Here is a 288,358-nt window from a genome sequence, read left to right on the forward strand (position 1 = left end):
ACTCTACGCCACGTTTTCATCACCTAGGGGCCGTGGTTGAACTACTTCTGCTTAAAGCACGTCACACATGAAAGATTCAAAGTTCTTTTTTAACAAAGAATGCAACATCTACAAAATCATTGGTAACTACAGTATGGTTAAGGTCAGGGAAACATCATGGTTACAGTAAAAATAATCAATTGGTGGACTGTGATGGGACGTGAACTCTGACCTCCACTCCCATACTTATCCTGTTACTACAGTGAATAAAGGGCACGGCTCCCCACGCTGGACATAAATCACAAACTACAGAAAATCCTCCAGTTTTAAATGTTCTTACTTGGGACGAGTCAAATGGCTTATCAGAATCAGAATCAGAATCAGAATCAGAAATACTTTAATAATCCCAGGGGGAAATTACTTATGACAGTACAGTGTGTATTTCACCAGGTAGCATTATTAGCTCATCAATAAGCTAATGCTATCCAAGTCTAATAACCACCAGCTGGCTAACCCTTAGGTTTAATAACCGATGAGAACAGACTGTGTTGTTGCTTTAGAGAAGCTCTTATAAACGGGGAAAGTTTGTAACCAAACTTCAAAGAAGAATCACATTATTGTTTTCTGACCTTTGCCTATCTTCCTCTCATACATACTGTGTGTGTGTGTGTGTGTGTGTGTGTGTGTGTGTGTGTGTGTGTGTGTGTGTGTGTGTGTGTGTGTGTTGTCCTTGAGTGATGCCATTGCTTCTGATCTAAGACCGTAGGCCTATTTACGGTTTATCTCTCGCTGACTGATGAACCTGGTTTTGCCAGCTGTCTTGTGGCCATGGCAACCAACAAACATGTACATACATAGCACCACACAGTATTCTCACTAACTTTCACTTTTGAAAAATTATTTTTAACAACCGTCTACAGAGCCTTCCTTGTCAGATTGTAAAACAGATCACATTTGGAAAACAAACACAAAGAAAACATCAATGCAAAAGAACCGGACTGAGATGGAAACACAATCCGCAAAGCCACTGGGACAGATGTTTCAGTGTCAAACAGCTGGACACAGTTAGTCTTCAGCATTATGAACTGAAACCTTCTCAAACAAGTCTTCCAGTTTGAACATGATGTCTTGATTTTGGGACACATTTGTATTTTTCCTGAGCTTGTGTGCTTCCCATTCAAGACAAATGGATGTTCAGCAGGCCAAAGTCACTGGCAAACTGCCACTGGTGGACACAAACACACACATACATGGACTGCCTGGAGCATTAAAGTATCACACTAACGTGGGTTTTCCCCCTTCATGACGGAAGTGTCCACTCAGCACTGTTCTTCCCATCATGCTCTTCCCCTGGAACCAATTACAGCGCTGACATGTCTCAATTTGTTTTACACACTGACAGTACGTCAGAGGAGGCGGGGCACGTACAGTCAGACAGCAGCAGTGCGTGTCATTGTTGACCGTTTGTGTTTGTTGGGTACAGTCACTGTGTGCAGGGAAATTCGGTTTATTCACCTCATTTTAATGAGGCTGAGCGCTCAGATCATCTGTATCAATCAACCACAGGAAACAGTGGTATTTACCACCACACCCCAGATTGTGTGGGCATTTACTCTCCACGTGGGTGTGAGTTTGGGTGTATCTGTGTTAAACTGATGAGCAGAGATAAATGGTGACTTCACCATCTGGAAATCTAGTCTGGCTCTCTGCACAAAGAACTGCTGACCCATGATTCAACTCTTCAACTCCGCAAGGAACAAGAGAGAGAGAGAGAGAGAGAGAGAGAGAGAGAGAGAGAGAGAGAGAGTAAGGGTACGGAGACGAGGACGAGGGAGGCGGGAGGAGCGCTGTGTTAAAAGTGCTTGTCATGAGGAGAAGAATCAGTGTGTCAGACTACTTTGTTCAGCCATCAACAAGGGGCCTGGAAATAAGAGTACATGTGCACATATGCATAAACACTCATACAGACTTGCGCTCTCTCTCTCTCCCTTTACACACACACACACACACACACACACACACACACACACACACACACACACACACACACACACACACACACACAGTCTGCTTTCTGTTTTACTTGTGCAAATGACTTATGTTGTTTCCTTCAGAGCCAGGCAGTGGCTGACATGTAGGGAATAAAATGGATGTTATGGTAATGAAGTGTGAGTCTGTATGACTGACATGCTATTCTCTGCACAATATACTGTATAAAACATTCAAATGGGAAAGGTAAATGTATATGCTCTGTGGCTAAAAGGAAATGCTGACCAATACAACTAAGGTGATCCGTCTGAATGGCAGGGGTAATGACTTATCTTCCTTTATGTTTGCTAGCTGATTCTTACTAACAGTACAGTAACAGTAGGCCTATAAAGCACAAACTGATGAACAAACAACAAACACAAATGTGATGAACCCACTGACAGTTATCATTTAACTCTACAGCTGTGCATAACATTTTATCCTTACGATGCTCCGCCTCGGCACCTGAGAAAATTCTTGCACCTGCATCGTCTCCCTCTGAAACTCAGCAAGAAGATTGGGAACCAGCTGTGTTTGTGGTTGGAGGGCTACGCACTGACTCACAGAACTGCAGTTAATACCATTTTTATTTTGTATGTGTTGAGCGGGCTTTGCTATGGGTTAAAGCCTTGTTGAAGGCCATAAGGATTAGGTGTACTCTCAGCTTGGCCTGAACTAAAACTAGTTCTAACCAAAAAGGCCAAAAGCCAAAAAACGACAGCCATCTGAGCACCATCCGTCTCACGCCAGCAAAAGCTCAAAAAAAGCAACGAGGTCCCCCCAGACAGTGCACCATGTATTGAATGAGACACAAAACCAGCAGTCTGGTCCCAGAGACATGACTGCACAAAAGTCGAAGGCAACCAGACAGATGTCCTCCACCGAGACACTCCTGAAAAGAGCTGTCAAGGACCTGATACCCCTAGCGCCCTCAGGCCCGCTGGGTGAGCGCGAATCATCGCCTCCCAGTCCCTGCAGATCGCATCACAAATCCAGTGAGCAGCCTGCTGCACAGAAAGAAGGGTCCCTGAGTTCGAAGACTGTGGCCGATGACCAGCCAGCCGGACCTCCTGAAAGCAAAGCCTGCTCCATATAGGGACACAAGGTGTGCAACTGCTCCTCCTCCACAAAGACAGGGCACAGGTCAAGTAAATTGTAAATGGTAAACTTATATATCGCGTCAGTAGTCACTGGTGGAACATTTGGAAAGACATCTTAGCTAGCAGCTCCGACTTAAAGGGCAACTTTATTTCATTTTTTCTTTCTTTAAGAAATAAATCCCAAGTTATGATTAACAGTAGAAACCACTGTTAATAATTGCGATGCTTATGGAATTGGGGCATCGTTAATATTACTGTTATATAACAGCTTGCTCCGCCTGAAAATAATGATAATTACTTAGTTGCTTGTTAAAATAAAGAGAGCCAAAGCTGTTCCATCCCATATAAAACACACCATGTCCCCTTGGTATAGCAAATGCCCTCACAATCCAACACTCCTTCCAGCTTCAGAAAGGTTGACTGTTGAACACAAAGACGTGTTTGTGTCTTTTGTTCTGTTTTTTGCTGATAAATGTACACTGATCCATCATGATAAGCCTTGTGATGTCTGATAGGACTCAGGCTGAGAAATAAGCCAGCAGCACCAAGAGGGACAGCCACAGAGACATATCGAAGTCAGTCTGCCCTTCCCTTCTTCTTTTTTTCCATTTTTCTTATTTTTTCCTCAGGAACACACAGATACATAAAGAAAGACAATCCCCCCACTCTCCATATTAACATGGCTGCTTCTGTCCCAGAGGAGCACTCAGGCATCTGACCAGTCGACCAATCTGGTTTGAAGATTGATGGCCCCCACGGCCAATGGAACACATTCCTGCTCAATGAACAACAAATTATCTTCAATGAAAACTCGACTACCTTACCCCCAGTGCTTTCTCTAGAAACACAGAGATCCCAGTGACCTGGGAAATATTTTGTTTTTCCATACGCATGTTAAGGTGGAGCACCTTTAAATTGAGGACTACATCACTGTCACTGGGCCTTTTCTTGTCTGTTTTTTTCCATTTCTCTCTCTAATTCCACACACACAGACTGAAAGAAAACATAAACTGCTTTTAAAAGCCTTCTGCTGCACAAGTAGCAATACATTTCACAAACTCTGTACATGCAAAAAGATTTAGATTTTTAAATAATGTATACCTTTTAATGAATTTCTGGAAACATTCTAAAATTGTGAATCATATACTCATTGAAAGATCAGTGAATTCTAATGTGAAAACATGCTTTAACTAATGATCCAGTTAGTTTTGATGCACAGGTCTGAGCTTGGGGCTTTGCATAAAAACATGTACCTTCTATATGTGTGCGTTTCTGTGACCCAGGTGCATTTTGTGCTTCTGTCTGTATACAATATTTATATAGCCCTCTTTTGAATCAGCTGGGCCCAGATGGTTCCTCTCTGCTCTCCCTAGCAAACTGTGTGTGTGTGTGTGTGTGTGTGTGTGTGTGTGTGTGTGTGTGTGTGTGTGTGTGTGCGTGCGCGCGTGTGCGTGTGTGTGGATCCTCCCGTCTGAGCTGTTTACTGATATGAAGGAGCTCTTCCACATACAGCTGGCTAATGATATGGCAACAAGAGATCACCTTCTCTTTTTTTTAAATCCCTGGGAGAGACAAAAAGAGATAGTATTGGGAATAGACAGCAGTTCCTCTTGGTCTAGGGCTTTGCTCTCTTCCTCATGCTATGCTGCTGGTCTTGGCCATATTGCACAGCAGACACTGACCTGAACAAGGTTGAGAAATTGCATGTCTCTTAAAGACACACCCATGGTAACTTCCACAAACCCCTGTTGTACCATTATAATATCAGAAGATACAGCAACAGAGGAATACAGCTAAGAGAGTCCAACAGACGAGAAAACGCTCATCTTGTTTTATGTTTTAATTCTCAGAAGAAAGTGAGGAAAATTCTATAAACTGTCCAAAAAGGGGGGTGTCAGGAGGGAAGCAGGATTATGAAGAAAGATGAGCTACCGGTGTTACGAAACTGAATCAGCAACAATTTTTCGAGGCGGTTGGACACTTTGCATATTAAAGTTGGCTCAAACTGTGCACAATTCCACTGCAACACTCCCTAGGTTTGATGACTCACAGATTAGAGGCAGAGAAAGATGATGAGGAGAGGTTATGCACTGGTCACACACATTAAACACAGGTTAACGGCACATGTATCATGGCCATTTCAAGTGACGGGCAGGAAACTGGAATCTAATGTAAATAAAAAGAATAAAAAGCAACTCTCTACAAACATACTGAGTCAGAATCTAAAGTTGGTATGAACTTTTTTTAAGCTTTCATGCTTTTTTTTTCGCCGACACTGATAATTAATTGTTCTGAGTGAATTACGTGACCTTCAACCTCTGAATAATGTTTTCTTTGGTCAATGTTGGTCTCAAATTTACAACCCGCAGAGGATAGAGACGCTCCCTGCAAACACAGGTGGTGAACTGGATTCCACTGGACTCTCTATCTGAACATGTTTGAGTAAACAGCCACCTTGCAGAGAATATAAAAGAGAGCCCTAATAGAGGCTTATTCCGCAGATATGGGACTACATCCAAGAGAGAAAAATACTGAGAGAGTGGTACTACCAGCTGCAGTTTCAGTTATTAAAACACACTGAAATTCAGGCAGCCTTGAATCAGCTGCAAACACACATACACACACACACACAGCACACACACAGACACAGACACACACACACACACACACACACACACACACACACACACACACACACACACACACACACACACACACACACAAATACTCAAAGGACTTAGCTGGATGACTTGAATCAACTCACGAAAGTTGATTTGATTATTTAGACCTCTGCTTTTTCTACGGAGACAGTCAGTTTGTTAACTAAGTTCGATGGTTGCACGGGTTTGATCAGAGCTTTTTCTGCTAAAAACAACTAGCTGCTGCTGCTGGTTTTGTTTAGAGTGGTGAGACAGAATTAAAACAGTTAAGCTGCAGGTCATAAAACCAAAATAACCTGCTAAAAGACGTTAAAACGCTTTGTACATCTGAAGGGAAGTGCAGATCAAGTGATAATTCTATGTGGGTTCGTCACAAAGAGCAAATGCTTTCATATTGCACGCTGTCAATTGATCCACTAATAATATAAATGTATTGATAATTGCAGCTTTACAGCACAGACATGAGAATAATAGATGTTCATCTCACTCTCGGAAAGCAAAAAAGCACATTCCAAAAATGTTGAATTAACGTAATGTGTTGTGTGTGTCTTTATTTATTTGTAAATTATACTCTAATGTCTTTCTTTTCATCAGGTGGCAGATATGAAATTTTGTTATGAAAATGATCTCAGCCAGTGTAATGGAATAAAGAATACTCTCCCTAAAAAACAGCAATAACTTGCTATTAATGTACATGAGAGAAATTTCCTGTGTTCTTGTGGAAGTGTTGATTTCCAAAAAACAAATGAGCAGGCTTTACAGATGTTTTTGTCAAGGCAGATGTGAAAGAGAGGACAGAGGGAGAGGTAGAAATATACAGAGACAGTCCACACACACACACACACACACACACACACACACACACACACACACACACACACACACACACACACACACACACAGATGTGGGGTTGCTATCAGCTTTAGCAGGCTGTATGAAGTAAGTTATGCTCTGGTTGTTGCAGGCCATTCTTCAAAGATACTATCTCTGTCTCTGAGTGGATGGCTGAAGAAAGAACTTCTAAATCAGTATGTATAGATATATTTTCAGAGTCGAATACTGGAGCAACAAATCACAGCTCTGTCCTTAATATCCAGCCAAATCCACAGACACAATCTGAATCTGCAGACATGAGTTAATATACGTCTGAAAATGGATCCAAACATTTGACCGACTTGAGATGCTTTTGATTTAACTCAGCAGACACTTCTGATGATGAAACAGAACTGGTGATTCATCAGTCTCCTGTAAAATATTTTGTTAACTACGGCCTCGTGGTGGTCGTCGTCATCATACCATCCATCAATTCAAACAAGAATGTAGCCTGTGGAGACTTATCCTCATTTAACTTACATACGTTTTTCAACCACGTATACTATGAATCTCCACAATAACATTAATTATTGCATGAAACTCTGGGGAGACGTGGCCTTCTCAAGGTCATGTTCAGAGGAAGTGTAGATATTGGGATGGAAAAAAATACAAAGCAGACTTTATATAAACACACAAAACCAGAATTGACTCTTGTCTGATAAGGATAGTCTGCTGGTAAAACAAAGCTTATAAATAGCGGGAATACACCGATCAACCTCTTTCTACCATTAGCCAACACTTGATCCTTTCTAAGTTTCTTCAGGTTCTGATAACTTTAGTCTGTGCCCTAAAACATACAACAAATAAAGAAAGAAAAATGAGATTCATAATCCAACCAGCTCTAAGCCATGCCAACTTGTCAGGTTCTTGTAAGCATAAGAAAAGGATCAAACGGATCAAACAAAGTGAAATGCAACAAAATGTGAGCAGTGAAAGTTACCCAGTCCAGGCTACAGTCCCAGTGGGATCTGATGGCTGGGTGGTGATGGACAGTGTGGGGCAAGTTTACATTTTACACGAGCTGACTCAAAGTTTGGTAAAATGAACTGGTTCACATTGTTAGTTCACAATTTAGAATTTTGAACAATCCCAAAAAATTAACAGTTCACATTTCTTTCTTTCTTTCCTTGTCTTTGGACTTTGCATTGGACTCTGGTGAGTGGTGAGTGTCGGTCATTCGTTGATGTTAACGGATTACATTCATAAGCTCATATTAGCTAGCGTAGCACACTGTAGGGAAGCGGAAAGAGAAGGGAATCAGGAGCGTGCATAAACATCAGTCAAATTATTTAGCATTTTTTAAATCTGACCCGCATCCCCACAAAGAAACACAGAAAAAACAGTCCACAGGCAACCAAGAAAGTTGTTGATCTCATTCCTGAAGGTCCCGTTAACACATTGGCAATATAAAGTTGTTAATGCGTAAAGATAATATGTAAAATGCTTCAAAAACTTACATATGAAACCTTTCCTATACATGTAAAAAGCAAAAAATCTTTTGTTAGGTCTGTTTCCTCCCACCCCACAGTTGACTAACTACTTCACTCTCAGGCTCCAATGATCCAATATTGCTCTCCATCTTCATCTTGTCCTTGTCACCAGCTTATAATGAGGCAGAGTCAGTCAGCCAACCACCACAATAAAGTAGCTAACAGGGAGACAGAGCGGGGCAGATGACCCTGCTGGCAAGAAAACTGAGAAAAGCACTGAAACAGATATCAACCAGAGGAAGGACTGCGTATGTGTGTGTGGGTTCACTGGCTGGTCAATCTTAAGTGTTTCACAAAAAGGACAAAAAAAGCAACATTCTTGGCTTGTCCACACGTACAAGACACTAAAAGAAAAGGTTGAATCTAGTAAACCAACTTTGTCCTTTCCTTTGCTCCCTACTTTTACTGAACAGAATTTATGCTGTTTCAATCATCATGGCCTCTAACCTATTATTTTCTGGTGTAGTTTTCAGCCTACACACACTGCTATGATCACCTTTAGCCAGCAGGTTTATTTGAATTTTCAGCCAGCTCTGTTTTTAAGGTGTATTTAAAATTTCTGTTCCTAAATGGAGACTTTCAAATCTGTGGTCCTGAAATTGTTTTCTCCCACTATAAATTCCAATTTCTTGTTTTTTCTTTAAAAGATATCCTCAATTAAATGATTATCTCACAGATAATGTAAATAAAAACCTATATATTCTTGTTATGGTCATGTTTTAATTATGTCATCTATTCTGTGGTTTTCGCCATCATTTTGGCATGGTGGACAGGTACCAAACACTAAAATACCCATGAGCCTCGGCTGCTGTTACTATGTTGAAAAGCTAGCCAGAGGTGTAAATCTTTTCAACACGCCTGTTAATTAACACTGCTGTAGAAACTGTAAAATAATTAACTGTAATTATACGTTGATGTGCACATAAGCACAGTGGCGTGGTTATTTCTATAAGTGCCCTGGTGCTGCTTGATCAACTGCAGATGGACGCATTCAGGTGGCTGCAGTCGCCACAGTAAAGAAAAGGCTGTTAAGAGCTGGTAAGAAGCATTTATCTTCTTCTGTCTCATTGCCATAATCAGAATACAACTCTTTTTGTCTGTGTGATTAATGTCAGCTGGCTGAAGAACATAGAATGAAAGTGGTGAGGTTTAAAAGGGTGCGCCTTCACATAATAAAGTGAACAAAGTATTATAGAACACAAGTGCACTGAGCTGTTGACCCGCTCTGTGCAGGTGGGCGGCGGACCACACAAAACACACTCAGTCTTGGCTCCAAGATTGCAGAACGCCACTGAATTGGCATTGCAACACCCCCTACCACACCTCTCCTCCCAATGGGGCACACGGCGAGTCACCAACACACCAAACTGGCACAGTCGAGCCGCAAATATAAAACTAAATAGAACTGGATTTGACAACCATGGTGCCCTGCCAGACAAACACCCCCGTCAGCTTTGCCGCTCTGCCGTCATCAGCTCTTAGCGTGTGTGTCTCTCTTTACAGTACAGTCTGTGCATGTGGACCCATTTCATTCAATGTATCTTGTGGTCACTGGATGGAAGCACGTGTGTAACTGCATTTTTGTTACAGCATGTGTGTTGGGGGAGGGATGTAGCTCAGTCATGCGGCCTCCTGCTGCAGAGTGACCGCTCAGCGCAGCTCACCGTGATGAAGTACCAGACACATTCCAGCACTTTAATAACAAATGGGCTGACAGGGAATGATGATGGCGGGGCATGGGCTCAGTCATCATGTGTAATAATAGATCATTTTAACATTGTGGTTTGGAGCTATAGTCTAAATGTATCTCATGCTGAGACAAAGCTTTGGTGATGGGAGATTACAATACATTGAAAAGCATTTGGAACATTGAGTGAGCTCAGCAGAATCATCGCAGACTGTTCCTGACTTTGATTTAGCTCACAATAATAATAAGAGCCTGTGCCGCCCAGTAGGAGATTGTTCTACTTTCTTGCAGTTGTCTCAACATCTCTATCTTCTATCTGTTTTCTTTCCATCACAACTCCCTTGCAAGTCCCAACCTTCTATTTCTAGTTTCACATGTTGCTCTTGGAGGACGGCCCGACTTCACTTCCGAACCACACGAGAAAACAAACACTGTTCGTCTTTATCAGAGACACACAGAGAGATGACCACAGTGGCAGTGGGCAAGAGCTCCGCCGATCTGAATCCAATGACCTCTGACCTCATTTTTCCCGCCATCTGACAGGTCGTTAAGGGCCGGACTGAACGCCATCAATCAACAACTAACAGATTACCATCGACTCACAATATTACCTCCCTCCAAATAGTTATTTGAAAGCAAAAACACTTTATCCATCATTTTATCAATTAGTTATCAACTGAATATTTTCAGAAAAAAAGACAATTAACCCACAGTTATAGTACCAATCAACCCCGTGACCTTTATCCACCCCCCTAAAGATCTGTTCTTCACAATCTCAGTCTGCATATAATTAGAAAATTCTTTAAATAAAAAAAAAACATTTACATAAATGGACAGTTCGCAATCAGCTAAACAAAAAGAGTTATCTACAATGGAAAATGTTTACCAGTTATGAAAAACCATTAAGACAGGAAAACACATGAGAACAAATAACAGACAGGCACTACAGGAAGTGAGTAAATCAAAGCCCTGACCTCTGTGTATCAGTAAATCAGCCGTTGGAGCCGTTTCTAAAATTACTGGTCAACAGAATGTGAATGTTAAGCCTCAAAATAGAAAAATGAACCTTGGCTTTAAAACACTAAAACACAACCTGTAGGGAAATGTAGTCACAAATATCTACAACAAAAGCACTGTGACCACACAGGATTGAACGTATAATTCTAAAAAGAGTAGGCTGGAGGAGGAATTGTGAATCTAAATACAGTCGGACACTGATAAATGAGACCAACTGTAGTATTTTGTTGGAATGGTGGACCCCTCCCCTGTGGAGGTGAGTGCATTTGCATTATTACGTTAAACTACTGTCGTGGCTCCCCTTTGTTAAATATGCAGTGTTATGGTGGTCAATATGCAACCATAACAACCCACAGTATGAGTCTGGGGTCAAACTATTTAAAAGTAACAATGAAATGAAAAATGACTTTCGCACCTTCAGTAATCATCCACATCACAACCTTTAACAATATATGAAAAACTTTTTTAACATGCACTCTTACATTCTTCCAAGTGAAAATAACATGTCATGTTGGTGTATTTTGGATGTCAACCACTAAAAATGTAGTTTCCTTCTTCTTTACATGGAGAGATATCCTCCCAAATCACAAAGATTAAAAATAATGGTATAAACACTTGTAGTGCAGTCCTGAGGATGGATATCAACACTGAATCAATCTGACAGCAGCTAATTAGGAATAACATGGCGAGACACAGCCACATAGTTAGAACATTTAAAAAGCCTTCATGATTCCACTCTGTTAAATTAGAATTGCGTTAAATTTCATTAGGCTTGTTTTGGACTTGAGACTTGTTGGTATTGACCAAAGAATTGGTCTAGTAATTCGTATTCTTGACTTAGGACTTGTTGGTCTTGATGTAAGATGTGAATTGGTACACCATAGTCAAAATTTGAGAAATACTTGCAACTTTGCAACTTGCAAAACAAAGACTTGCCCCACCTCTATAAGGCGCAATTGTAACCTCAGCCTCTCAGTATATCATGTCCTACCCCAACATCTCATTATAACCAGAAATAGGCCTACATAAAAAAGTCACGTTTCTTCAATACAATGTTAACTTTTTGAACAATCATTTGGATCCCACTTGGCATCACCAAAAACTACTTTACATTAGAGGAGAGGAGAGAGGAGGCACGTACACAGAGGGAATTTAACATTGTCTCATAGGGACTACTTCCCTGTCATTTTAATATTTATATCTTTGACCTTGTTCAAACTGAAACTGTAGCAAGTGAGGACAAAAATAATTATTAACCTCTAGTGAGATCGTTAAATTTCCATTTCGGTTGTATTTGTTTTGTCCTGTTATTCGGTCTTTATCTCCTGGGTCTTGCCCCTGCAGCATACCAGGGGGTCATCCAGACGTGTCCCCCAGTTGGGAAGGCTCTCTCTGGGCAGAGGGCAGTGGGTCTCTGGGCAGACCAGTCCAAAGAAAACCGCAGAGGCCATGGGCCGTAGAGAGTGGGAAAATGACACTAATGGAATCATAATAGAGAAAGACATTCATCTGTGTCCCCGCTGCCTTACTATCAAAACAAACAGACCTGAGCTGTATCTGAGTGGTTAATGGGCCAGTCAGTGGGATTACTTCCATTTTTAATCATGACTGCCATCACTTTCTCCTGCCTCCAGCACCACTTAAAAATGATATAACAAACATTCTAGGCAATAATAGGCTCTTTTGCTTTGATTACTTGATAACTTAGTGCAGTCTGTCTGTGCTGCATTTCCCCCGAATCATTACATGATCCCAACAACAATATACTGATTTCTAACCAACTATATGATGATCAAGGATCTGTCGTCACCCATTCAGCAGTACATGAAATCTGAGGACAGACTGGACCTGCACAGTAGCTGGCAACAAATCAAATACTGGACAGCTTTCACGGCAACAGATCTCAGAAGACCAAGACTAGCTAACTCGCCATGAGAGGCAAATCTGGCAAATCTCTTCTTGTTGGGAATTGGCCAAAGCAGTTCTGTCACACATAGCAACCTGCTTTCATGGACTCAGTATGATCAGTGAGGGTTCGGTGCACAGGTGCTTTAATCTTGTGTGCAGCCTCAGGCGGTTGGACTATTCACATCACTTGTCCCCATAGGTCAGTCCCTTTGCATAGAACACGTACAGTAATAGGTAGAGAGAAAGTAGTCTCAATAGGAGTGTATATACAGAAGGAGAGACATGCTGCCATGTTTGAATAAAATCCAGCTACATTACATCTACATGAGCCTTTTAACTCCCGCTCAGGACGTTTGAATAGGTTCACCTTTTGCCTTCACATTCTCCTATTAATGCTTCAAAGTTATTAATGGTTATTACTGCTACACTCAATGTGCACAGTTAAAATTCATAAACATTTTTCAAAGTCAGGAGTATACACAAATCACACATTACATGACACCCAGGGTTTATTGTTTCAGCCTCACAGGTCCCATCTATTTGAAACAAAATCTAAGAAAACAAGGTCAAACATAGCAGCCGTTGTCTGTGAGTCCAAGCTGTAGTTCAATGTCAAAACAAGAAGAGCACAACAGTTTTGTTATGGACTGAAAGGCCTCCAATCTCTGACATTTCGTAACCGGTAACTAAATACATTTGTAGCACAATGGAGCTTGGCAGGTCGTTGTGGGCTTGTGATTTAGAGGGCAGTGTATGTGCGTGAGACTAAAAGACTTCTGACCTCATGTGAAGTTTCTTAGTGTTAATACATTTGTAATGTAACATTTTCTCACAAATGCAAAACTGGCATCATGGAACAAGACAATGAAAAGCAGCAAAAGAGACAGAGTGAGAGAAGGAGACAGAGATCATGGTTGTGACAGGTTTATGGGATCTCCTGGAGTGAGAAAGAGTTCTCCATCATACCGACCGCGAGCAACCCGCTGAGGGAGGGACTCACAGACCGACACCTCCTGTAGTCTGTGTGTGTGTGTGTGTGTGTGTGTGTGTGTGTGTGTGTGTGTGTGTGTGTGTGTGTGTGTGTGTGTGTGTGTGTGTCCATGTGACCTAGACCCAAGCTTTAGGCCCCCTACTACATCAATAACAAAATGGCTTCATCTTCTGGGGTGGAGTGAATGTGCAGAGACAACCACACACACACACACACACACACACACACACACACACACACACACACACACACACACACACACACACACACACACACACTCTAACACACACATTCCTGTAGATATATAGGCATCAGTGACAGTGTTGGTCTGTGGGAGGACCATGTACCCATAAGAAGTTAAAGTCTTCCCAGGAAATCAGAAACGTATGTGTGCCGCCACGGTGGTCCTCCACAGAGGATAATTCTGTCACAGGCACAGTCCACAGAGTCTCACAGAGCCAACCGGCTCCTCTATCTCTCACTTCATCCTATCTTTACCTCTCTTATCCTTTCTCTGCCTGTACCTCTGACACATTTTTAAGGGTTCACAAAAATTCTTTATGGCACGGACCCTCACTGTACTCACATTAGGTCACAGAGCACTTTAAGGTAAGATTTTGTCTCAGGTACTAGCCTTAAAGAGAGCCAGACTACATCCTTTTTAATTCCATTTTCCATTTTAGTCTGGAAAACATCCACTGAAAAGCAGCTGAAAACTATCCTTATCAGCAAACTATGGGGAGTAGTTCAGGTGATAACGTGCTTTATTCAGCACCTGCGATTTCAATGAATAGTTTAGGAAAACTTTTACAAAAGCCACAATTTTTTGCTGTTTGAGAATCAGAAGCCAGCCCAGCAAAAGGTGCATTCGTCCAATTGTGTGAAGAAAGAGTTCAGTTGCTGGAACCCAAATTGAGATCATTTTGAGTATATATTATAAGTAATACATTTTTCACAAGCCTTAGTGTGTTCCATCACAGAGGAGATATTGCTTTTTTTGGTGACTTCAATGGAAAGGATAAACATGTTGGAAATTATTTAGCATATTTTATTATTATTTTTTAAATGTATTACCTTCTGAAATAATGAAAATCTCTGGACACTCAAGGTTATTTTATCCTAAAAGATCAACACCCTTGTCTGCTGTTGCGCAGTAAAGTATAAAGCTTTTGTGTAAAGGAAGAAATGTGTAGGATAAAAAGGTCTGGGCTGAAGATGCTGTTGTTGAAGACATGAAAACATGTCTATGAATGTCTAAAAGTTCAAGTGGTAATGATTTTAGTAATTGTAAAATATAGAACAAGGGACAGACAAGAGCCCACTCAAGAAGTCTTGGAGGTCCCCAGACCCCACTCTCAGAACCACTGGCCTGCATCTCTCATCTTTGTCTTCTTCTTTTGCTCTATTTATTTATTTTCTTTCTTTCTCACCCCTATCCCTTCATCTTTCCACAATGCTCTCTTTCTCTTTCACTGTTTGTCTGATCCCTCAATATGCAGACCTGCACACCAGGAAGATAATTCATAACTTGTAAAGTCTGATAACAGCTTGACAAAGGGAGAGTTGGCTGGAGCATGAGGCCTGGGCTTATTTAAGAGCCTATAAATGATGTGGAGGGCGACCTTTCAACTGTGCCGACCTTTGACAGCAGGGCGACGTTTCAGAGATTATCTTCTCTGCTCTGCTCTCTGAAAGACGAGTGGGACTGTGTGTGTGCTTGTGAGAGTAGGTGTGTGTTGAACACAAGTGATTCACAGCTGAGGACACACTCTCAGAGAGACTAGGAGTGCAGTCAGTCATGCTGAGCCCCGCTAAGGAAAGGTGAAGCCTGTTATTTATCAGCGTCGTGAGGTTTCACTGCAGTAAAAATGTGCAGAGATAGAAACCACAGAAGACAAACGGCACCACGATATTTCAAACCTGAGAATAAGAAATGCTATGTGAAGAAAACAGTAAAACACTGAGAGGTTTTAGTTTAGATGTCTGCTGTTTTCTTTTCTTCTAATACTACTGATGTGCTCAACTGTTAAAGGCGTCGTTAACTGATTTATGGCGTGGATAAACTCACACATATCCTGTAGCTGAAGGGAGATTTGGTTTGGGAGGTATGGATTTAGACAGGTATTCCATGTAGCCTAAACTCAGCTTAGTGGAATAATGAGAAGGAAAAAAACAAGGATAGTGCCTCATCATGATAATATTGTTATTACATGTTATTGTTTTCCCATTATTTTTTTGTTTCACTGCACATAGCACGATGACAAAATGGCAAAATGCAAAGTGCCACACCACAATTAGCCAACAGAAAGCCTTTAAAACGTTCTGATTAGGGCAGGTAAATTTAATAAGTTAAGATAATTAAAATGTCCAGAAGTTTTAGAGTTGTGGAGAATGCCTGCCTATAAATCACAGGACCGTAGTCCAGGACTGACATAAAAACTGCCTCTACAGCTCTTCCAATAAAACATGGGGAAATGATTTTATTTAAAAAAATTAAAAATAAATAAATGGCACGAAGATGATTATGTGAAATTTGAATGTAAGTTTTATCAGATATTTATATTCTGTGACTCTTTCAATGGTAAGGATATTAATAACAGATATTAAAATCTGTATAGTTTGAAGTCCTGGTTCTGGAAAATAGCTTCAGCATTATCTCAGGTCTTTAAAAGCATGTTGCAGAATGTTAAAGGAACACTTCAGGTAAGTTTTCAACTGCTAGTTGAACAGAATCAACAAAATAATACAGACAGGCATGACACTTTAGCAAAGATAAAACATTACTGATGTAAATAGTTAAAAAGAACTGGTCCTAAAATTGAACCCTGTGGAACACCATTTGTTAGTGATAAAAATTCTGAATGTAGCTTCCCAGTTTAACAGATTATTGTCTCTCTAATAGGAAATTTCTGAACAAATGACAAGCATTAACATCAAACTCAATATTATACAGCCTCTGCAAGAGGAGGCAGTGGTCTGTAGTATGAAATGCCTTTGATAGATCAACAAAGAGTGCAGTGTTTTTGTTATATAAAGCAGATACAATAATTCAGTCATTTACTACCATAATATCAGCAGTAACAGTACTGTGGCCTACTGTAAAACCAGACTGGAACGGGCTCGAGATAAAAATACCTTCAACTGAATATTCACTAAGGATTCCAGGACTTCTGCTAGACAGTCTGGATATTGGTTGTTAAGTTTGTTCTCGTCACTTTCCTTATGTAGGGGAATAACATGTGCCATTTTCCAGGAGGAGGAGGAAACAGAAACATTGAAAAAATATAAGTAATTTGCTCCCAGAGAATATGGGCCCCGAGCCTAAGAAAAACTACACTTTCTGGGATCGATGGCAAGGAGAGCATCTTTCACTGCATTTGAAGAGACAGGATCTAGGGTAACCAGGGAGCCACAGGGAATACAGTGGGGAGAACAAGTATTTGATACACTGCATATTTTGCAGGTTTTCCCACATACAAAGCATGTAGAGGTTTATAATTTGTATCATAGGTACTCTTCAACTGTGAGTGACGGAATCTGAAACAAAAATCCAGAAAATCACATTGTATTTTTTTAAAGTAATTAATTAGCATTTTATTGCATGACATAAGTATTTGATACATCAGAAAAACAGAACTTAATATTTGGTACAGAAACCTTTGTTTGCAATTACAGAGATCAGACATTTCCTGTAGTTCTTGACCAGGTTTGCACACACTGCAGCAGGGATTTTGGCCCACTCCTCCATACAGATCTTCTCCATATCCTTCAGGTTTCGGGGATGTCGCTGGGCAATACGGACTTTCAGCTCCCTCCAAAGATTTTCTATTGGGTTCAGGTCTGGAGACTCCACTCCAGGACCTTGAGATGCTTCTCACGGAGCCACTCAGTTGCCCTGGCTGTGTGTTTTGGGTCGTTGTCATGCTGGAAGACCCAGCCACGACCCATCTTCAATGCTCTTACTGAGGGAAGAAGCAGATCTCGCGATACATGGCCCCATCCATCCTCCCCTTAATACGGTGCATTCGTCCTGTCCCCTTTGCAGAAAAGCATCCCCAAAGAATGATATTTCCACCTCCATGCTTCATGGTTGAGATGGTGTTCTTGGGGTTGTACTCATCCTCCTTGTTCCTCCAAACACGACGAGTGGAGCTTAGACCAAAAAGCTCTATTTTTGTCTCATCAGACAACATGACCTTCTCCCATTCCTCCTCTGGATCATCCAGATGGTCATTGGCAAACTTCAGACGGGCCTGGACATGTGCTGGCTTGAGCAGGGGGACCTTGCGTACGCTGCAGGATTTTAATCCATGACGGCGTAGTGTGTTACTTATGGTTTTCTTTCAGACTGTGGTCCCAGCTCTCTTCAGATCATTGACCAGGTCCTGCTGTGTAGTTCTGGGCTGATCCCTCACCTTCCTCATGATCATTGATGCCCCACGAGGTGAGATCTTGCATGGAGCCCCAGACCAACGGAGATTGACCGTCATCTTGAACTTTTTCATTTCATCATTTTCTAATAATTGCGCCAACAGCTGTTGCCTTCTCACCAAGCTGCTTGCCTATTGTCCTGTAGCCCATCCCAGCCTTGTGCAGGTCTACAATTTTGTCCCTGATGTCCTTACACAGCTCTCTGGTCTTGGCCATTGTGGAGAGGTTGGAGTCTGTTTGATTGAGTGTGTGGACAGGTTTCTTTTATACAGTGCAGTTAATACAGGTAATGAGTGGAGAACAGGAAGGCTTCTTATAGAAAAACTAACAGGTCTGTGAGAGCCGGAATTCTTACTGGCTGGTAGATGATGAAATACTCATGCAATAAAATGCAAATTCATTATTTAAAAATCATACAATGTGATTTTTTGGACTTTTGTTTTAGATTCCGTCTCTCACAGTTGAAGTGTACCTATGATAAAAATTACAGACCTCTACATGCTTGGTAAGTGGGAAAACCTGCAAAATCGGCAGTGTATCAAATACTTGTTCTCCCCACTGTAGATTCTTATAAATTGGAGAGAGATCGAATCCCCCATCCTCAAAAAGGGGGATAGCTGCAACAAAATGTTTATTAAAAGCAATACTAATCTCTTCATGGTCAGACAGTGAACAGTTCATCTGAGTAGGAACTCAGGAGAAGCCATAATTTTTATAAGAATTGACAGCCTTACAAACATTTCTAGCATTTGAATAAGAGCTGGAGACTAAATCCAGAAAATATTCCGATTTGGCTTTCCTCACCATGGATATGCATTTGTTTCTGAGTTGTCTGAAAGCAGTCCAATGGGAGTTATTTCCAGAGTGGCTAGCACTAGGGTAGGCTAAGGACCAAGCTTTATTTTTTTCAATTAACAAGTCTGATAGATAGATGGTAAACCAGGGGATGGAAGTATTTTTTTACTCTGTGCTGTGTAAAGGGTGCATGTTTGTTTATGACTGAGAGAAAGTTCTGATCTGGTCCAACTCAATATCCAGAATTTCAGACGTCAGATGTATGTCGAGATTATTTTATTTTATTTTATCTTATTATTTTGAAAATTAACACAAATTAAGGATTGCAACCTGTTTAAATGCCCGGTGGCCTGCAGCGATCACTAATTCCAAGATCAAATACACCAGCAGAAACAATTTTCTACCTCCTAGTGGATAGGATGAAATTAATCAGTGTTGAATTCAGAGGGTTTTTAGAATAGCTCTAGTGGGCTCAGTGATCAGAAGTGACAGATTAAGACTGAACTCTTTCAAATAATGAGAGGCATCAGAAGGCCAGTCATTGTTAAAATGACCCATGACTTTGACCTAGAGAGTATATTGGTCAGATCACTTAGGAGGAGTTAGCAAGGGGGCATGTATATACCATTTACTACAATGCAATCATTAGACGTCAAAACTACTTTAAGAGCAACAAGCACGAAACAATTCAGCACAGAAACAGCATGTAGCAAGGAGACAGAAAAACTTTATATAAACCTCCACACCTCCTCCACCCCTATTCTGTCTATTCTGAACAAAGTTTAGTCATTTATTGCCACAACAGAGTCACTAACATTCTTCTTCATCTATGATTCAGAATCACACTGCCTGAGAAACTGATAACATGATCTGATTCATGATGCTGCAGCAAACTTCTGATGTTTAAATCCAATGTCCTGGATTTGAGAATGTGCGGTGTCATAGTTAGGCTAAACTTTCACAGCAGCAGGAGGTGCTCTGAGGTAACATTGAAAAGATTATTAGAGTTAATGTTTCTGCCTTTATGGTACTTATTGTACCTTGAGTGCTAAGAGGGACGTCCAAGAGGCTCACAAACAGTGATAGTATGAGTTTGCAGTTGATAAGAAAGTCCTGGCCAAGCAGTGACACAGTGTAATGACCTTTTGACTGACCAAGCGTGGGAGGGGAGTAGACAGTCAGTCACGCTGAACTGTGTTTGATGCAGTATCAGTATCAGCATATTTCTGGCTAGAAGCCATTTGCCTTCCCTGTTGAGATGTATGCCGTTGTGGACAAATAAGTTTGGTCTGTTCCAGAATACATTAAAATTGTCTACAAAGAGGATTCTTAAAGAGTGACAGTGTCCTTTGAGCCAGATTATTTTAGTGTTTCCGACTGCTGTAGCTTAAGATCGTTAGAGCCAATATGATTTATGACTGTAGATGCAGCAGGATGATTGTGAATGATATTGGGGAGCAGTAAGTTTATGTGAGATACCTGAGCAATATTTAATATTGGTGACTCAATCCAGTGCAGATTTTACAGTGGACTAAAAACTCAACAATAATGTAACACTGACCTAAACTAATGCAGACTTGATGTTAACTGCAATGGATTAATAGTCTGTTAATTAATTTCCATATCAGACAGACATAAATGGAAACCAATGGTTTTTACAAACATGAAACCGTAAATAATACATTGAAATTGTTTTTTTTTAAAAAGAGTTGCCATATAGAGAAAAAAGAAAAAAAGAAGCTCTATTCTACAGTGTAAGGTGAGTTAAGAAGAGCAGAATCCGCTCTCACCATAATAATCTCCTCATTTAAGTGTCTTTACAGGGCCAAAGGAGCAGCTGCAGTTCTTCACTTTTAGACTGCAGAGTACACTCAGAGTGCCAGGATTGCACTCAGCCTCCGTCTCAGCAGACATCTACTGCACCGTTTAATACGACTTCCCGACCAGATTTACTGTGATGGCTTTTGAGGCAAAGAGGTATAATATGACAAAACATGGCCCCATAACCCCGGGATATTCAACAATGTTTAGTGGTGAGACCCATTTAGCTGGAGGATTGGCAAATATATTGCTTTCCTCCCTTCTCATGTACAGAATTTCAATAAAATGGGGCAGTAAATCAGGCTTGAATTCAAACTTGTGACTGCTCTTTTACTATATAGGCCTCTGTATTTGATCTGGGGGTGGTGGTGGGGTGTCTGTGGATTGTCCATTACTGCTTTGTACTGTGTTGTCATTTGCGGTTTTAAGTGAAATAAAGTGTAGATATACCATTAGGAACAAGTGAAGGATACATTTACACTCAACCTATTCTATTGTTTCACAGAGATACAGTAAGTGATACAAAAGGAGATCCAGACGTACGATCATCGATACAAGTCTTGTCTAAAGTGTTTTTTTTCCCATGGTGCCCACCTCTGAGGGGTTATTTTAACATCAAATTACACACACACACAATACAGTGAGTGCTGGGGGACACATTGATGGAATGTGAATGTCAGCGGTCTCTTTATTTACCCTCCATATAAAACACTGAGCAGTAATTAACAGCAGGTATCCTCCCTAGGCAGAGGGTAATTGACTGTTTCAAAGCACCAACACTTCATAACCCAGGGTGGTGTGTGTGTGTGTGTGTGTGTGTGTGTGTGTGTGTGTGTGTGTGTGTGTGTGTGTAAGAGAGAGACAGAAGAGACAGAAACTGTATGTGAGAGAGAAACCGAACGTGCATGTTTTTGTGTGCGCGAGTGTATTAAAATTAACTCCTTTATATTCCACACCTCCCCCACCTCCCCCACCTCTCCTCCCCACCCCTCCCTTCCTCCCAATAAGGATAAGGGTCAGCGGTGGTGGGCTGAGCCACTCAAACGCTCCAGATTTCTTTATGAGCGCATTAACATTCAGGCGTATTCATTATCAGTAAGTGTAGTAAGATGGACCAAGCGGAGACCTTGTGCCACCATCAAAATGTGCACTGTTAATTTTAGTACGTGAGCAGAATGTTTGCAAGTGCTCGAGGGACAGAGGTCTATTTTTTTTAATCAAGTCAACAGGGACAGCTTTGGATCTTTAGCCAGTGACAAAAACTTCCCCATCCACGTATCTGTCCTGCATCAGGATTTTGACAGTTTACAAAGAAAGGTGTTTTTTTCACAATTCTTTTTTATTGCTGTTCTCATTTCCAACTGACTAAAACCCCAAATGACATAGCCAATGATTTTTCTTCTTGAATGCTGTCTGTGCAGAGTTTGACTCTAGAAGGATGTTTTCACATTCATCTGCTGAAAGTGGAAAGTTTCTCTGTGCTCACTGAACATCTGATTTTAAGGGGCGGGGCCTACCAGCATGATTTGTGACATCACAAAAATTGTTAGGAAGTCAGTCCTGGTCCAGTATGCAACTTGTACAGTGTGATGTAGAAACTTGAAGCCACCAGTGCACATCTACTGGGAATGGACTTAACAGTGAAGTAGGAGACATCTTGTGTCCAGCAGCACAACTTTAGAAATGAACATTTTCATATTCTTTATAAGGAGTGAATTACTTTTTAAGGGTTTTAATGTGGTTTTCTTTGTGGAAAAAACAGATCAGACACAAATTATTGTTCCAAGCAGACAACTTGTATATGCGTCTTAATACATGTCTGTAGGGGATCCTGAAGAGAAGCTAATTTTAAATTAAGACCCTCACACAAGTAGCTGTGGACATTTTCTGCCTTAATTCTGGTGAAAACAAGTAGCAGCCACCACAGCTGAAGATGGGAAAACAAAAGGCTGCAATGTTTTTGCATATTAGCCACCAAGGTGACCCTCTCCTTTACAGCGATGAGGTGGAAGCCAACCTATTGAATGCAAATTAAACCTGCATGTTACAAGGAGCAAGGGTTAATAAGAGAAGTTCGCTAATATTATGAAGCCTAGGGCTGTTGTTATCATATGACAAGGTTCAAACTAGCCACACAAGCACTCAATACTGCCACTCATGCTGTGCAAGCCAAACACTGTGCACTGCGTTGCTCAGTTTACACAATGAAATGTCACTGAATTAAAATAGCCCAACTGTTTACTTCTGTACTCTTTTAGGCACAGGTGAGTTTTCAAGTTAATTACACAGCTATTAGCTATTTTAGCTGTTTTTAAATGTACATGTTGATAAATCTGGAAAATTACAAAAATATACACGTTAGAGTGACTTATTTAATGGATGAGTGCGCGGGTGAATGAGAACTGTAAAGCGCTTTGTGCTACTAAAGTGAATAGCCCCATGAGTGCAGTTCATCTATTGGGGTTGGTATTTATTCTTGAACAGCCTTGTAACAGGGTTTACACACAGCATACAGGCATGAAAGTAGTATCTAATCTCACTTTCAGCAAGAAAGTGAAGTGTATTATCACTACACTATCATATCAGAGTTTTCTGGCTAATTAACTTGCTGATCTTGTAAAATAATGAAAATCATAGTTGTAAATTAATCAAATTTTTTTTTTTACAGTTGATTTACAGCAAACAAGACGAAACTGGGGCGCCCAGTTAGCTCAGTGGGTAGAGCTGGCGACCCATGTACCAAGGCTCAGTCCTTGCTGCAGCGGCCCAGGGATGGAATCCGACCTGCGGCCCTTTGCTGCGTGTCATCCCCTCTCTCTGCCCCCCCCTGTCTCTATAATAAAGGCAATAAAAGCCCCCAAAAAATATATATAAAAAAAAACAAACAAGATAAAACAAATTCAGACTAAATCATTTAAAACAATCAGTTAAGAAAAAGCCACAAGGTAAAAATGTGTTTTAAGACGAGATTTAAAAGAGGATATATACAAAAAAAGTGTTTCAATGCACATGCATTTTTGTTTTTATATTTCAGCCTAAATGTTTTTGTCTCAGCCCAGTGTCTGATTGGTCCAGGAGAACTGTAATTTACAGTCACTCTATTTATTCATCCAACCTGCTACACCATCCTGTAACCTGATCCAATGACAACCACGATCATGTCTTTCTGTACGGCTTAGCTCAGAGTGTTTCCTTTACCAAAACTCTGTAATACCGTGTTGTTCTTCCAGCCCAGTTCAAAAATGTGTTGTTGGTTCATTACAGTACATGAGACATGTACATACAGCGTGTAGCAGTCAGACTAATGATAAGTCAAGTATCTGTGGTCAGCTGCTTCACGCTCACAAAGGGCCATATGTTTACTCCATCATCCTCACAGGGGACATAAAGTTAATGAGAGGCTTGTGTTAGCATGTGTTAATTACAGTCTATGTTTGCTAATTGATTTTTGTTAATTGGGTTGGGGGGGGTAATTGTTATCTCTTAATTTATGTTAATAAGTGTTAACAGATTCTAACCAGTTGTGTCCCAACTCTAATTGCCCCAACAACAGCAGCAGCAGTAGAAACAACATGGTGTCGACCAAAGGTGCCTCCACAATTAGAGCTCCTCGGAGACATGCAACCCCGATTGGCCATGACGCTAATTATTGTTAATTGGCATGTTAACAGTTACAGGCTTTTTAAACTGACAACAGTGCTTGGCCTTTGCTGTTTATTTGTCTGGCTGTTTGCTGTGAAATGCATGACATACTGTGAATACATGACTCCAGTTAACCAAATGTAACACATAGTGCTTTGTTGTGTTAATAAAATTGTCGTTGCCTATAAAAAAAGAGCCGGCTGTTTGTAGGGTTTGCTGTGCCAAGTTATGTTGCTCTGGTCAGCGAGGCAGTAGAGGGCTAGCTGGACTGTCTGTGTTGATCAAAATGCACTCATGAAGGGAGGGACTTATCAGGGTTAGAACCAAATTCACTGCTAAATGATAACACAGTACTGTAACGTCTTTTATTTAGTTTATTAGGAAACAACTGGTACAACAGACCACTTCATAAAGCTATTAAATGTCAAGTAAATTCAAATGTATTATTTTTGATGATGCATTTCAACACTGCTTACATAACTGAATGTAAAATAAAGTATTTAAACTACAGTATAATGACATAAATATATAAACTTCTAGTGGAATAATCAACCCACAGATACACAATGACAATCCAACAACAACAAATAAGTGGTGTGCCAGTCGAACAAGATGTAGAAATGTAATGTGAACAGGCAATGATATAAGCAAAAAACCCTTGCACACTTCTTCACTGTTTAGGCTCTTACAACTTTGCAAAAAAAACCCACTTAAATGTAATAAGAAAGGAATCTATAAGTTGAAAGGGGTCAAACATTTAAACCTGCACTACTGTAGTAGTACCAGAAGAAGGCTTTTGTAATGGAACAACAGATACAGTAACACCCCTCATTAGAAAATATGTTTTGGTGGTTTAGTTTTCAGTTCTTCGTCTTTTGGGAAGACGGAGCCTCTCTGTGTTGAGGAACTGTTCAATTTTGGAGATCTGGGCTCTGAAGGATGACTGTTGGTCCTCCCTCTCCTGGGAGCATGAGGGTTCCCTGTCTGACTCTGAACTCAGACCTGTAGCTGAGGTAGGAGCTCTGCTACACCTGGTTTAAGAAGAAACTAACATTAGCTAGTTTTAGTCAACAATCATAATACTCTGACTAATACCACCTTTAAATTCTGTTAAAATATTGAGTTAAACATAACATTAGGACTGCCTGTGCTGTTATTCACTCCCACTGCTCTGGATTTTAGCTTTATGGGCAACTGCAATAACAAGTAGAACATCTATTCTGGTTAAAAGGATGGGGGTCTTTGTTATTTGGGGGTAAATATACTTACCCTGGGGTGGTCTGCCATGGCAGGCTGCTGACTGGGAGGGACAATGTGGAGAATGGAAAAGAACTGATGGACACCTGTATAAAAATGACACCAAGACGTACAAATAATAGAAGTTACATTTAGCCTTTAAATAAAAGGCAGTTAAAGGATTCATTCTTTCTCAATCCTCAGTGCCTCCTGAGGAAACTGAAAACTTGGAGTGAAAGGAACATTAACCGATAAACAAATGCAGGGAGAGACAATAGCCAGTGGCAATTGATATGTAACAGTATCCAGCCCAGAGAAAGTAGCCAGGCCCAGACTGAACTCTGTGTGACGTTCCCAGAGTTCAGAGTCTGCAGAAAATAGACCCTCACTACAATTTGTTTCACTATCACAGCAGTTTTTTTTCTCATACTCTTAAGCACGTTGCACTCTATCTCCCTCAATTGCCAACACCTGGATCTTATAAAACACAGAGTGACAGTTTGTGGTGATGGTGACAAAAGAGAGCATGAGAGTGTGTGAGAGTGAAAAAGTGAAACAGAGAAGGAAAAAGAAAGAACTAGCAAGAGGATGGAGAAAGTGAGTGAGTGAGGGACGGATGATGAAGTGAGAGAGGAAGAGAGAGAGAGAGGAGATGGATAAAGACTGAGTACGTGAGAGAGGAGAGGTACCCAAGCATCATTAGGTAGATTTTCTTCCACAGGTCGTTCATTCTCTGTCTGTCTGGCTGTCTACTGGACGTCTATGAGTTCAGCATACATCAGCTACGTCCTTTCACTCAACACCTGACTTAACATTTGTCAAAGTTTTATACATCTAAAATCTTTCTCAGATATTCTGCACATTCTGTTAAATGTGTTGGCCTGAGCGGATATTTGCATGCTCTCACTTTCTGAGCTTTTTGGACCACAAAAATGTTTAAAAAGCACTATAATGTCTAGTTCTTACGGGGACATGTCAGGTTGATATAACAGACATATTCATTAAGCTCTAGCACAGATTTCCCCTGGGGTCCACTCACACACGTTTTACAAAACGATGAAGCTCAGAATCTGTGGAACACAAACGACCTCAAACCAATTTATTTGATAGAGAAAATATTTTATAAGGGTCAATTTAACTTCCTCTGAGGCGGCTCATATGTTTCCATGGGAACATCACACTTTGGTCCTTTCCTGCTGTTCAGCATCAAGTTGTAATGCAGAGCTATGTTGTGGCTTTACTGTGATGAAATATACTTGGACATGAGCTTTAACAGTTCAAATTAAATTTTCCACATAGCTGTAAGTTGAGATCATACAGTGAGGAATCATTAATACATCATATGAGCTACAGAGGCATGTAAATCATCAGTGCTGTTTTACCTCTGTGACCTGTAACACTGAGCTCAGGTTGGTGGTTTATAGAGTCTGGAGCTTAATATCATTTTTGACTATTAATTTGTGAGTATGTCACAAAAGAGCAGCTTCTAACTTCATAACAGGTTCTGTAACTGACCTTGTCTGCCGTTGCTGTCTCTCCCATTGCCTTCCACTCTCCGTGCTGGTGTCTCCTCAAGGAAGCTGCAGTCCCAGAGACACTGGAGGCATTCAACAGATCCGACGCCTTGGTAATCACCAAGGGGACTAGGAAGAATGAGGTGAGATGGCAAGAACAGCAAGAAGGTAAGAATGAATGATTATTAGAGATGATATGAACTACAGATGCACACTGAGTTCACTATGTCAGAGGTTACCAGTGTAGCACTATTGTGTTCCACAATGGCATTATGCTTTGAACGAAATGGATCATATAAATGCAACCATCACCTTTGCTGTGCTTGCTATTGAGGAACATGGGTACCGTGCTGGGAGGATGTGTGAGGAGTCCACCAGAATCAGACAGTGGAGGTCCCTGAAATGGAAACAGAATTTAGACCTGGATTTTGTTTTCATTCTTAAAGGTTCTGATCACATTTTACAGACCAATGTCATTGCTGAGATCTGGGGGTGCAGTGATACCTGTAGACAGAGCTTTAGAATCTAGTCAAGTAGGATAAACAACATGAGCAATTAACCCTTCCTAAGTCCCGCCCTTTTGGAACCACCTTAAGATGCGAATATATATATATATGCACCTTTCATCTTTTAACCATCTTTAAATGTGGTTGTCTTTTCTACATAGACGAGTCTAGCACATAGCATATCTAAGTACAGGAAAGGAGAAAGCTGACCAAGGTTCTGACTGAGGCTTTCTCAACTGTTAAAGGAGCGGAAAGATCAGAGGTGACCCCCAAAAAAAGTACTGTAAAATCGAATGGATGTTTATATCCGACATGTTGGGTGATAACTTTAACGTTCTTTGACCTTTATTCTTGCTTTAAAAGTACTTACTTAAAACCTCTGTATACTTTACTATCAAGCTGTGTAAAGCTGTATCCCCAAATGTCTGCAAAGCAGTTAATGAGTATAATGTTATTATAACCAACACAGATTTACCTTTAAGGCTCTCTTGAAGGCTACTAAATGGTGCTAAAAGCTTGCATTTTTGAATTGTAATACCTGAACAAACTGATGCAGGCCGGAGACATCGGACTTGGTGGTTGAGCTTTCTGTTTTTCTGCGGGCACTGACCCAGTCAAACGATGACCTGTACATCTTATTGCTGGGGAGAGATGACTCATTAATGTAATCCAGCAGCATTTCTTTTGCTGGAGACTGCCCAGAGCATTTTACACTGGCGATCTCTGGCGATGCATCATTCTCATGACTCGGGTGAACAGACAGCGTCAAATCAGATTTACTTTTAGTCGTCTCTGTATCTCCTGCGCCGTTTATTTGGTCATTTTTCACATTGTCTATTGTGATATCAGCACAGGCATTTTCCACAGGTTCCTGCCAGGCATTGTTTTCACATGTGTCTACATTTGACTGACGTTCCATCTTTTTATATGCACTACAGTCACCGTCCTCATTATCAGTTGGAGTCCTCGGCTCTCCACGCTCCTGCTCTGAGATCTCCTGACTTGTTGGTCTCATTAACTCTTCACTCACATATGTATCACCCGTTTCATCTGCTTGCTTCATGTTGCTGATAATGCCAGAAGGATTACTCGGTTGTGTCTCTGGTGTCTCTAACTCTTGGATACTGACATCATTATCAGACTGAGCAGCAATATTTGTCTGTGAGCAGCAAATATTTGAATGAGGTTCAGAGACTTCAGTGGGGATGCTGGCTGCTGATTTGTCGGCTGGCTTCTCTTCTGTGATTTTCTCAAAAACTTGATGAAGTGAGTGAGTAGGTAACTCAGTGTCTTGAGCACAGGTTTGGACCTCATGGTGGCAGAGGCGTTGCTTCTCTTGAATGATAGAGTTTGGCCCATGACTGACACTTTGGTGCTCATCAGAACAAAAGGTATGTACTTCTCTTCGAATCTCAGATCCTTCATCTACATGGCTGGAGTCAGCATCCTTCTCACTGACTTTGTGTGAGCAGTCTGAAGGCTCACAGGCAGCCAGAGGTGGCTCAGTGTCCATGAAGTCAATGACCTGCTGTGTGTCGCACTTCCCAGTAGTCGTATCAGTCGTCGTCTGGGTCGGTATCTGAGTTTCTGGTCCTGTCTTTCCTCTTTCCTCCATTCCAACTGTCCCTTCTCCCTCTGCTCTATCTTTTGTTTCTGTTTCAGGCTGTTTGGTGTCCCGTACGTCCTCTGTTGACCGCTGGCTATCCTCTCGTCTGTCTGCTCTATCTGTTGTTTGGGTCATGAGTGTTCCTCTCTTTTCTCCAGCACTTCCTCCCTCCATCACATCTTCTCCTTCGACTTCTTCTCTATTCCACTGCTGCTCCTCATTTCTTTCCTCCTCTTCTTGGTTGTTTTTTCCTCGTTTCACATCATCTTTCCATCCCTGTTCCTTCTCCGTTGATGTTGATGTGTGGCTCACACAGCTACCTTTGCTCATCAGCAGATCATCATCAGACACAGAGGAAGCAGTCTGGATTAAATCTGAAACTACACCAGGATCACTCTCACTAGTGTTAGAGTTATTTATGTATTTATTTAATATGTTGCTGTCACTGCCGTCAGAGACATTACGGAGTATGAAATGGTTATTGTTGGTAAGTGGGTAGGTAAATGTTTTTGAGGGGTTTAGGGGCTGTTGGAACTGAGATTGTTGATGGTGGTTTGGCGTGTCTTGTCCTGAAAACAACACAGCGTACATATTCTGAGATAGTCTGAGTTGCTCAAATTGTACTGGTCATTAAATGCCATAGCTTCATAAATAAAAGTAAAATAATGTAAAAATGTGTCTTGTAGTCTGTCCATAGGTTACTTGTGTGTTCTGAGTAAAACGCTATGCTAAATGAAAAATAGGACATGTAATAAAATATGTTTATCTTCTGTATGTTTATATTTAGCTGGCTGACCTCCAGTTTCTCCAGTAGTAATTAGCCTAGTCACAGCTCCTGTCTCCTCCAGACAGTCTGGGTTTTTGGTCTGAGTGAAGGCCAAGTACTTCAGACCGCCAATGCTAGGTGACTCAGAGCTGGAGATGGGTTCATTAAGAGTTTCCTCTGCTCCTATTTCCTCCATTAAAGCGGGGAAGAGCTGGGTAGACACACTGTGGCTCTGACTGCTGTCTCTAATCTGTTGAGAGAAAAAATTAACATGCTTAGGATGCACAATTGCTTTTATTTCACCTTCACTCACACTGTAGTGCATGGATGGTGAATCACACTGGGCTGAGCTAGCTGTAGGAAGTGAAGGGAGTTTTCTCTGCCATTGCAACCTTTTACTTTGTTACCGATGTTTTTTATTTGCCGTTTCTATAATAGACTACACATGTTGGATGTCACTTTGTCCGGCTACATTTGCTTTTTTTTTTTTATACCAATTATTTCATTTCTAGATTAGTAAGATTACTGAGCAGGTGCTTCTTGTAGGAGTAGAAGGCAGATGGGACCTACATCTGCTTAGGGCCTACTGAACGTTAACATTTATCTTTAAATTAAAATAATAATAATAAAGCGAGGTTCAATAGGCCACAATTGAGGCACCACCTTTTCTTAATCTTAGCCAGGAAAAAACATAGGGCTACGTTCACACTGCAGGCATAAGAGACCCAAATTCAGTTTAGCTCATACCTGACTCCGATCGGTGCACTAAGGCTGGCAGTGTGGATGTAGCCAAAGCCCTGGGTGTTTTATATACAGTAGGCCACTGTACATGTGTCTCTGTCTGTGTCTGTACCTCCAAATCATATATATGCTGATCCTGCACTTTGGCCTGTGAGGACAGTTCAGTGTGTTTCTGATGAAGTTCATCATAGGCCTCTTTCACAGCTTGAACATCCAGCTGCTCACTCTTGATGCAATCTTGAAGCATTGCCTTCTGTTTAGTACACACATACAGAGAAGACAATATTTTCACTACTATTTTCAGCTTTACAATCTAACCTGACAAATGCTTTTGTTTTATAAAAATGTCACCATAACACTGCACTCTCTCACACTACAGTTTTTCTTCTACCTCTTTGTCCCAGTTGGTCTTGAAAGCAGCGTAGCTCTCCATCAGTAGGGCCACCTTGTCTTCCGCTGCCCTACTTTTCTTTCGCATCACCTCATGTTCCTGCTTAAGGGCCTGCAGTAAAATTAATCACCCATAGGATTTTTAATGCAATACTAAATTTTTATGTGTTTATTTAACGTGAACAGAAGGTCTTAAACAGGACAGGGAGAGAGAGGGCTTCTTGCTAATACAAATCAGTTGGCTTGTGTCATTTTAATAATGATTTTAATAAATTAATGAATAGGTGAATTAAAAGTGAGAAGGGGGTACAGAGAGAAGAAAAGAGAATAATAAACTGTAAAGCCATAAATGGAGAATAAACATACTATCATTCAGTTGCAGAGGGGACCGTATTCACTAATGTAAATGCTGTGATATACAACACCACATCCATCACATTTATGAGAAGAAACAATGGTCGTCATTTATTTCTGTCCTTGTGTAAATTTACTCCATAATCATTTAAATAGACCCTGGAAAATTCCTGATCTGTGTGGGATGTGTGTGTTGGTGGTGCAGTTTGAGCTGGAGAAATAAACCCCATTCTCAGATCCATTCTGATGTACATTTGCATCAGTTAAAGCATAAATGGTTGAATATGTGCATCCAGGAAAGAAGAAAAAGAGGGGAAGTCAAAAAGACCAACAAAGGTGACACCACAAAATTTAGCAAATTTCCCAAGAAGCTGTTATTTTAGCAATTGTTCTTTATCTTCATAATTCTCCTGTTTTATTCCCATCATACTAACTAATATTTATTTGCCCTTGAATTATAACCATCTAAACCTGAAATCATATTATTTCCAGTTTTAATCTGGATGTTTACACAATGGGGTGTTTTCCACGTGTCCTTTAGCTTTATCTGCCTTAAAAACACACTAAAAGATTATTCATAAATTATGTGTCTAAATTCCACATGAACTGGGAGGAGGGATTTTAGCATAATAGAATAATACTTTTCTGTCATTTTAGACAGTTGCATTACCTTTTTGCCTCTTCTTCATTATTGTTTTGTAAAAAGTTACAATTCTGCTTTATCATTTTTGATAAAATTACTTTTGACAGTAAATAGTGTGATGTACAAGGTCTGGTTTAACACTCCATGACTTTTCATGATTTAGTAAGAGTTTCACTATAGGTTATATTTCTATTCTTTTTGTTTTCGTTTGAGGTCCTTTTGAAATGTAATCTTAATTTATCTTAATTAAGTTAAAATCAAAATCTCAATTAAATTAAAATGTATTCTAAACTAACACATCAATCAAGACAGGACATCATGGTATACATCTGGGCTCAGTTGGTAAGAAACAAGAATTCAAATTTAGGGCAATTTAGGGCAAAAATGAGAGCAAGAATGTGCTAATGTACAGTATGTGCATACAATATGAAGAGTTATATCCATAAACCAGCAAAGGATGAAAGACTCTGACCTGGTACTGCTCTCTTTGTGTCTGCAGCTCCAGCTCTACTCTGCTTACTGTCTGTGTCTGACTCAACAGCAATTGCTGGGTATGCTGCAGAGACCTCATCACCTCCTATACAAAGATACATCCATACATACATGCCAAGCTTTATTTTTGGCCTATTTGCAATTTTAAATTTGCAAAAGTGACACATAGATTCTTCCAATGGAAGTAAAGACAACAAAGCATCCTCTGAAACAACCACATTCCTAAACTATCAGTGGAGATAGAGCATCAAGGTTACGGTAGTAATCACATGATTTCCTTCCTATTTTCTAGTTTCTCACCAGCTTTTCTGCTCTTAAAGCTACATTTTCCTCCCCGAGTTTCTTGCTCATTTCAGTTTCCTAAAGAATGTTAAAGAAATACAGAAAAATAATGCATTATTATGTGATTGAGATCCGCATTGACTCGTTTTGGGGCTAGCTAACAATTGTCATTTACCAGGTTCAGTTTCAAGTGCAGCTGCTGTATACGCTGCTCTCTGCCTGTAGGACTGTGGGTCTTATCATGTCTAACTGATGACATTTTGGCCTTGATCAGCTTGATACTGACTTCCTCCAGCTCCTGAGAAAGAACCATACATTCATCATCATTCGTCATTTCATCAGTACAAAATTACTCAAGTTGATTACGTCTGTGTAAATACTTACAATACTTTAGATATTATTTATTGGGTAAACCATAGAAATGTATTTATTTATTTATTTTTATTTATTTATTAACAAGTTCACAATGCCAACAGGTGCAAACCTCAGGTATTTTGTGTGATCCACTTAGATATATTAAGTAAAATGTGACGACATCTTGCCTCAAATCATTCCAAATGTTGAAGCACGTTTCCACAAACCTTCTTCAGTGAAACGATAGTTTCTTCTTGTTTTTCATTGGCAGAGATCAGTTTCTTATTTATTTTCATGGCCTCATCAACTGTGAGAAATGCACACGGTAAGACACCATTACACAGAATACTCAGCAAATAACATTAACAAAATAGAACTTCTATTCTGTGGTTTAACAGCATATATGTCATACTCACATTTGTCCTGACAACAACAGCAAGCTAATGCACTTCAACAGCATATACAGTACTGCATATGTTACTGTAGGCCTCCAGAAGCGCTGCTATCTACTATTGTCAACATTCATGACATGACATATACACTATGTAAACATAATATATTAAAACTGTCTCCCTTTTCAAGGAACATGTTGCTCCTCTATACTGTTTAAAAACATTATTCATTTAATATTAGACTGAACCATATGATGAGTAAGACACATAACTTGAAAGTTGGGATTTGGCACTACACCTTCTAAAGCTTACCATTAATATTGATAAAATCATCCACTCCAAGGTCCTCTCAGAACACACAGCAGCAGAAAATAATGCCTTTTTCCTCTATTGTCAGGTAAGCTACATTGGACATGAGGTTAATAGAAGTGGATGGCTGAAGAGCAGCAAAATGTCTCATTTAACAGCAGGATGCAGGATATTTGTTGTTAACAGCATGGACCAATCAAACCTGTCTTGCTGGTATTAATGTTATGGGAATGTTTTATTGGCTCATATAAAGCCCTGTGGTAGCAACACTAAACTTTGTTGCAGATCTCTTTATCAAAATACCCCAGAGGAGCATTTAAAGGGACATGACAGTGACCATTGCTCATTACCCAGATCTTGACCCCAAAACAATATCTTTGGGATGAAGTGAAACTGGATATTTGTAGGAAATAATGTGCTGCTGAAAATTCTGAAAGAGCTGAGTCATACCACTGTATCAAGTCAGCACGGACCAACATCCCTGTGAATTGTTTCCAGCACCTTGTTACATTCATACCCTAAAGAATTCAGGCTGTTCTGGAACAAAACAGGGCCCCTTCTGCTAAGTTCTAATAAATCGAACAGTGTATACTTTTTTTTTAGGCAAAGTACCTCCATAACACACACTGTATGTATGTAATGTACTATATGTATCCTGATCTGTATAGAATGATGTGTCTATCTTCAGGCAAATTATGTCTTTGCAGCACAGTTTTTAATTTGCAAACCTACAGACGTTAACAAAGGAATAACAGCTACGTATATATTTGTCTTTCTGTGTATGGATCCTCCTATCCACCTACGCATTACCATTCTGCTCTAGTTTCTCGTGGGCCTGCTTGACCATGGCACACTGCCTTGACAGAGCACTGAAACGTTTCTCAACCTCCCCCAGCTGGTTCAAGTGGCTGTCCTTTGACCTGCTCTGCAACGCTAGTTTCTGTTCCTGTGGAAGAGGTATAGTTAAAACAAACAAAGAAATGAGCGCCCTCTACAGAGAGAGAAATCCAAGACAAAACGTTGCCATAGCACTGGACGCTGTTTAACTCACATATCTGTGGAAGTACAGAGCAGAAACACTACAACACTACAAGCTTAGCTCCAGAAATGACTGAATGAATATATAGAGGAATGAAGATGAACTGTAAAACGTTTATTTTTGATAAAGCAGTTCAACCTTTTGGGAACTACATGTATTCACTTTGGTGTCATGTTGGTTTTTGTGTAGATTAAACAAACGTGATGTAACATGTAAATTAGCAAGCACTAGAGGTTCTGGTAGGCCATATTTGTTCTAACTTTAGACAGAGTCAAGTTAGCTTCAGTCTTTCTGTCAAGCTAAGCTAATTGGCTGTCAGCTCTAAGTCTGTACTCATTTTGTCAGACACAGAATACTACAGGGAGAAACAGCTGTCAAGTGATTCAGAGGATCATGGTTTAACACAGCTAGGGCCTTCTCTTTCTGCGGGATGAAGGAATCAACTCGGCGCATGCCTCAGAGCACTTTATCGCTCTTCAAACTGCCATTACAGTTTGATTGTCTGTATCAAGCTGAGCAAATTCTTTTCCTCTCTTTCATTTTCCCACTCACTCCCTTCACTCTCATTCTGACTCCCTCCTATCCCTCTCTTCAGTACACCAGCTCGCTTTGACTCCCTCTCACGCTGCTGAGCCACTGTTATGTGAAGAAGGTTAAACCGAGCGAGGCTCAGTTATAAAATATTTTAATAGAGATATTTTCTCTGCTGTGCTGGCAGTTCAAAGTGTCACACACTCCCTATCCGTTACTCCTGATGAGCTCTTCCCTCCAAACCCATCTCTCCTTAGCACCATTCCCTCATCCTCCTCTTTTAATTTTTCTCACTCCCACCCATCCTCTGTCAACAATTTGTACAAGTGGAAAATCCTTCCTTACCAGCTCGTTTGACTTCTTCTCCAAGTTGTACTTCAGCAGCTGCAAAACAGCAGTAAAAGAAAATCAACAAGACTCTGATGAGCAGGCCATTGTGAGTTACTGTGTGTGAATTTTAGGTTTTCCACCTTTCTTCCCAAGATCCAAAAAATGTAAACAATCAGAAGTTGCAATCAATGAAGATTTTCCGCACATTAACCCAGTATACCACATAATGCCCCATAGTTATACAACACAGCAGAACTGCCACTGAATTAAAGTGAGGCTGATTTGTTTGTCTGTTTCTAAGGTCAAGAATTAACTTTGAATCTCATCTTTTAAGCCAACATGAATTAAAGGTCCTTTAAGTTTTTTTTTTTTAACTTGGCAAATTCTGTCTAATGAAGAAGATTGTTTAATATGATTGAAAGCTCAACACAATTGTTTCACCATTGTTAACCTTTAGTAATATGGCAAACTGTAGACGATATCAGTTCAATTAAATATATAATTGATTATAATCTTTATGCAAATATTTTACATATTTAATAAAATGTGCTCCCTATTAATACAGGCTGCAACTAATCTGTTGATTTTTTTTTTTAAATTAAATTAATAAACTCATTATTTGGCCTATTGAATAGTGCTAAATGTCTGAGTGGAATCCTAAAATGTCATGCTTTGTGCAAACAGCCCATACATGATTTTCCAATGATTCAAAACAGAAAATTATTGAATCTTCACATACAAGAAAAGAGCTGTTTTTTATTTTTATTAAATGATTTAAACAATTAATTGAATATGAACATTGGTGCAGATTAATTTTCTGTAAGAGCTTTGTGATTATATTTTGTCACAAAGTTGTTTGTCAAGTGTGCACTGAAACCTTTACATGATAGGCCTCCCTGGATGTAATCAGATTTTGGGGATCATTTATTATCCAACCAGCACTTCATTAACCAGTATCAGTGGGGTTCTTATTCTCCAGACCACCAGGGGGGTCACCAGATAGCTTTTAAGGTGTATCAAGTTGATTTATGGTTTAGGGGGGAAAATAAATGTCCCTTTTTTTTTTTTTTTGTCAAATTGTTTGTTTTGTTTTTCTTCTTCATAAAATACTGAATCACCTCTTCTAATGATTAAATAAAATAAAGCAACAAAAAAGTAATATTCCTATGGATATTCATAAAAGAACTGCTGTGATGAATTATTTAGATTTAATTATGTATTAATTGAACCGCACTGTTCCAATGGAGCTCAAATTTGTAATTTAGCAGATCGTCAAGGTACGGCAATTAAATCACTTCAGTCCCAACTGCCACTGATGTGAAAATGTGTAAATTAAAGGAATCCACCAGACCGTGTCCCAAGAATGAACACAACTGGGCCTCGCTTTAGCAAAACACGGCAGTCAGTGTCTGCCAGATAGAATATCAAAAGCAGTCTCTATTGTCTCTGTAACACGGCTGGGGTGTTAAAGTGCAGTGGACCGTGGGGATGGCCGTATATCACCTCTGTGGTGTCAAGCTTGAAGACGAACACTCTGGGAGTCAGACTGAATCAGGCCTATGTACCAACACCCTACGCCCTTGACTCTGGTCAGACATTAGCTTTCTTTATTTACCTATCTCTTTGGACAGTTTAATAGTCAAATGTCTTTTTCTGAGTTGAAAGAAAGAAAAAAGAAAGAAAGAAAGAAAGAAAGAAAGAACGGTGATGGGATGAGTGGGAGTGCTGGTGTGTGTGTGAGAAAGACAGATGAAGAGAAGAGGCTGTGAGTGTTGCACATCTCAGTACCTGTAGCGACTTCAGCTCTTCTTTCAGGTTTTTAATCTCCTTCTCTTTTAACTCAGCACTGACCTGGTATTTCCCCTAAAATGTTAGATTATTATCGTGGGTGTCAAAAAAGCAATAAATACCAAAGCACAGCACAAAAGAATCCACTCCAAGGGCCAAGATTGTGCAACTGAGATGAGTGAATTTACTACTCCACTAAAAACATTAATTGAATAAAATGCTCAGAGTATCACGTTGATGTTCTTTGGAATACACTCTTCATACCTTCTCCTCCTCAATGTTTCTTATTTTGGCCTGAAACTTGAGATAGGAAAAGAAAAGGTTTTAATGCACTGTTAAAAGTCTTTGTTTAGATATAAAAACTGTAACCATACAGTAAAAACATACCTGCTTCTTAACATTGATGAGTGACTCTGTGTGTTGGTTTGCCACTGTTTCAGTTTGATGTTGTAGTGTTCCCTGTCATACAGGAAAAGACAAAATCAATCAAAACAAAAATATAAAATTTAACAAATAAATTAATATATAAGTACCCATGATATTTTGCCAAAATCTAAATATTGAAGATGTTGTAAAGCCAGCTAGGCTCGGCCGTACCTTCTCCCACTCCAGCTCCTGTTTCTCCAACACCAGTTTACTGATCTGATCCTCAAAGCGTGTCTCTGCATCCTGAACCATGGAAAGGCATCATTTACACAAAAGCTGATGATCAACCATCCTGCCTAAGACTAATCATACATACTGAGTAAGAAGTAAGTTCTTTGTTCTGTGGGCAAATAACTCTCTGGAGTTGAGCCAGACACTCCAAACTGCAGTAAGTTTCTCTGGTTCATTCCTCCGTATCTTTTGCAGATGCACACAGAGAAAGAGGAACATTAGAAGGGAGGTGATATTTGTGGAAAGCCATCCCTATCCTCCCTCTTCCCCCGTAGAAGGCAGGTAAAAGTCAATTGCTCTCTATATCCATGGGACTTTTTTATGTGCACGTGGGAGCTGGTTAACTCACTGAGTTTATTTTATAAGTTCCTATTAAACTATGCTACCAGCGTGGCACTGCACTTAAAATAAAGGAGTGCACAGGAGATAAAGCTGTTATTTTTCACTTGTGTGAGTGCATATGTGTTTAAAAAGACACTAGAAAGCTTTATTAAACCTGGTAATCCATGTAAATCACAATAGGCAGATTAACTTAGAGCTGAGGGTACTAAAACATTTTAATTTATATTTTGCTAAACAATATCTCATAATATATGATTTTACTTAATTGAAAATTCATGACTGTTAACATTATATATTTGCCATGGCTTTTCATCTCTTTATTGTTTTATTGCTGTCCTGAATGGATGGTTTTTACTGTGCGTTAAAAAAAGAGAAAAAAAGTATCTGGGCATAAAAAAGTGATTATTATTATTATTTATTAGCTTAGTCGGAAGAAGTTAAGACATAGTTTAGCCTTTAGCTATTGTGATAAGTCACAATGTGTCCTCATATGCACTCACCTTTACAAACATATTTTTCTACATGTAATGCTTTCCCATTTAGTTTTAAGTCCAGCAGTATACCACATTCTGAACAACTAAAGCAGTGGGTTGTACTGTATTAAAAAACAAAAACAAACCCATTGGAATTTGACCTGCTCAGGAATGTCCGGCACCATCATGACATCCTCTCGCTTCTCAACCTCTCCACCCCACGAACGACATAGCTACAAAGTGCTACTTTGATAGCAGCAGCGCCTGAGGAGGATCAGACTGATATTCCATCTGATGTTTGTGTCCCAGTTAACATGACAATCACAATAAAAACGAAATGGCAACAAATGACCGACATCCCATTTTTGCTCCCCTAACCTTTAAGCACACTCAGAATGTGTTGTCAGGTTGAAAGTACTTGCTGGAGGGTAGAAAGCATGATTCTTTTTTGTTACTTTTACAAACAAATCTCCTTTCTACTTATTGGTCAGGGGCCAAATGGCTTCTGTGACCTCCATCTTGACGCAATGTGCATCGCATCTTGCTGGCTTTTGTCCAGATGGCCAAAAGGGGCAGCTGGTTTCCTCTAAGGACATATAATACCATCTCCCCTACTATTTCTATTAAATGACACTGCTCGTTAGCCAAACAGAGCCATTAGTGTCTAAGACGCAAAGGAACAGAGGAAGTAAGCAATGCTCAAAACAATACACATATTTTGTCATTTGTTTTAGAACTACTCTGTAAATAATCTTAAGTTGGTTCAATTTAAAAACATATTATCCCCTGCTGACTTAAAAACATGAGTAGTTAACTTGTGTTGAATAATTAGTTCAAAGTCATGTTAGGAGTTTTGAAAACCAACTAAGTCAACTGAACTTGAGAAAACAAAACTAAATTAAGATATTAAGTTAAATCACGCTGAAAAATGTTAGAGTAAGATCTGCTTTTTGTTTACATTTTCTTGGTTTGAAAAGTCAGTTCTTCATTTGACACAAAGAGCTTACGATTACAGATGTTCCAGCTGAAGCCACTTTGTACCAGTTAGTACAAAGACAATAACGCAAGGCTGCAAGAGACTTTATTAAATTAGAAGTGTACGTAAGGGGTAGGGCTTGGAATTCAATACTAACCTTCAACATGGTTTGCACCGTTTTTATGATTACAGAAAGAAACAACCATAACTTAATTTATGTCTCTAAAAATTATTCAAATAAAACAAGCAAAAGCAGTTTTTGGGTGAACTGGTCACAGTCAGTGGAAATATACAACCTGTGATGATGGGCCACACTGCATCATTTTAAGGGATTACAAGCTACAATGGTTGGGATTATCATAATAAAAGACCCTGCATAAAAAAAGCCAAACACCTGCTGGTTTTCCAATTAGGTACAAACATCAGAAACCTGGACCGCTGTGTGTTAAGCAGACTGTGGCAATGTGCTTTCACAGTAATAGTACTTGAACCAATACTGCATTATGGTTCTGGAGCTGACGCCAAATGTTACAATTGCTACTATACCCTTCGAATATGGAGCTCCTCCACAGCTTCAAGTAGATGAGTTTTAAATTCCAACAACTGTAGTAAGATAGTGCCTCCACTTTCTGTCTGACAGCGAGTGCTGGACAGAGACAGCTCCTGCTCCATCGCAGGTTCTCCTACCTGCATAAGAAAAATAAAAGCTTCTAACGTAGCTACTCAAATATTTAAGCCATCCAAAGGAAATACATCAGTTTAGCATTTGAAGATACAAAAAATATGGCTATATGCTGAGGCTGTAGGACACATTCAAGGTCAAAGCCATTTCCTCCTGCATCCAATAAGAAAGAGTGAAAAGCCTAAAGTTAACCAAAAGCAGACAGTTAAACATCTTTATTGAGTCATTCATCGGCATATCAACTGCAAGTGTCCTGCAGCTTTTAATTAATATAAAGAAAATGTGTTTTGTTTCTGAGAATAAAACTGAAATGAGTACAATACCCAGTAATAATTTATAGCAAAACTTGTTTTAAATCTTAAAATAAATAAAGAAATCAGCAGATGTTCCTTTCTTTCTCTTCTACTGTCAGAAGTTGTAACTTACAGTGTGGTGGGTGGGGAGTGTCCCTGAGTCTGCACTAAGATCCATAGAGTTGTTTCAGTTCAGGCCAAGGTCCCACTGGGCCTCTGCCGCCTGTTAATCATGAAGAAAAAAAACATTTTGTTGAAAAAGGTTAATAGAATTGGCTGTTTAATAAGCAGTAACACTCAGCTTTTCCACTTATACGCTTATAATTACTTCCTCATCTGCAATTTTTACTGCTAAATGATTTTATTAGAAATAATAGGCTAGCACATTAAAGCCTCGTAATGTTTCTCAATCACAACAATCTAACCTAATGGCTTTGAAATGACCATTAGGGTTTTTTCTTTCTTTGTTTTACACCACTTCCATCGCAGTGAGAAGATAACACCTTGATAAGCCATCTAGGTCCAAATGAACCAGCCCATTGACACTAATAGGGGTCATAGCAATAACACTGAATGGACAAATTGCGCTGTCAATGCTTTTTAAATTATCTAGGTTATTTAATTTGACCTGTGGATGGTCCTCTGCAACTGTCTCTGTCCCCTCAACATAACCAAGATACTGAGTGACACACACACTGCATACACGCAAACACACACCTACAGAAAATATGACTATTTAAGTGGGAGGTCTCCACTAGCCACTGATCTCTTAATAGAACAGACCTTTTTTCTCCCATTTAACCTGCACCGCTATCAATCATGTTGGAGAATTAAATGATCCCTGCTAGAATTGGCTACTATCATAAAATGACAGTGTGACCCCAGGCTGAGGAGGGAGGGGATGTGGAAACGTGTGTTAGTGTGTCAAAGTGATAGTGTACGTGTGTCTCATGTGCACACCGTGAATGTGTATGTGACTGTGAGTGAGGGAGGAGACCACAATGTCTTTATTTGCTTCTCCTGTGATTCACTTGAGCAGGTATTAACCACCATCTCTAAGCCATGAAAAAGACAAATTAAAATAACTGCCATCCATTAAATGGGAACATTTCTATCAAGCACCGTGGTGTCTGTATTACCTTTGGCTGAGTTATGTTAGTTACTGCTCCGTAATGCACTGAGGAAAAGAAAGTTAAACCATAGCCCTGAGATTGTAATACAAGTAATCACAGTTTAGCTAACAGCCATACAATAACTAAAGTACTGCAATAGTAGTGTAAAGGTGTACTGCAACTGGCCTTATTCACTTTAGACATTTAGACGTGTTACAGTAGGAAAAGCACTGGTGTAAAATGTAAAAGCTGAATTTAATTTAGCTGCTTCAGTTATTCAAGTATTGTCCATGCTGTCTCACTGTCACACTAGCGTTAATGTTATTAGTAACACGTCTGCTTTCTCTACTATGACAAGTCCAAATGTCTGCCACAGTACAAAACAAAGTTATCCATATTCTCTATCTACTACTACTGCTCCATTCCCAGACCCTGTGGCAGCTAAAGGCAAGCTCTTTAGAAATGTATTTAAAAAGGGGAAAGTGTGTTTTTTAGGCACATCATCTGGTAAATTAACTTAAAGCTGCAATATTATTTTAATATTGTTTGAGTTACATATTTTACTCCATCAGGTAAAGTTACTCTTCAGACAGTCTCCAGATTTTTTGGGGGGATTTTCCAGCTTTATTTTTTTCATGTTAAGTGGCAATTAACAGTTTTAAATAATAAAGGCCCGTTTTTAGGCAGAATAGACCTTTTCACAGCAGCCGTTTTTAAATGAAAGGCAGGTGTTAGCAGTGACAGTAACTGAGGTACTGTTGCATTCAGCGGAGTGCTGCTGTTGTGGTGGCTGGTTTACAGTCACTGTTACTGGGACACTTACTGAGCCATTGATACCCTAACCCCAGTCAAACTGTACAACTGCTCTCTCATGTTACCCTTTTACATTTGACTTAAATCAACTAAAGTATGACTGAAATTACAGAAAACTTGATTCAAATCCAATTTATTATTGGAATTAACACCAGACTTAAACATTTGTCAAAACTTTAACCTAAAGCTAAACCAAAAGCTAGCTAACCTAGAAATGTTAGCTAGCATGACTCTTCAGTTTTCTAACAGAAACCAAAGAAATAATTTAATTAATTCATTTGAACATATGTTGTCTTCAAATTCACGACGCTGGGAATTAAACTGTTTGTTGTTTGAAGTTGTTGATATTACTACATTACCTTTAGCAGCGAGTGAACAATATGAAGCCAGCCGCTTGGCCACAGCGCCCTCGGGATGTCTTATGGTCAGACAACCGTAGAGGTTGGCAGAGGACACCGTTGTTCAACAGATTGACATTAAGATTACAATTAATATTATAGATATTAATATATGACGACCGAAGGACACGCATCCTCAGCAGCCTGAAACAGGAAATGTCAGATTTGACATACATCGCTCCCAACACAAAATCAATAAATGCTGATGCTGAGATTCTTATTTGCAAATAGAAAATATGGTTTAGACTTTTTTTTATTTGTTTATTGGCATCAAGAGATTGTGCATCATCTGAAGGCAGCATTAAGGACTGACTGTCGAGTAGTGGCTAATATTCTGTGCTCACAGGATTAGTTTTCAGCACTATGAATACAAGTGAACACAGACAGAACAACATACAATGTAAGTTAAACTTCTGTCAGTGGGTTCAGTGTGGATAAGTAATCGGTGCCATCTAGCGGCTGAGTTTTAAAATTGCAGCTATACTGAAGGCGCATGGCCGCGGTGTGTCTCTCTGGTGTCTGCCCGCCTGTTGTCAACTACAGAAGCGCTTACTCAACCGCTTTCCCTTCCCTCGGTACACATGGCCTCAATAAAAGAAAGAGCCGCGGCGCTGAACCTTGCAGAAAAGTTGTGTGTGCGTCCTCAAGGTAAGCTCATCAAACCTGGGGTTGGGGATTTGTGCAGCTCACGGAGGCCTGTTCATGTGCCCGACGAGTTTATTTCCCTCCTGGCCTACTATAATTAACTATCTAGTACTAACTAGCTCTCAAATAGTTGTTGTGGTCAACCCTCACTGGTTAACAACCAACCCCAAATCACTGCTGCTGACTTTAGTTAGTTATACTTCAGTTTTCCTCAGCCGGTCCTTCATATTCCTCCACCAGCCTTTCTTCTTCCCATAGCTTTGTCATTTCTCAGATTGTCCTACACACCCTCCTGTTTATCTGCTCTCCAACCTTGCACAGTTAATTAGTGAAATATGATTCAGTCCCTTTGATTTTCTCGGCCTTTGTCTTAGCACATGGAGTGGCCAGTAAGCCAGTGCAGTCTTCATCCATGTGGAGTGGCCTCATCTCCCACCTCAGGTCCTCTGTGAAAGTGAAGCGTAGACGGGTCCACCTCAAGTCTCACAGCGACTGCTTCCTGGGCTCAGAGGCTGTTGATGTGGTGGCAGAACACATAAATCATGTCAAAGGCTTTGAAGGTGGGTGTGTGTGCTGGGCAGTGGATTTTATATATGGTAGCATTCACATTTTACATATACAATTGGCCACATTGCAAAATTGTTATGGCCCATACACTCAACACCCAACTACATCAATACATTACGGTCCACATGTGGGCCAGATCTGGAAGCCACTTACATCCCATGACATAGCCATATCTCAGCCAACTGTACGACCATAGCTGCCCTGTTCTGGCCCTGTGTTGGACAAGACAGGTTTCAGTGTTCAGTTCTAGTGTTTACTGGCCAAACTACATGTCTACGCATTACTACACATACAGTGCTGACTGGGGAGGAGAGGAATGTGATGTGAAAAATCAATAATATTTGTGGATAATACTGTCATGAAGTGTCTGTATTAAAGAATTAATGAATTAATTAATGTCTTGGTTAAGGCATAGTCAATATCTGGAGCCACTGCTGAAACCTCTCTGGTCCAACACAGGACCAGAACAGGGCCATCTATGGTTATACAGTTGGCTGAGATGTTGCATGGGCTGTAATTTTATTTATGAAAGAAAAATAAAAACATTTCCATTTGATTATAATTTAAGGTGCCAGCGTGTCACGGGACAAAGTGGTGTGTGTGTGCCAGGCTCTGTTGGACTGCAATATGTTTGAGGCAGTGGGAACCAACGTATTTGGCAAACACAAGCAGCAGGATGTGTTTCAGGACAGCAAGAGTGCTCTTTACAGGTTAGCTCACACACACACACACACACACACACACACACACACACACACACAACTCCTAAAGTCATTTTTACTTTCTGACACAGTCAAAATGTTGTACCCACAATGTCTGTGAATGTGTTTGCCTTTTTTACACGCAGGTTTGTAGGCGTGTGTACTCCTTCGATCGATGAGTTGGAAAGTGGTGCGCTTGTGAATGGGATCCAAAAACTCTTCTGCGGCACTCCTACACACAGGTATTAAAGGTCCAGTGTGTAACATTTAGGAGGCTCTTTTGGCGGAAATGGAATATAATATTCATATGTATGACTATGTTTTCATTGGTGTATAATCACCTGAATATAAGAATGGTTGTGTCTCTGTTTTGCTTTCCAGCCAGGAAGAGCAGACATGTCCCACTGGGTCACGTGTTCAGATGTCCACCCCTGTCAGATTTACTCAGACACCCATAAAGGCCAACCAGCTGGACATTGCTGCCCCTGCCAGCCTGTCAGTGGAGCCTCTGGTGGACAGTCTGTCTCTGAGTCCCAGCAGAGTGCAGTCTGACACTGTTTTACCACAATCCTGTAAGACACTAATGTCCCCATGTGTGTATTTCATCCTGTTGTGCCTTTTCCTTTGTTGAAGCACAGATTTAGGGGGGGGGGCTTCACTTTAGCAAAGCACTGACCACATCACATTTCCTAGTTACACTCAAACCTTTCCCAGACATTATTATTTTAGGCTGATAAGGTGAAAAAGTGTTATTATTTTTAAACCAAAGACTAAAAAGTGAGGAGATAATGGGCAGAAACTAATACATTTATTTAAAAAAGCCTTACTTTGTACAGTAATTATTTGCCGCACTCCACTCCCCAGTGGTAGACGAGGTGTGGCAGGAGCAGACTCTGCTCAGGCTCTTAAACCTGGTGGAGCTCTCCCTGCTGGAAGGGGTGCTTCAGTGCAGCCAGACCCCATCCTCTCCTCTTCCATCAAACCTGCTGGCCCACAGTAACCCAGACCTGATCTACAGCAGCAACCACCTGGACAGGCAGATCCTCAAGGCCTTCAGGGACTCTCAGTACGTTCTGACTGTTGAGTTAATCTTACTTAACACCTGTAAGCACCTTAAGATGCAGATGTGACTGCATATTTGAATGTTATGTACTCGTGCTACCCCAGATGGTAACAGTGAATGCCAGTTGCATCTAAACATATTAGATTAAATAAGTGTGCCTGCATTCCATATTATCAGTTCTTTTAACATTCAAAATAATACACAGAAAATCTCAATTATTGCCTCAAATGAAAGTAAAGGAGAATATCAAAGAATTGTTCAACATCATAGCCGTAGGTTGCCTACAGTTCAGACTTGAGAGTGGCATCAGTCTTCTTAATTCTAATGAAAAATGTTTTGCTCTTTATCCCTCAGGGAAGATGAGTGGCTCTGTGCAGCTCTGGACTGTCTGGACTTCGTCCCTGATCAGCCAGTGGTGGAGCTGAGCAGGGAGCTGCCTCAGTGTGCCCTGCGAGATCAGGACAGCTGTGAGCAAGTGCCAGCTGCTAGCAGTACACAGGATGGAGGCAAGTGCCCCCTATCAGAATAGGGGGGTTGGTCCTATAAATACAACATGTGTGTGCTTTTATACTTTCTCCTTAAATGCTGTGTGACAGATTTGTATTGAAAGCATGCAGCTGTCACTGTTAACAATATTACAATATACTTTTCCATTTCTGTATTTCAGTCAACAACAGTGACGAGCAACCTCGTCTCTCCCAGAGTGGTTTGTCCCAGTGTAAGCTGCTGCTGTACGGGACCCTGGTGAAGCACTACAGCCACACAGACAGGCCTCCCCTGCTGCCCCAGCACATGACCGACATCTACACTGCCATCACTGACCTGCTGGGTAAGAGCTAGGATAGTGATTGTTGGAAACTGTGATTTCCTAAATGAGAAGTTGATTTTGGTCACTTACTTAGATTTACACTACATTATTATAAGTGCACCAGGAGTTGTAACCAAGCCAGTTTCTCTAACCTGTTTCCAGTATCACTTACATTTGTGTCTTTCCTGCCTTCCCAGTGAATGCTAAGTTGGGCACGGCTCTTGAGGCTCTGCAGCTGTGTCTGAAGCTGCTGCCTCCTGCCTGCAGAGACGAGCTGCGCAGGCTGCTGACATTCATGGCTGTGGCAGGTGACCCGCAGAGGATAAGATTGGACAAGGAGGTAAGAGCCAGCGACTGAATCATATATTGGATAATGCATTTTTAACTTTTTAACCCTCATCTGCTAGAGCTGGCGCCCCATGTACCAAGGCTGAGTCCTTGCTGCAGTGGCCATGGATTCGACTCCAACCCGTGGCCCTTTGCTTTCATTTTTCAGCTGTCACTATGGATTAAAGGCAATAAAAATCCCAAAACAATATTTTTTTTTAAAAAGAGGGCCTACAAAGCTGTACCACCCGTTTTGTTTTTTTTTTGTTTTATTTCCTGTAGTTTGATATTAAAGATGTTGATGCTGTTGAACCTTTAGATGGAGAACAGACTGGCTGTGAAGAAATCTTTCTCTAGAGCAATCCTCCACAACAAGGCTCTGTCAAAGGAGAAAGAGGACCTTATGGTGGTCTTCATCCTCAGCAACATGAAGGAAATTTTTAAGGTAAGGGAATGCTGTCAGAATACATTATACATCTCCTCTCCTTGGGTCTTTACCTTGACTCACAATACTATAATTATTACCATGTTTACCATATTAGCATGCTAATGTAAGATTAGATTTATTTTTGTGAAGATTTATTTTGTAGATTTTTTTTTTCTCTTTGGCTCAGTGATATGAGGTAAAGTAGTGAGGTAATGCATCACTTTTACTTTTAGCATTTAGCTTGTTTTTGCTCATAAAACTTAAAATATAATGCTTTATTCACCATCTTGCCTTCATTGTGGTGTAATTTGAATGTGATTTTCATCACACACTCCCTGCATGTGTAACAAAACTTCCTGTGAATTTGTGGCCCGAGCCCAAGCTTAGGTAACCCTGGTGACATCATGGGGTTGTCAAACTTGACAAAGCTCTTCCAGAGCCACAGAAGACACAATACAATATAAGTAGTACTCCCTACACCTACTAAGATGGCCTAAAGCTGTATTCTAATTACATTTAGGCTGTTAATCAAAATCTAAAATCTGGAACTCTTCCTCAGTCTGCAATCCAGAGCCTGGCCCCAACAATTTGTTACCAAAATGTCAACCCAGAATTGATTTCACTGGTTTGAGGCTGACTTTGTCTGAAGTTGTTTGTTTGAGCTTTGACATTCAGTGGTGCTATAACACATTGTTGTGTAAACAAATTGCTCAAATTGAGTTGCAAAATATAGTTCATAAAATGCTGTAACAAACATTTGTGTAAGGGTTTCATTGAAAGGGATAAGTGAGAAGTTGAATTGAAAAGAGTGCCAATTTTTTTTAAGGTGTAATTTAATCGACAAACCATTTTCTGCCATTCCTTTGCCACCAAGACTTTGTTCTCTTTGCTCCAGATACCAGGGGCTCTGCACAAAGGAGTGAGTGACAAGCTGGCCAGCCTCATACAGGGGAAGCAGCCCGATGTGACTGGTAAATGACTGTTCATGAGTGTTAATGCAACACAAAACACTTCAATAATAGACAGGTTTAAATAATGACTCTCACAGTCTTTTTTTATGCCCTTTATTTGATAGGACAGTTGAATCAGCTCATTGTTTTGGTTTTGCGGCCCACAACTTTATGGTTCTGGTTCACTCTCACCACTGTTTCAACCTCACATAAGCTCTGATAAACCCACAGTGCACCACCTGCCCAATACCAAACTGCAGATATAGCAACTAGCTGCTTTATCAACCGGATATCCCTCAGGAGTTGGTAAAGTGGATATTGAATATACATTTGTCAGGTGAACTCTAATTGAATTTAAGATTTCCTCATTTTCTGCTGGATGTATAAGTTGGCATTTGCTTGCTAACACATTTCCCTTAACAATTTTACAAGGTAATCTCAGTGTTGGGCTTGAAGCTGCAGTAGGTTTTTTTTTTTTTGTTCTTGTTGTCATATTTGCCAAAACTTGCACCATATCCTGACAGTAGAACATGAGATCAGATAATCTGTAAAAAAAAAAAAAATAAAAAAGGTTCTTCTGGCTTCTCCTAGTGCTCCTAATGGTATTTATAAGAATCCACCGGGCCTAAATGAAAACAACCAATCAGAGCCAAGAAAGAAAGTTGATTGTTGGTTCTCATTCCCAGGGCATCAAGACACTTTGTGTCTTTAATGTTCTACTTTATGTTCTACTGTCAGAATAAAGTAAAAAGTTCAGCAATAATGACAAATGATTATTTTTATAAAAGTTACATACAGCAGCTTTAACATCCAGTTGTTGCTAGTCTTGTCAGTGTTCGTTCGTGGTTATGACAAAGAGAGTTCCCTCAACACTAAGTTTTTCTCTTCTGTCCTTCAGGCTCCACGTTCTGTCAGCAGGTCTCCAGCAGGACTTACACTGACTCTACAAAGAAGACCACCAACCAGGAACTGTGGGTTCTGCTAAACAGCATCCACCTGGACAACAAGATCTCTGCCAAGGAGAGAAAGCGCTTACTCAGACAGTTCTACCAAGCCCACCCAGAGATATTTAACCAGTATTTTGGTGAATCTGCTGCTGGTATGCTGTAGATTTGTGAAGACAATGACATAGGCACAAAGCCTCTCTGTTGTCTTCTTCAGTCAGTTTCACCAGTAGCTACTTTTTGCCTTTTACATGAATTGGTTTATTGTAGTAAGATTTATTTTAAGTCACTACAATTTTTTGTGCCTGACAGTAAATCTCAGTGGAGATTTAAAGATATATATGGCAGATACCTCCAGCATATGATTACACTTTGTAATTGAACAAAATAAATAAACAGTTGGTCTATTCTTGGCTGTGTTTTTCAATACATACGAATTCATTAGACTTAGAATATAAATATAGTATTCTTATGATTGAGCTTAAACATGTGAGGGTTAATGCAAAACAAGTGGAATAATGAAACAAAAATTGAGAAATGGTCGAAAGGCTATAAATATTTTATGTGCAACATTTTTTATTTTCCGCATATGTGACTCAGATCTGTTTTTTACGACAGTGTGAACCTAACAAATAATGTCAGCCAAACGAAAAAAAACCCTGATCTGAGCAAAAAAAATCTGAATTGAGCACTTAGGAATTCAGTGTGAATGTAGCCTTTGTCATTTAATTAATTGGTGTAGAGAGGTTTGAAAAACATGGAGTGATCGACTTGGTTACAGTAAAAGTCATTTTGCATGATATATTATGACAGTTCCTTCTACTGAATTCTCAGACATATTTTTGACAAATGTAACTTTGAAGGCCACATTGCTAAAACAAATGTTGGTAATTTGAAAATCCAGCTCACTCGAATCACAACTAAATTAAATTTGAATTGGACATGAATCTTTAGATCGACAATTTCAGAAATACTCTTGTAGATATAAATGTTTGGAACATTTGCAAACTGCACAAGATTTATTAAACATGATGAAACATGATGAAACATGATTTATTAAACCCAAGTAATTTAAAAATACATTACAAATCTCCAAATAGGTTTACTGGTAATTTTAATTTCACTACCAGTAAGATTGCAGGAGAGGTTTTTTTGTGTGGAAATGTTGAGGTGCCATCTCATCAGCATGCCAAATCTCATATATGATTACAATCTCCTGATTATGAGAAAAAAATGTTTTTTTAAATGTTGCTATGCATGTTGCCTATATGGATGGAATAACATTACAGATCCACATTTTGATGTGGTGTCATAATCTTAATGTGAACATAAGCAAGAACAAGAACATTTTAAAATGGCACTTCATTTCAAATAGTTTGCTGACCCCCTGGTGTAGTTGTTTTTTTGTTGTTGCCAAATTTGGTGATAAAAATCCTAACTAATTCAAAATGTTGATAAGATAAATAGTGACCCGAAGGAATATGGGGAAAATCAGTTTGTTTCTAGAGTGTACAATAGACCTTTTTCACAGCAGACATTTTGTCAAGAAATAGTAGGGTAAACACAGGTGTTACCAGTGATACCAATTAAGGTTCAGTTCCATTTAGTGTAGCAGAGAGTTTCCACTGAGCCCACATACACAACAGCACCCTGACTCTGTTTGACCTAAATGGAACAGAGCCTTAATGAGTATCAGTGATAACACCTGAGTTTACACTATTTCATGACAAAATGTCTGATGTGAAAAAAGCCTGTTCAGAAGTTACTGAGCAGACTTGCAGGTATAGCGCCGCCACGCGGTCAGTCGGTTGCTGTAGTGTGTGTGTTATTTGGGAGTGCCTCAAGGTGGTGGGCCTGGTTGCTGTAGATGTTGTAGTGTAGACATTTAACACCACTAGATGAATAAAGGGACCATAGTCTCATCAGATTCCCAGTGATTCCCAGTGATTCCCTTTCTAGAAACCTTCTGCTCTGTAATGATGAGAAATGTGTTTATTGTGCGTGCGTGCGTGCGTGCGTGCGGGAGAGGGCTCGACTGTTACGTCATGTTAGCCCCACCCAATACCGGAAGAGCCGCTCGGTTGTGGAGAGAGGAGGGCTGCGTCGTTAATAGGCTCGAGTTGGACGAAACAAAGCGGTCCCCCGGTGGAAGACGGTGTCTGGCAGTGGCGCAGCTGGAAATAAAGTCTGTGAGAGTCATTATTCCGCTGTGGCTGCTTTATGAAGGAGTAGCTGCGTCACAAGGCTTTGTTGTTGTTGTTGTTGTTGACAGAGAGTCGGTGTTCACGCTGGCTAAAGCTAACAGTAGCTTGATAAGTTGAGCTACCCAGCTAACCCATCTCTTTCCCCGGGGCTGCCGGCTACAAGGTGAGTAACGTTACCGCAGAGGAGACTGTAACGACGGCCACGGTACCATGCGGCTTTGTTCTGTTTACCACCTCAGTCAGATGGCGTCTCACTGACTCCTCTCCCCCTCCCCTGCTAGTGTAGGTGATGTCACCATCTGTAGATCACAACAACACACCTGCATCTCTCCTTCTGCTTGTCCTGTAACATGAAATCCGTCACATTACAAATACACTCATAGAAATACCGAGCTAGAAAAATCCCTGCTGCTGCTACATGTAACACATATGTCACATGTGTTGTGATCACTGGACATTTTACTGACTTTACTTTACAGCTTTTGAAATAACTTGAGATTGCAACCTGAAACATCAAACACTATCTGTCACCTTGCAGACCTTAGCATGCCAAAGGAGGCAGACCACCTTGAGGGTGAAGCAGACAAGGGGTCGAAGGAGGAGAGGACGCAGGATGCTTCTGAGGAGACGGGGAGGAAGAGGGTCCGGGCGAATACTCCGAGCCCGCACAGAGGGAACACTCCTCAAGGTGAGAAATGGGTTGATTTTCAGGGGGGCGGGGGGAGACTCCAGCTACACAGAGAAACAGATCTGATTAAAGACAGGGACCTTGTCCTATATCTATATCTCAACTGAGTAAGGGAATAAACACTTCAAGAGGAAGTCCTCTCAGATGAAAATATTCATTTAGGTTTCCATGGATTTGGACGGGGGCCAGCAACCTCAGATTTCCAGTTTAAAAATGTCTTTTTATCCTCTTGAGTAAGTAAAAAGCATACACTCAACCACAATTTATACATGCAGATGATAATATACAGATCGATAATACATTTAGAGGGGCTTCTTCCCTTTGCTGAGCTCTGTTTGGACATACTCAACCATTTGGAGGTTTATGCGTCAGCACTGAGAAAGCCAGAACACCTGCTCATAGAGTTGTCAAGGCGACCAGCATCCTGGATACACAGGACAGTACTAATGTTGGACAGCTGTGGGGCAGGACATCCAAAGCAAGCTGCTGTTGCTACTGGCCTCTGTTGCTGCTGTGCAAAGCTTTCAAGTTCTTTATTTCATTTGGGATCCAGTCTGCTCCCTATCACGTACTGAAACTTCACAGCTCAGTCCCTCAGTCTCTCCTCAGCAGTTCTTTATTAGCACAAACATGCGGACTTGGACGTGATAACAAACAATCCTCCTGTTGTACGGAGGGGAAGATTAATGTTCTCGTGAGGGAAAGCACCAGCCTCACAAGCATGTTCCTTCAGGCGGTGGCAAATAAACTGTTCCTATCTGAAGTGCTCGCCTGTCTTAACTCTTCAACAACTCAGCTCCTCTAATTCTCATCTGTTCGTCACGTAAGCAGGGTTCACCCCAGCCTGACGTGGTTGCGGTAATGTGTACAACTAAAGATTATCAGCACCGCAGTTTGCTTTCCTTGAAATATTCACTATGAGTAAATGGCATTTTGCTTTTTATAGTAAAGTGATTATTAGTGTCAGTTGCATCATTTCTAGCAGTTTGATTTGTTTAATGGGCCTTAGATGGGATTCTTGGCATATTACGTGTTCAGCAGACAAAGCACCCACAATATTCTGGCACACCCTCTGAAAAGTCCCTCTCCATGAGGTCTAGTATGACATCAGCTTTAGCTTGCCTTAGCCCCAGTCAACCTCATGGTTCAATGCCTAAGGTTGCTGACCCCTGAAATCCAGCATGTCAATTTAAAAACTGTCCCTCAAAGCCAGAACCCAGACAAATAAAACTAAAATAAAAATAAAGTTGGGAGCAATGCCATAGTCAAAGACACCTATTTTTTTAATTATACCCAAAAGATTAGCGTTAAAAGTCCTAATTGAGGAAAAGCTACATTATCTGATTGTTCCCACTGTGATTTCTATCAAGTTTCCCAAGTTTTGCATTTGTGTACTGCTACACTTTGTAGATGAAGACGTGTGAGTGGGAATTTACGACTCGTTGCTCATGCTAAATTGGATTATCCTTTAGGGGAAACGATAGAAACTTTGCTGTAAGGCAGGTGTGCAGAACACAGAGCTTTGTGGATACACTGACAGCAGGCGTACTTGAGGGGATTCACACATTTTGAAGCTGGTGTGTGTCTGCTTTTGCTACTGCCACACTAAATCCACTTAGAAGTAAGAGATAATGCACTCTGTTTGCAAATTAGTTGGAATGCAGTTTGTTGGCAGTGACTTGTGTTTTTTTTCTCTCAACAATATGAAAGTTCTGGTTTCTAGGAAAGCACACTCTTATGTATAATGTCGGAATAAATCATTTTAAGAAGGTTTTTTTTCCCCCTCACAGCCAGCCCTCCCAGGTTCGTCTCTGCAGAGGAGCTGATGGAGACAGCTAAAGGAATGACCAACATGGCTTTGGCCCATGAAATAATGGTCAACCAGTCTTTTAAAGTCAAACCTGCAGAGCTTCCTGAAGGGAGGTGAGAGTCTGATCAGATACTTTGCGTACATGTCTTTTAAATTGAGTTCTTTTTAGCTGTAGAAGTAAAAGTCCCCCCTGTCCCCTGTACAGTTTGCAGCACAGATTTAAGGAGATAATGCACAAAGCATTCTGGGATTGTTTGGAAGATCAGTTGAAGGAGGATCCGCCCACATACAGTCATGCCATCAAACTGTTAGCTGAGATCAAAGAGGTGAGGCAGAGGTTTTTACTATATTCAGGAAATAGACCATTTATTTCCAAAGTGTGTGTGCAAATGTGAGGTCTTATTTTAGCTGCCACCATCTTTCTTCACATATGAGCCTGCTGTAGTTTGTATTTTGAGAAGGTCATGGCCGCACAGCTTTACCATACATGGACATATACTACAGTGTGTATCTCTTCAGTCATTCTGTCTCTCTTGGCTGCCTTCAATCATCCTCTATTTCCCCGCTCATCCAGACACTGCTGTCTTTCTTGCTCCCGGGCCACGGTCGTCTGCGCTCCCGTATCGAGGAGGTTCTGGACCTGCCTCTAATCCAGCAGCAGGCTGAGAACGGAGCGCTTGACATCAGCCAACTGTCCCAGTTCATCGTTGGGATGATGGGCTCGCTGTGCGCCCCCTGCAGAGACGAGGACATCAAAAAGCTAAAAGAGATCAGTGATATTGTGCCTCTGCTCAAGTAAGCTAAGAGACAAGAGAGATTATTAGTTCATCATGTTTCAGGCTGTAGTTTATTTTTAGATGGTGTAATTTCATTCCAGGGCATTACAGTGCAGAAGTAGGCTTGTTCTGGAGTGACGGTGTCATAGAGGATGATAAGAAATGAGCTAGCAGGTCCCCAAACTTAATGCAGACTGTGAATAACAAGTCCAGCTCAGTTGGATAGTATATTTTGAGAGGATAGAATTTCATGACATATAACTCTCTGTTTCTGTCTCTGTCCTCCTCCCTCTCAGACAGATATTCTCCTTGTTGGACCTGATGAAGGTGGACATGGCTAACTTTGCCGTCAGCAGCATCAGGCCTCATCTGATGCAGCAATCGGTTGAGTATGAGAGGAGCAAGTTCCAACAGTTTCTGGAGAAACAACCTAGTAAGGAATCCATCTTCCATTTAGATGAGTCCCACTATGTTTAAACCATGCTAATAATTGCATATTGGACAGGCTAGATCTAAAACTACATGCAGACATTTGCTCAAACACTTACAGGTTTGCCTTGAGAAGTTCAGCTGTGTCTGACCTGTGTTTGTGCTTGCATCTGAAAAAATAGAACTCTGTCCCATTTTTTTTTTTACTTCTTTGTAGCATTGCAGCGCTGCAGCTATCAAATTATGGTCCACCCTAAAACTAAAACTGGGTGTTGTTTATGATATTCAACTGAAATTCAGCAACAGTTGAATGCTTTGACTTGCCACGTTTCCCATGCATAGCGTAAAGCAAAGTAAGGACATTCTTAATAGTCTACCAACTCCTCTAGCTACGTTCACCTCTAATTAAGCATCATGCATTTCTGTGTTAACATGCTTGTTTTATTCACGGAAGTAAAGTACAATGTTATTTAGAAAATTCAGACAAGATTCGGACAATGCAGCAAACCAAGCATATCTTCTGTTGACTACTGGTGTGCAAAAATGATGGAATGTCCTTGAAGTACCTGCTATTAGTGTGAATTATGAATCTGGCCTGCTTCTTCAAAAAGCAGGTAAATGGATGGATGTTGCATATCTTTGTTTTGGCATGTCAAATGATTGGAAAAATCAGGATCCACTGAATCCAGGGAAAGTTGAGTGAAATGAAATGATCCGTTCTTCTTTAGATGCCTTAGACTACACTGAGAAGTGGCTTGAGGACACAGTGAGATGCCTGAGAGAGGCCGGGGCGGATGGTTCTAGTGCTGCCTCATCTGACCCTCCTTCACTCCTCCCCCTTAATGTCCATAATCATGCCTATCTACGCCTGCTGAGGTGGGACCACTTGTCAGACCCCTTCCCGGAGGTAAACCCTGTCAATCCTGAAACCTGTCGTGTCTCTTTGTTGTCTCTGCCACCATAAATTGTATTCCTCTGTATTCCCCTCTCTATAGACAGTGTTGATGGATCAGAATCGGTTCCAGGAGATGCAGCAGGAGGCTGAGCGGTTAGTTCTGCTCTCCTCTGTGCTCCTCGTTGTCTACACTACCACAGGGGAGGCTATCTCAGGCCTACCGGGGCTGATGGAGACTCTTAAACACACTGTCAATGTCATGCTTGCAGACATGCACGCACCGTGAGTACCAGTGCTTTTATTGTCACTCTTGTATCTTTCATTTCATTATGTTTCACTCACACTGACTGGTTGGAGTGACAGATTAGGAGGAGGGTGTAGTGACCCAAATGTAACCAAACTATTTTCTAAGAACGTAACAGTTTATCAGGAAATGTGTTCATTTAACTGAGTCTTAAAGCTTTAATTTACATGGTGCTAAATGGACTAAGTACATGGTAGCTTAGTCTGCAAAATCATGGCAGGCCATGTGCCCGTGTTTGAATCCAGACACCCATCATCCATTTCTTCCTTTTTCCACATTTTTTGTCACTCTCTACCATCAAACTATACACCGATCATCATAACATTGTGACCACTGACAGGTGAAGTGAATAACACTGATTATCTGGCTATCATGGCTCCTGTTAGTGGGTGGGATATATCAGGCAGCAAGTGAACATTTTCTCCTCCAGTTGATGTGTTAGAAGCAGGAAAAATGGGCAGCGTGAGGATTTGAGCGACTTTGACAAGGGCCACATTGTGATAGCTAGACGACTGGGTCAGAGTATCTCCAGAACTGCAGCTCTTGTGGGGGGTCCCCGGTCTGCAGAGGTCAGTACCTATCAGAAGAAGTTCAAGGAAGGAAAAGTGTTGAACTGGAGCCACCAAGTTACCAAAAAAAGTGTCTTACACTTGCATATTTGTAATGCACCCATTTGGAACTTGTAGCTAAGTTGTATTGCTAAACATAAGTGGTTTTGCCTGTCCCAAGGTCTTTTAGTGCACACGAAGCCTTTGCGACCATCGGGGAGAAACTTTGTGTTGAGCTGAGTCAGTGTCTAAGCCAACATGGTTACTCTCCATTTTCACCTGACCGAAAGAGCATTCTGAGGGGACAAATCTCAGCTATCGTCCAGCCAGATAACCCGGTGCACAAGCTGATGGGTAAGAACAGTGACATGTATGATGTCTTTCACACCACAGCACAATGTGTGCTTTGTGTATTTGGCAGTGGCACAGATGTCTTCTCCTCTCTTTTCTTCTCCTCTCAGACTCTCGGATTCAGAGCTATCTCCTGGTTTCCCTGGAATCCAGTCAAAATAAGACCCCTCCTCATCTCCCAGGAGGCTTGGCTCCAGTCAGCAAGGAGCTGAAGGAGCTTGCAGATCGCTTCAGTCGCCTTGTCAACTACAACAAGGTGGTCTTCTCCCCATTCTACCAAAAGCTCCTCCATAAAATACTGACAGGCGGGGAGAGTCCCTAAGCACTGAAAGGTGGAGTAAGAGCAGCGTGGAGAGTGGTCTGTAGTTTTGCCATCCACCCTCACTTTGTAGCGGTTACGATTTAGAGAAAGGAGTTGAGGAAGCTGATCTGTATTCAGCCTATAAAGCTAACTCCCCCCAGTGTGTGCACCTCAAAACTATATAATCAAAAAACACTGACTTCCATCCCAGCTGCATTAACTCAGTGTTGCTTATTTGAAAAAAATTCAAGCCTATCTAGCTATCTCACACTAAGTTGTGTTCAGTATTACTAGCGGGGTTGGGTATCATTGGAAATAGTTTGGTATCTGAGCCAATACAATACCTGTATTTTAGAACTCATACTAAAATAATACTTAGTGTTATGGTTACCATACTTGGAGTATAAACACATTTATTTCGGCAGGAAAACTATGGCTAACTGTGAAAAAAACAATAATGATTCTAAAATATCTAATTAAAGATTAAGTCAACAAGACAAAGGATCAGAGCCTTTATCAAGTGTGTCAGAGTAGGAAATCAGTCCTCATTAGCCAACAGTTCTCAGAGTGACACATTTTGTTCTGTGTTGCAGCCTGGAAGTATTTTATCAATGTTCCCTGATCACTGCCAGTATTTAGGAGCGATCCAGAGGTGTCTCAACCTGTCAAGCGTTGACAGGAGACGCTGTTCAGGCAGAGTCATGTGATGTGAGCTCATTCCATGGACGTGTTGATGGCAATCAGCATATTAAAGGAATAGTTTGACATTGGGAAATACGTTTATTCACTTTCTTGTGGAGAGTCAGATAAGATCAATATGACTCTTATGTCTGCATGTAAAATATAAAGCTGCAGCTACCAGTCAACCAGCTTAGTTTAGCACAAAGACTGGAAACAGGGGAAACAGCTACCCGCGCTCAGTCTGAAGGTAACAAAATCAATGTGCTATCACTTCTAAAGCTCATTAATGACACGTTCTGTCTTGTTTGTCTAATCCATTGTGGTCAAAAAAGTGAGTTTTACTAGTAGTCTAGCAACCTTAGTGTCTTGACAACTGCCGGTTACCTGATCTTTTAATCTGACTCTGCAAAAAACGCAAAAAGCCTATATCACAAATTATTGAACTATTCCTTTAAAGATACCATTGGACAGAAACTCAATTATTTTTATGTCTCATCTTGCATTGGATTCTAACGAGAATGTGCTTTCCACAGAAATTACATACAACTACTTCAGCGGGAATAAATCATTTGATTTGCTAAGCAGCACCTCAGATACAGTAATGCACAGATGCATCTATTTTCCCCACCATTCAGTGTGAAGTATTGGCGAAACAACAAGCTGCATTTATATGAATGACTTTATTCATTTATTTATTAATTTGTGTATTTTGAACTCACAGGGCCATGTTATTAGAGAAATGTTCATTTTGTTGCAAAATGGTGACATTTCTGCCTTTTGTAAGACCGGACAAGTGTACAAAGGATGTAGCTGAAAGGGAAATTGCATGTAGCCTAGATAAGTTGCCAAACAAATCTCGTACGTGCTCTGCCTGATCCTGTCAAAAATAACGGGTAAAACACTTCTGAAGCTCTCCTAAATACTGGCAGAGATGGCAGTCATTTCCCAGGCCATGTTTGGCTAGGACTGATTCCCTACATTCAGACAATTTTATGAATAGTAACCTTGGCCAAGTATTCAGCAACAGCTTTCAGTACTTGACAGTTTTCAAAGTCAGTGCTACTGACACAATTTAATCGATTAATCAAAGCAGCTAGGCAATTGTATAGCATGAACAAGACCACAGATGACTGCATGCTGTCTTTTACACTGCAATTGTAAGGAAATACAGTGGATACAAAGACTTGGTACACCTTTACATCTTGTGGAGCTTTCTCGACATCAAATAATGTTCATTCAGGATTGTCAGATTTACTAGGTTAGAGTACCAGTAAAAATGTTTGGTTACTTATTTCTTACAGTGTATTAAAAGCATCTTTATAACATAACCAGGGGCTTAACCTTAGACCGGTCTTAAGTTGTCAGGTTAGACTAGTCTAACTAAGCCTGTCTGTTGCATAAGTATTAAGACTGGCTTAATTTGAGGTAGGAAAGTTAGCCAGCTCAAGACACCGGAATATTGACCATATGTTGATTGAAAGGACAACGGGCAAGCAAGTTAGGACACAGTGATTGCTCCATGCTATAGATGGCAGATGTTGGGTTTTTGGAAAGAACAAAGAGAACGAGAGTGTCCATTCAGTTACATAGAAAAGTAACACCTACCCTAACAAGTATTGCCTGAGTTTATCTTTTTAACTCATTTATAACTTAAAACTATTTCTGTTTGGAGTCTGTACCAGCCTATATTGAAATCAGAAGACAACATATTTGAATGCTGCATTTATGTCACTTTGTTTTCAATATATATTCAATGCATTTTAAAGCAGCAGGTCTACTTCTCTTGTACAACTACAACTAGTTAATAAGTGAGCTTGTGGGTGCTGGTAGGCTAAGCAACTCAACTCCTAGCTGTAGCTTTATATTTAGCATATGGATATGAAAGCGGTATCAAAAGTCACAAAAAAGACAAATCAAGAATCGGTTTACTTACTCCATATTTTTGAACCACACAGCAATGTGAAAATAAAGGGTGTGTAGACTTTTTGTATCCACTGTATGTGCGCAAGATGATTCTGTAAGGTATTTTAAAGTATATTCGATCAAAGGAAAATGACCAGAAGGGAAGCCAGACTGGTGTTTTGTGACCAACTTGAACTGTTGTTCTATTTGTTAGTTGTTTTAAATTCTGTTAACTTATTTATAACATTTCTTATGGTTTATAAGATGTTTAGAATATTTACTTTAGACTGACACTTTGCTTTGCACACATATTTTACACACTCAACTCACCACAGAGTACTTACAGTGGTTGTAACAAATCTTCAGCTCCTCCAGGCAGAATGACGTCATGTGTTCATTGATTGGTCACACCAGTCACACTGATATTTGTCTTTAACTGTTCATCCAACATGCCAATAAAGCATTGTTTGTCCCACACTGCAGTCATTTCTTTAATCCTTTTTTCTCTTTTTCTTGGGCTGCTTGTATCAGATTTGTTTTTAGCGAGGGATCTAACGACATTCTCAGGTGGTTCTTTGGCCTGAGAGACACATTTTGAATAAACTACCTTTTAGATTTGATAGCAGCCACTTTATTCTGCAATCCTTTAGTGGTGGCTGTAGTCTGACATTGTACTCCAGCTTTACTGGCTGGTTCTCTGACTAGTGAAGGTACAAAGAACCATCTTAATATCATGTGTAAACGACTGAAAGGACTCATCAGTACTATCATTACCAAACTGCTTGCATATAGTTTACATATGAGACACTAGGTGGAGCCAGAACTCCAATTAAAGATCTGATATAATAGAGTTTTATCATTAATATGTAGTAGAGGCAGAGTATATAATAATTGCAGCAGCCCTTAACAACCAAAAAGTTGATTGTTACTTCCACTTCACAACAGCAAATGCTTAAATTACTGAGTTCTATTGCTGATGATTTAGAACATGTTTGTAATAAGAGCCCTATTACAGTGCAACAATGAGATGGTGAAGAAAACAGACATTTTCATATGGACTTTTGTACAGCTGGCATGTTTAGTCCTGAATTGTAATTACATTTGCTTGAGTCTGAGATGCAAACCTCTCTTGCTTGGTTAGGAGATGGAGGGTCACTTGTTTTTAACTGATTCTTTTTTTTTCTTTTATGGGTTGCCCTTATGGGTTGCCCTGGTGGCTCGCCTGGTGGAGCGTGCAACCCATGTGGTAAGGCTGATCCCCTAGCAGCAGAACAGCGGGTTTGATTCTGCGGCCCTTTGCTGTGTGTCATCCCCTCTCTCTCCCCCTTTGCTGTACCTTTCAAGTTGTCCCTGTCATTAATAAATGCATGTGCCTGTCCCCCACGTCCTCTTTCACATATCAGTTTTGTTGAATGCTGTGTTATTATCAAACCTTTACCCTCAGTGAATAATGCCTAAAAGGAGGTGGAGAAAGAGTAAATTAAAGTAATTGAATATTTCTTCTCCAAAACTCAAATTTGCTGTATTGGCATTGCCATAATTTTTGTCAAAGCCGGCTGTGCAAGTTTTACAAAGTAAATCTAATAAGTAAGAATGTAAGAAGAAAAAGAAGGAGGAGGAGGAGCCTTGGTGGGCATACAGTCACGTATGATCCCTGCATGCTCGGCGTAATGTGTAGGATTTAGTGGTATAGTTGCAGATCGCAACTCCCTCGCTTCACCCTCCCCTTCCAGGAGCAAAGGAGACACCTGCAAAAAACATGAACACTCCTATCTGCAGCAAGTGTTTGTTCCGTCCGTTGTGGGTTACTGTAAAAACATGACGGTTCAACATGGCGGCCTCCATGGAAGATGACCTGTGGCATCTGAAGATATAAAAGGCTCATTCTAAGGTAATAAACAATTCTTATGATTATTATGATGATGTGATTATACACTAATGAAAACATACCTATAAATATTATAATAAATCCTCCTAGGTCTTCCCCTTCTCAAAGTCTCAAATGACCTACTGTTGTCTTTAGACTGGTACATGTGCCATAATTCTTTCAGACCTCAGTATGGCTTTTGATATGGTTGATCATTGTATTTTATCAAATTGTCTCAAAGACCAGACTGGCATCCAGGGCACTTCCCTCAAGTGGTTTGCCTCCTACTTAACTTGCAGGACCTTCTCTGTTGAAGGACTAGTGTGTAGGATTCAGTGGCATTTAGCGTCGTAGTTGCAGATTGCAACTCCCTCGCTTCACCCTACCCTACCAAGAGAAGGTGAAACTGCAGTGGCCGATGAACAGGTGAAAAACACTAACGGCTGTGTTTGGTTTGTCCTATCCCTACTTGTTTTAAAACATGGTGGTTCAAAGCGGCATCTGTAAACAGCTCATTCTAAGGCAACAAAAACATAATGATTCCTCTATTCAGTGATTATACACTAATGAAAACATAGTTATGCATATTATAATCAATTTCTGTCAATATATCCTCATAAATAATACACACTGGACCTTTAGGATCTATCCTCTCCTTCTCTACTCCTCACTTGTGGAGTACCTCAAGGTTCCATACAGGGCCCATTTTGTTTGCTCTGTATGTTCCCTTTGGGCTCTGTCTTCCACAAGCAAAATGGGCGTCATGCATGAATCTTTTATTTTACAAACCGATAAAGAGGAGAAAGAGAAAATCATACCTGTGATTCATGTCACGTGATAGCCAAGTCTGTACTTACCCACCTTAGTAAGTTGATGAATGGTGTTTGATCTTAAATTGTGTGTATGTGACAGGAAATTTTGCAATTAGCATATGGAAACTCCCCAATAAATCCACATAAGGCCAGCAGATTTAAGAGCCGTGTGCAAGCCACTAACCAACAAGCCCCTGAAATAACATTAACATTAAACTAGACAAAAGAAGAAAAGAAAGAAAAAGGAAAGGAATTTCCACCAAAGGGCCAATGAAAATTTACTTCATTAAGATTTAATATGCCAGATGGCTTGTTACACAGAACCATCTTGAAAGTTGTCCTTGGAAACTGTTTAAGGCAGGCACTTTAAAAAACAAACTGGATGAACCATAGCAACCGTATGCCAGTTGAGAGAAAAGCGAAAACATATTTCCCTTTTTTTCTCCAGTTCTGATATAAGTGATGCTAGCAGCATCTATGCTAACCTCTATGGCAGCCGCCATTGAACGAACAGTTGCCTTCTCGTTGTGTCACACTGCAAGTGGTTCCTCAAATGACGCTGATTGGTTGAACCACCGTGGTACGGGCCAAGTGTGAACTTATCGTGACATCACCCATTTTGAAGCCTTGAGTTTGGCATTATGGCCGTCACTGTGACTTTTTTTTCTCCAGCCAGAGGTGGTGATGTACTGCGAGTTGAGCTGCTCTCATTGACTGCACAGTTTAAAGTTGTCCGTAGCAGGAAACAATGGTGTCTTTCCTGCTCACACACGATCTCATATTACAAATAAACAGTATACCTGAAAAGATTTTAAGCAAGAAATAGTCAACGCAGAATCTTAATTCATATTTGATCAGCTCTGCCTAGTTTGACAGTTTTATCTGAGTTGTGTGTGAGGCACTGACAAGGTAGCCACACCCTAAAGCATACTTTATCGTCTATTTTACTTTAAATGGGACCATAATTTACTAAATGAACATCATGCTGAGACTTGAACTAGCGATGGAGACCATAAACTCATTAGAAAACTGTTTACTGAACTCACAAATCAATTGAGAAGTTGGGTCATTTCTCTATAAGCTCAGTGCTATCAGACTTCTTGCAGCCAGTGGAGCTGCCCCCTGCTGGCCTTTACATAAAATGCATGTTTAAGATACTTCTGCGTTATCTTCATTTCACAGACCCGGGAGCACTGTCCACTATACATACTGTCAGTGGCATAGCTTGAAGCCTGGAAAGATGGATTCTGGCATGATCTTGTGAGTTCATCAGCAGCCTTACAAGGTAAACATAGCCCACGATCGTATATTTTGGGAGACAAAGAATACTGCTGCACCAGTGTTTAGTCAAACACACATGGGGCCAACAAATCACACCACTAGATATGTGAAGAGCTGTGGACTGACTGAGCAACCAGACCCATCAACTGAGGAGAAGCAACATCAGTAAGCCTTACCCTAACTGCCCCTCCACCTGCCACTCAAAGAATGTGGAGTCCTAATCAGGGCCAATTGGCGGAACTGTACTCTGTCAGGCCCTGCAGTCCTCAAGCCTCCACATAAACAGTATTTGTAATTTGTTTATATGAATGAACTGGTAGACTTTGGGAGGAGTGTGGACTGGTGCTAGTAGCTTCTTCCAAGTTGTTGAGTGTTACAGTTGTTTAAAGATAAAGTTAAGGAAGGGTAGTTTACTAGTGTTACCTAAGGAATTATGGACCTAGTTAAATGTTTGGCTTCAGTTATTCAAGAAACCTGTAGTTATGATGAAGTCAATACCTTGGGTTTTATTATGCTTAGTCAACAATGGGGCTTACTGCTGAAGAAGGGCAATGTAATGTTTTGCCTCCATAGTAGTGTTGGTGGCTGTGATCAATGCTGTTATTGTTAGGAAAATAAAGTACACTCCTGCAGATCAAGTACACAGCTCCTAACTGCTGATTTACACACACACTAATGTTAACAAAATAATCATTATGATATACACAGACTTAGAATTAGGAGTGCCTCAAGGAACGCTAGGGATATTCAAGGAACCTTACTGGCTTGGGGGGTTCGTGAGGAACCTTTAACAGCTCAGTTTCGAGGAGAGATCACTGGAGGAACGAATTTACACATAGAAAAGGTGGCTGTTCGCCTCAAATGTGTGTTTTCAATAAGGCCTACCTAATTCTTCACCTTGAAACTCAATATATTATATATCGTTCTATAGAGGAAAACTCTTTTTAGGATTTTAGAGAGAGTGTTTAATGAATTTGGAAGTTAAAAAAACATGACTTCCATTGTTGTCTGAAACATGGGCAGCCCCAATCAGCAGGTGTTCCCTTACAGATTGGTGAGATAAGCCTATCTAAAGCCATTTTCCAGTTGGTCACTTTCTCTGGTAATAACTCATCCACAGTATTTCACTACAACAAAATTTGATTTCCAACAGATGTTTGTCTAACAGTTCAGCTTTCTAGCATTCGGGTTTTGCAGTCACACTATATCAACTTGTATCACACTCAAGTTCAAAAGGGGATGATTGGTAGCTCTTATATTTATGGCTATACTTGTATATATTATTCATTACATTTCCATTGCTGATGCATGCATGTGATTGAGCAAGAGAGAGGTTTTAATAATTAGCCCAAGTGATGATGTAAATCACATTGCCCCCTGCAGCGTAAAGTGTCCTTTAGGAGGTCCTCAACCATGGCTTTGCTAGCCATTCCACAATCCAGGCTGAGGACCAAGGTTGACCAGGCCTTTTCTATTAGAGCCGCAAAAACAACCTTCATGAGATCAGACTGCAAGATCCTCATCCTCTTTCAAATCCCTCTAAAAACATATTTTAGTGCACTTTCATAGGGTTTGTGTTCTGAATTCACCGTTGAGTCACTTCTTGAAACCTCTTAACTCTTCTTTAATTGATTATTGATTATTTCTATAATTTTATATTATTTTATTTGACTTATGTATCTTCTATATTCTACTCTAACAACATGGCGGTTCAACGTCGCAGCCTCCATGGAAGGCCACCTGTAGCTTTAACTGTCTCATTGTAAGATCACAAAAACATAAAGAGTCTTATTCTCAGGAGAATAAACACTAACATACCTAATTATGCATATTATTTTTAATTTCCTCCAACATATTCTCATAAATGTTACATACTGGACATTTTAAATCATTTTTTTTATCATTGTTTGTCTACCATTTTTCAGTACTATTCTTCTTCTTCTTTTTTTATTATTATCTCACAGTTATATTTAGAATTATGCCCCATGCTTGCACAATATAAACTAAAATAATGGTCTTAGAACTAGACCCTCTAATAGGCATTAGGTAATATTACAGGGCCCTCTTTGGTTAATATTGCATTTCGTGCATACTCCGTTATGAATTTGTAGTAATCAAATTACCAAAGCCAGCTGACATGCAATGAACCTGGGTCCCAAGACATTTTGCCTGGTTGATATTCCAGTATGATGAGATGATTTACAATTTAAGAATTGGATATGTGTAGGCAGAAGGAGCTCAGTAAGTCAATGTGGAACATGAAATAAAGTCCAACAGTCGATTAAATAAACACAGTATAGCATAAAGTTTGAAGTACAATAAATGCATCTAATGGAGTGAAATATCACGGCAGTCAAATGTTTTTACTCTGCTGTGTGTGACATTTATAGCCTCCCTCTCTCTCTCTCTCTCTCTCTCTCTCTCTCTCTCTCTCTCTCTCTCTCTCTCTCTCTCTCTCTCTCTCTCTCCCCTCCCCAACATTCCACACATGCGGAGAAGCAACAAGCTAGCTACCGAACCAGCAGCAACAGCTAGCAGCCAGCAGCTATCTCCGTCGGGGACGCGGCGCATTAACATGCAAAAGTTTAGAAAGACGGACTCCTTGTCCTAAACTGAGACAAGAGCAACGCCTAGTGAAACCCGATACCACTGTCGAAACCATGGGTCATGGCTGGCTTTCGCAACAGCTAGTTATTTCGGTTATTTGAAGCTTCAAATGTGTGAAAAGTCGCTCGGTCTCTCCTCGTCGTTGAACAAGATGGCAGCAGCAGCACCGTTGCAGGATTTGACTGTGGTTCGGGTCCTCGTTGCTAGCCTGTTCCTTGACGCTCTGGGTGATATGATTTACAGGTCTTACTGAAGGTATGTCGCCTTATATGTAAACTGGCTGTCAAGTACGCTTTCTGTGCTACGGTTGTGTTAGTCTATTTTATAATTTTAACGTTGAAAGGACTCATGGCTAGCTTGTTTGCTAACTGTTAGGCTAGCCAACTTCTGTTAGTTCCCTTTGGCAGATAAGTATTAACGCTAGCAGCGAAAGCTAATTTGTTAGTGCTAACGACTGATACTAGTTATTTAGGGGTCTGCTGTGAGCATGCACTTGTTTGTGTTTTGATTTTGAGCAACTTTAACTGTGTACTACGTAATACATTAACGTTATCTTGTAAAGATATAGACAAAATAATATAGGAATATAATTTACTAAGTAAAAAGATAACAACACGCAACAGTTGCCTTACTGTACGTTTACATTGGCCTGTTTAGTTCGTAAAACTACATTGAGTAAGTTATCACCTATCCCACATAGTAAAACACACCTATTATTTAGCTGCTTGTCACTTACAACATAAGTTTCAACAGGTGTCAGGGCTGGTGGTGCCCTTCCCCCAAACACACACACACACACACACACACACACACACACACACACCACCCCTCCCATATGTTAACTGTCTCCTAGATTGATCAGTAACAAATTGCGTGTACAGCTGGCATTCTTTGAACGGTGGTGAAACACACCACAAACACACATACACTTGCACACACACACACACACACACTTCTGTGTCATGGCTCTCCATTTCAGGCATGAACCTTGTAGCCTTTTGGGATATCAAGCTACCTAGTTTGGCAGTGAGAGGAAAGAGCAGGAGGTATCACAGCTGTGTCCGTGCCAGGGTCCCTCAGAGACTGATGGGCATGCACAGGGTGAGATATTTGCACCGCACCAGCCATATGGTGGTAGATCGTTTGCTAACTTTTGCCAGTTGCATCATCAAGTTATGACCAACATTTGCCAGACTTGCAGGTGTGGGTGATGAATGAAGAAAGTGTCTTGATCTCTACGTAGCGATGGCAGAGTATTGCTATCTTGAAATCTCCTTTTTGCCTGCAGACATTTTAGTTACACCCTCCAATGTGTTGTCTGTAAATTCTGTCAAGAAAAACTCTCTCTCTCTCTCTCTCTCTATATATATATATATATATATATATATATATATATATATTTATTTACCAGTTAGAATTTTAGTAGTAAGCTCAGTTTTAGTACTGCCAATATTGTTCTCACTAGAGTGAGGTCGATATGTTTTTCCATATAAGATTCAGTTTGAAAGAAAAGTTTGGTCATAACGGTGGTTGTTAATCTCTGTTAGCAGAATATGTGATAAAACTCACCACCCATGCAAGTCATGAGAAGTGAAGTGTGTATTATGTTGACGTTGAGGCACACCCGTCTGCCTGTCTGAGCCTGTGTGTGACAGCTTTAGTAGTTGGGAAGGCCACTGGCTCTCAGCAGGCCTTTCTTGTCGAACAAAACTTTGTGCTTAAGACAGCCAGCGTCTTGAGTGTCTTTGTGTAACGTGGGATGTAGCCTGAAAACTGGAATCACCTGAGTCTGAGTGTGAACCCAGTCAGGCACAATCTATGTCTCTGTTTGGAAATATTCAGGAAGTGTTGCTGTTAGGCCTGCCTGCTTTCTGCCTGTTATCATGGCATCGTGACTTGCTGAAAGGAGAGGAATGTTGAGGAAAAGCCGAAATAAACTTAAAAAAATAGTGTTTGAAATTGGAAAATCGTTCATGTTTGACATTTTTTAAAAGTAAAAGATTATTGTTGCTATAGTCAGTTAGCTATACGGACATGGCTGGCATGTGTGACACTGATCAGATAGTATTGAATGTGTTAGCAGTTGGAAAAAACAAGTGGGGTTGATTTTTGTTTTTATTTTTAGCTCAGGTTTGGGCATTTGGGAATGAAATACATCACAAATCAGATATTTGCCAAAATAAAACTTTTGTTTAAATGCACGGATCTGAGTTTTCTGGTCATTACAATTCAGTTGCAAGGCCTGTGCTTTTTTCTCTCTCGCTTGTGTGTCAAATTACTGGAGAGGGTGAGAGAATGGATAATTCTGTGTCATTTGTCCATGCAGATAATGATTAGACTGGGTTCATAGGACAGGCAGACATCTGAAAATTACTCACGTATGCATGTGGGTTGTTTTGAGTGTAAACTCGGATGTCAGATATGAGTCATTCTTAAAAGTAGATGTAAAGATATGGTTGAACATATTCAAAATAAGTAAACATTGGTCATTATTAACAAGAAACTAAATTTTGTAGGCTGTGTTGAACGTAGATTTAATGACCTCGTCATTGGTCTTCAAGATCTCTTTGGAGGTAAAGTGAGATCTTATTGATTGTGTCTGTATCAGTTGAACTGGAGCATTGCATAGGCTGTTAACTGTATGTACAGCTCACAGCGTCTCCCTTGGATGAATCTACTTCATCATTTGATTAACTCAGATTGTGGTTTTGAAGCAGGTTAGGATTGAGTATTTGTTCTTGGTGGTCATCACATTAAGTAACAGTAACGATACTAATGTGCCTGGGTCATAGACAGAGTTTCAGTAGAATCCCTGACAGAAAGGTTTATCAGTCAGGGATCAGGTGTGTAGGTGCTTTTGTAAAATGTCACTGAGTTACAGATCATGCTTCATGATGTATCATTTCCCCCTGGGGTACTGCTTGCTTTGCGGTTCTACTTTGTGTGAAACTGACCCTCTGGTGTAGCGTGCAGGGACACGCCAGAGATGCAACGGGCTTCCCCCATCTCCCATTACAATAAGCCAGTTCCCCTTTTCAGTAAGGGTGACATGGTGGCTTAGATGTGTATTTGCTTGGCAGCTTTTATGGCTGCTTTCTTTAGATCGCAATCTTTCTTCGGAGGATGTAATAGGAATATGCTGTTTTGCTATGAACCAGTTCAGTTCAGCACTTATCTGTACATAGATTTTGCTTAGTAGAGTTTTTGAACAGTGCATCATTTTAATATTTCCAAGGTAGTCAGCATCATGTAGGCAAATGCTAATCTTAAAGTCTAAAAACCTGATTGTGTCAGCTTTGCATATCCTTGACTATATGATACATGTGGCCTGTATTTTATTTATTTTTCTGTTGTTTAGGTATGGCCTCACAAGTCTTGGTCTACCCATCACACCTGCACTCAGCTCAAACAAGTGCCTTAGGAACCAGCAGCAGTGGTACCAGCAGACACAAAGACGAAGCTCACCACATTAATAACACCAGCAGAGCCTTTCAGCACCGACCCCTACACAAGACCTATGTGATCGGAGTCAACTACGGAATTGCCTATCCCAACAGCGCTGTCCCATCCTCAACCAGTGCTGTTTCAGGAAGACTGCACAGAGAACTAGAGCTTGGAGAGAGGGAGGAGTGGGCATTGCAGACGGCAGGATTACAGAGAGAGGAGAGCTGGGAGAGTCGAGGGGACGGTCCAGCTGGGATTGAGGAGTCTCTTGGCCAGAGCAGAGGCCCACAGGAAGTGAGGCTTTGTAGAGACAGTGCTGGAACTCCACCAGGAGGAGGCCTGGACTGCGGGCTACTTAGGAGGGCCTGTATCAGAGCAGAGGAAGACGTGGGCAGAAACCGAAGAGTACAAGCAAGAGGAGGATACGTCAGCCTTCTAGACACAGGTGCCACCCAGAGATGTGAACAGAAGGCAGGTGAAGGTGGAGAACATCCGCGGGAGAACAACTGCGTCGGAACCATGCAGATAGTGGAGGAGGTATCTGCTCTACCTTCACTTCCTCCCCCTGTGGCCATGTTGCAAACCAGCAAAGGGAACAATGCAGACACACTCAGAGTAGGGGGTGGAGGGACACTGCCTACTCAACACAACAGGGTTGAGGCCGTGACCGGCATGGGAATCGGGGTGGATGGGACCGAAATCAGGCCTAATGGCAGTACTGAGGCAGTGGCAGGAGCTCCAGTGACCAGAACTGGATCAGCAGATGGTGACTATCAGTTAGTTCAGCATGAGGTTCTGTGCTCTTTGAAGAACAGTTATGAGGTCTTGGAGTTTCTGGGTCGTGGCACCTTTGGCCAGGTGGTGAAGTGCTGGAAGAGGGGAACGAATGAAGTGGTGGCTGTCAAAATACTGAAGAACCACCCATCCTATGCACGCCAGGGACAGATTGAGGTGAGGATTTGTTTATTTTTGTTGTGTGAGTTCGGTGTTTTTAGTTGAAATTGTAGCTGAAAATTGGTGACCTCGTTGCTTGTGACTACAATTTTGTTGGGGCATCACACCAGCACATGACGAGAGGAACAGTGCTTCTATTGTCATTCTAATTAACATGGTTAACAGGGACAGCTTTTGAGCTTTCTTGATGCTAGAGAACTGTCTATTGCTAAAGTTTTCTTCTGCCTTTTTTATTCTTAACTCAACCAGTGTTATTTTCTTACTTGATCCTGAACCCCCAGGTGGAGATCCTGGCACGGTTGAGCAGTGAGAATGCAGATGAGCACAATGTGGTGCGTGCTCTGGAGTGCTTTCAGCACCGCAGCCACACCTGCTTGGTGTTTGAGATGCTGGAGCAAAACCTCTACGACTTCCTTAAACAGAACAAGTTCAGTCCACTGCCACTCAAAATCATCAGGCCTATTCTGCAGCAGGTAAAATGACATCTATGGCACATACACAGATACAGTACACATGCCCCTGAATGCAAACACAGGTGCTCATAGAAAATAATATTTTGCTGAGGAATGACATGTCCAAATCCAATTTTGGTCCCAGAATCTTATCTGTCTTTATTTATGTAAATGTTTGCAGGTTGCAACAGCCTTAAAGAAGCTGAAGTCGCTGGGTTTGATCCATGCTGACCTGAAGCCAGAGAACATCATGTTGGTGGACCCCACCAGACAGCCCTACAGAGTCAAGGTCATTGACTTTGGCTCAGCCAGCCATGTCTCCAAGGCAGTCTGTTCCACCTACCTGCAATCCAGATACTACAGGTGAGGAGTACCACATTCAGTCAAATCACGGTATAATCCATCATTCACCAAGTTCAGAAATGAATAGACCCATCTTTGTTATGGAATATTTACTACTCATGCATCTTGAAAGAACAGCAAGGGAGTTACCCTGCAGTGGTTGAGGCTTGAGTTGACTGACATACCTATTCATACTTTTCAACATTTGTTTTGTTAGTGTTATTCTCTGTTACTTATGAAAATAAAGTTCTTTTTAAATCCCACTAAAAAGAATTTGCTGTCATCAGGCAAAATCATTAGGCTGGCTATTGTCAGTGTGGAAATTGCTACAGATTCAGTGTCATGTTTCTAATGAGGAATTGTATTTTTGAGTTATATTGCATACCGAGGGAAAAGCACACAAGTCACATTAAACAAGTGAAAGTTATATGTATTTCATTTTTACTTCTGGTTTGTTATGACAGAAATGAAAAAAGAGTTGGAAGAGAGACAAAAATGCACACCTCAGAAGAAACGTGGTTTCGAATAGTACAAAATGTTCAGAAATGTAATCAACAGGGTAGAATTTTTTTAGGAAGCATAGAGACAGTGCAATGTCATGTCGTTTGTCATCATGATATGCCAACATTGTTAGCTGTCTCATGGGTAATAGTTGTTTATGTGTGGGTCTGTTTGTTTCCCACAGGGCTTAGCAAAGTCTTGCCCCCAGCTTTATGTGTTTGGGCCTTCTCTCTTCTTACGTAATGTGAAATGCTCTGTGTTAACCTGCACACTCTCACTGGGAGCACCATGACGTGCACAGCCTTTCCCCCCTTTCTGTTTCTGTCTTTCACTTTTTGTCCTCTTCGCCTGCTGTCTTTCTCTTTGCCCTGCCCCCTCAGTCTTTCCTGCACTCAGGCATTTTTGGACCCATGCCTGCATGCATGTATGTCTGATCTGTGTTCAGAACGTCACGCCCTAAACTCTGCTCGCCGCTCTTGCATAACGTGCAGAGGAACTGAGATGTTTATATGAGGAACAGCGTCATGAAATATTTTGCATGTCTTGTAGGCTATAGTGATAAAGAGAACGGGCTTATGAAATAGATTGTGATCTCCAGGACACATTGTCAACTCCAAATAACTTAACATTAAGTAATTAAGCTGTAATTATTCCACACAATATATTAAGGACCTGCTGTAGTTAAAACAAACAACAGCAACAAAATGACTGTTTGTACAAAGTAGTAGTAGTAGTACAAATCTACTCTCATTAGAAATGCAATGCCCGTAGAAGTTAGTGACAGTTGACATGTTTAATGAAATGGATGCTTGCTTCCAAGGCAAAATATTTCCTTTTCAGTAACCACTGGACAACTTCTTGGCTGGCAGTTTTATTCACCTACACTCTTACAAGCAAGTTTAAGCAAGGTTGATCGGGTTGGGTAAACTATTGCATGCTCTTCAAACATTGTGCAATCTATGACAAATACTCTGACATACTGGGTATGTCTGTAGCTAATGCACTGCACACACCCACCATTCCACTATGCAGCCCTGATTTTGTTGCTCTGAAAGGACTTCATTTTCTCAGTTATTTCAACTGTATAAATCAGGAAACTAAAGTGTGGGTGTCCTGAAGCAAACTTCTTTGTAAAATGATGAACCTCAGAGCACCAAAATGCCAGCAATAACCCTGCAAATTCTCTATTTTTGCGAAAGCAAGCCACTTTCTAGTCCCCCCTCTGAGAGACGAGGAGGAGAGTGGAGCTATAGCTGTTGCATAACATCAAGGCTTTGCTCTGCAGTTGACCTGGTTAAGGGTGTGTGAGTGTGCGTTCATGTGTGCTTGTGTGTTTTGTCTTTGAGCAGCGTCGGCAACGCTGAGATCATAGCGCATTTAAAATGGGCTGGCACTGAATTTTAGGGAGGTCACCCAGGACACAGAATGCCAGGGAAGAATGTGGTATGTAAAAACCCACATTTAGATCCAGGAAAAACATTCAGACATTCCTGTGTGTGTCTGGGTGTGCTCATATGTGTGCCTCTGTCCATTCAACAGCTTCCAGGCTGGGTACTTTATGTATGTTACACAATGTACCTAACATGCTTACAGTTACTCAGTTCAGATGTGATAAAGAAGTTCTCTGAGGATGGGAAACCGGTGTGTCAAAATTGTTAACCTGCTTGAGCCAAAAAGCTATATTGATGTGAAATCACAATCATCATCCCATCTGGCCATATTTGAACAATTTCAGTCTATTCTTTTGATTCTTTTTCATTATGCAAAGCAACTATTTTTATGCCCTTTGGCAGCTAATAGAGAGCCATTGGGTAGGGAAGTTGTTCAAATAGTACAGACATAGTAACTTTATGGCATATAATGGTACACCAGCACTTCCATTCCTTTGTATTTTCAATTTATTTGCCCCCTTCCACTGTGTGTAGAAATTGGTTTGGCCAGCTGGTAGTATATATGGATTGGTAGTTTACTTTGTGCGTTGATGGGCCTTTATGTTAGCCTGGTTAGGTAAACATCTGTATTCATAGAGAGACGTTGCCAGAGTCTAAAAAAAATGACTGTTGCAGGTCACTGAACATTTTTACCGACCACTCTTCTCTCTACATTTACCCTGCATTTGGCGGGTGCTAATTTTATTCCCTGGATGTCACCACATTTTCATATCTATATCATTATATAATTTGAGTCCCAGAGCGGGGAGTGTGTTTGCCATTTTGTATGTACATCAGGTTATCAGGAGAGTGGTTTGCAGGACACAGAGTCTCCTCGTCCACAGTGCTCATATTGCATAATGCCTGTACTGTATTGTTACCACAGTGTAGCTGTTAAGAAATGCTGGCCTCACCACAGTGAGCAGGAGTTTTTTTTTTAACATCTCTGGGGTTTTCCCTGGATTTTCCAGAACCAAAGGTAGTAGCATTGCCAGCAGTGTGGCTTTGATGCAAAAGTGAGTTTTTAAAGACACAAATAAAACCCTTAAAGAGCAGTAAAATTGAGTTTGTCTTAACACTCTCATTAAAGGCACAGTCTTAGAGCAAAATGTAAACAAAATTATAAATACAGGTTGGCATTCATCGCTCCCACATGAACAGGCAGTTGTTTTAATACACAGACCAATGCTAGACAACATTAGAATCCAAGTTTTTCATGTTTTCTGATACCTCTAAAGGTTTGTTTGCCAGCATGGGGACCTTGTAGAGTAAAACATGCCCATATTTTAAATGATCAGATGAGAGACGCTCAAAATGCTGATTGCCCAATACTCAAAGAACAGATTGGGCCTTTAAGAGTTGGCACATAACAAGCATTGATGATATAAATGTCACAAACATCATGATTAATATAAATGCTAATTAAAGTTTTGCATATGTCTCACTGTTCACAGGATCAGCCGTGTGTATATATAAAACAGCTTATGGTTTCAGTTATTGCCTTTGATGAGGAGTTGTTAGGGGCCTGTGTGAAGCACTGCTGGTGCTACTTGCCTCAGGTTAGAAACAATTTAAAAAAAAAAAACCTGCATTGCAGAACCAATCCAAAGTCTTTAGGGCAGTGACATATAGAGTTGTGTGTTCTCTCTGTGTTATAAAGGGATTTGCTAAATTTCCAGTTTGTTTCACTGCAGAGGAGAATGGGAGGAGAGCATCAATTCATGTGCGTAAGGTGTCTCCTTAAATTAAGGGAAGTACCTTTGTTGCACTTGCTGCCGTTCAAGCAACTTGCTTGCATTTAGAGTTCCTCAGATGTAGGTGAATGAGATCTCAGATGCATGTTTTATACACTACACTTTTTTGGCACGATTTCAGGATGTCCTTTAATGAAAAGACTGTTTTTTTGTGCAGCAGTAATATTTTTTAACAAGTTCATACATCATTTGGTTCGGATTTGTATGGATATCCTGACTCACTGGGGTGTCTGTGACTCAGGTGGTAGCATGTCCAGTAATTGTAGGGTGGTGTTTTGATCCCTGGATCCTCCTGTTTGCATGATGCAGAGTCAAATGAATGCTTATTCAGGTTAGTCAGGTTTTTATATTGAAATACTATTCTTCAAGGGATTCTTATAAACGTACATTCAACATAATTTCTAACAAAACGGTCTACAGTTTTGTTAATTTACCTGTAAATGTGTCTCTCAGTGAACCTTGTTAGTCCACAACCAGACAAACAGAATCTAGCCCTATGCTGTAGTGGGCCCTGGGTATTTTAATTCACCTTAAGCAAACAGATGCAGTCTTTTTCCTGAGATCTTGCTTAGTCATCTGGATATTTTTTGTGTAAATACTATGAGGTGGTAATTTGAACTTCATTGGTTTTATAAGCATAACTCTAGAAAGAAGTCTCTGGCAGAAGCCGTTCAATGCTTGTCATGCTCTAATATGTTGTTGCCATGGTAGCATGACACAGCAGGGCCTGGTGAGGTGACTGTTCTGTCCTGTGGGTGCTGGTGACGTAAAACCACCTCCCACAATGAAAATGGAGCACTGGGCTATGTGAATAATTCAGCTAAGCAGATCAGGTGGAAGGAAAGATGGCTATCATCTTAGCATGCTTACAGATTTGAGCATGTTGTGTAAGGCTTTCTTCATCAAGGTGTGCTTTCTTTGTCACAAAAGTGTTAGGGTAGTACCTGGATGGATTGTACTTATTGTCAACTATTTGATGTAGAGAGTCTTTGTAATGAAAAGGAAAATTGAATCCTGAGTAGGCCCTGACAAGTAGTCCTTCTTTCTAAAAAGCATATGTTGAGATGAAGAAGAGTTGTTTTGACACAAGTGGGGACTTTTTATTGGTTTGGGAAGTGAAACAATGAGGGGAAAAACATGTTGCAGTGTTACCTAGTTTGTTCTGATGGTCAGTAGGCAAGTCATGCATAACGGTGAACCCCATACCTGTTGCTAGGACTCGTGTGTATATATATATATGAATAATACATGATCACTCACAGTAAGTGGTGTATTTTGTGTAAACATGTTGCTAGATTCCCTGTTTCTTTCCTGCAGGCTCTTTTTTTCTAATCCCAAAAAATAGCATGTGTCAATAATTTTTTTTTATATATATAAATAGCATAATAGTGTGTGTGTGTTTTTTGGTGTGTGTGTGTGTGTGTATATATATATATATATATATATATATATATATACACACACACACACACACACACACACACACACACACACTTTTTTTTTATCTTGCTTAACCTTTGTGTTTTTTTTTTTTCTCTAAAATACAACTGCCTTTCCTGGTGTGTGTGCGCATGTGTGTGTGTGTGCGCGCATGTGTGTGTGTGTGCGCGCATATCCAGTCAGCTTAATTATGGTCTTGATGTGAACCCCAGAGAGGGTAGTTGCTACTGTGGAATAAACCAGCCCTTATACAAAGACATTTTGTAGAAGAGCCACAGTTTTAAATGATGATACACAGCTTTCCAGCCCTTTTCTGTCTCTCCTCTTTACTTCTAATAAGCATTAAAGAATTGTTGTATTTGATCTGTTTATGTTTGTCCCTTTTATTTAAGCTGAACTGGGATATGGCATATGTTATAAATAGTTTTAGTTTGAGCCATATTGTCTCTTTAAGACTGCTGTCATTTCCTTACAGTTGTGGTTGAATTTACTATGGTCGTATGGTTTTTATTTCATTAATTTATTGATTTATTTGTTGCTTTTGTGCTTCCTTGACTACTGCAATGTAGCCAAGTCCTCCTCCACCCATTTTTCCTGGATCAAAGCATCCTTTTGCTTAGAAGTAATGGGCGGATGGTTTTAGTCATCGAAGAGTTTGTCAATTTTAAAGATTGCTCTACTTTTAATTTGCTTTGGAGTCCTTTACCAAGAAACTACTTGTGCAAGCTTTTTGAAAATGTAACAGAAATGAATCACATGCCACTAGTGTTTGATATTCTAGCGGTGTCTTTCAGGCGATCTTGCTTTCAGTCTTTATTTCTCTGGTTTCTGCACATTCGTGTTCACACTCATGTAACTTGATCAGCTGTCCCCATATTAAGCCTTAGTCAAGCAATGGGATGTGTTTGAAATGTAATCATCATGGATCAGCGTTGTCTACAGGTGTTAAAACACTGGGTTCATATGTCCTGTACTGAGTCCCATTTCATCAGGTTTAACACGCTTAGATATTGTGTGTGTGTGTGTGTCCGTGTGTCCGTGTGTCCGTGTGTCCATAGTTATCTACTTTCTCTGTACACAGTGGCGGTGGGTTGCCATACAGTCTGCAGTGTTTGCTGCTCTCTAGTGTGACTAGTTAGTTCTGGAACCTGGTCTGGCTGCCAAACACCTGTGTGTGTGTGTGTGTGTGTGTGTGTGTGTGTGTGTGTGTGTGTGTGTGTGTGTGTGTGTGTGTGTGTGTGTGGGTGTGTGTGTGTGGGTGTGTGGGTAGTGTGTGTGTGTGTGCGGGTAGTGTGTTAAACGTGTGTTATGTGATGAGCTGTTACAGCTCTGGAAAGCTGGGGCCATTGCTGAAGCTTTTATCAGTCTGGTAGTATAGCTGGGAGCAACAACACGTGCTTCCTTTTTGGATCCCCTTCCCACCCCACTATGTGTGCGCATGTTTGTTTATGTTTTTTGCCCTAGGCGACAGCTATACCCTTAGTCTGTGTTGGTGCAGTCTGTGGATAATATTTGTGCACTCATTCCCGCCGATGTCAGTATAAAGTGAAAATACTTTGATAACAACTGTCAAACATGATGTTTTAAAACGCTCAAGACTTTATAGCAGCAGAAAATGATAATTATATTTTAGTATTCAACAAAACAGGGTAAGTTGTTAAAAATAACAAATCTTACTGTAAAGCATTTTGTACCCATCTGTTCTCTACCTCAAACATTAAGCAACAGCAGAGGCCATGGATTTGATGCTAAAGTATAGTTAAAACTACAACTAGAGGTTTTAGGCTTTTGTAATCGTGAGCATTACCTAATTTGGCCTCAGTTGATCTTTAGTTTGTGCAGCGTGAGTGAAGCAGAACTGAAAGCTGTGTGAGAAAGCAATATCAAGTTTGTGTAGTAGTAATTTTGTAATTCATTCTTTTGTATTACCAGTGTGTAGTGTTGTCACGATACCAAAATTATTGTCTCGATACCGATACCAAGTCAAGAATTGCGATTTTGATACTTTTCCTGAAAAGGGAGAAACACTCTCAAATGTCATTGCTGTGCTTTATTTTAAAACCGCGACAAGATTTTAATCATATAGCACACTAATGAATGAACATATGAACAGCAGATATATTAAACATTTGAACAAAATATGAAATATCAAAATATAAAAAATTAGATCAGTGACATTCAAGGTAAAAAAATAAATAAATTTAGCAGCATTATCTCAGTAATCATAAGAAACATAAGATAAAACATAACTTTATCTTGATTCTGAACTTTGAAAAAAAGCAAATAAAATTTAGCAGCAATATCTCACATATTGTAACTTATTCTGTCAGTTGTGCAACCTTTCCTTTCAGAGGAGAAAACTCAGCCATTGAGCCTGTGGCTCCAGACTTCTGTAGCACACCTAAATAGTTTATGTGTGATAGTAACAATAACTTGTGACTAACTTAGCATCTCTATATGCAGTGGCTATAGTGATAACTGCTAACATTTACTTAACCATAACATTACCATAATTAATAATAGGAAATAATGAGTTAACCTAATGTTATTTAAGCTGTGATATATGGATTAATATAGGCTAATGTTTCCTGTACTTCAACGTCTGATTTCTTTGATGGTTAACTTTATATTTGAGTCCATAATTTCTTACAAGGCGTTTCACAAATACACCTCCTTTGCGTAGGTCTGTGCTCTTTAAATGCTGTAATAACCTAATATAAATAAATTACTGACTAACATGCACATGCTCTGATTATAATCATCTAGCCTACTGATCATTTTAGCTGATGTTTTGTATGCTTTATTTTAGCAGCTTGCAAATTATTAATGTTATCTGTGAAAGTTGCGTTTTCAGAGATGTTGAATTAGCCGTAGGCAGGCTATTGGTTAGCCATGAGGATAATGCCCATAGTTAGCCTACTATTTCTCCAGATAGCCTCGTCAAACTATGGTGGTGCAAAAAAGTGACTTCTCACAAAATAAACCATAGCCTACTCATTTGACTTATTTAAGGGCATGAACGTGATCTTTCACATATTAACCTGTCGGTCTTTAAACTCCTTGCACAACTCGGCGTGCTTGTCGGCCAAGTGTTTCACCAGGTTCGAGGTGTTGGCTCCCTTTGTTTGCATTGGTTTGTAGCACTGACGACAAACAGGTCTTGACGTATCGGTAGCTTTGCCCTCACTGTCAGCAAGGTAGGCAAAGTACTTCCATATTTCACTCCTCGCGTCATCTTTTTCTACCAGTCATGGACCGGTGGCCACAGTATCACTTGTGCTCGCACATGCAGCCATCTCATTACAGTGTTTGTCACATGACAGCTGCAGCTTCTTTGCTGCGTGCGTGAGGAGAAAAAACACAGACGTCCATTGGAAGGCACTGGAAGCGTGCGTTGTACACACCAACATGAAATACGTCTCTTACAAATCTGGAGCGCGGTCATTCTTAAAAGTATCAATACTAATACATTTAGGAATCGTGATGTTTTTAATTTCCGAGAATAGCGATACTTTTGAAGTATTGGTGCACCGTGCAGCACTACCAGCGTGTAGTTCGTCCACCTATGCTTTTATTTATGTTTCTTTGCCCTTTGAGTCTGAATTCATATCATCATTTTTTTTGGTCAGACTTTTTGATAATCCGCCTACAGATAGATTTAGAGCATTTGTAACATTTCAACTATTCAGCTCTGTCTGTAGATGTTAAACAGATTATCTATATGTAGATGTGACAATTCATGAACATACTTTAACCAAGATGTTTTTTGTGTCTAAACCTAACCAAACCTTAACAATAGTGGTGTAATACTTAAGAAAACAATTTAATTCGTTAAACAGTTGAAAAGTTGAATCTCAACTAATAAGCTGTTGAAATTTGTCCTACATGTAGGTGAAATATCCTAATAAAGTGTTTTTTTCTTTTTTAAAATATAATTGTCCTTTGATAAAGTGTTTAAATGTGGGTTCTAACTGCTCCGTCTGTGCCCAAGACTTATCACTGTGTTGTAACAGGCTTCTTTTTGTGTCCAAACAAAGTTTTCTCTCTGGGCAAATACACCTCTGATGATTGAAGCACTTAAAACTAGGAAAGCTTCAATCAGTGTCTTTGTCCCCGCTTTGCAGGATTGTTCCTTAAATGTTTGGGACAGTCACCCTCAAGGCTCTTTTTGGTATTGCGTAACTGGACTTCTTCCTCTTGAAGGAGCAATAGGAAATGGTAAAGTGTAATTTCCCCCTCCAGGCTAAGGAGGGCACAATGGCAGCATGGGCTGTGCTGTAAATGTAATAGACGTGACATCTGCAGTTGTGTGTCTACATGCATACGTACATGCACACATAGAAACACACACATGCTCACGGTCATATACACATTGAGCGATGGCCCCATTTATCACCCTGTAATACTGTTACATTATGGTCTTGCGTCCGGTTGTTGCTTGGCAACAGTCATTTCCCCTGTGGTCGTCACAGCAGTGGTTGCTATTTGCAGCACTGTTGCTCAGCTGCTGTGTCCAGGGCTAATGGCCCATTGTTTTCATATGCCGCCTCACACTACTGCTGCAAGATTACTAGCTCCATTTGAATTGTGTAAGTGACAAAGTCCATTCCTTGGAAGAGATTTAGTTCTTTGTTGCAGTAAGCATGTACGTCATATGGGTGTAATGTTCATTTTGAGATCCCTGAATTACCTTTTGTTGATGAGTCCTTGATTTCTTGCACAGACAGTTATGTACCATGCTTTGTGGTATTCAAAATTTTCCTTTCCTAATTGTTAAATTAAATGGAATTTAAGAGGTGTAATAGGGTTATATAAAATGTAAAACCATAACATGAGGAGATAAGTGGAAATTAGTTTGAAATGTTTTTAAAATGTTATCAAATGAAGCAAAGGTGGTACCCTAAAATGACCAGTGTTTTTGGCATCTAGGAGTGTAGTTCAGTCCCTTCACCCTCTCTTTCCTAGCGCAAGGGAGAAACTATGGTGGAAAAAAACGTGAAAAGTGAAAAACGCAACTGGCTCCATCTAGAACTAGTGTTTGGTTTGTCCGTTTTGAGTTATTGTAGAAACATGGCAGTTCAACGGGAGGCAACTGCCATTTGTAGATTAAAAAAAAACACTCATTGTAGGGTAACAAAAACCACTATTCTTATTTTAAGGTGATTTATACACTACACAAACATCTATGAATATTATATTCCATTTCTGCCAACAGATTCTCCTAAATGGTATGACCTAATTACACATGCCAGTTCCAGTCACACGCTAAGTATTATAAAGAATTTTTACAGATAATTTCATCTGTTCTGTATGGTGCTTAAAATGTTAACTGAAAAACTACAAAAAAGAAGCCCTGAAATAAATGTTTACCATGTTGAGTTTATGTTGAGACTGTGCTTGAAAGGTGTTGACTCATTTGGTCATTTTAGAGGTAGTAGTTTTGTTCCCAGATTGGACAAAATATTTGAATATTAGGTGAGAAAGCGATATGAAGTTGAATATGATCTGTTGAGAGTCAATATATAGTTTTCCACTACTCGTTTCTGTTGTGAATTATGCTGATGATGGCCAGCACTAATTAGCTAGCATATCTTCCTGTACCTTTTTTATATGTTGGAACAAAACTGAAATGCTTGACAGTTATGAATTTGTGCTTTTGAAAGGTTTTCTTATTGCTGACAGCCTGACATGTTTGGGTTGGTAGTGGCAGCACAGAGATTACACAAGGTGCAGGCAACACAAAGTGGAGTCGTAGTTAAAATCCAGAGTCAGTTTTAATATTGATTTTTATATGGTCTACAGAGTTTGCACTATTCACTAAGCTATCTTGTTCAGCCTCCCTTTTTGAGCTCTATCGATGCAACAGAAGCTGCAGAGACCCTAACCCTGCCACTCGTGTGAATCCATTTCTGTGTTGTCCACTGTGACAGTGTGAAAAGTTGTATTTTACATTGTGACCAAGTCTCAGACATAACCCTTTCTGCCTCTGTTGTCTCTTTGTAGGGCTCCAGAGATTATTTTGGGCCTGCCATTTTGTGAGGCCATAGACATGTGGTCACTGGGCTGTGTGATAGCTGAGCTCTTCTTGGGCTGGCCCCTCTACCCCGGAGCGCTGGAGTACGACCAGGTAACATTCCTCTCACACATACACACATACAACAATTGCAAGCCACTGTGTTACACGTACACACACTTCAAGGGAAGGGAAGGAGAGACCCTAAAGATGTAGCCCTGAGGCTGCAAAGAGGGCAAAATTATGTTTTTCAGACATTACAGACTACATATTTAATCCTTAATCATCATCATAATAATAATAATTCTTAGGTCTCTACTTTTGCAGTAGCCAACACTCCACAGTATGTTCATTATATAGGTAAACCTTTATTTGTTGTCACTCTCTGATCTCTCTCTCGCCATGTGATAGAAGTCGACAAATCCAGCATGAAATCCACCTAATACTAATCTGAGTTGAGTGAATCAGGAAATTGTTCTTGGCAATGTGTGATTATCTTCCCACAAGGTTGTGCTACACTATTGGGACTTTAAAAGGAGTCCCCCGGCGAGGGAGAGGGAGCATGGGAAAAGGCCCACATCACATTCACAGACAAGTACAGGATTACCCTGTGTTTGACTATAGGCAACTCAGTGAAGACCAGAGTTAAGCCTCATGTTTTCAGTGTATGAGTTTCGAAATTTTGAAAAAGAAAAAACTTGGACACCCTGTAATTGTTTTGTCTTGGCATCTCTTATGTGAGAAAATAATATTTGACCTTTTATGGGAATCTACAAAGCTCTTCACTTATGTGGCTCTCTGTGCCAAACCAAATGTTTGAAATTGGTTGGACTTCCGCAGAACACAACAAACAAAATTGATGGCTTATTTGGTTACTCTGTTTTTAATGCGTGTGCGTGTGTCTGTTTTTGTAGTTTTTGGTGAGGTGTCACCTTCGGCAGCAGTTTGGACAATCATCAGTCAGAGATAGTGGCTGATAGAGCTTTGCTGTCCAGTGACAGCACTGTTGTACCACTGGGCCATGCCAGGACGCACACTCACGCGTGCACATTGAGCCCCCAAAAGTATGCTGTGCTATGCCAAGGCTCACTGCAGTTCCACTCTACACAGCAAAATGTATTTATAAACATAAGCCTGATGGTAGACATGTGCACGCGCGCACACACACACACACACACACACACACACACACACACACACACACACACACACACACACACACACACACACACACACACACACACACACACACACTCTGACACTGGTAAGCGTTTGGTGCACCATCAGCAGGTTCTCAGTCCAGTGCCCTCTGGCCAGTCAGTGTGTTTGTTCTGGGCCATAGACACATGCACATGCACTCATGCACACACATACAGGCTGTAAAACCAATCACTGTAGGATTTTCATTGGTCATGGGATTTCTGGAGTATCAAGGAATTTTGAGAGGGGTAATCAAGATGATGCATGCGAGAGAGTTGAATTAATTCTTGGGAAAACTGAGCACATATCTGGGAAATATACAGATGGTTAATTTCACAGGAGAATACAGAATATATTTAGAATATTTATGACTTGCAAATGAACAGTGCTGGAAACCACTGAAGATTATCAAGTGAGTTGAAATGCATTTTTATGACTTAGTTACACAGGTAATTTAGTTTTCCATCAGAGCCATGTTTGTAACTCCCAGTGAAACATGTAATCAGTTACTTTGATTCAGATGTATAATCTTCATCTGTGCAATAGATCACGTGAGAAGTTTCGAGTTGTGATTGTGAGGGAGGGGGTAACTCTGACCTAGGCCTGCCCCTAACTTTCTTGTAGCTGCGTCTTTGTACACAGCATGGCAGGCTGCAAACTTTACAAACCAAATCTCGTCTTAAAAATGACCTAACCACAAAATGATTGTGATGAAAGTAGACAAGGGTGATGGCAACACTGGACAGTGCAAGGCAGGGCAGCACATTTGTTGCCTCCGGTGCTGACTGTCAGTATAGTCGGCTGAAATACTTTTGAACCAGACACTGGAGCAACCTCCTCTATTGCTTTCCAGCGTGACTAGAGGCTCGGCTGACGGTGCTGTCAGCGGCCCAGCAGGAGAAACGCTCCTTGGTTGCGCTGCAATTTTATATCTAAACTATGAGCAGGATGCTCACTTTGTACATTTCGCATTACGCAGTCTCTGGTCATAAGATTTACATCAGAAGCCGTGACGATTTAAATCTGTCACTTCAAGTCCAAATAAGGAACTTGATTACCTGAGGCCTTGATGATACTTGTGTAGGTTAAGCATAAATTCCTTAAGTACATTCAGCAAGGACTAAAGTTTTATAAGTAATGCAGGATTTAAACGCTGTTTTATCATAAACGGAATCCTCAGTTCATTAAATAATTCTTTATTGTGCTACATTTTTCCACGTCGGTAACCTCTGACTCCCTTTACTGTGTGTGTGGCATGTTTTCTGCATCCGCTCTGAGCCTGTGAAGCGCTCCATGTATGTCAGTTTGGCACAGCAGTAAAGGTTGAAGTGCAGGGGTTTTAGCATGCCGTATTAGATAACAAGCAACTTATAGACCAGCTCTTGGCCAAAAGCCAAGTGGCAGAGTATAACGTGTTTACATGTGGGAGATAATTTCTCTGCCTCATGTTGGTTTTCAAAAAGAGTCTTAATCGGGTTTGAACTACCATTACACCATTGGTATATATGATATATCAGAAATATCAGTTCAGTATCAGTTCATCCTATTCACTACTGGCCTGGATGATTGCTTTTTTAGAGCACTAATGAAAAAGTCTTCAAGTCCACACTAACAAGCTGCTGACGTAAAGTTCAAAATCGTATGTTGTTGGAATGCATCAGCGTAACTAAAGACTATTTTCATTAACCGTGGAAATGAATTAAATTCCATTTTACTGTGCTTTTCCTGCTAATTTCCCCCTCTCCCTTCAACTTTTCTCTGCCTCCTTTCTTCTGTCTGTGTTCTGTATCTCTCTCTGTTCAGATCCGGTACATCTGTCAGACTCAGGGCCTTCCTGCCGAGCAGCTGCTCAACAAGGGGACCAAGACCTCCCGTTTCTTTTCGAAAGAGTCCGACTCTCCCTACGCCTCCTGGAGACTAAAAGTACATGCACTCAAATATACACACATAGAACATGTATCTTATATGCAAACATGTTATAGACATGCAAAGTACACATGCTCCACACACATTATCACCAGCCACTGGTTCCTGTGGTGGTTGGGGCACTTACACATAGATTAAGTGGGAAGGTGAGATTCAAAATGAAAATAGAGATATTCTTTGGAAAGTCAAGGCAAAGTCCTTGCAGCAAGGACAAAAAGTTTGTGACAGTACGTTCCCTATAGGAAACAGCTGCATAAGCTTTTCAAAACAGGACAAAGCCAGCACAACCTGAGGGAAGCTCTAGGAAATGTGAAACTTTGTTTAGACTACCTGCTGAGCTAACTCTAAATACTTTTAAATGAATGTGAGCCTAATATTTATCTGTCTCTGTACTTCCCAGGAAAAACACTTTGACCACACAGATTTACATGGAAACGCATAGTTTGCTCCCACTGCTTGTTCATATGTCATCTAGTACTTTGACCTTTCATTCCTTATAATTTAAACATGACAAACACACAGAGATACAACAGAATGTGTATACAAAAATGATACATACTGCACCTATATACTGTAGATTTTTTTATCTTGATATTTGTATTCTTCCAGACAACAGAAGAGCATGAAAAAGAGACGGGACTTAAATCGAAAGAGGCCAGAAAGTACATCTTTAGCTGTCTGGATGACATAGCACACGTGAGTCCAACCAGATCAAATGACTTTGATAAAAATCAAACCAGCCCAACATAAGAGGCGCAAGAGACAATTTCAGGTTCTCATTTGGAAACACAGCAATGTGAGGATTTAAATAGTTGTAACTTCATGATCATATCTCAAAACACATTGAACGTAGTTAGGCTGCTGTGTAAGTACTCCTGGATTTCTTAATTAACTGTGACATGAACTGTTGTGTTTCCTGTGTTATTCTCATATGCAGTGTTTTCTCTCTGTGTGCCTTTGCGTCCATCTGTCAGGTGAACTTGGTGTTGAGTCCTGATAACAGTGACATGCAAGCAGAGAAGGCCGACAGGAGGGAGTTTGTGTCTCTGCTGAAGAGCATGCTGCTTGTCACCGCTGAGGACAGGACTGTTCCCTCCAGCGTCCTCAGTCACCCCTTCCTCACTATGACTCATCTGCTGGACTACCCACATAGTAACCAGTAAGGCTGTTACAACTGCCATTGACACAAAATGTCTTGGCTTGCACACTCTTGTTTGTTTTCTGTTTTGTTTGTCTTCTCTGTAGTAACTAGCAATTCACAAAGAGATGGCATGAAGGCCTTATTTTTTTTTTGTCCTGTAATTTTCCTCCTAACCTTCTACGACTCCTCTGATTCCCTCCAGTGTGCAGTCATCTTTCCGCATCATGGACATGTGCCACAGTCGGCCCACCAATGCAGTTTTTGACGCTCTGAATCAGAACACCATTCATTTCCCAAGACATCCCGTTGCCCCCACTGCCTCCTCTGGACTCCCTCTGGGCTACAGCAACATACCAGTTCACACTCAGGTGAGATACGTCTGTGGGTGGGTGGGGGTGGGGGTGGGGGTGTGTGTGGGGCTACTAGCATTTTTTCTCTGTTACTGGAGCAGGGCATGTTTTACCTCTGTATTGTATTTTTCAGTGGTCAGTTTTTTTTAACTACTAACAATTTAGCTTCTAGAATTATTTAGTCTGTCATTCAACATGAGGGTGGCTAGATTATTTCCGTTGACAGTTATGGTGTACACATTGTCTTTTGGTGACACCCCATTTTTCCAGACAGAGAACATAAACAGCTATAAATATGTCTAATCTTTGATTAGATAATATTTCTGTCTGTACTTCTGTACTGTTGACCTAATGTTGCCCTCTTCAGGGGAGAATGTGCTATAACATATCATCTCAGAATATTGGTCTTTGTTTGTCTGTCACATGTGACACTGTCAATTGTTAGTCATTGGTAATCTTAAATTTAATTTTGTATGTTCTTTGTCGTTCACTTGATTTCCTCTAAATCCATCTTCTAAATATTCTTTCCACATTATCTCTTTCTCTGTTCTCTGCTTTGTCTGCCACTCTTTTTGTTTCTTTCGATCATCTGCCTTCTCTGCCGCTCCCTCTTTGTACTCTTTTCTAATGCAGACTATAACCCAGTCAGCTCCCTCAGTGTTGCACCCAGGAATAGCTCTAGCAACTGGTAATGGTCAGTTTGGGTGCAGTGACACATTTCCACCTGCCCTTCTTCTTTGTCCTCCCACCATGCAAGGTATGTAGACTAATCGCTTTTAACAATGATTACATAGCACATTTTTTGTAGTAATTTAAGTCCTTTTAATACGAATGTTGCATATTTGGACAATAGAACTTCATCTGTTTCAGTATAAAGTGTCTAACTGTATTTTAATCTTGCTTCACCAAGATGAAATTTAGCCATGGCCATTTTGAAGAGCATAAATGACAGGTTGTTTGTTTTATGCTTTTTTTTCTTAAAGGTAACCTTAACCAACCAGCAGGGTATTCTGTTCCCATGGTAACTCAGGCCCCTCCCATACAGCCCTTACCAGTGAGGCCTGGTGTAATTGCTCAGGTAAGGCACATACACAAACATGGGTTCTCTATAGTTGTGTAGCTTGTGTCTCCTAGTCTGCAGTGTTGTTAGTCTGAAAGAGTTAATACAGATCATAAAATGATACAATACAGATCAATAAATGGTTATACAATGTCCCTGATTCTCCTGTTCTGTCCCCGTAGCAGGCCTGGTCTAGCCGGGGACAGCAGCTCCTCGTCCCAGCAGCCTGGCAGCAGATGACTTCAGTGGGTCCTCCTCCCTCTCACCCCCCTCCACCACCCCCCTCCTCCCTTACCAACGACACCACAGCTGGCCCGCAGAGGATCGGCGACTGGGGGTGAGTCACCCTTCTCTGAGTCACCTAAACTTAAAATCTGTGAAATTCCCTGTTTTTAAGACTAGTCAAAAAGTGTTGGTTGCATTCAGTGTTTAAAGTAACATTCAGCTTTTTTTTGTAACATGATTTCTTAAATATAATATTATTTTGTAATGCAGCTTTGTTTGCTTTCATCAGAGTGTTGTGCGTAGGGCTGGGTTTTTTAATTTTTCTATCCTGGTTCCTGATCCATAATTTTTTTGATACCAATTATAAAGATCCAAACATCTGGGAAATACAGAAACTGATAGAATATCTGTGCAGTATTGGACTATATAAAAAAAAAAACTGTCAAAAGAAACAATAATAAAAAAGGCCATTGTAGCATCTCGTCTGCCTAATCCAAAGAAGAAGAAATGAATGACGGATTGTGGTACTGGAAAATAGTGGCAGAGAACGAGAACCTCCTCCTTTCTCTGTGCTGAAGACCTGGTCTGACAACGTATTTCTCCTTGTTTACTGTCAGTCTGTAAGCAACACCTTATTTGCCATCAGTAATGCCCTCTGCCTCGGCTTCGGGTTCTCCAAACCTGCAGTGTTGAGCCGAGGATGCACCAGGGTTTCTATCCCGGGGGACGACATTAGCTGCACTGGCTAGCTAGCCAGCAGCACAAAGTTCACGTAGTTGTCTGTGCAGATAAGCAACTGGCATTAAAAAGAACAAACAATGTGTCCTGTCTCTAGGCGTTAACATTAGACACCCTGATGCATGTTTACTGGCAAACTGGAGACACTGGAGATTTATTCCTTAGGTGTTGAAATTTTGTTGCGATGATGAGGCATTTTTCCCTACATGATAGTATCGAAGCCGTTTAGTTGGTGCGAAAAAGAAAATTCGCTACCCAGCCCTAATGGCATGTAATCTGTTCCAGCCATTTATTTTTTTCTCTAAAGTATAAGGCTGCATTATTTTTCTCTGGCATCTCTTTTTAGTTTTTTTCTTTTGATACCTTTTAACAGGAAAGTGTGTCCTCACAGCAGCCACTACAATTCAGTGATGCAACAGCCTCTCCTGACTAATCAGATGTCAGCCCTCTCTGCCCATCAGCCAATCAACATTGGAATAGCTCATGTTGTGTGGCCCCAGCCAGCCAATAAAAGGAACAGACACAGTCACAACAGGTGAGATTCTGCTCTGTAGTCACACCTTTAAAGTTTAACGCATCTGTTGTTTTATTTATTTCTAATATATCAACTGTTCTGTTTAAAGGAACCTGTCCCACCTCAGCAACATCCACATATCAGCATGTCGGACCCCCAAGATAGCCGATGTTGTTGGACAGGCAGTGGCACGAAGGGAGCAGCCTCGGAGGGAGGTGCCTCTGGTGGAAACCAGGCAACCGGAAGTTCAGAACACGGATGAAGAGGAAGATGATGTAGAGGACGAAGTGAGCTGCTTCAAAGAGGTCATACCAAATGGTAACAGCCACCTGGACCTGTCCAGTCAACAACAGCGAGATGTGGCAGTTCTGATGGGCGACACACCAAGCCCTGCTCCCAGTGTGATCAGCATCCATAGTGAACTGACCGATGGAGAGGATGAGGGGGAGGATGAAGACCCTCAGAGGTGCCGTCTGAGCGAGTGAGTAACATCAAAGCTCTAAGATAATGGAATTGGGATCATCAGAATCAACTTGTTCAAGCCCATACAGAGACATAGGTGACAGACATAGACAGCAGTAACCTTCACCTGCTATATGGTAACCTGCATTTTTCTGCTCGTAGGTGTAAAGAGGAGTGTGTGTGTGAGGCTTGCAGAAACACCAGCGTGTCTATGGAGAGAGTGTGTTCCCTCAGCAGCCCTGACAGCAGCCTCAGCACCAGTTCTTTTGCCTCCAACTCACTTCAGTCCAGTCCCTCTGTCTCACCGTGCAAGAGACCTAACAGGTAGTCTTTTGTCCAAACTAACGTAGTAATTTAGAAATACACTCCTGTCAGTTCCAGTCATGGACATATAAATATTGTACAAAAATAAATCCAGACTATCTTGGATACAGCTGCTGCCATCTTATGCTGGTGGAGTCTGAGCTGTAGTGATCAGGGTTGGTGGTGCGGTATCGAGGTCCCGCCCATACTCTCGGATGACTCAGTCCTGAGATGGGCAATCATGATGCGAAACCCACTTTTTATAACATTAAATAACTAATTTAAAAACCAAACTTACCACAAAAATAAACACTTGAACGTACATCAGTGTGATAAGAACTAAATGACAGAAACCATCTCTGTGAAAAATGTATCTGACGTGTACTTGGATTGTTTAGTTTGGTCCATGTCCATAACCCATGTTGTCCATCTATTATCTGTAAATGATTGCAGTCATCTAAATGTATTATTTCTCCTCCGTATTCAGCATGTCTGAGGACGACGGCCACGAGAGCGGCTGTGACACAGTGGAAGGCTCCCCCACGTCCGACACATCAACCTCCCCGCGTGGCAACAGTACCTACCGTTACCTTGACAATAGTAACCACAACAACCGCCCACCATTGGCTGCCATGGTAGCACCACTGCCTTCCCCTGCAGTGCAGGGCAGGAGTCCCCGTGGCGTCAGGACAATGGTGGTTCCACCAATGAGAGTGCAGAACAATAACACTCAAGGGACAGAGGAGCGTGTCCAGAGAACGGGTCAGTGGAAACGTTTACCTTTCCAATAGGGATCAAATATTTCTCTTTGTATGTTTTAGTACTGTATGACTTGTTTTCAGTATAAATAGGATGGATTTCATAGGTGAAAAGGAGAGTGTTGTTGGATTTAACCTTTTTTTTCATTAAAAGCTAAAATACTGATGCTTTGAAAATATTGATGTGGAAAAAAAAACTAACACAGAAAAGTTTTTTCCTAAAATATGTGTCATCTTGCCACCTGTCATGTGGTCTGTCACCTGTGCTTTGGCGGTGTCTGCTTTGCAGGTCATGTGGAAGCAGTAGGGGCTTACCACCCCCTAGTGGGTCATAGAGGCTTTAACAGGTGATCAAGAGACACCAACAGAGAACTGGGCCACATTGTACCAATACCTCAGAGATGCATCCATAGGAGGCAATGCTAACATTGCCTGAGAGTTTTCTTTGTTGGCTTTCCCTCCATCAAAGAAGCAGTTTTCTTCAAGGAAAGTTTTCAAGGAAGAAAGAGGAAAATCTTTAGACAATTTGCTGAGCTGGTGTATTTGTTCCTTACCTGTTTCACATGCACAGTTAGATAACAGTATCTTTAAAATATGTGTGCATCATTTGAAATTTATCAGCATTTAGTATTAGCTTCAGTGAACCAGAATATCTCAAGGCAAAGCAAGTTCTGTTAATTTGGGTGCTGTGCAGAAAGTGGAAAATTATGAAAGCTCTCCTCATCTAAGCAGTCACTTTGGCTGACGTTGGAGGTTTTCTTCTGTTAATCCCTTAAGTAACTCGCACCAACCCTTCAAAATAATATCTTAACTGTAGCTTAAGTATCTAAAACAAATCCCATCTTGTTTGACAGCACCAAGTTATGCCTGCATCAGTGATCCGGATTATTTACATAAACATTTCCTGAACAGGAATCTGTTGGTTCATAGGAGTGGAGGGAAAGGTGGATGCATTTCCTTTGGTATTAGGTCAGAGCCTGTGTTTTCTCTGCCATTTCTTGCCATGCAGCAAAAGTTGCTCCAAGGGACTGATCTGAGATCAGTTTCACCTTTCTGTTCTGCCCAGATGGTAATTTTTAGGAATAGAGGTGAATTTAAAACTAATACAGATCAGAGTCCATGGATCAACTTTGCTCCTCAGGTGCCTTTTCTGAGTGCCAAGAATCTGTTTCCTTCTCTTTCCCAGACTTTATGGATTTCATTGTCTAGTTTTATTGTGCTGTGTTTTATCAGAAGATTCCACACTGTTAAAAAGTAAAAGACAGGTTTGATGATTCTTTAATAGTAGCATAAATTACAGTTACTGTGTCCATAAAATTAAAAATTGCCTTTCCTTTACACCACTAACTCAGACATGTCATTGGAAGCAGGTTATTTTCTCGTGTTCATTAAGGTCAGTGCCCTGCTATAATATAAAACCTCCTCCACACCGACTGTAATCCAGAAGGAGTGGCATGCTTCTGCAGTATTGAGTGCTACTTCTCTTTGTAGTTGATCCAGTGCAAGTCTCTAGAATGGGTTAAACATGACACTTGAACATGCCCACTACTGTATTTGTTGAGTTTTTATCTATTGTTACATTAACCTTTTAACACATTATTGTATACACACTCACTCTGTTAACTTAAAATATTGATAGTCTTCTTTTCTTCTTTTGGGGAAATGTTCCATGTCAAATGTTAAGAACTGTTGGAAGAATCAACTACTGAGCCTGAGCTTTTGCAGCTGTCCTTAGACTGAACTTTAAGGTCCAGTGTGTAGGGTTTAGTGTTATCTAGCAATGTAGCTGCAGACTACAACCCCCTCACCTCACAGTCTCATTCCAAGTGTGTAGGACAAGCTGTGGCAAAACTTGTGAAATGCCCTATCTAAAGCCAGGTTTTGGTTTGTCCGTTCTGAGGTACTGTATTAACATGGTATTTCAACATAGTAAAGAACCCTCTCCCTCTGTAGATAAAAACTACTAATTTTAAGGGTTTTATGGGGGCTTTTATTGCCTTTATGATAGAGACAGCTGAAGATAGACAGGAAAGGGAGGCAGAGAGAGAGGGGATGAAATTGATTTCTTTCATCAGCACTCAGTGTGCTCAGATGTATGGGACAAAGTAGGACCAGTCACATCATTTGCTGCTCTTCAACATGTTTAGCCTCTGTCTACCTGGTAAAGCTACTCTTCACACACATCAGGATTGATAATTTAACTATGGTAATCAGCAGTCAAAACCCTTGGTGGTGACAAACATTTTCAGATGTGAAACCTGGATTTAAGTTCTAACTGGGAATATGTTTTTCATGTTCTCTATATTGAACAGTATGCACTGTCTGAATCTATTTTCACTCTGGTATGCATGCTTGTTTGCTTTTGTTGTTTGAAATCTTTGTAGTTGTTGGTCTGCTTCGCTGTCTTTAGTCTTGCAGGTCATGTGGACTAAACCTGACATCCATTTTTACAGTATATATGTCCTTGCCTGACTCACTTCTGTCTTCTCTCTATCCTAGTCTCAGAGTCCTGGTCCCGGTCCAAAGGGCGCTGCAGCCTCGTAGGACAACAGAGCACTCCCTCCTCCGTCCCCCTCTTCCCATCCGCCCCCCTCCTGTCTCGGCAGCAAAAGGTGACTGGGCAGCAGCAGCACCCTCTGGGCTTTGGACAGGTGAATTTGGCTCTTTTCCTTTATGACTATGTTGGAGCTGAACATATAATATATATTTTGTAAGAGTAGCTGCCTGAAGTCGTATGACAGGAAGACGAAACTGGTCCCACAAATTATTCAGCAGAAATGACTCCTTTCTGGAGCAACTTTTTGAAATACTGTTGAAATCAGTAGTAAAAGCAATGAGGACTGTGTTGCTTTGTGTCATAAAACAGGTATTTTAATGAGCTTACACAACAGCTTGCAAAATCGGGTGTGGATTGCAAGAAGCAAGTTAAAGGTATACTATGCAGTTTTCCGGTTTTGTCAAAGAGCTACCCCTAGAGTCGCTGCGGAGTACTTGTATTTAACGTTAACTCGTAAATACCACTCACCAGAGCTGTCTCTATATACGGCTCTGCGTCTCTGCACTCACGGCCTGATCCCCTCCGCCCTGTATACCGGTACATGTTCAGTAGGATGGAAGCGTCGGACATCGAACAGGCAAAGATAGACTCCGAAGATGTCTACTGACCAGGAAACGTCTGAGTGAATGCCTGCTAGTGTCTTCCATTGAGGCTGCTTCTTATGTCGCCGTAAAGCAATTTGTGATTCTCGCGAGATTTGGCGGGACGCCACCTTTCAGACTTGCATGGCTGGTTCTGCCAGCGGCGTCCCTCTCCTGCTTTGCAGGATGATTCGCTATACTACGAGTTCGTTTACCATCGAAATTACTTCGAAGCTGTTATATTAAGGTAAAAATCTTGCATAGTGTGCCTTTAAAACTCCAGGGCTACGCTGTGGAAGCAGACAGATGTAAAAATCATGGGTGCATTCTGACAAATTTGTGGAGGCTAACCTCCAGAGGTAAAACATTATGCGTTACGACTGGTTGCATAAAGGTAAGTGAGTATAGATATGTGGCTCAGTCAAATGTTTATAATGCAAACAATATGTACCAGGAAACCTCCAGGACGTTTCTGATCCCGGCCAAGACATAGCCCAGCACACAACCTCCATGAAACCACAACATGTAGTTTTAATGCTTTAGTGTAAAATAATGCTTAAGATGGGCTGGTAGGTGGATTTGTTAACCAGCTGCTGGCATGGACAGACATGAAAGTGGTTTCAATCTCAGCAAGAAACTTTGTGTGAACCTGGGTGTTTAAGAGATTATCATTGTGTTTGTCTATTCTCTGTCCCAGGTGCAGCCGTACGGTTCAAACCACAGCAACAAAGAGTGGAACGGCAACTATGGGCCACTGCGACCCCACGCCTACATCCCTCCTACTGTCCACACACACACCTTCACACACCTGCCGCACAGCAGCCCCACGCACACTTCGGCCGCCCCGCACACGCACACCCAAGGCCTGCCCACACACACCCTGCTGTCCTACCCTGCCAACGGCCCCCTCACCGCTGCTCACCACCCCCACCCCATCCTGCCCTCTCGCCCTCATCCCCCTCTCCTCCAGCACAGCTACAGTCTTTCCCACGCCCAAGGAGGCGCTATAGTTCACCAGGTGACCCTGGGCATCAGCACCCACCCCCACCACCCTGGACACCCCGCTCCCCACCCACACAGGCTCCTCCCCTCCCCGACCATCCACCCACATCACCAGCCTGGCTATGCCCACCACCCCCACCAGTTCAAGCCTCCCTTCCCCCCTCCTCACCCTTACATGGCCTCCCCAGCCGCCTACACAGGCTTCCCTCTGAGCCCCACCAAGCTCAGCCACCACCCCCAGTTCTCTTATATCTGAGGAGCAAGACGGGGCCGCAGCAGTACCTTCTGGTGAGGAAGAGCAACGGGAAATGGACTGGTGCTGCGACCTGGGCATGTAGAGCTAGCAGCAGAGCACAAAACGGACATTTGTGATGATGAGGAAGAGGAAAAGGTGGTTAACAAGAGGAGATTGGATAACAAAGTATCATAGGGGATTGAGAAAGAAAAGCAAAAGTAACAATGCTGAAGATAATGTTTTATGGTGACATGCAGCCTCTGTAAACTGGAGGTTCACGTCAGTGATCATGTTTGATTGTCAGAGCAACTTCAGCTCTGAAGGACCTCCTGCGAAAACATGTCAGCCAATGGAGAAAAACAATGATTGATTAAACTTGCAAAGCTTTATAAGAGAGCATCACAAGAGTGAATGAATTCACAAATGATGACGATAAGGAAATTTTAATTAAGAATGTGTCCTTTGCACATTACCTCCTGTCATTTGTTGTTTGAGTAGTGTTCAGAGAATATGATCTAATTAGAGGCTGGAAATCATTTGTTGTTGCTGTCAGGGCGCTCAGCCTCCCCTTCCCTTTATCTTTGTTGCCTTGTAGCATGTGCTAGCCGGTCAGATCTGTTTGTTAAGCCATCCCAGTCTGTATTAACCAGGATTGAACGCTCCTGTCTTTGTCTGAGGCGGACTTTACTGCTGCCGTCTCTCAGTGCCTTAAAACCAGAGTCTATGACGTTACTTCAGGAGCTTATAGATTGTACATTTAAATGGGGTTGCAGCACTTAACATCCAGACTCTGAACACAATGGGCTTATTGGATAGATATGAGGATAATGCTTGTGGTTATGTTATAATATTGGCAAATGTTGGACTTCAGTTTGCTTTCTAACTCAGAGTATGGATTTACTTTAGCTAGAGGCTGCACATTTAGGGCTTTGACTGAATGAGCTTTTTATGTATATAAAGAGTGATTTGATATTTTGATAATCGATTTCTATTCACTATAGTACTTAATTCATAACAGTATTGTCACTGTTTACTGTAACTGCAATACAATCTAGAAAGCCTCTGGGTTGCTGTGTTTCTATTATTTTGCATTTAGGCTAGACTTGCATTAATGCATTTTCTGTTTTAGTTTTTGGGAGTGGCATAGACTAAAAAAAAGTTTTGTTTTAAGTAGAACTTCTAAATGCTTCTCAGTGTTTGAAATAACCTATGAATTTACAGTATCATTGCTGGGCTATGAGTGTTAGAGGTGTATCAGTAATTGTTTCAGATATTTGTGTGAGATAAACCTTTTGTCCATGTATTGAAGCCTGTTTCTCAGTTTTGATACATTCCTTCAGGGTGGATGCATAGCCTTGAACTTTTTGTTTTTTTGGTTTTGTTTGATTTCCAGTGTGTAGTAGAGCCTTGTCTTTATCTGTCCTATCAGCTGGTATTTTACTCCAATCAGCACCAAAGACTGTTCATTAATCATTTCTGAAGCATGGTCGATACTATTTCTCCTTTCACCTCCAGCATACTGTTGCAGTTATCAACATTGGAATATATTGTGAGATCTCTATTTTAAAAATGAGGTTGAGGTTTTATTTTTCTGAGCTATGTTTGGCAAATTGTATTTGGAATGTATAGATAATAAGCTGCTATGTACTGATTATCTGCCACTTCGTAGCTGTGAATTTAGAGGATTAATCTCATTCTAGCCTGCATTCTCTCTTTTGTATTGTATTTCTGACGACTAGATACAATAGAAGTGAGTTTCATTTTAAAGTATATTGAATGCTATTCCTATATGCTAGTGCCTCTGTATATTGGCTTTGTTGTTTTGAAGTGATTGTAAACTGCTGTAATGGAAGTTATGAGTTTTCTTTCTTTTTTTTTTATTCTGTTGCTTTGTGTGTGTGTGTGTGTGTGTGTGTGTGTGTGTGTGTGTGTGCATTTAGCATCAGTATTTCAAACGTAGGCTGGGTTCACTCTTGGATTCTGTAACCAGTGTGTCGTTGATGTATTATCGTTTTTAAGTTTCCTTCTGATGACATGGCTTTTATTTCCGTTATTGGACTGTATTCGCAACTCTTCGTACTGTACAACTAGTGCCTTTCTTTAAACAAGTGGCTGACAGATGACGTCTCGCATTGATCTCACAGCAGTCAGAAAAATTTGTAGAATAGAATTCTAAGGGGATCAGCTCCTATTTTGACATCACGAAACCCCAAAGTTGTTTGTTTGTTAGACTAAAACGAGGTCTGAAAACAATCTTTTTTACAGAATCCTAAGAAAGTACAAGTCAGGGAATGTTTTATTGCGCTCACCAAGAACACCGTGCAGTACTCAAACACATAGGGCCTGAATACACACAAATGCAAAGCTTTATTCTCACACCGTGAATGTATTTGTGGAACTCGAGACTGTTTTTGGTTTGCAAATGAGTTATTTGTTGCATTTCTGATGGATATACGTTTTCTCTCATTTCATGATTGGGATGTTGATAGTTTTTGAATGCAGCTATTACCATTGGTAGATATCAGCAAGTTTTTCAGTCAGGGGTTTGTTCAAAATGCTTTATCCATCAGTCATACTCAAAGTTTAGGTCCAAAGCTGTCCCATCCTCATCTACGGCAGCATAGTGCTGCCACTGTGACCAAAAAAAAAACGTACTCAGTTTTGTGTTCTGAGAAACGTTTCTTGTAAAAACTGAATTTGGTATCCAATAATAACAAGGACAAGTGTCATTATAAAACAAGAAATAGTTTCTCATTAAAACAAGAAACTGATCAAATATGTTTTTGTCATGGTGGAAGTAATACGCTGCATCTACTTAATGTATTACATTGTAATGGTTTTGCTATGTTGCTTGTAATGGGTGTATTTTGTGTACTCGTCTGATGCTACTGTGTTGATGATCCTTAGACAAACGGAGGATGCACTGTTCAGCCTGGAGTGCAGCCTAGAATTCTAACTGATAGGTGTGTGTCACGGCGCAGTAATCTGTACTTTACTTCAAGGAATATGTTCTGTTTTTTCCACCCTGTGGCGTGCACCCTCTCTCGTCGATTCCCATATGTCTCTGTGCTTTCTGTCGGCTCAGCACCTGTGATGAGATGAAAACATGTCCCACCTCAGTGATGTCCGTAATCCCCCACCACTTTGGGTTGATTGTTTAGGATAGATAATCTCGCCTCCCTGCAGCCCTACGCTGACGGTTGCATCATCAAAGTCACCAAAGGGTCACACAGTCACAGATCCAGAGCTCAGCCTTAAGTAACAAAGCAGGCCTGAGGACTGTTAAATACTCCTAAAACATTTGGGGACAATTACTGTTCTTAATAAACATTCATATTTTTAGGGGGGATATGGCATTGAACAAGGTTTGGGTCCAGTCTTTGTTCATCAATATTTCAGAGATTAAGCAGCAGACTGCTCTCAGAATAAGGCTGTGGCCCCTGTGGGCCTGCTTTTACTGGGACTTCCCAGACAAAACTACCAATTCTACAAACATGGGTCTGAACATCTCATTTGGGTACTGGGCTGAAAAATAAGTTGTGCGAAATTTGACTCCTTTGACACGTTTTAGGTAGATTTTGTACCACAGCTAATTATCGGGTTGACATTTATTGTATTTAGACACAAATATGTAGACACAATTGCTAAATTGAAACTGTTACTGTTCTGAATATGTGTAGATCTGTGTGGCTTTATGATTTTATTTTTGATTTTATTTTTTCTTAAATGCTACACTAGTTTGACATGTAGCAACTGCACTGTGCAATATACAACAATATGAGGACTGGGAAAATGATAATTGTTTGGATGTAATTATGTGTGTCTTACCAGTTTGCGGTCGTTTTCTTTCCCCCCTCTAGTTCTCAGTGAGTTTCAATGTGACCAAGCCTTATGTACTTTGTCACAAAAAGCGGGTTCCTTCTTGGTGACTCTTATTGGTGAGTGTCAAATTATGAATTAATGGTGTACTATGTCAAGATTCACTTTGAATTAAAAAAGATCTTTTGCTTCAGCCACTGTTGTCTCTGTTGATTATGCGTGTCGTGAACACGTTTTGCTGTTTGATTGTGAACCAACAAGCATTTCTCTGTGTCTCTAAATTAGGCTGCCACTTTATTTTTGTGAAAAACACATTATCATGGTTAATATGACAAATGCACACATCTGAGTTTCAGTTCAAAGCAGTGAGCTTATGGAGCGGCAGCGAGCGGTGTTGGACTGCTTTGCTGTCGTGATAAAGGTTGTTAGGGCTGCTGTGTGCAGCCTGACGGGAAGACCTGCAGACAGCACTTCGCTTCAGGTTTGAGTTAAATATCTTTAATCTCTATTTTTTACCTACAGTTAACGTTCTGCTAAAAAGACGACAGTGGAGCACGTGTTTGTTTTAGTAAACGTGCAAATACATCATTCTCTACCAGAAAGTACCAGGTACCTAATTTTATGTAGGCTTAGTACCATACAGAGCTCTACAAAGTATTTCTAGTTTTTGTTGTACCAGGGTACAACTATTTTGTCCCCGCACTTCTGGAACCAAACCTAAACTATTACTAAAGAGACTTTATTTTTCATGCTGATGCTGACATTGATATTTGACTACATTAAATATTGGCTCAGCCAGTTTCAGTCCAACTCTTCAGTGTATAAAAGATTGACATTGCGTCTTCACTTCTTCCAAACATACAGAAATCTAGCCAGGATATGGCAAATATGGAACTGCATATGGCTGCCGCATCTTGCTCCAGAGGTAGAGCCAGTCTGCGCAGTAGTGATTGGGTTGGCACCAGGATATCCACGTCCCGCCCATACACCCAGATGTCAATCATGTAAAACCCGCTTTTTATAGCATCAAATAATTAATGAAAACCGAACTGATGGGGAAAATAAAGACTTGAACATATATCAGCGTGATAAGTACGACCTAAAATGACAGAAAACATCTTTGGGAAAAGAATATTTTACGTGTACTTCGGTGTTTCTCATCTGCTAACATGGAGTCAGCGGGTTTTCTGACCTATATTGCAACCAGCCACCAGGGGGCGATAGCTTCACTTTTGGGGAGCTGTCATAAAGTCCATCTTTATGTATGTGGTTCTAACTTTAATGGTCAGTCCTTATGATGTTAAGTAAATGTGTTGCCCTGTGTCCCCTTTGTTTCAGTCAGAAATCAGCCCGAACAAGCCTCAAACTCTCGAGTGGCCCATGTGTGGTCCAGGTTTTATGCTTAGGAAGCATTTTATCAGCTTTCTTAACCAACCAACTCTTATCCCCTCCAGCATGTAGGAGACTTCATAGCAGCTTTTTCACTGCAGACATTTTGAGTTGTTATAAATATTGTTATTGGCTGTATTATTGGGTGGAAGGACGCCATCTTTAATGTAACTAGTTACACCTGTTTTTTTCTGATGTGACAAGTTCAAATGTGTGTGGGGACAAAGCTCTGTGAATCCATCCATCAGCACCGGCCACCATAGCAGCTGGAGCCGGAGAGCGGACCAAGTGGCGCCAAAACGTCTTCTCTTTAGCACACACACACTTAAACATCCTTAAATATGACTCCTTATAAAGATAAAGAATGTCAACTCAGCTGAGGTAAGACATTTACTTGATGTGTATCAGCTTCGTGTTAAATGTTCTCAGTCTTCACTTACACTAATTGAGCTGTTGATACATGTGACGCCATTTTCTGTTGAATTGTTCCTGCGTCATTTCCACCGCGGCCCGTCAGTCTCATTGAATGTTTTCAGCCCGCTGAAACTACTGAGAGACACTATATAAAACGAGCAATTCATTTAATAAGCTGTTGTTGTGAATGTCATAAAACCGGGGGGTTCACTCTCAGGGGAGAACCTGTAGCCTGTAGGTCATGTTGTTCAGATAGTTATTACTAATGACTGGGCAGAAATGATGTGTTCAGCCTAATGATTTGTTCAAATCAATGTAATTTGGAACATTATGCCACCACGCCATTCAGATAGCTTCTCATAAGTCTGTCGAGGACATAACGCAGTGTTTACCATTGTGGGGTCCTGGAGGGTGTTCCAGCGGCAGCATAATGATTCCACCATCATTTCCTTTACGGTAAACTGGGCACAATGGGAACAGTACTAATGAGTGTATTTCCCCTGGTGTGGCTGTGTAACAGTGTAACAGGCAGTGTGACTGTGCCCTCAGCTCCACCAGGGGTCGCCTGCCTCCCGCTGAACTCAGATCTGCCCAAACACATCAAACAGCAGAGCAGCGCTGGCGTCACTGCCCGCCGTGGTTGTCTCTGCTTTAATGATGCAGCGGGCTTCAGTGCGGTCCATTACTGAGGGGAGAGGGGAGACACTGGACACTAGTGAATGTCTCGTCCGTCCTCCATACTGGCTTTAGAGGAGGGGTTAAGTCGGACCAGCCTGGCATTTCTACCATAATTACAGCAAAGGCTGTTTCTACCTGCCAGGAGCTGCGTCAAGTTAGCCCAAACAAGACCGGAAGTTAGGCAGTTTACTCATTAAAGCCTGAACTGAAAGCCTGCCCTAGGTTCAGAGTGAGTGCTGCCCTTCACACAACAAAGGTGTGTGTTAACAGTGAGTGAAATCATATAAAGAGGGGTGCTCTAGCTGGGAAATGGATGCTAAAGACAACCTGGACCAAAGGTAGCTGTCAGCAGAGGCTTTAGAAAATGAACTCTGGTTGCTGGGTTTGAGCATTATACTGTAATAATAATAATAATAATAATAATAAGAAGAAATGTATAGAGCACTTTTAAAACCAACGATACAAAGTTATTCACATAAAATAAAAACAAGTTATAAAAAGAAAAGAAAAACATTGAGGAAATAAAGGATACTTCTGAATCTAAATTCAAGTACAATCAGGACAGGCTCTCTGATAAAGGTGTGTTTTAAGAAGAGACCTAAAAGAGATCACTGGTTCAGCCGACCTGATTTGTTCTAAACACCCTGTTCAGACACATTGTTTCTGCATTTTACAAACTAATCTTTAGCCCTAGTTTAATAATTAGGATTAACACATGTTCACAAGCATTGTGTTGGGACAGCAGCACTGCGGTGGCTCAGCCTGTGTATATGTTGTAGCTGATGACAGAAACAGAAACATGATCATTACCATTAAACTTCTGACTTTCCAAAGCCAGATCCTAATGACGAGCCATAGAAGACATTATTAAATGTATACTACAGCTAGTAGGCTATCTATACTACACACAACTGTGGAAAAAAGGGCCCACTTAACCACACCATGCCAAATGCACTTCCAGGCGATTTGAAGAGGCGTTTATTTTGAAGGCAGCATAGGCTGGTTTCCGGTACTGTGACCGTGTGTTGATGCAGCTGCCAGCGGAGATGGAGAGCGCCTTGCGGTCGCAGTAGGGACATCAGACTTCACACTGCGCGTACACACACCAACAGACTCGGTGAGAAGCGTAAAGGAAAAACTCGAAAGCTCTTTGTTTCCGTATCGATCCCCACAGCCTCCAGCAGGCTCATGGAGAGCGGAGCCCTGCTTGTCCGCACCGGGGGCACGTTGATCGGATGCCTTTCACCACAGCAGCGCCGTTAGATGCTCTCCATTCAGGATTAATTGGTTGACCAATGGCTCCCAAACATGCGCTCCTCTCTAGAAGCAGTGGCCCCGGAGTTGGAGGGGTAAATAATAAAGGAGACCCCTGCTCTTCCTCTCCGGCGGTATGGATGCTGAACGCGGGGATGGTGGCCGCCTGTTCGCCGAGGAACAGGAGGAGGACGCGGGCGCTGGATGGGATGCTGGCCCGGTGGATTGTGACCATCGGCGCGGTGCTGATGCTGATGATGCAGAGCTCCTTGGCCGCTGACGGTAAGACACTGATGTTGTGTTATCTTCCAACCTGTGAGAGTGGCCCTTTTTTATTCCGTATAATCCAAAAAATTCAACCTTAAACTCAACAACCGGAGTGGCGCTGAATGCTCTGGCTCCCAGTCTCAAGCTGGCTTGATATCATCCTCTCATATTACTAATGCAGTTCTTTATCAGCCAGTTCAGGAGAATGTCTGTGTGTGGCAGATCTCATCAGACTGTTAGATATAGGCTAACCACTAAAAACAACAGTGGGTTGTGGAAGATAAGGCAGGCATTTTGATGCGTCTGGAGCTGTTCTTCCTGATCTCTGGGGGCATTGTTGTTGTTTTCACAGCATGTATATTTTCACTAATTTGATTTATTGGTCTGACTGCATTTTAAAGATATGAATCAATTTAAAGCATCAGTGTGGTCACACACAGGCCCTAACCGATGTCACGTCCCCAAAACACGCAGCCGAAGCGCACAGCGGACCGCAGCGCTGCGCCGCCACAGCGCGCTCTCCGCGGCCGGATGTTTCTTTGTATTAACGAGGAAACTTTTTATTCATACATGGAGCATTGAGCCCCGAGGTGGTCAACCTCGAACAAGATCCATAGGGGACGTTTCATAGTCGGCACAGTTAAATAATGTATGATCTCCGTGTCTTCACAGCCATCTGAGGAAACCAGAACATAGCAGCAAAGAGGTTACATATTTCAGTCTCATTGACTACAGCTCTCTCAATATTGCCAACAAAAAGCAATGATATTGTTGGGGGTTTTGTTAAAGGGATATACTGATTGTTTTTAAAGCACTGGAAGGTGCTTGATTGAACTCGTCAAACCCAAATCCAAATCTAGACCCCAACCAACCTCCAAGAAACCATGGAGGAGGCCTTGACTGGACGAAGTCAAGTTTGCATTGATTATATTCTTGACAGGTTCTTGAAAACAAATGAGTATCACAGAGAGTTAAGCACGAATACAACTGAACCAAAGTGGGAAAGCTGCCCATACGAAAAAACAGAAATCTACCAAACCCAGATGTAAATGCATCCGAGATTCAAATCCATCAGCTGGAGCCAGCTCCAGACGTACTCATAGATGCAACTGGCAACAACAACATATTTTTCCTTGTAACCCTACCAATAACTAGCTCTGCAGGTAGATTAAAGTTTAGTTGTATTTACAAAGGTTTGGAGATCTTGGCCACTCAGACTGGATGTGAATGGAATTTCAACTTTGGTGCTGGCAGCTCTGAAGTTGACATTTGAAAAACCTAAATGTCAAACATCTTTCCAGGAATGATGTCTCAGTTTTACTCAGGATGTTTCACAGACAAATGTGGAGGGTTTTCAGTATGAGACATGGAGCTGCTGAAGTTTTAAAAATATATGTTACCTTTTCTCAACCATAATGAACCCATAAAAACCAAAGCAACACACAGGTCTGTATCTTTAGCCGTCACTATACAAATAATACACAAATATAAAGAAGGTAAGTCAGCCCCCACCCACCGTAGTTTCTACATTAGGTCAACATCTCATTTCATACAGAGCGAATATGCTTCATGAAATGTTTGCTAATAATGATATTGTATCTGACCTGAAAGTAACCCATGGCTGTCTGCAATATGTGGTGGCAATGAATTGATAAGTGGCTCCCATGTCTCCATAAAATTGTTCTCATTATTGTTAAATGTCATCAGGCGATATGTGTAGATCTCATAGAAGCACCATTTAACTGAAGATGCCTCTTTTATCCACTGAGATCATTTGCTTTCATGGACAACAAATAATACTTTCTCAGGCAAACATGATTTGGTGCCACACAACAATGTATCCCGCCTAAACCCACCACACACAACCACAACCTTGCAATATAACAAGCTGTAAAAAATCATCCTCTCCATTTTCCTAGAATTGAGTCATTTGTGGCCAAAAGCAGAACAAATGGCCTTTTTCTGTTTCACATTGACATCACAGGAGTGAGTAAATTGTTGATTGGTTTACTTGCTGCTTTGTTGTTTCGTATTAAGTATTTAAGTGATTGACACACACACACACAGAGGGTCAGAAGAACACTCTCAGTCGTAGCACCTTAGCAATCTGTCTTATAAACTCTCAGATAAGAAAATAATGAAATACGGCTTCCTCTCACTAACACGTGCCACCACTACGGTGTCCTTTGCGGGTAATAAAGAATGACTGCGCCCCTGTGATTAGCACAGACGTATGAAATGCATACCCCATTGTTAGGCGCAGATTTGAGAATGAAAGCCAGAGATACTGAATATGGAAGTGATTGCCAAAGTATTTGGAAAAAGACAGTTTATGTGCCCAGCCTCCCCAGTTAAATCTGAGCAAATCGCCCACTCACTCTCAACATATCCTCTTTTATATCATGCTGCTGTGCCACTTTACAGCAAGCTTTTCCACAGCATGGCTTGGGGAGATTTGACTCTCTTACCTGGTTACTCAAGCATTAAGCTGTTTCAGGTTGTTTTAGACGGAAAACATTCCCCTTTTATTTTTGTATTCTCCATCTCCATTTATAACAAAAATATGTTTTGGAGGCTGATGCCCAGCTTGTGTGTGTGTGTGTGTGTGTGTGTGTGTGTGTGTGTGTGTGTGTGTGTGTGTGTGTGTGTGTGTGTGTGGAGCATTCGTGTCTGCGGGCACTCGCAGAATTTGTGTGTGTAGGTGTTTTCTTTAATAGGTCTACAGAGATCTTCATCCTCAGTCAATAGCTGAGATCTATTGGTCCGTGTTACCATGGGAACAGTTCAGCAGTTAGTACTTTTCTCACTGTGTGTCTGTGTTTGTCAGTCAGGGATTGAAATAACGTCTGAGTAAGTGTCAGGTCTGTTGCCTAATAATCAGCGTCCAGTGACACACACTAGCGGAGATGAAATGCTCTCTGAAGCACTGGGAGATTGGTGGGGTTTGAACTCAAACCCTTCCAGCTGCCCAACACCGACTCTCTGGTCACCTCTGAGTCACTCACTGCACAGTGCCGTTGTTTTTTTTAGAATTAAGCATCAGTTGTGTATGTGACCCTTTTCTCAAATCTTTCTGTACTCAACATCTACTACACGAGTTAAACCACTAGCCTAGCATTTCTTGCCACAATTTAGGTTTACCAGAAGTGTCCAGCAAGAGAACAGCTTTTCTGTTTTTATAGGTAAATAGTCTGATTATATAGTTGCTAAAGACTACATACAGATATAAAGACATACATTAAGATAACATGGAAACAAAAGGATCACTGTGGTAATGGTGATATATTAGAAAAAAGTAAGGCTAAGTGTTGTTAAAAAATGTCAGTGACATTTCATGATACCTGAAATTTGGTACAGATACCAAAACTATCTTTTTCTTTAAAAGAAAGAAGCAATCGTTACAGATGTTTAATGGTGTTTAAATACAAGCAGATGTTCTTATAAGTAAAATACAGTCAATTAGCAAAATTATGATTTATGTTAGGAATGAACTGATCAAAGACTACGGGAAGTTAACGTCACAAAAAAGTAAAACCTGTATAAAAGAAACATCCAAACATACTGCTAATATTAAAGCTACTATTTACTACTAGTTAACTAAAATTCCAGAAATAAGATGTTGTTTTTGTTTTTACTTACCTTTATTATTATCTGGCCATGCGTATAGTTTTGGGTTTATTTGCCCAGGTTTTAGATATACAAGCTTCTTCCTATCAAAGAAATAGTCAACAGAAACCTTTGAGGTTATCCAGAGTAAAGGGGCTTGTAGCGACTCCTATCAATAAAAAAAGCCTGTAAGTGGGCTCTTTACTGTGACGCGTTTAACAGAAGAATCCATACAGAAGTCAAGATGCAATTTATACCATTTATTAAGCGAAAAGACTTAAAAAACATATTATCCGAGCCCTACTCACTCACTGTGTCTCAGTCCTGCCATGCAAGTCAACAGGTAAATAAGAACTACAGTATAACTACTGTATAACAATAACTACGAATAAGAATAATTATAATGATAACAATGTACTGCTGTACATTGTGCAGAAAACAAGAAGTAAACCAGAGTGATATTATGGGTTCAGGAAGTTCTTCAAAGACGGGAGGAGTTCAGACAATCCAACACTAGTTACAAGAGGACATCAGTAAGGACCAAGCAAACTTCAGAGAACCATCGTTTTCTCAAGTAGAATAACTTTTTTATATTTAGTTTGCAGCCTAACACTGTTATATTAAGCGTTTAATAAGTTGTATATCACAATATTGCTCTGAAAGTGATCCCACGGATATTGTTCGCCACTGACATTGTTACAGTTTTTACAGGAAGATTTTTAAAATGCATATAAACCCTTGTTTATTTTAGTGAGAATAGAATAGTGTTAGCCTTTCACATACATGCAAGGGTGTGTATTTTTTGCGTCAAAGGGGAAGACAAATGATTGACAAAGTGATAACTTTCCAAAGTTGTATACACTGTCTCAGAGTATTATAAACCACCACCTGCAGTGTTTTGGCATCTTACGCATGCATGCCTGCCAGCTTTTGGTACTTGACAGTTACAGCATACATTTTCTACACCTACTACTCTACGGACACTCTACGGTTTGTACTAAGAAAGTGTTTTGGTTTGATACCCAGCCCTAGACACCAGTCTGATTTTAGATAAACCTGAAGGGACGATACATTTCATGCGACTGCTCTGAGGCAGCTGCTGTAATTAAAGGTCAGTTTATGTAATATAAATGAGGCCCCACCTTTCTGGCTGAGAATAGGATGACATGTTTACATATTTATTTGGCCTTTAAATGGAGGAACCAAGTCTAATAACCTCGACGGGACAGTGAGGAATGGAACGCCTGGCCACATTGATAAATCCTCTGCTGATAATCATTTCTCTGCTGTCATCAATTAAAGTGATCGATTGTGCTGATTAGGTGCAGTATAGCCTGGCTCCTGTCTGTCTCCTGTGGTTTCTGAGAGTGGAGGAGTTGGCTGAGGATCAGAGCTCTGACAGTTTGATTAAAAGTTTTGTGTCTGTAGCCGGAAAAAGTTTCTTGTGATGCATCTTCTCAAAATAAAAGCAATGTTACTGTTTGCTGTTGTGTTATATACAAGAGAGCAAGAAAGAGAGCAGGTAATCAGTCATATTCAGACGCTCACTGAGGTTGAATTTAAATGCGATTGCGGGGTCGATACATTTTCAGCTCAAAGTAAAAACTGGCACTGAGATGGCGTGTTAGCACGCTGCTGCTTCATATGCATACAGTCACACATGGAGAACCCGGTGAGAGCAGGGTCTGCAGAGCTTTTGCACTGTTGAAGCTGATTTGGTTTCACTCAAATATCAAAACAATAAAATCTATAAATATTTATCTCAGCAGGGCTTTATTAAATCTGAAAGGAGAATGACTTTACAATGTATTTTTCTGAATAAGAAAATGTCATTTTTAGTAGTTTGTACGTAATCGCAGTGAATTCCACAAGGTTCATGGTGCACTTAAGCACCGAGCTTGTGTTTAATGCATGGAGACTGCCGGATGTGATCCCTCTGGAAACTTTGATGATGGTTGACAGATGAGAACACTTGCTGTGCTATAACCAGCTTTATTTGATGTCAGCTACTTGGCTTCATAAGGATTCTCGCTCACACACCATTGCTCAGTTCATCGGTTTAGAAACCCTGACAAATTGAATGAATGGCAGCACACTCCGCTGTGTCCTCTTCAGTGCTGAAGTAAATAAAATTTCCAAGATTCATTCCAAAAGGTTCCCGAAGCCACAGTTCACTTCGTTCACCTCTGCTCAATTTGTTTTGTGTCAAACTATGTCTCCTAAATGTATTAAGAAGGATATGTCACCAAACAACGGAAAAGAAAGCACAGTGCTGTGGCAAGTTTGGTAAAAGCTAACGGATGTTTTTTCAGCCTCTTGTAATGGCAACATTCATGATCCATACGTGGTAATGTAAGCAATAACTGTTAACTGTTAAAATAATGGGCAACTCTATATGTTACATACCGATGGTGCTAACTCAAGAAACCACATTTTTTCTCTACCAGTATATAGGCCGACCTTATTCAGCTACGGACAGTTCACGCAGGTTTATTCCTAATAAGATTATTTATTGTTGACTGTTGTTGAATCCTGAATTGGACCAGTTAAAGAACCAGAGCTAATTTGGTGGAAAAGGGGTACTCTTGATCCACATCTCAGTTGCAATCACATTTTAGTTCTTAACAAATCATGGATGTATACATCGCAGAAATGGAATATATAATGTGTAGGTATGTTTTCATCAGTGTATAATCACCTGCATAGAGAAATCCTCATATTTTAGTTACCTTAGAATGAGCTGTTTTTATCTACAGAGGGAGCGGGTCGTCTTACATGGAGCTCGCCATGTTAAACAGCCATATTTCTACAGTAGTCCAGAATGGAGTTTTGCGGCCACCGTAGTTTCTTCTACACCGCTAGATGCCAATAAATGTGACACACTGGTCCTTTAAAGAATAAGGCTGGTCATAGATAGTAATTTTTCTTACTATTAAATTCCAAGACCAACAAAAGACCAAAACCAACAATGAACTGATGTTACTACCTGATGTACTGTCTGTGTATGCTGAAAGCCTGATATAGTTTCCTTCTCTGTGCCATAGACCTCCATCGTTGTCCAAAATCTATTAAAACCACATCAGTGAGCCATACTGTTACTGAGCACCCACACACTGCAGTTTATTTAAAGTCAATCTAACATACACCGTCATGGCAGTATCACAGTGACACATTGGATAATGTGTATTATTAAACGTATGATCTGAGATGGAAAATAGTCCCCCCAAATCTGCACTTTAATTTAAATGTGCTCCTGTTTGAGTGAGGCTTACTGCGCAGCTCGTTTCAGCTTGTTACATTTTTTTTTACATAAAGTATCTGTCATCTGTTTTCAAAGAATTACAGAACAAATGTGGCTGAGTACTACAGACTGTGTAGTGTAAGTAAGACCGTATGAGATGAACTTTTCATGGAATTTGTAGAAAATAAGAATAGGAAATATGTAGAATAATGCCAAAGAGCAACTCTGGTTGAACGTGGGTTTAACAGTTTAGTTTATGTAAGTCCTCTTCATACTTATAGTGTATTGTAACAACATAGGCTACTACAGGCACTGATTCACAATGATGAAACTGGCTGCAGCACCTATGGAGGCTTTGCAGTTACATCGTGCTAGATGTTGGCAGGCATTTCATCAAGATGAGTGACAAGAGTTGGAGCAGAAACCTGACTAGAGAGGGATGAGAACAGAACTATCAATACTGCTACTGCGTCAACGATAAAAGTTTCATGTCGGAGCTTTAATTTATGCCAACTACTCAAGCTCAGACCTCAGCTGTCCTTCCTTGCGTCACTGCACTGCTTCCCCCCCACACCCCCCCACACCCCCTTTTGTCTGAAGAGCTCAGGTGATCAGAGGTGTTGCAGTACATCTGAGGACTCTGGCTGGAATTGATCCAAGGCCAAAGATCCTGCATGTGGTCCCAGCGGTGGGGGGTGGTGGGGGTGGGGCGGGGGCGACGGGGCGCAGGCACTGCATCATCCCCGCACATGTTCTAGGCATTAAAGCAGCAGTGGCTCGTTTTGCATCGCTCCGCTCGGCTGCACTCCGCTCTGTACTTCTCTGTGCCGCTCTGATTATGCACTGCTGGAGCTTTTCACACCGACAAGGAGAAAGAAAAAGAAATCGGATGGAAGTTTTGGCTGTTGCATACCACACAGATTTAAACCAGAACCATGCGAGTTTTCTGACATTGAATGGCAGTGTAGACTTGATTAAATAATCCCCGTTAATGCGTAATGGAAAGCATATTGTGCTGCAAGAAGAGACATTTCATAATAAAATGCTCATCTTTTTACGTGTTACATTTTCTCGGTTATGTCAGCCCCCCTTGCAATATTTGTCATTTATGACGCATCCGTACCTCAGAGACTCTCCTTCACTGCAGGTAGACTGTGCAATGATGCCTGCTGTCATGTTAACCTCTCTGCTGGCAGCGCTTTCATTGCTCTCCCTGTTGCCAGGCAGAAACACAGAGCAGCAGCTTTATTATACAAGCATAACGAACTCTAATGATATGATTGGCACAACTCTTTAGTTTTTAGTTACAGCTCGTTGTTTTTGTGGTTCCCAAGCTGAGCATCTCTAACAGAGAGATGTTATGCACCTCGGCCTTTTGCCCTCTATCGCACATACACACACTCAACGCAGCACTCATCAGTGTATCAGACAGCGCCTTTCTGCTGCACTCTGAGTTCATCATTTCTGGAATATGTGAGTGTGTCTGAGTTTGAGTGAGGCATATCGAGAGAGACCTGAAGTCAGAGAGGGGGAGAGAGAGGTTTCATATGCAGATCATAAATATTTCCCCAGCTGGTACATTAAATACATTATGCATTGCAGGGCCCTGTTGCAAATCATACGGGTAGGCAGAAGCTCTTTCGGATAAATTGATTTTTATAATCCCAATTAGCCACACTTTGTATTTTTCTAATCTGTGGGCGCTGCGAGAGGTTGCATGTTTCCTCACCGGTGTGTTTTAGGAAGGTTAATTATTTTCCGACAGTCTCATGTGAGAGGCACTTTGATGTACAAAAGCATCTTTACATGAGAACACTTCTCATGTTCAAAGCTCATTCATGTGTGCACACGGTACACAATATGCACTCGTGCAATGTGGTTTGTAAAGTGTGTATGCCTTAATGTGTCCGGGGAGAATTCACAGCGTGGAGATTTACTGCAGGGAGCAAAATACCAGCACACTTCTGCATGTAGACTAGAGACATCTGTGAGTGCATGTAGCGTGCTTCCCTCCAGATGTTGATGCAAGAAAGGTGTCAAGTTTCAACTGAGGAAAATTAATATTTCTTAAAGGATCGATTCACCCCAATTACACACACAGGCACACACACTTATCTCTAGTGATATTTAGCAGTACTAGTAGTTTAGGTTTTCTTCTTTCTTTCTTTCTTTTCTTTCTTATATGTGCTAAGGAGAAGTTATACAGAGGTGATAATGCCAGAAGAGATATGATGATAGTATTCTTGTTCACCCTCCAGTTTCAATCTGAATGTGAAGCAAGACATCGAAACACCAAGTTGTACTCCACAAAGAGTTAGTTTTATCTGTATTTTGGATCATCATGACCTGTAGTCTATATCAGACACTAAGTTAAAGAGAGTATGTATACCATATGTTTACACCCTGGCTTTGTGGTGTGTAAAATTCCTCCCTTTTTCACTCATGCTCTACTCAGAAACACTCAATAATTCACTCTATAGTATACAGTAAATTCACATTCATTTTTCATCATCACTAACAGAGTCCCACGACTGTACTACATCTATAAAATCAACCACATGGCATTGTTAGCGGAAAATGGCATACGTGCCATGAAAAGGACTTTTTCTGTTTGATTGTGTTGGGAATTTATGAGGGCACTATACAGAGCATAAATTTCACCAACAGAATTTGGACACTCAAATAAAATGGCAGACAGTAAACACGGTGCTCTTTTATAGAACTCACAGCTGTGCGTGACTGCCATCTCCTATTAGCTTTGGGGCAGTTTGTGGGCAGGACTCAAATATTTATCATTCTTGTAGACCTTTTTTGACACGTCACAGTAGGAAAAGCACAGTTGTAAATAATAGAATTATAATGGTTGAATTCCATTTAACTGCTTGAGTTTCAGGGTCCTGGTATTGTTCATCCTGGATCACTGTCACATGGTCACGACTTGCGAGATGCACCGATTCTGTTGCCTGTTGCCGAGTCGATGGATCTTATTCATTTTCTATGGAGAGCAGGAGAGAACATTTTGGACACGCTGCAGCGAGCTGACTGACCGTTTGCCGTATCTGAATTTGCATAAACATGACTGGACTTTAACTTTATGCAAATAGAGTCTGTCCAACGCAACGCAGCAGGCTCACGAAACTCAGATCCAACTGTGAAACTAGGCAGTGCTGATCAAATATGAATCAAGATTATGTTACTGCATTGCCTATTTCTCACTTCAAATGTTTTCAGAAATATACTACTATACTAGTGTACCGTAATATGTTCAATACGTTTTCCACCCGGCCACCATGTTGTTGATAACGTCCGATCCAATATCAAGCACCACCCAACTTGCAATGTGTTCAGGCCCTAGCCGGAGTGTTCAGTGGTCCGGTGCATCCAGACCTGTGTGTCTGCACCATTACTGGGGCACTTGAACAGAACAGAGCCATCATTAATGTCATTAGTAACACCTGTGCTTTCCCTACTATGATGAGTCAAAATGCCTGCTGTGAAAAAGGTCCATTAGTGCACAGAGTGAGGTCACCTCATGGGCAGAGGTCCAATCATCCAGAATAATTCAGAACCTTTAAGACAATACAGCTTTTAAAATAATCAGTTTTTTATGGTTTACAAATTGGAGAATTTTCTGAACATACAAAAAGGAGAATTTGATTCTCTTCAATAAACCTGACCACTAAACACCACATTTAAGGATATAGATACATTGCTTTTAAAACAGTATCCATTCAGTTTTTTGTAATAGTCTTTTATATACACTGCTGTACATTATGTCCTCCCATACAGAGATTTATGTTTGTTTGTCTTGTTGTTATTATTATTAGTGATTGTCCAAAGTCCCGCGTGTTTTATGTGCATTATAAATGATCACATAAACTGATATCTTCATGATATGTTAATGAGCTGAGTAGTACTTTTTCATTAGTCTGATGAAATGCAGACATGTTGCCCATGCAGACTTTAACAAAAGATCCCTTAAAGAATACTTTTATGGGCTGAGTGTGCACCACAAACATTGGTGCTTTATTTCCCTCTTTTTGCTCCTGGTAGTTTGATTCAGTCTGTCAGCAGCACCTCAAAAACATAAACAAATTCCCAAGAACTTTGATGGACAGAAGGAACAGTTGAGTCAGTCACTCTTCATAGCTGAAATGGAACTAATGGGAATTTGGACACTTCAAGGTAATTCTTCAAGGTCAGAAATTCAATTTTATTACGACAAAATTGAGAGAATTGTTTAGTGCAGGTGTGTGCTTTTAAGAGTTCTGTCTATAGTTGCGTGATTGAATTGAAAAAAAGGTTTTGACGTGACCCCATCCTGATTTCCACGAGGCTCTGAATCCCCCCGTACAGGCAACAAATGATAGATTGAAAATGATGGAGAGCACACACTGTCCCCGGTAATAACAACTTTAGAGATGAAGTGTCAACTCTGAAATTGGAAATTCCCCTCTAGAGGAGTCGGGGTGGACGTGCGAAGCCCGAAGGACAGCGATGAAAGACAGCAGGAGTCAGACGAGCACGGGAACAAGCTTCATTTCCTGATTGGTTAAATATAAGGTGAAGAGACAGGAAACGCCAAATGTGGGAAAAGACTGACAGCGTGAGAAAAAAAAGACAGACAAGGGAGTGAAAGAAGTTGACTTCCTGACTCAACAGCAACGTCGTCATCATCACCATCATTAGCACTGTCATTGTCACCATCAGCTCTGTAATTGCTGTATCTATTCAGAGAAATGAAAACCGATTTAGGTCATATACACTAGGTAGAAAGTAAAGAGAGGCTACTTCTTTCTTCAGCCTCCAGAGTCTAGATTTTAATTTTCATACAACGTGGCCTGAGCTGAAGCTTTTTGTCTATAAGAGTAGAATTTTATCTGAGAGTGAAGTTCCTTCAGTGACTTTTGCATCGACAAGATTTATTTTTCTTCCGTCACTGAAATAAAAACGAGGTGCGTTTCTTTTGTGTGAACTCAGGGCTGTTCTTGTAAGGCTTTTATATAATCAGACCCATTGTAGAGTGCGCCTTCAAAAGCCTCTGCGTTTCTGCTCCGCGACTCACTCCGCCGTCCCGTCTTCAAGGTGTGTTTGTATCATTCACTCGAGCCTAGTCTCAAGTTGTTCCACTGTTCAATTCAAAATCAGCTGCTTTAGAAAATCTTCCAGGACACAGAATATGCAATCCAGCTTGTCATGACTGAGAAAAATCAATTTGTTCAGATGAAGCTTGTAGGGTAGAAGGTTTTTCTGTTTTGTTTTTTTGTAGCTAGATGTTGCAGAGTTCCTTGTACCCACAGGAGGTTGTTTCAGCCTCCAAACAGACAGGCAGCAGGGATTTATTTCTACTGTGGCATCTGAAAAAGAGAAAAGGGGGAGAGGGAAGGAAAGCGAGAGACAGAATGAAAATTTAATCAGCCCTTGCTTCTTAAGGGTTGACTGGGAGCGGGAAGGATTTATAGCTGCTTGGCCTCCTCTCCTTCAACTCCCCATGTATCACTGCAGCTGCTCACCTCCCTCCTTCACCCCATCACTCACTCACTGCTCTGTGTGTGTGTGTGTGTGTGTGTGTGTGTGTGTGTGTGTGTGTGTGTGTGTGTGTGTGTGTGTGTGTGTGTGTGTGTGCATCCGTCTGTCCAAGTCTCTTTCCATTTGTGTGTCTGATGTGTCACGTGGCCTTGAAGTCACAAACAAGGTTAAGGAACACAAGTGGTCAGATGATCAAACAGGTTTTCAACAGTCACCTATGTTAGCCAAACTATTTAGGAAGAGAGAAAACAAAGGCAGACAGATTAGTTGTCAACCAAATTGTCATCAGTACAGTAGCTGGAGATGCTAACGGTAGAAGCCGGCTGCTTGTTTTTTTGGGTGTAGTGATCACAACTTTTTAAGAACTTAACTGGTTGTTGCATAGTTTTGAAACGCTTTTCCTGTTTTTTTCAACATTTGGGTGTGTTCCCTTTCTTTTTTTAGTGGAGTTTCATAACTATGAGTATTTTATTCTATTTCTGCCAAAAGGTTCTCCTAAATGTTACACACTGGACCTTTAACACTAACTGAATGCTAGACAGGTTGATATTGGTTATATGTTGCAGATATTTCCTGATCACACTCGCACACATACACACACTAAAACCTGGGAGTTACAACAGCAGTCTGATCTGCTGATCACTGAGCAGCTCCACTGGAGCACATCTGTGCTGGTAATGTGGGCAAGCACTGTTCTATTTGTGCCATAGGCTGGGTTACAGCAAACAATCTATGTGTTAGGAATGGTTAATCATAGGCAACTTAAAGACATGGTGAGGATGTGGTTATGTTTTAGAAACAAAAATAATGAGTTGTTGGGTTGGGACAGTGAACCCTGGTCTCCTATGAAAGGTGAATGTGCTACACCCTCACCACTCCAAGGGCACACTAGTTCTTGTACTGGTGTCCAACTTTCTCAGCTTGGTAAATGAAAACACCATATTTCATCACAAAACAGAAGCTCATAAGACCCATCTGAGTATGATTATATAACAGCTGCAGTATGGCGATATTAGCCTAAAACAACTTAACTGTTTTCATTAGATTAGCTCATGTTTATTAAAGTATGTCTCTTCTGTTTCCATGGTGATGTTTGAAATATTCCCTTTGCTCATCTGTAATGGGGATATGCAGATGCATATAAACAGCTTATCCTGAATTTGACCTTAGCCAGGATTTTGGCTATTATCCTGCACGTAAATAGCAGCTGAATCTAAGTGCCTTCATAACTGGGGTTATTCAGGCCACAACATATTTTGACAACAGATAAACAGTAATATTAATAAATGATATTATGCTTAAGTGACGCTCAAATAATTATAAGTATAATACATTTCAGGCCATTTCATTGGGGTTTAAAATCAAAGTCCTGCAATCGGCAGCAATTAAGTGAATTCATTTCCACATGGCAGCTTATTTTCCTCATTATGTCTGTCTGGTGGAGCGAGGTTGCATTGCTGTTTAAACGGAACAATTGCTTTCGATGAGGAAGGTAATTATTCCCCCTGGGTAAATCAAAGTCAGCCCGGACGGTTCTGACCTCCACACCACTCTGTGCTGTCTATTTACCAGCCCGGAGAAGAAAATTCTTCATATAATATTCATAGCTGCGCATAATCGTACATGATGTTCAAGACCTAGTTTAGGTGTGAAGAAGCTGTAAACTGCCGATGCGCTCAACAACCCAGATTAGATTGTAACTTTGTAAGAGGGAAATGCTGAAAACCCAGCGTGCCCGTCGGTTCAGATGGCTGTATGAAATTCACTGTGAAGATCAGACGTATTTAGCTGCAGAGGCATTGTGAAGCCAGGGCCTGAGTTGAAGCACTGAGAGCCTTAAGATCAAAGGAATCAGAGGAGAACAGTATCTTTGGTTTATATATTTTATACTTTACAATTGAAGTGAAGCACTGTTGCGGGGTTCTGCAGTAAAATCTCTTTTTCAAGAGACTTTAGAGACTACTGGCACAGACTGTCAGTGAGGACGTTGAACTCTGTGCCACACTGTGTGTATGTGTGTGATTTTATGGTTCTGACAGTTACATAACGGGCAGAGACTAATTAGTGTCGACTTTCTTCTCTTTACTGTACTTTAAGGAACTGCAGAGACTTTATTTTCATCAACATCTTTATCATCTCAACAGCATCACGGTGTGGAGGCAACCAATGATACAGCATGAGTCAGGTTACGGATAATGACCACTTATCATATTAATGTCTACAGTCAGTAATGAAATGGCACTCTGTACTCGCACCATATGTGTCTTATAAAACACACACACTAATACACACACAGAGAGTTGTGCCACCACAGGGGACACAGTAAGGGCAAAGGCACATCAGGCGCTCAGGGCCAATCACGTTCACTCAGCTCACTTATTGGTTCGTGCAGAGTCACATGGTGCATCCTGCAGCAGTTTTGGCATGTGTTTTACCGGGAAATCAATAATGCTTTACACACAGCCACAAATACTACAGTACACAGACTTTCTCTCTCACACACACACACAGGCCCACAATGTTTAAAAATCATCAGTCAAAGTGCCAGAACAGCCCACTATGATTATTGCTTTCGCATAAGCGTGTGAGTGTCTGAGTGTGTATGAGTGTTCACTTGTGTGACGCCACGAGTGTGTGATGTGTTCTGTTTTGAGGGCGCACTTGAGTTAATAGGAATTCATAAGTGAATTAGAGCTTTGAACTTCCCTTCCTGTGTGTTTAGTGCGTACAGTACCGTAAGCATAAGTGTGTGTGCTTGTGCCGTGTGTGTGCGTGTCACACTACAAAGGGGCCTGTCCTCCTTTCTGACAATCCTCAGAGGATATGGTTGTCTTCAATAATTTGACAGTTTTCACATGTTTTTGAGAAAACCAGCAGGTTCCAGCTGACAAACACATGACAGCTGTGAAAATACAACCTGATGTGACTGGATTTTAAAGTGAATTGAAAAATGCGGTCTATATACTCTCCATATAAAAGTGTGACTCTTATGGCTCACATTGTAGGAATGGAACTACAGAAATCATTTTGTTGGTTTTGATGCTTTGATACCACTTTCTTTCAGACCAAACACAAGTGCAAGTACTTACATTTGGGTACTTGCTGATACCGAGTCGTGAAATGATAATAATACCATTACAGTTACAATGACTTACAGACTAAATGTACTTACTTTACTAAATGTAAACCTGCCCAATTAATGAGAGGTTACGTAACCTTGGAGTAGTTTTATGATTACGGTTACAAGTACATGAGCATGGTTTGTTCTGTGTTGCACGTTACAGTTATGTCATTGAGATTCACACAGAAACACACACTAAGTTTGGACAATGTACAAACTGAGTAAAATGATCTTGATGCCACCTACAAGAACAGACTTTGAAATGAATGTACGAACACACTCATGTCATGAATTAATATAATCTGCTGTCATTAAATCCTAGTTTTATTCAGTAGATGAAGTGTATTTACATAAGTACTATACTAAACTGTACCTTTGAGGTACTTGAGAATTAGCATTTTATGCTACTTTATACAAAACATATGAGCCGTGTATATGTTTGGATGACAGTATATATAAGGTTTGGATGCATAGTTGTAGGTTAAACTATTCTGTTCTAAATGGTACTGGTATCAGGATTGATAATCCAATATTATAACACTATAAAAGCCATTCTGCCACATAATGATCAGAAGTAGAATGATCTATTCTAGACTCTTAAAGCTGTAGTAATCAATATTTTTATATTAACCACTGATCAAATATAAAGGTGCCAAATCCACAGAGAATTATCACCCGATTCTGCAGTTCTCCTCAGCTCTAAGGAGCATTTTTAGCATCTTTCAGCTTTACAACCTGCGACTTAACTGATTTTATTCACGCTGTCTATCACTTTATTTCACCGCTGTAGTCAATCACATTTTCAGCAGCATCAGACAGCTGTTGAGTCTAAAAAAGCTCTGATAAACCCACTGTATGCTACCTGCCCAGGCCCAAACAGGCATATAGAAAGTGAAGAGCCAGATATGTTTCTCTAGGGTTCGTAAATATTGGGCATTGATCAGGTGAACAGAAATACACAAATATATACTGCTGGACATGTAAACTGTTAGCTAACACAATTATCACAACAACTTTAAAAGGTGACAATACATCAGCTGTGTTTAAAACGTCCCCAAAGTGGCCCAGAAGAATCTGTTAATGTAGGTTTAAGTTGTAATTAAGTAAATGTAAATTAAGGAGTTAGTACTTATATAAATAAAAAACCTCAATACTTATTCTTATATTTTATTAAAAATATTAAAACTTTGTTTTTGTTTCCCTCTTCAGTTAAGTAACATCTTAGTAGCATCTAATTGTTCAAGTGTTATGAACACTGATAGTATTGTGACCTTTAGATTCAGTCATTTTCTATTTACACAACACCTTTGCAAAAAGTGTCTGAAATCACCTGCATGTCGAGCAGTAATCCAGTTTTACAGGGCAAAACTTTTTTTTATGCAACCTTGAGTCTGTTTGTTTTTATGAGACAACATTCAAGCACCTTCCATTGGTGAGGTGAAACTCAGGCTGTCAAACTATTTTATTACTCTGTGTCTCTGATATTGCTGTCCAGATTCAATAAAACTAGATTGAATTTCCCCCCGGTGACAGATCCCTGCTCCAAAAGCAGACACTACTTAATCTAACAGACTCCTGCTCTCCATTTTATCCATTTTCGAGTTGAAAATTGAAATCTAAAAATAAATCAAACAGCACTATGTGCTGTTTGTGGATGCAGAGCATTACTAAAAGCCACTAAGAGATATTTTGGGGTGTCCATTGACCCGTGGCAGGTATTGGGAGTCTGTTGCAGCTTGGAGATGTACAGTTTGACAGACTTGAGAACCTCTTTAACAAGCACAATTGTTGAGTTTGAAGCTTCGTTCATCAACTTTGCACAATCTCTACTTCGAGTGCTATAACTTTTTGGCAAATTTGAACCCTCATACCCAGAAATCCTGTCAGTCAGTTGCATTAGTATGCTCACCAACATAGCTGGTCTATAATGCTTCAGCTATATTCACATCACAAGGACAATACTTTATTCTTCATTTTCTGATTATAAGCTGTAAAGCTCTCTTCCTTTGGGATGTAAATAGTGTATACCAGAGGGGACTAAAAATAAAGCCCAGTTTTGTTCTGGGTAGAACACTTCTCCCCACGGTACAGTAGACAGATTGGACACTTTGTGTGGGTGGAGAAGATTTCCCACCAGTGACCATTCCCAGCCAACAGGGCAACACTGTGGGCTGCCCGACTGTAGGCAGGGATGGTTCCCAACATGGAAAATCTTTCCAGTGGCTCATTAAACTTGCACTTGCTGATTTTCTTCGGCCACTTGGGGGCAGCATAAACAAGCTGTAAACACATCACTGACATATTATCACCTTTTAAGTTGAACTTAGTTTGCAAACAGTTGCCTATTTACATAAACAGCAGATACAGTGACACATTAGCATACATTTGATGTCATGTTTCTGTCCACCTGGTGAATTTAAGTCTTGTATTCATTCTTATTTTAGCTCTGTTTTGGTATCTGCCAACTCCTGAGGGACATATCAGGCTTCCTTGGTGCTAAATGCTCTACTGTGTTCACCAGCTAGGTGTTAACTTTGATGTTTAGAGCTGAGCAGTGCATATTTAGAGCTTTGTTCCCTTGAAAACAGATGCCTGCTGCTATGTAAACAACGCTGATGAGAGTGGTGAAAGTAAACAAAATTGTAAATTAGAGGGCTGTGAAACCAAAACAATGAGCTGAAAGATGCTAAAATACACTGTAGAGCTGAGGGAATTGCCGAATCAGGTCGAGTTTGTCACTATGAGCGACCCCTTTGTCATCCATTGTTAATCTAAAAATATTGATTATAGCAGCTTTAATGCCTTCAAACCCCCTGTTGTCTTCATTTCCTAAGGGAACTAAAAAATATGACAAATCTACAAACTCCTTTTCAACAAGACAACTCTGTATCAAATGCAAATGTACAGCAGGAGACACTACTCTGACCATCAATACTGCAGCCTATATTCATAGCTTCATTGGAAACATTCCAGCTTTTGATTTTTTCACAGAAATGTGAGGTCACAACATTCTTTCTTTCTGTTTAAATTGAACTTTTTGGATGGTATGTGCATGTTTATGTTGTTGACACATGAGTTATGAATCCCCTGAGGTTCGCTCAAACTTTGAGGAAAACATTTTAGTTTATTTTACTTCTCCTTTTCTTTCATAACCACATGCTTGTTCAGTCAGAACAGCCCTGCAGTTGCTTTGTCGAGCCTCAGGGATTGGTCCTGGGGCTGGAAAATACAGTTTCAGAGGAAGCACAGAAGTGAGCAGCACTGACCCATGATGCACTGGGCTCCTCTTTCCTCCTTTAGTTAGCAGTTCTGCTTCAAAAAGGGCTCCATTTTCTCCATCGTCTTCTCTTTCATGTTGAACCGGCTTTGCTTTTTTTCAATCTGTTCATTAAAAATTGTCCCCGCACTCTACTGCAAGTTAAATTTCACAGTCTTTTTCCCGTAACTTTTGCTCTAATTATACTCTGCTTACACTTTGGTTGTTAAGTTACATTTGCTTAAATCCATTTTCCAAATCTTTGCCTGCTGGGGTTGTGATGAATTGTCTGCACTGCCAGGTTGCCTGACAGATTTATTGGTACACTGCACTAAATTGGCTTCACATAGTCCACAGTTCTGCTGTGAGATTGTTGGCCAAATCCAAATTTGTGTCTCGTATCTTTCCTGGTATTTGTTATGTGGACTTCCTGTTTGTTTTAAAATAGATTTAAAATTGTGTACAGGCTGTAGATTCATCAACACTTTCTATTCTATTCCGTGTTAAGTCATGTTGACTAGTGGTGGTAGTGTCTCTTTTAAAGCCTGAGAAACCTGAGTGTTTTAGTTGTAATGCTGCTGAGACAAGGTGAAGACTGAAAAGGACAAACCCTTTGAAACCACCAGAGAAACAAACAAGGCCTTAGCACCATCCATCCATTCACTTTACAATCATACACACACACGCAAACACACTCATATGAACACTTCCACAGCGATCCCTCATCATCTGTCATCATTGAGTTGCTGTCACGCAATCGCGGCCTCGGCAGCAGCAGGTTGGCTATGGGAAATGAAGCGAGAGATTGGATCTGAGCTGGCGTATATGCGTGTGAGTGTGTGTTGTTGTTTTTCCTTAAATTTGGATGTGTTTCCTGTTCTGTAACTTTTCTACTGTGAGTCTGTCTGTGCTCCTGTGTGAGTGCTCCTCTATTTTCCACATTTGTGTGTCTGCGTCCATGTGTGTCACTCTATCTCAGCTTAGCTTGTTTGTGTGTTTGCCTGCACGGACGTCTGGGTTGCTGTGTGTGTGTGTGTGTGTGTGTGTGTGTGTGTGTGTGTGTGTGTGTGTGTGTGTGTGTGTGTGTGTGTGTGTGTGTGTGTGTGTGTGTGTGCGCGCGCATGTGTCTAGATGTGTTATTGTCCTAGTCACTGTATGTGTAGCTTTGTCTGTGTGTGTGCCTTGCCAGAGTAAATGGATTTAGGCAGATGATGTAATAGTTTTTGTCCCCTTGTGTGTCGCTCCACATGAGCTAACAGATCCGGAGTTCAGTGTGTGGTGCGCACACACACACTGAACTACAGTGTGTGGATATGCGTGTGTGTGTGTGTGTGTGTGTGTGTGTGTGTGTGTGTGTGTGTGTGTGTGTGTGTGTGTGTGTGTGTGTGTGTGTGTGTCTGTGGTGAGCAATTTCACTAGATGCATCTTGTTAAAAAAAGACAGGAAGGTACTCAGCTTAGCAAAAACCATAATCCCTAATTGTTTAAAGTGCAGTATTAAATGCAGAATTTCATCGTCAACGTAGGGTTATGTAGCTGAGGGGTTTTTTGGGGGGTTTATTCTTAGAAGGAATGAAGAGTGTGTGTGAACTCAAAGGGAAAGCTGCACCCAATATTAAAGATGGATTTTATTGTGTTTAAGACTGTTTCCGAGGCCAAGCGTTGTGTATTTTAACAACCATTACAGCCAATAAATAAAAAATAAATTAGGATAATTGAGGCTGACATCACTTACTGCTTTGGAGAAAATAGGCGAAATCCTTCATCCTGAACCTTCATCCGGCTGCTCAGTATTTTATTGGCCTGCTGCTCTGCAGTCACTGAGCTGCAGTGCTTGATCATCTTGCACAATGTGAGCTGAAAGGACAAAAGAAATGTGTAGAGCAGTGCTGTTTATGAAAGCTTTCTGTACCAAACTGTGATGCACACGACCTACCGTGCAGTGTTTCCACATGTCGTGCATAAAGACGAGTTAAGGCAGTGGATTAGAACATTTCAGATAACAGAGAGAATCAATTGACCTTTGCTGCTCCCATTTTCTACAGCAATGTGAGTAACTTTTCCATGACGAAGAGAGGATGATGCCAGAGGTATTGTAAATGACGAGGGCTTTTGAACAGTGGTTTGAGAAAATGAAATTCAAAATGGATGTGCCGCACAGTAAATGAATAATGGAATTATAAAAGTGAAAGCTATGACGCAGGAGAGCCAACCTTCCGCTCTTTGTGTCTGTGTGTTTGTGTGCTGACACACGCATGAGTTGATCTTCTTGGAAAACAAGCAAAATGATTTCTCTTCATTGATAGATGACTTGTTTTTCCCCATCTTTTGGTTATATTTGAAATATCAAAATCCTGCAGAGTACTATGGGTTTCATTCACAAACCACTCATACAAACTCATTAGACTTTTACCAGTTTTATACTTTAAATATTCTCTTGGTCCAGGTGGTACAAGTCATGTATAAATGTACAGCAACACACAAAATAATTAAAATGCCTTAATCTGAATTAATTTTGAGTTTAAATAATTATATGAAGACTAAAATAAACTTCCAAAATGAATATTGTACCACCCTCATTCTGGTTTGCATCCATGGTGTCCAGAGGGTGCATCCTAGTCACTTTGGTGATCCTCTGACTTTTCTAGCTCTACTATGAGGTTCACATTTATGGTTTTGAACTGTTTATCTGGAGCCATCATCAGGTCAAAAGGTCAGTTAGTGCAATATTGTATTGTTTATTAATTCAACCTTTATTTAACCAGGAAGTCCCTTGAAATTGAAATCTCTTTTCTGAGGGAAAGCTGGCTAAGACAGCACACCAGTTACAATTGAAATAGAAATAAAAACAGAATAGAGAGAGGAAACAAAAACACATATTTGGATTTGAAACCAGCTCAAATAAGGCAGTTGCATTTCTCAGTTACATGGAGTTTGAACATGGCCCTAAAGTCATAGCTTAAATTGTTAGCATACTGATGTTAGCATTTAGTGCAGAGTATGGCTGTTGTAGATTTTATTGGCATATTTTGGCATGGGAAATTAGAAAATTTCATAGTTGTTAGGAAAATTCTCTCACTCCAACAGGTGCTTCTGTCTTATCCAGGTGTCCGGGTAAACATCCAAAGCAAAGTAACATCACCTTATGTATAATGGAATATATTTTCGAAGTCATGGAGCACTTTGCAAGATGTTTTTTAGCATATAACTTCATGTCAAGCAGTTCCCTTTTTATTTTGGTCGCAGTACAGCAATACTTTTGTGATTAAATCTAGCCCACAATTACAACCTTTTTATAGTAGAAAGTCTACTCATGAACAGGTGGCATTCATCAAGTTGAAACAAGGGAGTTGTATGGAGTTAAAGGGTAGAGGTTTAGGATAGAATATGAAAAGGTGATCTCCCATGATCCTTGGAGAAAGACTTTTGAAAAAGTTGTCTCAGATGAACTTTTTTCTAAACTCTCCTCTGATCTCCTGCAGTGTGTCTCCAGGCTCATGTCCAGAGTGACAGTGCCATAATCTCCCTGCTCCATGGGCCATACCACAATTTGGATAAGACACATGAATTGTTTTTGCTTCCTCCAAATGCTTTCAACACCATCCAGCCCCTCCTGCTGGGGAAATATGCTGAGGGCCACGAGTGTGAAGGCCCCCACAGTGTCCAGGATTATAGATGATCACACTTGCAGGCAGTGGTTGGTGAGCCTCCACAGCTGTGTGTGTGTGTGTGTGTGTGTGTGTGTGTGTGTGTGTGTGTGTGTGTGTGGGTGTGTGCGCGCATCTGAGGCATCTACAAAAAACCAATGAATAGTAATAAGCATGGACGGTTGAGTTATGGTTGTTTCTATCTGTATTGGTTGATAGTTTTGGTTTGTTGACTGTTTTTGAGTCTTTTAAGATACTAGGATGGAAAAAGTTCAAGGCAACTGTATAATGAAATATTAAACTAAAATTTCATCAGAAATACCCTAGACTGCTCAGTCCCAGTGTGCACAACCATAAATTCAGAATTCATACAACCTCTTTATCTCAGTCTCCCCTTGGGGTGGAAGCAGCTTTATGTTTTAACATACTGATTTAAATTGACTTATCATGGTTAAAGTTACAGTGGAATATTTTACAGTAGACTTGATATCTTACAAATTCTTACTAATATAGAGCTGATAATATAGCCTGCCATAGAAGTCAACAAATAGTTTACGTATTAAACTATACGTAAACTACTACTACTAGTAATACCTGACAGTTGTCAAGAGTCACAACTCAAACCACTGGCTGACTGACTGGAACTATTGAACGTATGTCATCAGCAGCTGAATCTTGTTCAAACTTTCCATTATCCTCAGAACTTTTAGGTCTTTTCATCCATGTTGGCTCAGGTGTTTTGCTTTGTCCAAGCTCAAACTGCCAAGTTCAAATGTAAAGCTCCAGAACAAGACCTCGGGAGAAAACAGAATCATTGGAAATTAGCTCAAGTTTGTCTTTTAAAACTTGGGCTGTGCTGGTTATGGAACCATAATTTACTAAATGAACATCATGCTGTATGGAAGAAGACTTGAAACTAGCAATTAAGACCATAAACTCACAAGGAAACTGTTTACTGAGCTCATAAATCAAGTGAGAAGTTGGCTCATTTTCCGCATAATACTTTGTAGCACATGGAACTGGCCACTGCTGGCTATTAGAAAGAATGCAGCTTTAAGATGCAACGGTGTTGGCTTCATTTCTCAGACTCAGAAGCTCTGTCCACTCATATACTGTCAATGGATGTACACATCCAAGCTTCAAAGAATGCAGGAAGCGTAAAGTAGTTATCATGTGACCACATGGTTAAAATCAAGTATATCTGTGCACTAAGAAATGAAGGTTGTGAAAAAAAGTGTGGGCACTATTTCAAGATGAAGCAAGCTTAACATTTTCTGAACAACTGGGGTCACAAATGACAATTATGCACACAAGTAAAAGGTTTAATCAAGTCATCATAGTGACTTAGTAATGTCACTGACATAGCAATCTGTGTAAAATTGGCGTCCATAAGCCACTGGTCATACCAGACCAGTTGTAAGAGGAAGATTATGTTAGTTATGCTTTCAAAAGTTACATAGTCTTGCTTTTTGTGGCTCAAGACAACTGTCGGCTTATATGTAAGAGGAAAGGTCACTTTTATTTTCATCATGGTCACATATTTGAATTGAAAAATACGACAGACTGTGTAGTGTGTACGGTCTATTAAATTTTTCCATCTGCAGTGCTTTTAATGCAGCTGGAGCTGTGTTCACATATCAACAATGAGACAGAATGACTGAAATGCTGCCAAAAAGGAGAGGAAAACATAATCATCTACAATGGTGAATATCCTCCCTACTGTCTGCGACACGCTGTAGGTACAGCACCGCGCAGTGTTTCAGGTGGTCACCAGAGAGTACCTCCCTCCCACAGCAGCTACCACACTGGTCAGATGGGAGGTTGCTGAACACAGCACCAGCATTATCTTCAGCCAGCTGGGAGGGTGTTGAGAAGTGTTTAGGAATGGATGCAGAATCTGCCGCCTCTCTGCTTCACAGCCCCAGCTCAGTCTGAGCTTGTGTGAACAGCTCCAGCTAATCTCCAACCCTGCTGGAGATCGGAGATGTTACTATCAACTATGTTCGAGTCAAGCTTCCCCACTTTCATGTTGTTGTTTTTTTTAGTAGTTACTGCCTATCCATCAAAAGGCTTCTTGATCTGCCTCGCGATCTTTGCTACACGCTCTACCCTCTCTGCATTTCATCTCTCCAGTCTCCTGAAAGGTTTTAACATGATCCAGATTACTTTTTGAAAGGTATTTCAGACTTGCGCAACTTCAAACATACTTTAAGCCTTACAGTCAGTGTTTGTTTTTTGTCGTCATGTCTGGCTGTGCTACCTGGTTGTTACTTTATAAGTCTTGGTAAACATAGCCGCTGCGGCCGTGATGCCACTGAGTGTATGTCCTGTATAATATGTGTGTGTGTGTGTGTGTGTGACAGACGGAAAGACAGAGGAATAAGTGGAGATAGAGTGGTGTTTTGTGTACGTGTCTGTTTATATCTTCGTAAAAAGGGAGAAAGCGGAGATAGAGAGAGGTGTGTGTGTGTGTGTGTGTGTGTGTGTGTGTGTGTGTGTGTGTGTGTGTGTGTGTGTGTGTGCGCCAGTATAAGTCTATTTTTGCTTTTGAGTGCCCTGTTCCTGCGCTGGAGTCTTCTTCTCCACCTCAGAATAAATGTCGGCTGTCCTGTGCGAGTCTATGTATGTGTGTTGGGAGTGCACGTGTCAATTAAGGTCTGTGTGCTCATGTGCATTTGTGTGTGTGTACATGCACGTCTCAGCAGCCCAGGATGTCTCCCCAGTTCTGTTTATGCTAGACTGGCTGACCTACCGAGTGCCCCAGAGCTGTCACATGACTGTGTTAGCCAGTCACACGGGACCCTGTGAGAGAGCAGCACAGATGAGGCGCCATGCTGCCTCCTGCCTGCCTGTGTGTGTTTGTCTTAATTACTGCATGACTGCATACTTACTGCCCCACAGTTTTACCTTATTTTACCTACTTGTGTGTGTGTCTGTGTAGCAATGTGCCTTCTGCCTTCTCCTTCTCAGATCAGACTCTGTAGGTGAAAGTGTGTGTAGCAGGTGTGTGCTTACGCAATCATCAAACTGAACCCTCAAGGTAAACTACTCTTAGACATTCAGATTGTTCACACTTCACAGCTACTCTGGTTTCATTTGTGTGTACACTCTGAATCAAATCAAATAGTCACAGTCTGTCCTAATTTGCCAGTACTGGCCAGAAATGTTGAACCAAACACTGGCTCTAGATTGGACCTTTCATTGGTTTTTGCGGGTTTCACGGCCACCGTAGTTTCTCCTTCACACTTGGAAGGCTGAGCTATATTCAAATGGTTGCAATTGGCAACTTGACTACTAGATGCCACTAAATCCTTCACAGTCTCCTAAACCAGTCTTATATCAAGACACTCTGAGAAGGTTGTTGTTTCTCATTATGATGCAATGATTTGTTGTATTTGGTGTACTTAAAACACACAATAGGTCACTAAAAAACTCAGTGGGAGACTGTTGGTAAATTAAGCAGAATATAAAAATGTAATGTGTGTGCTCACTGTGCGGGAAATAATGACACCTTAACAGGCAAACAAAATTAGATTTTAAAGCAAGACTGTGTAGCTTTTTTGAAAGAGGAAATAAACCATTCTTCCTCTCACAGATAGAAAGTTGAAGACATTAGCACTAAAAAACATCCTTGCTTAAGTCAATACATACAACCTTTCTTAGTCTGGTATGACCAGTAGCTTACATATGTGTCTAATGTGTCCAACTTTAGCTCGATATTGCTATGTGACTGACATTACTGGCTTAAATCACTCTCATGCTTTAATCAACTACTGTAAATTGATTTGGATTTTTTTTTTTAAATACAACTTGAATAATACTCAGATACAACTTTCGAAACAGTAAATAAGAATCTGTGACCTCTGTCAGCCTTCAGCAGAAGCATGAACAGCAACAAGTCCTTACCCACTGCACCATAATGGTTCCCCCACTCAGTTAGGCAACTAATTCACTGAGTAACTACAGGTTTATTAACAATATAATCCGTCTAATAGACAGCACAATGACATGGTAAAGTCTCCAGGAGAGCCAAGCAGAAGTGGGCAGCAGCCAGGCAGCCTAAAAAATTGCCAGACAATGCCAGATGCCTGATAAGAAGCAAAGCAGTCCACCAGGCAGCTATACCAACCCAGCAATAATAGATATCCCAACAGAGTGCCCTGTATTAGTTTGCTTCCTGTTAGGCACCTTGCAGTCCCCAGCAGTCTACAAGGCAATATTTTTATTACTCTGCTGCCAACCTTCTGACATTTCTGGAATGCAGTGTAATAATCTGCCACTAGCTGTTTAACATCTGTATTTATTTTGACCACCAACAGTGCTGCTCCACCTTAAATAGACCTAAATCAATTGAAATGCAGTTTGTATTTTGTTGAGCTTCTCTTGAGGTGCATTTCTGTATAAACAAATGTTAGTTTTCCCCCTTTCTTTAGTAATCTTTCAGGTGAACGTCCGACTTCTTGTAATATATCTGCCCTACCATCTTAATGGTCACAGATCTCATTCTGTCTGTCTGACACCCACAGCCTTGTTATATGCACTCATCTGGTAGGATAGATTAACAATAACACTGGCTAAATTATTATGTTGTTTATTTCAGAAAAGGACATCCGATCACCAATTTTTATAAACATTTTTATAAATGTCTTATTTTTTATAATATAATATTAATGATTATGGTATTTTATTTGTGTAAGGATGTGATCAGCTGTTGAATTGGAACGGGGCAGATCTCGAGGGGTGGCTAACATTAGTCACGTTAAGCCACTGATCATACCAGACCAGGGTGTGCCTTGTCACCCCAGTTTGGTGTCAAGTGCTGTCAAATTCAACACAAAAAAATAACATGTTAAAAAACAGTTCAATAAAAAAATATGTATTTGGAACAAACAATAAAACAATGTTTTCATTTCTAATGCCACCTGTATGATATTGCTATTTCTATCCAATGCCTTATTAATGTGTCACAATTCAGTAATAATATTAAAGCAGCATATATTTTTCCCACCCCTTTAGCTCTCTATGCCAACCTATTCACCCTGTGAATATAATCTGAATATATTTTAAGTTGTTTCTTGTCTTTGGTGTAACATATTACCTGCAGTATGAGAGAAGAAACAAGGGTTGCTTCATCTTCAGTTCAGGCAAACCAAGTATGCAGTGAGTAATTGATTGAATATGTTGCCATATTCATTGTATGGCCCAGTGGTCTAGGTCAAGGCAGTGACCACAACAATGTGCACTTAACATGTTTGTGGAAAAGTTAAAATGTTAAAAGTCCAGTGTGTAGGTTTTAGTGACATGTCGCAGTGCAGTTGCAGATTGCAACTACGTTGCTCCACCCTCCCTTTTCCAGGTACGAAGGAGAAACTAATGCAACTATGACTAATGCAAAATGCACAAAAAACACGAGCACTCCTATCAAAAGACAGTGTTTGGTTTGTCCCTTCCTGGCTACTTTAAAATCGTGGTGGTTCAACATGGCAGTCTCTAATGAAGGCAACCCGCAACATCTGTAGACACAAACTGCTCATTCTAAGGTAACAAAAGCATAAGTGATTATACACCAATGAAAACATACCTATAAATATAATTTTCCATTTCTAACAATAGATCCTCCTAAATGTTACACACTGGATCTTGAAGTCCCTCATGGCGTTTGGCATAGGGTCAAATGGATTTTCCAGGGTCAGCAGTGCCTCAAGTGTTTGCCAAATGTGCCAGAACAGCTGACGTTATACATACCACAGTTTGGGGGTTATGATTTGGTATGCTTTTTTAGCACACTTACATTAATTACATTTGAACATGAGTTGATATGGTGTATGTGGTCCATCTGTTGTGTTTTGTTATATTTTTGATCCTCCTCAGCTCAGCAGAGCATTTTGTCCAATTAAGATTCTGCTTAAAATCCACATCAGGGTAGAAAAATAGCGTGCAGTATGTATTTTTCATTTAGTTTCAATCAGTTTGTTGTATCTCAGGGGTAATAAAAAAATCCATGTGTGAAGAATGTAATTTCGTATGTTATCAAGTGCTTGATGATGGCTTGCTAAGCGCATGCAGGGTTGGGTTGATTTGGTCGGTTGTTCAGTAGGGGGCCAAACCTACTGAGCCCACTGACCTCTCATATCAAACATAAGGCCGTACAGCCTGAGGTCTAAATATAATCTACAGCTGACTATTAGTTTTGTTTTCAGCACCACTGACCCTTCCTAATAACACAAAGCTGCAATATTACATTTTAATAAATTATCCTTTTTTTAGGAAATCAATTCAAAGACAGACATTTTGTTATGTGTCTGTTTTGATTTGTTGTGCGCCCTGTTCATGCGGCCAACTAATCCTTGTAATTCCACAGTGATCATAATTTTATCATGACAGATTAATAAACAATTTATGGGTCAGTTTATCATTTATCTTTGAACTGTTGCCACAGTGTGTTAAGCCCTCATATGTGTTTTCATCCTGCCATTAAAAATGATATCTAATGCGGCCTCTTATCATAAGCTGTGTAAATGCAGGGCACTGATGCCACTATACAGTAGGTTGGTCTTTATCTGATTTCTGTAAAACATCGAGGGTGATTGCGATCATGTGGTTTAATTTGACTGGAAGCCAAAAGACCGTTTCCTTCATTTTATCAGCAGATATTTTCGGTCCATAAAATCCTTGTGAGTGTAATTTTCTCTGTATTTATTAAATAACACAAATTCATTTTGTGCTCTGCTCACTTGCATAGACGACGGTTGTTGCATGAAATTGATGTTGTTTTTGTTTTGATAACATCATAGCACCTTATTACTGCTTGATGTTGTTACAGCTGTATTTCAGGGCGACGCACGACAGACAGGGCAGACGTCACATAAGCACAGAACACTCTGTTTCCTTCTTTATCTATGGTAATGGTTACCCTGGTGACAGCATCCCTGCGGTTGCTGTAGAGACCCAGCAGCAGAAGCAGCCCTGCTGTCAAGCTGAACGGAGCTGTTGATTTACTGTTACCTCAAATAGGTTCAGTCTCTGCCTCGTTTCTTTTCATCTAATGATTGGCCTGGTATTTGGATGGCATTAGTTTGTTGTTTTGAGGTTCAATTCTTTTATTGGACGCAGCTCAAGTTAAGTGTCTTTAATGCATATAGATTGAAACTGGGAAATTCTGTGGATTAGCATATTAAATGTCTCACCCTTTTTATTTCTCTCCTATTTTCTTCCTCTTTGATTTGGAGGACAATAGGCTATCAAAGCCTTGTTACAGTCAAAGTGTCTTACAGTAGAAACTGAACATGGATGGTTCAAAAAGCTCTCAGGTTCTTCATTTGTTCACTGTAAAACATGTCTGAATCCACAGAGGCAAAAAAGGAGCAATTATTCCTTCCTTTTTCTGTCCCCCCAGCAGTCTCCAGTAAGGCATCAATACATACGCATGACAGAGCTTGACACAGCAATTCTTTAATGTTTGGGACTGATCTGACCCAATCACCCAGAATGTTCGACTTAAACAGCTGTGAAAAATGGCATTTCGGCTTGACATTTTGTGACTTTTTGTGATTCCCAACCCCCATACTAGTCCAAAAACTACACACACACGCAAAGTGAAAAAAACCTACTCAGTCTCATCTATGGTATGTCGATGGCCTGTTTAATGAAGGGAAGAAAAATATTAACTATGGCTGTAAAGCAGCAGGATTAAATGATTCAATCATTTTTAAATTGAATGGGTTTTAACTTTTGTTGTATTAGGTAGATTGCATGTTTCTTCTCTTTTATATAGTATATCTTTATGTAAAGGAACATATACTTGAGCGGGATGCTTCAGTGTCAGTTTCATATGGCATCACGTTGAGGACAGTTCCTAATTGCTCTAACAACACAGAAAATACGCCTATTGACGTTTTCACAAGGAGTTCAGTGGCTTCTACAACTTCTGTACACAAATATAATATCCTCATTAGCTGTTAGTGTGACAGTATCACATACATTGCAATAATGTTAGCGACATACCTAGTATTTTAAATTTACATTCCATTGAGCTCAATTTGACGCCATGGTATTACATCAGGCGTTCTAATATCAAAGTCAGGCAATACTGCCATGTCAAGGCAAAGCAGCTCCCATATGATGTCCCAAGAGAAATCACGTCAAGTGAAGTAGAGGATGAGTGATGAGCTGAAGTCTTTTACTGGGTTTTGTTTGTGTGTGTTCCTTTCAAATGAGATGGTGATGCAACTGACAGAAACCGAGGTGCTTCACCCTTAGCCATTAGCTATTCCATCCATCCGTCGTCCGTCCATCCACCATGTGTGCAAATTGGATAAATTGTGTGACGAGGTATGGCATTTACCACAGCTTGGCTTGGCTTGGCTTGGCTTGGCTTTGTAGAATAACTGATAAAAAAGCAATCATGCGAAAAAAAATTAATTAGTATATGATGGTTTTATACTATTAAACCTACAAAAGGTACTTTCCTTTAATATTCACTGTTTAGTTCATGTTCTGTTGCAGGCAGTTCACACATTGGGTAGCTGTTGTTGTCAGGCAGTTTTTCTCACTCTCTGGCAGCTCTTCTGAGTATTACTGAGAGAAGATGGCACACTTTACCTTAATTCTACTCACTTTCCTCCTCTCAGAGAATAAACTTCTTAGAATTGCTGCTTCTCTACTTGGGTTTTCTACATGCAGTGAGAGGAATTAGTAGAGATGCACTGTTTTTGATGCCCAGGTAGCCTAATAATGGTATGATGGTCTTGGTCACATCTTGCCTTGCCATGTTATTGTGCCTCCCATCCATCCACCCATCCATCCTGACTGACTTTGTACTCTCACACAATCAGATGGACACTCTGGATCACTTTGGTGCTGTCAGATCCTGTCAAAGCGTCAGTCCCGGTCACACTAATCTGTTGGCAAATATAGACACTCATAAATGCCTGACCAAATATTACCATGAAAAACATATCTGTGTATTTTTTCGGTATAGACATGACACTGATTGGGGATTCTCCTTGCATCATCATCAATTGATCTGTTTACTTGACCATCCATCCGTTCGACTCCATCCAAATTGTTTCCTGTTCTCGCCTCCATACAGACAGATGGATGCCCTGAATAGTTCCAGGAAATGGTTACATGTCCATCCTGTTGGACGGCCTCACTCCTGTTGGACAAACCTACTGGCTTTGGACCATTCTTACTCCCACTGAGTCTCGTACCACATCGAGTATATCCGTGCTTTGACTTGTTACCAACCCTCCCACTCTAACCACAAAGGCTTTATTTTTTAAGAGAAAATCAGTCATTTAAACACATTGGCAACAAGAATCCTATTTTTCATCCTTAAATGACTCACTCTTCTCGCCAGGGACCACCTAACACATGGTTTGATAGTATGCCCTTTATTTGGTTCATCTTTCAGAAATTACCTCATCCACAAAGCCCACCCCCGACAATTAAATTGCATTTTGCAAATTGCAAATTACAATATAATGCAGATTACAATTTAATGCATTGACAAGAATTTTATGTAAAAACATACTTGCATATCTGTCACTCAGAAATAATAACTGACTATACAGTTTCACATAGTTTTGAGTGTCTTTTAGCCTATTGTTTTGGTTTTCCAAATGTACTCATGGTTCAGTCTGAGTTGCTGCCATATGTCTCCCATTTTAAACCATTATAGGCAGCCATTTCCAGTAAACACGAATACGCGGCCTCACCCAATACGATGTCGTTTCGAAAAAAATCTCCGTAAACACAGCGTCGTTTCCAGAAATATCTGTGTCCACACGGATTCACTGAAACGACCCAAAGCGCTGTAGTACATATGCCAGGCCTGTATGTGGCGCTGTGACGCCGCCACACCAATACACTAAAACCGGAAGAGAAGCCTTGGAGCATGTGCTGTTTACAAACAAGTAGTAGTGGTCCGCCATTGTTGTTGTTGTTGTTATGACGCGTCTAGCGGCGGCGGCTGAGGTTAAAGGCTAGAGAGGCGGGGCCAGTACGTAATCGTTTTGGAAAAAAAATCAGTTTTCGCCATCCGGACGACTCCGGGCAATCCGGCGTTTTCCAAAAAATACCGTTTTAGAAACCCCATAAACACCGTATCCGTCTGGACGCGAGGCCGATACGATAAAGTATTTATCCGGATTCTGAAAAAACTTATTCGTGTGGACAGCCCCTAAGACGACTGTACCCTATCAGAATCTTGGGCTAGTAAGCTAAACTAAGCTAAATATTTTTCAAAGGAGTTGGTTCACCATACCAAAGTTAAGATGAGAGATAAGATAAGAGAATGTTGGACGACTCCAACGGAATGCCCATGTTGCTCTGTGTCAGCTGGATGGGTCAGTATGCAGTTGTTTGCCATAACAACTGCGTAAGCTAATGGTATGTCAGGCTTTCTGTGTTTGTTTTTTAACCACCTACAGTAGTGGTCAACAGTCTGAAGAGTCTGCAGCCACGCTAGCAGCTCTGTAAGGCTGTACACAGCTGTGCTTTGGGCAAATTGTTAACATTAGCATGCTAACATGTGCGCAACAACAGTGTTAAACATGCTGGTATTTGACAGGTGGTGATCATTTTAGTTTTGTATGTTAGCATGCTAACATTTGCTAATTACTACTAAACATGAAGGGCAGCTGAGTACAGCTGATGGGAATGTCATTAGTCCAATATTTGTCAAAATATTTCAGTCCGGACCAACCGACCAACATTGCTCTCCATAGAGCCACGCCGCAAGTGTGGCAAAAGATCTTGTTGGGTGTGGTTGCATTTATACGAAAGTGATAAATTGAACTGTGTGAGGGACTTTAAATTATCCTACACAGCAGTATGCAGCCCTGGACAGGTTTGTAAAGAAGAGCAAGCTGTGTGCAGTTTACCACTGTTACTTACATCATTCACTGAGATCATAATGGGAATTTCAAATCAGTCCGTTTCTCCTTGCTGTCATTTAAGGCTGCTTCTACCTCACAAAGTTGCCTTATATAGCTTTGAGATAACACATGGAACTACACTGCACATCAACTTATTCAGCCCGAAGTGCTAGTTGATTATTCTCTTAACTGAATTTATGAAAGCTTGGCAGACTTTTACTACCCCTAAATCTTGGAATATGATGCCAACAATCTGCACAGACTTTTTATTCTGTCTTCTCAGTAACATACAGTATATGAATGTTAGTGTGCCCAGCTTTTGGCACATTGTGTTCTTCTGTTTCATCACTTTCTGAGGCTGAACAATTTTCTGCCATGGCTTAGACCACTTTTTTGCTTGGACTAATGAGGTGAAACTACAGTGTCTTCATTATTGTGGATCATGTGACTCTATACTGCAGCCCAATCTTATAAATTAGACTAGAAAGTCTGGCCTAGTTTTAGTAACATATTATGCCCAGGACAGCTCTGAGACAGAGATTAAGATGCATTATTTTTCATCTGTCCTGTTTAATAACTATAATGAAGACTGGCCACCAGTTGGCTGGTTGGCAGATACAGCTAACCAGACTCCACCTCCCTCACTTTTTCCTCTGAGCTTCACAGAGCTGAGGACCAGTTGGCTCAGTACCATTCTCACACTTCCTAACCACCTGTCCTGCTCACAGTCAGGGTGGCAGCATGGATCAACTCTGCTTGGCCAACAGCTCCAAGTAAGCTACGTGGGACTGAGGAGAGTGAAGCCATGGCCATAGACTTTTACTATTATATTATAACTGGCACCTGGGTACGGCTAATCTGAATGGTCAGAAAGCTTGTAGTGACCTGGCAAGGCTTTACAGGGTTGGGTTGGCATCTACAGACATTCAGCGGGGGAACAGCAGTAGACCCAATGCCAGCTGGCAAGGCACTATGGTCAATTCATAACATGACACTGGTCTAAAGCCTTGTAAATGACCAGTAGTGCTTTGTGCACCATTTCCATTTATGACTCTCATAATCTGCTATAAGCTGTATGTTCTCACACAGAAATAGGTAAAAAAAATGTCCTGTGTGTCCAAATAAATAAAGCAGGTCAGTTCTGATCCACATTTATCCATCTTTAATCCACACTTTCTGTTCTACCAACCATCATCCACCATCCATCTATCCTGTCCATATTTGTTCTCAGTGGAGGCTCTTCTTTCCTAGCGTTTTGTCAGAGGTCTGATGGTAGAGTCACATATGTTGCTCTCAGCCAGAGCAGGTGGCTAGCCGTTGGAGAAGAAAACACTCAAAACACTACTTACAGTTATGCATATGGTACAGTCCTTCTAATGATCCCACCATCCATTGATCCATTCATTCATTCATTCATTCATTCATCCCTCCATCTATCCATTCATCCTTCCATTACTCCATTCAGACAAATTGATTCCCAATAGCTATCCAAACAGACAGGTTCCATTATTGACCCAGTTATATTGTTACTCATGGCATATATTGGTCCTTAATAGGGTATGGGTTAAAAAGTGCTGGAACAACTCAAAGTCCAGTGTGTAACATTTAGGAGGCTCTCTTGGCAGAAATGGAATATAATATTCATAACTATGTTTTCATTAATGTATAATAACTTGAATATAGGAATCATTGTTTTCGTTACCATAGAATGAGACATTTTTATCTAAAGACATGTTGAACTGCCATGTTTCTACAGTAGCCCGGAGTAGACGGACCAAACACAACACAAATAGGTCCTTTTGCATTTTTCATAAGTTACACAGCCACCGTAGTTTCTCCTGAATACTTCACGGCCTGTTCTCAATTCCAAGTCATCAAATACAGACGTGAGCAGTGTTCAGTTAGATGCAATCTGCAACTTCAGCGTTGGATTCCACTAACTCCTATACACTGGTCCATTAATGCAAGACATACTGGTACATTGTAAGTAAGTACATATAAAAATTACAAACAAAAGGGAAATATTTGAATAAATATATAATATATGCAAATCAGAGCAGGCAAGACCTTCAGACCATCAGAAACGAATATTCTGAATAAATAGAAGCATAACTTAAAGCTATATGCATTCATTCATTCATATGGACCACTTAATGGCAGTATAGTGAAGAAATAAATAGCTGTAAACACAACATTGACATGTTATCACCATTCAACTGTTGTGGCGAATTGTATAAAACAGTATTCACTCTCTTTTAGCTCTCTTTTGGTCTTCACCAATTATTGAAGAAATATCTCTTTACCTCTTTAAATAACTCTTTTGGCTGCTAATTTCTTCACTATTTTCACCAGCTAGTTGCTAAGCTTACTTGTGTGCCGTACGGTGCTGGGCACGTCTGGTACGGTTTGTTTATCAGAGCTTTCATGCTGAAAACAGCTCCCTGCTGCTGAGAACTTATGGGCCGGAAAACCAAAACAATGAGCTTAAAGATGCTAAAATGCTCTGTAAAGCTGAGGGGAACTGCAGTATTGGGTAATAATGCACAGTAGAAGTCCTTTCACGTTACTCATAGTCCTTTCATCCATTGTTTATATACAAATATTGATATCCCTTTAAAATAAAAAAAAACAGAGCTATGTATGGTCAGGTAATTACTATATACAGTCATTTCAGTGCAGCTTTCATTGAGGGCTTTTGATGTTAGACTGTACATTGCTGACTGTTGGAGCCAGTGTCTTTATCTGTGGGTGAGAGGTCCATACTATGTCCGGATGATACTGCTGCTGCATGTCAAACATTTCTCCTTTAAACGTGATGTTAGCAGGAGTCTTTGTGTTCAGGCGGAACTTACTATCAGAATTCATTTTCCTTTCACATTACTAACTGTTTAGAGCCAGCAAAGAAACACAACACTACATAGTGAAAAGCTGTAGTGGATTCTGGATTAGATGAATTGCTGCAAAAAGATGAAATGTGACACTTAGGTTTAACAAGAATGTTACTCTCCCTGCCGCACCAAAGTAATTGCCTCTGCCATTTCTAGCTTTGTTGTTTTCTCCTCTCTCCAACCGACTGATGGAGCCCTGGATGCTGACACTAACATACAACATAGACCCAAGGAAGCTGACATATGAATTGTCTATCAATTAATTTCCTCTATTAATGACATTTATGTGACATCCTATAACGAGGAACAGATTGCTCGGTGTTGGTAGTTAATAGCGGGGTGGTTGAAATGCTTTATAGCAGGTGTCCAGAGGATCTACAGCAGCTAAGCCCAGAGCTGGTTCTATAAAGCCTCTCTTGCTCAGAATCACTGTCTTTTAATTAACCAATCCTCCGCAGAGACATAGGGAGCGTGGGAAGTGTGCGACACACATGCACGCTTAACACATTTTCAGGCTGAAGTGAGTGTGCGCTTAAATAAATGTAAAAAACCTACTCTCCCTGGCGCTCGTTTCCCTCTTATGATATTTTACGTGGAGAACAGGAGAAACTCTACGTCAGCCTGGATTGACGCCAAAGCCAAACCTTTCTACTTCAGAACAAATGAGCAGATGCAATAAACTGTGTCACCCAGTGAGGCAGCCAGCGAGCCAGTCAGATGGTCAGCCTTGTTTTTTCTCATCTTTCAATTCCACTAAAGCAAGGTGCCTTTGAGACTGAATGTATTAGGCAGGATAATCGCCTCAGCCTGCCAAACCTTCAGGCTTTGTTGAGGCTACAGAGAAGATGAAGACAGTTCACAGAGTGGAGATAAAGGCCGAAGCTAAATGCTTTGACTGGATGCTATCTTTGCTGCTCCATTTCTATAATCTGACTCATTTGGTGTAAAATTTGAAAAGATGAAAAACGACTCCATAAACTTCATCTTCGTCATTACTTACAAATAACTCACACCAACCAACTTTGCTTGGAAAATATACGTCAGTGTCATCAGCATTGGTCTGAGCTATGAGCTGAGTGGTTGTGTATGTTCTTGAAATAATAAATCCACAGGCTAGCATGGCTAACCTAACAGATCAGATTACTATCAGTGAAATCACAGCTGATTAGGGTGTGTGTATATATGTGTGTGTGTGTGTGTGTGTGTGTGTGTGTGTGTGTGTGTGTGTGTGTGTCCTAATTTATGCACTCCGGAACATCGAAATGAATTTCCTATGCTTTATCCTCTAAAAACATAAGTGACCTACTTTAGACATTATTACTATTTCCCCACAATCTCAGTTTTAGAGCTTTTTTTTAAATCCCTTTGGATAAGTGTGTGTGAGACAGAGGAGAGAATGAGCAAGAATATGCATATGTGCATATTTGCTGGAGAGTGGTGTGTAAGTGTGCATGCTCTCATGATGAGAGTGTGTGAGTGCGAGCAGAGCGGTTTTAAATCTCCTGGTAGTTGGAAAGTTGTGGTGGCATTATGTGGACTACTGATTTGAGGACTGTGTGTGTGGAAGGACATGTTATATGAGTTAAACAAGGAACTGAGACTCCGGCCTGTGGGACAGATGAGTCAAAGACTGCCCACAATGTTTCTGCTTCCAATAACTCCTAATTAAGTTAAACATTTTCTTCTTTTTCTTTCACCCACCCCTCTCTCCATCTTCCTCTCTATCCTGTTTCCTACAGCTAAGGGAGGTCACCATGAGTCAATGAGACGGGCTGTGCCCTCCAACCTCTCAGCTACCCCTGGGACTGGCAATGGAGCTAGGTCTGAAGACAAAGATGCGATGGATGGGACTGAGGGCGATCCTGGAGCCGGACCCGGAGCATTGCCTGAGGGTAAGGTGTTTGCTGGGGCCAGAACAGCAGTTTGGACTGAAGCAGAAGCAAGAGCCCGTGTGGCAGGTGCCAAAGTCTTTGCAGAGACTGGGATTATGACGGGGAGAAGCACCTGGGCTGAAGTCGGGGCTGAATGGAGACCCAGGGATGCAGAGGGGGGTGACCTGCCAAGCATGCCCAGGGACCCGGCTGCCTGGCTGGGGAAGCGGAGGCTGCAGACACGTGGAGAGGGCCAAAGAGAGCAGGCGGCCTTCTCATCAGTCTCCACCGTGCTGGCAGAGACGGTGGAGCTGCAGGCACCAGTGTTAGGAAAACCTTTAGGACTGCTGTCTAAAGCTGCTTGGGCCACAGGCTCCTCTTCATCATCATCCAAGGCCTCCTCCCCTCCTCCTCCTCCTCCTCCTCCTCTTCCTCCTCCTCTTCTGCAACAAAAGCCTCTTCTTTGCCTTCCTCCTCCTCTTCCTCCTCCTCACCAGCCAGTAACAGAGACACTCAGACAGCAGGATCAGACAACGTCTCTCTGGTTGTCGTCAACAGCAACTCCTCCAACAGCAACAGCAGCTCCAGTTTGGGTATGGTGCAGAGCTGTTCGGTCTTTCACAAATTTCAACTTTTTGTAGTGTAATTCATCGCTTCTTAAACCCCTCCCCCAAACAGCAATTGGCCAATCATGGCTTAGCATCCATACACAGCACAGCAGACCTGTCAACCTTAGATTTCTCCTCATGCCAAAACAATGTGCATGGGGCTCTAGTAAGACACATTTGTACTTGAGCATTGGATACAAGAACAATGACAATCCTCATTTCCATGTCCTACACAAATCCTCATCTGGTGAGGATGTTGACTTTTTACCTGGGACTTTAGCTTTAGCTTCAGTCTTTAAGCACAAGCCAGCAGAAAAAGGTTTAAAAGTCACCTGGCAGGCACAGACAAAGTTTTCAAACAACTCATGCAGTAAGCATTAATTAGCTAGCTGATAAAATCTGCTAGCAATATTGTGATTTTAGCCGATGGATTTGACGGTGGTATGGAAATGAGAACCCTGCTTTGGTTTCAGAAAAAACTCATTTTGATGGTAAAACTGTCAGCGTCTTTGTAAACTGAATACACTGAATACGTGAAAATGGAAAGCTTGACAGGCAACAGTGAGTAAGGGGGGTGGGCCTTGCAAAGGTCAGTGCAGTGGTTTTGTTTAACCTTCAGCCTTTTTGAGTCATCGTTAATAATCATTGTCATCATCCTCACCTCCATGTTTCTCCACTTCCTGTCATACCATCGTCACAGTAACAGTGACATCATCAACCAGGTAATTCCTCCACATATATTTTAGTTTCCAACACAAGAATAAACAAAATGCATTATCTGATTGCCCAGTATTTCCTATCACATCGCTTCACAATACAACATGTCCTTATGTGGTGATGTGAGGGGAGGATAAGAGGGAATTGGGATCTCTTTCAGTCTGAATGGATTGATTGCCTCTCTGTTGTTTGCTCCAGCCTCCTTTACACCTCTCATTGATATGCATCTGACTTCAGTGTGTTGTCTAGAGATGATTTAGATGGATTAAATCAACCCAACCCGACATTAAAATGCTCCTCTCCCCTTCACATTAAAATTGGATATTTTCTGCGCACTTCATCTTATGTATTTTCAAATTGACAATAATATTGACATTTATGAGTAAACTGACAATTCAATCTTGAAAGGTTTGTTATTAACCAACTGCCAACTGTTTTATTTGCATGTCTTTTTTTATGTTTGGATCCTTTTGTGTTGTTGCTTTAAGTGGATTTAAGATGCATTTGTTTTTGGCTTCTTGCATGTATCATGGGGGCGTTTACACTGTTTTCTGTCCATATGACACTATCATGGTCTCATGTTATATATGTTGAAGGATAAGGTTTGCGATATTCTGTATTTTGGTTATTGTCAACAAATGCCATAAAGAGACCAAAAACAATAACTATTGTAACTACACTTACTAATTTTTTTCAGACTTTTCTATCGTGTCTGGGGTTCTCATCCCCATAAATAGGCTAAAACAGCTGAACACTTTAGCAAACATTAGTCAATCAAAATTAGTCTGTACAGTCAACATATGTTGTTGATTAAAAGTTGTGCTATTTGTGACTGTGCGTTGAAGGGCGTTTCCGTGGTGTGCCGTCAAAGTTGGCCATTTTGAATTTTGCAGCCATTTTCTGCAATTTTTCGCCTTGCATTTGAACAAACTCCTCCTAGGGAATTTATCGGATCTACTTCAAAATTGGTCAGTACAGTCAAAAAATGGTGCTGATTAAAAGTTGTGCTATTTGAGACTGTACGTTGAAGGGCGTGTCTGTGGCGTGCCGTCAAAGTTGGCCATTTTGAATTCTGTGGTCATACAAACTAGATGAAAAGTTGAGCTATTTGTGACTTAAACCGCGTGCCAGTGACGACTTGTCGAATTCAGCAGATTCGCCATTAAACAGTACTCATAACTTCAGTGTGCAGTGTCCAATCTCCACTAAACTTCATATATTCTGTAACATTCCGCCCTGAACACATCCTCATAACTTCAGCATATGTGGTCCAATCTCAATGAAACTTCACGTGTTTGATAAGAGTCCCGCCGTTAACACGTTTACATGACAATATTAAGACATAGTAATAGCGGCACCCACTGGCAACAGGAAGTAAGCGCTGAGTGGCGATTTTGAGCTGATTTACGTGAAATTGTCATGTTGTGGTCCGCACGTGTAACGACGGCACGGGACACATCCGCAGCACACCCCGAGTTGCGTGGAGTGTGAGGTCCCGCTCAACGCTGCTTGCAGCTTTAATTGGTGTTTGACTTTTAAAGTATTAGTTGACAAAAAAACGTTAGAATATCACTAGACTACCTTTAATATGATAATTTTCCTCCCTGCAGAGGAGTCGGTGAGCAGCCTGCCAGCCTGGGATCTCCCCACTGTCCCGGAGTCTCTCCTGTCCACAGTGGGCGACCATGACGTCACTCTTCCTGCCAACGTCACCAGCCCTTTCTCCACCCACCAATGGAACACCACTGCACCTGCACGCACCAGAAACACCTCACGACAGACGACCATGTCAACCACCACCGTGACCACATCTCTGTCACCCACCACCACCTCAACCATACCGTTATCCACCACGGCAAGAGCACAAACACCATCAGGATCCCCCACGGTCTCTCCCACCACTAGCCAGGACACTGTGACCAAGGACAGCCTTCAGCTGACGACAGTAACCATGACGACGCCCTCAACTACCACTCCTACTGTGACCGCTGCTGAGATGACGCAGACGGTGACCACTGGGAGCGGCGTAACAGTAGCACCAAATACCAGTGCTGCGACAACCATGCAGGAAACGACAAGCCTCAAACTGACCACAGCGGCTACAACTCAGCCTACAACCACCACTACAACCACACCTGCCCCTACTACCACCACTACTACTGTCCCCCCAACCACGACCACTACTACTACTCCTCCTCCAACCACTACTACAACTACTACACCTGCTACTACTACTACCACCACTACTACTACCACTACAACCACAACAACAAAGGTACCTGCCACCACTGTGTTCATCCCAGTCCAAACCACACCGCCTCCCACCACAACTACAGAACCTCCATCGAGTACCAGCGCAGAGGAGAGTCCTCTACCTTGCAACGTGACTGAGAAGTACTGGGTCAGAACAGGTACGAGACTAAAACTCCATCACTGGGATTTATCTGGAGTAAGAAAATGATAATAAAATAATGTTCCATTTCGTGTGTGGGAAATAGAGAACATAGAATAAAAACAGTAAGATAAATGGCTAAAACATCAGGGCTTTCTCTGAAACAGCACTGCTACTTTGGTCGCACACCCCTTATCAAATTACCTACAACACACTTAACATTAGGTACAGGCAGGGCTTAGCCATTCTTCTGGAAAAATGATTACAAAGTAATGATGAATACACGTGAAATGCCATTTTAGAAGTTCAGGCTCAGTATACCTTTTGTGTTCAAGACGTAATTACATGTGCACAAATTAATTAAAAGGGCAGATTTTCCTCAAGCATAAACACTTTAATAAGAAGCATGAGACTGCAACCTTTGATTACATTTAGCGGAGTACTAAGGCACTTACTGGGTTGGCAGCAGCTTTGCAAAGTGACCAAGGAGACATTAAACCGGAGGCCAGAGTCCAAGCTCCTGTGTCCTTAAGTGTCCTTTGGCAAGATATTAAATCCCTACCAGCTTCATGGTGCTCAGGGGGATCAATAAAGTATGGCATTATGTCGTTCTTTGAGGTAACAAGGGAGGTACGGTGAAAGTGAGATTTGTCACAGAATATTAAGCTAAATATGAATTCACTGAACACAGTCATTGAGCTCTGATTCTTATACTTCTACCTTCACAGTTCTGTCCATTGAGCTACGTAGGAACCGCCTAGACCTGATCCTGAAACAGAACCTCTCTAAAGGACTGAGCCACGCCCTGCAGAGAGCTCTGAATGACTCCACAGCCAACGCACAGGTCAGTGTCTCTTACAGATTCAACTGTAGTAACTGCAGTTTAGTGGCTAGTTAACAGTTCAGGAGATTAGTTTAGAAGAACCACCCGTATGTCTATTTATGTGTCAGTGGCTAATAAACAAATGACTAGACTTTGTCAGCAACTGATAAACGGTTGGTAAATAATACAAATTAATTTCATTTGCATCAGTGCATGTTCCAGCCTTTACTGAACACATTAATCATGCTTCTAGGAATACTGGTCAGTGACCAATAACTACACATCACGGCCTTATAAAACATAGTTGTGCTGGTAGTAAACACAGATCAGTGGCTAGTAAACATAGATCAGTGGCTAGTAAACATAGATAAGTGGCTAGTAAACACAGATCAGTGGCTAGTAAACACAAGTCAGTGGTTACTGAACACAAGTCAGTGACTAGTCAAAAAAAGGGCCACAGGCTATGAAACACAGGTTACTGGCTAGTAGATATACATCACTGGCTAGTAAACATGGATCAGTGGCTAGTAAATCCATTCTGTGGTGCTCATAGGCAGATAATGTTATAATATTGAGTTGTCTCTTGGGAAGAATATGTCTGCTTCATTACACTGAGTAAAATTGCTTTTCCATCTGATGCTTATAAGATATCTTTACATTGAAATTTTTGCCACAGTGTTGGCTCTTCATATGGGCAGATATCCTACTCTCGAGTGTGTCATCATTTCACAATACTCTACAGTATTCATCGTTTTCTCCTCTTGCTCATTCACCTCACAAGGACTCATCTGAATGGTGCTAGAGACAAACAGAGAGGTGACTAATGCAAACAGCGTTCAAGTCTGAATAGAAATAACCTGTTGAATAGTCAGACAGTGTTTGCTTAGAGGGGTTATTACACACACACACACACACACACACACACACACACACACACACACACACACACACACACACACACACACACACACACACACACACACACAAACATGGTAATGCAAAATAAGTCCAGAATAAATTATGCTTTTCTTTTTCCTGCAGTCAAGTGATCTTTCTACTCTGCTGCTCTGTCTAGATCGTTTTGTCTCTGTTTTGAGTTGTCCAACCTGTCTTATGTTCCTTTTCAACCGAGTCTATTTGTATTTCTTCTTCATCTTCTTTCTCTGAAACGTTCACTCTCTCGCCCTCTTCCTGTGTGTTTCTCAATATTTACATTTCTCGTATTGCTCCCTTCCTCCATCTCCCCTATCTGATTGCTCCCTCGATTTAAGTCGATTGATTTTCTGCCAACCTGTCTGTCTCGCCTGTCTGTTGGTCTGCCTGTTGTGCCTGCCCGCCCCACTGTCTGTCCACCTGCCTCCCTTCATCTCGCTGTCTGTCTGTCTTCTGTCTTCATCTGCCTGCTTTTTCTATTTTTATCCAGTTGTTTGTGAGCCTGCACAGGGAGTGACTCAGTGTCTCTAAGCTCCAGTCCACTTTCATCTACCCCCTGCCCACACACACACACACACACACACACACACACACACACACACACACACACACACACACACACACCTCACTTCTCATCCTCTCCATCAGATAACATAGATTATTATTTGGCACTGTGGATCAGTCTATTGAGAGACAGCAGCAGCACCAACAAGGAATAAAACTGGCCAGAGCTTTAAAAGCCATGACATGTAGGCCGTGTTTTGAGGCATTGTTAATGACCAAATATTGGCTTTAGCGGAGATAGGGATTGTCAAACAGCATGAAATTAGCATGCAGCAGTATTTAATGTTTTGCATCATTGAACAATGTGGTTAACCATAATTGCTTGCAAAATCTGCCAGTTTTACAGCTTTAAAATGTTGGTAAGGAGAAAGAAGTGACAGCAGAGGGCAAGGGCAGGGTCTGGTTGGCTTTATTAGGTACAACGCTGCTTTTTAAGTATGCAAAACAAAGGTGAAATAAAACCCTTGCAGCTCTGCAGAGTGCATGAGGAATTCAAAATGAGTTACGCATCATTCTGACCCCCTGGTTTAGCATTTTAAAGTGGTACATGAACAATTACAAAACACACTATACCACATTGTAGTGTAGCTGTAAACAGATATATAAGACATTTTAGTGTTGACTATTGATCGGTTATGTCAATCCATCTATTTTGTCTTCTGTAACTGTTATTTACTGTGCAGGAATATGCTGTTGGGCATTGATTATTCATGCAACAAAGTTAGTGTGTTGTTTGTATTTGTTCCTGAGTATAACTGTGTACTGTATACACAGTATATAGCCTGTATAGACTGTACAATCAAACATTTTATAACTTTTCAGATTCAAACCCAGAGCCTCTGTAAAGCATGTGAAAAGGCCTGCTCTGTGGATAACTCAGCTAAGTTAACCAAATAACTCAGTAAGCCAGACTCTTGCACTGATAAATACATAGTATAATTGTATTAACATAATTAGGCAAGAACTATTTGTTATATTAATACTGAGAAATGGCTGCTAAATATGCTAAATAAATATTAGCAAACTTTGTTAAGTGTGTGATTAGACACTGTAGTTTATACAATACATTTTTCATCAATACATTCACCAACTAATACTTGTTAAGGTTGTATGAATATACTTGTTTACTATTCATTAGCCTTTACTTAAAGTAAAGTATTTTTTAAACTATATTTATAAATAACTTAACTGTGTATACACAGGTACAAATTACAGGCAAGAAATGTTTGTTTCATTAACAGTTTATGTACAGTTATAAATGCTTTATAGAAGAGTTATAGATGTTAATAAAGACATTAATAAATGCATTATATAAATTATAAATAAATTCATAATATTTTTTATTCTGCTAATAATTGCTAAGTTAATGTCTATTACTCAAAATGGCTACTGAACTGACAGCTTTGAGGAATTGTTTTTTACATTTTTATTGGTAAACATTGCGTCATTTTTCAACAAAATATGAAATCAATGACTTTATTTTCTGAATTGCCACATATTGGTGTAGGAGCATGTAAGGACATAAAGACAGTAAGAAATATTGCAGCACCCAAAAACATCAAAAAGAAAATTCCTCGCTCATTTCATTTGAATTGAGACTTGAAATGAAAGATCTGAAAGCTCTCTTTGTTTTCTAATGAAATGCAAAACCCAAAGGTGGGCAGTTGGAATAAAATAACGTGTCACTGAGTATAATTAAAAACTAAAGGGCTGTTTGATAAACTGGGGCTAAAGCTTTAACAACTGCTTGTAACAGGAGGTGGCTTAAATAAAGGTGACAGGTAGGTATCGTTTGAAAAACAGGGTGAGTTTTTATTAGTACGAAGAGGAGAGGAGAGGAGAGAGGAGGGGGAGAGGTAATGAGATACAGTTTCACTAAGAGGGTTATGTTTTTTCTAGAAAAAGACTAGCTCGGGGCAGCCAGCCACAGCTGCTCAGTGTGGATGAAGGTGGAGGGTAGAGGAAGGTGGGCGGCGTATAGTTCCAGAAATACGAGCCTTGACTCACCACCGATTGTTGTCTGTATGTGTTTTTCCGGGACACAGTTAGTCAGATTTATGACAGTTAAAGGCTCAAACTAAAATATGCCCTCGGGGCAGATTTGGCTTAAAAAAAACCCCAAGGATTATAAATATTCTTAGTCAGATGCATTTGAATTCTAAACCTATGGCACAAATACAACATGTATGAGAAGAAAATGCTTTACACCTCGTCTCCAGTTTATTCTTCTGAGCTTGTTTCACCTGGTAGCACTGATTTCTTCTCTACAGTTTGTTTTCTTTGCAGTGTGTGTGCTTTGGAATAAGACATACTAGCATCACCATGTTTGTAGGTTGTATGTACACAGCCTGTCTTGAAATACAGATGTAAGTATAGTGTAAAAAAAGGCTACAACTTGAAATTTTCCTCTCTCTCTCTGTCACAGGTGGAGCGTGATGACTGCAGCCCCCACAACGTGACACTGGGTTACTACGTGACCAGCGGCAAAACTGTCTACATTTCCTCCTTGGTGGTTGAGGCGCTGAATGTGTATGGTTTTGACAAGCTGCTGTCGGACATCAGGCAGCACACCCCGTTGGTTAAGGCAGTTTTGGTTCCCGTGGCAACCTGGGTGCCCACTCCGAGCATTCACCTGCAGCTAAAAACAGGTGATGAAACCTGATGGAAAATAAGATAAGATAGATCAACCTTTACGTAACACAATCCAAAAGAAATGGCCTGATGGTGTTCGTTCTGGTGATGGAGTGTGAAAGGATAAAGAAAAGCAGAGGTTAGAGAGAGGAGGATGGAGAGAATATGAGCAGGGGGAGAGCAGAGAGATAGAAAATGCAATGAGAGTACAGGGAGGGAGACACAGGGGAAGAGTGGAGCAGAGACAAAATTAGAAAATTCTGATTACATGTCTGCTCTCCTTTACTCTTCCCTGATACCCTAAATCCCATACAAACTCCCATGATTGCAGAGCAAAGGCAAATTGGTCCATTCATTTAGTCAGCCTCTTAAGCCTCTTTAAAAAACACATTTCAGCGTGCACACACACACACACACACACACACACACACACACACACACACACACACACACACACACACACACACACACACACACACACACTAAATCGAGTCTTGTGGGAACAAGGGTAGGGAAAATCAGGGCAATTAACAAATTGTTATTTAAAAGATACATGCGCAGATTGGAAACCCATTACTTTTCTCAACTATTAATATATTTTTTTAAATTGTTCAGTGTGCAGTGTTCGAGTTTGATTTATCTCAAAAGAATTTGGTAGATTTTGCAGTGCTGTTACAAATCAAATTAAAGCTGCCCTCTGCCTGTCTGTGTGGGTCATGTAGACATGCAAAGTAAAAGGGGTTGCTCATAGGGATAAAGCCATAGAGAAAAATCACCAAGCTCCACAGTTCCCTTCAGCTACAGCTAGAGTGATTAGGGTTTTTTAGCTCATTGTTTTGGTTTTATGTACCGCTACTTTAATGTTTTGGTGCACTCTCACGCTCTCATCAACCTTGCATACAGCAGCATCAGATATCTGTTCTTAGCACCAAACAGCGGCCAAAGTTAGCAATTAGCTCTTACTGTATTTTAGATCCAAAGGCGACCAATGGGATTCTGCGCTGTGTTAACATGGCCAAATTACAAATTTTACTGCTCGTAGTGGGATGTATACTGCCGTAAAGACTGTTCCCAACTGTTACTGAAATATTACTCAACTACACTTTTTTTTTTAAGAACATATACAGGTAAAGCTGCTGTAGAACAAATAGTATACATTTCTCCAGGCTTAGTTTCTGTTTCTCCAAATCTTCAGTCCCTAAATGACTCCCTGCTCCAGCCAGTGGTCAGTGTTGTCACATCTCCAAACCTGTGCCTGCTGCTGCATCTCTTTTCATGGCTATCATTGGCCCACAGTGTGCTGCTGGACTTGTGGAACGAGGCCCATAGTGCACGGAAAAAATAGAACATACACTGTAGATCGGGAGCTGGCCGTGGAGCTCATCATGGGCACTGAAGGGACGTGGGCAGCGCTTCAGGGTGCTTCTGCTTCATGTGTCCCTCATGTGTCTCTGGCTAATGGTTACAAGATACAGATGATAGGTTTGGATATAAATTGCTGGCCTACTCAGCAGCAAATTATGATTTTAGAAGTAGCCAAGTAGCTTACATAGTGTAAGGCAACAAAATGTACAACAAAATTACCGGCTTAAAAAATACTTATTGAGGTACAAGAACCCCAAAAAAATGACTTTACTACAGAAACATTGTTACCCCTGGTTCCCTGGTAAGTGTGCAGCTATGTAGCCATTAACTCCATTTCTGGCTTGTTCAGCTCATAAACCACAAATCCGCAGTATATACCAATTTACCATCCACAGCACAATTTGCATAAGATTACCAACTGGGTCAACACTGTTTGTGCCTGCAATGTGTTGCAGACTATGAGACCAGTCTTTTTTTTTGGAGATGTACCCTACGCTCATAAGCACCACAGCGTTTGAATTTAGGTCAGAATATTGTTCCACCTCTCCTAGCCCAGTCCTTTTAGAGGTTTTATAAAAGAGCAGAGAAAGACAGAGTGCAGGGAGAGAATGGAGGGCGACTGCGGTAAAAGGACTGAGACAACATTAATAACATCCCCCATAATCTGCTGATGGACTCAATATTGTTTACCCCGTTCCTGACTGACAACTACTCTTTTCATTGTTCACATTCTAGATAGTGGCGATAATCCTCTTTTTCTGTCTCACTGCTTAGGTTTATCGGTTACACAGACAACATCTATCTAGAGCGCTGCTTTCATTAATACCAAAAACACATCCCCAGATAGTCTCTAAATAATTTCTCTTTCTCTACTGCTTCAGTTACTGGTTCTGAGATCAGATGAGAGTTTTGTTGGTGCTGTATTTGTATTAAACAGTTTGATCTTTAAATAATAATAATGTGAGCAGCAATATGGTTCTAGAACTAGTAGAACTTGATCTGAACTTCAATAAAAAATGTATGAATATTCAGTGGGTGTATTTCGTGATCTCAAAACAGCATGTGATACTATTGACCATGGGTTACTACTGAAGGAATTAGAAATATATGGCATTAGACTGGTTGTACATGTCAAAAACAAAGTAAACATTGCAATTTTTCTGTCTGAAATGAATTTTCATTTCAATATCAATTAAATATGATTTTCTATAATTATCTTTTCTCCCAGTGTTGAGGTTCGTCGGCCCAACAGATAACATCTACTCCTGCAGTTTTGTCCAGATGTTGGAGCAAAGACTGGAAAACGCCTATGACGAGGCTCAGGACAAAGTGCTGGAGACCTATAACAGGCTTGCCGTGGAGGTACTACCTGGGTTCATGGATGCTATTTAGTGCAAACTGCACACAGCCAAGTCTGTATATTTGCATGTAGCATGCTGATTGTGAATAATAAAGCTCTGTGTAAAATTCTGGACTCCTACAATCATACAATTATTTATGTGACTGCTACATTCTGGCCACACTGTTCCACAGTGCAAGCGCTTTACTGCAAATTAACACATAAAACACATCAAATTGCTCTGTAATTTTTCAGTGAACGGTCACAAAAGTCAGACAGGTTTGGTGGTAATTTACACTTAAAGGAGGGAGCAACTGTAGCAGCCTGTAATGGTTTATTTCAGGCAACGCAATCAAAGCTCATACTTCTACAACGCTGTTACAGGTTTATAACATTTTCAGGTATTTTTGGTATCTTTGTTCTCTCTTTCCCTTTCGCTATTACGGTACTCTCATGACTGCAAGATATACATGCACACAGCATCATAATCATAAAGTAGGTCTCAGCAAGCAGAGGCAGATATAGGGTCCATTCATAATTTATCCTCTGAAATATTAACACTCATGGAGGATTGTGATGGGAATTCCTGGTATTTCTTATCATCATCCACTTTACTATGGTGACTCAGTCACATTATTTTCAGAGTACCACCCAGGTCTTATTATAGAATGAAAAGAACATTGTTCATTCAAAGTGTCATACTGTGTCTAAAGCTCTGTTAGGCATTCTTTATGGGCATCTTAGACATTTGGTATGATACCATTAGATATTTCTGTATGAATATTTGACTTCTACTTACTGCTGCCTGTTTGTGTGTTTGCTCTAAATAAAGAATTGAATCATTCTAATATGGCACATTTAGGTCACATAGTAACTTATTATATTAGTTGAATCAAATAAAATATAAAAATGATCTGTTTGTGTGTTATCTTCAGATTCAGAGTGTGTCCCAGGAGCCAGGCTCTCCATCAGTCTCTTTGGTGTATGTGGTGAAAAACCAGGATGCGATTCTTAACGGGACCATCTCCAGCGGCCTCCTCAACCAGCTGACCGCAGAGCTGGTGGGATACTTCCTGTTCTACCCACCGATGGTCATCGCTGAGCGTGAGTCAAGCCACAATTGACCTTAAGGTCTTTGATGATGACACATAGACCTAATTAATGATCAGTATATTTGAGTGTGGTCTGCCTTCAGCTCGACTGTGCCGTCATCCTGAAGCTGGTGTACAGTAGCTAACAAGTGGAAACAGCAGGAATGCGTATCACATTGCCTGGCTCATACGTGTGTGCAAACCAAATGAGCACCCACTCATACAAACATTCACAACATCACATAAACTCCACTGGGTACCTTTTTAACAGTATACTGCTCAAACAGAAGCTGTACTTGCACAAAAAGAACAAAAGTATATACAGCAATACATTAGATATACTGTATAATATGGGGTAAACGTTACTGTATGTATATAAGTTGCATATAGAAAAACACAATTACTTCAGCCAATATGCAGTATGACAGAGCTGCTAAATAAAGAACATCTTTACTTTGTAAAAAATGCTTTTTACCATTCAGTGAGGACGTTTTGGTAGCTAGTTCAGGCAGTCAACTCGGTTCTGCCACCCCAATAACATGGCATACTCCTATCACTACAGCGTTTGTCCATCGCACCATTTTCATTTGGCGGTGTACTTTAACTGCCATGCCTGCTGGCATCTGAAAGCTCGGCTGAATGCGATGTTTCCCTGTGGGGAGTGACCTGGTCAGAGCCAAGACACCCACATTCACATGATAGCCCAGTCCATGTGCTTTGACTGACTGAAAAATATTTTTCACTTACCTGGTGGTATCTAGCCATGCAGATACTTTTTGGTTTTGAGATACAGTAGGTGTATTCTGCATCTACTGCATCCTGTCTTGAGAAATGTCCTTGTGACCAAAACGTAGACTATTTTCTTTTGAACTGAATATTGATTCCCCAAAAAGAGACACAAGCATGTGGTGTGTGTGTGTGTGTGTGTGTGTGTGTTTGTGTGGTTGGTCGTATTTTAAAATACCAGTGAATTAAATTTAGATTGGAACTACTTTCCATCAAAATTGTTTTAAAAAAGGAGGGGTGGTGATTAGTACGAGCAGGTACTGAGATTAAACATTGTCCTGCTGTACCCCCAACAAAGCATAAATAACAAAAATGGCGATGATATGGCATACCACACTGTTATAAGGACAAAGACATGCTTCTCTTGTATTTTTCAATGCTGTGATCAACAACAAAATTTCATTGACCTCCATTATATTAAAACTATCTGCATGGCTAGATACCACCACGGGTTAAGTGATAAAATATGTTTTTTGAGATGGGTGACCTGACCCTTTAAAGTTTCGACCTACAATTAACTTGATAGCAGTGAACATATATTTGTAGTAATTAATTCTGTATTTAATACAGAGAGGTCTGATGATCTCAGCGCTCTCCACACAATGAAAGGTCTCATATTCATATGCAAATTAGCAAGTTAGGTCATCTGGCAACTTGTCTGGAAATTTTGAGCAGCCAGCAGCTACATGAGTTGGCATCACTGCTCGTGGACATTTCATCCCTCACTCATTGCTCATTTCTGAGCAATCACAGCAGCAAACAGTTGCTTTGCTCTTATGGCTACACATAAAGACTTGGCTAGCATTGCCTAACCCAGAATTTATGGTGTCCACTAGCCAACAAATTAGAGTTCAGTCAGGGTGCTTAATACTCATTCACTTGATGTACCTCCAGGCCATCTTCTCAGAGGCACTGCTGGACAATTATGATGCATTTGTAATTATTCAGAGGGCTCTAAGTGACAATGACAATGAGCAGTTTATCTGTGGATGAAGCACGTGGCTCTGATGGCAGTGTTTAACACAGATGTCCTAATGTTTAGCTAAATGCTGTAGTGACGCATCAACTTTTTGAGTCAATACACCACACTAGAGCTTATTTCCATAGTACTATCAAAAACAACATTATGGGCGTCTGCCATTTTAAGAGTTTCATCTAAACTGACATTTAAGAGCTGAAGTACAATGTGAATCAGGATTGGTGCTGACATTCCACTGACTTGACATTATGTTATCCTAATGGGTGTTATTTTAGCTCACTCTCACACACACTGGAAAGATACTCTCTTCATTACAGTCACTGCTTATTTATAGAAAATGTGACTTTTGAGACATAGAAATCTTTGTTAGGCTTTTAGTCATCTCTCTAACTTTTATAAGCTAATTCTCTTCCTCTATTGCTTCATTCTTTGCACCTTTTCTCCAAGGGAAAGACCACACTAATAGAATTGGACGTGCTGATGAACGTCTTGCATCAAGATATATATATTACAGCAAAATAACCACTAATGTGCTAATAAAGTGTGAGGGAGCTATATTATTTTTTTCTAACTAGCTTTAGTGTTGCCCTCAGACTGTGAAGGTTGACTTAAAAAAACAAAGCACATCCCTGCTCAGTGTGTTTTATGAGTTTTTCAGCAGCAGGAAGGGAACAAGTATAGAGAGCTGTGCTTGAGTCCTAAAAAAGATTTTTGCATTCAGAGCTTTCTTTTAGTCTTGAAAGGCTCAGCAGACAGAGGTTGGAGGTAGGATGGAGGACTGCGGTCTCTGGTCTCTTCATGCTACTTTATTGTCATTACATAACCGCTGTTGTCCTGCTTCTTCTCTGTAGCAGTGTGCTGCTGCATTGAGACAGACTTACATAGCCATATGTATGGTGCCTTCAACAACACTGACTACTGAGAACCATTGGGTCCACTGCAGGGCAATGCATGATTCATGACTTAGCGTATGTTTGACCTGCTTCTCAAAGGGGGGGAATTCAGGATTACTCTAGATTGTGGCCTCCAGCCTAGAGTGAGCCTCAGACATATACTACATACCACTAATTTGCTTTTCCAGATACATTACATACACATGTATTTTTCCAATACATTAAGTTTGACATTGTTTTGCTGCATAGGGGCCGTGTCCACATAGCGTGTTTGTCGGAGCACCAGCATCTTTTTCTCCATTGTTCCTAATGAGGAGAGAGTGTGTAGAGAAAAGGCGCTGAACCCGGGTGTCTCTTTTCAGAGCACCCTGCCTTTTTTGTGAAGCCGCTCTGAGCGCCTCTGGTTGAAAATCTCTTCAGAAAGGCACTGGTGTCGTCACTACTGCTCATTTTCAGGCAACCAGTCATATATTAGATGGGGGACTAATAGTTATTAACCAAGAAAATTGAGAAGTTTGTTTTGACCGTGTGATCTTTATATGTCAGACATAAACTCATAATCTAAAATCATAACAGAGACAGAAAAGAAATTAAACTATGCTGAGAGTTCTCTACAACGTTTTACTGTCATTTAAATCACAGCACGGTTGTGCTAGATTCTCTGCTCTCTCCTCTGCTTGTTTGGCGGGCTCAGCTCCCACACATGGAGTGGACAGCTGTCCACGGTGGAGACAGTGAACTGCGTGAAGTGAAGGGAGTTGATGACAACTCAGCTACAACAAAAAACATGAACCACCACAGGCTACTGGTCATACCAGAGCAAGTACAGCTGTAGAATCAGAAATTTAACGTTGGACTTGCATTGATCAGAAGGATGTAAAACAATGGGTTTGTGAGGTACAGCTTGTTGTGAACATGTCTAAAACTGATTAGTGCTGCTTTAATGTTAGGGAAAGAGGATGGTTATGGTTAAATATTAAAATGTCTTTGCAACCCATCTTGTGCTTCTAATCAGCATTGTCTTTTTCAACATTTAACACCAAAATCAAGCTTCAAGTTGACTAAACATAACCCTAAAATTGTTAATCATAGTAACCAGGACTAGATATTATAGGGAAACTTGTAACAAAATGTAATCAGGGCATTACACAACATATTTGGTAATGCAAATATGTTTTGTAATGTAATAAAGTATATATATCATTTTTAGGAGGCAGACATTGTTCTCCTGCTATATTGCTATATTTTGGCAAAATTTAGAATGGTTGTGGTAAAGTGCTAAGAGGGTTACCTTCAGTAGGTACAAACCAAATTAGCTCCATTTAACTCTTGTTATATCATCTGCCTTATGAGCAATGAAAAGACCATAGACCCCATAGCTGAGCCACTTGAGCTCTGTTTGTATTCCACTCCAGCCTCTTATGCCATCTGTGAGTTTTTAAAAGGGCAAACAGCTGTACAGCTCCTATCATCTGAATCATGCCATAGGCAATCTGTTGTCCATGCCCCCTGAATGAGCTAATTTTAGCCCAGTGAGATTAGATAAGTATCTAGTTGTGCATGCTCTCAAACACCCAAAGGGCTAAAACATCACACTTCACATGGTCACATCCAAACCCACATGGCATCACCACGGAAATCCTGTCTGTTCCCTTTTACTATTCGTGAAACAATGAGCAAATTATTAAAGAATCATAGATAGTGATAAATTAGATTAGTGATCGGTTGAGGAATGGATGCAAATACTCAGACACATTAGTGATGCATAGTCTGTGTTTACACTGAGAGCACAAATAGATGATCAATTCTCATGTGATCAAAGCAGCCAGAATATTGACCTTCACTGTCTGTCTACGTGTAGAGGAGTCTATGTGGACAGCTGCCTCCACGTCTACAACATGTAACGGTTTAATTTAACTGGAGAGTACTGTGGACCAAAGTGAACTGGAGACTCATTCACCATCTGTACTTTGGAGGGTAAACAACACATGTGCAGCCCTCTTTCTCACTTCCTGACCAACAATATATATGCAGATTTATTTAGGATCAGCCCTTTGAGATGGGTTGTCTTGTTTTCAAGTCCCACAACAGTACAAATAATCAAGGTTAGAGATTTACATTAACGTCATAATAACTTACTTAGAAATATATAAATCTTAGGCTGGGAACCGTTGCTTTAAAGAATACGACTGGCAATATTCTGTATTTTTGCTAATGTATAGATAGACAAGAAAGTTCTACTGCTGGAAATACTCACTAGAGCACCAAATCTGTATTACACCGCAGCTGAAAATAATCCCTAATAAATGTAGTATTTACTGCTGTTTGAGTAACATCTAAAAACTACAGTGCCCAGCTGGTTTAGAATGTTCTGGATCCTTTAAAAAATAAAAAAAACTATAGTTTTATATGACACGTTCTTCCATAAGAACAAATGAGATAGAACGTATTGAGAGACAGACAATTCATTGTTGGTTTTGGTCTTTTGTTGGTGGTAGGACAAATATAGAATGACATCAGCCTTATCCTTTAAACCTATCTTATATTTGTTCATTATTAGATTGGAGCAGGAGCTTTTTCTATTTCTTCATCTTTTTTTGGAATTATACAACTAAAGTTTCCAGCTGCTGTGGATTTGTGGGCCCGCTGAACTGATTCTCTAAAGGCCACTGAATGCATCTGAACCTTAACACTTCAGTGCTGTTTGTCTTAAGTGTTTAGTTGGAGGAGACCTCAGTGAATGTAAATGTGCTCACGTACAGAGGCATCAGGGAGGCGGCAGCAGACAGAGCGCTGAGCAGAAACATTCGCAGGGATTAACAGCTACCGTTGCTGCAACGCCATTGACTCGAACTAAACACAACTCTAGGCAGACGGCCAGCTCGGAGGAGTTAGGTGGAGACAGATGGTGAAACAGGCAGATGGGAAATAAGGAAAGATGGGTTTGACGGATGAATAGGACACAGAAAGAGGTCGACGGGCTGAGAGAGTGATGATGGGTAGATAAAGACAGAAGGAGACAGTCGGCTTGGACGGAAAGGAACAGGCATTTTAGGAAATGAATATGCTGACAGGTAAACAGGTAGACAATGAGGCAGGTACAGAGGCACGCAGGCAGAAAGAAAGAATGGATAGAGGAAGTAAGACAGTGAGAGGTAAGAAAGTAAAAGTTGATAATAAGACCTGACAAGGAGTGTTTAATCGGATTTTATCATCCGTGAAAGGGCCAGTGCTAAGAATCTCCTCCTCCTTTTTTTTCATGACAGGGCAAGACAAAGAAACAACAACAAAAAAGGCAGAAATTCAGATAAGCTTAAGTGATTAACAGGAGGAACCTGAGTAAGTTTAAGATGTAACATTTTCTTATTGTACTATGCATATGAGTAGGTGTATGTGTGAGTATGGGAGTTGTGTGTGTAAGGATATAGGAGGAGGAGAGTGAGAAGGAAAGGGTGGTATATTATTATTATTATTATTATTACTATTATTATAACAGTTATTATTTATATCTATAGATACACTAACATACATACTATCACATATGGCCCCCAAAAAGCTTTTAAGCAAATGAATCACGTCTGAACTTAAACGGGCATCTTCAGCTCATTATTACATTTTCTACAGTCCTTGCTCTGTGCAAAAATGCATTCTCAAGCTGATGAAGCTAATATATTTTCCAACATATTTTTTAAGCACATGTTGGAAATTCTTCTGTCTAACTTGGAATTAACTCAGTCACTCCCTGAATTCTTCCACACAACCCGACAGCTGTGTTACCAACTGCGAATAGTATCTGAGGAGATTGTTGCAATTAAATATCTACGATTTGTAAACCTGGGCTTGAACGTTGCCCAAGGCTGGATTTCCAAGTTGGCAAACAGGGCAACTGACCTTGCCCCGTTTTAAGTTTCAAGTGCACTGTGGGTAAATTGGTTTGTCAGTTTGATTAATAGGACTTTTTCTCCACAGTAGGAAAATCTGAGGTGTAAATAATAAAATGAATGATGGCTGAATTCCATTTAGCTGCTTCAGTTTCAGAGTCCTGGTATTGTTTATGTTGGCTCACTGTCACACTGTCATGGCTTACTGGGACACTTGATGCACCAGAGCCATCGTTAATGTTAATAGTAACACCTGTGCTTTAATATCTTTCTGGTTAAACAACACTGTTTTCTCTGATGTCAGTGGTATATATGTGACTAAACAGAAAGCAAATGTACAAGATGAGATACGTCACCTGAAGACCTGGCTGAATGCATGTTTGATGTGACCAAAATTAAGAAAAAATGTGAACAGCCAAACAAAGAATAATTTGAATTAGCAAGCACTAAGGCTTGAATGAGGCTTTCTAAAAGTTGCAGATATCTGTAACATCTCTACCTCTCTCTCTCTTTCTCTCCTCAGCCCTTGAATACCATAATCTGAACACATCGATGGCAACCAAGAACTATTGGGTGATAACAGGTAAATTGCTCTTGCACACACACACACACACACACACACACACACACACACACACACACACAAACAAACACACACAGACAAAAGTGCTACTGGGTGATTAGCGGTAATCAAGAGCCGTATCGATTGGACAAAACAGCAGTTAGTTAAATGCCCCAGCGCTCGCTGTTGTGCAATTCAGCAGAATAGTATTGGTTCTCCAGATTTTCCTCTCCTCCCTCCCACCTCCCTACTCCCTTCGCCTGCTCGTTCCCTCTCCCACCCGCTCTCAGTGCTTAGAGTGTCTTTAGCCGCTCTGTTCCTGGGAAAACCTATTGATGTATAATTCACAGCTTCCTGACTGGGGCAGAGGGAGAGATCACTTCATATCACATCACAGCCGGGTGTGAATGATGCTGAAGTGTGTGTGTGTGTGTGTGTGTGTGTGTGTGTGTGTGTGTGTGTGAAGTCTGTCCACTGCTCCATCTCACTTATAGCCTCTAGTAAGAGACGCACTCAGAGCAAGATTGATGCAAGCACCTGTGTGTGTGTTTGTGTTTGTTTCTGTGAGGAGGAGACATGCACACAGTGTGTGTTGCTACAGCTGTAATAGAAGTTTCTGGATGAGCAGCTTTTAAGTGGATGGGACGATCATCCAGTCCTCTCTAATATCACACTCATCTCCTGTCTGTTGTCTCTCTTTGCCTCCCCTATTCTCTTCAATATCAATATCGTCCTCATATGATCTCCCTTTGATATTTTCTACTCCATCTTCACCTCTTTCCCATACTCACCCCGTCCTCGTTTGCTCCTTCCCTCTGCTCTTGCCTCATGTTGTCGTTCCCATCCCATCCTCCATCCTCTTACCGGTTTTCCTCTTTCACCCCTCTTTGCCCGCTCTTTACTCCCTAAATCCCTCTGTCCTCTCTGATCTCTCCTCACAGTGATCCAGGATGTGGACAGCTCCTCCCTGGAGGGTAACTACCAGAGCTTTGCCAGCCTGATGGAGCAGCGGCTGGCTGAGCTCTTCCTGGTGGCCGGCAGGCAGGGCTCTCGGACTGTGCGATCTCGGCGGGCCACCACCGTGGGGAGCTACACTGTGCAGGTGGGGGGGGGGGAATGGGATTCATTGTATGTCATTGCGTGAATTGCCATTCCTGCCTTTATTAGAAGAACCAGTTTGCTCCTTCCCAAGTGAAAGTCCCCCAAGTGAACAATTAACCTGCATGTTTCTGTGAAAGCTATCTCAATTTTGTGTGATGTAGTTGAACAGGATCCAATGTGATATTTCTGGGGCTCTGTGGAGAAGACAACACAAGTTGACTCAGCAGAAGCGAAAAATAATGGAGACAATAATGAGAGTCTACAGTCATGCTAGCTTCTCTGTGTGGCTTTACAGTACTGACAGTAAGCATGGCAGTGCTTTGATCTGAATGCTAATGTCAGCATGCTCACTATGGCGATGTTAACATGCTGATGTTGTAGCAGGTGTAATGTTTACCATGCTCATCAACCTAGTTGAGCGTGTTGGTATTCTTGCACACATGAAAGTATGGTATAACTGATATTATTTAATTCATTGTTATATTATATCATTCATTTTTGACCTGATGGTGGTGCTAGATAGAGGACAGGAGATCACTGAAATCATTTGTATTCATCCTCTGTGAACCATGAATTTCTATACCATCATTTGTGCCAGTGCATCCAGTAATGTAGAGATTTCACTGAATAAGTAGAAACTTATACCTGACATACCAACTGACTGTCAGCGCAACCATAGCACCCCGCTGTTGGTGGGGCTCTTGGATATGTAAGTGTATAGTGAGTGAATGAAAATCCTGATCTGAAAGCAAACTCTTGGTCATCAGTGCAGGTCAATGAATATCTGGGACAGCTCCACATTCAGGACCCTGGACAGCACCCTCCTCTTATTGGTGTATATTATATTAGTAATTGTCTGCAGAGGAATACTCCAAAATTATTGATTGACATGTTACTTCTTTTTTTTTTTTTAATATTGCTGGCATCAACTTAAAATTTTGAGATTGTTTTTATAGACCAAACAATCAAATATATTCAGAGGATAAATAAAATAAATATATCTTCAGTTGCAGTTGTAGTGCAAATGTTAATAATAATAATAATAATAATAATAATAATAATAATAATAACAATTTCTTGCATTAAAAAGGTTGCTGTATGGGAGCAGACTCCAAGAGTCATTCATTCAGTCAGAGTATCTTTGAATGCATTAACAAGGGGGTTCTGCTTTTCAATACATACATACAATATCAAACCTTCAAACACAATTAATACAAAGGCAACTTTATCAGTAATGATTATAAAAAACATTGTTCTCTGCCAGTACATTTCTATTGCACACTGAAATGAAACAATTGGCTGCCAATGGAAAGCATGCAGTGATTAGTGATCAGACTACTTTGAAAGTCAGTTACTGATTGCAGGTTAAATGTTAATTTTTGTCAAAAGTCAAACATTGAACAAACTTATTTATTTAGCATATTTAGCATTTACAGTTGGTCAAATCAAATTACAGCAAATGTCTTCTGTAATTATTTATCAATTTTTCCGTGTTGAAAACCATTGTTTTGTTTAGCACGGTTGTTAGTCCTCTTGCAATCCCATGGTGCCTTGAGTTTGTCTAACAATCAGAGGTTGTGTTGCAGCTCTGTACTCAAGCGCCTTGCACAATGGAATAACATGTGACTGATCCCATTCGTCTGTCACCTTTCCAAAGCATTGGTTATCAGAAGAGAAAGGTCATCATTTTTACAATTGACATATTTTAAAGGCGTAATCAAAAATGTAACAAGTAATTCTTGATGATGTAATTATAATCAAATTACAATTTTTTCAAATGAAATCTGGGATGACTATAGTTACTTATGTTTGTAATTTGATTACATAATCTCGATTACATGTAATCAGTTACTACCTGTCTAATCTGTCACCTCCCTGCCCGGTGTTCCATATTGTGCAAATTAAGACAACGATTGACTCCTCCTGGGCTTTATGCCTTACGCAGCCACAAGGTTTTATGGGAAGTCACAGATGACCAGTTTTATGTCTGCAGAAGTGGAGGAGGGAGAGGCTTACAGAGGGGGGTGTGGGGCGCGACGACGGGTTGTAGCGAGGGTAGAAATCATCCAGCCATTTAATACCACACATCCCTTCTTTTTATGACAAAATCAAATTACCAGACTTGATTAAATCGTGTGATGTGTTCGTCAAATTAAAAAAAGGTGTTTGATGTATGATGAAAGGAAATTGAGATTTCAAGTGACTCAGTTATCCTCGAGTGTCTTCCCCAAGTGCAGTTATCTTGCAGCAAATGGCTCGTCATGATCAAAGCAGCCGAGCTGATTCAGGATTTTGATTGGGCCACTGTAGATATAGCAGGCACTTTTAATCTGTTGTGGGGGAGAGATAAAGGATTTTGTATTAAATCTGGCTATAGATGGTATGTTGAACTGATAATCTTTAAAATAAACTATTCTCTTATCTATCAATTCTAGAGCTAATATGTAATGGTGACGTATTCGTATGCGGTCTGATCAAATATAAACACTTTTTCACAAAATGCCATTATCAGCTTGAGATACTATTGGACCCTTTCTTTGTCCTATCCAGATGGTGAGCATGCGTCGACTGCCTGGTCCCAAGAACCCAGCAGAGATGACATACTATGTCCAGCAGAACGGAGCACCGATCACTGGAACCAACGCTGCCAAGACCCTCAGCAGTCTGGACTCCCAGACCATGGCTCTGACACTGGGATACTTTGTACAAGTGCAAGCTGAACGTAAGCTTATTGTCTTACTGTACAGTGTTAAATAATTCATGTATTTGTCATATTTGTTAAGGGCCAAGCAAGTAAATCAGAAACCGATCAACAGACAAGAACACTCAACATAAAATAGACAAAGAGACATTTATACCTTTCTGGCCAGACAGTGAACACAAAAGGGGATGACAGGGGAGGATTCATGACATATATTTAAAGACCCCCTCCAGTCAGAAATCAGTGTGTCTTCTTGTTCCTACAGTGTGCTGTTTGAGTGATGCCACCAGTGCACATCCACTGAGAATGGACTTTACAGTGAGGAGACATCTTGTGTCCAGCAGGAAAACTTTAGAAATGAACACAATGTGCATATTAATAGATTCATATATTAACTCCGGTGATAGGAGTCTTATTGTTTATATTCATTATTCTAAGGTTTCTAGATGAATGCATAGTTTATTGATGTTGAAATGCAAAATCTAAAAATACACTCTGTACTATTCCCATTTGTTCATGTACTGGCTGATTTACTCCAGCTATACAATACATTAGCATAAAAATAGGAACAGTGCAGAATGTGGACTGTTTTTCTTTTGCATATTTACTCACATATTTACCCACATTTTCATTCCCATGTTTTTTTTTTTTTTACATTTAGCTATTGGCACATATGTGTACATTATATTATAGATGCACAGTAAGTTCACACATTCCTCTTTCAGCAGCCATTGTAGAGCAAACATTCCCAGTTTAACTGCTCTTTAAGGTTTATCTGCTGAACTAAAGCATAACAGTCTTGGCTCACCTTGACATTGTGCAGCGTTGTAAGTTTTCCATAAATTTCCATAATTTCTGTAATTCCCTTCGTATCCAATAAAGCTTTAAAATATCAATACAAATTTAAACTAATAAATTCAAAATAAAAAGACAGCATATCCTCACTTATCTGATGTAACGTTCACAATATTGTGGTTGTGTATATTTGTTAGTAAATGTTCACCCATGCAGAAGGATGTTCATACAGTAGCTGCTGGAGAGGACAAAGTGTTCCCTCTCACCTTTTCTCCCCCACATTTCCCCAGAAACTATAATTAACAAACTGGAAAGATACCAACAACCATCAGCACCCTTCACAGCTCCTCCAAACAGAGCATAAGCCAGGAAATGAACATAGTGTTCTTGTAAAACTCACTCGGTTTGCCGTAACGGGCTCAGTGGAAAGAAACTGTATTAGTCCTTCAAATGAAAACACATCCCTTTGGCAAACTGTTCTGTGATAGTGGAGAAACAAGTTATTAGGAAGATATTTGAGTGAAAAGCTTGGTATTCAAGCAAGTTTTATGTTGTACTTTAAAGCACATTTCTGGATGTAGATTTTAAGTCCTCAAAGATGTTTTCGTTTATCACATTTCTGTCGTTTATTATGCTGTTTCTTTATTATTTAAATGAATACTTCAGGATCGACTGCCAGAAGATAATTAGCCTACTTTGCAGAAGGAAACAGGGCAAACAGTTGGGGTGTGGGAGTGGTAGTACGACATTTAAATTTATTTTATATTTCTTTATTAAGCTTATTGCTCTGAGCGCTCTGTAATAATTGAAGGCAACTCCGATGAGTGTTTCAGCATTTTCATCAGCTCCTCTTCTCTCTCATCAGATGGATGGTAAGAAGATATTGTTTAGGGAGATTAAAGTGAGTACTGTAAATCTATGACTGAACCAGATGGTTTGTTACACAGAATAGGATTGGTCCAATAACACTGTACCGGCCACAAACATATGCATAGATTGAAGCCTGGCAAGATGGATTCTCCGTGATCTCGTGATTTTGTCATCTTCACAAAGTCCAGCTGCCCTCAAAAGGGTAATAAACCTAATTGAAATTGTAAAACAGGACATGCATCCCCATCCCCAGTGGAAATTCCACAATGGTTGGACAGCGTAAAACAAACGAGATATAAAGTGTTAATTAGAGATCTGTAGAGGTGCAAGATGGCAGAGTGTTTTAAATTGGACAGAGCTAGGCTAGCTGTTTTCCCGAGCTTCCAGTCTCTGTGCTAAGCTAAGCTAACCGCCTGCTGGCACTAGCTCCATACACGGCCTGTAAACATGAGGGTGGTATCAATCTTCTATATTGGCAAGAGAGCAAACAAACTTATTCCCCATATTTGTCAATCTAGTCTCAGGTATGAAAAAAGGAATGATTTAAACACATACTGAATACTGATGAGTAATATTTGTATGTTTGTAGCTGTGGTTAAGACGCCGCCTGGCAACCTGTGGATCATGGCCGTTCTGACACCTCTCTTCCTGCTGGTGGTGGTGATCGGCATGGTGGCCTTCATTCTTTGTAAGAGGAACAGGGTCATCTTCAAAACTGGCGCCTTCAGGACCTTCAAAACCCGCTCCAAGGTAAGACTGTTAAACTAAGTTGTCCAACTTCGTCCCTTTCTCTTGCTTTCGTTTACTGCCTTATATGTTCCTTCCATCTTTTTCTCTCTCTACTCCCTGTTCTGTTTGTTCTTCTTTATTCTTCCACTATTTATACAAATCAGCTGTCGCCTCACTCTTAGAGAGTTAAGTCTCAACCTAACACGTACAAACATCACTGCTTCACCTTAAAGTGTCCCAGAAACCAATTCTACAGTGAAATGTCACCAAAGATTACATAACCCCAGTTCTGAATGAGTGGCACATCGCACAGCAAACCCATTGTGTTAAGTTTGTTCCTTCAGGTCAGAAAAATTGAATCCCATCTGTGGCAGCCTCACTCATTTGCTTTGTCACTGCCCAATAGCCCGTGGTCATTGCTAATCATGCATGCTGGGAAGACTAATCGGTCGAGAAGAAATGGGCAAGGCTTAGTGTACTGGAAGTGAACCTTAGGGTAATGTTGGCCCTTTCACAATAATAGCGTTCACTCAAAGTCAACTCATTTGAAGTTAAATAGAAATCAATCATTTCAAACGAGCATGTGCGTAATAGATTGCCACCAGCTGGTTTGATCAGGTCTGATTGTTTTCCTGGACGCAGTGCAGTGCATGACGCCAGATCAACAGCTGCTTGTGTCACTGCAGTCAGTGAAGTGGTAAACAAGCAATAAGCTCGGCCAGCCTCGTTTGTTCTGAAGAGGCTCTTGACGTGACTCGGCTTTGTTCAGTCTTGAAATGTGTTTCACGTTTGATATCATGATTAGACCAATACAAAGCATTTCAGTCTCCAGATCAAAATATCTGAACAACCTTTCTGATATTCCTGACAAATATCATGGTGGAGCAAGAAATTATATATAGGCTGACATCAAAATGCAAATAATGCTGTGTAAGAAAACTAAAGGTAAAGTAGTAAGGTGTTTTGATGCTATAGTAAGTGGTGTTGAATGGGTAGCTCTACACTGGGCATTGTAATCAGCTTTCTGATACTCTCTATACAAACCTGAATATTTTAACATATTTTTAACAACCTGAAATAAAGTCGTAGAATCACTGGGAAAGTATTCGATTTTATTCGCTTTTCTTCTAAAATGCAACAATTCAACACAATTAATTTGCTTTGTGGATCCACGGTGCCAAATCTGCATTAAAGTAGGTGACAGATACATTATATACTTATTTAAAGGTTAAATGTAGCTGATTACAACTTGAACCGTCTTCCGTAGTTTGACCATCATTTCTGTCAGTTATGATATTATAACACTGCACTCATTAATGTGCTGACATCTGGGAACACAGCAACATTGTGACAGCAGGACTGACAGGGTAAGAAACAGGGTCTAACAAGTTTTAAACAAGTAACTGCTTTTATTTTGAGGTAAAACCAAAAGTCAACTGTGTGTACACAAAGTTAACGTGGTAAATTGAAGTAGGACGTCAGTCTGTGGGGAGTCTCTTGACAGATCTCTGTGACCTGCAAGGTAATGATTATGTGACTGTGGCTGTAGCTGTAATGTTATATCTAGCCCACACTGGCTGTGGGTTTGATAATGTTACATATGAGTGTCTATAAGAAAATGTTACAATGGATACATTTCACAAGGAATTGATTTTAGAAAATGGCATTTGTTGTTTTTGTACAATAGTGGCATTGAGTTACACTCTTCATTATCTGATACTGTCATTCTGAACAGAGTTGATGGAAGGCTTTTGCTGACAGAAAATTCTGTGGTCATAGGTTTGTAATATACCCATTTATATAGAAGAACATAAATTGTGTTAAGTTGTGTTTGCAAGGATACGTATATATGATAAATATAGAATGGATATTAGGAAATATTTTGGAGGGAGGTGTGCTTGCTTTAAGTCTTTATTTAGTTTGTTTCTGCAATAAACATCATGTTTACATTTGTGCTTGACTGAATCACAAAAGAAAATGACTGGTTGATTAACACGTTTTTCTGTGTGACTGCTATTTTAACCTTATCTTCTAAAACCTGCGCCTTCATCTGACTGCTCATGTTTCTTCACCATGCACACTTCTTTTTAGCAAAGTCATTATCTTTCCAGTTAATTTGGTTAGTACAATGTTATTAACACAGATAAGAGTGATGGCCAAACTATGAAAATTGGATACATTCTGTACTATCCTATCCTATCCTGTCCTATCCTGTCTTTTTGTTCTGTTCTATTATTATACTAACCCCTCCCTGACCTTGTCCCTCTGACTTTCTCCCTGTTTAGACCTCATATCGAAGGGAGGGCAGTTACCACCACCAGGTACTCACTAAGACACTGGTTGGGTGGATTACCGACTGCCTGACTGAATTACTTAATGTATTGATTGATGAATGAATGAGTTACTGCCTTGTTTGCTGATTTGGAATGACTGTGTTGATCAACTCGTGTACAACTGCCTTGTGGGCTGCTTATTTTTGTATGCGTTGCCTGTGTTGCTGTTGCTGGGTAAATCCTTGCATGTAGCTACCGTGCTGTGGACATGCCTTATTCCACCATCTTCACTGGCTATGGGTGATCAATAGGAAGAGAGAGGAGAGGGGCAGTGAGGAAAGGTAAAAAAAACTCTAATAGGGGTGTAAAATTCACGAGCACATTCTTTAAGATTTAAATTGTTTGGGTTTTAGTCGATCGGCTGAATTAACAAGGAGAGGCTAGCTCGTAAAAACAGGCAAATGAGCTCAGTTCTGGCGGGCAGAGGAAGCAGTTTTTAACCGAGGCTCATAAACATGAATAGCGGAAAGGAATTTCAACACCTGCGAACCAAACCAATCTATTTTTATTTTGTAGCATCCATAAAAAGTGACTCAAGCTTGTGTCATCAGCCTAGACGGCCTCTCTGCCAGTCCCTTTCCCTTTCAAGCCAGTCGTTTTATCCTCTCAGATGAAGCCACTCTCATCCCTCAGTGGCTCAGCAGGAACCCTACGCAGACCCTCAACCCAATTCTTTTTTATGTGAGGTTCTCCACTGGATTATGGTCGCTACTTTACCATGGTTAGACCCAAAAAAGAGCAACAATGGCCACAGACGATGGATAGAAAATGCTTAAATTACGAAGAATCGTGCAGCGGCCGTCCCTGTGGTTGCTGTTGCTTTGGCGGAGCGTGTCATCTGATTTGCAGGTTATTTTTATTTACCACACCCCTTGAGAGGCAAAGTGAGGGAAGTGAAGGATGATGGGATGGATGAATGGGCATGCAGAACATTTTTTAATGGTGTAACACCACAGCACAGCAGGGTGTAAACCCAAATATATGTACATGATGTGTGTGTGTTGTCCTTGTACTGTAGTCTCACATTAACATGAACAACAAGGTTTTGTTTGCTTTCACAATTGTTTATAAACATTTAATATTTCTTATGTTGTGTTTTACGAAGGAGTGCATCAAATATTAAAGCGTCTCGAAATGAGATAACACAAGTGCTGCCGTGAGGCCACAATCACTGTTCTTATCCACAGCGGTATTTAGCCTCTTCCAAACCCAAGCAGTGGCATGCATGAGCTAATGAGATAAATATTTCACAAAGGGATTTAGTTTGGGAAGAGCGTGTGGCAATGTGGCAAACTGCATACGTAGGTCAAACTTACCTACCTTAAAACTTAAGACTCACGTGCCTACATGTACACTGAAAGAGTTACTGGTCACTGCATTCAGTCCCTCTGTCCACACTGGCCTTAAAGGCACTGAGAGGTGTGACAGGAAATGAGGTGAAATAGGGGATAACATGGAACAGGGCCCCCGGCTTAGAGCTTTGATTGGGCCCAAAGAAATCAGGCCTGACCCCAACCTGAGTTTCTGCTTAAAATAAATTAATCATTTAAATTGTTAATTACAAGTAAACTACATTGTGCATGTAATTATCAATGTGAATAAATAAAACTTTAATTCTTTAGCTGCACGCATTATAATAAAAAATTATTAAAAAATTTCTGTCCAGATAAAATATCCATGTGATAATTAGGTGTAAATGGGGTCTGTGTCAGAAGCCCACCTCAGTGACTGAGTGAGTATGTGTTTTGTTAAAGTCATATGAATAGTAACCAGACCTATAGACTTCATCAAGTTGATCTACTGTGTGTGTGTGTGTGTGTGTGTGTGTGTGTGTGTGTGTGTGTGTGTGTGTGTGTGATCTGCTCCCAACCTGCTCAGCTATCAGTCACCATGCAGGACAGGCTAAAGCTGCTGATCAATAATGTGGTTTATACCAGGTCTGGTTGTGTGTTTAAGCATTAAAGAGTGATTCTGCAGAGTCCGGCCCACTTCATCACTCTGTGCGTCGCCTGTGCAGCCGGAACATTCTTCAAAATGGCTTTTACTCCCTCTGTGCCTTCTTGTATAGGCGTGAAAGCCTCAGATAGCCGGCTTCCATGTGGAGTACAATAGAGGTGGAATCAGCAAAAGTAGAAGTAATCCATTTTTCATTTCTAAGGTAATGTAAGCACAATGCATGCGCTGCCATTTAAAGGACTCAAGGTATTTAGCATTTTGCTGCATCATGCCTCAACCTGCCCCTGGAGGAATTTATCTAACCAGTGCAGCACCGGGCTGATGTATACCCCAGTCTTCCTCGCGGTGTCTTATTCTGCTTCTTGAATTCACCCACTCTTTGGGACGTTTTTGTTTTCATGCAGCTCTGCGGTGCGCTTCCGTCATTCGCCCTGCTAGAGCTGAATTTAAATCAATATGGCCGCAGGGGGAATAGAGCATATCTCATCCATCTGCTGTACCTCATCAAGCTGCTGTTGGCTGTTGCTCTGAGTTAAAATTAGACATGAGGAGAGGCTTCTGTTTGATAGTGCGGGCAAGGAAAATAAGAGTGGATAATTTGGTGGTGCAGCAGGGTCGTGCTCACAGTCACTTCATATGACACTTTTAAGTAAAAGAAACAGTCGGACCCTGTGTCGCCGCCGTTCTCTCTTTTCTCTCCTGCCTTTTTCCTCCATCACTGTTCTAAATAGATGTGGAGAAAACTGCCATCTATCTCTGACAGACTGATCAGAGGCTCACGCCATACCACAAGCCCTGTCCACAGCCAAAGTCTTAAACTGAGCTGCTTGCGCAAGATGAAAGATGGCCATTTGTTAAGTCAACATGCTGTCAGTGGACACTGGAAGAGAAGGAAAGATGTTGGTGGAGACAGGAAAAAGAGAAGGAGGATTAGAAAGGAAGACGGGGCAGAGACTAATAGGAAAGACGGATATGTGATTGTGAAAAGAACAGACAGAAAGAGAAAGACCTTGAGCCAGTGCAGTAAAATGCGAGTCGTGAAATGTCAGGCGCACTTTTCAAGGTTACACCCCTCGGCTCTGTCATTTCTGAGAATCCATACAGTCTCCGTGCATGACAGCCATTACCCATCAGCCACTGAGTGACACATCTTTCACTGTCCATGTGCAGTGTGCATCGGGTCGTCATCTAATGTTTGCTCCTCGCTAATCCATACACATGGATATTGGTGGAGGGAACAGCACATTTAATTCACCACCTCCCTCCTCCCTCGTCTGCTGCCCTTTGTTCGCTCATCATAAACACACACACACACACACACACACGCGCCAATACACTCACACACAGCTAAACTCCTCCTCAACCTGTGAACACCATGAGGCCACAGGCAAATTAATGTTTGCACTCTCCATACATCTTTCACACGACAGAGTCACAACTGTCACCATACATCACTTCAGCGGTTAGAGGATGTGTGCAGACACACGCACACTGAATCCATATATTCATGCCACGGTGAGACGGCCTAGCCCCAGTCTTTTTCTCTAATGTGTGTGTGTTCCATAAGAGCTCGGATCAGTATCCTGACACTCATCCACGGCCACAGCCACGTGTGTTGGAGCTAGTTGATGGCACAGCGGTGTATATGACTGATGAATTATTAACAATGCCGTCAGCTGGATGCCCACGCTGCCTAACCTCACATGCACTCAGAATTTAGCATGCATCATCAAATTCATTAGGCGTCCCATTTTAGAGCCGCTCAAAATAGAAAAAGGGAGGCAAAAAAATCAGGGTTTCGTTTGCTTTGTTGTGTAACCTAAAAAGGGTCTTTCTCTCCTTTTTTTCACTCGTTCTCTGCTCCGTAAATTGAAAGGCATTTAGTTTAACAAAGAACGTGTCTAGGCCTTGGAGGCTTAGCAAAACACGTCTTCTGCTGCCTTTTCCTCTTTGTGTCTTTATGCCAAAACCCCTGACTTCAAAGGTGCTGTTAAGCCTTTTTTATTTATTTTTCAACTTTTTCATTATGCTAGCCGTGGTGTTTGGAGACAGATAAAAACTGGTTTGGGGGGAGGTCCATCCAATTACCTTTATCTGAAACGGAAGCAACACTTATCTGGAGGTTTTTCTTTAATATTCAGGAGACCATGTCATGTTAGCTGTAAGCAACTCTGACGTCCGTTCAGCCGTGTCGGGCTGTCCAGCACTTCAGCTGGGCTAAAAATCTAACCGCTACACTTTGAAGGACTTTGCTGTTGATCAGATCGGACTTCAACTATTTTGGAGTGGAGTGGTTTATGTTACCCATTCAAATCAAGACAGTCACATCCCCAACTTAGATTCTAGATATTTATGCTTCAGGATCTCAACTTCATGGCAGCTTTCTAGTATTTATTCACAATTAGGGGAAAATAAATCTTAAAACTCATCATCAGTTTAAAAACTACTATTTTTAATTTTGGCTTTTTGCCTTTATTTGACAGAGACAGCTGAAGTGAGATATGAGAAAGGCGGGAGAGAGAGGGGGTGACATGCTGCAAAGAAACTTGGGCTGTTGCTTTAGTACATGGTGCACAGCTAACAGGGCACCCCAATTAAAACACTACAATGAACAGGAAACCTGAGGTGTGACAACTATTAACTACATGCAGCAGGTTACTGTTTATTATCACTAATGCTGCATTTTGCCATTGTAAATTGAGATTAAGCCACTGACGTTGGACGGCTAGTGGTTGTTTACGTTGACTCTCAGGGTTCTTGTGACCAACCAGAGCTGACACCAGAGTTGGGACAAATACTGTGAATCCACAGGGTCTTAAACCGCATCACTGCTTGTGATTTAGGCTGATTAATCTGGGTTGTTTTTATCTGAAGGTACAAACATGAATACTTTCTGGAGAAATTGTAATTTAGCATTTTTCTCAAAATGTCTTGGGAAATAACATCCACACTTTGTGCATCTGTGTGCTGTCATGTGCTTCGATTGTTGGATTAATCTTGTGACTCCATACCATTGAGACTCTCTGACCAACTTTAGCTGCAGTTTCCTATACTTTGATGGTTCCTTTGAACCATTCATCATGGTGTATGTGCTACATATTTTGTGGCTGCTTTATCACTCATTGCTCATTATTGTGGGTTCTTAATGTAGTAAAGATGTAAAACTGTACTGTACTGATGGAATACTACTGTATCTTGCTCCCTTTTTGCTATTGTTGCATGTGCTTTATGTCCTGGACACCGCTGCTTGTTTTAATGCATCAAGTTGCTGTTGATCCATCAATCCAAGAGGCAACTTAAACCAACTAAAAACAAAGCCCATTTTATAAACATAAGAAACACCCTTTCTCAGTCATTCTGCAGTACACTAGGAATACAAACACTGAAGCATTTTCTTAACCAATCAATTTGAAATCTTCCTGAATGGATTGATCTACAAGCTGCAATATCTTTGACCTTCAAATTGAACTTAACGGTTTTCTGACTCCTCATGTCTTTTTTTCCCTGCCAGCCTGTCCAGGGCTTTGACTACGCCAAGAAGCACATGGGTCGAACAGGTGATGAGGCCATCTCCGTTACCAAGGAGACACTGGTGCTGGGGCTGCCTGTACGAGATGCTCCACTGTCACTGTCATTGGATAAGAAGGTCCACCAGGACGGGACCGCCAGCAAGAGACCTCCATCTGCTGACATACACAAAGGAGGGTAAGACAGTCACTGACTCATTTGTTTGCTTGTCTGTTAGCTTAAATAATCTTTTTTTTGGCCTTTTCATGCCTTTATTAGATAGGGACAGCTGAAACTCAACAGGAAAGGGGGGTAGAGAGCGAGGATGACATGCAGCAAAGGGCTGCAGGTCGGATTCGAACCTGGGCCGTATATGGGTCGCCAGCTCTACCGACTGAGCTGTTCATCCAGCAGACATGAGGCAACACACAGAGATAGTGTACAGTAGGTTTCAGAGCTTTTTAAAATGAGAATAGCTGATGGAAACAGGCTTGATGAATGCAGTTAGGCTACACCAGATAATTCCTCACTACGACTGACACCTTTCATGTTAGACATAGCCATTTGACCCATTATTCATATAAAAATATACATTTTTCCAGCTTTAAAGCTATTTAGTATATAATACGAATACTTACCAGAACGATTTTCACGGGTGTCAGCTTTGAAAGCCAAATATTGTTTGGCATAATTTGGTTTGGTATCATTACAGAGCACCACTTTGCATATTTAAAGCCAAACCCTGAAGTGTTTTGAGTTTCAGAACAACCATTTGGCAAGGAGAAAATTTGGGGTTTATAGTTTGCTTTTGGACATTACAACAAACCGTCTTTAACTGTGACAGGTGCAGAGACTGGGGCAAATAGAAGAGATCACTTCCACACTGCTGACATCATAATACATAATTCATGTGGATGTTTTGGCAAAGTCTGCTCAGTCAAATAATCTCCATAGCCTGTGATTCTGCACAGGTACAGAGTTGAAATAACGAGCTGATCACACATACTGTTCCCAGCTGGTGGCTTTGTGAAAGGGAACCACGAAGTTCTCCAGCAGATGTTTCAGTCAGTGAACAAGCCAGCAACAAAACCCCAAGCTTTTCAGCAGGACCAGACAACAGTGTTTGCTTGTGCATTGCAGTGTTAAGCCACAGAGAAGCCAGCAGTAAGCAGTGCAGACTCTGACAGATTGACATGATCTTAAGATAAGTCCAGTGCTAACGAGGAGTTGTTTGGAGACAATAAAAGGAGATTTGAACAGTGCTGAGACAATACACTGATGCTGTGTCATGTTGCCAGAGCAAAGGAAAAACTGAAGGTGCCACAAGGAGCATTTTGCCACAGTCATTTTGAGCTGTTAACAGCCTAGCACCTATCTGAGCCATGGTCTGACACATACATCCTAGTGTGCTGGAAAGGTTTCCTTTGAGCAAAAAGGTGCTGCGAATTATAACAGGATATAAATATAAATGACTGTGTCTCTCCTTCACTGATGAACAGGATGTAATCACCATTAGGAACAGATTTTACTGCAGCTTTGACACTAGAGATTTTAGATAAAAATAGGCAGAAATTAACAACAAATTTTGTATGCAAGATCCTGCTGTGAGTGAGGGGGTTATTACTGTGGATGATGCACATTACCAGTTTAATTGATCCAAGGCCTCGTGAGAGATCTGCTGGATCTGATGGAGCTAGCTATATGATCTCATGTGAAAACAGGCTGGATACTGGAGTGTCTCACATCTATTTATAAATATTACTCTGTCTCCGGCAACTGTTAGTGTCCATTTAAACAGCCTCAGCCACGATAGCTGCTATCAAAGAACTGCTTCATTATGTCCAAAATAACAGTCCAGACAAAATAAATGCTCAGATTTATTGAGATTTTTGGAGAGACATGTAATGGTCTGTCTCAGTAGAGGTGGAGAATTGACTGTTTGTAATAGTAAACAATATGTATCAGCCCCTAGAAGATTTACATGAAAGGAATGTAATTGAATATAAATGCATTGTTTAAAATATGAATAGCTGAACAGATACAAACAGCGTCTGAATTTTTGCTGTAATTGTCGTATTTGCTTCTGTCACTCAGGCGTGAAAACATCAATTCTTCTTAGAGTCATAGCTCAGTCAAATTAAAACTCAAGGACATCAAACATAAATTGCTACAATCGCCTGAAACAACATAAACACACAGTGTGAACCTATTGTAACGTCTCCTATTGCAGAGTACTGTTTTGTAGAGATTGGCATTATGGCCTTCACCATGTTGGTTTTTGCAGCCAGCAGCTGTGATGTACTACGAGTTGTGTGTTGGCTGCGCTTGGTTTCAACTCATCCGCATCAGGAAAAAACACTTTTTTTTTCTCAGTTAAGGCTTACTTATTTCTATTTTTGAAGTTGGGGTTTCAATAAAAATCATGCTTTATTTATTCTAATACCAGCCGCACTCACACATGTATGATGAGAGGAGTATAAATGATAAATTATGAATGATAAATTATTTCACTCATTTCCTGTGCAGAGCCAGATGCACCAGCATAGCTGTGTCAAGATTGTTTTAGCTGCTCATTCAAGAATGTACAATCCCAGATTCACCTGGTGATTCTGTGGTTAAATAACATTTCTGGGTGAACGATTTTCTTGTCATTTTCAGTCAAAAAGAAAACTGTCCTCTCATTAGCAAAAATTAACAGCACTGGATTTTATACACCCTGCACACTAATGAATGTCAAGCCTCTACTCTAGCCCACACATTTTTAAATATGCGAATAACATGGAATTAGATGTTTTCTTGCTGCCAAATTCTGCATCCCTGACTTTCAGGGAGGAAAAAATCCATTAAACCATTAGGTAGTGTGCAGATAATTATCTACAAGAAGATGTATGCAAAATAATTTGATGTCCCTCTGACCCAATGTTGGTACCTTATTAAAACTAGAGCTCAGAATCTTTTTGCTACTTAACTTTTAAGTTAAGTGAAGGATATCAGAGTAGTTTTGAGGTCTGTATTAGAAAGTGTACCAGTCTTTGTTTTAAGAAATGTGCGCCCATTGGATGACACAATTCTACAGCACACTGATCTGTTATCAGCTATAAAATTCTGTTCTCAGCTTTAAAAAAGCGCATCAGATCCTTAAACTTTCAGCTAAACAGATGATCATTTGCCCTCAGAGCCATTGAGTAAGTGCAGTGGATTAGACAGGTTTACTGGATACTTTACTGTGTGTCTGGAATAATATATGAGAGGGATGATGATGGGTAATGCAAAATTTACAGTGCATTCGACTGCTGCTAATCTTCATGTTTTATGCTATTTGTCTCCATTTTAGTGTTTCCATATATTTTATCCATCTTTTTGTACTGTTACACTGTTTTCTGTCTTATATCTTCATTGTTATTGTCTTCTATTTTTTATGCATGAGCAATGAATTTGATTTGTAAACATCTGTCGGAATCACACAGTTTTAAATGTATTTACCGGAATGTGCAAAACAGTCTTATTTCCCATAGACTTCACTAGGATTATGAGTTATAATCTACTCTGTGCATGAACATAGAAAACATTTACAACAGAATGATGAAAACAAAATCTTTAAACTTTTCCATCCCCAGACAGTTCCCTACAACAAGATATACCCACACACCTACCCACATTCAGTGGTGACATCTTTCCATAAGGAAGTCATAAATGAGATGCATCATGCCTCCTCTCACAGAAATGCTAATTCAGAAACACACACACACACACACACACACACACACACACACACACACACACACAAGACATTGCCTCATGTTTACACACCACTGAAGGAACATGAATGAAGGTGGGATTAGTTGTGCTTTGCTTCTCGAAGATGATAAACACATGTATATTTATAACCCTGACTATTGCCATGCCAGAGAGAGCCATTCAGTGTAACAATGATGACAGTGTAAAATGCTGGAAGAGCTGGCATAGTGTGCTAATCAGCTTTACCAACCTGGATATACACACACATATATCTTATGGGGAGCCATTTTTCAAATAAGGTATCATAGGTTATTCTACCACCTGGGTGTACACTAATTACAAAACGAGGCAGTAGCTCATCCGCTAACTATTGCAGTATGGAGTGCAATGGGATGAGAGGGGAAATTTCACACCAAAACAACAACAAAGGATCCAATTATTCTTGGACTAAATAGTGGTAACTGAACAGAGAACAAGACTTCTGAAGTGTTTTCTCTCTTCAAATGCACAGACACAAACAAGCCTGCTGTGCTAAATCAGAAGAAAAAAAAAAGATAATAAAAGAGCTCTTGGCAGCAAAGATGGATGACTTAAAAAACAAAAAATAAACTAAAGCTTGAAAAACTAAAGCTGTGTCTGAAATCACTCCCTCATTCACTCATTATCCCTTTATATACGGCTGCTCTGAGGAACAGTAAAATGCTTGTATCAGCATACTAACATGCTCACCTGACAATGCTGCTAGAGGAAAGGTTAAGGGATCTCTAAAATTATTACAATTCATCAGCTTGGGGAACCTGAATGTCTGCACCACGTTTGTTTGTTCTTAAGACATTTCATTTGCTCTCTCTGTACAGCCACATTGCTCACATGGCTAAAACTATCAATTTACTGTTTATTTAATTCACTTCCAGTATACCACTTTAAACAAAATGTATACTGTAATCTAAAAAATATATGATACGCATACTATGAAGAAGCAGGGAGAATAATAAAAAATCTTATGCTACGTCGTCAGAATCAATCAATGACAAAGACATGGGCTGTAATCAAAATCACTCCCTATTATGAAATGCACTATAGAGCTCCCACTGGACCTGGGTGATAAATCTCAATTCATTTGATTTTACGTTTTAAAACAATGAAAAAAATGGCTGAATCACAAAATCGAGATTTAAACTACAAATGTTATATTATGGGGATTTATATACAGCAGCTAAGGAGCCCCAATCCTCTCAGATCACTCATCTACACAAAACATAGAGATTTATTCCCGTGTCCCAGTAAGCCATGAGCCAACCTGAACAATACCATGACCCTGAAACTAAAGCAGCTAAATGGAATCCAGCCATCATTTATTTCATTTTTTACACCAGAGCTTTTCCTACTGTGACATGTCAAAATGTCTTCAGTGAAAACGTCTATAATTACAACAACCTTTTGCTATAAATATGAATACACACTTAGACAACCATTAACAGTACACTGAACCTAAATATTATTCATTAAGTTCAAATCATCCAATTAATTGATATCTTTGCAGTACATCAGTACTGCTTAACTACATTTTAATTTCCTACAGAGTTTACAAAATTTTAGTTCACAGACTGAAATACACATCTACTGTGACATGGTATGTGCATTCACATGTTTTAATTCAAACATGTTGGTATGTAAATTCACAACTTCGCACAGTAACTCAAAAACAGTACAAGAAGTTAAAAGAAAAATATTTTACATACCCTCTAATGCAACTATTGTTAAAAAACCCTTTCAATATAATGTTTCAGTATCTATAGATATTGTGACATAATAATATTTTTTGATTACTAAAAATACTTACTATTACTGATAATTTGTCTTTGTCACAAGTTTTCTAATTTAGCCTCATATTTTCTCTTCAAACAAGACAAAAACAGCAAAATAATTGCAGTCGATATAAATCATCTTATTCTGAAGCCTGTACCATTGTCTCGACACAATAGGTGATGAGATCTGCACTTTCTGAGTCAAGATGCAAGACTCAGGACATTCTCTAAAAACAACCTAAAACAAGTGAAACCGTTAAACAGCAGCAATAATTCCAGCTGCAGATTGCTCACTTGTCTGAGGAAGGAGAAAGGTGCAGACTGAACGCTCCGTGGAGCTACGGGAGTCGAACTTTGCTTTCCAGCTGTGTGATTATTGATTCTGTTGCTCCTCTCTATGGCCTTCCCACACAGATTTACATGGAACACACATTGTATTCCTTCCTCCAGCCCTCAGGCTCTTTGTTTATACCACGACTTTTACGATGACTCGGCCTGCCATTGACCGCTGCTCAGACTGCACTGCGTGTGTGAATGTTTGTGTGTGTGTGTTCACATAGACAGGGTGTTAGCCTCGCCTGTGGCTCTGTAATGTCCAGTCTTGCTGATCTGTGCATCTCACACCACCTGTAGACGGGCCTGTCACATTGTGTAGCTGCTGCAGCCTACATGCCTCGAGGCTGTGAGTGTGTGTGTGTGTGTGTGTGTGTGTGTGTGTGTGTGTCAGTGTGTGTGTCCTGTATGTGGTTTACATGCCTGGTGTGTGTGAGGTAAGAAGAAAGAGAATAAGCACTGTTTATGTCTTCATATATGTTGTTGCATGAGACTCTTCTAGAGTCACGTGTGTGTGTGTGTGTGTGTGTGTGTGTGTGTGTGTGTGTGTGTGTGTGTGTAAGGGACACTGAGCTGTTTCCATCAAGGCCCTTGGCTGTTGAACAACCTGCCCAACAAAATCAGGATTGTTGCTGTTCTACTTGTCCTTTACATTTGTGTTACATTTCAACATTTTCTATGCTTTAATATAGGATGTTTTTATGGGATAAATTCCGTTAATAAAAACACAAAGAAATGTGGAATCGCAAACCATCTCACAATAACTGCAACCCAAAATTATTATTATTATAAAATCTGGCAAAGAGTAACAGAACAGGAGTTGTATGGTCTGCCTGGTGGCCACGTAACATTAGCATTTCTGAGCCACAATCGACCAGGGGCAGTTGCAGGGGTGGCATGAGCCTGATTGACAACCCTGGTTCCCCCCTACCAGAGTCAGAAGGTGATAGATAGTTGTCTTATTAGTATCATGGATGGATTATTGAACAGGCCTACCAGTAGAGGCCCAGGGCCCCGGGACTAGAACCTCTGCATGAATTGACTGTTAACATGTCTTCATCAAATGACAAAATAGACACACAAAATGACCACAACGAGACACAAAACAACGCTTGCCAGTATTTGCTCACAACAAATGGCAATTACTTCAGAGTGCTGTGGAGTTCTTAACTGTTAACCTTAACTCCTTTTATGGAATACGACTGCCTGAATGCTAATAACATTGATAGCATCAGAGTTCTGTGGTGGATTCCTTAAGATTATAGCAGGATCTGACAGCAGAGCCACACCACTCTTAATCATTTTTGGGTTGCAGTTATTGTTGGATGCCCCATTAATGTTCCTTTTTTAACTTAGATTTAAAGTTGATACATAGCGTGTTGCCAGTATTGAGTTTGAGGTGATACCCTGTTTGTGAACACACTTGAGACTCACAAGCCCTCCCCTCCCTTTTTCCTCACTCCCTTGCCTCTCTCTGTTGCCATGGATACTACAGGCGGTTGCCAAGCGAGGAGGACGGCTCGATGTCGAGTAACGGCTCCGGGAAGCTGAACACTAGCAAGAGCTCCTCGGCCCGAAGGACGGCGACTGGCAGCAGCAGCAAGAATGGCAAAGAGGAGCTGCACAAGAGGAACACCAATGGTGAGGAGGAGGTGGAGGAGGAGGAGGAAATATGGATGGGGGGTTGAGAGAAAGAAAGAGAGACAGGAAGATACAGAATAGGAGTAAGTGAGGGAGACAATAGAAAGGATTAAGTGAAGAACAAATATTTAGATACTGATACTGATGGATAGATAGATAAAAAGAGAGAAAATCTGTCTCTCCTTATGTTTGTGCCCACTATAAAGTCTGTCACTGGTAATAAATAAGTGTTGATGACCAAAAAACACACTATCCTTACTCATACAAACACATTTATTACACTACTTGTGTTGCCCAAACACACACACACACACACAGACTGCTGCTGCGTCATGTAACTGTCAGTGATGACACACACTCATACCACATACACTCACGTGTCTTTTTATTCCTCATCCCTCTCATACACACAAACAGCAGACAAGCTGCTCTCAATCAAAAGAGTCGTATTTCAGGTGTCTTCAGTTAGTTTACCTCGTTCCAGGACGCAAAGCTGAAAAGGCTTTATAGAGATAAAAGCCAGCGGTCGGCAGTGCATGCGCCTTAAGCACTGCATCAAGTTACTTTTGAGTGGAATCACACAGGAAGACGGGAACGTGGGTGGAAAGAGTTTTGACAGCACACTGTCACATTAGGTGTTTTTCAAATCCATACAACTCACAGCATATGGTTTGTGCATTGGAACAATGACTCACTGTTAAATCTGTGACAAGATCCTCATCCTGGGAGAAAAGACACTGATACACAGTGTAGCTATTAAAAACTAATTAGCACTGTAATTTTAAGTAAAGGGATTACTTTTTCCCCATCGTTTTTAATGAGGTCCATTAGCAATTATGTCAATCTAGCCAGAGATACAGAAACACATTTTCCATGCTGACCAACTTAAACACAAAACATACAAATATATGCTCTATGACACTATTTAGCAGTAGTTCGACAGTACAGTGAAAATGATACATGTAGTCAGTCAGGCGTATCACTTTGTTTAATAAGACACCCTTTATAAAGGGCATATAAGCTGTAACTACTAGCTGTATTATTGTATTATTATTATTATTATTATGTTCCATCCATCAACAACTGATGCGTATTACTGATTATTGATCAGAGCAAAATTTGGTTGCTAGGTTGTGTGTTTTAGCTGGTCTTTGTCCTCCGTCAGGAAGACAGAATGTTAGTCATTAATAGTAGGTCATGAGAAAGCTTTAGTAGACAGTTTATTAACCACTACTTAATTCATTAGTTACACGATCAATATGCCACCTAAGCTCAAATCCAATAATTTCCTACAAAGCACAGAGCATTCTGTGTTGCCTGGTTTTTATTTTGACGTAGCTTCAAAAATGTAGCGCAGTTCCAGATTCAGTCTGAATTGCCGCCAACACCTTTGATTTGTTTGAGAATAGGTGTGGTCATGTGCTCCTTGACGGCAGTTTCCCCAAGTTACAACCATACGCCAGTGAGAACTTCTTCCCAAATAGTCTTTTCTTCTTTCCCCTTCTGTCCTGCCAACAAGAAATCAGCTAAAGAAGGAGCAAATGCCAAACAGATAGAGGAGTGCTACTTCACAAAAGCAGCTGCTCTTTGGATCCAAGGTCATATCATAGACCAAACAACAGGAGAGGTCAGACTCTGTTGCTTTGTGTTCAATAAGTCATAACCACAAAATACCAAGGCACGCTGAAAGGAAATGTATGAAAAGAAATCAGCTAACATTAAGGTAAGCTAAGGTTTGATAAGTTGATAAAAAAAATATTGATGATAAATAATAATAATAATAATGAATAAGTGCTATTGCTGTTGGTTGGAGTATTATCCATCTACACAGCTCCCTCTCCAGTCTTCTGTAAATACACATTATAATCCTGTTCATATTTTGATATATAGATTTCTGATCAGACACAGGGTTATAAACTACACTACACTACGCTTTTATCTGCAGTACCTGTTATCAGTGGTAAATGTAGTGTATCTTTGATATGACCAGGCAGAAGCTCTGCAGAATTGGTTGCGTCAACATTGCTCTGATCACTGATAACGCTGTAATGTTGTTTCTGTTCAGTGACATTCTAGGACTCTGCGATGTTCAATCTCTTTTGCATCAGCAAACCAATGTTCCCAGTAATTTGTGTGATTTATAGTGTTTATGCAGGCGAATGAATGAATACCCGAAGGAGTGGAGGAGAGGATGAGTAATTGTTTCATTTTCTCACTACTGCTCACAGAGAGATGGACAGAAGTACAGTTTAAAAAAAAAGAGAGATGGCAGAAAAACAGCAGCACACTGGAGCTCTGCTCAAGAAAATGATACCACTCTCATGTCTGTACACTAATTATGGAGGTTAGCTTAGCTTAGCGTGAAGACTGGAAGCAGTTGGAAACAGCTCGCAGGCTCTCTCCAGAGTTCATAAATACACCAACCAGCTACTCTGTATCTCCTTTGTTTAATCTGTACACAAGTTGTGGAACTTGGTTCTTGGCAACCAGTGTCCTGATGTAAAGCTCTCTGCCTCCTGGCTCTGAGTCAATCCGACCACATCTATCCCGACGGCAGAATCCCTGTATAGAGATAGGGAAGCTTCTCGCTGATGGTCCTTTTGTTTCTGCAGGTCTCTTTTTGTAAGATTATTCATGATCAATGTAGTTTGTGTATTGATGACAGCAGACGATGGTGAGTTATCTCATTAGTCGCTCACAGACGCTGCAGGAAAATCAGCGAATCAGAAAGTATGGACACTGTTGGTTGCTGTCATGTAGTATTTAAGATCATCACACTGCTGTAGTGTGGTGGGAGTCTCTTTATCAGACAGATTATGGTCTATTACTCACCTTCTCTACACAAGCCTGTAAACAAGTCAATTCAGTGTAGAGGTTACAGCTGAATAACAAGTTTTCATTATAGCTAGATTTTACATTACATGACATTTAGAACAATTGTCCTTAAACATTTAGCCGTGCAGAGACATGAGATGAGGTGGCGAGAGAAAAGGAACAACAAAGGTCCTGATATAGATAAAATTGACCAACAAATCAATCTTTATCCTCAGGTCAATGCTTGGCCTTTTTCTGTACAGCTAAATGTTAATGACACTTTCTGTATTTTTGTTGTCCTATACTTAGGTTTTTAACATACTTTATTTTCCTGTCACTACTGCCATGCTGCAAGTGTGGATAAAAAACTCATCTCCATACTCTACAATAAGTAGATCAGTGTAGACATAAAGCAATTAAAATAACTACAATGTACCTGTCAACAAGCAGATTGTCAGTTGAGCCACAATGTTTGTCTTCCCATGTACAGAAAACACTCGTAAATTGCCCTTAGTCACAGTTGTGGCAAAATGAAGTTATTTTATTCCAGTAAATAAAAACAATAAATGAAAATATATTTCATAGTAACCAAATGAAGCTACACTATCAATGTGCTCTATTCCAACACCACTCAGCCATCTCAGGAAAACACTTTATCTGTTTGATTAAAACAACAGGTCAGTGTTCAGCATCTGTTGTGACCGTAGTAGAAATGATCTTCTGGTTCAGAGTGCACATTATTTACATGCAGTGTTGTGGTTTCCAATGTGGTTCACAGCCTCTGCTCCCCGTGACGCCACCTGTCCTGACCTTAACTGTCACAGTCTGATGGGCGGTTCAGGAACAGCAGCAAATAAAGCAGGCTGAGCTGCAGCCAGGATGAATGGTGGCAATGTAGGTCTGGAGCTCAGTTAATGGCAGACTGTTGTAGCCCTACAACGAATCAGTCTGCCATACGATGTCAGTCAGGCAGTGAGTCACAGTGGACCCAGTACAACACAACACTGTCCATCTGCTGCTCCCCGCAAAAAAACACACATAGATACAAAGAGCCTCGTATACTGTAAGAAACAGATGACATGCCATACAGCTGCTGTTTCCTCATCAAGGCAAACACTATAAAACCAGACCTAAACACACTTTGTGGTGTATTGCTGTAATCTAAATTTGTAGCCATGTTGTCATGACAACCTTACATCAGAGACAAATTAGACAAATGTCATTATTTTGGAGTGTGTGGCAGTATAGCAAGGCCAATGTAAGCATAGAAAGACATAGCACCTGGAAGAAAAGCAGACTTTCAGAATTGTGCATGAAGAATGTGGTGTGTACACACACACACACACACACACACACACACACACACACACACACACACACACACACACACACACACACACACACCCCTACTGTACACATACCCTCTTTGCAATCCTATTAGGTTCTTACACAGTTTGGTTCCTACATGGTTTACTAACTTTTCAGCACATTTATCATTTACTAGGGCCTGGTAGTGTTGACATTTTTTGCAGCTAGTGCTGATACAATACCTGACTCACAATACTTTATTCAGTACCTCACATCGAAAGTTCTCATTTTTCATTTAAGAATAGGAGCCAGACTTTTCATGTGTTGAATATTATGCACATTTTAAAAACAGAAAATGCTCTGTCCCACGGCAAGTATTACTAATCAGCAGCCAACAGCCAAGCTAGCTATCAATAAGCTGAATTTAAAACTCAATTTGCAGCAAAACTTAAATACATCATCTATATTCTGCCTACAGCTTACATATTAAATTTGGTAAAACAAAAGGAAACAACGTAGGAAGATAAACTGCAGCAGAAGAAGCAATCACACTCTACTCCTTTTTTGACATATTGGGAAATAAGCTTATTCAGTTTCTTGCAGACAGTTTGATGTGAGGCTCAATACTCTACAGTCAGTTTAGGCATAAAGACTGGACACAAGGGTAGGGTAAACGAGAAAAAATTGTAACAGATTTACAGGCTAGTAGGTGTAATTTATTTCGTTACCTTTGGACAGAGCAAGGCTAACTGTTTACCCCTGTTTACAGTCTTTATGCTAAGCTAAGCTAATCATCTCCTGATTTTAGGTTTATATTTATCGCACAGACACAAGAGTGGCATCAATTTTTTCATCTAACTCTCAAGAATAAAGTGAATAAGCATATTTCCCAAAATTTCCTGCGCTTCCCTACAGCAGAGTGACCAAGAGGCAGTGCAGTATACATAAGGTTAAATGCATTTCAAACAGAAAGTTAAGGCACTCATTCTAGGACCAAAAAGCTTCTTGGACACATGAAAGGTCAAATTAAATCAGTTTACAGTAAGCCTATAACTGCTGTGATTGGCTAGATTTGCCAGCTTTTCCCACAATTTGACATTATAGTGAAAGAATTGAACTGCTCTGTGAATAATGTGGGAATAGGTAGAAATTGTAATCATTTGTCTGATTGCAGCTTCCTGGAAGAACTGTCTCTGTCTGACTGTTGCCAACCTATTTGTCCTCCTCTTCTTCCCAGACCCGTATGAAGACCATTCAGGCTCTCTGCGTCTCATCACCATCAAACCCATGACGGCCCAGCCAACCTATTCCTACCCCTCCTCCTCATCGCACAGCCAAGACTCAGTGGTCGTCAACGGGGATGTGAGTCTGCACTCACACACGTATACATAATGTACACACACCTTCAAGGCTTTATCGCACTCAGCTGTGAGTTGAGTCTGCAGTGTTGACAGTATAGGGCAAAAACTAGAACATCATCATCATGAGTCACACAGATACATATAGTACAGCGGCATTTGGTAGTTGTGTACTGGAGTGTGGCAGGTATTTTTATCATATTGTTTGGTTCATGGTTTGGAACTGTGGATGCTTTGTGTCAGAGCTTCGCAAACAGGTTAACTTTTACCCCAGGTGATACTTCTGCAGTTGCCAGGAGGTACTTGTTAAAACTAAACTTAAACCAAACTACAAAGTAAGAAATGGTTGAAATATTTGACTAGAAGTAATGGATAATTAAAGATTAAAAAGCTAAAAATAATGGATAAATGCTTGAAATGGTTAACCATTTATCTAACTACTGGTTAAATCAGGGTTCTCAACTCTCCCAGTGCCCAAACAAGTTTCCCGCCAAATAAGTGGAAGCCATATGCAGAGGTTAGGCTCCTCTCCTCTGCATTCCTCTACAGCTACTTGTATTCAATAGTATCCAGTGCAGTCAGTGAAGGGTTACTTTATAGTTCATCTGACTGGGCTGTTGGAAACAAAAGCTTGTGAACCACAGCTTTATGTTACATTCTTCAGTTTCAGGCGTCTGTTATCCTGCCCTTCCTGTACTGCAGTATTATCATAACATCTCCTCTGGGGCACACTGTGCCGATACTGAATTTAGCTATTGTTGCTACAAACACTCCCCCCGTCTAATCTCTCACCCCTCCTGTCACTCTTTTCCCACTCACCTCTCACTCTCTTTCTCCCCTTCTTTCTCTTTCCACCTCAACCTCTCTGCACCTCTCTGCAGCTGAGACAGCGATGCACAGGCTGATGATAAATTATCCCTCAATCTATTAACATAACACGAGAAAATCCCCTCAGGGGCTCTCCGGTTTTCCAGCTCATCCGCAATTGATTGGTGCACATTAGCAGAAAATATCATGTTTAGGGCGTGACACGTTCTCTGATTATCGAGCTGTAGGGAATGTTTGTTAAAACGCATTGATCCGTCTCAGAACCAGAAAGAAATGAATGAAAAACTTTTTTAAAATGTATCATCACGTGTGTCATCACAAAAAGTTAAAACAGCCCAAATTTGGCTGCCTATAAGCATCTGGAGCCAGGAAAATATGATTCAGTACTTGAATGGATTGTTTTCAGGCTAACCACGGTGGGTTGAAGCAGAAGTCAGACATCGAGCACTACAGGAACAAACTGCGTCAGAAGGCCCGGAGGAAGGGGTACGGGGAGTTCTCTCTGTCTGAGAGTGGCAGCCATGGTTACAGTCACCGTGACACCAGGCACAGCCGGCACGACAACGGGGTCAAGGAGCCGATGACCGCTGAGGAGAAGAGGGCTTCCTTCGCAGGATGTCACAAGAGGTACGCAGTTTGGACTCTGTAGGGGTTCCAGACACACCAGAAACACAGGAAGGATTCAGTCTGGCATGAATGTCCCTTCAATCACAGCCTTCATTGGTCTTAAATCAAAAGAATCAACCAAAGAAATATAAAATGATGGCTGCTATGGGACAAAATCTCACCAAATGCTATGCCAGTTAATTAAAAATGTTTGACAATCCCAGAAATACAGGATCAGTCTTAAACACCATCAAAGCTGAGTCCTATTTTATCATTGAAGCACATGAAATGATTCTATTTTTCTTCCTCTTCATCATTATCTGAGCAGTAAACGATTAAACTGAAGTGCTTTACAGCTGGCTGGTATTGTTAAGCAGAATTAATCGTTTATCAAACACTTAGTTGAATTTATGATTTTATTTTTTGGTTTAATCAGTAATAATTAAATTCTAAATAAATCTCACTTTTCCACCAAGAATTATACATCTACAGTAGATGTGTAGCTGTAGAGCATAGTTGCTAAGCAACACATAAGGAGTGAGTGAGTAGTGAGGGGGGATTTTTGGTCCGCACATTAATATTTTACAGTTCATACAGACAAGTGTCTGTTTTGCTTCTCTTTGTCACTAACTGACTTAACACATTCAACCTTGACACATTTCATGAATCCGTTTATATTTGCTGTTAGACAAAGGAAGGTACTGATTTGAAAACTTAAATTTGAGCGACAGAAAATCCATGGATGTCACAGCACTGCATGTAGTAGTTTGATTGACAGGTGATGTCTGGGATTCAAAGTGCAGAAACACCACAGCGTTGAGCAGCCCCAGGGTTTGTATGGAGAAGTCCGAATGTACACTAAATGAATTCCTGCTTTTTGAATTTGTTTATTTTTTTCCATGAACTTCCTTTAAATATAACTATATAAACTATACAGCACGTAATCAACAATCCAGTAGGGGTTAGGATCAGATAAATAAATCTGAATATATCTAATTAAATAAAGACATTAAAAGGCCTACAAGTGTAATTTAGTTCTATATTCAGTTATACTGTTGATTAAATGCTTTGTTGCACATTGAACAGTTCTGGTCCCCACATCGTCCATTATTTCCTGATAATGGACACTTTGTGGGCATTATCACTTACATACTGTACCCTGCTCTCCCTTAAATACCAGTACCTGAAACATAACTCAATGTATTTTTCTGTTTCACTAATTGATATAACTTCCATCTTAAACAACATGTTCCTGGTTAAGATAACCGTGTATGTTAGATTGTAATGTGCATGGAATAATGGAATTATACTTGACTTTTCTTTGTTTTAATATTGGCATTATATATTGGCCATCTGTGGGCCTGCTCTCTAAATATTTGCATCGGCCATCGAAAACCCATTTTGTTCAACCACTAGTAAATATGATGAGTAATAAATCCTGACAGTTTGCTCCACAGTTGTTTTGTATATGGGCAAGACAGAAACAAATGTTCCCCATGATTTTAAGGTTTAAAAATGAATTTAATCAACTTAAATTGTAAAATGGATAGTGTTAATACTGGTCTTTCATCCATCTACTCCCAATTCAAGCCCACCTCTCTCTTTTTACAACACAAAAGATCATTTATTTATTTTTTTTATGAATTTTATAGAATCAGTTAACTGAAACCCACCATGTGTAACTACCTAAAGTATGTGTGTTACATATAAACCCCCCAAATCCTCCCAAAGATATGATGTGTGAGTGTCATTAGAAGTAGCGACAGTACAGCCCTGAACTGTATTATTTCTTCTTACTCCTGTCCATCAGGTACTCCCACCCACGGGAGCCCACCTATTGGAGCCGGCAGTCTCTGAGCAGCCCGAGCCCAGTAGAGACGGAGATGGACCTGCTGGTGCTGAGAGAAAGATCCAGGAGGGGCATCCGAAACAACGGCTACGATGTGAGTAACTGAACAAGTCTTGGACCTTCTAATGAAGGCAGAGTCAACGTTCTTTTAAACCACTGAACCAGGGTTAGGTCGGTAGTGTACTGAAGGGAACTTGTCACATTCAGTGAATAAAAATGAGTTTCAAGAAGAGTTTTAAAAATGATAGCGATTTGAAGCAAAGACCTCTATAACCCTTACACTTTAACCACAACCAATCCAGAGTGAGTAGAGGATGTGAGCGATTTACTGTCGGAGATGTTCAGAAAAATACCCAGCGGCAAGACCATGCAAAGCTTTGAAGAATTTTGAAGTTGGATCCTGTAACAAACCATAATATAGCAGCTCAGGTCCAACCTCTGACCAGGTGAGTCATACAGAGTGATGCTAAATCCATAGACGGATCCTTCTGCTTCTAAATCGGTCACATGACAGTTGTGGCAAAGTAAAGCTCTGCCGCTTTGTCAAACTAATAAAATAATCTTCGGGGAGCATTTATTACTTTAATCCTTCCTCTCCCACCTTTACTCTGATTCTGATGCTCCGTGCTCACACCTAGAGGATTAACAATTTACCTTTTGATGAACTTTATAAACCTGCGCCGAACAGAAAGATAAGGACAAAGGAAATAAGACGCAAAGGGAGGAAATGACAAAAAGATTAGAGAAAAAGTGATTCCTTCATTTTAACGCCAGAAAAAGATGGAGAAAGGAAGAAAGAGTGAGTGAGAAGGAGATAAAACGGGGACAGATAGAGTGTGAGTGAAATATCTTTATGCTGCTTCTCTGCTGCACCACAGTAACAGCAGCGACCGTGTTACCTAGCTGAATGTCAATGACTCTGAATATGATTATAGCCTATTCATGGATTCAGATGGGAGGCTCGATAGCGGTTAATAGCCTTGGATGCACCAAACTATTTGAAACTGCACAAGGAGAACTGAGTGTGTCCGTGCAGGAGCATGTATGTTTGTGTGTATTCATACAGTAGGTTTATACCTTATCAGGTTTCTATGCATTTGAATTGTTGCTATGTGAAACACTACAATACAATACTACAGTATGCTCTGTATTTATGTTGGTTTGGGGCTAAAGCTGGTTTGCCTGCTTCATGTTTGTGTGTGTGTGGGTGGGTGTGCTGCTTTGTACTGTGAATGTGTTAGGGCTGGGTATTAATTTTGGATAATATTATCGTTTATCAAGTTTTAGTGGAATTCTATTGTGGTGGTATGATCAGATTTCTGTTGTCCAAATTAATTAAGTTACTTCATTTTTTATTAAACATGTCTGATGTAAACCAATTAATTTAACATTAAATTAAAAAAATGTATATGTGACTTTTGCATACATTTCCCATATAATGTAACATCCATCAAATTTAGAACATATTCTAATTAATATTTTTAGCGGCCGCAAAATGCACTGATCCTTTGGGTCCTGCATATGACTGTGGCCCCTGAGGTCCCCCTTAATCTGCAGCCCCTGCAGCACGTTTTACTGATATGCTTGGTAGATCATGGTAGATCATGTTGAGACAACAAAAAATATCTCAAACCCAACAGGAAGTCGGCCACTTTGGATTTTCTCCTAAGGAATTGATCAGATCAACTCCAAATTTGGTCAGTCTACTCTAAAGACCATCACGATGAAAAGAGTTTTTGTAGGGTGGCGTGTACCTGGTGCTGAATTTTGATGTTTCACCATAAAACAGGAAGTTGTCATAACTTCTGTGTACATTATCCAGTCTTCATATGTTTGATAACACATCTAAATGCCAATATTCAGTCATACTCATAGCGCCACCTACCTTCAAACAGGAAGTAAGCCTTGTGTGGCATGTTGCGACTGCAGCATGCCCCGATGTGCACGTATTGCGAGGGCCCGATCGTCACTGCTTGCAGCTTTAATTAAAATATTACCTGAATAAATTATTTCAAAAATTGGATGGCCGCTTGCAAATCAGGCAAGGCCACACTTGAATGCGACTGGGCATCATGTAGTGTGTGGCTCAAAGTAGTCCCTCAAATCGCAACATCTTCTACTAATGAAAACAGCTGGTTGTCCACAGCCTTGCACTCCATGAGTTTTGGATAAATGCCTTTGGCCCTGGAGTGGTCGCAGTCATATTTCTGGCTTTGTGTAAGGACTGGAGAAGAGGCTGCTGTCAGCTCTTAAAATTAAATTTGTAGTGTTGAAGAAATGAGAGACACTGAGCAATCAATGCAAACAGCAACTTTGCTATCTATTTCAGAAACTTTGAACGACCTCCACACTGGAGACATACTTGCATACATATTTCCCCCTTTTACTCTTGCACACATGGTGACTTTATCTTTAACTCGTGCACCCTCGCACTGGGTACCTATTACCTATTTCAGCTATTACCAAGGCCTCCACTTACGTGTGTATTACATGTTTCTTATAGGGAAGTCAATTCCAAGCAGGAATGCCCCAGAGTGTGTGGAAGTGAGAAGTGGTGGTGTGTGTGTGGTGAATAAATGGTAAAAACTTGACAAGTTGACAAATGCACCCCTGTCCTTCTGACTGAATGAGTGTGCTCTGCAGGGCGAACCGGAACCGTTTGAGGAGACTAATGTGGACCGTCTCATGAGCTCTCTGGGTTACGGAGGTGGATCTACTGGCACCGGGAACGGCAGCTTGGGGGTGAAAGCTCACCGAGGCTCCGACTCCTCCACACTCAGCTCTCAGCCATCCATTGACGAGGTCCGCACGCAGATGCATATGTTGCTAGGCAACGCCTTCAGCCTGGCACCTCCGGACCATGACCCCCCTTCTCCGCCAACCAAGTAAACTTATGTTTTTCACATATTATTTATTTCTTAGCACATCTGCATTATTTACGGTATTGTGTAGGAAAGAAAAGAGCGGCGCTGATACACGATTTGATTACAGTGTTTAAGAGCGTACATCCCACTCCAAGCTGTTTTTTCACAAAGTGGAGTAGATTTTTCTCAACTTGTCTGCTTTATTATGTACTGTACACTGGAGAAAAAAACAGGGAAACTGAGGAGAGTAGGCGTGTGTCTGTTGACTCAACTTTTTCTTTTTTATTAATGTTCCTCTCCCTCATCAGCAGCCACCACCATCACCACCACCATGCCCACAGAGCCTACAACCCCTCCCACACCAGTCACTACAGTGACGGGGTGACCAGCGCCCCTGGGACCATGAACCATCCCTGTGGAGGGAGGCAGAGGAGCACAGGCTACGAGGACATGCACCAGTGCAGCCTGCCCAAACCAGTAAGCACAAGGAGAAAGTTTAAGGGTCTTTTTATAACACTATATGACTGTCAACAAGCTGTTTTTAATAGGTAGCCTACCTTTTCTTTAGTAGGAAATAGTTCCAATAAAAACCATTCACAGCAATGTCTATGGAGAGAATAGATATAGGATGGGGAACTAAAAGCAGACGACAATGTAAAAATATACCATTCATGTAAAAGTCTAACATTCAATAGTATGAAAATATTAGCAGCAAAATGTACTTAAATTGGCATTAACTGATTTTTTGGACACTTCAGGGCAGCCATCAAGCTGTAAACACTCCACTGAAAATATTATCAATATAAAGTTGTTTAGACTGTAGACAGTCTGTGTGGCTAAAGTGTTATAGTTGCCTATAGATTTATTTGCCTCTTTAGCAGCTAAATGGTCCACTATATTCACCAGATCCAGTTACTTACTTTGCCATTTGGTGCTTGGCAGGTGTTGTACAGTGGGTTTATTAGAGAAAAACATCTGCTTACAGCTGCTGAAAACAAGTTTGATGAGAGCGGTAAGACTAAACCAAATCAGTATGAAAACCACAAGCTAAAAGCTGTGAGGGGAACTGAGAAATGATTCTCTATAGGTTCACCTCTCACCAACACCTTTCACAATAATTTCTTATTTAATCCATTGTTTATATAAAATATATTAAAGTATCAAAGCAAAGCAGCTTTGAAATATCAAAATAAAAGTACTCATTATGAGTTTAGAATGGCCAATAAATAAGTAGCATTTTCATGTCAGGCTAATTTTTAACTGCTGCCATAATGCTATGCTGGTAAAAACCATGCAGAACATGATGAAAGTTGCCCTTATAGTGCGGGCAAGAAAAAAAGCCTCTTTGAGCCTGTCAAGGTCATGCAAATTTATTTTCTCATGTATATTCAGGTTTTACATCATTTTCTGCAAACACTGAATTATATGTAGATAGGGTCATGCGAGCTCAATTTTCAGCAAATTCACAACATTTCATAAAAATGACATTTTTACAGCACTCACTAGATCACACACACAGAGAGGTTGGACATCCAGAAAATCTGCAGTTAGTGCTGTCACTGTGTGCATTGCCAACAGCTGATCAGCAAGGGAGAAGCTTTGCAGAGATTAAAGCGACTGAGGATTGAACACCCACAGACAAATAAAATTGCCCTGCACAGCTTGAATCTGTATCTGAAAACCATCTGATTCTCAAGCGCTCTTTATCTGTCTGGATTGGTTCATTGTTCCCTCCACTTTGTACTTAGGCTTAAGGTCGTATTGCGTATTTTGTACTCATGCTGTAACTGCTAGTTAAATATATTTCTAATATAAATAAAATTGTGGCTTCTGCAGGGTTTCCGGTTCACCCAGCTTCCTGATATGGGCATCGGGTCTCCCCCGCCACTGATCCCCTCAAGACCAGGACCGCCACCTGGGACCTCACTACGACGGTAAAACACACAAATATAAATAACTGCAGACGCTTGAATTAGAAACTACAGTAAAAAAGAAAAAATCAGAATAGATTCTCTGAAAAACAGACTGAAGTTGGTGTTCTACGTCAGACAGCAAAACATCCACTGTGTTGGCCCATAATTATGTTCACACATCAAATGTAAAGGAAATGGTGAAATATGGCATTTAAAAGCATTCCTGGATGACTTCTCAGTCAATCAATATACAGCTCTGGGGCTAATTACTGTATCAGATAGATATATACATTTCTAGTGGAAAACACGCAGGAGAATACAGAGTGGAAAAAAGCTAGAGAATATTAATCAGCATCGTTTGAACTGACTGCCCTCCACATCCACTCTCTCTCTCTGTGCCTCTCACTTCTCTCTCTCAGGCCCATATGTTAGTCTGCATCATCTGAACCAAGCAGCTTCTTCATTTAAATGCTGTTGCTGTGTGCACCGTGTTGCTGGGCACTTTAGCACTGCAGAGAGTGATTGACTGTTGGGCTGTTGTGGATCATGTGGAGGGACATGTTTGCCATCTAGTGGACAAATGAAGAATGTATCTCCTACAAGTAAACGCGATCCAGTTGCGATGTACTGCAGACTGACAGAAACAAACTCAGTACTATATATATAATATCATTTAGATATATTAGGTCTAATAAAGGATTTTTGAATGTTTGTATTTTACATGACAAACAGCTCTGTTGGTTGTACTGTTCTCAAATTACTGCCAATTGAATTTTGCATCTGTAATTGTGAAACCATAAGTGTGTGACCATTATTCATGCTCTAAAACCAGAAACAGAAATGTTTTAGTAGTTAATCAGTCAGCTCGTCATACATCAGCCCCTCTGTACCCTCAGGGAGGAAGAGGGCAGCATTTTAATTCCTCTTTAGTATGCACTGTGAGGCATTAGTGTGCACAGTGCATTATGGTCCTGAGCCCTGGCAATGACATCATCTGTCCTCCAGTCTCCCACCATAGTGTAACATGTACAGCCGTCAGTATTTGTACAGTGCAGAGTACAAGAGGTGGAAAAGGACAATGATGAAATCTGTCACGTTGACATTGTGGTCTACACATAACATGTCTCTGGAACACAGACTGAGGACAGAGGATTAGGATTAGGATCGGTTCAGTTTAGGGCAGTTGGTGTCCCTAAAAGCCCTGAAATTTTAAGACGACACCAAAAAGATAATCTTTTGTTTTTTAATTCTTTGGATTTTTTTATATTGTATTTATTTATGACTTTATGACATGAACGTCTAGTTACAAATGCAAGGCTTTCTCCCTGATTGCCAGGAAAACAGTTGTAGTGGGCAGATGCTGAATCCTTTGTTTATTTTTGTTGGCCTAAAAATAGGGATATTTAAGTTTATGGAGTCTAAATATATCATATTATGGAATCAGGATACAAAATGCCTGCAGAGATTTTCAATTATTTGTAGAATGCAAACCTGCCTTGAGTTTAATGTTTGATTATATTTTTGTCCTCAAAGGTCCAGTTTGTAACGTTTAGTAGGCAGAAATTTAAATTGTTATAATCACCTAAAAAAATATGAATTGTTGCGGCCTCATCCACAGACGCTGCCATTTTGAACTGCCATGTACAACAGCCCATAACAGACAAACCAAACAAGATTCTAGATAGGTCTGTTTGCATTTTTTTTTTGCATTTTTTGTGGCCACCGTAGTTTCTCCTACATGCTTGGAACAGGAGGGCGAAGTGAGGGAGTTGCAATCTGCAACTACACTGCTAAATGCCACTAAATCCTACACACTGGACCTTTACACATTCATACAAATTAAACTATTTATTGTCTGAAAACAAAAAACAAATGTACGTCTGTGTCCCTTCTTTCTCTCATTCAGTCATCTAATACTGTAATACTGTATTTCTGTGCAGAGCATTAGTACTGAATGCTATGCAGTTGAATCTGGTTACACACCAACTGACTTCACTAACACACACTCCAACTATCTCTGACTCCTCCACTTTTAACTGAAATTTCAATTGCTTTCATGGCATCGACTGATAGGAGACTTTCATCTCTAACAAGTCACCTCCCCATACAAACTGACAAACTGCCTTCAGGGCTTAAACTCGAAACTAATGATTCCACCAATTACACTTCGACACTTCAGACTCGGTGCTTCAACCCTAATTCACCCTCAACTACTTTAAGTGCTTCAAGCTGAACTGTAACTACCATACACATAAACTATTCGCATTATTTGGGGATTTAAATTTGTTTCCAGTGTTTGCATCTACAAGTGTAGTATAAGTGACAAAAATATAAATTTTTTCGATTCAGAAACCTAGGCATAAACAAAGATCCGCTCCTCGCTTTCATTTTTTTCATTCACACCAGCTGACCTCCTCTCTTGTAGATTTCGTTTTGTGCTGCTGTATTGCATGCTCACTCGTTTAACAGTCAACATCTGTCCCTCCTCTGCACCGACAGTTCCACCCCTGATGTTAGTCTGAAGCCTCGTGTGTCGGAGGCCTCAGACCCGCAGGCCCAGCAGCACAACGGCGCCCCATACCTGCCGCTGTCCAGGACCCCCTTCCCTGCTGTCACTGTCGACCAGTCCATCACCACCTACTCAGGTATGACAGAATAGTGTGTGTGGTGAAATGCACACAGTAGCAGTGATAAGGGAAGTTCAGTTGGCTAAATCCATCTTTACAACTCATAGGAAACCCAATAACAGCAGTCTACGCTATATCAGCCAACCGCCCCGGCTACTCAGACTACTTTGTCATGTCACCGCCGTCCTCGTACCGTAGCCCGTCCTGGATGTCCTACCCACCTGAGCCAGAAGACCTTCCACGGCAGTGGAACGACACACCAGTGAGACACTTACAGCTTCTCTGTAATGTAGTTTAATACATGACAAGCCGCGACATCCTCTAACAGTATGTTTTCCTCTCTTCTCCCTGCAGAACTCACGTCATCTTGAAACCATCTGCTGAAGTGGTCTGCCTGTGACACTGAGTGGAAACAGCCAGTAGCTTGGTGGGTCATACCGTATCAGCACTGCTGTTAGGTTGTGAGGAAAAGAAGTCATGTGACTCGAGTGTCCTGATTCTTTCTAGAAAGTGGAATCGGTCCCATGGTTAGATGCGACAGTCTGTGTAGATTTATACATATATAACAGAATATATGCAGAATTTGAATTAATTAAAATTTATGATTTTTATGCACACACACAAAGACGCACGGGCGCTCATCCACTGATCTACAGGTGGTGGTACTGTGGTAACCAACAGAGAAAAAGGCAGAGAGAGAGAAAAAAAATAAAGCTAGGAAGGAAGCTTTCAAATAAAATTTTAAAATAGTGAAATGATTTATTAAGAAGAACTGAATGTAAACTAGCAGACTCCACAGGGTACCTTCAAAAATCCTGTATCACGTAACTCTTCTAACATACTACACATTACATAACATAATTACTTTGATCTGTTTGCGTTGTCGATTTGTTGTTTTCCTGGTCTAGAAGCCTTTGGCAAGTTATTCCATCCAGGCAGCAAAAACAAGCTCTCTTTTGGAGCTTTGATTGTAGAGCAGCCTTTAGGTGAAAGGCTGACAGGATCTAATGTCTGCAGCTGTGCTCAGAGGAGGCCAGCTCTCTAGCTGTACTGATGCTTTTGAAGTCAGTTTAAAAAATATTTTAAACTGAACCTGTGCAGGGCCGAAAAGCTCATGTGGTAATAAAAGTACTGAACTATATTTACATACCCCTTAAATTAGATCAAGAGGAATAACTAACAAATAGTAAATAATTGATAAGATTAACATCGACTTCAGATTCCACAAAAACAAGTCTTCATAAGATTCTTAGAGGAAAGTTAAAGGTGTTAGTGATTCTGCTGACATTTTCTGGTCAGCAGGATATCAAAAAGCCTCTACACCTAATTATGAGATCTGAAACATCATTACGGGTCAGTCACAGCACAAAGTGACATTCGCTTGTCCACACGAAATAGGTGAGGCTGAAAAACTGGCTAATACTCACAGGGCGAGCTGGTGAACTGTTGTTGCTGGCGAGCTGACCGTTAACTCACTAGCCTAGCCGGGCTAGCGCATGTCAATCTCTGTTTTATTTCTACCGTGCTGTTTACTCCCCGCTGACCTTTTGTTCAACATTGCACACTATTTCATACAATAAAAAGTTATTGAAGACGGACAATACAGTTCTCTGAGCTAACAAGCTTTATTGAACCTGAATCTGTAATGTAATGTAATGTAATGTAATGTAATGTAATGTAATGGCAGGTCAGTCATATGTGCTCACTGTGTTTCTCTCCAGGTGTCTCTTTGGATGGGCAGAGGACTTCTCTCTAACTGAAAACTCTCTGGAGCTTCACCTGCACTCCGGCCCGGCCTTCCTCCTGTCTGTTCGTTCATCCCCAGTGGACCCCACTCTGCCCCCCACCTTATGCCCAGCTCCCCCCCTCTCCACCGGCCTGGCCTCCGTCTATCCTCTCCCTCAGTCCGCCTCATCTGCAGCTCAAAGCATTTCTTATCCTCCAGAACTCCTCTGCACCAAAAGGCCCTTCACCTGGTCAGAGCTCTGCTTCAATCTCTTTACAATTCTCTCTCTTTCTGTATTCTCTCTGCTCCCTGAGCCCCTGGCCTCACTGGCCCACACTCGTCACTATCTCTATGTAGACTGCCTCTTCTGTGGTGATCACCACTGTACAGCTAGGGGCCCCTCACACTGCTGAACTGAACTGAGCTGAGCTGAGCTGCGTGAAGCTGTACTGTGCCTCCCTGCGTAGTAACAACAGGGTGAGTACAGTACAGTGTGACAAGGGCGACCCTCCAACTAGTTCTCTGCCCCAGCAATCATCGTACAGTAACTGCCATCTGCCCAGCACACGATGGCACACAGCACTGCATCGTCAGTACGGTAGTGCCCCAGCCATGGCCAGTAGTCTACTCCTCCTCTGAACTGGACTGGACTGGACTGGACCATCCTGGACTTGCCTCTTAAGTCCACCATGAAGCCAGGAAAGCTGGACTGACTTAAAACTGTGCTTTTTTTGATGAATCCAAATTCCTATGTAAACCTTCTACAGCTGGTTAATATGTGTATTTTAAACTTAAGTGAGAAAAAAAATCTAAGGAAAAAAGAAAAAAAAAATCTCTTGTCTTGAGCTGTCTGAATTTGAGTTTTTGGATATTTGTGTGCTTTTGTCTTTTACTTTTGTGCATTGATTATTATCAATGGATTACTGTAGAAAAAAGACGTAGTGAGTGTTTACCTTTCACTCACCTTATTTCAAGGCAAAAAAATATATATTACATTCTTCAAAACAGAGAAAACGGCGGCTTAGTTGTCTGTGGTTATGATGGCATTTCTGTATTTTTAAAAAGATTTACTTCATTTACTTTTTCCTTCATCAGATTCAAAAATGAAAACAAGAATTAGTCACAATGTTCTGTCCATCATCTGATTATGAAGTTTCTGTCTGCTAACCATTCGGTAGACCTGGGTCAAACTGATTGAAATCCCACTCACGCAGTTCTGTTTTGTAGCTTTGCAGCCGCTGCAGGGTTTGTTTGACTCTTAAGATAAAAACATTTACCATATGATGACTTGGATTTGAACCGATTTCAATTCTGGTTTGACTCGGGTCTGTTGCAATTATGTGAACACACCAGTATTCTTAGAAAAACAGTTCTTTTACTTGAAAGGTGTCTACTGTATTCTACTGTATAAGGAACTTTGACTTTTGGTCTGATGAAGAGGGATGAATATTGGGACTATGGTGTAGTACTGTTCAAGAGACTTGGCAGGCTCAGATGAGCCGTATATGTAACGATTAAATGTATTACTGTACATAGCAGATGATTTAATGAAGAGATTTATGCAAGTACTGTGGGAGGGATTCTTTGCTCGACATTGTTCTGACATCAGTTTTCCTCATTTTAGTTTCACTGCTTTTATAATGAAGGACGGTCAGACTGTTTCTGAAACTCCTTGACATTTTGAAGGATGCTCACATTTCAGTATCATCTGGATCATCTTTTTTCATAGTAACACAGAAGAGAAAATATTACAGATAACATTTTACAAAAGAAACAGAGGGAGTGTTTAAAGTGACATGCAGTGACGAGGCAGATCTTACCCTGCATTTACAGTATTCTTTATGTTTGAACAAAGCTAATATAGCCATAATAGTCGAAATAATGCAATTTTTTAGTACAAAGAATGTCACAGTCTAAATTATATTTACCCTCATTTTTTCTGAGGAGAACTGAAAATCTGTGAGCACACTGTATGTAAGGCTCCTCATCATTTAGATGGTACTAAAGGAGATTATAGCCATATATTAACTTCACCAAGTGGACATAAACCAGCTAAGATATACAGTGTTATGTTAAAAGTGGCAAATGATACCAAATGGGAGTATATAAGATAGAAACGATGAGGCAGGGAATGGAGAGATAGTATAGATAGAAATGTAAAGATAGTTTAACATGAAATGAGCACTTTTATAAAGAAGCCCGAACTTTGGCAGAAAAGAGCAGAATCAATGCAAAGATGCTGTTGTATAGCATAAAATATTGAGATTATATAAATCTGCAAAACATTTTAGAAATCCTTTCAACAAATCCTGAAACTGTAAATGTATAATCAAAGTAAAACATTTCCTTTTTCAGCTAAATTGTGATACATTTTTTGGACCCCTAAACAAGGCTGTAGCTACAATTGACCACATACTACGAATTGGAGGGTTTTGAATAACCTAAGAGTTTACATTAAACAATATGACACAGATTACACATGAAGTTTTAAAGCAAGATTCTGATATTTTAAAGTCAAAATCTATTTAAATGTATTTTACAGTTAAATTGATAAAGAAAATGTGGACCGTTTGGCTAGTTGATACTTTGTTAGGGGGGTGGGGTTGCATTGGGGGACTTTGTACTTTTGACCACAGTATTTCTAAAATCCTTACTACGGCCCTGCCTCTACATTTATGACTTAAATTCCAAAGAAAATATGTCTACATACATTTAAATTACAAACACATTAAACATTGACAAGAAGCCTGTATGTGGAACGTAGCACAGATGAGAAGTTGTCTTTTTCAGTTCAGACATTTTCTAAAGTTCCTCCCCCTTCTAAATCTAGGCCTGTGCATGATTAATATTAGATGTGGATGTTTAGGGAAAAGAAAGCAAAGGTATGAGATGACAGTACTGGAGCATTACGAGCGCACACGGTGCTATTGCTGTTTTGAATCATCATTATCATCATCCTCACTAAAGATCTGCAGCAACCATCATATTTTAAATCATACCCAGTGTACAAACCCATGTACGGTTAAAGAGAAACACTCATGTTTATCATTTTATTTGACTCCATGTGGAAGAGAGGGGTGGGTGGGATTTGGTTTTTAAGCAGTAATTTTACGAAGGAGACTTGATGCTATGCTATAAGTTGATGTGCAATGTTTGTGCTTTACACGGGTAGCGGCGAGATGCTTTTATTGACGATGGACTCTGGGATGGACTGACTGTCAGTAGTTTTTTTCTGCCGTTTGAGCCATGTCATGATGCTGTGACGTCATGGTGGCACTGATGATGTCACACTATCGTCACTCGGGTGTTTATGAGGTCACAGTGACGACAACAATGAATGCTGTTGGATGTAGTTATGCAGAAAACTTTTTGGTGAATTTAAACAATAAAGACAAATTACAATTCTCGGCTCTTGTTTTTTTTTTTTCTTCTTGTTGTTTGTGAATTTGTGGTACAGCATGGTGTCATATTAACTTCTGACCAGTTGGGGTGTCCTGTGGCCCTTTGCTGTGTGTCATCCCCTCTCTCTACCCCTTTTTCTGTCACTTTTCAGCTGTCACTGTCCATTAAAGGCAATAAAAGCCCAAAAAACAACTACTGACTGGCTGTGTATGTACAGTATACAGTAGAGCCTTGTCTTCAGACCACTAGAGGGAGGCAGACACACACACTACAGTCTCCTCTGCTTCCAGTGTTCTTCATTTTCTGAAAATTCAAGTGATCAAAAGTGCTCATCTGTTCATATTTGTGTTGTTTGTGCTAGCATCCACATGCAAAAGAAGCTAAATACATTCTGTTTTTAGGGTGAAGGAGTGACATAATGAATAAAACATATTGGCAGAGTCATTTCTGTCTCTGAGATGAAAGCTGAGCTGCTGTAACAGCCTTCTGTCAGTGACCTTGACTCTTAGTCAACAGGATGAAATGTGGCAGTGGTGAGGACTGACTCTTGTAAAGTGCAACAGACACAGTCGTGAATCACAACTCCGCTTTTTATGCCTCCGATTGTAGCCTAAAGGAGTAATACACTTATTTTTTCTTTAGAGGATAAAAATGCAGGGAATAACATAGGAGAAGATAAAGGTTGTTATGTGTGAGTTCCTTGTTGCTGTGTCCTCAGAATAAAGGACAGAACAGCTCTCCAGGACTGTGTTGCACCAGCTATTCATTCTTCATTCGTTTTAGTCATTTACTAAATTGTGTTTCACAGTTAAAGGAATGTTACAGTAATGTGAAGACTGGTTGCTTGGAAACATCTGTAGTACTGTCTAATCAAAGTGTAACGTAAATAATAAGTCACTACACCATCACAAGTGAAAATGACTTCACAACAGAAGGATGTTTTCATGTTCATCTGCTACAGGTGGAAAGTTTCTCTGTGTGTTCCTTCAATCCAAACACATGTACACAACTGGTTTGGAAGCCATCATGGTCCAGTATGCAACTTATACAAGTGCGATAGAATAACCTCCAGTCAAGTTATTCAAGTTATCCAGTTACACTTTTGAAATAAACTATTTGCATATTCACAGATTCTGGAGGGAGAAGGAGTGGGTGTAATTGAGTTTTTAAGGAGGTAATTTTACTTTTCTATTGAGTATTCTTATATTTTTTTCAAACTTGTCTGGAGGGGTCTTTAATCCCCTTGATTAATTAAAGCTGCCTTAATTGATTTTCGGTACCTGGGGAAACAAGCAGAAACCAAATTACATTATCACCATATAAAGTTACCTATTTACACATGGAGCAACATTAATTTGGAGTTATGTTACTGTCCATCCAATGAATACAAAAGTCTTGTTTAATACTTACACATGCTGTCCTTTTAGCTTTGTTTTGGTCTCCTCCAACTCATGAGGTATATATCTAATGAGCCACTAAATGGTGATAATTCTCTGTGGGTTCGTCCCTGTAAGCCACTCATTCATTTGATGTGCTGTTAAATTAAAGCTGTTGCTTAGTGCAGCTGTTTTGCCATATGGGAGTAGCGCAACAAGCTCAAAACACAACATTAACGTACCTTACATAGTTGTAATGATGACGTGATTTGGAGTCATGTTTCTGGCCTGGACAGACTTATCTAACTCTAACATTACCTTGCTCTGCTTTGTTCTCCACCAACTCCTGAGGAAACATGTCTGGCTCTTTAGCTGCTAAATGTGTAGTTACAAGCATTTAGTGACAAACAGGTAGCATACACACATTGGATTCATCAGCACTTTTTTTAATCACAGCTACAAATGGAAATTAGCTGAAAGACACACATTTTGTAGAACTGAGGGGACTGCAGATATTTATCTGTGCGATTGTCACTAGAAACTTTTACATTGCACAAATCGGATCCATTGTTGAGATGAAAAAGTTAACTAGTGCAGCTTTAATTTCATCTTTTGCCAGTGTGTCAGAGTTCTACTTTATTCTAATCTATTCTCAGGGGGTCACAGCACTCATTTGGACGGTGTGAAAAGAAGCTCAACATGATGTAAAGGCTTTTGGAAAGCTCTGATGGGCTCTGTGCAAACACTGAACAGCCTGCCTTTGTGCTTGCTCAGGTGCCTTGTGTTTGCGATATTCTTCATCCTGTCTTGGCTTTGGTCAGCTTGTCTCTCCGGGTCTAATCCTCCCATGTGCTTTCATGCAGGAGGTTGATGTTATACTCAGCTAAAACCTGCCAGATTTCGCCCAGAACAGCATCTTTTGGCCAATATTTCCCCCAGCAGCTGTGTGTGTATCTACATACACACGTGTGTGAGTCCTGTTAGACGATGCTGTTTCAGCTCTATGTGCCTTTGGCCTGTGCGGTAGGGGTGATGTAATGAGCGCTATTTAACAGCTCTGTACCGCACTGTGTGTGGTTGTGTGTGTGTGTGTGTGTGTGTGTGTGTGTGTGTGTGTGTGTGTGTGTGTGTGTGTGTGTGTGTGTGTGTGTGTGTCGGTGTGTGCTTCATTTCTCTAGCCAGTAATTAATGGCTAATCTCTCTAAGTCAAACAAATGGGAATAAAAAGAGCGGGCTACTCAGCCGAAGATCAGAGCACGATTTCAGGGCTTACACCGCTCAGAGGAATTAGATCCTCACACACACAGACACACACACATACACACAAACTATTCAATTCAGCGAGCAAATTAGCACACACAACAGCAACAGCAATAACCCCCAATGGTTGTTCAGTGTTGTCTGAGTCAAGCCTGTGTCAAGTCCAGCTTTCATTTTCCTGTGCAGGGCTTTCTACCACTTATCAATGACGGGTGGGCTCCTTCTCCCTGCAGCTGCCATTGTCTAATAAGAGGTAGAGACAAATAGAGAGAGAGACAGAGAGAAAGAGAGAGAGAGGTGAGGAGGAGAGAGAGCAAGAGAGATAGAGGGCAAAAGGAAGAGAGAGAGACAGAAGGAGAGACGGGACTGTTTAGCCAGCGTTAATTAAGTTTGGACAGGCTCTCCAGGGAACCATTATGAAAGTCTTATCTGCTAATAAGAAAAAGAAGACACTGTAATTACAGTTCTATATAGAGTACAGGAGAGTAAAGGGGAGGAGAGGAGGATGGTATGAGAGAAGGAAAAGAGTACAGGATTGGAATATTCTCATTTATACTATCTGCTTTTTTCCCGTTGTTGAGCAGTCTGTCTTTAGCTATAAGTTGAGAGCCAAAATTATGTGGTTTTAAAGTAATAAATAATGTTAACAGGAGATGTTTGGGCGGGTCATTACGACACCAAAAATCATCAGTTTATTCCCAGCAGAGCACATAAATTGGTAGCTCAATTGTAGTTTTCTGTACTGTAGCCTAAAATAGGAAAAACACATGATCCCATCACTTACCTGTGGTGGTATTTAGTGTTTAGTCATGCAGGTACTTTTGGTTTTATTTGCTCATGTTTTGCAATATGTTTCTGAGATTAGTTCACCTTCAGTCCGATCAAGGTGAATGAAAATTAGTGCTCACAGTGCTGGAAAAAGTCATAAGAAAATAATTCTTCCAAGAGTACTTACATAATGTTCTCTCTCTTTCTCTTTGCTAAGTCATTTGCTATGCACTTTCTTCATGCACCTGCAACCTGCAACCCTGTGGCACTTGTCAGGTGTCAGGTGGAACATGGAACTGAGTGTTGCAGCACTTATTCTCGTAGACTTCTGCTTGATCTACTGTAGCTTGGATTATTTGCCCTTCGCTTTGGACAAAAGCAACATGCAAATGACATCCTAATCTTACCCTGACTCCTGGAAAGATCTATGTAATGTGATACTAATTATACAGAAATATGAATGTCCTTCAAACAAAAGTGTCATTTAAAGGTATTATGTAAGATTCTGAAGTATTTTATGTGCATTAATTACTTTTTGTTGTCATGATTTTGGTTGTTTCCTGTTTTATTTTGTTTATGTTATCCTCTTGTGTTAATTCACTTCCTGTCTTTGTCTGTTTTCCCTCCAGTTTTGATTGTAAGCCCCGCCCTGATTATTTTTACCTGTGTCTTGTTCTCACCTGTGTATTTAGCCTTTAGCTTCTTTGTTTCATTGCTAGTTTGTCCTAGTATTGGTAGTTTTCAGCCTGCTCCCTCGTGTTTCCTCAGGCTGGTATGGGTTACCTTCTCAGTTTTTGGACCACTCCTTCATGGACTTATAAAAAAATGATCTCAAGCCCCAAGCATTGTACACACATTGAACAATTTATGCCAGAACCTTTACAAAACAATCCATTCTTCATATTTTTATATCATACATAAGCGTTAACCAACCAATGTCAATCAATAATAATCAAGACATCCATCAATTAATCTACAACTTTGAGAGACACAGAGCATTAGTTAGCTAGCCACAGCATGGCTTTCTGCCATGAGTGTTTCTGGGGGCCAGGCCTCACTGCGTACTGTATAAAAACACAACTTTATCAGTGATTTGGGTGAAACTGGATCATATTTTATAGAGGAAATGTTCTCTGGCTGCTCTGCCTCAACCCAGCTAACTGCTAATGTAGCTACTGTTAGCGTCCAATGTCTCCTCTGAGACAGATGGCCAGCTTGACAACAGTGGTACCAAAGTGATCTACAGAGTTTCCTGTTGGACTTGTTGCTTAAAATAGTAAATGCTAACAGTAATGTTAGCTGCTGCTAGCTAGATAGCTTGTGCAGCTGACATTAGCTGGGGTGCCAGGAGCCATATCCAGCAAAACACACACCATGGTGCTATATTCCCTGTTGTCAAACTGGCCTCCGTAGGCATCAGCATCTACCAGAGCGCCCTGGACATCTTATTCTCGTTCGATTCTCCTCTGAGTCAGCTAAAACTTATTGTCAATCTCCTTTAACTTCTTTCTGCACATTTTATCTAACTAGTTCAGACTGAAATCTCCCATTCTTACCTGTACATTGTAGGTAATATGCACACATACTTGACCATTATGGTCTTTAATGAAGACCTTGAAGGTCAGTGTGTAGGATTTAGTGGAATCTAACAGTGTTGTTGCAAATTGAAATTCATTTGCTTTACCATCTCTTCCCAAGCGAGAGGGAGAAACTATGGTGGCCGTGAAACGGGCTTTAAACTCCAACAGCTCCATCTCGAGCAAAAAGATGGCTTTTCAACATGACGGCCTCCATGGAAGGCGATCTGCGGCATCTGTAAATAAACACGGCTCATTCCAAGGTAACAAACGTAAAAATTCTTATTTTCAGTTGATTATACACAAATGAAAACATACCTATGAATATTATATTTAATTTCTGCCAATAGAACCTCCTAAATGTTACACACTGGACTTTGTAAATATATATGTCACAAAATGAATTCATAGTTACTCACCAGGAATAGTTCCCACAAATAAAACTCACTGATCCAACACTGACAATGCTCAGATTCCTGTGAAATCAATAATCCTTCATGTCTACCAGCTCCAAATGTCCTCACCCCTCCTCTCTGAGTATGTGTAGGCTGTTCTGGCAACAGTCTGATGGTCAGAGAGTCTCCCAGCAGTCCGCTGCTCTTCTGGTGTCCTGAGGGAGGCAGACACACGCACACAGCCGAATGCACAGTTCAACTGCTCAATCCACCCCACCCCCACCTAAGGTAAATAGTCCTTTCCTGCAGAAACCAGCCATGAGATTTAAGACTGTGCTCCGATGACCCAACTACCAAGGCCAGGCGTCTCAGTTTTTCCCACGGGCACCTCTGTCAGGCCCTGCAGGCAGCCTGCTCCCCAAGTCCCAGTAGCAAACAGAGACACTTAGTGCCTGCCTTGGGGGCAAGTTCCAGCCTCACGGCCCAGTATGTGTGTAACTGGCCCTGGTGGATGCTTTTGTTTCCCCTGAGGTCAATCCCAGATCTAGCAGTGGCACAGAGACAGTGGGGAGGTATTTCCAGTGGCGGGATGTAAATAATCCAGGGCTCTGTGCAGGTCAGTCAAGTTCTTCCACACCAAACCTGGGAAGCCATTTCTTCATGGACCTGGCACAGTGCACTGTCACAAGAAAGGGCCTTCCCCAAACAAAACTGAAAGCACACTACACTGTAATGTGATGGGTTATTCTAAGTCAGAAAAATGTTGAAATGGATTACATTGAAAAGTAACACAAACTCAAGCTTAATGGACTTTTCACTGCGTATTTTGTGTTCACAGTACAAATAAAAACTTCAAATTACTAAAGCTACTTGATCAAAATTGAGTTAGTTTCACTTTTTGAAGTAAACAGTTTCAATACTTTTTTGAGTTAAATTAACTTATCTGGTTTTACAGTGTACTGTCTAAAATATGATTATATGCTGAAACAGTGAAAGTCACCATAGTACTACTCAGCCTGTGGAACAGCTGTATGATGTCCTCTGTCCGGGTAGATAACCCTGATGATGTCATTCGAATGTATAACACAAAACCGCCCCCTCTGCTTTAAAACAGAAGTGCAATACTAAAGTACCCCTTTAGAATGTATCGTAATTGAAATCAAGCAGCCCAAACCATGGCAACCCCCAGACCAAAAGAGCACAAATGGTCACATAAGGTATTTGGACATACAGTATAATGTACTTGAGAAAGGTACAATGAACACTCTATACTTTATATATAGATACAATTAAACATGCTGGATTGGGTAGTGCAATGGGATCATGTTACTGAAGCTGTGTATGGCTTTCAGGCTCCTCAGGGCATTTGCTCCATTTAACCTGTGAGCAGCTGATGCAGAAATCACAGATGCAGGAGACCACCAGTAGATGGCACTGTGTGATGCATGTAGAGAAAAAACAAATCTCCTGCACCACCACTACCACAACTACCACGGAGAAAAGTCCTCCACAACCGCAAACTCTTGTTTATACTGTCATATAATACATGCAGTGGTTGACAATAGATTAATCAGATCTGATTATATCGGACGTCTTTATTGCTTTTTTATTCAAATCTGCATTTTTCTGTATAAAATAACAAAGAAGTATAGTCCACATGTTACACAACACTGAAGACATGTGGTTCCAAAAGGTTCATTTCTTGGGACGCGAAGGAGAAACAGTGTCATCATGTGTCATTATCCAGTGATTCTGAGTGGGTGTAAAATCCCCTGGAGTCAGATAAGTGGCTCCAGACAGACTTCTATCACGTACCAAAAACTCCAAAATAGCTCAATGGAGACAGGAAGAACTGTTGATAATACATGCATCTGACGGTGGACATATGACGCACGTTGGTAATTTTGTGTCTAATGGCACTTTTCTGCTGAGATTATGAACTTTACCCTCTTTAGAACTCAGAATTTTGTGGAAATTGTGACTGAAAGCCATCATTTACTTCCACACCATCAACGCCACCCCCTGACTGACAACACGTTACAGTCAATCTGTCCTCTCCTGTGACAGCGCCATATAAACCAGCCCTATCTTCCCATGATCTCCCGGAGGAGCTCCTTCCAGTCCACCGCCTCTCTCCTCTGAGCACGCGCACACACACACACACACACACACACACACACACACACACACACACACACACACACAACGTTTTCATTTGTCACTCTTCCATTCCTTCACCTTCCTCCATCTATCAATCTATCTATCAGTGTAACACATTTTTCTCTCTTCTATTTTTGTAGCTGTGTCCTCAGCTGGAGGCTGACTGGTGTTCTCACAACAAGGTAGGGTGTGATCATCTTAATTGGTGTCAATTCATTACATACCCTGTCTGCCTGGACACGTTTTCACACGCACATGCTCACACGCACAAAAGAACATGTTGCTTTGGTACAAGGATTGTATTTTCTGCAGATCAGTGGCATTAACCTTCTATGAAATTTGCTGTAGAGTCAATTAAAAGAAAAATCTGCCTAATTATGAAACCATTAAAGGCCATTTGAAAGCAAGCATTCATCTTCATTACCCACTTAATCATTTTCAGGGTCAGGGAGTTTATTCCAGCAGGCATTGTGTTGAAGAGGCGCTGGGGAGGTCGCCACAAAGCTAACACTCACACTAATAATCTGCCTGACCTGCATGTGTTTGGATTGTGGGAAGAAAAGATAGACTGTGTAAACTAAGCATGCACAAAAGCAACTGGAAACTCTATCTTATCGGGAGGAAACATGAGCAAACATGAGAATTTAGGAGCACCTTCAGTGAAACTTTTAGATTTGAGTTACAATCTGAAATGTTCACATCTGTATAACATAAAACAAAGACTCAACAAACGTACAGCTGATGGAGGAGGTGTTGTTGTAGCACCCGAGGGGGTCATTTGTTTTAAGTTTCATGCCACAACAACAGCATTTTGCCCAAGTGTCAACAGTAGAAATATAACTGGTTATTTGCATGAGCAGTGAGATAGCGTGGCTATATGTCACTGCTGAAGCTAAAAAATGAAATGACAAACACACAACCCCCCTACACTGTCTGACTGACATGTTGTTTCTGTGAGGTACAGAAAGAGAGCAATGCTTTAAAGTCTTAAAGTTCTTAAAGAAATACAATGACCGTTTACTTAAACATACTACAAGGAGTTTTTAACTGGTTATGAAACAATCGAACATAATTTTAATATAGATGTCTCTATATGACCGACAGCAGATAAACGAGTAAAACCATCTGCGAGAAGACCGGCTATTTCTATATAGTTATAGTTAGACACTACCGCTTTCATCCACATGGGCTGCCAGAATCAACACAAAATGAAAGTTCCTTGTAGCTGCTTTAAGTGAAATTAGTAATGTCATAGTGTAAAAATGCTGCGTAGGAGTTGATAAATGTTTCTAAATGTGCCGTAGAGATTAGGGAAAGGCGACTCTAAGGCGGCCTTTATCGGGGCAAGCAGCACAAAGCTTTCAACTTAAAATGCCTCTTTCTAAGTTAAAAAACCAAAAGTAAACACAGAAATTCAAGTTTGGCATCATGGTTGTCGCCATTTGGTTTTTTTGGAACCAGACAAGTGGATGAGAGTGTGGAGCTGGGGAATAGAGCCCTGCGTGAGACTGTTTCTTTATCCCTCTCCTGGTGCATTTCTGACCATTACCGCTTGTATTTGTGTCCACTCCACATTCTGACCATACACGCACGTTATTTTACAGCTTCAGTAATAACTGAGACATTTCTCCAAATGCCAGCCTTGCCTTTGTTTGTTGTTGTTTTGTAAAAACCTGCTTTAAACTTTGTTTGTTGACAGTGCCGGCCCGTGGCATAGGCAGTATAGGCAAATGCTAAGGGCGCTGTCCATCTAGGGGGCGCCACAATGGGGTAAGAAAAAAAAAGGTGCAACTTTCAATATTTTTATACTAAAACTAGTTGGTTCTATTATTTCTTAGTATGAAAAAAATAAGCCCACATTAATTTAACTGCATAGCAAAGCCTATTAAATAATAATAAGACTTTATTAAGCCCCCCCCCATACTCCCACCTTATATTTCTCAGGACATTTGTAAAGAGTAGATCTATTCAGCAGATGTTTACATTTGTCTACATTTTTATCTGTATTTATTATTGGTTAGCTAACGTTCGCTCTGCTTGTAACAGTCAGTCAAATGCTATTCCTTTCACACACCTTTAAATATTAGAGTTGTAAGCCTTGTTGTTTGTGTTACAGTTCAGTATTGTCTAAAGTGTGTTTAAAGTGTTAAACTTTACATCCAGTGCACATCATTAATGTTAATACATTCCCATATGTTATATTATACTGCAGTTTACTACTTCTTTGCATTCTGCTAATCAGCATTTGACTGTAATGACAATAAGATTAAATCTAATCTAATTTGCATATCAGAAAAAATTGCACTGTATATCATTCATGTACAGTACAGTGAAAGTAATGCATCTCTTAGGTTTTTATTTTTATTATTTAATTTTATTCTTGGAATCATTTCTTTTATCATTAGACTGTAACACCCAACGGTGTCACTTACTCCTCTTCTCTCTTCAGATGCGCTGTTGAAATATCTAAATCCACCTCCTGCAAATCCTGGACCATCTACAGTCATCGCCGCTTCAACAGCCTCAAGTGATCCTCCTGTCGCCTCCACCTCACAAGAACCCAGTGATGCAGCATCAGGAATAAAGGCTGCACCAATAGACCCTGCTGACTGGCCATCTCCTCTAATTTATTATTTTCTTGTTAACTGTTTTGATTGAGCAACTTGTTTCTCTAAAAATAAAAGAAAATGTCAAAGACAAAGCTATTCAGTTTCTTTTGTGAGTATATGTATGTATATAACTGGCAGTGGAATTTACTGCGATGCAAGGGGGGCGCCAACTAAACTTTTGCCTAGGGCGCCAAATTGGTTAGGACCGGGCCTGTTTGTTGACTCCGTCTCGCTAAATCCCGGGACCCATGCTAGTTGTTTAGTTAGCCAACTAGCAGACGACCTATCAATATGCATTGTTGATAATAGCCTATAGACTTACTGTATGTTGTTTAGCCTGAGTTCCATTTCCAGAAACTCTACAATGGAGGGTTAAGTTAGCATTACATGTTACTTAGAATAGAAAATCATTTGTATTAAATACAATAGCAACCAACCATAATTTATCATCGATTGAACATCAGCATTAAAAACATGGTGTCATAAATAAAAGCTGATAATAATTTATGCCATGTTGTCAGCCAAGAAATCTGTGTGGTCAAATATCATTCTAGTCCTGCTCATGGTTCCCATAAAGTTCATACAGAGTTTAAGTTTACACAGTCTCATGTTCATTGTCGGTGGAGCAGCTGCAGATTATATTTTGGTATGTCAGATAAGATTCTGGGTCCCCAAAGACAGAAACAGAAACAGAATGGGCAATGTGTGATTAAATGATATTCCCCTTTTGGAATTATGCCATAGTGATACTTTTCATTATAGGTTGTTTTTTTTTTGTCACAAACTCCATTTTATTTACTGTGATTCAGTGTAGTGACATGTCAAAATGTCTATTTGGACTATTAAAGGCTACAAATAATCAATGTGCTCCAGTCTTTACGTTCCTTCTAAAGTTGTCCTTAATCTTAGCAAAAGCTGCTTTACCAGCAGTGCTGGAAAATTCACAGAGAACTGTTTTCACATAATATATTTTCATTTGAGTACTCTGGACATTTTACAGTAGTAGTAGTAGTAGTAGTAGTAGTAGTAGAAACAAAACAAATGCACATCATTTATCATTCTCGATGTGTTTTAAATGGAAAAGCGATCTGCACAGCATATCAGCTTTGTATTAATGTAACTCAAAAAGGAATTAAAAAGTTTTCCCCACTCTTTATTGACCACACCGAATGTTGTTCTCTGACAAGTTACTACCAATAACTCCACATCTGCCAAAGGACCTGCTGCTCTGACCTCAGCCTTGACATTAAACTGATCTCACTTGACGGCCTTGTGGTTGGAAGGACCCTCTCATGCATGTCTTGTGTTTGTGTGACTAAACTTTATGACCAGAACATGACCGGTTCAATGATCTCAACCTCTGAAAAACCTTAACTATTGCATGCCCAAAGCTTATTACTGAGAGCCCTTGAAAGCATTTGGCTCTTCAATGCCCCACAGCCTTGTAGTGTACTGCAGGGAAAATGCAATTGACTTTGAAGAGTTGGTTCACAAAGAACATATTCTGTCACTTTGAGACATCTGTGTCTGACATATCTGCCTCCACCCCAGTATGATGGATCAGTGGGTTTGCTCATGGTAAATCTGTGCAGATTTTCCACATTAAGTTCAGCTTTGGTGAATTTTGACACAGTTCCACTGACCAATAGCAAAACGTCTTGACAGAACTTGCCAAACGCCCCAGTACCAGTACAGAGAACCGACTAGCGCTAGCATGTTCCCAGCTGACTAGCATGTTAGCAGTTAGCTTTCCAGCTACAGTAGTTAACCAACTAGCCTTGTGAGTAGTCACTACATCACCGAGCTTCTAAAAGCAGGTAATTCACAAGGATACACCCATGAATTTTGCTCCACCACTTTCTGGTGTTCTGTTCTGATTTTTCTTTGTTTTATGTTATTGTAAACTGAGTATTGTTAGGTTTGGAACTGTTAGCTGGACCTGGAAAGGAGAGTCTAATAACAATATGCCATTGGTTGCATTCTGGGAAATGAAGCTTAACCCATACTAGGGAGTACAAGTGGGTATCCAGTGTGTAACATTTGAGGAGAATCTATTGGCAGAAATAGAATATAATATCCATAGTTATGTTTCCATTAATGTCTAATCCCAGTGAAAAAGTTTTTGTTACCTTGAAAAGAACGGTTTTTATCTACAGACACTGCGGGTCGCCTTCCATGGAGGCCACCATGTTTAACCGCCATGTTTGAGTCTGTTATGAAAGAGCAGTAGTACATTGCTTGGGTACTATTTAATGGATGTGCCATCTGGCGCTCTGAAGTCTGTAAAACTCCCATAATTCCCACCAGGACCTCTCTCTGTAAAATAAAATTACTGATGACACAGTATGGCAGGAAAAAAAATCAGCTAAGTAACAGTCGCTGTGATTATTGTATCAGAATTATCAATTGTGGCAACAGTAGCATTGTATTCCTAATTAGAGCCTCTATTCCCTTCTATCTCCCCCTCCCTGTGTCCCAGTGTTGTGGGGTGAAGGAGGCTCCATGTTGTGTTCCCACAGCACAAAGCTAATAATGCAGAGCGAGGGAAAACAGCTCCAACTGCCAGAACACAGCAGAGAGGAAAAAGAAAAACAACTACAGCCAGTAATGAGGGATTTATTACAGAGGAGAGTGGCTTTGTAGTGCCTGTGTGTGTGTGAGAGTGTGTGTGCGTGTGTACATCTATATGTGTGTGCTCTAATAGTCACAAGAAACAAACACAAACAAACATTCAGATGGATTAAGAGAGGAAACAAGGCCCCATAATTGCAGGAAGGGGGTAAATGGATTCCTCTGGAGAGAGTAAAGTGAATTACATCCAAGTGTCACAGCTCCCCTCTGAACCACATGAACTCTGTGCCTGTCCCTCCCTCGCTTTCTGTGTCCCCTCTGTTGTCTCTGCTCTCCTCTCTTTCTCTCGGGTTCTCAGTCTGGGTGGCTGCCGGTAATTCACTTTCTAGCTCCATCTGCACCTCTTTTGCTGTCGTTTCTCCTTCCTCTCTGTCTGTCTAATCTAATCAGCTTTCCTGGTGAGAGCACATCAATATCAGTGACATTATCACATTGGTTCATGGCTTTTTCAGAGAGCAGAACAAAATGTGGGACAGCAGCACACAGTGAGAGAGAGGCAGTGAATGAGAGATGTCATATCAGTAGTAATTAGTGCTGGTAATACAGCCAACAAAGAAAAAAAAAACAGTTAAGTACCGCATCAAGGGAAGACAGTAATTATAATAAAAATGAAGTGAAGCAGTTTCATGATTTACAGTATCATTATAAATGTGAAACAAAGCACCCATAGCTGTCCATCAAAAGTTTTTAATAAAGCATGTTCATGCAGAATAGATGCAAGTCCTCCAAACTTTGTGACGAAATATGTTCTTTTTAATTTCCATCTTGGTGAGGATTTTAAAAAGAAAGACCTTTTTCACAGCAGCCATTTTGACATGGAATGGTAGGGTAAACACAGGTATATGATACTAATTAAGGTTCCGTTCCATTTAGTGTAGCAGAACCTTTACAGTGAGTCAACATGTGCGATAGCAGCCCCCTGACTCTGTTTGACCTGAATGGAACTTAATCAGTATCACGTTTGTGTTTACCCTTTCATGTCAAAATGGCTCCTGTGAAAAAGGTCTATTGTACAGCACTGACTGTTAGCAGGAAGCATGATGTCCCACACTTTGTAGATGCAACCATTCAACACCCAACTTCTCTCGAGCAGGAAAATATTTTCCATCTTGTCGTGTGTGAATTTGACTTCAAGCCAATATACAGTCATTCTACAAAAAGCCAGTCTATGAACATACAGACGTTATTACCTTACTGCCGAATGCTGATACTGGAGGATTCTGTAAAATCCTCAATTATATTAAATTAATTTCATGTGCGCTATTTTTATAATTCTCACTTTCTACAATATCTACAATACCGTATCAAGTATTGTATGGATAGGCTTAGGGAAAGATTTTGTTAAATAAACAGGTTGAGGTATGGCTAGGGTTAGAAAGTGACAGTTGTAGGCTAAACTAATAGCTAATTGCTAGCTAGCAAGTCCTTATTCTTCTTCATCTTTGCTCTTCGGTACGTATGAAGTTATACAGCCTTGGGATGTGCACAATGTTTTTGTCAAGTTGAAATATTTTTAACTCATAACTTAACTCAGACATGGTATATTAGTGTCCAATAGTTTCCAACAACTTTAAACCCACTGGAACCTACAGGATTCACTGTTAGCAAGTGGCTTGTTCGTTAGCCAAACAGTGTGATTCAGCATCGACTTTGTGCCAAGAAAGTCTTCATTTTTGTTTGCGTCTGTAATTCTGGAGAGAAGGGACATCAGGTAAACTTCCTGATATCAGTCAGTTTGGATAAATCATTTTAAATTTAATTTGCAGGAAATTAAAGCTTTTCAACTTTCGACCTCTTGCTTTTTTTGTGTTGCCTGCTATTCCTCAGTGCTAAGGGAGGCAATTCACCTGAGTACAGTGGGTGTTCATTGTGAGACGCTTTGCAACAGTTACAATTTGCACAGCCTCGAGGGGTCATCATCAGGTAAACATTTAGGCAATGCTGCTGTTTGAGCCTCAGTATATACCACGTTGAAAATTTGCCATAACGTGTCATGTTTCAGTCATTATAGTTTGTCTTATTTTGAAGTTCACGTTTTTCCTGGTTTCCTCATTTTTTACTCACCTCTTCCTTTCGTTTTTGATCCCTTCACTTCCTGCTCTTGAGTTTTTCCCACCAATTGTATTTGTTTGCCCCGCCTTAATCACCTGCACCTGCTGAGTGTGCACTGTTTCCTCCGTCATGTGCCAGTTTGTCTGTTTAGTCAGCCTTCTCTCTCTCTCTCTCTCTCTCTCTCTCTCTCTCTCTCTCTCATTTTCTGTACTTTGGTTTTTGGATTTTCTGCCTGCCTTGTAACTTGCCTTTTGTCTTGGACCCTTGGACTTGTTTGACTGTTATTTGGATAACCTGTGTACCGAACTTTACTTAGTAAAAGAACGGATTTATCCCTGTGTGTGTTGAGTTGTGTATTTGAGTCCAGTATTTTGGTCTAGTCATAACATAATGGCTCTTAGAGGCCTTATTTGCATTTCTTTTTTACTTATAATATACCTATGTAATAAACCTAAGCACTCATGTGCAGTAGACTTACTTATTTATGAACTTTTGTTCTTTCTCACTAATGTAGCTGTTTGCTAATTCCTTATTTCACCGACATCCTCATTTATGTATTCATTTCCTTTTATTTTCTGAGCTGCCTATATACTTACCCACACACTCACACACTTAGGGCATTGATTTGTTCACTTTCTTACAAAATTACTCCACAGTTCATTTCCTTCCATAATGTAGCTTTGTTCACTTTCTCACCACTTGCAGCCTCACTCATGCACTCACTTATGTGCCTACTTACCATATTTACCTTCTAAACATCTGTTTTATCACTGAATTTAATTAAAAGCTTGAGTGACATAAGTTGCAAATAAGGCAACAGCACATTGCCTGAACATTGTTCAGTCTTTTACTTTGCAACATGTGCCTATGACAGTCTTATATCCCATTGGCTTTTGCTCTCTAGCATAAATTAAAGCAGGTTATATTTGGTGTGAATATAGCATATGTTATAGCACAGGGTTGGAGGTCAGCTGGAGGTGGAGTGAAGGAACACGCAAGTAGGTAATTGTTTCTGAGATAAACATGGACATGTTAACAGGATAATAGAACCTTAATAGAATAATACACCAAGAGAAAAATAAATGGGATAGTGGCAGCAGTAGGAGAATATAATTTTCTTCTGCTACATCTTCATTTCCATCACAGCACAGTGATGACTTGCAAAAGAAAAAGAAAAACTAAAGAAAGGAGAGGCTGCTGGGAGAAAAAGACACAACAGGAATCTTTAAATTTAATTTTTTAAGAGTTGAGTGTCTTGCATTCGTTCCCTTCTTCACTTTTTGAAAGGCTTATTAGTGCTGCCGTTTTTACAGCCGCTGACAATGGGAACAGTGAAATGCTCTGCAGGGGCCATGAACATTTGACACTCTGAGTTTAACATCATACTTGTTATGAATTACCTAGTTAACAAACAATTTACACAGATAGAATATGAGAGTATGAGTAGAATAGAGTGGAACATATGATAAATGCGTAGGTTAGAGTGCAAGCTTCTCCCTCCATCTGCAACTAAGAACTAAATGTAGATAATCTAAGTAGTAATATAAATTCCTTTAGCCATAATTTTTGTTCATCAAAATGTGTTGTTTTGAACAAAAGCTCCTCCACTGGGTTGAGCTGTTTAAGGCTTTAAAAGCTGCACTAATCAAGGTTTTTATGTTAACAATGGATCAAATGAAGAGTAATGTGAAATGGGCTGCTTGTACAGGCACTGATAAACCCGCTGCGAATACCTACCCAGCACCAAACCACAGACAGAGTTAGTGAATAGCTGGTGAACACAGTGGAGCATTTAGCAGCTAAAGAGCCACATATCCTTCTGGGGAGTTGTTAGAAACAAAAACAGAGCAAAAAGGAGAGCATATGAAGGAATGTTGGATGTTAAGCAGGTGGAAATAGGACTCTAAATGAATGATAATGTTGCTTTGTGTTTGGAAATAGGTTACTGTTTGCTAGTTAACTCTTGCAACTTCAATACAGTGATAATATGTCAGTGTTGTGTTTAGAACTTAATACTGCTTAAGTATATGTAATCATTTATAATTTGGGGAACAAAACCTCACAAGACTTTAAAGGACAGTGAAATTAATAAATTACCCTGTGTCCCTTTGCTAAAGTCTTTTTAATTGCTAAATATGCATTATAAATCATTTTCCACTTCCTGAAAATCTGGGGCGCCCGGATAGCCCAGCCTGAAGAGCTGGCCCCCATATACCAAAGCCCAAAGTCCTTGCTCTGGGTCCATGGGTTCAACTCCAACCTGTTGACCTAATCCAGTCAACGGTTGGGTTAACAAGCCAAAGACCAAAGGTGGAAATAGTGTGACACTGTTATGGAGCACAAAAACCGTACAAAAAAGTACAGGCTCGGAAATGTACTCAAAGTAAGAAGTCTCTCAGTTTCTCTAAAGGACACTAGTGCCTTTCTGTGCAAAGCTAACTGGGTTGGGTCTCCCTCACTTGTCTGTTTTTTACATTATTTTTAGTGGTTGTCGTGTGTGATATGCAACGATCTTGATGTTGGGGAAGACGTGCAATGACGCAAATAATAATAATAATTTGATAATTTCCGTCAAATGCATTAAAACTAAATGAACAAGGCTATGAGAAAGCACAGATATTTGTGGGTTCTTAACGGGTAAAGAAAGAAGTCATATTTTTAAAAATATTTTTGCATAACTGATCTGAAAACTTGAAACTGAATTTGCACAGATAATGAAAACCAAAAGCACCTTCCCATGCCACAGTTTCACAGTCATCTTGTATCTTAACTAAAGAAAGACTAACCCACATACTAAGACATTAAGAATAAATCACTTTCATTGTCATCTCTTAACTATATGACCTTTGCAATTTATGCTTTAACAGGAACGGTAATTCAGTCATGACCTTTTCCTTCATTCATCATCGCCGAACCAGACATTTCTTCTAGCGTTTAGTCTCTTCTAATCAGTTTTCGGATTGCAGTAACGTGGCTGGAATTTTCTCTCCGCAGTCTTTGCAGAGTTAAGTTAACGGTGTCTAGTCCAGAAACTGGCAAGTTCAGTTCCAAAGCTGCTCCCCCTGCATTCCCCCTCCCTGCATCATATGACCTGGAAACCTCAGACAGTTATGTATTTCGCAAGCACATACAAGTCAGTACAAGGCACTCATGGGGCTGCCTCCAGGCAAAAGAGAAAGAAGAAGAGCCACATTTTTCGTCTAACAGGTGTGAAAAGTGAGGCAGGGAAGGTGGATCAAAGGTGAGGCTGGAGGAAGAGTGGGGTGAAGACAAAAGAACAAAAGAATGAATGAATAAAAGGGAAGGGATGGCGGAAAGAAGGAGGGAAAGAAATTGGATATGAAAAGGTGACATGTATTCAGCTGCATCTCACTCTCACAGTTTTCACAAAACCTTTCTCCTGCCTCATTTCCATAGACCAGTGCATTTTCTCATCTGTCATGATTTATGTGCACTGCAGATTTTACCATCGGGCCATCATTTCATCAGCTGGTAGAAGGTCAGAGTCAATAATGTAGTTCTACTCCTTTTTTCTCCATTCACTATTTCTTATTTACAAGCATCCTGAATAGTCTTTCTCTTAGGGCTAATGCAGCCAAATGGAGAAAAATGATCGTCTTGCTGGTTATTGAATGAATAAATCACTGAGCATAGCCTTGGGTTTTCCACTTGGGTCCTTCCTTTTTGGGCTGTGTGTGTGTGTGTGTGTGTGTGTGTAAAGTAAAATAAAGTCAATAAACAACTTCATAGTGAAGACCGTGTGGGATGCCTTTAGTTATTCATGTTAAGAAGATGAAATAAGGGGTTTTCAGTGTTGACATGAGGGATGCGTTGTCTTGCTCAGAGGTTATCATTTGTTGATAAGCCTTAAAGGAAAAATCCCCTAAAACACTTCGATAATGTTAAACAGCAATGGGCAGTGAACAAACATCAAACACTGATATAAATGTCAGTCCCTCAAAATCAAAGAGTACCAGCTTCTCTATAGTCTCACCAGGGAGGAATCCATCTCAAAACGGAGGGAAAGGTTTCTCCACCAGCAGCCTCACCACCCACAGTGCAATGCAGTCTCAAAGTCCCCACGAAATGGAGGGCAGAGTGCTGTTTGCTACTGCATATTTTCTGTAAAAACAGGCAGTTAGGGAGGGACTGCTATGCAGCTAGAGCTATGACCTAGCGTCACCTTCCAGTGAACGCAGCCAGAGAGGACATGGGACTGAACACTATCACCAAGACAGCAAGTCAGTTTGACAAAGAATACAGTACTGAGGTAGTTTCTTGTTGAATTGATAGGTGTTTTTGGAAGATGTGACAATATTACCATATTTAACCACTATCTCTGATTCTTTCTCACTCTCAACACACAGACAAAATGAAACCACCAGCTTTGAAATTAATGGACAACCTGCTCAGCCTACTGGGCCACAGCTGCTCCAATACATCATGATATGTCACTGCTGCTTCCCATCAAAGACCGCATTTTGTTTATTGATTGATGAATTTGTCTGTTATTATTCCATGTGCAACATGTGGCGTTAAATAGGTAATGTCTTGAACTGGGTACGTTGTGGTTATGTACAACCCCATCACTTCCTCTTTTTTTATTCAGTTTTCAATAATTTTATCTTATCTATGAAGTGATATGTAACTGTAAATTCATAGGGAAGTTCCTGGATGTGATTTAATACTAATTGTAGGGACAGGTAAGAGGAGATTTGTACCCTCCAATCAATTCAAATTAATTGCTTGTGTGTGCACAGCAGGTCAGTTGAACATGCACAAATGTGAAATGGAAGGTGAACCATTCCCTCTGTAGATAATAGAGATGGGATTTATGGCTCTTTGAAGACAAAAGACTGGCTCATTTTTATATTTATTTATTTTTAAGAAGCTAGCCTGGGGGTAACTAATTTTATCTGGGAAATAATCACTGGGAGGCATGATAGGGTAAGATTTGGATCAGAATCATTCAAACGTAGACATATTGGTGGGATATCTGAGTTTGAATTATTTTGAAATATTGATTATAATTTCATTTGACATATTATTTTGACAGATGTTACACTTTGCTTTTTGCCGATTTTTTCGTCCGAAAAGTGCATCCAAATGCTGCTGTGCTTTCTTTGGCTCCTTGTAGCTGCAGTACTGACACTCCGCACTCGCTTCAAGGCAGTGTGCCACTGTGTCGGACAACTCAGATGACGTCATGCGATTAAGAACGAAAAAAAAGATAGAGAACGGCTCGCAACTGCAACTCGATTTGCATCGTTCATGTTAAAGAGCCATTCAATAGATTCGGTTTGTTCGTGAACGTCACAACTCTAGTAGATAAAAAGGTCTTGTTCTAAGGCAACAAATACACATTTCCTTTTTTTAGGGGATTAAAAATTCAGATTTAAAAGTAAGTGTCAGTAAGATTAATTGTTTTGCCTACAGTAGAAGAAAAAACATGTACCACAAAGTGTAGACAAGTGTAAAATTATTTTTTCCCCCAAAATCTTAAGGCCTTTCCTTACGGATTTTTGTGCGTCGGTTGAAAAAAACAACAACATTTGCAATTTGAGAAAAACAGGAGCATTGAAACGTACTGACTGACAAAAGCTCCAGGAATACACTGAGCATCACTCACTGATGACAGTGTAATATGATCATAGAGCACTTTGACTGTGAATGAGAACCTTAGATGTCATAAGAGAGATGTATGTTTTTTCATTGTACTCTGTTGTACAGTCAGATCACTTTACCCTTACCACATTATTTGTCAGGGCACTTTACAATATAAATCCTGTCTTGAAAAGACAACCAACCGAAGAACACATGAATGTGACAAATAAGGTTTCTACGGTGGAATATTTTTTGAAGGATTCCTGGCAGACACTTTCACAACTTCTTGTTGCTGTTAGGTGATTGGCAGTAGGCACAGTGTAATGTGATTTAGCACTGGCATGAAAACAGTCAAAGCAAGCACAATTAAATCATGTCAAAACCAAATACAGGTGTCATGTTTGTGATGGATTATCTCACTTACTGATTATCTCACTTTGTTGATATTGCTTTTCATCCTCCAGCTGCAGTACCGATCAGATACCACCTGGAGTATTGTGGAGGAGAGAGCAAACTAAGACCATGTGATCAGAGGAAAGCAAGACATGACTACGTGTGAGGATGCAATTATTAGTGGCCTGCTGTCACATTTGTGTAAGAACCTGCTGTGTGCATAGTTCAGCATATAATTGTGGTTGTCAGACAGGATGATGGATGACAGTAGATTCTCTCCAGTGCTGGGACACAAGTAATGACTTGCATCGGGGCTAGTTCATTCAACAAGATAATAATACCTAGTTCATGTTATTCAATTAAATTGCATATTACACTTAGTGGAGAGTAATTTGATGTATTATTTAAAAATTTTGAGTTAATTTCACAACTCGCCCACTCTCACCTGGCTACACAAAGGGTCTACAGCTGTGCTTTGCTACAGCATCCTACATGCAACATACTCATAATGACAAGCTGGTGTTATCAGGTAATGTTACCATCCCTATGTTCCCCGGGTCCTATGTTCCCCGGGTCCTATGTTCCCCGGGTCCTATGTTCCCTGCTAAGGTTAGGGTTAGGGTTAGGGTTCCCTGTCCCATACAAAGCGGGGAACATAGAACCCGACTTAAAAAGCTTCTTTTCTGACAAATTCAATATTTTCTATTAGACAATTTACTTTACATTTATTTTTCTTCACAAAAATTAACCAAATGCTGACATATAGGCCTACTGTGTATATTTTTTATACATATACTTCTCTTACAGCTTTAAAATCAAGAAAGCCTTGCAACGCCACATGGAGCTTTGGCGATCCCTGGTGGGTTTCCCAAACCCCAGGTTGGGAGCCACTGCTCTAGAGGAAAGCAGAGGAGATCACCAAAAATGTTAGGTGTCACCTCAGGAGACCATGTATATACACAGACAACATCAGACACACTTTTACTTCCAGTGGCGTTAATCAAACAGATATACAAAATCTGCCCAGTTGTTGATGGATTGAATGATCAACAGATCAGCTGACCTCACCTTTAAACCAATGCCAACAACAGGGCGAAATGTAGCCCCATTGCTTTGCTTGTCGAAGAAGCTGTGAATGTTCAGTAACAGTAACAAAGCACTATTAGTAATGCTGGCTGGTTTTAGCCCTTTTGGTCTCCGGCTGGCTTTACTTGCTCAGTGTTTTAGCAGGTTCAAATGAAAAGGGACCTGGCCAGCTGCTGGGGCCTCCATAATAACCACAATAATTATTTGAATTGTTCAGTGACTGCGGCAAAGTGTTCATACTTTCCATAATAATAGAGAGCTAGGCGTTAATGGCTGCAGGCTGAGGAATTTTGAAAAATGGTCGTAACCAAATCCCAGTGGAGCGATCATGCATAATTTATGGTGTTTGTGGTGCTGGGAATTCAGTAACATACAAGGCGGTGGAAGGAAAGGTAAAGGCACACTTTTTACTCCAAGCACAAGGATATATTTTTAAAAGTTTATACATCAGACATTACTTTGTTTGTGGTCATAAAAACATTTCCTTCATAGATTCTATCTGAACAATTACTATCTAGTGACAGTTTTCTTTAAAACCTAAAGAGGAAACTTGCAGACGGCGAAGAACCAATCTTCTAACCCCTGGGGCAGGTGCTGATGTGTTTACCCATTTACCTCACCATGAGAGTTTGACTATTACTTTTCTGTGTGGGCTTTGTATCAGCTCAGAAATAAGCAGCTTTTACCCGGTCCTTACTGCCCAAAGGGGTGGTTCAATACAAATTCATTTGGTCATGTCATTTAGAGTTTAGCTCGGGGGTTGGGTTGTGGATCAGAAAGACACTTCTGCTCGAAAATAACAAGACAGAGATGTTTTCTTGGGCAAGAAAGATTTTTTGCAAGGGCTTACTTTGGTATGATTGGCAGCAAGACATCCATTACATAGCCTACTGATGATTCCTGCAAAACAAAACATGACAAAGAGTGATGATGGAGGTGCCAGTGCAGTTAAGGCCCCTGTTCGAAAGAGGATCAAACATTGTTAAGACTTAGCAGCTGGCACAAATTTGAAATGAAAATGTTTGTGTCAGCACTCTTCATGTGATCTATTTACTGAAAATCTGCCATTTTGTCCACTGTAATTTCATTTAAAAAAACAGTAATTACACCAGACAAACCAAGATTGCTTTGACATTTCTTAAAGCTGCACCAATCGATATTGTTACACAAACAATTGGTGAAATGTGAAAGGTGCAACCTACAGAGAATTATCACCTGCCTCTGTGGTTCCTCTCAGCTCTACAGAGAGCTTTAGGGCTCTATCTTGCACTCAGCGCAATTGACTTTGTCCACTGGGGCTTGTATAATTCCTATTTTGCACTCAACGCACATTGGAGTTTTCCCTCCACCGACACACGTCCTTAAATTAGGGAATGAACTTGCGCTCCGGGGGGCGGTTCAGCGAAAAGAGGAGGCGTGTTCCGGCGCAAACGTTCTCTGGTGCTATTTTGCTTTTTCAGAAAACAATTCCACCACAGACCAGGAAAAACCTAGCCTAAAGTCAGTGGCGCTTATTCAGATGCTATTTTAAGGGCACAGACTTGAGGAGATGCGCCTGAGAGGCAGCAGCAACATCGCCACCCAGTCAAGACGGGCATTAATATTTTGTCGCGTCCCAGACAGCTCCCGCTCCAGCATGTCAAACCCGGTTTGCTGCAGGAACGGGTGGTCCTCCAGCGTGTAGTGGGTCTGGATCCTCTGCACCTTGGTGTTTGCGCTGCTCTCTCCTCAGCTAGCCCTTGCGCACTGCTCGGCCTGTGCGCACTGCTCCCGAGGCCAGGGTCTTCTTCCTGCGAAGCTGCGTTACATTGTTTGGATTTATTGTATGGCTGTGTTACATTTATTTCATGTCAATAATGTCACTTCTCGCTATTTCACGGCCCTGACGAGAACGTCGGTCTCCTCGGCTGTGAACTGCTCCTGGCGTGCGCCTGGCCAATCCGCCGTTATAATAGCAATACGCCATGGAACAAGCGTGCTTGCTTTTGAAGGGAATGTGAGATGACGCTCTGATTGGTTTATTGCACGTTACGCCCAAACCACACCTATGACTAATGTAGCTACTTCAGACCAACCCATTTTAGATTTGCGCATGGGCGCAAGAATCATTTATCCCGCCGGCATAATAGCAACAGCGCCGAGATCCGCCCACAAAGCTACTTGCGTTTTGCGTTTGATACTTGCGCTTCAGATCGGCAAGATAGGGCCCTTAGTGTTTTTCAGCTCATTGTTTTGGTTTCCCAGCATGCAACTTTACAGTCACTACTGTTTCTTACCACTCTCATCAACCTGGTTTCCAGCAGCAGAGCTACTGTAGGTACGCTACTTGCCCAGCACCAAATGCCAGACACATACACTTACTGCTCGATTCCACCGGACACAGCTGTGTTGTGCTGTGATTCAGCTGCCAGAGCCAATCACTGCCATTCTAGACAATGCCTGTGATTCCACCAGAAGTACTGCACACGCTCTGCTTCATAGAGGATGCAACTGCTCAATTTTTGATGGAAGTCTCATCAAGCAGCTCAGAGATCGAATAAGACAGACTTGTAAAAAGTAAAGCACAATGTGCAGACTTCCAATCATGAAAATAGACAACAGACAAGAAAACAAATTAACTACATAGCTTCCTTACCCATGGTAGAAATGCATACATCAAGGGAAAATTACCAAATCAACAAATTCTGCGCAAGTTAACACAATTGAGCAGGCAAAACGCTTTGCTTCTGAAACCTTCCTGGTGGGGTACGAAGCCTCATGGAGGACAGACCAAAACATGTAAATCTGTGGAAAGACTTTTTTTTAAAATATGTTCTGGGGCTTTTGCCTTTATTTGATAAGACAGCTGAAGATCTACGAGAGAGAAAGAGAAGACGACATGCAACAAAGGGCCACAGATCGGACATGAACCCATGGTCGCTGCAGCATGGACACACAAGCTGACTTAAACTTAAAATCATCTTACAAAGACCTCCTAATAGTCCTAAATGCAAGTGGTTAACCACTGTGACTGCCTGTGTTAATAGACTATTTAACATCTGCAGGCAGCAACTAGCAGGCCGCTACGTATACAGAGAGGCGCACAGACACAGTGCCAGAGGGGAAAAAAGTCTAATAACATGACTGATATGATCCACTGCACTTTAATGGCTCATCAGACAACCGTGTGTGTGTGTACTTTGGATGTTATATGTTATGTCTGTACGTATCAGTGTGCATTAAGCTGCAATAGATGTATGTGTGTGTGTGTGTGAGCATGTCAGTGCACACCCGCTCTCTGCTGCATGCTGATAAATGCAGTGGCTGTGTGCTATTCATCAAAACTGGGAGTCTATTTGCTGTCTCCCTCTTCTTTGCAGAGTCAACTCAAAGGAGATAGTTGCCGAGAGGGAGAAATGTTTTAACTGAGCTGTCACAGTTTGTAGATCGCAGCTGACAAGATGATCTGAATTAGCAAAGACTGGGAAAGTTGTACGTAATCAAAAGATTGACTGAAAATAGTTCTTGCTCTGTCTGACTGCTCTTCTACCACATTTTCTCAAGTGAATGAAAGAAATTGATCTTTGTGTGTTAAAAGTTTTTAGTACAACAATCATTGACTATATGAAGACCAATTTCCTCTTGTTGGGCCCCTATACACAAACAAATGTTTAGATGTTTATGTTTAATTTGATAAATCACTTATACTGCCTACATGCAGATAAAGCTGTAACTTGAAAACAAAGAATCCCACACTGGTTTTGTTGTGTATAACATAGATCTACATATTTAAAGGGCCAGTGTGTAACAATTAGGAGGACATATTGGGAGAAATGGAATATAATATTGATGGGTAGGTTTTCATTTGTGTATAATCACCTGAATATAAAAATGGAGCTATTTTTATCTACAGAGAAAGTGAGTCCTCTTCTGGCGGAGTCTGCTATCTTGAACCGCTATTTCTACAGTAGCCCAGAATGGACAAACCAAACATTCTCTGCCACCATAGTTTCTCCTGCACACTGGTCCTTTAAAGGTTATGTGGCATATGGTTTTGTTTCCTTGGGAAAACTCCTCTGTAATTTCAGTTGCTGGAAGAGGTTCAGTTGTATTATTTCATAGTGTCAAAAAAGTCACAACAAAACAAACAAAGAATTGTTTGCTATTTCTGGAACTGGGACATCTAACAACAACCATTTACAATCTGTTCCCATTGGTAAAGCTTTATCAGAGGTGAATACCACAGTTAAAGTGTTAAAACAAGCTGTGCTCATTTGTTTTTAAGAGAGTGCTATTATCACTCCTTTTAAGTGATGAACTACTCATAGGGGCACGCTTTCCCATGTTTGGTTTGGTCTGTTATTTGTTTTGGCAGTAATATTGTCTATGCAAGTTGTTCATTCACTGTTGACTGTGTAATCTCAATATGATACAGTGTGTGTCAGGGGAACACTTCACTTTGTATGCAGCTGTAGTCCTGTTGGTTCTTTTGAGAATCAATTCCACCCTATAGCTTATTATCCTTTTGGGACCAGGAATTTGGGACAACATTTTATGTTCAAAGGTCCAGGGTGTAGGTTTTAGTGTCACCTAGCTGTGTAGTTGCCGATTAAAAATCCCTCGCTTAAGGCTAATGCACTACTATAGAAACATGGCGGATCTGTAAGGTAACAAAAACGTAGTTATTCTTATTTTCAGGTAATTATACTCAAATGAAAACATACCTATGGATATTATACTCCATTTCTGCCAATAGATCCCCCTCAATGTTACACACTGGACCTTAAGTTGTTGAGATATTTCAGTCTACACAAAAAAGGTGGACCGACTAAGCTGACAGACAGACCGCACATTCATCCCTTGAGCATAAAAGGTGTGACAACATATAAGACATGTCAGCCTCATGACAGTATTACATTTATTAATTATTGGCTACATAGCTGAAAGAAAATTGTTGGTTGGTTAGCATTGACCTCAAACTGAGCAGTCAGTCTTTTCTTGAACAAAAGTATTAAAAACACATGGAAATACACACCTCTCCTGGAACGTGGTAATACAAAAGATCAACTGACCAACATTGCAAGTCCTAGCTAGCTGTTAGTGTGGCTAAAGTTTTGCAAGTTCCTGCCGCAGTAAACCCTCCACACACACTAGTATCAAATTACATTTTCAGACAGTTCTTTAAAAGGTTAGATCAATAGTTCAGCGTCAGTAAAGACTAGACATACATGGTGGAATTTGTGTGATACCAGTGAATATGGAGGACCAAGTGCATGTGTGGTCTTTCATGTATTGCATGCATTTTAATCAGCCTGTTTGTCCCAAGTTGTCAATGCTGATTCAAAGCATGTTTGATCAGTCTGCTTTTTCTAGCATCCAATATGTCAAGAGATGATAACATTCTCCCACCGAGCAGCCCTAATCTGAATCACGACAGATCGAAAGTTTAAAAAGGGCAGCACTCACTGCAACAGAAAGACAATCAATTTTTGTCCCAATCACGGATAAGATTAAGATCCAAGATGAGATATTCAAAGTTGGTGTAGTGCTGGGCTGACATACTGATTAAATACTGATGTGTTTTTATGTCCAGAGATAGCCCAGTGGTTAAACCTCCTGCATCTCAAACTGAGAGCCCCTTTTCTGTCCGTGACTTTCTCTCCTCTGTCTCCCTCTCTATTTTTTCCCAGTCTGAATGAGGAACAAATGCTCTCTATTGACAGACTTTATGAGTCATTTGATTATAAAATGGCACCAGCGCAGATTGGAATAGGATTCCAGTAAATGATCATTCCTGCTAAAAAAAACGACATTGTGGCTTTAGGAAGATGCATTTTTCCAAACTTTATTATTTATTACTAACTTATTACCTTTTTTAACTTTTATTTGTCCTCTCTACTTAAAGCTAGGGTAGGTAATATATTTCAGAAGCATTTTTTGTTAAAAAAAATGTGTTATTTAAATTAAAATTATCTTTACAACCCGACAGAAATCCATAAATGAAATGGTCTAAAAGAAATTAATTAAATACAGTATCTAGCAGTCAGAGGCCTATAATAAGCCCAACCAATGATTTCATTCAGACTGACCTACCTTACCTACTCTAGCTTTAACAGGGTAAATCAATCCAGAATTTCAGTGTAGTACGTGATAGATTAGTTCGAATGTTTGAATTACTTTTTTTCCATTTCTGGGAAAATCATGTTTTTTGCTTCATGTCAGTTTGACATGGTGGATGCCTCTGAATACTACAATACCCATAAGCTTCAGCCGCTGTTGCTATGGAGGAAAAGTCCATCAGAGTCGCACATCAGAGCTGTAGAGAATTCAAAACACCTTATTGCAGTGTAGAACAACATCTAACACCCAACTTCCTGGTTCAACGTTGATCTACCATACTACATAGTGACTGTTTCCTTGTGCAATGAGGCATTATAAGTAACATTTCCGGTGATCTAACTTCAGGTTCACCTCCAAATAAAGTAGTTTAGATGATCCGGCTGATTTGTTGGCTTGTTTACAACTAGTTTGATTGTCTGCCTGCTTGTGTTTGACTCCTCCGTAGGCCTAATTTTAGCCAGTCACTTAACCGTAGTTTCACTTTTAACCTTTGAACCGTAGTTTACCTTTGAGCTGAAATTAAATCATAAACAGCACTTACAGGGAGTCACTTGTGACGTGATGTGAGTGGCAACATTCTTTTGGAGCAGGAATTTATGTGGAAATATTTTTTCCAGCTTTAGCTTGGGATGATAAATCTCTTAAGCAAACACATGTATACATCTACATTACACTCACACAAAGATTGCTCCATTTGTTTACACAATCAATTACTGTGCAGTCAAAACATCCACACTGTTTTAATAAAAAAGAATTGCTACTTTCTATGCAACATTCTTTTCTGTTAGACGCCAGAATGCCAGTAAAATCCATCCCTTAAAAATGAATCACCGCCTCTGAATCTCTTGAGGGGTTGAAATGGAAGACAAATATCTTAAGAAATGAAATTAAAGAAGCATAACTCTCCACAACTGACAAAACATGTGATTCATCACTGCGAGGAAACTGTCCTCGCTGTTACGAGAAGCATGGCAGCATGGACCTAATGCCAAATAAATCCAGCTTGTACACACTGCTGCCCTGAAGAAAAGCCTGCTCTCTTGAAAGGACAGCTGTAAACACACACTGTGGACATGCGTAAGCTCTCTGCAGTCATCTCTACTTCCCGTCTCACACCTCCTTCGGCCTCCTCCATCCCTCTGTGTGTTTCTCTCCACTATTCCTGCCCCAGTCTCCCTCTCTTTGCAGGTAATATTAAGGCTCACAGGTTATATTATATGCCTTACGATTCAGATATCTGCACCCTGACTGCTGTTTGGAGCAGTTCCAATGTCTCCCAAAAGGCCATGAAATGTACCACTATGACAGACTCAAAGTTTCACACGAGTGGGTTATATTTATGCGCAATGATTCACACTCTTGCTGACTACTTTTTGGAGATGTTCTGCCTTTTTCCCAAAAGGCCTTGGGAGGCATTTTTTTCTCTCTCTTAGATTGCACCCAGAAAGTTTTTCCTCTTGCAAGCAGCTTTACGTAACGAACAAATTATTTTTTGCAACTACTTTAGGAAGGAGACAGCAGCAACACTTAGAAAGATAAATTGTTGCTTTTTTTGTTCACTAACTAACATACAATATACAATGAATTACATTAAACTGAACAAATCAGCACAGAGAACAGGGCAGCTGAATATGAGAAGTGTTCATTGCACTGTATTACTGTGTACAGGCTGTATTTGGCACAGCCTGGCTGGATTCCAAGATGCTCCCACCTGTATGCTAAAGTGTAATCCCCTCCTCCACATTCCACAGTGAGGTTGAAATGACAGTTTAGCAAATAACTGAAGATGTAGTTTGTCTGTGGTGACCTCATCACTGTCCTACATACAATATGTGCAAATGTGTATTTATACTGTAAGAGACTGGTTTATGTGGGTGCCAGTGTCCACGTATATCTTCGGGTGCATTCCAATACCCATACTACCATAAAAAAAAGGAAACATTGCTCTAAGAAAGTTTAAAAAATTTATAAAAAAAGGAAACAAGTAGATAAATGCTAATCTAACTTTAGACACTAGCAAAAGAATCTACAAAAATTAGGGCCCCAAACTCAAATGAAGTCTACTAAAGGCTTAGACAGACATGAAGGGGAAACTCGACTAATAACAGTATTGAACATCCGACAAAGCTTAAGATATCAAAACATAAACAGACCATCAAAAGAAATGATCTACAAAGAAAGAATTAACTTCCAGCTAACTATAACAAAGCCAAAGGATTTTTGAGGATTCTGAGGTCCAGTCCCTCTTCTTCCTCCTCTATTCTGGTTTCTTCCACTTCCTGTGGGCTGGGCTAAAAGGCCATCTTTTCCATACTTCAGATATTTTGCCAGAGGAGCTAAGTAAGATAAAACAAAGCTAAGTGTTGCAAATTAAAGAACCATGCAGCAGAATGTTGTGCCCCAAACAAAGAAACACTGGTGGGCAGCGGCTGATGCGGCTACCACATCCTAATACATAGTATTGTTCAGTGTGGTGCGTCAGTATTCTTACTGTTGCCAATATAATACTGCAAGTTACATACAACATACATAGCAAACAGTGGAGCTCTCCAGGTTAACAGCCGTCTCTGGCAAGCTCACAAAATTCATATTTTGTTGTATCTCCAAGGTTTCACCCTCCCCTTCTAAGCATGAAGGAGAAACTATGGTGCCCGCGAAATGCATGAAAAATGCCAAATCCCCTATCTAGAGCCATTGTTTGGATTGTCACTTCTGGCCTACTGTAGAAACATGGCACTGTAGATAAAAATGGCCCATTCTAAGGTAACAAAAACATAATGTTTTATCTGTATTCAGGTTATTATAAACTAATGAAAACATATCTATGAATTATATTCAATTTTTGCCACTAGAGCAAAACAGCAAAAACAATCTGATACTTTTTCTTTTTACGTAAACTTTTGCACTACAGACTGCGAAGGATGTTCGAGTAAAAGAGTCTAAGTTCAAGGCGCAGTGTTATGACACAGTAGTGTGTCCTAGTTGTATGCATACTGTATGCAACAGTACGTCATTTGTAAGGGCAGCTTATTAAGAGCAAAAAGCAAATGTATGCAATTTGGAAAGCAGCATTTGTGTCAAAACCCTCCTAAGTGTCTGAGAGCCCTTCCTACTCCACTATCAAACTCTATCTTATGTTTCTAATTTGTTTCATGCCCCAGATGTTGCAACAGCTGTGCCACGATTTTTTTTGTATGTTGATGTATATGCAATATGCACTTGTGCCAACGTTCACATTTGTATATTAGTTAGTATATTTGCCGAAGCATGTCTAACTTACAGACCTTTTCACAGAACACATTCTGGCTTTTCAGACACAGGTGTAACTAATAACATTAATTATGACTGAATTCCATTTAGGTGATCGGTGCCAGCATGCTGGCTCACTGGCGTGGTTTACTGGCACACATAAATGGAACTCAGCCATCATCAACGTTAGTGCTCTCCCTGCCTGCCCTGACATGTCAAAGTATCAGCCGTGAGAAAGGTCTGTTATGCTTGCGTGTGCTTGTGATGTGCAACCAATTAATTCCAGCTGGACAGTCCATTGTAATTTCCCAGCTGGGGACGTGATAAGACCTGCTGGGCTTCCTACAACTTGGCCTGCTCACTGAAAAACATTTTTTTTTTCTATGTGGGCCATCAGGAGAGAGGAAATTACCGATGGAATATAATTCACATGTTGTCTTTTAAATAATGTGAATATAAAAGGGATAAAAAAATATCTACATCTATTCACACATTATATTTTGTATATATGTGGCAGGACTATATCACCAGTAGAGGTATCAATAATGTAATAGTTCAGGATTTTGCTGACTTTTTTGGGGGATGGTTGCAGCATAAAATGCCTGATTTCACTGCATCTTTTCTAAAAAAAAATTTGCAATGCATGTTGTGATGTTTTGGGGCATTTTTGCTGTGCTGAAGAATTGAACATTTCAGGATGGTTGCCTTTTTTTTTTATAATTCATTAAAAAAAAAACATAGGCAATTTAAAAATCACTGTTCAAACTAACTTTACCAAAAAGGCTCAGGATTATGAAGGTAAATGTCTGCATCTTCACGATAAGAAACAAGAAGTGAAATTGGTGATGTATGGCGCAAAGTTTTGCACAGGAAACTACAACGATTGGTCCAATTTTCAGAAAACTTGATGCGATTGCAACAAAATGACACAATTCAACCAACCCCCGGGAAGACATGTACAACTTTCAGTACATTAAGTCCCGCCTTTCAGTTTAGACTTACCTAACACTCTTAAAATCAGAATGTGGGCAGCCTAATAAAAAGAACATCAGCACACTGTGTTAAACTAACAGAACATTTTTTAGCTACAGTAGCTGTCAAAAGGAAACTAGCATTGTGCTGCTCATTCAGTCCCATTGAACTGACGTTGGGACCACTGTTGAATGATTTAAAACCTGTCCACGGGAAAGACACAAACACATGCACGCACGCACATCATTTTGTATGAGAGAACATAGATGCTACAACACTGAGTCTGTTCCAGCATGTCATTGTCAATGTGTTGTACATTGTTCTTATGTTGTTTTCTATGCCCTCTTTCTTAATATCAAACACCAGCAGGATATATTTTATTGCACTTTACAAAACCCTTAATGTTATGTAGCGTGCGCATACATTCCTGATTAGTTACGAGCTAAAATGTGATGGCAGGATGGTAAACAGAGGTAAAAAGAGTGGGTGAATCACTGCAGTCGTGGCTCCAAACTATTTTGCTTAAACTACTGGGAAAGAGGTGCGGACCAGAACTTCAACCTGTCAGATCAATGAACCATATAATGTAGTCAAACTCTTACCAAAGCCAGTCGGGAAAAGAGTGAAAACATCTTTTCTATCGACAAAGCGTTCAGTTCTGTTCTTTGCTCTCCTTTCAATGAAGAAATACACTGATATAACTGATGCTAACCACTTTTGCAGCAATCATGATCGTGTTCGGACTGCAGACCAAAATGACCCAAATTTGATTATCTTTGCTCACATGACTTTTTTCATGACACTGTGAACAGCATCAAGGGCATGGAATCTGATCTTTTCAATTCTGATTCAGGCCACTTTCACATGGGGTCCAAATCAGAGACAGATCACATTTTTTGCAATGGGGCCTCAGTGTGAACAGTCATACTCAGTGTAAACAGTCATATCAGAATTTGTGTGACTGTTACGTGACTCTAGATGAACGTTATTCATTCGAGTCATTTCAGGACCATGACTTGTCCAGTAATGTGAACAGCCTAACAAAAACAAAAGATCTGAGCAGTAAGTCCAAATTGAGTGCTAAGGCTTGCAGTGTGAACGTAGCCCAATATTTCTGCAGCCACTACAATAAAACTGAGGTTAATGGACTGTTGGCACAGCAGACATTTGGATGTGTCATAGCAGGAAACTTTGTGTATTAATGATTGCTGCATTCTACTTAGGGGAGCTCTTACTATTGTGCATGCTGGTTTACTGTCGTTGTTATAGGAACACTTAATAGAACTGAGCCGTTGTTACTGTTATTAAGTCCACCTGTGTTTTTCCTGCTGTGAAAAGTCAAAAAGTGCAAAACCAGACCATTGACTCTGTTCAGGATATTCAAAGCATTGAAATCTTAATTTTTTTTTAAAAATAGGAAAAAAAGGAACAGCAACAGTGTTCCAGATAATGACACAGACATCACTCTCTACAGCGGTCTTCTGAACAAACTTTCTGCTGAAGAGAGAGTCTCAAGTGAAAGCTGTTCTCAGTGAAGCCTGTGGATTGCGCATAGAATTGGGGACATTGTTTCTGAAGACAGATGGTGCTGTTGAATTTTTTAAATATATTTTTTCAATGCCATGAGCCCTGCAAGTAAAATTCTAATAACTTGCATTGTATTGGGAATGGAAGTAGAAATGTCTGAAAGATCTGTGTGGCAAGATACAAGATAACAGATAAAGCATGGCTAAAACACATTTAACTGAAGGAAAAGACAGGGCACCTCAGTAACTGTAAATGTGCAACGTTGAAGTTGGTTAGTGTTAGGCCTGCATGAGGAAGATGTGCGAAAGCACTGTTCAATATTGCAATGACAATAGGACTTAAATAAATAAACAGATATTGAAGAGTGCATTTTAGCTGTATGTCTTTAAATTCTGAACTGGATAATAATAAATATTTTAAATAAAACCAGATGTTTTTTCTAGAGCAGCAACAGTAGAATTTACAACAGCATATACAATGTCTATATAAAATTAATAATAAATCACAGTAAACAAATTTAAAATGTCAATAAAATAAATGATATTCCTGACATCAAAATACTGAGTGAAGCTCAGAGTATCAGTATCAGTCATTCATCCTGTCCTCTCGGCCTGCAGGTAATGCTGGTAGAGAGGGAAGGGGCTGGTTTGTCTCAGCCAGCTGATCAGTTTAAAACAAGAAATTGTCAGACTTTAGGAGTCAAACTAAACTAAACAGACGACATACAGCTTTTGTTTCGGTAGCAATTTGCTATTAGCCGAGCTAGTGCGCTGTGCTTGTGTAAAACATAGTGGAGGTGTACGGCGAGCAGATATCTCCTCTACAGGTTTACATGTTGATGCTTGTTGAACAGTGTACTGATAAAGCGTTGGCTTGTTGGCTCACTTACTTCCAGTAACAAGCATAGTTGTCATCAACTCAAGTAATTTTTGTAGTTAACTTCGTTCCCACATGTGTCTTCATTCGGACTCTCTGATCAGCTGTTTTTACACTGTGTGTGTGTGGAGGAGCTCAGCCACGACAGAGAGCAGACAGAGGCTGCAGCGTCTTAATAAATACTCTGGTCCAGAGCTCCAGGGCCAGTTTAATAGCAGATTTCCGGAACCATCCCTACATAAAATGATTTTTCTTATTCATTGTGTTTCGGGCAGTTTTTTGCAGTGTGTTCTTTGTGCATATTCATATCGCTATGGCGATGACAATACTATTTATAGGTCAGCACTTGTTGGCATGGTTGTTTCTTTTGATATTAACCATTCAGCTAAGCAGGTATTGAGAACTAATTGGGACTCCTCCTTAATATAGTCTAGTCTCATTTCATCATCCTTTCAGGCCCTGTCATTAGTCTGTCTGAACAGTTAGTTATAGCTGCTGTCCAATGCAGGTCACTGTGCACACTGCATGTTAAATATGTTGTAGATACCTTACCTTAACAGAATATTATGCCAATTAGCTGCTTATATTATGGAGCAGGCCTCAGAGGATAATAAACTTACATCTCGGGGTTTAAAAACGCCTCAAACTGCAGGCAGGAGATTTGTTTCACCCCCTCACACGCAGGTTCTTTACATTATGGACATTTATTCTTCTGCAAAAAAATTGCAATGAAAGCATCAATAAAAATGTATGCAAAAGGGGCATCTACAGCGCCATATTTTGAAGCCGAGGACCACTGACCAGATGACAGTATTCTACGAGTTGGGAGTGAGAATGTGTTGCCAAAGTACGAGCAACAGCTCATGTAATTCACTGCTTGCACCCTCGGAGAGTCCAGGTATTACAGCCCAGCCTTCCTGTTGAGACAATAGTAGTGTGGCAGATTTAATTACAGGTTATGTAGTGTTGTTGGTCACACAAAGGAACAACCATCAAGAGTGCATTGGGGGTGAATCTGCCCACACATCCTGATATTCTCATTCAACATTGTTGCTTTGTGTTCAGTTGATTACATTGTGTCTACACAATGTTGCTGAGTTTACAACAGTTAAGTGGTTTAGGTGTCAAACTTGAGAGCTAATGGAGTCCCTGTGGGTTCAACCTGTGCTAGCTCTACAGTGCCGTAACTTCTGGGGTAAAATCTTTGTTTGACTACTTCTACCATGGTCCCCCATACTGAAGCCATGTATTCATTATTGTGCACTTATACATTACACTTAGACACCCAATATCATAGATACAAAGTTGTATTTCTCCAAACTAACAGATGTGAACTTTTCATTATGTGATAAACTTTCTCCTCAGGCTGCAGCAGAAAGATAAGATTCACCATTATTAAGTGCGGTAAGGGAGGTAAACAAACACACACACAACAAAAAAGATCAGAAACAGCTGACATTTTAGTGTTATCACGGTCTTCATTGGAGCATCAGACTGATTTTATCTGATGCTGGCATTCAGTCAGATATCACAACTGAGCTTTCAAGACAGAAACCAGTCAAAAAGGTCAGAGCCAGGCAGACTCTGAGGTAATGAAAGTCTGAATGAGAAGATAGAAAATGAAATATAAAGACTCACTCAGATAGACTTTGCAACCCTGCACCATTGACACAATACCGGATGTAGGACTTCCTTTCACCCGAGCATCTGGAAACATACCTTTAAGGAGCTTATCCCACCTGATTCAGATGTCATCAGTCGATTGAATGGGTGTTATTAGTGGTCATCAGCCTCATCGATAGTTTATAAGCTTATACTAGCTACACATACTAGGTTCAGAAGACCGTTATCATCTATTCACACAGTCAATTGATAATGATATCTCTCCAGCTCTTGGCTGCTATTTTGCTAGTTCTCTCAGAGTCAGAAGAAAAATTAACGTGACATGAATGGTCAAGGCTCGGGACGTCCTATTAACTCACCTGGTAGAGCTGGCGCCCCATGTACCAAGGCTGAGTCCTTGCTGCAGTGCCCATGGGTTTGCCGCCATGGCCCCTTTGCTGCATATCATCCCTTCCCCCCTTCCCTGTCACTCTTCAGCTGTCACTATCAATTTAAGACAATAAAAGCCCCAGTGCATCTAACAGTTGCTGTAAATAGGATCATCAGTGTGCTTCAGATAATAGAAAATTGAGAGAAAAATGTCTAGAAATCAATAATAAGTAACATCTACAGTACAGAGGACAAAGTGCAATTTTCTGAAAGCTAGTTTTCACTTTTTAAAATTCCAAATAAACACTTTTGAAAAACTTTAGATTGGTTAAATCAAATGCATAAATTTTATAATATATTTATTTATTTAATATATATTTTTGGCATTTGGATAAACTTCAATCTTCTAAATACCACAAGCACAAACTTCAAATTTCATGCATTAAACTCACAATATGAAACCAACATCGTTTCACTCCAGCCACAAAGAGCAACATCAATTTCTGTTTTTGTTCAATGTTTCTTACCATAGAGCTTCAGGAAGTCAAATAAACATTTGCATAGCTTTTTTGGGAAGAATTTTGAAACCTGCATTGTTTACATCCATGTTGTGTGTGTGTTACAAAGATACAAATGAGATAGAAATTCACTCATTAAAACATTGCTTCAACTGGTGGTGAAAGATTCTACACGATTCTTTTGAATACATACAGTACATAAAAGGAGATGAGTGAAGGACCTCTGTACTACCAGGTGTGCATTAGTGACTGTCACTTTGACGTTCCGTAAATAGTTTGTATGGACAGTAAATCCCACTCAGAACATTGCTGGGCATTAAAATCTGATTTGTCTGTGAAGCTGCAAAGAGAGGATCGACTTGCATAGCTAGAAGACCTTGACTGGTAGGCTTCAAATGAAAATTGATTCAGCTCAATATGTCAGATGGCTGTGGAGGAAAACAATGCAAAAGTGACACATTACCAGGTCATACCGCCCAAAAGGGTTTAAAGTTCGATCAGTGCAACTTTAACCTGATGATTGTAAATTGCTCTGCACAACATGCACCATGTCTGTGCTGTAATGTGAATGCTGGAGCTGATGAGATGCTGTACAGCCATGTCAGATTGCACCTTCAAATCATGTAATGGCTTTGCTTTGTGCTGGAGATGAACACTATCAAGCTCACACATTAGCACACTTTGCTCAAAATGAAGTACTTATTGTGCTTTGCACCATTACCCCCCATCATTACAAACATCTGACCAATCCAGTAATTTCAAACAAAACATTAATCATATCCATTCAGAAGATGTCCTTAAAATACTTGGGAGATTATTCATTTTCACACAATAACTCATAAAAAGAAAAGGTTCTGTGCAGATGAGCATTAATTGTCTGGAAACATAATGTACAGCCAATTCTGAGGGGAAAAAATCAACAAGTTCTTTGCTAGATGAATAATTTATGATAGCATAGATTTTTTTTCCAGTTTGAATGCTAAATCCCATGCACACATTCATGCAGTACCAGCAACACACACCACACACACACACACACACACACACACACACACACACACCTACCTTGTTTAAAATCACAAGGCTTTTGAAGTCAGCAGCACATCTGCTTGGAATGAAGAAAATAAGGGAAAACTGACATTTGAACAAATGTTAGTACACAGCTGATTTTCTTTTTGTTTGAAGGTGAGACAGTGTGATGGCACAGAGGTATTATTCAGGTATATATTAGCATCCATTACCTCATGCTCTTATAGTAATTTATCCTGTCTGTCAACAGTTAAGTTCAACTGCTGCGCAACTACAAAATCAGAAAGTTGAGATTCACAGGAAATTCAACTTTGATTACCTTGCATTAAGAATTAGTTTTCCTCCACGTTTCCCTGAGAAATCAGTGAAAACCAGTGCATGATGGGAAAAGTACTTCACATGACACCTTCATGTAACAAACTGATTTCCATAAGTGCTTCTTTACTAGACAGCTTAATCTACAACATGACATCATCAAATGAGATGGGAACAGAAATATACACCTTCATATCATGTTCTGAACTGATCACATTTCATTATTAGCACCAGGTTGGGGTGTGTGTGTGTGTGTGTGTGTGTGTGTGTGTGTGTGTGTGTGTGTGTGTGTGTGTGTGTGTTGGTTAGCTGGAGCAAAACCCCAGTGCAATCAGTTTTTAATTTCCCTGAAATCAAATTACATGGAAGGGCAATAACCGGAGCACTGGACTATGGGAAAGTCATCCTGGAGATGATAAATCGACCCTGGAGTGTGTGAAAGTGTAAGTGCATGGAGCGTGTGTGTGTGTGTGTGTGTGTGTGTGTGTGTGTCAACGTGTGTCCATATGCATATTGTATCATGTGTATATTATATCCAACAATAAAATCGGCCACACTGGAGCAGTCATAATGACATGCGTAACAGGTCAGACTGGAAAACTAATATAATAGATGAATGCTGTGCAAGAAATCAACCCTGTAACAATCTGCTGACTGTTTTCTGTAAACTCCTCGCCATACTGTACCCAATTAATTAGGTCATTAAAAGAAGGAACTATTAGAAGGCGATGCCCTGCTCCATAATTTGTATTGATTTGCTGCAATGAGCTTATGCATGCTCTACTCAAAATTGCTTTTCCCACAGCAGTTTGCAGCAAAGCGGGGAACAGGATTAAAATGGAGTGCTCTGTGTATTGATATTGGATCCTGTATACTTTTAAATAAGTTTACTTTGCTGTTTGTGGTTTGCTCCATCATCTAATGTCTATGTCTGACTCATGCTGTTGAACCCGACGGACCAAAGCCAGGGTTCACAAATTTCAACATTTGATGTTTATTGTGTCCAACAGTATTGTTATATATATATATATAAATATATATTTGTTTTTAATAAAAACTATGTGATCAAATGAATCCTGTCAGTCAAGGGTTTGTTTGGCTGCACACTACACAGATTCACAAGTTGCTCTCCCTCCTTTGCATGTCTGCATGACTCAAGGCGAGTTTGCGGCCCCAGGGGTAAAACACATGTGTAATTAAATATGTTGGTTCTGGAACCTGTACTATTTATTTTTTTCATATATATTTTTTTTGGGGCCATTTCCCTTTTATTATATAGGACAGCTTAAGATAGACAGGAAGGGGGTGGAGCGAGAGGGGATGACACGCAGCAAAGGGCCACAGGTCAGATTTGAACCCATGGCCACTGCAGCATGGGGCACCAGCTCCACCAGGTAAGCTATCCAGGCACCCCTGGCACCTGTACTATTAAAAGACACTTGCCATTACCACCAGTAAACACAGATGTCGCCAAATCAACCCCTGAATAAAAAGAATACATTTTTTTTTCTCTCTATATCTCTAATTTTAGCAGTTTAGCACAAAGCACAATTTCCTGTAAGCATAAGTATTAAATGTCACCGATTCAACACAAAGATGAGTTCAGAAAGGTGAAATGGTAAAAAGGTTTAATTAGACAGCCCCCTGGTCACTTCATCAATACAAAAGAAAAGAAAGTAAGAATGAAAGCAACGTGGTGCCACAATTTCTCATAGGAGCAGCAATTGTTTTGTATGCTGTCAAATGAATCATTATTCAACTCTGTCAAAGCACTATAGATCATCTTCTAAAAGTAAATAATGTAGTAGACATTCATTAATCTTAAAATATGGAGAGTAAACCCCTCTCAACACATTTTATCTTGTTTTGAAGAAACGATGAAAGGTGCTATTTCGATATTCCATTTTGTTACATTTTGTGACAAAAACTGAAGATCCTCGAACGGTCACTGCTGAATGATACACCGATCAGCCATAACATTATGACTACCTGGGCTCCCGGTGGTCATAATGCTCTGCAGCCCTATACCAACAAACTGATGCACTGTGTGTTCTGACACCTTTCTATCAGAACCACCATTAACTGTTTCAGCTCGTCTGTTGGATCGGACCACACGGGCCAGCCTTCACTCCCCACGTGCATCAATGAGCCTTGGCCCCCCATGACCCTGTCTCCGGTTCTCTTCCTTCCTTGGAGCACTTTTGATAGGTACTGACCTCTGCAGACCGGGAACCCCCCACAAGAGCTGCAGTTCTGGAGATACTCTGACCCAGTTGTCTAGCCATCACAATGTGGCCCTTGTCAAATTCGCTCAAATCCTCACGCTGCCCATTTTTCCAATGTTCACTTGCTGCCTGATATATCCCACCCACTGACAGGAGCCATGATAGCCAGATAATCAGTTTTATTCACTTCACCTGTCAGTGGTCACACTTGGTGTTAATCTCTAAATCGTCACTATAAGTGAACCCTTTCACATTACACATTTATTTATTTTTAGCATGAACATATCGATTAGTGCTTTATTAGTACTTTGAGGCAGCAGTATTTCCACTTCCACACACACACACACACACACACACACACACACACACACACACACACACACACACAGAATATACTTCCTATGAAAGTACTGTACAACATTTTCCCTGCATCTGTCAGATAAAATGTTAAGATCTGTTAAATGAAGCTTGATGAAATACATTGGCAGATCAAAGTCCTCATACTCCTGTCTCACATTTGTTTTGATCACATCTTTTACCTGGAGATGCTTTCTTTTTATCTGTCTTTGAAAAGAAGAATACAGGTTACTTAAAGAGCTTCTAACATTCAGAAAAATGTTAACAGCTTTCACATTTACTGCAGAGGGGTGTTCTTTGGTCTCTTGTTTCCTGAGCTGATGAGGCTTTTAAGGGACCACTGTACATCAACCAAGACCTTTATTTGGCATTAGGGAGAGGGATAAGAGCTGCTCCCTACCTGGGATCATATTGTAGCATAAGATTAATTTACAAATGTATTGAGTGCATGTCTGTGGACAGGGAGGAAGAGGAGGAGGAGGAGGAGGAGGAGGAGGAGGAGGAGGAGGAGAAGAACGTGATTGAGTTAAAGCGGTTCCGAGAGTTGGTTCAGAGACGGACTGTGAGAGATTTAAATCAATCAGCATGTGCTCTGAGGGGAAATCACAAGGAGATAGCTGATTGATGGATTAGGACCAGGACATGTTCTGTCAACTTTCCCAGTCTGCTTCCAAATCTCTGACTTATAATGCAGCCAAGTAGGATGACGTCCAAGTAGCATGATATTCATTATCAGTTTAGGCTCAGCCCTTGTTTTCAGGAGTCACTGAGTTTGGTTTGTGTGTGTTTAAACCAAATCCTCTGGCACACGCACAGCCAGAGGGATTTTGGTTAAACTTTAAGACAGTGACTTGCTTTGAACCTGGGGAATTTTCATGCCATTGATCCTCAGCTCAGAGAAAAGCTTGTGATAAAAAAGGAGTTTAATTGGCTTATTGGTTTCTGAGCTTAAGAAACTTGCTGTCTTGGATAAGCGGGAGACACAAAGGAAACGATCTTTTCACCAAACAATGCTGGCCATGAAGATGTCTTCCATGTACATGGAAATAATAATGACTCTCACAGCATTTATATTTAGCAGCATTCGTGCTTAAGATTGCAGACTGGAGTAGTTTTCCCATAATTGTAGGGGTTGTAGTCGAGCCCTGCCAGGGAGAAATATAATCACTCTAATCACTGATAAACTATTGTGTATCGAAAATGTTCTTCTTTTCTTTTATTGTTGACTGAAAAAACCTCACACCCCATCTGTTACCCCGTAGATAAAGAGGTAATTGTTATTTTAATTAATGCAATCAATCATAGGTACAATCATTGTTTACCAAGGACAACAAACATATTGCATCTACATCTGTGTTACATTTCAGTAAATTCATCTTCATTTTCGTTGTAAATCTTTTGAATCAAGGGGTAATTCTTTGGAAGACGAACATATATTACTGCCATCGTGGTAATACAACACCAACACCTTGATGGCCAGCCGGTAGTGGTAAATGTTAATATGCAGACCGGATTAAAACAGATGTCATTTAAGGCCAGAGGCAGCTGGTATTTTCATTATGCCTCTCAGAGTAGGCTCACTGTTGTAGATTGTTGTAGTTCAGGCCTTTAGGATGAGAATGAAATGACCATAGGCAGCACTAAGGAGGGCCTCTGGGGTGCTATAGCTACTCCTAGGATTACTATAGCAACCCCAAGAAATATCTGTGGCTTATTTATATTTTTTAATTTCAAAAGTGTGAATACTATAATTCAGTCATTTTGCCAAAAGAAAACTTTATTTCCAAATGCAGGATGTATTTGTGGGTATGGCTCTGTTCTGGGATGTCCTTGCCCTTCCATGTGCAGAGCAGCAGCAAAGATCCCCCAGCTTAACATAGCTACAGCATAAAAGGAGAAGCTGGGGTGGAGGTGGGTTGCACTTGCAAAGGATGCAGCAAGAGTAGGCAGGCTAAAGCAGCTTAAATAAGGCACCCTGAATGATATTAGCCAACTGGATACTTGAGGGGAATGAGCTGAAGTGTGTTTACGATCAGCTGCAGTTAGCTGACATGGCTGGAATTGTGAGCTGAACTTGACTTCGTTGTGCTCAATTTCATAATTTGAAACACATAATGATCTGTTGATCTATTTCGGTCAATAGGTGCAGCACATATTTAACTTTTGACCTTATGACCACTTCCTGTTAGCCAGAGCGCATGCATTTGGTGGTTGACGCACAAAATCTGACTCCTTATAATTATCTCTCTGCAAAGCTTATTCATATAATATTAGGTGTGTAACTGGCAGCATGAGTTTGTGATCTCAGACTCTGATGCTGAAATGTGTGACTTTTAATTCAGAGGTGTGATTAGGTGTGATGCATGCTGTACAGTGAACACATGTCAATTGTTCCTGGCTTCAAAAAAAGCAAAAAACAAGATCATTTAAACCAAATGCTTGCAAGGAAACCTGTTTTGGGTAATTTAAGGTTATTACAGTTAACTAAAAAATAAACTAAAAAATAAAACTAGCTGTGAAAAATACATTTTAGTGAACTGAAATTAAAAAATAACACTAGACTTGAAACAATATTATGTACTTTAGAAACTAAATAAAATAAAAATCGGTCAAATTTGTCAACCTAACAAGCACACATGTTTTGGGGTGGACATGTTCCCCGCAATACTTAAAGTATGTTAAATATGTCCTCCTTTTTTGAGCGCTGTCTCTTGTTATTTCCTATTTATTTTACGATTATTTCCATCTCACTCCCCCAACTTGGTTGTGCCCAGTACCCTCATTCAGTTTTTCAGCTTGGTGACTTGGTGAGTCTCTTAGCGACTTTATTTCTAAAAAGGGACTTGCGAGTATATAATTTTTCCCCATTGGAAGCCATCCTATTCACTACTAACTGAGTTTAAAGTCAGTAACAGTAAGCAACCAACCAAAACTAAATGTGGAAAGGCAGCCACTATCTCAAGAGAATCAAAGACTATTCCTTTAAAGGGGAATTCCAATGTCAGTATCCTCAAAAATATGTTCTAAAGGTGCGAATTTTCATAAATATCATAGAATCATGAGAAATGTGCTTGAAAATTCTGTTGGAGGGCTCTTATTTGGAAACCACCAATGTCTATACCATGGTTACACCCATGAGACTGTGAGTCAATTGCCTTTACAAAGTGTTGGTATTGTAGTACCTATTCTAAACATCTTAAATCTGGCCCCTGACAGATATCCCCATGTTATTTAAAAAAAAAAATCTAAAACTGAAACTAATAAAAACTAAACTTAAACTAAACATCTTTAAACAATAAAAACTAAACTGAGAAAAGCCACTCACAACTAACTGAAACTAAACTAAATCTAAATATAAAATAAAGATAAAACCTAATGAAAAATACAAAACTATAATAACTCTGCAAAAAGCAGTCCTTGACAGCAGTGATGACTCCATCAACACAGATGATTGGCTCTATACAGATATTCTTCCATCAAGCAGAATAAGTGAGTCTGAGCTCAGCTAACACCTGCCTTCTCTCTGACGGCACGAGCACCTGCGTTGGGTATTTTCATCTTCGCCAACAATTTTTAGCTAATTACATTTGTGTGCCTCTGTATTGCAGTATGCTAACTGAATAAACACATTGAAAATTGATCAAATCACCACCTGTTCTGGGGGAGGTTGCCTCATGTTTTTATGAAAACTAAAGCTGCCTCAGTCTTACAGAATTATAACAGTGGGGGCTCTATTGGTGGGATGGATTAATTGTTTTATTCATTCAACAGCAGTTCATTTCAATTATGCTCAATACACTACGCCTGTTGCAACCAGAGCCGGTCCTGACATCCCTGCATCCCTAAGCAAAATCCTTCTAAGGGGCCCTCCTAACCCATGACCAATGTTAACCATTTGCCACAGTCACATCTGACACCCCAGTGCTCCCACCTCCCAACAAAATAAAATACAGCATGCACGCTCCAGAAAAACTGAAACTGTATATGTATGAAACTGTATACTGTTTATACTGTAAATTATTTCCTAAAACAGCTGAACAGTCATTTTTAGTCAATGTTACTTAAACAGGAGGACATTGTGCATTTGTTGGGGACTACTTTAAGCTGTGGGTTTGATGCTCTTCTGAGTAGGAACACGGACAAGGGTGTGGCTCACTGATGTGCTAGTTTAAATGATTCCATTTCTAGACTTAATGTTAGTTTAGGGTAAGACACAAAAATGACAGCATCCAGCTTCCTTTGGTTCTGACAGACATTGCTGTAAACACTGTAGGCAACTGACCTGTCATTCATCTGGTGAGGACACTAATGTTAAACTGCACTTGTGATAAAGGATAAAATATTACAATGAAGACAGTAGGTGCCTTATATGACTGTAACCCTTTCTGTTGCAGCCTCCTTGTTCGAAGTTTGAGGAGCAGCACGTAGCTGTCATTGTCTTTGAGGCAGTTCGCTCCTTGTCAACATATCAGCAGCAGCCAGGGAAGGTGAGAATGACAACCTGCTGGCAAGTAGAAGATGCATGAGTGAAGTTTCCAATTTGTCTCTTGTCCTCTGTGTCTCTATGCAAGCATGTGTGTAGGTGTACAATATGTCAATTCTTATTGCAATCCCTGACTGAAACAACATGATGACAAGAAAACAACAAAAACCTGAAGGATTTATAAAGGACTGAATATTGTATTAACATGATAGGATATGAGTCCTGTACCCAGCTTTATTCCACATCGGCATCATCCATGACTGATTTACACCTGGCATTAACATGCATCCCCAGTATCAACCATGAAATCAGATTGCTCTCCCTCAATGAAATGCAAATAACCACTTCCAGCATAACACACTCCTCTCATGTTTGATGCAAGATTTGTACTTTCATCAGTCTTTTGGAAAGATCTTGTAATCAGTGTAGGGATGGAACACCGCATGCAGCTTTCCTTAAACTTGTCTCACTGATTAGCACACTGCAGGTAATAAACCGGCCGCTCACGGCCACAGTTTTTATTTTATGCTAAAGACAATTATGAGTATAGCACTCAATTTGACATGCAAGTAATAACAGAGCTTGAGTGTGAGGTTTGAAAAATATAAATAAAAAAATTGTTAACACAGTTACACCTTCAGAAGGAGACGAGGTGACAAACATCATGTTGGTTGAAGATGTTACAGTAGCGATCATGGCACTGCAGGGGGTCCAGGTCCAGTGTGTAACATTTAGGAGGATATATTGAGATAAATGGAATAGACTTCCTTTGAGCCCTACACATTGTAAAATGCAATTTATACTGTCATGTAGTAAATGGAAAATGTGGATGGTTCTTGTTTGTTTGTGTGTGTGTGTGTGTGTGTGTGTGTGTGTGTAAAGGGTGAAACTGCCTCTCAGACCTCATACCCATTGTGGGATCCATCCCCCCTCGCTGTCACTGCCCTCAAGCTCACCATCCTCTCTGTGAGCAGGAGAGACCCTACAATATCAGGTTCCTGTCATCCCCTGACTTAGAGTAATACTCCTAACAAATAGCCTTACTGCACAATGGGCCTCATGCAGCAATATTCTCTTCAATTTATCTTAATTCTCTGTTAAGAGAAAATATAAGAGAAGTCAACTTTAGATGCACCAAATGCTCCTAACCACCCAGATGTGCTCTTACCCAGGTGTGCTGAATGATGAATCCCACTTGATCATAAATTGGAGGCGCAAAACACTAGCAGGTAGTGTGCTGTGTGATATTGTTGATGTTTAAGATAAATGGTAGCCTATATCTGGAAGAAGCAGATAATTTGATTGTTAGAATAAACTTCAAGTAAAGGGATCAGTGGAAAAATAGTATTTATTTAGCCCACAAATGTAATAATCCAATCACTATAATTACTCTAAAACATATGATCTAATCTGATTATAAGGTAAAACCTATGATTCCTTGAGATGGACAAACTTTGTGGACTGTGAATTAATGTTTTGTTTTTATCGGTAAGAGTGCTCTCGACCACTCGTACAATTTTCTGAATGAAGAGCAAAAATAAGAAAACATAGGTGAATCCCAGAATTCAATGGTTATTAACAAAATAAGAACAAATCGTGGATACAAACAAAAATGAGAGGAAATTTGTTCGTATATTGCTTTTTGAATGAAGCTGATTGTTTCCCTGAGCCAAAAAATAAAAATTAACAGTTTATGACTATACATAAAAATCACATGTCTTTAAACCATCAGAATTCATGCACATGTATGTTTTTTTCTATCATGTTATCTTGATATTAAAGTTGTTCCTGTAAAAAGTTCAAAATTCTAGTTGTAGTTTAAATTCTTCAATTTAAAGACAAACCCTACTCATACATCTTTTTATCCTTAAGGAAATCTCAATAAAGTAAGACACACACACACACACACACACACACACACACACACACACACACACACATGCTGTGACAGTGTTCCCACTGAGGCCGCTGGCTACTGTCATACATGGTTCATTATCTTGAAGGATCATCTTTCCTGTCTCCGTGGTTACTGTACAGGCTGCCACCCTCAGCAGATGAGTATATGTGCATGTGTTAAAACAAGTGTTTATGAGCCCATGTGTGAGGAACCAGTTTGTAACATTAACATGATTCATTACACATCTCATCCCAACCTATGTTCGCCAGCAAAAACATGTCGCTCTTGAATGCCTCTTTTGTTTTTCAGACTCTTAAGGTGCTGTATCCTCCCGCAGCACCTATTGGAGACGTCTGCTCAGTGCGTTTACTGTGCGTACACAAAGGACGTCAGCACCTCAAAAGACTGGCCCTGCTCATTCAAGACACACAATACACTTTTACTGCATCAGCACTCCGTGATGCTATAAAAATCATTTTGAATAGAGGGGAGCACCGAGGTAGTCATTCATAATGGATAATGAACTCTCCCATTTATCTCTCTTTCACTGTCCCTCTCCCATCTTCTGTCTTTCTTTTTCTCTCCCTCTTTTTCCATAATGGATAAAATACTGTTGGGATGAATATTTGTAGTGTTATTCTTGTTTTATTGAGCAGAAAGGGTGGAGATGGGGCGAGAATTGTGCTGCCTCAGCCCTAAGCAATGTGGTGTGTAAATCAGAGTTTACAGCAGGAGGAGCTCATTAATGTGGATGAAGCGGGACAGATACACTACATGAGGCCTGGAAGAGTGTGGAGTCGGAGACAAAGCAGGAAAAGTTGTTAACCGAGGCTGTAACTAGGCATGAAATTTGAGGGACAGTAAAATCAGGGTGTTGGCAAGCATGGGATGTATATTTCATCTTTTTTTTTAGAATCAGATATTTGATATAGGCGATCACATATATTGTTTATAATAGAGTATCAGTTTGTTTTCCTGACAGATTTACTCACAGGAAAAATACAATCGCCATGAGACGGGAAGTACTCATAACTTCAGTGTACAATGTCCAATCTCCACTCAACTTCACATATTCTGTAACAGTCCCACGTGAAGCTGGCTGTTTTAATTATTTTTGTACTTTGGGTACATTTCAGAGCCTGTACTTCACTTTTACTTGAGTAAAGAATATGTTACTTTTGGCACCTTTGATGAACATGCATAACTTTTAACACTTCTTCTGTTCAGTTCTTTTTCTTTTTTTTTTTTTTTTACACAGATATTCAATTAATGGCGTGTACTTATATGCCATGTGTTGATATGCCTATCTGATGTCATTTCATTTGATTAGATGTTTGCACTGCCATCATCTGAAATTTGCTGATCTTATACAGTATTTATAGAACTAATTGTCTTGTTACTTCATTCTTTGTCAGAATTACAGAAGCTACAGTCAGTCTGTTGGCGGTTGCTTAGTGCTGAACAGCAGGGCAACTGTTGATTTGCAGCCCAATGAACTGTGCTGACCACGGCCTCACACTAAGGTTTATATTGTCAGGGTCAAGTAAACTCGGCAGGAAACAAACACAATGAGAGGAGAGGAAAGGAAAAATGAACAAATTGAAAGAAAAAAGGTTTAGAGAAAAACCTACTTTGGCAGTTGCCTGTTGGATGAGGAAATCTAAGCTCATTAACAGCAGTTGCCAAATGATGATTTGATTGATCTGCGCTTTTGGCCTACAGTAGCTACAGCAACTGTTTGGCTCTGCTGGAGCTCTTTTCCCACACATGTTGAAGTCCGATTAGCATATTTCCACAGTTATAGAATTTCGATGTGACAGAGCCTTTTTAAGATGTGACCACTGGATGTCCACTTAACTTCGAGCATGTCAGCGCCATAACCTAGCAACGCCCCGCTTGATCGAATGCTGTTCAGCGAGAATTGTTGAGGGCTTTGAAACTTTGCCAAATGCCCAGCGTACAGAGGGAGCTTCAATAAGACTAAAACCGAGAACAGTTGGATGATAGCCGACATTATCACACATCCAAAAAGACATTCAAGTACTAAGGGGTTGAGTGACTGGCTTCACACCAGCTTCACTTACGAAGCCCACTGCCACAGAGACCCTCTTATATGAAAAAAATCAATACGGGAGCCTACACAGCGTAGCAACACAGACTCTCATTTCTAAACTGAGGTTATAGGAAATATACTTTAGGCCTGTTTTGAAAGAAGGCAATAAAACACTGCCTCTTCCTAACATAATTAATCTGGATTAACAAGCCAAGCCACACTGCTTGCTGCCTGTATATTGTGTGTCTACTGCATTCTAAGAAGCATCATTAAAGAATGACAAAAACAGCACTGGGTGGGAGGTGTGGACAAGAGTACTGCGTGTCAGTGTGTCTTATTATTCCACTGACAGGGAATTGGGTTTATGTTAGTTTTACTCCGTGTGTGTGTGTGTGTGTGTTCATTGCTGCTTTTATGAGAAAGAAAAAGAATTGCAGTTGTAATTGGTTTTTGGTTTCCTTTGATAGGAATACACGGTCACTGTGGGTCAAGTATGCGACAAAGACAAACAGCAGTTGTTTTTTGTCTACCATGATGCCAAAGTACTTACTTGCTTTGATGCATTTGTCAGAAGTGTGGAATATTATACCATGAAAGTTTTTCTAATAAATGTTGCTCTTTGTTTGCAAGATCAAATTTATTTCACCATTTTTTGGGGGGACAGGTTTTCTTTGGAGGTTATCTGCTGTGTGCTGTGTTCTTTTACCATCAGCCTCCACAATGTGCTTCCTGGAGAAGAAAATACATAAATAGACTCTGAGATACCTATAATTAAGAATGTCATAGTGATTCCTTACAGTATAGTGATTACTTACAGTATTCTATTGCAACTAAATCACCTAATTTACACAGACATCCAGAGATGAAACCACACACATTTCGCCTTCAAATGTCAGGTGCTGAGATTATATAAACACCTTGTCACTACAGGAACCTTTTCTCCATTTGATTTGGAGCTAATTGGAGCGAACCACTGTGACTTCTACACGTGTAGCTATGTGGCATTTTTCACTTTCTGGATGACAACAGCACCAATTAAAAACATTACTTTTCAGGTCATTAAAGGGAAATTGGATTGGAAAAAGATGACACAATGGGGCTGTGTATCATCCTCACTTTTTCTCCATTTGCAATCTTGGTGTTTCTCATCTTCTCTGTGTCCTTCCTGTGTCTCTATCTCTCTCTACAATAATGGTGATCCCCTTCAGTGAGTACACAGTTATCATTTGCCCAGCCTAAGAGAAAACTGAGGTGACAGACACTCTGTCCTTGTCTTTACAATAAGAGCTAGCTTTTCAGTCCTGTTTAACAAGGGGGATTTTAGGCTTTAAAGTGGTGTTTTTTCCTCACATTGCTGAAAGATATCTTACTGAAAGGTAAGGTCAGCTATTCTGGAGTAAAACAGTTGATTGTTGAGTCTAATTCCCAGGTCATCCTAAGCAGATCTGTCAGGCCGAGCACATCTGGTACTTACCCAGGACTCAGGGCTCCAAGTGAACAGCTCATCCAGAACGGGACCGAACACAGCATCTGAGGTCGAGGCAGGTCAGTTTGCATAGGGAGTATAGCTCTGAGGTGGTTTTTCTACCCTGGTCTGACTCCTGGCATCCTGGGGCTGAGTCAGCTAATGTTAGCCGCTAGCCGAGCTAACTCGCTAATGGCAGCTAATATTAAAGTTAGTGGCAATTGGGTTCCAGAGCAAGACCATCAAAAAAAATCCGTAAATCACCTCAGGACCGCTGCCGTCAAACTGGCGGTCCGTTGCGTGATAATGAGTTACAGCAGCAGTGGAGGCAGGGCAGCCAGAGAACATCAGAGGCAAAATCTGGAAAATATTTTCTCCATGAAATACTATTCAGTAGCACACAGATCAGTTACAATGTTGGGTTTTTGAACAGTTATCAGTGAGGCCCAGTCCCTAGAAACACTCCGCTCCGTACTAATAGATCTTATATGGTCGTTGAAAGTGAAGGTTGAAGGTTGAAGAAAGTGTTGAAAGTTGAAGACTGATTGATGGGTGGATGATATTATTGGTTGAAATAGGTTGGTTCAACAAAATTATTGTATTTTTATATATGAATACATATTAATAGTTTATTAGGGCTAGGGGTTACTATTATTATTTGATTACCCAGTTAATCGCATTTTCGGCAGCCACAACATGCTCAAACTCACGGCACAAAAGTCAGCTGTGGCGAAAATGTATGTATCATATAGATCTCAGTGCCCCCTAAATGCAGCCCCCGAGGCACATTACACAAATATGAACAAAAATTGGTAGGCATGTATCATGACCAGACGTACAAAAAAGGTTCTTGAACCCATATGCCAAACCCACCAGGAAGTCGGCCATTTTTTTATCTTAGGTAATTGGTCGGGTCAACTTAAAATTGGGTAAGTGCAAGCTAAGGACCCTCAAAATTAAAAGTTTTAGTATTTCTGACTGTGTCTAAGGGCGTTGTCGTGGCATGGCGTCTCAATATTGAAGTTTCGCCATGAAACAGGACGTTGTCATAACTTCAGTGTATCTTGTCCAATCTGCACCAAACTTCATATGTTTGATAAGAGTCCCGCCGTGAACACATCTACTTGCCGATATTCAGTCATAGTCATAGTGCCACTTACTGGAAACAGGAAGTAACCCTTGTGTGTCAATCATCATCTGATTACCAGTGTGGTCTACACATGTTGCTGCTGCATGATGCAACCGCAGCATGCCCTGAAGCACATAGACTCTGAGGGCCCGTTCATCGGCCCTTAGCATACTTTGTGAAACAGGTGCACAATATTACTGGGGATGTGATCTAAAAGGGTTAAAAAGGCATTTTTATTTCATCTTGACTTTAAAGTAAATGTTGCTGCCTATACTTCATGCAGAAACAAGGTTGATCACTGTATAATATGCTGTCCATTCAACCAAAATAAAGTGTAAATAGCAGTTAAAAAGCTCTGTCATGCTGATGGAGACTTGGTTGATAATTCTTCATCACTACAAGCAACCCCTTTCACATTGCACATAGTAATTTGATACATTGTTAACATAAAAATATTGATTAGTAGATCCCTAGTTTAGAACGGGGATCTTAGTTACTGACAGGCCAGGTTTACCTCCGCCTAATGGTTCTGGCAGACACCATGTGACCCTGTTCTCTGTTCCCTCGTATCTACCCCCATGGCATGGTTTTTGTTGTCTCTGCTCTGCCTGCCGTCTGTTTTTTGACTTATTTAAATATAAGGTTGTAAAAGTAGGCAAAGGTATAAATAAGCTTACCCAAAATAATAGTAATAAATGTTATAGATTCTGGTGCACTCTACAGCACTATTGTTTATTCTATTAAATTATTATTTTATTTCTAAAATCCTTTTCGCTTAAAAACACAAATGTAAGGACCAGAGTGATGTTGAGGCATTGCCCATTTCCTGCTTACTGCAAGGACCATAAAGAGGCCACAATGTCATTTTATTTTACAGCAGGCAGACAACCGACAACAATATCAAACTAAAATATGACAAGACAAGCTCTTGAGCTTTTTAAAAGTCCTACAAATGTATAGTTACAATTGTTAAATTGAAATTGTGAAAAGGCAACACATTTTCCATGTACTTAAAATGATATACTGTTTCTTAAAATTTAGTTTCTCAGTTTTGCCACAAGGGGAGTGTCTGTTCTTTGAACAAACATCTCCTGTCTCCCTTCAAAACCTTTCTGATGATGTTTTTAATTGATGACGTTTGATATAGAAAATTGCATGTTTGGACTAGTTAGAAACTTGCACACTGTAATGGAAACTTGCAAGCCCATATGTGTAAATAATGAAACAAAATGGTGGCCTTACTGTTGGTATTTATTTATGCTCATTGTGACTGCTTGACATTAGTCCCTTAACATAACTATTTAGCTGAGGTTTGTGTAAAATATAACCAGGTAAAGTGTGGTTGAATGAGTGAGTTTCACGGTTAGTGTATGGTTATTTTAGTTTTATTGACACATTTGCAGGGCTGCCAAATGTTTTTATATTGTAAAATATATTTGTTGTAATTTGTTGTAAATGTGTTTAGATATGCAGTAAAACAGTATATATGCAGTAACAGACTATTTGACTGACAGTATTAAAGCTACTGAAAGAGGATACTTTGGAAGAGATTAAAAGCAGCATTCATTGAATGTGGGTTGGAGCACACATAGAGGCCTAAATTAACAATTTCTGTATGTCAGGAAAGTGAATTCAGAAGCTTCATGTTAGTTATAAAAGTGGTTTAATATATAAAGACTGGATATTGCAATAGTAATTGCAATTTGTGAAACTTAAAAATATCTAATGCCAGTGTTTGGTTTGTCTGTTCTAGGCTACTGTAGAAACATGGCCACCCAACATGGCGGCCTTCGGAGAAGAGGACCCACTCCCTTTGAAGATAAAAATGGCTCATTCTAAGGTAACAAACACAATGATTGCTATTTTCAGGTGATAATACAATAATGAAAACATACCTATGAATATTATATTCCATATCTGCGATCACATTGTCCTAAATGTTGGACCTTTATTTATATTTATCCTAAAAGTACCCTTATCTGGTACGGACGTGCTCTCACTCCCTGATGTAAAAATGCTGTCAACTGTCTTTAAAATACACCGACCAAGGCCATCAATAATCCCTGCCCAGATTGGACAGTACGGGAACAGAGGAAGACCAGGAAATATGCCAATGTCCAACAAAACAGTCTTGATACTGATTCCCTTTACTGGATGATGAGTGTGTTGAGCAATCATCCACAGAGAAGACAAACAACAAGCATCATAAGGAAGTAATACTGAAATCAAGTCTTTTGTTTTGGGATAGAAGAAATGCATATCAAGACATCCATCTGTAGCAATGGATATCCAAAACACATACTTGCTTAATCTGAAGCTTTTGAAGCGATGTGACAAACAACAGCTGTGTGGCAGGATATGAAGCAATGTGTAAAGACAAGGGCTATTTAAAAGGGATTGTGGGGAAAATAACATTCTACTTAATGGTTCTGATCGCTCATAAACAATCACTTAATCAAGCTGAATTCATTTCTTGCCTGATGCTCCTTTTTTCTTGCCCTTTTTTTTCTCCCTTTTTCCCTGCTGTGTTTGTCACTAATTAAAAATAAATCATTTGCATGAAGCTCACGCATTTAGAAACTAAAATCCCCAATCTTTATCCGATACCTTAAAGGGATTGCTGCGTAATCAAATATTCCACCAACACTCTTAAAGGATTTTTGGTTTATATGAGATTGCTTCATGAACATGGTGACTACATTGATCACTACAATGTAGCAGAAACACAAGCATTTAGATGATCATGTAGGGTGCAATTAAGCCATATGATTTAAACCATTTTATTACACCCACAATACATAAAAATCTGTCATTTCACAGGAAAACTCTTCTCTTTGGTTATTTTCTACCATTTGCATTGGTTTTCTCACTTAAAAGGTGTGGGGGTTTGTTGGAAATCTCTATGATCAATAGACCCAATGTAAAACCAATTGTCATCCCCCCATAAAATAAAGTTGAAGTTGACTCCTTGTGTGAGATAAATCAACAACAGACCCAGTTTACACAAGGCAGATGACTGAGTGAGAGACACCCAGATCATCCTCTAGGCGTGAATGCATGAAGAAATACCTGTCCAGACAGCTGCATCGAGTCCAGATGGGATCAATAACAGCAGACAAATACTGGCTTATTTCAACACCTGCATCAGTGATGCTGGAGTTTAAACATATAGTGACTGACATGTGTAGATCAGAGATCTGTGTTTGGTGTGCAGAGGATACAGATTCCCATGCACACCTGCTGTGGTCACTGTTCCTTGCAATGTAATGAAGGACGTGTTCAAAGAATTGGCTTTCTTTTAGCTTCTGGAGGCGTTTGATGACTGGTCATTTCAAATATTTTTTTTTGGGGGGGGGGGGGGTTTCTATATTTCATTCATTATGGGGGACGTGACCCCTGTTCTGCACTGCAATTGCGTGCCTGGAGCTGAGAAACACTTAAAAGCCTCAAAGAGCAAGGGGCATTACAATGCTGAGTGATAATTCTTTGTGGGTTTGTCACTACCAGCGACCTCTTTATATTTACACATAGTCATTTGATCCATTGTTTATATAAAGTTTTTATTAGTGCGGCTGTTATGTGTGTGATGTGTACATGTAACATAATCTCATCACGTGTAAATCCACGTCCGTGCTGTAATCACATCAGTGTGAAAACAGCTTAGTTTGAAGCCATGTTTCAATCTGAATATGAGCCAGAGAGAGACTTGTGTGAATCAAGTAATGTTTAGGTCATTGCTTATTTGGGGACCATGTTCAGTTTAGAGAAATTGCACCAGAGCTTTAGCTTAATTTGCATCTGCAGTCCCTGAGAAAGAAAGAAGTTTTAGTCACTTTATGAAAACTTGAGTGTGAATGGAGGTGTCAGAAAGATACAAATAGGGGCTAGGACGATAGGAAGGGCTGCAGTTGGCAGTCTGAGGATACTACTGGGAAGTGACACATTATGCTTTACTCTGTGCATCCATTGGAATGTGTGAAATGACAAAGCAGGAGCTTTATTCCTGTCGATAACAAGTTTCCCCAAAACTTTTCTTCACCGGATGATAAGATGACAATGTGCTTAGCCAGCGTTATGCAGAATCTGCCGCTCACAGTGCCAGGTGTCAGTCACGTTGGAGACAAAGCTAACAAATTCGTTTATCTGCATCCATTCACACACAGCTACAAAAACAGCCACACATTGCCTCAGGCAGTTAGTGTGGACAAAACATGTTGCAAATGCTGACTTGAGGAACGGAAAAAAAGCTGTCTTAAAAAGACACCAGAATGGTACAGAAAGGGGAAACGTGTCTTAGAAGGGGAATCTCTCAGGACAGTTAGGTTCATTCAGAGCCTCTGGTCTTTAAACTCCCCTGCTGCTGAGGGTGTTTTTTGCTGAGACAGTGGTTCATTAACATACATATGAGGGAAGTCTGCTCACCAGGGAATTTAGAAGATTTGAGTTTTAAACTCTGTGTGTGTGTGTGTGTGTGTGTGTGTGTGTGTGTGTGTGTGTGTATCATATGACATGCACGCACACACGCACACACACACACACACACACACACACACACACACACACACACACACACACACACATACATACACTGTTAGACTGTAAACATTTTCAGATGGAGCTAAACTCTAAATAACAAATGAATGAACAATACTATCTTATTTTCTTTACAAGTGTTAAAATATTGGAATGAGATTGTGGGAGAAAGTGAAAATTGCAAAGAAAGTTTTTTTTTTTTTTATTAAAAGAAGGCAGCTTGTTCCAGTGAGAATAACATTGCTAGTAGTTTTCTGATATACAGGTCAGTATTTTTTGGGGGTGACTACTGATTGGTGAAACTACAGTCATTGGTAAAATCTACGGAAAAGTTGCGAGGATTTGACAAATTGCAAGGTCACGCAAAATCCACCGGGATTGCTTGAATTTGTATTGTTGCGATTGCAACATTGCAACTTCATGAAAAGACTGACAGACATGTGATCTCTTGTATGCTGTTTAGATCGCACTGGTCTGAACTTTTGGGTTAAACCAGCATCCATCTGTGGTGACTGCTGAAGATATGAGTGGTGGAGGAGAGTGAACACACTCTGAGAGTGCAGTGAGTTACTGACACACACACACACACACACACACACACACACACACACACACACACACACACACACACACAGTGCAGCCCTACACCTGACCTTGTCTCTGCTCATGTCACGCCAACATGTCTGTAATGAGGAAGAGAGGAACAGTGGAGATGAAGCTTTCTTTATGTTTGAAGGCTCTGGGATTTTGAACTGGATGACGTTGATCCTGAAGCCAGGCTTCTTCTCAAGCTGGTAAGAAGACAATCTAGAAAGGTTCGACAGTAGTTTTAAATCAACTGTGGATTCACTCTGTAAATATTTCAGATCTGCTCATTAGATCTCTTTATTTTGCAGGTGTGGGAAGTGAATAACAGCATAAAGATGAAGGACGTTGAGTTTGAAGCCAGAAGACCGCTAAGCTCTCCAGAAGCAGTTGCGGACCGGATCTCTGCTGCTCTCATCTCCATACTCTTGCAAGTCAACTTCTCCCGCTCCACCAGAGGCCACATGGGCCGGTCTATTCAGGAAAAGGTTAGACAGGGTTACAATCAAGATGTCCTGGTAAAGAGGGCTCAACTGCTTTGCAGCAGAGGTGCTGGGCACCTCAGACTCTGAACAACAGTGTTGGACCTCCTGCCAACATCCAAACAGAGCAACAGCCAGAACACAGTTCAGAACTAGTCTCTACTGGGGTTGCTGATGGTGCAGAGGAGCCTGGTCTGGAGGAGGACACTGCCCTCATTACTCCTCCACCAGCTTCTCTGACCACCAGTGCTGTACCTCCTATCAACATCAATCTGGATGAAGCAGAGGAACAGCCAGCACCCAGCCCAGAGACAGACCCTGCTGTGGTTCATCACTGCTGTCCAGGAGGATTTAACAATCAGCCCGGTTGAACCATTACAGCACCCAGCCCAGCTGTGGCTTCAGACCCTCGCTGATGAACTTCCCGTTATCACTGCAGTGCAGGATGACCTGACCACCGGTGTTGGACCTGGTCTGGAGGAGGACAGAGAAACAGTCCACCAGCCCGTCTGAACAACAGTGCTGGACCTCTTGCCAACATCAACCTGGATGAAACAGAAAAACCGCCAGAACACAGTCCAGAATCAGTCTCTACTGGGGTTGTTGATGGTGCAACCATGTAACCTCCTGGATTGTGAGGATAATTGTGAGGAGCCCAGCAGAGAACCAGACTCTGCTGTGGTTTCAGCTCCACCAGCTCGTCTATCTGCACCTAATGAGGCTCCTGCCATCAGTGCAGGAGCCATAAGGGTGGAATCCAAGGCGTCTTTGATTGGTTCAGAAACACACTCTGCTGTTGTTTTACTGTCTGGAGACACAGACTGAGGCTATTCCTCAGCTGAATTGTTCCTTTGTTAATTTTTTGTTGCATTATTTTCTTGGTGCTATTCTATTCTGTAAGTTGTATTTACTGTATGTTGTTACAGTGAAAGCTTTGACTCATGGTTATTACACAGAAACTACAGTGTCACAGTATTAAACAAAGAATTTGTACAGTATTACCTTAAAACAAAAGTGAATGCTTTGAACATAAGGGAGGATGAATTCCAGAATTATTATATGGTTTTAACCAATTTTAACTTCCAAAAATGTTAACGTGATTTAGGTATGCTGGTAGAAGCCTATAATACTATGAAAATGTAAATTTATATTACCTTATTATATTAGGTTATTACCCAATTAACGTTACCATATTTTAATTTTTTATTCCAAATATTGGACCGATATAACCATTTTTAACAGGTTACCATATTGTTACCAAAATATTAATATACTATTGGCTTGTTGCTATTTTTAAATGTAGTTCATCATTATTAACCCACCTACTACATATTTTATATGTTAAAACATATCGTTAATACTAAACTACATGGGATAACTTAAAGGACCAGACCACATTTAGTGACATCTAGAGGTGAAGCTACAGATTGCAACTAACTGAACCCCCAGTATTACCATGTCATTACAGAGCTGTAATGTGAAGTCCTACCGGGATTTGAAATCTTTATTTAAAATACCCTCTAGGGTGCTCTTCCAGTGGAGAAATGTGATGAAGTGCCCTCCATAATGCTAATCCTAACCCTGACTGCTCTTTCACCATAAATGCATCCCAACTTTCTTTTTTTCGCCCCTTCCCCCGAACAACCTGAGTCTGCCACTGCTGCTTGTTGAATACATACAGCTTAACTTACTACGGTAGGTTAGTAACAAACTAACTTCCGTTTATGTGTCTCGTGCACAAGACACAGATTCAACCTTAAGAGGAGACCAGACTAAACCTTAAGTTCCCCAACTGCATGGAGATATAATACTGAATCCCTGGTGTGTGTGTGTGTGTGTGTGTGTGTGTGTGTGTGTGTGTGTGTGTGTGTGTTCCTGAGGCCGTAACGCAAGTGTTCCCGGAAATTAGATGAGGGGGTCCCTGTTTGTCCTTGATGCTTCATTTCCACAGAAAGTGGTCAATTAGTTCCAAAAGTGTATCAGGTGGATTTAGAAATATGATAATACATGCAGCAAAACGGATGAGTTTGCTTAGGGACGACGCCAGGCAATTTAGGGCCGCACAGCTATTCTAACTGCTGTAAGCCTGGAAGGCCTTAGGCCCTTTACAGAGGTAATAAAGGACAGCCAGCCTGTGCTTCAGGAAAAGCTGTTCAGCGTCTTAACACACACACTTGTGTGGATTTAAATGGGATCCTCAAGGACTTTAATGTTCCCACAAAACTTTAAAAACATTAGTGTCTGACTGCTATGCTACAGCAGACACCTTGGGTCCAAAAAAATCATCTCACAAATGGAAGATTGTATCTGTGGCATCCCTCAGGTTCACGGCAAGCTGCTAAATGATTTAGCAAAAGAAAAAAATAGAAAAGGGAATTGGAGGACGAATACTTTTTAAGGTTCATGCTAAAGGCTGGGCTCCCCTGATAAGTGTTTACAAGCACTAGGAAATTGGTTCAAAATTAAACGAGCATGAAAACCGTTCATGTCTATGGTGCATCTTTAAGACCATGGCTAATTCCTAGCTCAGTACAACTAAAAGGATGTGATATTGCACGCAAATGCTAACATTTGCAAATTGGTGAACATAAATCTGAAGCTGATATGAATGACATTAGTTTTGCAGGTATTTATTCTTGAACAAAGTATTGGACAAATTAAAGGTTTTGATCAGATGGTGGTGCTAGATAAGAAGTCAGGGCATCACAAAGTTATTGCAGTTCATCCTGGGGGGAACATGAATTTCTGTATCAAATTTGATTTGAAACAAAAAGTCACAGGATCTCTAATTCATTGTCTGCAGACCACAAACCCTTGTACTAGAAGTAATTTTGCTGCATAAGTGGAAAATCTGACCTGCTGGTGGCGCTAGATGAAAACTTACCCGGGTTATTCGAATTCATCCTCTGGGTATCTATTTTAATTAATCAATATTTATATGTGCCAAATTCCATGGTAATGATTTCTCTAGAGCCACAATTTACAAAAATTTGTAAAGAAAAAAAATTTAAAGCCTCACATTTTACATTAAGCAGTAATAAAATGTTGTCAGGTCATAATAATAAATTAGATATTTTTGTCATTTGTTGATTGACCTGTCAGGATTTCGTTAACAAAACAAAGCTGATTTGTGGTGGAGTGGATTAATATAATAGTGCAGATTTGGCTTTTCTCTATAATAAGCTGACACGCCTAATTCATTAGCCAAGACAACAGCAGGAGCAAAGCCAACACATGCCACCATCTGCTGCCATTACAAGCACATCACCTGTAGGCAATGCTGGGCTGTCAAAGGCAAACAGTTGTCCTTTAATCAAGGTGAAGGACTGCCAATTAATAGCCTTGTGAGACTATAATGGCCAACAGCGAGAGGGGCAACAGCTGGTGTAACAGTGAGACAAGGCTAAAACCCTGCTAGCAGCTCCTACAAGCTGCAATGTTCAGTCAGAGCCATGTGATCATTAAAACCATGCCAGTTTATTCTCATTGGAACATGAATGTGCTCAGCAAATGTCATTGTAATCCACCTGTTTGATTATGAGATATCTTGTAAGCAAAGCTGGCCTTTTGGTGGTGGCGGTTAATGAAGTGTCAAAAATGCTCAAAAGATCATGTTAAGGTTAATTAAAAGGTGAATGTTAACTTCCAGGATGGGAAAATGCATTACATGCCCTGATCTCACTTTCTACTTTGCTACATAAAGGGCATGCTACTTCTCGCAAATAAAAGTGTTTTGGTAATATAGATTGGTCTGTACAGTACGTTGATTGAATGTTGTTATTGTATGTACACTACTGTATGTGATATTAGTTTGTACCAGGATCACCTTTTGTTTGTTTTGTTAATTAGGTAACACCCGAAAATGATGATGGTGCCAACTAATTTTTAAGTAAATCATGGGCTTTTGTGAAGGACGGAGGTTTTCAGGTACTATTATTTAATTCAGTCTGACAGCCTTCTGTTCAGGGAAATCCCTGGGACAGTATCCCAAAGATTTTCATCAATATATAATATATAATATTTTCATAAACAACAATTTCGAATACTGTCAATTACCAGTATATCAACACCAATGTTCAGTGCCAGTGCGAGAAATAGCGTGCCCTTTATGTAGCAAAGTAGAAACCGCCACCACCATCAGGCCAAAAGGCCAGCTTTGCTTACAAGATATCTCATAATCAAACAGGTGGATTACAATGACATTTGCTGAGCACATTCATGTTCCAGTGAGAATAAACTGGCATGGTTTTAATGATAACATGACTCCATCATAAATAAGATTATATTGTTCATACTTCAGGCACGTGTTTTGATGGATACAACTATGCCATCAAAACTCACTATATATACAAGAAAACAGCTTTTGAATAGCTGTACACTGTAGTGACCTCCATGCATGAAAGGGTTAAACACTGAACTCAGTCTGCCTCTACTTGGAACAGGCCTTTGATTCCTTCTGCACAAAACTCTTGCTTTGCAAAGATGGGAGATACTATCAAAATGTTTATTTAAACCAGTATGAATATTTGTTCTATAAAAAATAGCTAACTCAATAACAAATCATGAAGTTGATCCTTTGATAGTTTGCCTCTCATGGTTTCCTAAAGAACTGAACTGTACAGAATCTGAAAATCTAACGATGTGTAGTATGTCCATATTGACAAAAGTTTAGAGATATATATTTTCATAGGCGATCAAAGCAGTGGGTGACCTGGTGGGCTTAAAGAGGTTTTATAAATCCAAAGAATTTCTATAAAATCTGAACCAGGCCTCTAAGTGAGATTTGCCTTTATTTGTCAAAATGTGTAGCCACATTAGGCTAGCAAAGGGGACCTGGGTTTAATTTGGATCCTGCCTTTAATTGAAGCTTTACGGTATCTGAATTAATGATTGTAACCCATTTTGTGCTCATGTAACTAATGTGAAATAGAGGCATTTGCTGGCCCACTGACCCTACAGTACCTCTGTCAAAGCGGCTGCTAGTTAGCTCTTCCTGCCGCTTCCTAGTTAGTGTTTTTCTCTAATAGGGGGTGAGGGAGAAAAAGCCAGCTTGAGGAAAGTTTCTTTCCTCTTACACAGATTGCTGACCCAGTCCTTTTTCAAATTATTTTCAAGCATCGCTCGCCAGAATCTGTCCCCCTCGGGATGATGCTGCTGCAACATTTGTCTGATAAAGAGGCTCAGCCTGGCAACCAAATCAAGAAATATTAAAGGGGACATCCGTAGAAGCTCAGATAACACACAGTAATCCACAGTGAGATGAGCCAGGTTTGTTGTTTTATGGCACACAGTGCCTCTCATGGCTCCCTGAAACATCAGCTTACATATTAAGAAACATTTGACTTTAATATCGGCAGATAGTTTCAGTACGAAATACAAACACAGCATATTTGCAATATGTTCTTCAGAGACATCCCCAACAATGTTTCTGATTCTGTGTTTTAGCAACTTTTTGTTCTTTCAAGAGGTAATTTTTCCCTCCATTCATCATGCAATGATCCCAGCCAGGTTCAGGAAATTTCTGCTTTTCCTGCAACAACAGATTGTGAAACTTTTAACTGAACTGCGAGAAACATTACCTTGAATCCCACAAACCAATAATGTGCTGTTAGTAGCAAAATCTTTACATGCATTCTTGCAGGAAATGTAGATTATAAAATCATGAGTGAGCAGAAAGAAATGCAACCTGGCACTCAATTTTTAGGTGTGACTTGGAACAGGAATTGTACAGCTAAATGTGTATGAGAGAGAGAGAGAGAGAGAGAGAGAGAGAGAGAGAGAGAGAGAGAGAGAGAGAGAGAGAGAGTGAGTGAAAAGGTGCTACAAATGTGTATGCATCCACATGTCCGGTTCTGTCTGTCTGTCTGTCTGTCTGTCTGTCTGTCTGTGTGTGTGTGTGTGTGTGTGTGTGTGTGTGTGTGTGTGTGTGTGTGTGTGTGTAATTGTCAGCTATACTTCTGCTGATGAGGTACGCACCACTTTTCCTTGACTATGGTGTCATGAACTTTTTCCATTTATATATTCATGTCAGTTCCACCTGGACGAACTCAGCAGCACTTTGCTACATAGACAAACCCACAGCTAAAAGAACTCCAGAGACAGTGACCCATCCATTGAACAGCGTCATTTTCCCTCTGACCCTTTTCAATCATACATGCTATTATTTCAAGTGGAACAAATATCAAAAGTCCATCCAGTATCCTGAAGTGTGTGGATGACAAAAGCAAAAAAAGTCAGTATGGTCATAAGCTGCAGCAGATGTGACTGTTTACATCAAAAAGACTTTTTTGTCGTTGCGATTTTCTTTGGGGATCAGTCTAAACATTATACTATACTGATACAGAGAAAACTTGGGTGCAGACTTTTTTTGCACTGCAGAGACAGGCATTGTGGACCGGGCTTTAGATGGCAAAAAAAAAAAGGAGCACTGAAATTCTTGGCTGCCAGGTGACAGGTCACATCCAATCATATTCATCCTGGTGTACAGCATAGACATTACAACCCAACACTTCTGTCATGGTTTTGGGTCTCAGTTCAGTTATTTCCTGTTTTATTTTGTAATACTCTCATACTACTGTCGGTAACTTCACTTACTGCCTTTGTGTGTTTTCTCGCCAGTTTTGATTATCTCCCCCGCCCAGATTAGTTCACCTGTGTCTTGTTATCCTCCCCTCACCAGTTTAATTAGTGTCCCCTTTGTATCTCCAGAATTTCTGTCTCCTATTAGATCTCAGAGCTGAATCCTCGTGGCTGAGACTTTGAGAGCTCCATCAAAAAGCAGAGGCTGTTCAGAAGTTCAGTCTCAAAACACTAAACATTAACATTGCCGTGCGACCTTCATGTGTGTAAAAGTCCTGCTTAAACTCTAACAGCATCACTTGCTAGCTTTTGATCATAAATCCAATTGCAACCCATGACTGGCCGCCAAAGGGTGGGACCAATTTTTGTGGACCGGCCGACAGAGCGAGCAGCTGGTCGCAGCTAAAAAAGTGAGGTGCCATCGCAGTAATTGCCATGTGTTTACTTTTGCTAACAACCTGGATTTTTCTATGAACTCCTTGACGTAAGCATCCCTGACTCAACTGACTCCATGGATACAAGCACAGCCTATGATTCATGATGTAGCATCCAATCAGGGTTAGAGACATAGATGGCCAAAGCATGATGCACTTCCAACACAGTTAATGACAGAATATTGTGACAATAAATTATGTAATTGAAAGCATTCAATGACCAGAAAATCCTGAATAATCCACAGAGATTTCTTCATAAAATTATTAATTCAACTTATTCCACTTGCCACTTTGACTTCTGGGGGAATTTCCTATTCATGACTTTCCTACACATTTCTGCATTTCATTCAGTGATGCCTTTCTCTACAATGTTGTTTAGGCTTATTAAATGCATACAATATATTTAGGAAAAATACAGCACTGAGTAGATCTCAGAAGATCTCATTAGAACTAGCTAACAAGCTGAAAAACAATTTGTTTTTTAAAACTTTATCATGCCTTTAAAGAAGGGTAAGAATGAAGAGAAAGGGAAGCTCTGAAAGGGAGGAAGATAAAAAGAAATGTGAAGGAATAAAAAATTATCAAAGGAACATTTACATGGGGTCTGATTCATCCAACCGACTTTCTGTTATGATGTAAAGTCTCACCAGAAGGGCTGAAAGGAAAAGTCAAAGCAATGTTCCAGACATGGCTGCACTGTATTCAAAGTTGTATTGAGAGTTGAGCAGCAGCAAGGCCAGTGATACTCAGCCCTGAAGAAAGTGAGACAGTGGAGAGGCTAACAATAATGACATTTGTCAATGAGGTGATGCAATTTTTGCAGTAAGATGGTACATGCGCCAGTCAGTGAGGCTGGCAGTTTTTGTGCATACAAGCTTTGGGTAGGGACTGCAGAGCCAGAGAGGTGTTAACAGGACAATATTACTTCCACAGCTTCGAATGTCATCTCATCTACACATATGTGCTATTTATTTTATGCTTTCTTGCTGTTTTTTTCTTATCATGTTTTCTCATGCTCTATGGATGGCAATGTTGATCGGTCCATCCACCATTTTGGTCCAGGTTAAAATATCTCAACTACCGAATGGATTGCCATAAAACATGGTACAGACATTCATGGTGCCTGATTTCCCATCCCACCATGAGGATGGCATTTGTGATTTTGAGTGAAATGTTTCATTAGCCTCACTATTTAATGGATTGGCATGACATTTATTACAGACATTTATGTTCCCCTCAAGATAAAATGTAATCACTTTGGCAATCCCTTAACTTTGACCCTAGCATCCTTATCAGGTGAAATGTTCCAGTACTTTGATTTATGACCAAGTACCCGAAGAACTGATGACATTTCCATCAGCCTGAGCTGTACTAAACTACTAGTTTAGTGCCAATTGGCAAAAGTTAGCATGCTTACATGCTAAGATGGTGAACATGGTGAACATCTGCTCAACATTAGCATGTTAGCATTGTCACTGGGAGCTTATGAGAATGCTGACCTCTGTGTCTAAGCACAGCCTCACAAAGCTGTGTGCTTCGAGCTACACACTAACATGCTCACAATGTCACATGTTTAGCAGATCACTGTTTAACATGTTAGTCACCCTCTTAGTTTAGCAGACTAACATGTACAGCTGGGGCTGATGGGACTACCATTAGTTTGCAGGTATTTAAAACAAAGTACTGGATCAGATAAATGAAGCCACAAATGTCAAACACATGGTGGCACTTAAAGAGTAGTTAGGTAATCAAAGTCACTAGGATTCATCCTCTAGTGCCATTAAAATGTCATGACAATCCATCTAGTACTTATTGAGATATTTCAGTCTGGACCAAAGAGGAGACAGGATAGATCGGCCAACACTGCCATCCATATGATGGATGCTGATAAGAGCATTGTAACAGAAGTGTGAGGCGAGAAAAGGAGGAGGATAAGAAAGTGAGCAGGGAAAAAATAATCACATACAGTCAGAATACATTTAATAGAAGTGTAGGTAAGTTGGAGTTAAAGGGACAGAACACAGACAAGCTGATTGCCTGCTCCCTCTCCAAATGTCAGCTCAATTATTCCCTCCTATCCTGGATATACAGGGCTAATACTGTTTCAAGATTTGATGAGGTCCAACTACATTTGAAACATTGCTCTTTCTTCTCATTAGAACTGTGAGCTGGGTGATTATTTTTTCCCATCCCCTTTTAACATTTATTCCAATTCTATGAAGTGACTCAATTGTGTTGCATTTTGCTCCTGGCAGTCCTTAATTGGTAATCACAACACTTGGAGCAGCTGAAGTGAATGCTTTGGCTCCATAAACACAAGATGAACTGGTGTCATTATACACTGCTCTACCTGCAGTTACTTTAATTCAGTTCTCTGTCACTCCTCTGAATCTGAATCTCTTTACTTTCAGTCTTTTTCCTGTCTCATTCTGTGGGCTGCCACTAACACAGCCTCCCCCACCTCCCTCCCCCGACACTGCCTCACCCCATCTATAGCTTGTTAAATTTGATTGACAGAAGCAGATATTTGTGCTGAGTGTCAGGGCAGTGAAGGTTTGGAAATGGAACAGAGATGTCCATGCATGGGGACTGCATGAAAGTAATATCCATATACGTGCTGTCACGCTGTTATATCTTCACCAATTTGACATCAATCATTAATTTAGCTTCAGGAGGTATGAGTGCCTGTAAATTATGCTTCATACTTTAAAATGAATTTGGATAAGTGCAGCAGACTGACACTTTGTAACTGATGTTCAGTCCGCTATAATTTGCAGGCAGACACACTGTTGCATGGCCATCAGGCGTTTCAGGGCAGTGACTTCCACCGGACCAGAGCTGCACTCCAGTGAGAAACCAAAAGAAAAGAAACTGACTCTAATATGGGACTGCGTGTCCCGTCTTTTCAGTAGACCAAACTGATATGTCATTGCCACGATTCTACAAGAATTCAATCTTGTTTGGAAGCAGCCAACTCTAAATCATTTCCATTTCATTTTCTTCCAATCTCATTTATGACACCATCACCACTGTTTGTATAGCTCCTATATATATAGTTAAACTAATCAGTGGGACAAATTAGGTTGTGCGCTAATTATTCCTAACCTCCATATATATATATATATATATATATATATATAAGCTTGTGAATGCTGGTTTTCTTTGTTGGTACAATTCGGCATGGCATAGTTTTTACCTCTTTACAGATTAGAGGATTTTGCAGTTGCAATTTGGACCGCTGATTAAAGCTTTAATATGTAATATTTCTACATTAAAATGTCTATAAACGCTAGACCTATGATATATATTCTGTTGAGTTGTGTGCTAACATTATCTCAAATGTTTCCAACAACGTTCAAACCCAGAGAAATCTGTCATTTTATTCAGGTATTTCACTGATCGCCTGTCAGTGGTGTCATATCCCTTATGTGTATGCGTCAGTGTTGAGGTTGTCTGCCAGAAGCTGTTGTGAATTGTCTTTTTATCCAGTTTTAAGCCACATTTTTATGATACACTTTGATTAATATGATAGACATCTTAGTTGTTTTTAACTAAATATTTTAACTAGATGAAGGATTTTAGTCATTGGATGTCTGGATGTTGTTATGTTATCAGAGAAACAAGCTGAACTGACGTTAACAACAGCTCGGGTTACAGCCCCACTGGGATGTACTTTGTCCGCCAAACACTGTTGGAGAAACACAATATAAACACAACACAAAATATTGGCGGTGATCCTCACCTCTCCATCAGCATTGGTTCTTAACAAAATCAATCCAAGTCTTCCTCATCACATCACTTTGAGGAAAATTAGTAACTGAGCTGCTCTGCAGTTCCTGGAACCCAGGGAAGATGCATTTGCAAACGTTCAAGGCATACTGTACCTAGCTAGCAAAGGCTGTGGCTAGTAACGAAATGCTCGTAATAACTCATGAACACCACCGATGTGTTTTTATACCGTCAAAACTGATGAAGAAGAGTGGATTTTTATTCTATCTCCAGTAATTATTTTCTAAAATGTAAAGTGTCAAGAGAAATCTCTAGATTTCCTTTACACAGACTTTAAGGTAAACCTGCTTTATTTTTACCGGTTTTAATTGGCGGGTCCATTTGTTTGGAGGCGGGGGCCTCGTGGATAATTTAGCTCCTGTTAAAAACCTCTTAAAACTAAAACTAGAAGAAGCTGACTGCAATGACAGCAATGGTGATGAAGACAACTCCCATGATCCCATGCTACTTCACATCATCAAACTTTTATTGTTTTAATGTGAGAGAACCCCGAGCAGCAGAAATGACATATTATATGTTTTAGAGTTGAAAGACAATTGCCCCACAACAGTCAGAGACACTGGGATCAATGGACTGAAAGCACCGTCCACAATTCATTTATCAGGATTGTGAGAAGCAGTAAACACAGTTGCCTACTTACAGTAAGTGGGTATTTCAGTGAATGTCAGTCCAATATTCATTCTCCTTGTAGCTCTGTTTTGGTCTCCACCAACCCCTGAGAGAAATATCTGGGTCTCTAGCTGGTAAATGCTCCACTTTGTGCACTAGCTCCTCGCTAACTTTGTCAGTCTTCTGTTTGGTGCTGGTGAGGTCGTTCAGTAGTCAAGTAAACCTTTGCTGAGAACAGGGAATAAAAACGAAATTGATGAGAGTGGTGAGACTGAATGAGAACAGAGCTAAAAGATGCTTAAAAGGTCTGCAGAACGTATAGGGGAACCGCAGACGTCAGGTGATAATTGTGGGTTTGTCGCTTTGAGACGAATTGCAGAACTGGGTGACAATTATCTGTAGATTCATCTCCACAAACATCATCGTTCACACTGCACATTTGATCCACTGCTATTACAAAAATATTAATTACTGCAGCTTTAAGTTATTTTTCATGAGCTGTTTAGATTATTTAGTCTACATGTATTTCTTGCAACAAAACTACATAAAGTACTATATTGTTACAGCACAGTCAGACAAGCTTACCTGTGCAGACATATATAATCTTATACTCATACATGTGCAACTAAACACACACATATGTTCAGCACACCCAGTCCGTTGTAATTATGTGGTGATCAGGGCTGATTGCACCTGCTTATCTGGGCAGTGATACAATCAGCGATCATTCGCCAGCATGTCGTGGTGTGTGTGGTCATTTAGTGTGCATGTGTATGGGACGTTGCATGCCTGTGCTCTTCAGTGTGCTTTCTTCAACAAAAACATGATGACATGTCTGATGGATGTCTCCTCAGCGCAGCAGAGATAACAGAGTTTGTTGCTTTGCCTTGAGGCCACAGGGTTACAGATGTCATTTCAACTAACTTTATACAAGAGAGCCAATATAGGTACACCTTCCTCAGCTTTCAGTTTGGTTCCACTTAATTCAACTTTGGCCAATTTGCTTTCAGTATTAGATACAGTGAGTTTCATCAAGTGCTTTAATTTGATATATAGATCTCATTTGTCTCTGATGGCTTCCTGGCTCTGAGCCCTCTACTGTTAAATGGATAACATAGAAAGCCTATATCCTATATTACAGTGGGGAAAGTCATTATAAAACTCAAGTTCAAATAACAGCAGCTTCCTACTCTACTTTTAGCTACCTGCTGTGATGCGATTGTGGGCTCCAGCATGTGACCAGATTTTATTTGAGATATAATTCTGTGTTGCTGTCCAATGAAAGTCATGATTCTCTAAGATGTCAGCCTTTCATGAAATCAGAAAAATGGCCTTATAGGCTTCATGACAATTCATTCTTAGGCAATTTACTGGGATTTTTGAGGAGTTTTCTAACGTAAGACATAGTCAACTTTTCTGAGGTCATTTATGACTCTTTCTATCTTGAATGTTTCCTCGATGGACATTTTACATTTGTAAAAAATCCGTCGAGCCAAGAAAAGTGACGTCATCACAATGCAGGCCATGGGCCACACTGCCACAAACAAACACTACTGCTTTATATTCAGTGGGCCACATAAGTAAAAAAAAAAAAATCTAGTTCTATTGTATATCTATGCTCTGTGCTGAACACAGACTTGACATCAGCCCTCCATTCCAACTCCTAGAAGGACAAAAAATCAAAACATGAAAGTAGTAGAGCATTGCTGGGATTCTGAACTGTAATGTAAAGTGCAAATTGGAACTCCTTACACTACAAGTTTTTGAATAAATGAATCACACTACTGCAAAAAGTGTCACTGCTGTAGTCAAGACCACCATTGTTGAGTCCAAAACCAGGACTAGTTGAGACCAAGCCAAGACCTTTTCCAAAGAGGTTCGAGTGCAAGTCAAGATTGAGTCCAAATGAGAGAGACAAAATCTAGACCCAGACAGAAAAAATATGCTTTTGCCATTGCCAGTGAGATGACTTCTTGCAGCCAGGCATACAATTGCAAGTGACATTGAATGGCCACTGTTAATACCCATTCCACATGGACACATGGAAACATATATGGCTCTACTCTGGCAAGACAATTTGAATATTTGGCGAGACCACTGACCGAGTCTGAGACAAGTCTGAGTGAAAATACCAAGTTCGAGACAACAGAAAAGACGTCTAGACCAAACTCGAGTACTACAGCATTGGTAACAGTTACTGATTGGTGTCAGCATCAGCTCCTGAGTGAAGTCGGCTTTGGTTAGCAGAGGGGCCATTGTTTCTTTACTTGTGTAAAGCGTTAGCATGGACACTGAACATGAGAACCAACTGTACTTGTTTTCGGTCTGTTAAGGACTTTAAGCACTTAACTGTATTGGAAGCTTCCTCTATTCTGTTTATCTTCCAAACAGGCACTCCTATTTAAGTATAATTAATATGTAGTGGTGGCACTTCTACTTCAGTAAAATATGTCTCCTTTACCATTTATGGACATACAAGACAAAATGAGGAATATGTTCTTTCAACAGTGAGCACTTAGACTATACAATTCAATACAGTCAATCCATTTCCATTACTTGAAATAGAAACAAGGATCTAAATGAAGCAGAATAAAAAAAGCTTTGTAAAATGATTAGAAATTCTATTACACACTTGAGCACAATACCGAGGGCTTTTTTAGAACCCTCATAGTCCATTAGAGGAAATTACTTCCACACACTAAAATCAGTGCAATTTTCATATTTAATACACCCTTTTGGCCCGTGCTTCCTGCATCGGAACCTTATCACCCTCATGAAAATCTTATCCAAGAAGGCTAGTTGACTAAAGATAAATGCATATGCAAATGCTAGTGTGAAGAGTGGCTGTGGGAAAAAGAAACCTATTTATTCCGACATCTATATGTTAAGAGTAAATATTGCATAAGAGAAAACCACCCTGAGGCAGTCCACTTAATTAAAATCTTGAGTGAGATTAAACTAGGCATGAGCATTTCAGGGTATTTGGGGGGGACATACTAGAAGATTTCACACCAATACTTTCCTCACACTGAAAAAAAACATTGGATATTTGAAAGCAGGAATGTAACTGGCTGGTGTGCAAACAGGTTGTTTTCATTCGGAAAGGTCATTGGGTTGTTTTTGACTCCACATCTCGGTCAAGTGTACGCTCCAGACGTCAGCCATCCGTAAGACAGTTTATAGTGCAGAGTCACTCCAGATGGGATCCATCACTGAGACATCCAGGCTGATGCTGTTTAGTTTAACCATCTCCAGCTCTGAGAACTGCTTTCAGTTAAGTAACACTCCCCAGGTTGAGACATACACACACAGACACACGTCTCTTGGACCAAAAGTGACGAAAAATGAGCAAATCAGTATGGTAAAAGTTTATCTGAGATCATTCGTGTGAGGTTTTAGTGTTTACATACACAAACCCACAACTGTATTTAAAGATAGACACTGATCATTTGATTGTAGCATTTTAAAAGTAAAAGGGAAGTCAAAGTTTAAAGGTAATAAAGTTGTGCATATCTGTAACTCGGACAGAACAAAGGAGGATTGCAAGATGGCATAAAGGAAAAATAAATTACATAAAGGAAATGGATCAAAATATCATCTAACTTCAATTTATTGCTTCAGTCCAAACTGCACATTTAATATGAGACCTGCATTTCCATAATCCCTCATACTTTTCTCTACACTATAATAAAACTTGAGGAGATGGGGGAGTAAAAGGTGCAGTGATGAGGAGAGTGACAAATTTATTAAGTAGCTCTGGAGGACCTAAAGGTGCAAAGATACTCTGGCGACACCTACTGGCCAAAATATCCCCTATTGTAAACGCATGTCTGTCTTGTAAAAGTTTTTACAAGGGGTTATAGTCAGTGTATGAGATGTTGAGAGGAAGCTTCACGTACACCAGATGTCCATACAGAAAAGGGAATTTAATCCACAAGGAAATGATCAAATAAAATGACAGCAGTGTAAAGTGAAGCCCATGTTCATACACCTTAAGGTTTATTGGAATTAAAATTATTTATTAACAGTGTGCAGTAATTCATTTAATCAACACTTCAAGTTCGGTTTTGCCCTCATCAGAAGGGCAGGCAGCTCCCACTGTTTTATGGTGCCCTGCTCAGGTGTCCTGGCGTCATATCTAGAGAACGCTTAAGTTCCTTTATATTTGTACCTTCAGAGCATCCATTACTCTGTGCTGTGGGATGATGTCCACTACTCAGTTGTTCGTGAAACGCGCGTAACCACCACGCAACAGAAAGGACAACAGAAATACGCACAGGACAGGACCAGAAACACTTATTCTGTTACTGTTGAGTTTATAATGACCTTATCTAAACTCCTGGTGTCTGTGCAGCCCCACGCAGCCCACAGCAGATACAGAGCAGAAAATGAAATGATTGTGCATTTGTTTATGGAACAGGATAATTTCGCGTAATTATGAAGGAAAAATGCGCACAGATGAGGACTAATAAACACAATCCTTTTGCTTCTTCACTTTTAATACAACCATGCTGCTCACTTTTGAGTTTAGAATGTCCATATCTAACTCCATGATGACTTTTAACCCAAATGCAGCCCACAGTGTTTAGAGCATTTAACATTTGCTGTCGGTTCTGAACAGCAGGCAGAACATTTGTAATTTTCCCCAGGAGGAAGATCTGTGTGTGTGTGTGTGTGTGTGTGTGTGTGATCTCACACTAGCAGCGTGTGTACTCTGTGTGTGTGTGTAGAGGGGTATTAGGGGAGGGCTGGCTCTTATTAAAGCGCGGAGCTCCAGTTTGGACCTTCCCTCGCCTCAAGTCAAGGAGACAGCCGCGTGCACCCGCGCTCGGTTATCTGGCGGCCCCCCGCTGGTTCCAAGCTCACTAGTATCAACACCACACACTGATCCGGGAACAGCAGCAGCAGCTCCTCTCTCCCATCTCAGCACCCGCCTCACCGTGGTGCGTCCCAGACGCGCTCTCTCCAGTTCAGGATGGACTCGCCTCCTTCTCTTCACCTTTCCCACTGACTGTGACGCTGCTGTAGTTTGGTGGGAGTTCCCGGGGAAGGAGCTGGAACTGATCCTCTGTCCGCTGTTTCGCCTTTCCACTGGGTTTTTAATTTGATTGAACTGTCACTGTACACTCATCCGCGGGCTCCGAAATGGGAATGTACATACATCTGCTGCTTTTGCAGTACTATTTCGTCTCGAGTTTTGTGTGCAATGCCGTCGCTTTCGTGGAGGAACCCTCCGGGGGCAGGTCGGACGGGTACTGCGGGCGGATCCTCCGGGCGCCGACACATGGGACCCGGAAGGATGGCCACCATGAGTTCAGGCTCAGAGTGGAGGGGGACCCGGAAACCTACCAGCCCGCCAGCACCTACAGAGGTAGAGTTTAGTGTCCATCTGCGCAATCAGTGCGTAAACCTGCGCCAAATTGAACAAGTGGACTGTTTGTGAAGTTGGAAATCAGAGCATGTTTACTCTGAAATTCATAGAAATCTTTATTTTGTTTTATGTATTCAAACTTGAGTATGACTAACCACCCATAAGACTGTAAGCAATAGCCACAGTAAACTAAAATTGGACTAGAAATCGCAGCCAGGAGGACACAGATCACCAACTAGTCAGTCTGCCGCCTCTGGCCCCTGCAGGGAGAGTTGTGGTTTGATAAGGCTACTTAGTGTTATAATGTTTGACCTATATTCACTTCCTCTCCTCTTTCTGCAAGCAAAGAGACACACATACAAACACTCACAGAGGGAGATACACACAGACACACACACACACACACACACACACACACACACACACACACACACACACACACACACACACAGAGAGAGAGAGATCTGGCTCCAATTAAGCTGACCCCTACAAATTTAAAGTCCCTATCCTGCCTGATGAATTTGGCTACATAAAGAAAGACTTTGGCCTACTCACAGAGGTTCTTGGTGAGTTTAGAAGTTACACTAAGCAGTTTTGAGCTCTTACAGTTATGAGACCCGGCATGGTGCAGTTTTGAAACAGGCTTCAAAACGAGGAGCAAAATCAAGGGTCACCTTGTCTAAAAGTCCCCCCACTGAGATCATACTCCGGATCATGCAAGTTTTGGCTGTGACGCCACATTTAGCAATTCAGGGCAAAATTCTAATCAGCTACGTGTGAAGGACACCACCCAAGGAAATAAAGAAGTTATTTACCAAACCTTTACAGCCTTTAAGTAGCGAATAAGTTCACTTAAAAAAACAAAAATAGATAAGATTGAAAATATTGACATCTTCCTTCTCAGCACCGGGAGCAAGTTTTAAGATAAATGAGCTCGTTTGAAAATGCAAGGTTAGGGCACAAGGGTGAGCCGAATAAAATTTCACCCACATCTCATTATACGGCTCCTGTTCCTGGCCCGTTCCCCGCACCAAACTCTCTGTATGAGATTTATAGCCTCTCTTTTATTCCAGTGTGAGATGCTAAGCCTCTTTTTACAGCCATCACATTGAATACTGCTTCCCTGTGCGTTTCCCTGGCATCATACGGGGTGACCCTGCGTCATGCAGTGCCACTCTTGTGTGTCAATGTATGTGCCTCTTTACTGCTCAGCTTTTAGTAAATACATGCTTTCTTTCTGCTTTACAGTGGTACTCCTGGCAACCAGCCCTGCTTATTTCAGAGGTTTTACCCTCATCGCGCTGAAGGAGGGCAGAGAGGGCACCACAGACGACGACTACGCCGGCCAGTTCCAGGTAAGGATAAGCAGGTGTGGAGAGGAGAGGAGGAATCGCTGCATACTGAATGTGCTCTGCTGAGCTTTCTGGGAAAGTTCACAAAGGATGAACTCATTTGCATGCTATAATGCACATGGCAGTCGACTTAGCAGCTCCCCGCTGTCTTCTGATATGGAGGTTAAAGGAGGTGTTGCTGACAGATGCAACACGGCTCCCCTGGATGACGCTGGAAAACTGAGCTCTCCTGTTGTGGCAAAGAAGAAAAGAGAATCTAGTTGCCTCTTTGGTGCAGCTCTTCTAGGCTGAGGCAGACACGGCATCCTTCTCCCTAAGTGGCAGATATTTCCTCCAGCGGAAGAAGGAGAGGGCGAAGGAGAAGGCAGGGGAGGAAAGAGAGGAAGAGGCATGTGAGGACAGAGAGAAAAGAGATAAACAGAGAGAGTTGGAGAGAAAGCAGGAGCGAGATGTGAGATGTTTGGTTCGGTAGTAACACAGCTCCCACTGAGCAGCAGAGGAGAGAGCCAGACTTCCTCAATTACCTCCTGCTCAGTGTAAACAGGAACACACATCTGTAGCTGTGTTGCCACATGCTGATCCTAACCAGACTCTTACCAAACAGAGCAGGAGGCTGCTTTCATGTAGCCAACAATTTAAAGAGAGAACTGAGAAGATTTTGCTTCTTGGTTCCACCGACTTTGAAACAAATCATGTTTGTTGAGACTTTGTAGTGATGCTAACATGCAGACACAACAGAGCATGCAACGTATTTACCCAATTCTTCACCTAACTAAGATCCTCCTTTTTATCATGTTGGCAGCATCTATGTTTGCCAGCACTTCTGTGCTTGGGTTATAAACAGTTCGGGTTCCCATAGAGTAATAACAAATGTTTGATGTCATTTGTGTGTCAGTGTCATTAATTTAAGGTGTCCTGTGGAGTTTGTGACCACTAGTAGTGCTATGGAGCAGTGTTTTGCTTTGTATCATGCACAGACATGCAAACAGATAGATGCAGGCAATGCGATACACACTCCTCTCCTTCATTGCCTTCTCTCGGTCAGGGGTGGGAATTTTAAAGATTTTATCTATACCAATTCCATTTATTATTGATTCTGCCTATTGTTCTGATTCTTTGTCAATTCCCTTTTTAATTATAAATGAGGCCACGCTTCGGATTGTTTTTTACTTTCTGCCATGACTTCTTGTTGAAAGTTTCCAGCAGCATAGACACATGAGTTTGACAATATGCTGGCACTGATAAAAGGAATTGATCACCTCGGTGGCATACAATTTAAATGGATTGGAAAATTTGGATCTGGTTCTCGATTCCCATCCCTAATCTTGGTTTCTTCCCGGTGTCACAATTCTCTTCTCCTGATTTATGCCCTAAATCTTGACTGTAGGGCTGTATAACTGCAGAAATATGTGGACACAGACGCAGCACATCATATAGTGGAGTGGATTGTTTTTACTCTTTAGACTGTGTTTGCAGCTTCAGTTGATTATAATGGACGTGCTCTGCTGCAGGCATGCTGCGGTTGCTGATACCATAGATAAGCAAATGTACATGGTATGATAACTGTCAGTTTTTATACAATGGTATACAGTGGTATCGGTATACCGCTGCAACCCTGTTTTTGAGATCATTTATTCATTTACTGTCAACCCTTTTGTCCCTTGGTGGCTATTAGAAGATATGATAATGAACCAAAAGTTCCCCTTGTTTCTCTGTAGTCTCTATAGTCAGCCAAACAGTGTAGAGAGCTTGGTTTCTGACGCTGAAACTATATATTTTGTGTGTTGACACTAATTGTTTTCTTTGTTCATTAACTTCTTCTTTCATTCACTGTACTCCTTGTGCTAGCATATGCATTATATGGCATAAAGTCTCACGTGTCTGGCCGTGGTTCAACCCTTAGCATCTTGCAGCAGCGTTGCCTCTGGGTTTACTCTCTAACTTTTCCAACCACGAAATTAAAATGAAAAGTCTTTGCAAGTTTACACACTGCTCTACAAATGATAAAAGAAATAACAGCTACTGGATGAATAATACAAAATAAGGAATACATTTTTAAAAACAATTGGGGAGAATAAACTGGTCTGAAAAATTGTGTTCTTAAGGTTTAAAGGTCCAGCATGTAACATTTAGGTGGATCTTTTGCCAGAAATTTAATACCATATGCATTACTATGTTTTCATTAGTGTGTAATCACCTGAAAATAAGTCTTAAATTCAGTTTTTGTTACCTTAGAATGAGCTGTCTATTTACAGATGCAGCGGGTCCCCTTCAGTAGAGTCCGCCAATGTTGAATCACCATGTTTCTATAGTAGCCCAAAAGGGACAAATCAAGCATTGGCTCTAGATAGGGGCGTTTCACAACCCCTGTAGTTTCTCCTTCCTGCTCAGAAGGTGAGGGTGAAACAAGGGAGTTGCAATCTCGAACTGCATACTGGTCCTTTAAAAGTTGAGTGACTTTGTTCGACCCAAACAGGATAGATAAAGCTGAGAAGTCTGGAAAACATAATTTTCTCTACTTAAATAAATGATATAATAAATAAATGAGTTCTCACAAACCAGCTTGTGTGAAAGCGAAGATAACAGAGAACTACGTTGTTTTCAGTGGAACCTTGGTCTGTATTGAAACAGTTCAAACCCAAAGATCTTAGCTCACTCCGCTCTATTTGATTTCTGCTCCTTGCACAATAAACACCTCGCAGTCTCAACCTCAGAGTCCCAGCAGAGTCTGCAGTGAGGCTGAGACCAGGCAGTAGGCAGTGAGCAGAAACTGGAACAGTGTGGGCTGAGCCTGAACAAAATTAAAGTTGACAATCTGGCTTTACAATCTGTTTAATACATATTGGCAAATCCATCAGACAGTTTTTGTTCTGTAATTGACAGTTGTAATTGACACTTTTATCCACATGTGGAGAATGATTAAGGCCTCTAGAGATAAGCTGCTGTCAAAACACTGTGTGTTTAAAGAATATATTCGGTTCGGAAAAGTTCTGAGAAGCTGACTGTATGAAAGATGTGTCCTACATGACGCTATGTTTTAAGGACACTACGTTAAATCAATGAAAACTTTATTTTGGTTTCATGTAGAAATAGAAATTAGTTTCGGAATGATTTCATTTATTAAATACGCCGTCCTTTGTGTCCCAGTTATATTAGCGGGTCGATAAGAGAAGATGCAGCATGACAGCGAGTCTGGCTTTTTATCTAAATGACCTCAATCCATCAAACTCAGCTTCTTTTTATCAGAGAGGTTTACATAATAATACTTGTGTAAAATAAAGTTTATATAACAATTCATATTCCTGACAGTTTATTTTTCACAAGTTAATTATGTGGCTAGTTTTGCAATGTCATGATTGTTATTGGGCAGTGGAAGAGGAGCCAAATGAGCGCAGTTGTGGTTCCCCATACGGCTGTTCTCTCTCCTCCCTTTCTGGTACTGGGTTGTTTCTGGCAGCTGTCCTGGAATGTGCCCGCCTGCTGTTTCACTAAAACACCACAACAGAGAGTTGCTGCTCATTGTTTTTTCCTTAAGCAATAATCTGCTCTTTGTCTCCATTACTACCATTAAAGGGCTTCTGTCTTAATGTGTCAGAGCTTGGAGAGCATTTCTGCGAAGGGTGCATCTGTGTGTGCACGACTCAGTATCCCACTGAGTCTGAAGTAATTGTCTGCTTGGAAATGTATGTCTTTGTGCTTACATATGCACCGAATGGGCATGTGGGTATACGTGCGGGTCTGTATGTGTGTTTTTCCCAGCCCTCTTTGCATTAGTGTGGGATGTCGGTCATATTTATCTAGGCCAGCAACGTGTTATTGCTCAGGGAGACAAACGGAGCTTGTTTGGATAAGGGAAGAGATGAGCAGACATGAGATATTATCTTCTTTTTTTCCTTTGCACAGATTATCTAGGGTTCTGAGTTTAGCTGGGGATAAACAAACACAATCAGTTTAAAGTGCCACAGCTAAGTCATAGGTTTCAGATAGAGGAAATTACATGAGCCAAGCAGGGCTTAGAAGGCTTTAAAGAAAAGGACGAGTAGGATGTGTGTAGAGTTGGAATGATGGTGCCCTGATATCTAACATAATCACACTTGAATGTGATCCTTAAGTAATTATTGCCTCTCTAAGTACCAAAGATAGATACACGCAGGATTGTGTAGTCTCGCACCCCTCCCTGTTTTTGTGATTAACGGGAATTTACAAGGACAACTATGTGCTTATTTTCTTCAAGGAACTTGAGCTAGAAGACGCTTAACACATCTTTATTTATTATGCTTGACAAGCCGGTTGGTTCAGATGCTTGAGGTCTGCATAAATAATGTTGTACTCTGCACTGATTATGGCTTATTACTGTAATACATAATGCATCAAGACTATGAGTGTGAGGCAATTATTTCTTACTTATTGATTGGTTAGGGATTCAGCTATAAGTTCACAAGGAGGTGACAAATCATTTTGGGGTGATTGTGAATTGATGTAAGAAATGTGAACAAAATGGATTCATGAAATGAAATGTTTTTTTTTTGTATAAATGAATTGTCATTATGCTAATCTGTATCATAGATAATCGGGGTATCAAACTATACCTAGAATGCTTGTTGCCTGGTAGCTTTTTCTCTGCACAGGATCTGATTTAAAATGTTAATATAACTTGCTAGTTTTTTAGCATGAGCAATGATAGTAAATATCACTGGCTAATTCTGAAAACAGTATGTCCCACCACCCCCTTGTAGTCGGCCCAAACAACAAATAGAAGTGCTGCAACGAGAATATGAGCCCTCACTGGCATCCCACCTATGAACATTCATTTATAGAACACAACAATAAAACCAGATATACCAGTAATGGGAATTAGGCCCTGGGTTTCTGTAGTGGGCAAAAATATTGCCTCAGTACCACTTGTACATATGCCAGCTCACAGTGTTTGACTGACAGTTGATCTGTGGAAGTGCAAAAACTGCATCATTTTTTATTTCCAACAGCAGCAAACAGTGGTTGTTTGATATAACTGGTTAGTTTAACAAGCCGTAATCGCCACCATTGCATAAGAAACAAACAAAAAAGCTCCATCTATAAAAAGTCAAAACGAACAAAGATGCCTCGGTGCTGCTCACACCATGTTTTTACTTGCATGCAGTTTGTGTGGGGTTTTCTTTTCCATTTTTTAAAGATTTTCTGTGCACTATAGTCCTTCACTGCTAACCCTACTACTTTTGGCCTGAGGATGTCCACACTAATCCAGCAACCAATTTTCAAAGTTATTCCTCACCATTTATTGAAACAGCACAACCAAGTCACAGTGAAAGTGTGAAAACACCATTACTGGAAATTAAACACCGGTTCTCTGGTGGGATTTTTTCACACTACTGCTCACACTGTTTGATTGACAGTTGATCTTTGGGAAGTTGTGTACAAAAACACCCCAATGAAGAGAATTTAATACCAAAGATGGAGACTAGATAAGGATCCTAAGATTTTTCATCTGTAAATTAGGGCTGCATGGCCAATCATCATCATGATAAATGTTGAGATCACGATTATTTCATGCTCCAACATTTTCTTGTTTTACAGATGCATTTTTGGTGAACAATAGCGGGCAGTGTTTGTTATCTAACTGACAAACTCTGCACTTTCTGTGACTAGCTTACTTAAAGATAAAGTCAACTCATGTTTCCCCAGTTAAATGCTTTTAATGTGAAGCTTCAGCAGTAGGAAATGTTTTTTGTTAGCAGTAACTTAATACAGCATTTTTTCCAGAAAGAAAAGTATCCAGGCTGCAGCTGCAGGGTATGCGTGCAGCGACATGACTGCTCCCCAAAAGTGAAACCATAACGTCTCAATCACCTGTAGTGGCTGGCTGTTAGTTAGTACACGCTTGATTTAATATGCAGCAGAGTGTTCTATGAGCCAAGCACGCATTTCAAATGTCAGTATCATAGACCAATGGTCCCCAACCTGAGGGTCTGGACCACCACTAGGGGTTGCCAAAGCTTTGCGTGGAGTCGCAAGGTCTTCTTGATTCAAACGTGCATAGGAAAACTTTAAAAATATACACAGTAGGCCTAAATTTCATCATCCTAAAAAAGTACACTGTTATAACAACCAAAGAACAGAACAGTTCTTTGGTTTCAAGCGCCAGGGGAAAAAAAAAAACCTACAGTGGTCAAAAAAGAAGCCTTTTAAGTATGTATGATTGTTTAAAATGATAAAAATGTGTAATACAGATAGAGAATTGTATAAAAAAAACTCATTTCAGATCAGTATTCACAGGAAATAATCAGTTAAATTCATCCAAATCGGTCGTTTTACACAAACTTTTTGCAGTTATTGTGTTCACTATTTGGGTTCATTGTACAGTGTATCAGTTGTTTTCATCTCAGTGTTTCCTCTATGTTGATTTTGGAGCGGGGGCCCGCGCCGTTTAAATTTTTCCCCCCCAAAAAAAAAAAAATGGGGCAGATGCACAATGTAGTCACGGTTGCCTTTTAAATGATCCTGCCGACATAATGCCCCCGGCTGCCGACTGCATTAACAACAAGTAAACTATTCAGAGGTTTGGGCTGTCCAGTTTAACTCCATACTGTTGTGTTGATGTAGTTATTTCAACCCAGAAATGGGGCAGATGCACAATATTGCTGCATCTGTTGCTGTAATACATTGAATACAATTTGAAATATCCATAAAATTTTAATTTAGTAATGGGTGGTTAGTTGGTTGGGTGGTCATAGACGATCAGGTTAATTTAATTGTGGGAAGCCAAATATGTGATTGTGATTAATATTCAATTAACCATGCAGCCCTACTGTGAATAACAAAAAATCTTGTCATTTGCCAAATAAATGCTAAATAAACTGTATTTTGTGAAACTATAGCATAAAATGCACTGCTGGTCAATGTGGAGCAAAAATGACTTGAAAACGTAAACTAAGTACCACTGTTTGGTGTCACTGAATATGTCACCACTTAGTTTTTAGTGCTTGGAAGCCAATTGTGATTGAGGATGACGGCTATAGTCTCAACAGCTCTGTGACTCAGCCTTAGTCTGAACAGGAGCCTGTCTAGTTTATTCATGCTGTTTCTCATTGACAATTGCCCAAACAAACTGAGTGGGCAAGGCTGGAAAACCGACACACATGCACACACAAGTCAGCCATATTTATACACACATGCACACACATGCACACACATTTACAGTTGAAACCAGAAGTTTACATACACTGTATAAAAAGACACATATGCTTTTTTTTCTCACTGTCTGACATGAAATCAGATAATCACTTTTCCTGTTTTAGGTCCGTTAGGATTACCAAAATTATTTCTATTTGCTAAATGCCAGAATAATGAGAGAAGGATTTTTTTTGACAATTTTTTATTACTTTCTTCAAAGTCAGAAGTTTACATACACTATGATTACTATGCCTTTAACCCTGTAACACCCCTTGTTGTAAAATTACAACGTTACCTTTAGCCATTCTAAAAACAATCTGTTATATTTTATCTTATGTTTTACCACATTTACATAGTCATTGGGTCCTATTGTTCAGTCTCACAATGCTATTGGATGGTACATTTGTTTATAAGT

The 288,358-nt window shown here is 40.4% G+C and overlaps 6 protein-coding genes across 9 annotated transcripts in view; 5 read left to right on the top strand and 1 right to left on the bottom strand.

The window, feature by feature from the left end:
- Positions 1-24,779: 24,779 nt before the first annotated feature.
- LOC127353596 (coiled-coil domain-containing protein 73-like) lies at positions 24,780-43,491 on the bottom strand. Its single transcript, XM_051382932.1, has 21 exons — positions 43,404-43,491; positions 41,253-41,342; positions 40,691-40,831; positions 38,294-38,365; positions 38,084-38,155; positions 37,961-37,996; positions 37,697-37,771; positions 35,924-35,962; positions 34,819-34,954; positions 33,535-33,614; positions 33,129-33,251; positions 32,972-33,031; positions 32,652-32,756; positions 31,184-31,294; positions 30,905-31,045; positions 30,082-30,301; positions 28,218-29,854; positions 27,486-27,570; positions 27,175-27,302; positions 25,693-25,766; positions 24,780-25,454 (listed from the first exon to the last, which is right to left on the bottom strand). Exons 2-21 carry the CDS (start codon positions 41,295-41,297, stop codon positions 25,277-25,279), a joined length of 3,558 nt encoding a protein of 1,185 aa, XP_051238892.1. The 5' UTR covers positions 41,298-41,342; positions 43,404-43,491; the 3' UTR covers positions 24,780-25,276.
- Positions 43,492-43,926: 435 nt separating this feature from the next.
- On the top strand, positions 43,927-50,283 carry LOC127353096 (DEP domain-containing protein 7-like). Of its 2 annotated transcripts, XM_051382079.1 has the most exons (12): positions 43,927-44,090; positions 44,462-44,647; positions 45,223-45,364; positions 45,502-45,597; positions 45,737-45,927; positions 46,220-46,421; positions 46,773-46,924; positions 47,086-47,247; positions 47,424-47,566; positions 47,873-47,998; positions 48,876-48,951; positions 49,829-50,283. In XM_051382079.1, the coding sequence occupies exons 1-12, from the start codon at positions 44,024-44,026 to the stop codon at positions 50,038-50,040; spliced, it is 1,755 nt and encodes a 584-aa protein (XP_051238039.1). In that variant the 5' UTR covers positions 43,927-44,023; the 3' UTR covers positions 50,041-50,283. The 2 variants fall into 2 exon arrangements, with proteins under 2 accessions (XP_051238039.1, XP_051238040.1); XM_051382080.1 differs by lacking the exon at positions 44,462-44,647.
- Positions 50,284-51,921: 1,638 nt separating this feature from the next.
- On the top strand, positions 51,922-61,238 carry tcp11l1 (t-complex 11, testis-specific-like 1). Its single transcript, XM_051382082.1, has 10 exons — positions 51,922-52,241; positions 52,617-52,766; positions 54,557-54,689; positions 54,782-54,902; positions 55,151-55,371; positions 55,649-55,785; positions 56,510-56,688; positions 56,777-56,958; positions 57,710-57,882; positions 57,990-61,238. The coding sequence occupies exons 2-10, from the start codon at positions 52,625-52,627 to the stop codon at positions 58,199-58,201; spliced, it is 1,500 nt and encodes a 499-aa protein (XP_051238042.1). The 5' UTR covers positions 51,922-52,241; positions 52,617-52,624; the 3' UTR covers positions 58,202-61,238.
- Positions 61,239-67,220: 5,982 nt separating this feature from the next.
- Positions 67,221-100,724, top strand: LOC127353093 (homeodomain-interacting protein kinase 3). 3 transcript variants are annotated; one of them, XM_051382073.1, is made up of 18 exons: positions 67,221-67,585; positions 70,689-71,725; positions 72,010-72,201; positions 72,362-72,543; positions 83,651-83,774; positions 86,664-86,783; positions 87,396-87,482; positions 87,761-87,945; positions 88,130-88,295; positions 88,911-89,034; positions 89,261-89,355; positions 89,520-89,674; positions 90,674-90,835; positions 90,924-91,295; positions 91,439-91,600; positions 92,067-92,341; positions 94,837-94,988; positions 96,173-100,724. In XM_051382073.1, exons 2-18 carry the CDS (start codon positions 70,691-70,693, stop codon positions 96,731-96,733), a joined length of 4,149 nt encoding a protein of 1,382 aa, XP_051238033.1. In that variant the 5' UTR covers positions 67,221-67,585; positions 70,689-70,690; the 3' UTR covers positions 96,734-100,724. The 3 variants fall into 3 exon arrangements, with proteins under 3 accessions (XP_051238033.1, XP_051238036.1, XP_051238034.1); XM_051382076.1 differs by having other exon boundaries at positions 89,523-89,674; XM_051382074.1 differs by lacking the exon at positions 67,221-67,585 and adding an exon at positions 68,412-68,431.
- Positions 100,725-104,015: 3,291 nt separating this feature from the next.
- On the top strand, positions 104,016-204,946 carry kiaa1549la (KIAA1549-like a). Its single transcript, XM_051382072.1, is given in 25 exon segments — positions 104,016-104,548; positions 142,440-142,975; positions 142,978-143,164; positions 145,507-146,307; positions 147,017-147,132; positions 151,034-151,256; positions 153,833-153,966; positions 154,879-155,047; positions 162,097-162,156; positions 163,077-163,237; positions 165,787-165,958; positions 168,192-168,352; positions 170,617-170,652; positions 176,132-176,325; positions 183,502-183,647; positions 189,007-189,131; positions 190,362-190,582; positions 192,372-192,504; positions 195,054-195,295; positions 195,583-195,751; positions 197,111-197,208; positions 199,687-199,832; positions 199,922-200,076; positions 200,169-200,241; positions 201,536-204,946. Coding segments are annotated over 24 exon segments (4,656 nt in total). The 5' UTR covers positions 104,016-104,307; the 3' UTR covers positions 200,199-200,241; positions 201,536-204,946.
- A 73,884-nt stretch (positions 204,947-278,830) lies between these two features.
- Positions 278,831-288,358, top strand: part of spon1b (spondin 1b) — a 93,486-nt gene continuing 83,958 nt past the window's right edge. Inside the window, exons 1-2 of the mRNA XM_051382077.1 lie at positions 278,831-279,421; positions 280,670-280,776. Of these exons, the coding sequence (XP_051238037.1) occupies positions 279,196-279,421; positions 280,670-280,776 (333 nt within the window). The 5' untranslated portion in view covers positions 278,831-279,195. The remainder of the gene's footprint in view (positions 279,422-280,669; positions 280,777-288,358) is intronic.

The sequence above is a fragment of the Dicentrarchus labrax genome, unplaced genomic scaffold (assembly GCF_905237075.1).
Source record: "Dicentrarchus labrax unplaced genomic scaffold, dlabrax2021, whole genome shotgun sequence".
Classification (NCBI taxonomy): Eukaryota; Metazoa; Chordata; class Actinopteri; family Moronidae; genus Dicentrarchus; species Dicentrarchus labrax.

Bases quoted from the DNA above. Each gene is read 5' to 3' on its own strand.
- LOC127353093 (XM_051382073.1), top strand. From the start codon at position 70,691: ATGGCCTCACAAGTCTTGGTCTACCCATCACACCTGCACTCAGCTCAA. The intron at 87,483-87,760 runs GTGAGTCCAACC...TCCATCTGTCAG, and splicing joins GTCTGGATGACATAGCACAC to GTGAACTTGGTGTTGAGTCC. The intron at 91,601-92,066 runs GTAGTCTTTTGT...CTCCGTATTCAG, and splicing joins CCGTGCAAGAGACCTAACAG to CATGTCTGAGGACGACGGCC.
- LOC127353596 (XM_051382932.1), bottom strand. From the start codon at position 41,297: ATGGATCTTAGTGCAGACTCAGGGACACTCCCCACCCACCACACT. The intron at 35,963-37,696 runs GTACTGAGATGT...GCTGTTTTGCAG, and splicing joins AAGAGCTGAAGTCGCTACAG to CTGCTGAAGTACAACTTGGA. The intron at 30,302-30,904 runs GTACAGACACAG...TTCTCTCAACAG, and splicing joins AGCATATATATGATTTGGAG to ATTAGAGACAGCAGTCAGAG.
- LOC127353096 (XM_051382079.1), top strand. From the start codon at position 44,024: ATGGCCTCAATAAAAGAAAGAGCCGCGGCGCTGAACCTTGCAGAAAAG. The intron at 45,598-45,736 runs GTATTAAAGGTC...TTTGCTTTCCAG, and splicing joins TGCGGCACTCCTACACACAG to CCAGGAAGAGCAGACATGTC. The intron at 48,952-49,828 runs GTAAATGACTGT...TCTGTCCTTCAG, and splicing joins GAAGCAGCCCGATGTGACTG to GCTCCACGTTCTGTCAGCAG.
- tcp11l1 (XM_051382082.1), top strand. From the start codon at position 52,625: ATGCCAAAGGAGGCAGACCACCTTGAGGGTGAAGCAGACAAGGGGTCG. The intron at 54,690-54,781 runs GTGAGAGTCTGA...TCCCCTGTACAG, and splicing joins GCAGAGCTTCCTGAAGGGAG to TTTGCAGCACAGATTTAAGG. The intron at 56,689-56,776 runs GTAAACCCTGTC...CCCTCTCTATAG, and splicing joins TGTCAGACCCCTTCCCGGAG to ACAGTGTTGATGGATCAGAA.